This window comes from Tachypleus tridentatus, chromosome 10, assembly GCF_004210375.1.
Source record: "Tachypleus tridentatus isolate NWPU-2018 chromosome 10, ASM421037v1, whole genome shotgun sequence".
Taxonomy (NCBI): Eukaryota; Metazoa; Arthropoda; class Merostomata; order Xiphosura; family Limulidae; genus Tachypleus; species Tachypleus tridentatus.
Window position 1 is genome coordinate 138,168,381 of NC_134834.1, and position 288,358 is coordinate 138,456,738.

General features: G+C 33.9%; 4 protein-coding genes and 1 pseudogene across 12 annotated transcripts in view; all 5 read left to right on the forward strand.

Annotated features, from left to right (window-relative positions):
- The first annotated feature begins 2,522 nt into the window (after positions 1-2,522).
- LOC143230438 (cyclin N-terminal domain-containing protein 1-like) lies at positions 2,523-126,441 on the forward strand. 8 transcript variants are annotated; one of them, XR_013016441.1, is made up of 10 exons: positions 2,523-2,595; positions 2,790-2,833; positions 29,987-30,145; positions 44,842-44,945; positions 65,731-65,899; positions 72,281-72,443; positions 89,914-90,061; positions 98,834-98,930; positions 116,747-116,879; positions 126,141-126,441. XR_013016441.1 is itself a non-coding variant. In XM_076463985.1 (10 exons), the coding sequence occupies exons 4-10, from the start codon at positions 29,993-29,995 to the stop codon at positions 126,246-126,248; spliced, it is 942 nt and encodes a 313-aa protein (XP_076320100.1). In that variant the 5' UTR covers positions 2,927-3,103; positions 28,786-28,993; positions 29,207-29,558; positions 29,987-29,992; the 3' UTR covers positions 126,249-126,435. The 8 variants fall into 8 exon arrangements, 7 of the variants coding, with proteins under 7 accessions (XP_076320097.1, XP_076320103.1, XP_076320098.1 ...); XM_076463985.1 differs by lacking the exons at positions 2,523-2,595; positions 2,790-2,833; positions 116,747-116,879 and adding exons at positions 2,927-3,103; positions 28,786-28,993; positions 29,207-29,558 and having other exon boundaries at positions 126,141-126,435; XM_076463982.1 differs by lacking the exon at positions 116,747-116,879 and having other exon boundaries at positions 126,141-126,435.
- Positions 126,442-152,617: 26,176 nt separating this feature from the next.
- Positions 152,618-172,033, forward strand: LOC143230440 (uncharacterized; annotated as a pseudogene). The gene is made up of 3 exons (XR_013016442.1): positions 152,618-152,816; positions 165,481-165,575; positions 166,934-172,033. The product of XR_013016442.1 is annotated as an uncharacterized LOC143230440 (transcript).
- Positions 155,330-158,679, forward strand: LOC143230441 (uncharacterized). The gene has a single exon (XM_076463990.1). The coding sequence runs from the start codon at positions 158,323-158,325 to the stop codon at positions 158,677-158,679; it is 357 nt and encodes a 118-aa protein (XP_076320105.1). The 5' UTR covers positions 155,330-158,322.
- LOC143228518 (E3 SUMO-protein ligase ZBED1-like) lies at positions 158,683-159,984 on the forward strand. The gene has a single exon (XM_076459764.1). It carries the CDS (start codon positions 158,683-158,685, stop codon positions 159,982-159,984), a length of 1,302 nt encoding a protein of 433 aa, XP_076315879.1.
- Positions 172,034-217,320: 45,287 nt separating the features above from the next.
- HBS1 (translation elongation factor EF-1alpha (GTPase) HBS1) overlaps positions 217,321-288,358 on the forward strand; it is a 77,534-nt gene continuing 6,496 nt past the window's right edge. Inside the window, exons 1-13 of the mRNA XM_076463991.1 lie at positions 217,321-217,519; positions 230,520-230,588; positions 236,893-237,066; positions 237,852-237,986; positions 239,467-239,532; positions 259,348-259,480; positions 259,799-260,023; positions 268,250-268,384; positions 269,452-269,562; positions 273,556-273,668; positions 275,268-275,384; positions 275,705-275,938; positions 285,914-286,087. Coding sequence (XP_076320106.1) covers positions 217,477-217,519; positions 230,520-230,588; positions 236,893-237,066; positions 237,852-237,986; positions 239,467-239,532; positions 259,348-259,480; positions 259,799-260,023; positions 268,250-268,384; positions 269,452-269,562; positions 273,556-273,668; positions 275,268-275,384; positions 275,705-275,938; positions 285,914-286,087 — 1,729 coding nt within the window. The 5' untranslated portion in view covers positions 217,321-217,476. The remainder of the gene's footprint in view (positions 217,520-230,519; positions 230,589-236,892; positions 237,067-237,851; positions 237,987-239,466; positions 239,533-259,347; positions 259,481-259,798; positions 260,024-268,249; positions 268,385-269,451; positions 269,563-273,555; positions 273,669-275,267; positions 275,385-275,704; positions 275,939-285,913; positions 286,088-288,358) is intronic.

Sequence of the window (288,358 nt, forward strand, 5' to 3'; positions counted from 1 at the left end):
TATTTTTCTAAACTTATATTGTATTTATCTGACATACATATTACCGAGGGCTCGGCATGATTAAGCCACTTGAGTCACAGTTTGTAGAACCAGACCATGTTAAAAATTTTCACTCCTTTTCGTTTAAAAGCTAAGTTTACCAATATTTGCCATTTTCTTTTCACAGTTCCCAGGTTGAAGTATAGCATTGTTCAAACAAGGTTCTAGTCTTAGGCAGTAGTTGCAAGTTCACAGACTCATAATGTTTAATGCCCGTCTGCTAACTGGTCTAAAAGTACCAATCGCTATTTGCTTGTTTATTGCGATATTTAATACAGTGTTGTGGCCCGAGATGGCAGACTTGTTACATACTTTTCACAGGTACTAGTTAGGTTTCATCACATACTTTAATAGTTTTTCTTAGATTTTGCTACAGATTTAATGAAATGTTTACCCAGATATTGTCAAATATTTTCGAGGACTTTGTTAGTTTTTTTTTTTAATTTAACTAGACTTTAAGCAGAATTTGCCTTAGAACTTTTAAAAGGTTCTATATTGATGTTTGCAAGTTACTTTTGCGTATGAGTTACTGTTATTGAATGTCTGCAAGTTGCTTAAAAATAATTTAGGTCGATCTATGGTAAAAAAGTCAATGAATTATTCATGTGTTCTCTTACTTTTTTGTGAATAATGCAAATTTTCAAATGAGTTAATTTCTATGTGTATGGGTCATTCATATGTTCAGTTAATTGAGTAAGAGCATAAGTTCACCAGCAAATGAACAATGGATTTTTTTAGTGTATTTAGCATTATTTTCTCTCTCTTTGTTTATAGTTGTCTCTATAGCTAGATTCGCACTAACTTAAGAATGCTCTATCTTAGGGTAAGACTCTGTTCTACACTAATTGAGGTTACAGAAGGAAGGAAAAGCGCTAGCAGAAGATTTGGGTTTAAAAAGGTATTCAGTGCTCTGAATACCTATATTGTTCTTTTTTTACACCTACATATTGTGTTTTGTTTGTTTGTCTGGAATTTCGAGGGTTATCTGCCCTAGCCATCTCTAATTTATCAGTGTAAGACTAGAAGGAAGGCAGACAGTCATCACCATCCATTGCCAACTCTTGTGCTTCTCTTTTACCAATAAATATTGGGATTAACTATCACTTTATAATGCTCCCATGACTAACAGGGCAAGCATATTAAACGTAACAGGGATATGAACCCGCGACCCTTAGATTACGAGTGAAGCACCTTAACCACCTTGTCATGCTGGTCCTGTTTGTTGTGTAACAGATTTACTGTTATATATTTATTTTAATACCTGCGTTTTTTTTCAGTTTGATGCATGTAATACATATTGGTGGATGTGTATTGTGCAAGTTCCACTTGTCCTTAAATTCGTAGTAGATTCTCGAAAGTAAGAATCAACAATATTGCTTAAAAAAAACAAAAAGCTAGCGTGTCTTTGAGCATTGTTGAACATCGAGAACCTCACCTTAAACTATATAAACCAACACATCAAAAAACAGTAATAGAATATTATTGGTCAGCTGCAGTCTGTATACTATAAGTCTAGGAAGCTATAATTATGATTGTCACTTATTAATCGGAAAACTACAGAATGTGATAAGGAATATTTATAAATTTCGAGCTTTGCAAACCGTTTAACTTCAGCAAATTAACTTCGGACGTTAGTGTTTGTACGAGGACATTAACTATAAGCGGTGTGAGGCCCACCGACCTAGCTTAAGCGAGGTATAACAGTTTCAAATCATAATTAATTTGCTCGTCATGAACCTGAACCAGCGATAAACTATTCAGTTCCAGACCAGACAGAAGACTAAATATTGTTTATGAGTTTGTAACATTTTTTAATGTAAATAATTATTTGTAATAGCCGTTATTTTAAATTGAATTATTGTTTGTATACTTACATATATTTGTACTAAGAAAGAAAACTGTGTGTATCAGTTTTATTGGCAAATATCATAAAGTTGAAATATATTACATTTAATTTACTTCTAAATTCAAATTAATATTTTTGGCTATTCAAATCGTAATACGTATGTAGTTTCGACCGAGGTAAGTTATAATACGTAACAGTTGTAATCTATGGCCTGGCATGGCCAAGCGCGTAAGGCGTGCGACTCGTAATCCGAGGGTCGCGGGTTCGAGCCCGCGTCGCGCTAAACATGCTCGCCCTCCCAGCCGTGGGGGCGTATAAAGTGACGGTCAATCCCACTATTCGTTGGTAAAAGAGTAGCCCAAGAGTTGGCGGTGGGTGGTGATGACTAGCTGCCTTCCCTCTAGTCTTACACTGCTAAATTAGGGACGGCTAGCACAGATAGCCCTCGAGTAGCTTTGTTCCAAAACAAACAAACATGTAATCTATGTTATTGCTTTGGACATACAATGTGGTTTTGTTGTTGGTACAGTATATGGTGACTTTTATTAAACATTTATATTACATATTAACTCTGTCGCTGTTATATCAGTCTCTATTTTTTCCTTTTTTTTTCGGTTAACTTTTACACCAGTCTGAAAACACCTATAAACGAAATCTGCGAATCACCTGAGTTTACAAGCAAAGTATCTTGGCTGTTGGAAATTCTTGAGGTGCCACATAAATATAGTAAAACAGTAAACAAAACTTATAAATGTTTCTATCTTAATAACTAACCACTGTAGATATAAAACAAAACCAAATAATACCAGCATTCAAAGAATTAGTTTTTTATTCGCTTTGTTGTTTTGTAAGGTAGAAGTGCTTAATTTTTTGAGTAATTGGCTTATTTCATTTTTTCCTTTAGGGTCGACTTATATGAACAAGAATTGTATTCAATCTCAAACCAAAGTGCGTGGTATTGTTTTTCTTTCTTTTTACCAGATCAATGTGTTTTCTAGACTGATTGGGTGTGAATAAACTTTACTAGTGCATAACGTATGTTCGATAATACCTTATAAGTAGTTGTTACACTATCTTATTGTTAATTTACACGTAATCTTATATATTTGTTTTTCACTTTCTGTATGAATGTTCACTATTTTAACTGGTGACTCCACAGCTGATATGCCTAAGTTCATTTGTTTTGTGATGGCTTTTGTAGGTGAAAGACAAGCATAGGTCAGTTGCTTTGTTCACTTTTATGAGGCCTAAATTTAGTAAATGGGTGTTGTAAACTTGTCTCTTATTTAATTTCAGTTTGTTACTGAACAAGAAAGTGTTAAAATGTGTTATACTAAAAAGTAATATACATATGTATATATTGCTTTTCTCTATTTGTGTTTTGTAAGTGATTTAAAATAAATTTGTTGTAAAGCCGTGCTTTGTAGGTTTGTGGTTTAGTTAACTCAAGAGTGATGTGTAGGCCTAAATCACGGAACTTTTTTTGAGAATTTTTTGATTGAGGTAAGTATTGACTGAAGTATATTCCTTGGCAGGTTTATTTAAAATAAACAGCTTTCTGCTTCAGTTAAAATAGCGATGGAGCTATTTTTATTTTTACTCATTTTCCTGTTTTCTTCTGACAATTTGCTCATTAATATTAAATTTTTATTTGTTGTTCAACATTTTTATTCGGAAACTTTCTTATCATAATAGAGAAACAGGTTCATATTTACTGACTACCGTATTATGAAAGTTTTCTTTAATTTGGAAATATTTACAACATTCAAGTGCTTCACTAAGAGACACTAAATACCATGTACCTTTGAACCAATTGCCTTTTTGTAAAGAGAGAAGTATTAATGTTATATTTATGCCAAATTTATTAATTAAAAAACGTTTCTCTGGCGACAATGTATATGTAATTGCAAGGCAAAGCAAATACATGTATCTTCATATTGTATGGATTAAGCAAATGAAAATTTTGATTGCATTTTAAGAGGCTTGCTTGATCAGGAGTCAGCATATGCTGAACAATTTTAATGGTTCACCTCTGAATGTTGTGAAGTACCTTGAACTTGAATAATTAAGCAGTTGGGAAACTATTGTCTCAAAGTTTTTGGGGCTTCACTTTAACCCATTAGAGATGTCTGGTTTGAATTTAAAGCATGCAATGCCCATGAAACATTCTGCTATTTATGTTGATGAGAAACATATCTCAGCGTGGCATTGTCTGAATGAGAAGATACAGTCTTGGCTAAAATGTTTGTGTATTTTGTAATAAATAAGATAAGTATTATTAAGATGGAATACTAATGTGTTTAGTGCTATCAAACTGAGAAATACATGTAATATTAAACATTTACTTATATAATTTGAATAATTAGACAAATTCTATACACATCATGAATGATTTATCAGAAAAGCAAACAGTTTTATCAGACTTGTATATATCACACCAAAACATATATAGTGACAGTAATAAACATCTAACCCTATAGCTCTTCATATCAAACATTCAATACTTGGTTGGTCTACCTCATACTCTTATTATCTTTGCAAGGCAGTGTGGCATGCTGCCAATTAAGGTACTTCATCCCAACTTGTCACTAGAAGGCACTATTTTAGGGTCATGGTTAGCAGTTTTCTGGCTCATCTGCCCAACAGTTTTCAATGAGATTACAGTGTAAAGAGTTTGCCTGCCATTGCAGTCTTGTAACATCCTCCTTGTTGACATAATACTGTATAATAAGGACATTGTGGGCAGTGGTATTCTCATCCTTCAACACAAAGTCATTGCCAAATCTTACCCTAACATATGGAAAAAATATCTTTAAGAAGTGCCTGTGGAAGGTGCTATTGATGTTTCCCTGAATGATGTGAAAAGCAGTTTTTTCAACCATAATGAATAGCTGCCCAAATATGTACTGGACCACTACCCATGTATTCCATGTTAGAAAGACATTCTTCTTTTATTTGTTCTCCAGACAAACAACAAACACAAGTTTTATCATCAGCATTAACATTCTGGTAAAAGGAATCATCCAAAAAGATGGCATGTTGCCAGTGCCCTAACTGTAGATTGGCTTGCTTTTTGTCCAAGTAACATGGTAACATCTGTGAATTCTTGTAAATATCAGTTTACAGATAGCACTTCTTACAAAAAAACCTTGTTTGTTTAATCTTCTATTCACTGTTCCTTTGGATACCCTGAAATGAATGTGCTTATGCCATTCCTGTCATAAGGTATTGCAAGACTTCTTCTGACTTTGACATGTTAACCTGCTCAAAATGCAGTCCATTGTTTAGCCATATACTTTCTCAGAATGATTTGTTCTGTGATTTTAAAAGCATAAGGCAAAATTTTATTGATGGAAGAACATGTTGTATGTTTCAACAGAACATTGGTCTGTATTCTTTAGGCATGATCAGTACTAAGCAATATAAAATTTATATATTGTTATAAAAACAACAGTCGGGGATTAAATGTCATAAAAATGGCATCATTAGGGTGGCATGATACAGGTAAAGGTCCAATCTGGTGGAGTGTATGAATAGTGAATAGATTTTCCTAAATGTGGCTGATATTACTAGGTCACAGATTATTGAGATATAATTTGCTTTGATGATTACTATAGTTCCTAAGCAGTTTCATTCTGTTATTTTAGTTTTGGGTTGGTGTTTGAGGAGAATTTCATCCCAAAAGTATTTTGTGGCATGTTCCATACTGAGAATATGTTAAGATAAACATATCTGGGATTTACATCAGTACAGGAACTTGGTGTTTTTTGCATCTTATTTCTAAGGAATGTGATGTTTATCATATATATTTCTTGCCATATTGACATGGAATACTAGGTATGTTCTGCTTTTTTTCTTTTAGTTGGGATTCTTTTAAGTAGTAAAATGATAACTTTATTTGAAGGTTTGAATACAGTTTTGAAATCAGTGTTAAAATTATTAACAAGAGCTAGTAATATCATTAACAGTTTCTGGCATAAAAGGGAATGAAATAAATTTATTATATTTTTTGTGTTGTTCATTGGTAGAAAGTTAAGAGTTAACATAGTATTTTTCACAGTTTTGACTTTTGATACAAGCCCAGTCTATGATGCTAAAGGTTGAAATTAGGTATTTCAATTTGATAAGTAAGTTTTCTTTGTGGGTATAAGTTTGTATACCACAGTTTACGTAGGTGAGATAGGAGGATATTTTCTGTGATAGGTGGAAATTAGATTTTATGTGTGGCAGGAGAGTGAAGAAATGGGGTTTCCTGTATATACTGTAGTAAGTTGTTATTTTCTCTTTTTACATTCACATTTAAAAATTGAAAACAGCTGTTGGATTTTATGTCTTGTGTAAAGAATTTCTCTTGTTTAAAAATTCAATAGAATAGAGTAGTATCTCTTTCTCATGTCCCCATCTATGTATCATAACCCTGTTTCAAGTTTAAATAAATCTGTGCCTTATGCTTGTAAGTCATTGTTGGCCTACCTATTATTATTTTAGTATAACATGCTTTGTTAAAGGTAATACCAGAAGCACTCCCTTTTATACAAAAGAGGTTTTTATGAATGTTATGATGAAGGAATGCTCAAACAAATTACACAAACCAGAATAACAACTTCTACATATTTGTCCAATAATACACCATCTTATAAGTTACTTCTTGGGTATTTTGTTCAATAACTATGTATGTAGACAATAACATCTAAGAGTTTGGCCAAGACTGTATTATGGTAAAAAATGTGGTTATTTATTCAGTGAAATTAGCTCTCTATACCTTCTTTGATAGGTGCTTGCTGATAAATTTGATTTTGAGACAGGCTCTGATTATCTGTGTGGAGTTGAACTTCTTGATTCACTGCAAACTATATCAGGTGCAAAGTTAAAATATTTATTTACCAGCTAAAATTATAGTTTATGGCAGTAACTGGTATATCATAAAATCAAATCGAGTTCTAGAAGCTCCTATATCAACTAGAAATTTCGTTATACCCATGTAGTTTAACTGTTACAAACCAAGATAGCTTGATCTCACCAATATGGAACAAGCAACCAAACTTCAAAGAAAAGGTAGACAACTGTTCTTTTCTAAATTAGTGACCAGAACTGATTTGAAGTTTGCTATTTTGATGTCTGAGAGTGATATCATTTAATGCATAACTTATTCTTGAGCCTGTTGTTGATTATGTTTGATGAGCATAATGGCTTCTGTGTAAGAAAAGGAAAAAATACCTTCTCAAACCCTGACCAAATTATTCACAACTGTAGCAAGTTTCTGTTCTTTCTTGCTTTCTCTATCTATGAGAATGTCATGTTATTCTCTAACTTGACTAACAGCTAGTCAACTAACCAAATGCTAAAGTGAAACATATATTTAAGACACTAAAATATTTTTTATTGATAGGCATACAATCTTTCATGATGTTAACTTAGCATCATCAGGTATAACAAATACCGAGATTAACTTAATGAAACATTGTAATCATAAATATTATACACTATATAACTAACAACAAACAAGTTTTTAATAAATGAGAAGTAGTCACAAAATGTAGCCTGTACCTTCTACAGGGCAGTATCTTCCAATAACTGTGGCAGTTGATTAGAAATCTCACAGCATAACATAGCAATTACATTGTATGGTGAAAACCACTTGGTGGCTTCAAGTGTAAGAATCACCATCTTTCAGTCAGTTATTATGCAAATCAGCTACTGTCCTTCTTGCCCATCTGGCAGTTAATCCCAGTCCTAATGATCAGTAGTTTATTGAAGAAATGAACTGTCTGATTTACACCTTGAGCTTTCTGGGATCTCTTTTCTTAGTTTCTCATCTGGCTTTTCAAACATAGCCAGAAAAGTACTTTCATCTTTTTCTTCCTCAACAGCTGAGATGCAATATAACAGTCTTTTCATCCTCCTCTGACCTCATTGGTGTTAAATTCCAATTTTTGGTCAAGCCAGGGCAGAGGAGATTTGTGCATAATATATTGTCATAGCTTATGAATGCTGAACTTCTTATGTTAGAGGACCAACTTGACTATATACCACTCAAGTGAACTAGTCTAATCAAAGTTGATTGGCTCCTGTGCTGCAGGCACTTATCACTGCCAGACTCAGTTGTTTCCTTGACTGTTTTGTCATAGCATCTCTTATGCAATACAGCAAACTTGTGGGCATTTGTCAGTTCTATTCTCAACCATTTCACAGAGACTTGTGAAGATGTTGGGACCATGGAGTTACAAGGTGGACAGTATATCACATCTACAGGAAGCTCTGTTTCACACTCGAACATGAGCATTTTAATTAAAAAAAACACATTCAACTTCTGTTCTGTTTGGTTGTATGCCTTAATGAGGAAAGAAAGACCTTTCTTAGTCAGTTTGACTGGGATTAACAAATTACATAAGCCTGGGCTTGATAGTTTGTATCACCAGCTCTGTCAAACCAATTTCAGTTTATTAGCTATCTGGTGATGATTCATTCTGACTGTTTCACAGTCATATCTCACATAAATTATCAGAGTGAAACTTGTATTTTGTATCTTTGCTTTTCCACTGTTTTTAGGCTTGAAATTATCAAATTCAGTTATTTGACTGTCAAGTGTTAGGGCTTTAAAGAACCTGGCAGCAGATCACTTGTCCGATTTGGAGAAAATCATTACCGGGAGTGGCCTCTTTCTTTGTTGATGTTTTAAAGGATTAGTTCCCATGTGGGTTGTTCTGTAGTCAGTGTCTTTGCAACTTCCTTCAGTGTCAAACATTTTCTTCTTAGGCCTTCAGTCCTGAATTATGCAGCTGTGGCTGTTAGTACTCTAAGCCAGGATTTATCCAAACTTTTTATTTTTATTTGACCTCCTATTCACCTTTTCCTCTGTTTCCTGTTTCTCATTGTGTCAAATTTTGCTGAGTCCTTCTGATTTTTCCTTCTTAGCTGGCCAAGATGAAGTTTCTTTTTCTGTGTCCTTTGATATCTAGGGAACATCTTTTATTTATTCTTTGGTGGTCTTTTTTACATCAAAGACATCCATTCTTCACAATGAAGTTTTGCCCTTTCTTCTTGTCATGTGGAAGTTGTCTGGTAGGGATTTCATTGTTATCTGGCTTTTCACACAAAGTATCACATTTTCTTTTTCTTGCTAGACTTCCACACTGGCTCTCTATCAGTGCCAATGGATTGTTCACTTTTATAGGTCCTTTTGTTACTTCCTTCCTCTGGATCATCATGCTCTTCCATTTTAGTTGTTTTTTTATCATTTTTTTTATATGATCATTCCAACTCTGATAATCTTTTATGTCCAATTGTTCATGCTATCTTACTTGAATTTTCCTTTCTTTTGAAACAACCATTGCCACCTTTGTCTTTAAGGAGGTTGGTTCATCAACCTATTCATTCGGTGTATTTTTTCATTGGGTGGGGGGTGTTCATATGACACTTTGTCATATCATCTTCCAAAAGTTTAATTATCTCATAGTTTCTCTTACTGCTTGTTAACATTATCTTGGATGAGATCCAACAGGCTGTGATGTGGAGAACATTTAACAGGCTTGTATTACAATACTAAAATCAATGGTGTGTTGTTTTTTTAATGCTTCTTACTTTTGCCTCCCAGTGACTGCCATTCTTTGGTTTACCCAGAGGCTCTCATTGGATGAGTATTGTTATTTCTTCTTCACTTTTTCTCTTGCTTACTCTTCATCATTCTTAGGTTTCTATGTACATTACTTCATGTCAATGGACTCAAGTTGTGGCTGATATTATTTCACTTGGTATACTTACCTGAAATCCACATTGAGTATGTATATCAGAAAGTATTAAGTCTGTCTGCTCCTGCTCAGTTTCCACTGTTGAGATGAGATTTTTAACAAATTTTGTTTGTAGTGTATATATATAATATTTCTTCAAAGCCATTTTACAGTTGAAAAAAATGTCAGAACCAGAGGTTTTCACTTGCTGACTGTATTCACACTAATCCATGTTAGTGTATCTTATTGTGAGATCTTAATTCTGTATTATTATGTCAGATAATATGATCCCAGTACCTCTTGTGTTTTCTCCTATGCAGCTTCCTCAATTATCTCTACTGGAGTATGTGAGATCTCTTGTTCCTACAGTCCCAAACCATAGTAGGAAGTTGATATGGAGAGTTTCTCATTGGGCAGTGTACTTTCCTATCCATTCGTCTTGAAACTCACTTCAAACTGTGCCTCATATGCCTCTCATCATAGTCCATTGGTTTCTTACTTGGATGTTATTTTAGAACTGGTTTACTGTATTCTGCAATTTGATGAAACAATGGAATAGCTGAAGTTGCCCAGGAAGATCCTCTAATCTGCAAAACAGTAGTGTTAACAGGTGTAGATTAGATGGGTTATCATATTCTATACTGCATTACTAATGGTTTTTGATGATAGAATCTCATGCAGATACAGAGAGAGGTGGATGTGGTTTGATTCTCATATTTGTTAATTCAGTTTCTAAATGTTTTATTGTAACAGATATTTTATTTAATTCATTAATGTCTTTCTCTTTACTTCCTGTTGTTTCTTCATCTTGCTATTTTTATCTTTCAATTATTTTTTGATGTTGTTGTTATAAATCTTCTATACTTCATTAGTTTTGTTGTAATCCTTCCAGACAATCTTTATGGGTTTTTTAGTTTCAATCTACCTTGTATACATAATTTTTAAATGTCAGTAGGTACACACGGACTGCAATTCCTTTTCTATCTTCCTCCTGACTTTCTTTCAAATTTCTGTTTCATTTTTCTTGATCATCTTTCAGTTGTTTTACTCCTTATTCTTGGTCTTTTTTTTTAATTATATGTCACCTTCTTATTTACCTTTTTGTACTGTTTACTGTAAATTGTGTGAACTCATATCATAATTGTAAAGTTGTTTTTGCCTTTATTTTTTACCAAAATAATCTCACTTCTGAACCCAAAACAAATTACTTCACTAACAGATTTGAAGCATTTACATTAATCAACAGTTTAGCTCAAATACTCATCAGTGCATTTACTGAATAGTGTATAGCTCATGTTAGACAACCAGAGGAAATGTATACTGATGAAGAAGCAAGCTAGTGATCAGTTGTTTATCAAGTCGTGTTATGTACTGAGTGTGGTGAAAACTCATATTTCACATTATCTTTCCCAGTCTAATGGTTTGTTTGGTTGAGTTAGTTGTCCAAGTTGTGAAGTGTATACCCTGTAAATTTATGGGCTTATATCAAACTCACTGTATTAACCAACTGCCGTGTATGATGGTGACTGTTCTCCAAACATGTTAATGTTGTTAAGTTATGCTGCCAGTATATCTCATTTTTGACTCTCCACCATGTTGCAGAATTGCCAGAATTTCTACAAGAGTGTGTGATTATGTTCAATGTTAACAAACCCAAATAAATGTGTTCATCAGTGGATAAAAAAAATGAAACACAATAAAATACACAACATGAGTTTAGGTGAAGAGACTGGTAACAAACTTGATATAATTGAGCAGTACATGAGTCACTTGATATGGTTGGACTGCACCTTATCTTGTTCTGTGGCTATTTAATCCATTTGTCTACTAGATGCTGCATTTATATAGTGTGCTAAAGAATACTGAGTCTATAAACAAGCTAGAAATTCAATTTTTTTGTTGAACCTCTGCAGTCCAACATCGATTAAGAGATGGAAAATAAATGAATCAAAGCCACAGAATATTATTCTGACATAACAAAGCAATCTCTATTATTCTCTGGCTGCTTGCAAAGAGTCAGAGGAATAAGCAATATTACCTGAACAACTAACTGGTCAATACATGACTGTAACACTGATATTGGCACCCTGTACTAAATGGTTGAGGTTTAGGGAAGATTTGGGATAGCGGATTGTTTCATAGATTAGCCACTGAAAGGGAATTGCAACCCTTCTTTCTTAGCTATTTAATGAAAACACAATTTTTATGATGTGTTTCATACATATATTGCTTCACCTACTGAAATTCACTTGGTCTCAAAAGTTACTATAGCTGATGTTATTAGAAGTAATGCCTAGAATATAAACCAACTGAGCAAATGGAACTTGTTACTGAGCATTTGAAAACATAAAAGCCAAAAGTGATTTGGAGTTCTTGCTTCCCAAGTAATTGATTGTATTTTATTTTATTCAATTTTTGATTTATCAAAATGGCACATGTTGACTAATAATGTGTCTAAAACATTAATGGTAGCTAAAATCCATAGAACAATATTAGTAGTAGTAAATAAATAAAAACCTTTTGCATAAGTCCTTATAAACATAAAATAAATACATACAGCAATATTACTATGGGGAAAGTTTCTTTTGACTTTACACCTGTAATTGAACTTGGAGAGAAACCCATACTATGCATATAGTAATATGGCCTTATGTTTGCAGAGAATATTGGGCATGTAAATTGTTGATTTTTAGCATAATAGCTTTATGAAAGAGGCATCTGCAGTAATAAATATGCTTTAGTGTTATTGCAAATATTTCAAACATATCATGATTGGAGGTGGTAATATGGACTGTAACAGTGTAGTTAGGCCCCAATCCCATTTTAATGTAAAATATTTAACTCTCTATATTAACTAAAATTCAGTACAGCTTTTCAGATGTATAATGAGAATGAAACCTTATGCAGACAACATATGATTATGACATACTTCTCTAAGACTTTCATTCTACCTTGGAAGTGTGATTGAGATATAACTTTTAATTCATTAATAAAAACATTGGCAGACTGATGATATGGATATGGATGACATAGTTATATAAGACAGATAGATTAAGCTTTTAATTTTTCTTAATAACCTTCACATTACAGTTTTGTTTACTAAAAAACAAAGAAAACCAAAATACCTATTTTCATATTCTTTTTTTCCTAACAATAAGATGTTTTCAGTTTGGAATTTGCAACTAGTGTTTGTAAGAAGCCTACCTACTCAAATTATGTTCCTGAATCTCTCCATATTCTTCAGAATGAAAATGTATTAGTCTACAGACCTTGTAACACAGTAAAAAAGCTTATAATTTCATAGCTGAAACTTGATTTTAATCCAGTATAGATGTAGTATTTAGACAGTACATGTTTTCTACTACTTGTTTATGTATAGTTGTATTTTCAACTTAATGATAGTCAAAGAAATAACTAACTTCTTTTCACCCTACTTACCTATTCTGAGTCTTTCATCTATAATACTATGTATAGCTACTCATGAGAAGATTTCTCTAAAGTTGAACATACTATGTGGAATTAAATGGCAATCTTTAATACTAGCAAGTTAAGTGATACCTTGAGGTTTCAACTATTTTTTATTTTTCATTGTTAATAACCAAAATGTATGTGTGCAGCATGTATGCCATACAAAATAATGTTCTCATACATATAATGCTGGTATATTTTCAGTTTGGAAAAGTTATTGAAATAATTCTGTAGTTTCTGACAGAGAGTTGGCTTTTTATTGAAAGTTTCCAAACTTCCAGTAAAGATGCTAGTCAAGTTGATTTGCTTTGAATAAGATTATTTCACATTTTCTCACTATGTAAACAATTTCTTTTATTACTCTGTAGTTAGATCACAGAATACAGTTTAATTCTGCATAACATTTTTTATTGAAATTTATGTTATTTTTTTATCTTACCTAGTTACTCTTAAAGGAACTCTGCATCATAGAATATTAGAGATTACAAGCAGTAGATAATTTGGTGCCATATTTATCTCAGTTTCTGTATTTCTTCTGGTGAGTGCATTTCGTGCCTAAACTCTTGCATTATTATATTTAAGGCTTCACACTTGAGGGTTGGTGGTTCCAAAATGAGTGCATTCTAGTACTAAGATACAACTCTAATGGCTCACAGTAAGTGGGCATATCTTCATGGGCTTTGCCGTGATGCTCGTGTCAAATTCAATTCTAGTGATGACTATATCCTGCTATGGACTATATAGTAGTCCAAACTTTACAGCAGTACAGGAAGGTAGAGAGTGACTTGTAGATGTTTACAGTTCAGTTCAAGGAATACAATGGAGCCCCAGTTGAGTGTATCCACTGATTTGGAAAAAGCAGAAGACAGCTTACAGCGTGTGTCTATAGGTTTGATCTTGCTGATGATGAAGTGCATTTTAAATAGATTGAGGAATGTGTTAAAATATTTCTGCCACCAAAATATGCTTTATTTGAAATTCAAGTATTGGCATATCTATGTCTAGGCTGGGTAGAGATCAGTGATTGTGGAACTGAGAAAGTGTTGTTGTTGCAGGGTGGAATGGAACATATTGCTGAGGAACTAGTTAGATATTAAGATATCTATATTTATATACTTATTATCATATGTACAAGAACTCCAAGAGTAAAGCAGATAGGGACTTTTGTTCATCCCTTCTGACCTGTTATTCTTACAATCATAGCCTTTCTGCTTCTCAAAATAGGGAAATGCAATGATTTTTTTCATGTTTACAGAGCAAAGGGGTTCTTGCTACTTCTGGTTTATGATTGCTTGGATGGTGGACCATGGAGGTTTCCTCAGGAGTGGAATTTGTACAATAAAACAAACTTCATTGTCATATGTACCCACTCTGTGAGAAGAGAGCTATCATCATTATACTTCATATAATACTCCATCATAATAATCTCACTCCAAGGCACTTCTCCCAGATATTTTTTATCTGGGTTGATTGCACTTGCTGATTATGACATACACTGTCTATTAGGGTGCATCAGCAGATAAAGGATAAAAATTAAAATGTCCCAATTTTTTTGCTCAGTTGTGCCACTGCATGAGAAAAGAACACAGACAAAGTTTAATTTCAATCACAAAGTATTTAGGGGTCGCGCATCCCTCGCAAAGTTCACTATTTTCCTTAAATTTATCCTACATTACATTGTTAATGGTAATTAAATTATTTAAAGAAATTATTTAATATTTATTGATTATACAATTAGCAAAAACATAAAAACTTAAAAGAAAAATTTATTTCATTGAAATTTTATCTTGCCTGGCCCCTTCGCATTATGTTCGTCGATGTTCTTCTGCCACCTGAATCATATACTGCAATTGATCTTTGTTCTTGGTGCGGCCCTTTGCCGTAAACTGCTGAATTAAAGCTACTCCTCTTTCAGCTGCGTCATTTGTCACAAAAAGTTTCTTTACTCTGTCCTTTCCTTGTTTGTACTCTTCAGAGGTGCTCCACTCTTTCGGTGGTATTGATAAAAATGCGCTACTAATATCCAGATGGTAGAAAATTTTCTTCTTTGCCGAGGTAAAAAAATGTGGAAGTTTTCTGGAAACATCATTGCTTGCAGCATCAACTGTTAAATGTGGAGTTGGCCTAGGAGATCCTTTCACGGTATTCATATTTGAGACCATCTTGAGTTTGTCGCTATTCGTTACACTGTCATCAAAGAGTGCAAGCCCAACTGCAACCTCAGATAAATACCATAAATGCCAATTCATTGCCTTTGTACCAACTTCCTTAATCATATGATTTTCATGCAATGCAAGTTCCTTGAGTAGTGTAAGGTCCCTTCGAGCTGCCACGGAAGCATCCTTAGCTGTAAACCATGAGAGCAAGTAATGTTTAGTTATAAAGACACACAAATCGCCAAGTTTGCTGCAGAAATGTGCGTCAAATGAAACACGAGATGAAGTAGGCCGTGGTTGCAGTCTACCAAACTCCTCTTGGAACATCCAAATTTTTAGAGAATATATTGCTCGAGCCATCCATCGTGCACGATGTACAGCACCAGAAGTACGGAAAGAAACTGAAGAACGTCCGTGTGGAAGAGATCCAAGAAAAATGACAGCTAATTTCAAGAGCTCTTTATAATCGTCCCGTGGTTGATGAGATTGAAGGAGATTCTAACAAAATTGAATAATATCGTCCTTCCAAGGCTGTATTCGGAGTGGCATTGCTTCTACTGCTGTTATGTACTTAGTTTTATTAATTTTAGGCCAACAATCTCTAAAGTTTAAAAACAAAGTAATATCTGGACTTTTTGATGTCTCTATCACGAGAGTAGAGAATACAACGCTCAGAAGAATCTCCAAAATGTGATGTCTACAGGCAAGGTGCAAGAGCTCACGTTCAAGTAACATTTCAATCCTCAGACAGACGCCAGATTTGGATCCTGTATTGGTCGCCGTGGTGTCAAAGCAAAGCGATTTAATTCTGTCTTTTACATTCCATTCTACTAAAATTGATCCGATCTCAGAAGCTACTGAATTTGCTTCCCCACTATCAATCTTGGGCACTGAAAGAATCTTCTCTTCACCTTCACCTGAAAGTAAAATTGCCAAATGTTCGATCTTCTCTCTGCCAACCAAGTCAGGCATCAGCTTACCATTCCAATGTAATGTCAAAGGAACATTTGGAGAAAAACTTGACTTCAATTCAGCTGCTAGAAGAGTATGGTTAGTAATTCGTTTCCTCCTTATGGAACTTGGGCTAATGGAAAGATCCTCGATATTATGTCTAATATGAGCTGCAAAAGGAAGCAAAATTTGCACGGCTTTTCAGTCACTGATCTGGGTTCTGTCTAAAGCCGAAGCTAGCCTTTCACTAATGCCAACTTTTCGTTTGGTTTTGGAAGCACATTCTTATTTTGTGAGCATTGCGCAACCCCTAAATATTAATGTATTGGATTGATTTTTATGCTAGCATATTTTTTTCATTGAATGGAATCAAATTATAAGCGAGCGACTGAGTGTTACAACTTTTTGTTTTTTGATGCACCCTACTGTCTATGCAAGGCACTTCCACTGGATGCTTATTGCCTAGATGGAATTCACTAGTTATATTCAATAATCGTAAGGCACTTCCCTTGCATCTTTTTGCCTGGTTTGTTTGTTTGTTTGGAATTTCGTGCAAAGCTACTCAAGGGCTATCTGCACTAGCCATCCATAATTTAGCAGTGTAAGACTAGAGGGAAGGCAATTAGTCATCACCATCCACAACCAACTATTGGGCTACTCTTTTACTAATGAATAGTGGGATTGATTGTAACATTATAATTCCCCACAGCTGAAAGGGCAAGCATGTTTTGTGTGACAAGAATTTGAACCTACAACCCTCAGATTACAAGTTGAATGCCTTAACCCACCTGGCCATGCTGGGTCACTTAGACTAACTGTACTTCTTTCACACTACTTTTTTATATAAGGCACTATGTTTTCTGCCCAGATAGACTATATTTGCTCTATTCAATACTAACACAAAGTGCTTCCCCTGGATGTTTTTGCCCAGGCAGACCACACTTGTTAATCTCTCAATACCTTTTATAGAAAATACAAAACACACAATCTTATGCAAAGTGCTTCCGTTAGATGTTTAATACACAGTTGAACTGCATTTGTTACATTACCACTTATAACAATGTGCTTTCTCCAGTTTTTTTTTTCTTTGTCTGGACAAATTGCTCTTGTTGATCTCTCATTCTGTGACAGTCACAGTATACCGCAATCAGTCTTGTGCAGATGAATTGTACTTGACATATTCCATATTATCCAAAATGCTTCCCATGGTTATTTTTTTGCTTGGACTGACCACACTTGTTGATGTTATAAGTTTATGCGAGATGCTTCCATGTTGTTTTTGTCCTTTGACATCACTTGGTATAATCCATTGCATACCTTGATGCTTTCCCTGAGTGTTTTCTGTATTGCAAACCACCATTCACTTATTCTTATACAGCCCTTTAGCTCTAAATACATATTCTGATATCAGATTATAAGCATCTACCTGAACTCCAGTTATCATTGTGTCACATACCTATGCTCATTACATATGTAGACATCTTACATGCTATCTGTTCATTGAGTGGAATCTGTCTTATATAACATGGTGCCTGTCTATCAAGTTCCACCCTTTGTGTCTTATTTTATTTGTTACTGGGCAAAGAGCGAAGAAGTAGTGTTAGTCCCCACACTTGTTATTTCATGGGGTTTGTTCTCTGCTTTTTTATTACTTTGTGCCTTCACTGGCCCTCCTATCTTTGCAGTGTGGGATTCTGGTTTCAAGTGAGATGAGCTAATGCTGTTTTGGAAGATGAAATTTTTTAAGACTGAAAATATATTTTTGATAGTTTCTTACATGCAATCATCCACTTTTAACCCTTCTTCCCCACTGATTTGTTGGTGTTCCTGGTTTGTTTCTGCCAGTTCTCAAAAGTACCTCTGTGCTGTTGGTTATGTGGTATGCTTGGTGAAGGGTAGTCACATGATCAGCACATCTTGTTACAATGATGTAATAGACTGGTATGCTAATGAATATTTTAGTAATGCTTAGCAAGCAAATTAAGGTTCAGATAGCTTTGGATGTGAGGAAGTAAGTACCTATTGGAATTACATTTGCAGTGTAAGAAAATGTTAATTCCTACCCTTCTGAATCTGCTGTATTTAAGCACTGGTCATACTCTTATTGCACAAGGGAAGCCAGTATGTCTGTTGCTTTTTTAAATGTACATCACCTGTATCTTGTGTGGCAAACAACTGTTGTTGAACTCAATCATCCATCTAGTCCCACAATTATATCAGCATATTAAGTCAGAGAGTTGCTTTAATTGGATTTACTGTAGAGTGTTGCAAAATCTGTAACCAATGATATTTGCTTTCAATAGTGATTCAGTGGATGCAACTCATGTTACCATGAGTCTTGGTTTCTTTCACTTTGTTTACTGCAGCCACGAAACATTTCATCATAGTTACAAAACAACTCTAGGAACTCAACCTTCATATGACAGGTAACTGTCTTATCTAATACTGCCTGTTTTCTGGACATTTCATTTCCTGCATGGCATCTATAACAGAGTTACTTAAAAGCAATATACTGAACTTTTTGTAGTAAACCATAAATCACTTGTGTGTGCACTAGTACTGTTTTTCCTATTTTAATCTGTACTACATACATTCATGCATTTCACCTTCCTGGGAGCAGTTGGCCAACATCATGTAATTCTCCCATGTAACACAGGTTTACTAGTTACTGAGATGAAAGTAACTGATAATTTCCACAGTACAATTATGTTGAGGGTGCCTATGTGAGATACAAGGTGAGAGGTAATTGCTTTCTTTCTATGAGCAACATTTCCAACACAAAACTAGAGGTTTACCTCTTCACTTATGCCTAGTCTAACACCATTCACTATAAGAAAGTTGGTGCCTACTGCCTAAGTTGTAGCCTCACTTGAAGGACCTGATATATCAAATTATTTATAAGTCCTCTTGCTTTTTGTTGTTAATGGGGAACTTGCTGAATGTATTAAGCTTATTCCAAATCTGACAGAACTGGGATGACCACCTTCAGTGCAAGCTGTTTGCTGTGTTTCATCAAGTCAGTGACCACATCCAGCTTCAGTTCAATTGTGGTGATTGCATTCACATTTACTGTTGGTTTTTTAAACCTGCTGAGTTATCAGTTAAAATTTGTAGTTTTGTGTACATTGTGTATTCTGCTGCTTGGCAAAGTGTGAGTCCTATTGGTTATCTGACCAGTAGTCTTGATGTTTTTATTGCTTGGCAAGGTATGGGCAGCTCATTTGACAGTAACTGTACATTCCAGAAATAAAGCAGATGTTTTCCTCTTTCAATCTCAGACAGTGTCATTGTGGTTACATCATAGTGCTGGTATTGTGGATGGTTAGTTGTCCCTAAACATGCCTTAACTTGGCATGGTGGAGGTGCATAAGTAGGACTGTCAATCTCAGGCTTAACCACATCACCTGTTGCTAAAAGATTCTTTTCAGGACTGGTTTGAAGTAGATATCCCACGCTTTCAAACCGCATTGCATTTCAACAAGCACCTGCACAGGTTCAGCGAGTTAGATGTCAAAGCCAGAAGGAATCTTGGATTAAATACACCTCCAGCATTTCTTCAACCACCAGTTAAAAATTCATATGGAACAAGATTCGGAAGGTGAGTGGATGGTATACTTCTGCCCCTCTCTCTATCTTAATATTCAATGGTCATAAATTTGCTAATTCTCAGAGCATTGCCAATACTTTTGGTGAATGTTTCTCTCATGTATCTAGCTTTTCAAACTCATCCCCTTCCTTCTTAGCTATTAAAACATGAGTTGAACATCTGCTACTTTTCTTTTTGACTGATCATCCCTATGACTACAGTTGCCCTCTTACACTGGTGGAACTCAAACTTGCTCTTCATTAGTGTGGCAATACATCAGTTGGACCTGATTGTATACATTATGAGATGCTATGCCACCTTTCTTCTGCCTCTCTTACTATTCTTCTGGCTGTCTTTAACTGGATATGACAGGAGAATGTCTTTCCCGATGCTTGGCACTAAGCTATTGTACTCCCTATTCTTAAACCTGGGAAGGATCCAAAAATTTCCTTTGAATTACCATCCCATTGCTTTGACGAGTTGTCTCAGTAAGACCTTAATGCTCATCTTGTTTGGTTCCTTGAATCAAACAACCTTCTCTCACCCACTCATTGTGGGTTCCAAAGAGAATGCTCCATGATAGACCACTTAATTTGCCTTGAAACATCAGTCAGAAAACCTTTTTTGAAGTGACAATATCTTGTTTCTATTTTTTTTATTTAGAAAAAGCTTATGATACAACATGAAAATGTGGCATCTTGTGAGACCTTCACTCATACAGATTGCGTGGCAATTTGCCACTTTTATTAAACATTATTTAGTGAACCACTGATACCATGTCCGTGTGGGCTCAACACTTTCCCATTTTTTATCACAGGAACTTGGAGTCCATCAGGGCTATGTTCTGAGTGTCACACTTTTCGTTATAAAGATTAATGCCATCAGTGAACAGCTACCTCCTACAGTTGCAAATGGTCTTTTCGTTGATGACTTTCACAGCTCATATTATTCATCAAACATGACGTTTATTGAGCAGCAGCTACAAACTGTGATCAATCATTTACTGAATTCGGCCACAGCAAATGGTTTTCAACTTTCTCTCCCTAAAACTGTTTGTGTACATTTCTGCCGCCAACGGGGTATTCATCCAGATCCAGAACTTTGTATTGATGATGATGTACTTCCTGTTGTCCCTGAGGAAAAGTTCTTAGGTCTTATATTTAACTGTAAACTAAACTTTATTTCCCATATCAAGCAACTTTCTGTCAAGTGTATAAGAGCACTGAACATCCTCCTTGTCCTCTCTTCCACCTCTTGGGGAGTGGATTGACACTCCATGCTTAAAATTTATCGTGCCCTTATCCAATCCAAACTTGACTATGGGTCTATGGTTTATGATTCTGCCAGAACCTCAGAACTGAAAATGCTGGATCCTATCCACCATCAGGGGCTTTGGTTTTGCACTGGGCCTTTCCTACTTCTCCAGTTCAAAGTTTGTATGTGGAGTCCTCAGTGGGCCATATTTTTTTATAATAGAAAATCTGCCATTGTTCCTTTTAGCCTTCATGTCCAGGCACAATCAGAAAAATTGGATCTATCTTTGAATAGCATAGCAAACAGATTGGCCTCTTTCACTATGGCTAATTACTATCCCCAACTGTAACCTATCTTTGAGTCATCTGAGGAAAGCCTGTACTCCTGACTGGAAATATCACTCTTTATTTGCTGATCATCTCTCAAACAATCCATCCATTCCCATGTATGCAGGTGGTTCAAACTAAGTTGACTCTGTAGGCTCTGCCATGGTTTGTTACAGTTTGGTTGTAGCACATATAATCCCTTCTATAGTTTCTGTGTTCACTGCAAAATTGTATGCCACTTCTCTTGCCCTGAATCATATTGAAACTATGCAATACATGAATTGTATGATCTATACTGATTCACTCTGCTCTGGTTCTATCACCACGGTCCCTGTTCTGTACGTGGACTATGGTCCAGTTATCAAAACCTTACTGTACATCAGTTGGCTGTCGACCTGGAGTGAGCAACGAAATAATAAGCTTTTTCAAATCAAAACTTCTTTTTCTCTTTGGTCATCTTGTTTCTGTAAAGATTGAAGGGAGGAAGTTGTTTTGGCTAGGCTACACATTGGTCACAGTTTTTTAACTCACCACTTCCTTTTATCTGGTACTGATACACCAATGTATGGTCTGTGTGGCACTCAGGTCACAATCATATATACTTTATTATCATGCCGTTGTTACAAGCAAGAACACCGCCGCCATTTTGAACTTATTTTTAAGGTAGGTTTGCCCTGGACATTAGCAGATGTCATAGGTGATACTAGCTGCCTCACTCATGTTTTTACATTTTTAAGAGCAATTGGTCATTTTAACTTAAAGTTTTTATTGGACTATGTACTGTTTTAGCATGATTTCTTTTACACATTTTACTTTTATTTTGACCTGAACCCAGGACTGGAAAGGCTAACTTCAGGTGACTGACAGCAAGTTTGAACTTAATGCTTCAGTCTTCCTGTAAAGTCTTAATTTTACATATTTTATGTATTTTTACCTTAGTTTCCATATATCATTACAGTATACTACATCTTGTTTGGTACAGATAGCCTGGTAGCTTTGTGCCAATAAACATGAAATACTTACCTACCTACCTACCCAGTGGTATTGTCAAAAGCCTCTCACTTATAGGTATTTTGCCCATATTAGGTGTAGATGTCATAAATATGGAGTAGTAGGCATATTCCTGATGCTTGGTCCCTGGTCCAAGGTAGAGATCACATTTTTAACCATCTGGTCGCCTTGTCCTGTTATCCAGTTACCTATGTTGCCATACATCATTCGTCTTGCTTTTTGTCTGCTGATTTCTGCATTCACAATGAAAGAAAGGTCTTCGTTGACAGCTTCTTCTTTTGTGACCTTAGAGACTTTGAGAGTTAATACAAAATTTCTAAAGTATCAGTGGCAAATCTTACCTTTGACTTGCATAACCTATGGATGATGATGTGCTGTTGACTGGTGCATTTGATGTAAGGAACTGCCAAAGCCACCAATGGCTGGCTCTGAAGCCTTTTTAGTCACCAGTTTCTTTCATTTTCTATAAATTGGTCAAAATCAAATAATACAGTTTAATTTTTGATAACATTTTCTGTCAGACCTATTATTATTCTCTTGATCTAACATGATTACTCTGAAGGGAGTTCAGTGGATCTACAAATAACACATAGTCAGCTCTGTTATTGAATATTATTTTTATGTTCAATCTTCTGCAATGGTGATCAACAGAAATGATGTTTTAATATTTTATCTTCTACGTTTTTTCCTATATAAAACATAGAGCATGCTGATCACCAACACTTGTCTTCTAAAGGTCAAGTTTTATACATGATTGTAAAATCTTTTGTTTCCACAAAGTATTCTAAGTAGACATTAAAAAGCTGTGATTATAAGATTCATTGTGCAAATAGTGGTAACATTTGAAAACATATGAAAGAAACTCAATCCTATTTATGTGTCTTTAAATACTGTAAGTTAGCTGAATACAAAATGTTTTGTTTTAAATAAACTATTCAGATTATAAACCTGATTACAGGAAATTAAAATTTAAGAAATTTATAATAATTAACAAACAGAAAAATCTCATTAAATAACAGTCATAATATTATTATTATTATTATTATTAAAAGTAGCTATTAGCTGAGAAATTTTTGTGTAAATAAACCTAATAACTCCTGATTACGCATTATTTTATTGGAAAGAATTTGAGTTAATGAGCATTTTTGGGAGTCTGGAGTATGAAAATGTAATTCATATGTACACAATAATTGTTTAAGTTTAATTGAAATCATGCACTTTCTGTTAAAATGTTTTTTCTCACTATTGCTGTAAGTATTTAGTCTCTTAAATTTGATCTGATCTCATCTTATTATCATCACCAATAAAAATTTTACAAGAAAAGCCCAAAAATGTCTATTTAATTAAGTAACAAAGTTTTTTTGTTATTTTGCTAGAAGTGGATGAAAAAACAAAAGTGATATAAAAGAAGAAAAATATGTAATACAAATAGATTAGACACACTTATGAAATCCAAAAAATAATGAATTTCTTTCCCTGTTGAGTTACTTTCATGATGCCAAATTTTTAGTAATTCAGTATTCTCATTGATGCAATGCTTTCTCTCACCTTTCATATGACTTTTTTTTGTGCAGGTCTCTGGAAATGTATAATCCCTGCTTTTCTAAACTAATTTAGGTTAATTTATGTTTTACAAGTAGTGCTGTTAATTTTGATATTAATTCTAATGATAATATTTCTACACACTTAAATTTTAATAGTTCTTTGAAGGCTTTGCTTATGCTGTCTTCCTCTAATGCTTGGTGAGATCCCATTGTCAGTGATCATTGATCAATGTATTCAGGCCATTAAATTTAGACTCTTTGTTTCTGTTCCAGGTGGGTTTGATGATTATGTGAATGCTCAAGTTGGGGAATATCATTTATTTTTTCTCATGACATCGAAACATATGTACAACATGCAGTACTGCAGTAGTAATTTCCCATGGGAAGAAGAAGTATAACATTTTGAGTAGTAAAAGAAAAAGAAAAAAAAAAGAATGTCATCAACTGAACAGCTTTCTAGATTGTGGTAAATTCAGGATAAATACTAAAATAAGAAAGAAATGCATGGTGTATTCATATATTACACTTTTTTTCTTTTTCTACATTTGACTTATCCTCAACCTGAATATTATAACTTAAAACCTGTAAACTTTAAACTTGTGCTCTGGTTTAGGAGTGCATTAACTTTTTCTTGCCTCTGGATACACATGATGTAGATGTCATAACATATTAATAAAATAATATAGTACAGAAAAACTCTTTAAAAAAATAATCCCTTTAATACAGATGGAAGCATGCCTTTAGCAAGAAAAATAGATGCACTTGTGATAGAGTTATGACAGAAAGTGCTCATACCCCTGCATCCCGAGTGGTTTTTGCTTATAACTTATAAAGTATTACTAGTAGGCTAATAGAAGTATGATGTATTATAAATATCATACTAACACACATCTACATATATTTTTATGTAAATTAAATTACAAATAAACTGTTTATAAACAAATAACAAAAAAATAGGAGGAGCAGAATGTGTTCGTACAGTTCAGAATGTGTGACAAAACTGATATTCCCATAAAAATTTTGTTTAGTTTGGCAAATAAACTACATTATACCATTTCAGAACTAGACACTGGGTTCATAATTATTGGAATTTATCCAGCAAAGAATTTACTTCTGGCAATTTAGCGCCGGCTCCGTTATTATCTGCTTGGTCATCATGGCAAACAGAAAACAACTCTCCAGTGATTTAAAAAACTAAATTATTATAAAATACAAGTCTCGTGTCTCTTTCCGGTATTGCTACACAACTTAATGTGTCGAAATCTACTGTTCAAAGCATAATTGCCAAGTTTAAACTTACAGGATCAACTGCTCACCTCCCTTGTTCTGGATGCCAACCAAACTTCCAGAGAGAACCAAGAGGAAGGTTCTCAGAGAAGTTAGTAGGAACCCTGGTTTAACATGTAATGACATACAGAAACTCGTAAGGGAAACTGGGGTTGAAGTAAGCACCTCTACAGTTACGAACATGTTACGCTCTTCTGGGTTCAATGCATGCCGTCCTCGTAGAACTCCATATTTAAAGGCTGTTCATTTAGAAGCATGATTGAGGTATGCAAGACAGCATGTAGATAAACCCTTTACCTATTGGAAGAATATTCTTTGGTCAGACAAGACTAAAATTGAGCTTTTTGACCACAATGGAATCATGAAAAAAGAAGAGTACTTTGATATATTAGGCACTTATATCAAGAATGATGCTCAGAACTTGTGGCTTGGGTGTCATTGGATCTTCCAGCATGACAATGACACTAAGCACACATCGAAATATGTGCAATCCTGGTTGCAGAGGAACCATGTGAGCGTTCTGCAGTGGCCACCACAGTCACCTGATCTCAACCCAATTGAAAATGTTTGGCACGAGTTGAAGACCAGGGTTTATCAGTGTCATCCGAAAAACCTGCAAGAGTTGGAGACCTTACGTAAAGAAGAATGGAAGAAAATACCAGTCGAGTACTGTCAAACAATCATGGAGGGCTATGAGGAGAGATTGAGCCAAGTAATTTACCTGAAAGGCTACACAACTGACCATTAAAGTAGATGCACAAACACTTTCTGCCCCTCCCATGTTTGGTTATTTGTTTATAAACAGTTTATTTGTCATTCAATTTACATAAAAATTTACATAATATTTATAATGTACTATACTTTCATTACTTTTAAGTTATGAGAAAAAAATTACGACGGGGTATGAACACTTTCTGTCGTAACTGTATATTCAGATGAACTGGATATATATTTTCAACTTTACTGGATAACTCTGTGGAAAAACATGAGATTTACTGTAGATGTTGATTATGCAGTAAAATCAGAACTTTTATTTAACAGAATTGATGTCAAATAGGTTAATGAGACTGGACACAAGCATAAAACAAGGTAAGTAATCTTTATTGGTAGGTGCAACACAAATACAGTGTGTGAGTATTTGTGGATTTACTTATGTCAGACTGTCACTTCTACTAGATATTCTCAGCTTCAGAGTATCCACCAGATTTTTAAGTACAAGTTTTTTACATACAAATAAACCTCTTAACTAGCTTCCACAACATACACTCATTTTCATTCTACATAGGTAAATATTAGTTGAAGAACATTGCTGTCAACATTTTTGCACAACGTGTTCTTCAAAGGCAGTAGTGGGTATTGTCTATTTCTAGAATAACAAAGAAATGAAGCTAACTTGAAACAAATAATTGTAATATATTTCTTGGTCATATGTGAAACTGCACATATTCAGAAAAAGAATAAATTCAGAACAACTGTTACAATACACAAAGGTTACAGAAACACATAGTATATATGTATACATTTTCTTACCCCAGCCTTATTGCAAATCAACAAATAACTTTTATTTGAAACAGATCAGTCTCTTGCTCAGGCCTATTCACCTTTAGTATCTGCTAGTCCTACTAATGAAGCAGCTTTTTCTAGTTTGATTTCTCTCGTTTTTCTTTTTTTTTCTCCAGTATGTACCTTTTCAAATATTGAACCAATGTCCATTATCCTCAAGTGTGTTAGTCTCGAGTTATATGATTCAGTTCTTAAAGCTTTGATTTTTCTACCATTTTTTGGTTGGTTGTTAACAATACTTTAAGAACAAGCTAAATGTTAATAATCTTAACATTCCTCATGTTGCTCATACAATTTGCTTTTCAGTGAAGCTTTCTTCTACTGATCATCTTGCTTTTAAAGTTTTTTACCTCCAATTGTTAATGGGTTCCTGTTTTTTATATGATATTTGACTAGTTGATAACTTTCTGCTCTACACAATGTGATTTATCCTTCAGTACAATTATTAGTTTTCTTGTTCTTTTTACTCTTTCAGTCAGGATCAAAATTCTGTCTTTCAGTCTTCTTTAACTAGAGTCTTATTGATATAATTTTCCTTACCATGTGAATGTTGTGTGAACACTATAGTCCAATATGCAGTAAATCAAGATACACATTTTCCTCCCCATCATTTCAGTGATGCCTTCTTGTACTGATCATCTTGTTTTCAAAGTTTTTGACCCTCCAGTTGGTAATGGGTTCCTGTTTTTCATATGATATTTGACTAGTTGACAGCTTTCTGCTCTACATGTTGTGCTTTATCCTTTAGCACAATTATTAGTTTTCTTGTTCTTTTAACTACTTCAATCAGGATGAAAATTTTGTCTTACAGTCTTTAACTTGGGTCTCATTGATAAAAACTTCCTTACTATGTGAATGTTATGTGAACACTATAGTTCATCATGCAGTAGTGTAAAATACACATTCACCTCATCATTTCAGCTGACCTATAAAGAGCTTCTTTTTCACATTAGTTTATTCTTGCTGGAATTTCACCCCAACTAGTTTCTCGATCAGGAACTGATTATGGTTTTACCATCTCATTTTTCTTCTGATCTTTGTTTTTATTGGAGGTAATTAGCATATACTGTTTATCCCCCTTCCTTACAATCATAATATGCTTCTTAGTCAAAATCTGTTACTTCTACTTACTCCTTTCAAGTTGTCAGATGTAGAAGCAGACTAAATGTGTATTTTTGACCCTCTATTCAGTACTTTTTGGTTTTTATTACTTGCATATCTTGACTTTTGGATGGTCTTTTCAGATTGTTTTTCATCTGTGAGACACTTAGCTTTGCAAACCTTGTGTTCAACAGTAGCTTTGTGCAAAAAATCAGAATAAAACACACTGCAAATGGTTGTTAAACAATTTCATCTAAAACAAAGTGAAAAGTATATGTAATTGTTTACTTCAGTTTGTTAGCAATGAGACTTACACAAGTTGTTTTTCTTAATTTATAAGAATGAGAGTACAATAAATGACTTATTTATTTAGTAAACATCATTTTATTCATAAAACTTTAAAAACCTTCCCAAGTATTTTTGATTCAGTAAAATTTATACAATCAGTTTAGGTAATCAAGTAGCTAATATTGTATATTGTAATATTGTAAAAATTTAAAATATTGCTTGATAAAATTCATCTTAACATAACACTATGTAACAAAATTTTTACTATTTTTTGTTCCTAGGCAGAAAATGTTATTTCCCAATTGCTTATGTCTAAAGTAAATGGAAAAGACCCTTTTTTCTCTTCATTTTTTGCTGTTGTTATCTGGGTAATGGAAGTTTCAAATTTACCTATTTTCCAGAACATTCCAGGTAGATTCAGTGCTGCTGAGTAGCTGATAGATAATTTTCTCAAACTTACAAGCATTTTCAAGAACTTTCTAGAATGTAGTAGACCTTATGAGAATTTTTGAGAACCTTTTATAATTTTGTAGAACTTTCCATAGTAATATATATATATATACAGGGGCTCACTACTCACCCATTCAGTTTAGTTCTAGCTGCCTAAGTGAATACATAGACCTATCTGATTTTATCAGATGGCATCAAGAAGCTGCAAGCATTCTCCAGATGCATTTTGTTATGTATGTGGCCAATTTATCAAGACAGGAACAAAAACGTACTCTGTGACAGCATCTCCTAAAGTGTGTGAAACCTACAAGGCATGTTTTGGCATGCCTGTTGGAGATCAGGACAAACCCTGGGCACCTCATTTTACCTGTGAGCACTGCAAAAAAACTCTAGAAGGTAAGACAGACAGATTTTGCTTCCTTGAATAGTAAGATTTTATATTATACAAATTTTAAACCTTTTAAAAGTTAAATATCTTTTAATTTTTTAATTTACAATAGAATAGAAAAATATCACATATAAAATATTTTACATGAACCTCTTACACATTAGTTGCAGATGAAATAAATTTATTCTTTACAATAACAGTTTTGTTTTGCTCTTTTACAGGATGGTACAGAAGGGAAAAGAGAGCCACACAGTTTGTTGTTCCAAGAATTTGGCATGAACCCACTGACCACTCAAGCAATTGATAATTCTGCATAGTGGATCCTTCCAAACATCGGGCTGGTAAGAATGCATCTGCTATCATGTATCAGGACCTTCCACCATCCATTGCCCCAGTGCTACACTGCCCTGAGCTCCTTGTACCCACTCCACCAGAGAGAAAGCAGCCATCCTCAGAAGAGAGCAGCAAGTCAGAAGAGGAGGTAAACGTTGAAGATCCAGATTACCATTTCAGAGGTGTAGCTGGTGAGAGAAACCCATACTACCCCAACCAAAGAGACCTCAGTGACCTTATGTAAATGAAAATGTGCAAATTTGCCTGTTTTTACATAGAAAATAGGTTAATTTTTAAATTTCATTATCCAGGTCACAGAAGCAAACTTTGAAGGGAATAATGGCCATTTTCTATACTTTTACAACATAAACAATTAAAAATAACACATACTATCCAGGAACAAAATTTGTGTTACACAGTGTAATATGCAAAATTGAAAGAGAATCTGGAAATTTATATTACTTGTATTTTAATTAATATAGTGTCTAATTTGTGTGAATGTTCTCAGATCATCAGATAGATGAAAATAATTCAAGTGTTATGTAGTTTATTTGTACTGTCTATACTTTGATTTCCATTATCTGAAACTAAACATCTCAATTGTTATGATAACAGGCTAGGATGTATTAAGATTATCTCCACATAGGTTTGATATATTGTTCTTTTAGGATATTATGGCATGTGGCACCACAGGAAATATTTCAGAGTTGATGGAACCAGCTTTCAGTAGTGAGTTTGGGACAGTATCAGTTGATTTACTAGAAGACTGGCTTTTTCTGATTGCTTTAAAAAACTCAGAAAATGTTGTTGATCCAGTAAAATCCAAGGTAAAGTTTTAGGTATTTTACACTTTATAGTAATGCCTGATATTATTTCTATATTCCCTTTACTTGAATCATATACAATGAAGGGGGAATAAAGTGATATTTTTGATGCTTTAAAAATATATCCTAAACCTTTTAACTTTGTTTTAGTGTTGTGCATAAATGTACTTTATGTGTTAGGAGCAATGTTTGAATACTTGTTTGTACTTCTCAAACTTGAAGTCTTTATTATTATTAAATGTTTGCTGACTTTTAAACATTTTCAGGAAATGCATATATGTATATTTAAATGTTTCGTATTACTTGCAGTTTCAAATTTTTTGTACTGAAATAACAGAGTGATGTCTTTATTTGTCATTCTTTCAAGGCCAGGCACTGATATAATACCTAATAGCCTCTTCTCGAACCACAAAAGGTTTGATAGAGTGAAAAAAGTAATTATCCAGACAAAACATACTATGTAAGACATTGAATATGGTGTTCAGTTGTACTGTAGTTTATTGGCTACTCACCTGGCTAATGCAGTAGATCTCAAACAGAACAAACATAAATAACTGATTAAGCTGAATCTTTATACTAATATCAAGGTGAAATGTTCCTTCTAAGTGTCAAATGTACCCAGAGTGACAGGTACTACTCATGGGACTAGTCATTCTCATTCGGTGATAGATAAAGTCTTAACTTTGGACCATTACCTGCACAATTGCTAAAGAACATTACTGTCAATATCTTGTACAACATGCAGTACTACAGTAATACCTTCCCATGGGAAGAATGGGTAAAATATTTTTAGAGTAATAAAAGAAAAAAGACCACTAGAATGTCTTCAACTGAACAGCTTTCTAGATTATGGTAAGTTCAGAATAAATACTAAAATAAAACAAGATAGAAATACATGGTGTATTCATAAATTACACTTTCTTCTCTTCCTACTTTTGGTTTGTCCTCAAACTAAAAATTATAACTTGAAACCAGTAAACTTTAAACTTGTACTCTGATTTAGGAGTGCATTAACTTTCTCTTGCCTCTGAATACATGTGACGTGATGTCAAGACATACTAGTAAAGGAATATAGTACAGAAAACTCTTTAAAGAAATGACAAATTTGCATTACATCATTAAAAGTCCTTTAACAATCATAGATAGGAATCATTAAACAGTAAAACAAACTTAAAGGCAGAAAATAAAATAAATCTTCTAAATACAAATATTACAAGCAAGATAAAAATAAATGAATAAATGCCAAACAAACCCTTTAATGCAGATTGAAGCATGCCTTTAGCAATAATAGCAGATGCACTGGTGATGCATATACGCTTGAGACATATTCAGATGAACTGAGTATAAATTTTCTATTTTACTGGATAGGTCTGCTGAAAAATGGGAGATTCAATTTAGATTTTGATTATACTGTAAAATCAGAACTTTTATTTAACAGAGTTAATATCAGATAGGATACTGAGACTGAACATAAGTCTAAAACAATATGGTATGTGCAACAGAAATACAGTGTGTGAGCGTTTGTGGATTTACTTATGTCAAGCTGTAACTTCTACTAGATGTTCACAGCTTCAGGGTATCCACCAGATTTCTAAATACAAGTTTCTTACATATAAAGAAACCCTTATCTATCTTGTACAACATAAGCTCATTTTTATTCTGCATAGGTAGATATCAGTTGATGAAATTTGGAATAACATTGCTGTAAACATCCTTACACAAAGTGTTCTCCAAAGGCAGAAGTGGGTATTACATTCTTCTAGAATAATAAAGAAAGAAAGCTAACTTGAAACAAATCAATTTGACAGTTTTCTTGATCATGTGAAGCTGCAGATATTTAGAAAAAGAATAAATTCAGAATAACTATTACAATACACTAAGAAAATAGAAACACAAAGCATATTTGTTTATATTTTGCTATCTTTCCCACCTCAGCTTTATCTCAGGTCAACAATTAACTTTTGTAATCATTAAACTTTAAATCACACATCACACAGACATTACAACTCTTTAACAATGACAAAAAATTGCAAGAAAAAATTGTCCTTAAACAGTAGATAGAAAACATATTTATAAAACCTTTAAACAAACAAAAATACATTGTATAACAAAAAATGAACTCTTTAACATAGATGATTACATTATACCTATAAGTATAAAACTGAAAAACATATTAAAAAAATATGCCTTTGAACATGGAATAATACAAAAATTGAAACCTTTTTATGCATATCCATGTCACACACTAACTGCAAATTTTTTCAGATAGAGATATACCATTGAAATGCTTACATAATGGTCATTGAACCCCTTTAGGATGGGTATCTTTACAGTTAAATAAAATAGCATTCGTAATGTAGCATCACATTCCTATCTCTTTAGCGTAAATAATCAACACTTTAGACTTTCCAAAACAGTACTACCTTTTCTCACCCAAAACTTTCTTGACCATAAGCCCTCTAAGTATTGCTAAAACTTTGAACAGTGCACCAATCTGTTATACCTCTTAATTTTTGAATCATTGCAGCAACACGTGCAGATCTTGTGACTACTCTTTACCAGTCATACTGCACCACCTGTTGCAGCACAGTTGTCACTTTTGAGAATTGGCACAACAGTGCTTAGATGTGTGTTTACTTGGGTCTTCATGTAAATCCTTCTTGTTCATCTTTTGTTCCTTGCCAATTCCAATTTAAGGTTTTGAGTTCTAGTTAATTTTGACATTATTTTTTACATAATTTTTGTACAGTTACTTACATTTTCTTTGAGAGTCAAAGTTGACATGAATTTGAATTTTACTGTGGCAGACGAGGAGTTTCCAGCCAATATGGACGATGGTAATGCCATTAGCTTCCAACATGACAGATTGACAATGTATGCTTAGGAGGTTCAAGCTTTAATTCATAGGGAAATGGATACTTTGGCTGGTGTTTTGGTTCATTTTCATTTTCCCCACAAACTTGCTTCTGAGAATTTTTTTCATAAGGGTAAAGACAATATTGACTTTTTCTGACCAGTCACATAATGAAGACAGGAAAGTTTGCCAGTTATGTCTTTCCTGTAACTTATTGATCAGATATGTCAAATTTTACTTTTAGATTTTTGTTGTATGATGCCCGGTGTTCTAATTATTTTTTTCCTCCTTCATCTGACATTCTTCTTCATGCTCCACATTTTGTCGATCAGTTATTACATTTGGTTATAGGTGTGTCCCATTTCTTCAGTTATTGAACCAGTGTTCTTTCACTTACCATTTTGCCTGAAGTCTCTTATTTTTCATCCTCTTCTTCCCTTGTGGGGTTCAAATCATGACATTTTGATTCATTTTAATTGGCCCTAGTTTTTAAGATTTGCCTCACTTTGACTACACTTTTACATGTTATTTCTTCATTCTGTTGTCATCTCAAGTCTTCTGCTAGTCTTATGATCAATTCCTAACAGAACTCAGGACCTTCCTGTGGTCTGTCATGGCTCATTTGTTGGTTTTGACACTGTCTCTCACCACCTGGATCATATGTTCTTGGGATTTGCTGAGATGTGCTTGTGAGGATGCATCTCACTCTTTCTTCTTTGAGAGATCTTCATAAGTCTTCACATCTTTGTAAAATAGTTTTTGTTAATCATTCTGAGTGTTTGGAGTCCAGGGTCAATTTGGCAAGTCTACATTCCTCTTTGCCCTTTTGTTTGTCTTTTCATACTGTTGCTGTCCAGTCTTCACCAGTTAGTGTTCTCCATACCCATTCTTTTGCTCCCCATCTTGTACCCCAATCCAGGGATTCCCTTTGTTACATTCATTCTTCCAGTTTCCATTCATAAAGGGGTCAACATTATCAGTAATGGGATGTTTTTGCAAGGACAGGAGGGGTCAGGTTACAGCAGTTGTCTACCATCTGGAAACTCTTCATGATAGATCCATGGGTTTTACAAGTTCTGTCAGAAGGTCTTTGTCTTCACTTCTGGTCTCCTCCTTGTATCTTCTACTTGGCTTTTCTTTTCTCCTCCTTGGGATTGTGCCCCATCCAGTTGTCTCGCAGAGTTTGTTTGAGAATTTCACAAAAGAGCTATCCAACAGGTGATATCAATTCCTCTGGGATTTTACTTCCATCTGTTTGTTTTCCCCCAAAACATGGGAAATTGAAGAGCTATCATCAATCTGTCTTAATTGAATACCTTACTAGAAACGCCCTAATTCACCATAGAATTCTACCTCTCCTTTGGGCAGGTTTTAATCCCCAGGTCTTTTTCAGATGCTTATTTTCACATTCCCAAACTCTGCTGTTTGGTTTTACCTCAGCCCCTTATGTGCTCTGTCATGTTGTTTGTTTTTTTGCACATCATCTTCACTTTATGAATCTTCAGACTGATCATTACATTATGACCGGCTACTGTTCATGTCATCCTGGACGTAGTCTATCACTCATACCTGCTTCCTTCTTTGAGAGTCTGCTCGAGTGGCATTTCTCATCAAGTTGGAGAAGTCCTATCTACCCTCTATACAATATCTTATTCATTAAGAGTTCTCTTTCAATTCCGTTTCAGTCAGGCAGCACCTTCTCCATTTTGTATCTGAGGTATGGAGTAGGTGGTCACTCAAGCATTGTCTTCTTTTACTGCTTGAGAGGTTCTATCTCTTTTGGGAATGTGGGCTTCCCTAGACTACCTGTCCTATTCAAACAAGTCTTATGGAGTGGTCTCTTCATTCTCAGGTTTTTCAGTAAGCGAGTTCTCACCAAGCAACACAACATATAGATGCAATTGCCACTCCTTGGAATGCCAAACTTCCCTTTGGTTTTCTGTACCACACCTCCTTGGCTCTGGGGGCAGATACATTCAGTCAGAATTGGAGTGGCCTTCATCTGTACGTTTACCTTCCATTAAGGCTCATCTTCAGAGTAGCTTCCCTCATCTGGACCACTTGTTGCAGATTGCTTATTGCTTTGTATTGGCCTGTTCAGTCATGATTTTCTTTGTTTTGGCTCTTACTGAAGCAATAGCCTCTGCTTTTACCTCAGTCCAAGTTGCTTCTCCAACAACCTCAGTCATATATGTTTCATCCCAAAGTCACTAACTTCCATCTTCATTTGTGGCCTTGTATGTATGCAGGAACTCTTCCATCATGTTGTGTCTTGACTTATCTATACCATTCAACTTTCCTCTTTATTTGTGTGTTAGAGATGTTTGTTCTAGCTTCAGACAGTGGTCCATTCACTGTTGCTTCTGTCCCTCCTATTCTTTTGTTCCTCATCTGTTCTGGTTTTTTACCTTGTTATTTGATAGGGATTTGCTTGTGTCCATTATTTCTAGTTACTGAGCTGCCTTGTTGAACATTTTCAATTTCTCTCATTTTCATAGATACTTCTCCTCTCCTAATATTTTTTTCCATTTTTCCTTCTTTTCATCTTGTTCCTCCACCCTGTTTCTAGAAAGACTGGGATTTCTGTGTGGCTCATTTTCTGTTTCAGTCCATTGCTATGTGTTATTTGTTTGCTTACTACCTGTTTCCTTCTCCTCCTATCACGTGATCATTGTCATTCTGATATTTATGCTATTAATGCTTCCCACACGTTTTACTGTTTTCCATTTAATTTGATCATTCCTCTCTTCCTATGACATCTGCTGCCCATTGTTTTGATCTTATTTCATTGCCTTTCATTTCTCCTTTATACTCCTGTTCAGATCTAGATCATTATTTTTTTTTTTTCAAATCCAGCATGGCCAGGTGGTTTAGGCACTTGACTTGTAATCCAAGGGTCATGGTTCAAATCCCCGTCACACCAAACATGCCTTCCATTTCAGCCATGGGAGCATTATAATGCAACAGTCAGTCCCACTATTTGCTGGTAAAAGAGTAGCCTAAGGGTGGTGGGTGGTGATGACTAGCTGCCTTTCTTCTAGTCTTACACTGCTAAATTAGGGACAGCTGGAGCAGATAGCCCTCATGTAGCTTTGTGTGAAATTTAAAAAAAAATCATCTTTTCCATTTTGTTCCCTTCATTGTTATATATCTTGTAACAACTTCTTTTGTGAATCCCATTTTTGCCTTTTTATTCCATGTAATTCCTCTGTTTTCCATGATTTTTCTCTTATTACTATTACTGGCTGAGTTTGGCAACTCATACATTTAGCTTATTCTAATTTACTGGTGGAAGGTCCTCTGATGTTTAACATCACTCCAAATCCACTATTTAACTTTGTCCTTAGTTGCTAAGATCTGCTGTTTTTGGAGAAGGTTAGTCAAGGTAGTATGTGGTCAACTCCCAATACTTTTGTTGTATATTATTTTAACAACCTAGTGTTGTCTTCTTTGGTCAGATACTGTTTTTGTACCTGTGACAGCTCTCCACATGTTTGTTTGTATTTCACTGGGGTAAGATGAAGTATTATACCTTTTTTTCCTAGTTGATTTACGTTGCATTTCAAGAACCTACCTACCAACAGGTGTTGTCTGGTCAGGTATTCTGAATTTTTTATCTTAATAAGACTACCTCTGCTTATTTTTCTATCAATTACTGTGGAGATGGGGTATTTCTGTAAGGCCACATGCTGCATATCCAGTGGTTTATTTATATCCATATATCTTCTTTTATATATATATATATACTCACATACACTGCTGGCCAAAATCTTAATGCCAATGAACATAAAGAAAAAATATGCATTTTACATTGTTATTTTACTTTTTGAGTAGGGCTTCAAAAGATGAAAATAAGAAAAGGGAAAATAAAAATAAAAACCTTTTTAGCATTTAATAGGAAAAATGTGAACACTGAAATTAGCCTAAATACTAGCTGGTCAAAAGTTTAAGGCCATACTGAAATGAAGCGTTAATTGGTAAACATGTAACGAAATTTAGTCATTTGTGTTCAAGCATTAACGTTGTCAACATCTCACACTGACATCTCCTGTGTTACATTGGGTAAAAACATAGCAAAGGCTGAAAAGCTGACAGAGTTTGAACATGGCAGAATTGTCGAGCTGCAAAAGCAAGGTCTCTCTCAAAGTGCCATTGCTGGTGAGATTGGGTGTAGTAAAACTACTGTTGCAAATTTTTTAAAAGACCCTGAGGGATACGGAACAAGAATTTCAAGTGGTCAGCCCATGAAAATTTCGCCAATGTTGAGCAGGAGGATTTGACGGGTTGTCCGGCAAGACACCAGCCGATCTTTGAACCAGATTAAGGGCCTTACATGTGCAGAATGCAGCTCAAGAACAATAAGACAGCATCTATGAGAGAAAGGCTTTAAAAACTGTAAACGTCTTCAAAGGCTATGCCTCCTTCCACACCACGAAACAGCTTGGTTAAACTTTGCTGAGAAGTACCAAACATAGGACATAGAAAAGTGCACGAAGGTTTTGTTCTCTGATGAGAAAAAATTTAACCTGGTTAGTCAAGATGGCTTCCAACATTACTGGTACAATAAGGATATACCACTGGTGACATTTTCTACACGACACAGTAGAGGAGATTCCATCATTATCTGGGGTCCTTTCTCCTTCCATGGAACAATGGAGCTTCAGGTTATACAGGGGCATCAAACAGCAGCTGGCTACATTGGCATGATGAAGAGAACATCCTTATTGACTGAAGGCCCCCACTTGTGTGGAAATGACTGAATCTTTCAGCAGGACAACACTGCAATTCACATTGCCCGCAGGACAAAGGACTTTTTCATGGTGAATAGCATGATTCTTTTGGACCATCCAGCATGTTTGCTTGAACTGATCCCCATTGAAAATGTTTGGGGGTGGATGGCAAGGGAAGCCAATAGAAATGGATGTCAATTTCAGCCAGCCTTCTGCAAATGCTTATATCGACCATGCTAAAGAGAATTTTTGAAGTATTTCACAATGATGGCCGTGCAACTCACTACTGAGACCTCTTGTTGGGCATTTCATACCCTGTTAAGGACTTTTCTTGATATGATCTTAAATGACCAGCTAGTATTCAGGCTAATTTCATAGTGTTCACATTTTCCCTGTTAATTGCTAAAAAAGTTTATTTTTATTTTCACTTTTTTTATTTTCATCTTTTGAAGCTTTACTCAAATAAGTGGTTGAGTCTAACATTGCAAATTGCATATTTTTTCTTTACGTTCATTGGCCTTAGGATTTTGGCCAGCAGTGTGTATATATGATGGACCATGACTCATGGACTTCATGAGTAAAGCAGATAGAAATTTTCACCCATTTCTACTGACCTGTGATTCTTATAACCAGGGTCTTTCTGCTTTTTAAACAGGGAAATGCAGATGGCCATTGTACTGTCTATGGTGTGTTATTTCTTCAGTCTGCTCAACACATATTTGCCCTCTTTCTTCAGTTGGAGCAAAGAGATTCTTGCCACTCCACTTTCAGTTACCAGTCATTTCAGTGATGGACTGTGGAGGGTTCCTCATGAGTTGGGTTTGTACAGCAATTAAAACTTCTTAGTCACATATGCCCATTCTTTGAGAAGATGGCCATTGTCTTTGACCTTCATATTATGCACTATCATTTATTATCATATAAGATGCTTCTCAGTTATGTTTTTTTACCCAGGTTGACTACTCTTCTTGATCATGGCATACATGATTAAAGCAAGGTGCTTCCTCTGGAAGTGTTCTGCCTGGATAGACAGTACTTGTAATACTACCACTTTTAACAAGGCATTTTTTCCAAGGTGTTTTTCTGCCTGGAGAGACTGCATTTGTTGATCTCTCATTTTGTTACAGTCGCAATATACCATGATCAATCTTATAAAAGGTTTTCTGCCCAGATGGACCACACTTGACATACTCCATATTATCCAAGGTGCTTCACCTGGATGTTTTTTGCCCAGATAGACCACACTTTTTAATATTATGCATCTAGACAAGGCTCTTTGATGTTGTTTCTTTTCTTGAACCCCACTTGGTATAAGCAGTTGCATCCCAAGGTACTTCCCCTGTATGTTTTCTGTCTTGGTGGTCTGCACTTGGCTTATTCGTATACTTTTATGGTCCTTTAACCATAGCCACATGTTCTCTTTGGTTCCAATGTGTGTGTCTTTCTTTCTTCTCTATTGGTGAAGAACATACATGTTTCAGAAGTAGTGCTATACTTCACAGGTGCACCTCCTATTTTAAATGTAGTACACCTGTTCTATCATGGTAATTTGTTTAATAGAAAGTGAGAACTTATTGGAAATGCATCTTAAGTATTTAAAAATGTTAACATCTAACACAGATTTCAAAATAAGACTGTTTAATACTGATGATTAAGAGAAGCAAAACTCAATTTAACACACATTGCACCAGTCTGTATACCCCACATATTTCCTGCCACTTTTGAACATATATATATATATATATATATATCATGTGACCCCACCCTCCATCATAAGTATTGCACCACCTATAATGGTATAACTAACTCCCTCTGATTTTCCCACTTAATCCTCATTTTCTTGATTGGCAGAGCATTGTTTAGATGCATTGTTTCATATGTGACTGTCGTTTATGATTGCACTTAGTGGATCTTTCAGTACCTTTTTCAACATTTTCCTGTGTTTTCATTAAATTCTATCATTTGGGTTTGTTTGTGTTTTTTTTGCATTTGTTTATTGTTAATGAATTATAAAGTAACTTAGCATGAATTTGTGATTCAATGCATCAACAACAGAAGTTTTCATTATGGTATACAGTGCTTCTGCTATGACTACTCTGGCATCAAGTTCAAATTTATCCACTAAGAAGGTACAGGACTTAATTTTCAGGGAGCTGGATTCCTACATTCAGCCAGCAGTTTCTTCTCATTTTCAAGCTAACAATGTTTTTGAGGGGAAAGTTAAATCACTTTTTCCAGCATTTCCTTATTTTGGTCTGTCACAATCTACACCTTTACAGGATATCTCACCTTCCACATTTTTTTTTCTACAGCTGATTAATTAGGTATGTGTTATATTCCATATTTCCTTTTCTTTTTAACTTGTGGACATCATCAATTGGATACTTATGCTATTAATATTACCAAGTTCTCTACCATTCATTTTATGTCATCCTATATTTAGACTGGCCCTTCCTCCCTTATGACTCTGTTGCCTGTGAAGGCCATTTAGCTTTAAAACCCATTTTGTTTATTTTCCATCTCCCACTTGTTCTCCCATTCTGATCCTGATTGACTTCTTTGTAAGGTTTATTTCTTAAGGTGTTATGCTGTTCATGGTTGGGTTTTTCAACTCTTTAGGTTGGCATATTGAGACTTATCAATGGAAAATTGCCATCTCCTCAGTGTTTATTTTCATCAGATTTGTGATACATATCACTGTGTCTTTAGCTGCTTATCATCAATGTTTGTTGGAAGTAATTATTCAAGCTAGAATGTGGATTACTCTCTATATTCCTTCATCACATTTTATCTACACTATCTGGTTGTATTTTTCTCAGGTGGATATTTTCTCCCTCCTCTGATGATTCTATACATGTTCATTAACCTTTTACTTTGGTATGTCTTTTTCCAACATTTTATTTGTATTTTCATTTCAAAGACCCTTCTTTACTGCTGTTAATAGGATTCTACTTTGTCGCAAGTGTTATCTAGTCAAATATATTTACATGCAAACCTGCACTATATACCAGTAAAGCTATAATACTCATTCTAGAGATGAGGTGTTTTACAAGATCACTAGTGGCATGCCTGGTGGTATATACTTATGTACTAGAATATAATAAGTATAGAGATACCTATCTCTAGGTGTCAATATGTACACTTAACTTGATGATGGACTGTCATTCTTGGATTATCATAAGTAAAGCAAAAAGAGTTTTCTGCCCATCCCTGCTGACCTTTTGTTTGCATAAATCAGGAGTATTCTGCCTTTCAAAATAGAAAAGAATTGTGGACACCCATTGTATGTTATCAAATGTGACATTCTTCAAGACTCCCCACTGCATTTACTTCCCCCTTTTTGTCTTCAGTTGAAGCATTGGAGCCCTTACAACTTACCAGCTCCTAGTTATTGGGGTGATGGACAAGGGAGGCTTTTTTGTAAGTGTGATATAGAAATTTACCTTACAATATGACTACACATTTATCCACTCAGTCAAAAGAGGGTAAATCTGGGCTTCCTCCTCTCCTTTCCTCTAGATACTTATTCTTAGATCAAATGTATGTTGGAGCAGGACAAGCCTATGCAGTACCCTCCATGACAGCCCTGTACACCATAATTGAGTGCAGTAGAGGTCCAATCTCATTAATTTTGGTTGCAGGAGGTTTGTTTCCCTGATCATATGTTTAAATTTTGGGGACTTCATCTGCCTTGTAATATCACCACTGTTTGTATGGTTGGGCAAATGTACCACGTCCTCCTTGTACTTGTGGATGAAGGATATGTCTTCTTTACCTTTATGGTTGGGTGCATTACAGTTTTTGCCCTGAATACTGGTTACAGCTGTTGCTCTGTTCATATGGTTAAGTTGAGGCAATGACATGATCCTGTTATACTAGGTTTGTTTTTGCACTTCATGCACATACAGTGGTTCTAGTTTTGGCTGAATGCTAAATTTCTCTTTGTAACTGCAGTTGCTTAACATATGATATTTTGTTTACTTACTGTTGGGATATGTGTGTATATATATCACACAGTCCATGTGTTCTAGCTATAGTGTTTGTGTTGCTCTAATTTCATTTTTATTTAAGTGATCCTAAACCTCTTAATGTCAAGGATGGGTTCTGGAATCTTATCTGTCCATTGAGGTTAGGTAAATACCTAGCCACAGCTTGATGTTTTCCTCCACTGTTACATTTTAACAGACTTTTGCTTGACTGACCATTTCTGTTCATAGAGGTATTGAGCAGTTTTTCACCTAAGGGAGCCAGCTGTTTTCTGATCTGATTTATGTGATAGAGGATGATTCAAACTCATGCTAGGTTTTTACTATGGATTGCACCTCTCAAAAGGAATATTGTGCACATCCTTTTTTATTACCTGTTTGAGGTTTCTTTCCTTCTTATGGGGCAAAGAACATACCTATTCCAAAAGTAGTATATGTGTGTATGTTTCAGTTTTGTCTCTGAGCACACCAGTTATTTCTAGGTGATCACTTTCTGCTTGATTTCACTGTAAGGTATCTACACTGGCCCTCCAACTTTTCATTGTGGAAGTCTAGCATTGTGTGAAAGGAGGGAAGATCATATCAAAAATTATCATTTTATAACTGAAAATGCATTTCTGATAGGCACTTACTTTATCTCACACACTTCTCACCTTTCTTCCCTAATCTCAATGTTATTCATTTTAAATACTGCAATTTTCAAGAATGAGGATCAAGCTAGAAAGTGAGAGAGAGCAGGCTGTGCCATTATAGATGGTGCAGTACTGTTGGTGGATGTGGTCACATTCTATATATATGTTCAAACTTGATGCAAATCTTGTGGGGTATATAGATAGCTGCACTGAAAATTAAAGTTTTCTAAGCAATACTTAAGGGGCTGAAAGAAGACTGAAGTAGCTTTATGTGAAAGGAGATAAGTGCTTATCAGAAACACATTTCTACTGTAGGGAACTGTTAACATTCAGGGTACCAGATAAGGAATAAAGACTTGATACTGACTCCTGATTTCATATGTTGTATCAAAAATAGTAATGAAATGAAGTATGTAAAGTCATAATGTTTTGATGTTCTTGCATTGTATTGTCTGTTGCTATCTATTTTGAATTTTGTGTTTTATGTATGTGTAATTTGTTGTACTTTAATAAACAGTTTTGTTAGTATTTTACAATAAAGGTACAGTGGTGTGGACTCACCTTTCTTCACATTTGGCTGTTGGACTGTTTTGAAGGTTGAGGTAAGTACAGGGGCTGTATTGATGCTCCAAGTCAAATGGGTAGAGACTTTTTTCTGGTGCACTAGAAGGGATGAGATTGAGTAATTAAAGGAATGAAAACCAGAAACAGAAAAAGAAGAAACTAAGGATTTGGATTAAGGGGGATAATCAGTGTCTGACTGCCCAAAGGAAAATCTTAGATACCTGTTAAGGGGAGATGTAAAAGAAAAATACTATCTTCGTCTACAAATGCTTTGAATGTTTTAGAATACATATGGGATCTACTTCAAGAAGACTGGCATATTGCATGAAGGAATACAGTTTACCAAGATATGCAGAAGTGTTGAAACATTCATAAACAGACATTGAATTGTGATGATATTCTGGTAACAATTCAGCAATTTAAAAGCATTGGAACTGTGGAAAATAACTGAATTATATGTGCAAAAGAGACTATCAAGTATTGATAAGTTCATTTCAAGATCATATAAAGCATATGTGACAAGGTAACATACCTGGATTCAGTTTCCATAGATGCATTGGCTCTTTTCCTCAGCATTTGTTCCAAGTAGTGAGAGAAACTTATTTCTTTACCAAAAATATTACTGTTTTTGAATTACCATGTGTTTAACAAATTATAGGTGGAACTGAAAATTTACATAATATAACCTTAAAGTTACAACATTTGTCTAAAATTTCTAGTGATGTGGGTACTGTTACTTGTTATAATGTACTGTATGATTCCTTGTACACATCATACAGACAATAAAATATTAAGCCTTTTATTACTTTTTGCCCTTATAACATGACTTTAAAAGCTACTGAAATGATTGCAGTGTATACTTGAGATCAACATTTTTTGCTTATTAGCATCATTTGTATTTTAGATGGTACCAAGCAAATTATTAATGTTGTGCACTAGATACAGAATTTTTTTAATCATTTTAATGCAAAGAAAAGTATCCATATGGTTGAAATTGTGATGAGATACTTAGAAAAAAAGTTTTATCATAGATGAAAAGTCTGGATTGAAATATCTCGATTTAAGTTGAAAAAATGTAAACAAGTATAGACTGGTTATCTGTTGTATTAATAAGTTTTTGTTCTTATATAATTATAAATGTGAAATAATGACTTACAAATAATTAAACATAATCTAGACAATATCATTTTTCAGGTAATTATTTTAGGGGTTCAGTTTCATGTTATCTCAATTTATTGCTTCATTGTATCTCAGCTCCCCCAGTGGCTTAGTGGTAACTCTGAAGGCTTATAATGCTAAAATTCAGGTTTTGATATCCATGATAAGCACAGCAGAGATAGCTTATTGTGTAGATTTGTGCTTAACAAAGATTAAACCTTATATGTCAGTCATATACCATTGTATGATTTTTTTAATGTGTAGTACACAAATGTATCAGCTAACTGGTATTGATAGTTATAAAGGTAGAATGAAAATAACCAATTTAAGGTGTAAAACTTAAGTTTAAAAGATCTAGTAATATCAGCATAATGGTTTTTATATTATCAGGTAAAAAAGCAACAAAAACTTACATATAGAAAAACTTATTAAATATAAAAGTACAACTCCATATTGTCCATAGATAGTATTTGAAATACTCCTGACAGAACATTAGGAATAATTAAGCGAGCATGAAAAATCAAATACAACACTTGCATTGATTTATGAAGTGAAATAAATGCCTGTTTAATAATAATAATACATTTTATCTTTAATTTGGTGCCATAAGAGATAAAACTCTGAAAAGTTGTTTAAAACTTAAGATTAATTGTTTCATTGACTTAATTTGGAATTTACTTCAAGTAATAAATTTCCATGTGCAACTGTAGTCCATACTACTAGTAATTGCATAATCCCATGTAATTTATTTATTTTTTATATATTTCTTTTGCAGTGTAACTGGACAAGTGGAAAAGTAGTAGAGTCAATTTTTAATGTGTGTGAATGGTCACAAGAACCAATTGAAGTTTCTTTTACAGCTGTGGAACTTTTTGATCAGTAAGTTGAGTATTTAGTGCACTAAATGTATTGTAATTCTGTAACAAAATCTGAAGTGTTGAGGCCTTTGTGTAATTACCATTAATGCTTTTTGAAACAGTTATTTAATCACATCTATGTTGTTGTTGATTATATATCTTAGAATTTTTCAAAAGTTTTATGTGATAGTACACATAGGGTTAACAATGTTAAGTGATACCTAATTTTGAGCTGATAAGAGTGTAGAGTGTGAAGGCTAACCTTAGGAGTGTATAGTAATTTCTGCAAATGTGTGTATTGCCCTTTACTTCTGATCTTGTGTTTAAGTTTAAAAAGACTTTATAATCAAAGAAGTGGCATGTGCTTCCAACCTAATGACTTCCAAACAAGAGGAAAATTTTGAGTTGTCAAGTATGGGACAAGCTATCTCCTGGATATCAAACTATTTGTTGATGTTACAAAAGCCCATGACTTTAATATTCTTGCAACGTTGCAACTGATGACTCAGGAACAAGAGCTGACAATGTCTGGTGCACCATGAAAGATTGTATACACTATTCCTCTGAGAGGGTTCATGCAGTGGTGTGATGTTCATGTCCAAAACAAAATGGAGAGTTTTGTGTAGGGCTCCAAGAGTATGCCATTTCAGGTTGAAGTCATTATAGAATGGTTAAGACATCATCTGTTAACAGGAGTGATCTCACACCAATAAGCTAGAATGTAAATTAAGAACCTCCTCTTTTTTTCTATTTTCTGAGATATTAATATATTTATTGAATCAGTGAGGGTAAATTCCACCCACCTATTCAGTTTTTGAAAATACCTGCTTAGGTACACCTATTTTGCCCAATGATGTGTGAATAACCAATCAAACGTTTACAATTTCCCCCTAATGGTTTTTTACAGCCTCTGCAAAGTATTTGCATGGCAAACTTTCTTTTCTTGCTAGGTTCTAAGTGTTAAGGTATGACATTAATGAGCTCAAAGTTTTGTATTTTTTAGACCCCATTATAGCTTAGTTACTAAGCTTGATACATTGTAATGGACAATTTTGATATTGATATAGTAATTTATTATTTTTAACATTTCAAAATGTATATATGAAACCTAAAAAAAATTTGTTTCATATTCTTCATGTACAAAATTTTATAAGGCTTATCAATTTATGCCAAGAAGTAAATGAGTAAAAAATTCTTAACTAAAAGAAAAAAATGTTTGCTATACGTCTTTTACTGCTCTATGTTTCAAGAAAAATAAATTTAGGAACTTTTTTGTAAATAATGATAATCTGTATTTGTATGTAATGTATTGTAATTGAAATGTGGCTGTATTTTAGAAAATGCTAGTCCACTAAAACTCAGTCAGTACAGGTTATTTTGTAAAAACTAGTTTTATATTATTGAATAAGGTAACATGAGTTTAATTTTTGAGGAATCACTAATCTTACCTTTGTAGTAACTACTATTGACACTCTCACATAACATAAAGAATCACAGCCAGTGCCAAAACAAGCAGTTCAGGGGTCCTGGGAGAAATGATCCAAGTCTCTTTTTTTTTAGACCAGGGATCATGGGCCAAGGGCATTGCTCCATTTGCCTTCTGATAGTTTCACCTTTGATCTTGGAAAAAAAAAAACACTTATGTGCAGGTCAGGTGTTACTTCAAGAAAATGATAAAGAATAAAGACAGCTAAATTGAAATCAACATAATGACTAAATGCAACATTAAAATAAGAGAGTAGAAAATGCATGATTTGCACACACACACACACACACACATATATATATCACTTTTCCTCCCTTCTCTACCTCATATTTATCCTCAAGGTGATAATTTATCTTAAACTCCTGGTTGAGAAGAATGGTACTTTTCTCCAGCTTGAAAAGCTGCATATTTCTTTGGCAACGCCAGTCATTTATGCTGTTATGCATCATTTAAGCCTTAATCCATTTGGTGCCCATCTCAAGGCATTGCCAATTTCAGTCTGCAGAATGGTCAGGCTATGATGATGGCATTGGATGGAATTGTTGGCAGGTCAGTCTTCAACTGTCATTTAAGTAATGTGTAGGATTCTTGGCTGGTAGTTGCTTGACTGATGTTGGTGTGGAGGTTTCACCCTTCACTTCAGTAGTAGTTTGTGAAGCTATGGTTGATGTTAGTCTGACTTTTGAGCTGGAGGCATCTTAATTTACTTTCAAGAACCTCACTATTAAAGGTGGTAATGATATGATTGGTGATTAAGCTTTAATTTCAGATATGCTACTGGTAACAGTGGTCCTTATACCAACCATGGCAGGGGTCATCAAAGTATCCCCTGCTGTTGTTGGTGATGCTAGTTAAGTTTCTGCAGATATAATGAGGTTCCCTTCCTGGCTCTCAGCAACTATTCATGATTATTCTAATTCTTGGAAAATCTCTTGGGATAGAATGGTCTTACAGGAAGTGGTTGCACATTTGGTGACATACTCTAATAGTTATGAGATATTCTTGGACAGGACACCTCAAGAGAAACTCCCAATGCACCAAATGTTACCTTACTTCCACTACTGTTGCAGTTAGTAGCTTTTCCTGAGCCATTTGCAGGCTATGTTTGGTTTGACCAGCATAGAGATAGTATTGGTCAGTGACAATATCCATGAGAAAGTAGTTGCTTTTGATTAGTGGTACTGGGAGGCTTGGGATAAACTGATTACTGATTATGCAATATCCCTAATGTCAGATGCATCACCAAGCAATGCATATTTAGCTATGGCCTACATTGGGTTAACAGTTTGGCAGATCTAGATGTATTAGAAACACTAGCAAAGTACAGTTCATCTCTGTTGTAGAAATCTTGAGCATATTGACATTCATTATATTGACTTTTCATTATGAAACCTAGAAAGGCATGAAGTATTTAGTACACACGATAATGAATGTTTGACTGACTAGTTGAAGAACTTGATAGGCAGAAGAGCACATAATTTGATCTTAAATAACGGATGTGTGAATTTTAAAATTCAAGATCAGATAAACTGTGATTAGTCAAAAAGTCAGCCAGGTTTGTAAGTAGAAAGATGATCATTACTGTTGGTCACAGTTATACTTTTCTCTGAAACCTGCCTTCAGAGATTGAGTAATGAAGCTACACCTTTGTCAAGTGAGATTCCTATAGGCTTCACTTGTGCTTATAAATTATTTTCTTCTGGAAGTTGTATTTCTAACACTCATGAATATACTCTCCAGACTTCATTTGTTTCCACTTGGTCAATATCAATAGCTGTGCTGCTTCCTATTATCATTAACCCTTTTGGTACTGAATAACAACTTTTAATGTTTGGCATGGCGCTGAATATATATGTTTGACAATTCAACTAATTATGGTATCAGTACTAAAAGCATGATATCTCAGCAATAACTCAACAAAAGTTCCTGAAATATTCAGTGATTGTACCCAATACTATATATGTTTAATTCACTACATAAGAATAACAGGAATAAAGAAAGGTCGCCTGCCGAGCTGAGCCTTCAAGTCGACTGAGGTTGCCAACCTCGCCGAAAGGATTAAAGTTAAAATGTCCAGTGCGGCTTTCACCTAACTCAGAACCATTTTCTCCACTATTGTCTCACTGGAACATAAATAGAGTTCACATCCTGTTGTAAAGGAATGGGGACAAGACCACAAAACTGATTCTTGTGTATGTGAGTTGACTTGGTTTAGCAGATGCAATTGTATTATTAGAATCTATTAATGCTTTTATCATCTTTCTTCTAGATACAACCTTTCAAAGTTTAACCACATGGGAGTTATTTTATCTTAACCCTACAGTATATTTACAGCTTTGCATTTTCATACATTTTTTACTACACTTTATACTGAAACTATGAAAAAAAAAATACTTAGAAGGCTGTGCTTGATTGAAAGTATTCCCCCATAACCAAATAAAACACTGGATACAGCATGTTTACATTTGATATGATATCCAAGCTACTTTCTGTGAATGTAATTTACTACTGATATATTTTATGAGTGGGTAAAGTTTCACCAAATATTTTACTGAAAAACACCGTCAGCCTGTATATTTTCTGAGACATAATGTGATAGCTTTATTTTTATTCATTCGTGAAACTTCACTGTATGCTAAGTATTTGAATGTCAAAATTTGATAATTTTTTTTCCTAAGTATCAATGAGAATAGCTTTTATATAACACTTTCCATAACAGTAATCACAAAGTCTTAAAATCAAAATTGAATCCTTTGTTTCATTCATAGGTTTATAATAATTGCGCTCTTTATGTAATTGATTCATTCATTTCATACAACAATTTTGAATGGGTTTTGTAAATGTAAGACCACACATATATACAGGGTGTTTGGAAAGCCACTGTGCACTTATATATTTATTAACAGACATGTTTCAATATAGAATACAGGAAGTAAATATGAATGACAATTATAAACAATGTTGAAAGTGACCCCCGTTGGCATCAATACAAGCTTGGATCCTTCTTATTTTGTTTCTAAAATTACTATCAATTGCTGGCTTGAAATAGACTGAATGAATGGTGTTATCACTGATTACAAAGCTGCACAGTGACTTTCCAAACACCCTGTATTTCACAGCTGTTAATGTGTTAATACTTCCCCTGCCACTTAAAAACAGATTTTGTATTCTTTGAACCTAAGTGCAGTGTTTTGGTGGCTTTTGATCATACTTTTAAAATAGATGTGAAAGGAAAAATATTCACACAAGAGACTTGTTTTTTTTAAATAAAACAATTTTAATCATTTTAAAAGAATCTAAAAATTATGATACAATATCTTTTCATAAATAGCTTTCTCGACTTATACTGCCCCCTATGTGCACAAATTGTTTTTGTCAACTATCTGTGATAATCCTTCTTACCAATGTGTATTCTCATAAAATATCTGCATGCTATCATGCAAATGATCATGCCACAACCTTCCACCAATAGGAGTGCAGCACAACTCGTATCATCATCAGCACCCTCTCTTCTGTGCAGCCTGTAATCACTTCTTGATAGATTTTTTTGCTTGTGCTTTTTTTCAGATCACTTTTTTTTTGTATTCGAATAGATTAATTGCATGTTTTTCTTTTTCTTTTACTAGTTCATTAAATTTTCGTTCTTGGTCTGAATTTTACTCTAAATGTATTTTTTATGTAATTTTCAAATTTTCTGTTAGATTTTTGACTTGCATTTAGAGCTACAAATGACATCAGAGAAAGTAATGGCTTTGTTCTTCAAAAGTTTGATACCTTTGGGTGTGTCTGAACATGACGATGTGTACTTTGACAGCTTGTTTCCTACACCTTTCTACGCCTCACTGATGTATTTATTTCAAATGAGGTGCCCAAGTCTCTTTCTCCATTTTTGTTTTTGTTTTCAATTTAATTATTCAGGTATATTTTATTTTACCCTTTGATTTCTCATTGTAACAATGAGCTGGCATTTAGTGCTTCAACTCTCTTACCAGATATTGGGGTTTTTATGAAGCGTTTTTAGGACCAGCTACATTCAAAAATTGGTATACCACAGCCCCCACATCTTCTGCTAGACTGTGCTTTGGTAACCAGTTTTGTTGGTATGGTAGCATACCTTCCTGTCCTCATTGGCTTTTCATTTGTCTCAACACTCTCCTGAAGCTGTTTCTGCACCTTACTCTCTTTCTTTTCCTTTGGGGTTCCAACCTCTTGTATTCATGTAGTTCATTGTCAGGACTTTGTGCCCTTCTGAGGAATACTGACTGTCTCTGAGACTATGTAAGTATATTTGGGAATTGTGGGACCAAGCACCTCCACTTTGTTTCTGTCTGGTGCTCCTACGCCATGGACCCTTGGGTTTTGCAGTTTGTCTTAGATGGTGTGGTCTTCCATTTTGATTCTCCTCCTTCATTATCCCACTATTATGTTTCTTTTCTTTGTACATGGTATCCAGTTTACTTCCATTGGTGGCACTGGGTCTGCTTCCCAAAGATGCCATCAGGTGGGGAAATTCCTCTCATGTGGGTTTTTATTCTCATTTGTTTTTCATTCCCAAGACATCTGGGGAACTGGCAACTGTCGTACAGCTATTAGCTTTAAACTACTATTTGGTCCTAACTCATTTAGCCTTTAACTCATACTTGTTCCTTCAATGGGATACCATGTATGGTCTGTGGAAGACAATGGTAGATGGTTTGTGGTCTTATTTTACCTTATCATCATAACTTTATCTTAAGTTTGCATATCAGAGGTTTTTTTTTCGTTTTGTATTCTTCTCTTTGGGCACACCTTGGTTCTGTATGTTTTTGTTAGGTGACCAGCGCATTTTGTCCTTTTTTTTCCAGGGATCTTCATTTTCACTGTTATATACTTCTACCTTCTTCACAGGTTAATTCTACCCTTCATACTCAGTTTCCCTTAGAAAGAGTTGCTTGAGTTGGCTCATTGGTTGGGGTGGAGAAGTATTTACTCACCTCCATGCAATACCTCATTTTTCATGTGCATTGTTCCATTTCCTCATCATTTGGGCACAACTTTCTCACCTTTGTTTGTATCAGGTCATCCCATAAGTAATGTCCAAAAAGTTAATACAGAAAGTGCATCATCATTTCTGTCTTTGCAGAAGACTTTAATGACCAAAATATGTAGTAGGATGTGTATAAAAATGTTCAGACAAATAAAAAAACTAGCCAAACTCCACTTTTTCAGATCATTAATCAAATAAACCCTTATAAAGATGGATATGTCTAAGGAGCACATTAGGCATATAATGCTTCATGAGTTTAAAAAAGGCAATAGTGCAGCAGAAACTACATGAAACATTCAAGGTGTTTATGGTGTGAAGTCTCTCAATGAAAGAAAATATCAAAGATGGTTTCAGAAGTTCAAATAAGCTGACTACAGCTTAAGTGTTGCATCACGCTCAGGTGGTCCTGCTGAGTTTAATGATGACTTGCTGCTGGCTGCACTTGATGAAGATTGTGCTGTGAGAGTTGAAGAACGAGCACAGAAACTTAATTCAACCTATCTAACAGTTCATTGTGATCTGCAACAGGTTGAAAAGGTGTCAAAACTTAGAAAAAGGTAACTTCATGATTTGACAGAAGCCAATTTTAGAGCAAGAGTGAACTTTTACATTTCTCTGCACTCTTGTGAACACAACTCACTTTTTTTTAACAGGTTATTGACTGGAGATGAAAAATGGATATTTTATAAAAATGTTAAGTGCTGCAGACAATGGCTCAGTGCAGGTAAACTGGCTAAATTACATCTTGGAATGGACCTCCACCCTAGGAAAGTGTTGTTAAGCGTTTGGTGGGATACTGTTGGTATGATCCACTTTAAGTTGTTGCCACTCAGTGTAACGATTGCATCATACTCCTGTTGTCAACAGTTAGAGCTTTTGAATGTTGAACTAAAAGAAAAGAGGCCAGCTTTGATCAGTCATAAAGGTGTTGTGTTATACCAGGATAATGCATGGCCCCATACAGCAAAGATTGAAGAGCTAGGCTGGGAGAAACTTCCACATCCTCCTTATTCTCCAGACCTTGCCACATCTGATTATCATCTATTCCAAAGTTTGAGAAACTATCTTGATGGAAAAGAGCTTGAAACATGAAGATGTCAAAACTAACCCTCTCTACATTTTTTTTCTACAAATTTCAAGAATTTTATATAAGTGGCATTCATAGGTTGTGAATCATTGGCAAGAAGTAATTGACAATTATGAAACATTCATTTTTGATTAAATAACATTAAAAGCATTTGAAATATTTTCTCCTTTTCTGAACCTAAAATCGGAGATTACTTAAGGGATGACCTGATAGGTTTTCGAACTACAAGCTCTCAACCTGTTTTCTTCTTTTCCAACTGTCCTATCTCATTTGGGGATGTAGGCTTATCTAGAAGCTTTCATCTTTCTTGGTCATGCCCACATACATTACATTCAATAGACTTTATTGGACCATTGAAGTCTCATTCAGGATTCTTTGGATACACCTTTCCTCCTTTCTTACAAACTAACTTTGTCTGACAATTGGCTTGAGCAAACACTGTAGATGTGCCTGTTTTACTTTCTTATCCAGAATATCACCTCTCATTCTGGTTGGGGTGCCTACCTGGATGTTCAGAAGGTCATGGAATGGTTGACTCTGTCTGAATCCTGTTTCTATATCACCTGTTTGAGTGCTCCTTACAATTCATTGGATTCTAGTTCTTCATGACAAGTTGTGATGGTGATGAAATTCCATCAGCTGAACTGTGGTCAAGATATCTCTGTTTTCCGACACTGGACCCCATCTGTTGGATTAGTGGCCATCACATTCTTTGGATGGATTTTTATTTTCTGAATATCCTGTTTGTAGTCACAAGTTACTTACCTTGTCCTGACAGTAGTCTTTTTATGGAGTGGTTGCTGCATCCACTGCTGTTTCAATGGCTCTGTTTCCAGTGGGGTTTTAGATGTTGATTGCTATGCCACACATCTTGAGATCCAGCTCCCTCATAAAGAAAAAGAAGAGTTTCAATTTCACATTCTTTGGCTGGGATGGTAGGTGCTCTCAGTCAGGATTAGACAGATCTGTACTTGCAAGTTGTGCCACCTCCTCTTCCCACCACACTTTTAAATCAGTTTAGTCTCATATGCATCACTCTTCCATTCCCACACTCTCTCTTCATGTGTGGCTTTTGTCTAATTCTTGGCTTGGTAGGCTGGCTTTTTGTAGTATATTCCATCCTTGTTTTTTCATTTCTTAACTGACTTCTTGGTAGAAGTCACTCTGTCTCCTCAATTTCAGGCTATTCCAGTGTCTTATCAGCCATGCTTTGATTTCCCATTCATGGTACTTTCCTTTTCATTTCTTTATCTTTATTGTGCTTCTTCCCTAGATTAAAACCCCAGTGTAGCCCTCCATTGTCTTTACCATTTACAGTTCCAGATGCCATCAGGTGTTGGATGGTGCATTCTGTCAACAGACAGTTACCCTTTCTGGATAATGCATTCTCCTTCCAACCTTCATCTGAATGTTGGTTCCCAGTGAATATTGTGTGACCAGATACTCTCCTCCTCTCATGGACTGGATGATATATTCCCAGTTATACTTGGTAATGGACTGGAGATGCACTCCTGCTTTGCTATTCAATTTCCTACATTCTCATGGATGTTTGTTCATAGTGGATATGGTGATTGTTGGGTTTGATGTGCTTACATGATTAAGCAGGGGTGGTTCTTCCGTTGTTACTGCCCTTATAATGACACAGTTTTTACATGGACAAAGAGTATTCCTGGCTCAGAGGTAATGCAGTCTCCCAGTAGAGTAAGCTTTCTGTTTCTTTGCTCACTCCAGTCTTATTTTGGGTGCTTTCTAAAGAGGGATCATCATTTAACTAGATGTTTCACTAACTCAGTGTGGAATTTAGCTATTTGTGTGAAGAAATAAAATATTATATCAGAAAATAACAATTTCCTACACTGAAAATCTATTTCCGATACTTACCTCTCACATTTCCCACCCAACCTCTACACTTTTAGTGTAGGTTTTGCATACACTACCCAATTTTGGAGTGATATGTACTGCACAGAAGAGATGGTGCTACTGATGATAAGAGTTGTGTTACACTTCTATTGATGGAAGGTTATTACATTATCATTTACATGAATACACAAGAATAGGTTAGATTAGCAAGGTTAATGGTGAGAAGAAGTATCTGTTGGAAATACATTTTGAGTGTAGGAAAATGTTTACATTAACGTTATATTTGTCCAGAATTCTTGAAATACAAATTCTTGACCTTCTTATTACATAATTACTCCTTAATGCCTTTAATGTGCTTAGCTTCACCAGTAGAACTGTTTTAATAGGTATAGTTTAATACTCTTTCCCAGTCTTCTGTTTTGTCTTTTTTTTTTTCATTTTGTATTGTGCTTGACTTTCTCTCAAGTGCTGTCGTAAAGTTTCTACAGATAAGGATCTCTCTTCTGAACTTTCTTTCACTCCTATAGACATATGTCCTATAGACTTGATATCTGGCTTGCTCTTCTTTCCTTTAGCTCTTGTAGTGACTGCAGATGCTTGATCCATTTCCTTTTTGTCTGGTTTCTCCAAATTTCCATTATCTGGTATGATTCCAGTCACTTAAAGTCGTATATTGGTGGCTTCATACACATAATATCAAAGTTTGCTACATAGCATGGAGTACCTTTGTTTTTGCTATGTGAAACTTTCACACTGTCTCATAAATTAGCACACACTGGCTTATCTTGCCTGCCATCTAGTCATCAGATACTAGGCTGGTTTTTACTGCTGCACTGCTATACCCAGTGTTTTATAAGACTTTCATTTACATGTTTCCTACATAGCCTCTGCTTATTTGCATGTTGTGATTTGTTAGCATCCCTTAGTATTTGAAATACACTCCATTCATTACTAATACTTTTGACTCATTTGCTAAATTAATCTAACCATTTGTTATATGCTAATCAATCATGGAAATGGTACTTCCTTCTTGTGATGAATCTGACATGTTTTTTGTATTTTGTTTCTTCTGGCAGCATCATCCATGGTGATGCTTTGTAAGTAGTTTCAGCTGTTTTATGTTGAGATTTCTGCTGTTGGTTGGTGGTAGTGAACTTGCACTCTTTTGCAGTGTACCTTATTTTATAACAAATATACCATCTCTTCTCCCATTTGTATGTTCATCTCCTCTCACCTTTGGTAAACTTTGGCTCCTAGTCAGCTGCCATTGGTTTCAACTTTAATTGGATATTCTTGGACTTACTAATTATTCTCCCTCCAGTGGCCTTCCATATGCTGTTCTGCCAGCTTGATCATCATGCCTACATATTTTGGTGTTCTCTCATTTAGGAACAGTGACATGACAGTTTAGCATGTGCTCATGAACTGTTCTCATATTAGTAGTTCTGCCAGTTTTTTAAAACTATTTTCACACATGGCCATATCAATCTGTCTTGTGAAGTATGATAATATACACGTCACAAACTGAAATACAGTTTCTCCAGTGTCAGATTTGACTTATCTGAATTTCCAACAAAAATCTTCTTTTGTAAGCTCATATTATTTCAGCAAGGCCCATTTTAATGTCATACTTAATGGCATTTTCTGTTTTTATGCCTGCATATACTTCTAGGCCTTTTCTGTGAGAAATAGAGTGAGAGACTGTCCAGTTACCTTTGTCCCAGTTTTGATGATGTAATTATGGGTAAATCTTTCATATCTCTCCAAGAAAGCATCCATGTCATCTTTCTCTTTATTAAATTTTGGCAGATTGGGTTGGCTAGTGCTGACCTCATTGCCATTATAAGAGTCATTCTTCTTTTTGGTGTGCTTGGTATCTCAATTTGTGCTTTTATTCTCTCTAGTTTCAGTCTGCCCTCTATCTGTCTCTCTCCTTTTCTTCTTTCACAGTTTGTGCTCTTATTCTCTCTCTCTTTATTATTTACATGTCTCCTTTTTGCTTCTTAGTGGCATAGCAGTATGGCTGTAAACTTACAGTGTTGGAAACTGGTTTTTTCAATATCCAAGGTGGGCAGTGCACAGAAAGCTCAATGTGTAGCTTTGTGCTTAATTCCAACCAATTCTCCTTTTTCTTGTTTCTCTCTTTGTGTTCTTATTTTTCTCACTCTGTTTTCAGTCTTTTCTTTCTTTCATATTCTTTTAGTCTTTCTCCTCTTTTTTGTTGCTGCTATTTTCTCTCTAGTTCTCATTGTTATTTAACAAGCTCTTGTATTAACCATCTTTTAATTCAAGATGCTTACCTCTTTCAATCCACTAATTAAAATCTGTTGAGATGGTTATATAGCATTATTGTAATCTCTTTTATTTCTGCCTTTACTACCATTGTGTTTATATAGGCCTACTCGTTTTCCACTGTCATTAACATCTTTTTCTACCAGTCTACAATCTTAGCTGTCTTGCCAAAGGTCAGGTTTATGTGTAGGTAATGGTCAGATTATTTTATAGTAGGTGACTGTGACTTGTCAGAGATAGATTCAAATAATAAACTGACAGCACACAATCCACTTCTTTTAAAATAATATATTTAAAACAATTCAGATGTATGTACAAAAATTCTTTACACTATAAAATATCACAGTTGTATCTAAAACTTTATAAGTGATTTTCTTTTCAAAGATCCACAGAGGCTGGTTCAGTCAGGTTAGAACTCAAGTTAACAAAACAAATTATGTCTCTCACTACATAATCTGCAATAAATTCACTTACTTGACCTCACTGGTTATGACAATTGTATAGAGAACTTTAAATAATTGTCTCCTTTTCATTAAAGTCCACACAGGTGAGTTTATCTACCTTGGAAGATATTTTGACAAGACAGATTATTTTACTTATCTGTGTTAAACTGTGAAACTTACTTTAAGATATCACCTACTAAAGCAAACCACCCATATGCCAGCTAATTTCATGTCTTTTAACTTTTTATCTATCTTAACTTCACTTTGCTGAACTTTTCTTAACTTGCACTATCTTATATATATAGCCTAACTGAGGCCTCAAACGTTTTACAAACTACAACGTCTTATGAGGTAACATTACTCATACAGTGAGAAAATTTTAGAGGTTTAGAAAAAAATGACTTCAACAGTGTTACAGCATCTGAACTATGTACACTAAGTATGACTTACTGAGTTATGTAACAAAATTTGTTATAACTAGCACCTTTAAAATGATAAACTTTAAATACCTGTTGTGAAAACTAAATAATCACTAAACATTGAATTACTAAATAAACTAAATATTAACACTCACACCAAACAGATTGTATATCCAACAACTGTGCATTGAAAACAATTATTACTGGATGATCCAGGTACAGTGCATGGGTAGTTCTTTGTCCACTGTGGATTGAACTTAGTATTACACTTTGTAGTACTTTTATATTTTGTCAGCTTGAGTTGTTTTATAGTTGGTGCACTGTAAGATACCAATCCACTTTCATTTCATGTCTTTAATTGATTAACAACAAATGGTGCATCTTTGATTGTATTTGAGAACTTATCTAATTGGTTATGAGGCAAACAAAGAATCAATTACTCGTGTTACACATGCGCAGCAACTATCTATTTTAGAGTGATACTTGATTCTTGCTACATGTTGTGTACATTTTAGCTAAAAGACCATGGCCATTCTAAAAGTTTTGCAAAGAGAAGTACATGTTTAGTATCATATGATAAAAAAGAATTAAACACAACGATTATTATGAGATTTTAGTAGCTACACATGAGAGTATGATTTGTGTTCAAAATGTATAAGAGTTGATAGATGTGGTATGTATTTATATATGTGTATTTAGAAAAACATACATCCTCATTATACTTTGTCAAATGCTCTAATACCTTCAAATAGACTGCTCTGACTCATAAAAATTACATTGATAAACTTGTGTGCATAATTTCATCACACAGACTATACCTCGCTAACCATATTACAGTATGGTTCCATCTATGAGGTGTTAATTGCAATATATTTTTCTTTTCAGACATCATTAAATAAATGGTGACAGAATACAGCTAAACAAAGAAACTTAAGACCTTTCAGCAAAATTTTTTGTTAAGTATATATATACTGTAACTACAGTATATATATCAATTAAAACTTAAAGGAAGCATACTTCACACTTCAAATGAAGAAGTCTTCTTTTTCAGTATGTAGGAAAATATCTTGAAAGTAATGAGTTTGTTTGTTTTATTTCGCACAAAGCTACTCAAGGGCTATCTGTGCTAGCCGACCCTAATTTAGCAGTGTAAGACTAGAGGGAAGGCAGCTAGTCATCACCACCCACTGCCAACTCTTGGGCTACTCTTTTACTAACGAATAGTAGGATTGATCGTCACATTATAATGCCCTCACGGCTGAAAGGGCAAGCATCTTTGGTGTGATTGGGATTTGAATCTGCAATCCTCAGAATATGAGTCAAACACCTTAACCCACCTAGCCATGCTGGGCCATTGTCTGAGGCAAAGGTCAAAGCTGGTGTCTTTGTTGGACCACAAATAAAGAAGATACTAGAGTGCACAGAATCCCCCTAGAAACACAGTAGGAAGGGGAAAATGTTGGGACAGCTTTGTTGCAGTGGTTTGGGGCTTTTTGAGCAATCAGAAGGCCAAAATTATGTGAAACTGGTTGAGGCTCTGGTGAAGAACTACTGCAAAATGGGCTGCAGGATGTCCCTAAAAGTCTGTTTCCTTGATGCTCATCTTGATAAATTCAAGGAGAATATACTGGACTTTGAATGCCGCTACCAAGGAGCGTATAACGAAAGCATGATAGGAGACTATATTTGAGGGCTGATACATAAAAGTGATTTACATTAAGAGTGATGACGAGAAAACCCACTTGAAGAGAAATATATATCTGCAAAAACAACTGGTTTGGGTTGAGAAAATTTTTATGTAGAGGAGCAAACAACATTTTGACCTTCTTGAGCCATCATCAGGTTCACAAAGAAAGAAAATGGTAACTGACCGAAAGCTGACCACATGTTTGAAGGGGTTGTGTAAGTGAGTGTAGGAACGTAGAGGGCGTGCTTATATGTTTGATTATATTTATTAATATAGGTATAAAGGTGTTCCTTCATTTCATTTGGGCTTGAGTTGTTGTATAAGTAAGTCTTCTTTAATTTTGCATTTGTTTATGTTTGTTTCTTTATTTAGTATTTGGGTGTTTTCTATTCAGTCACTAATACCAACTCTTATTGGGAGAAGGGAGGATGTAAGCATAGGTAAGTATTTTTGGAAATACACTTTCAATTTAGGAAAGATTAACTTCCAGAACATACCGTCCATCATATTATAACTAGTATCTAATATTCAGAAGGTGGAGGGACTAGTGAGAGCATTATCCATACAAAAAAGCATCTGCATAGATCAGGAATGTTCCTAGATAGTGTACCTAAGTGGGGGAACCACACTACATTCAGAACAGATATGATCTTCACCCAGAACACAGTTTTTGCATCAAGAGTCAAAATAGCACAAGTGATTACCACTATACCACTATAGGTCAGCCACAACTAGATAACCAAGCTTTTGCTACTTGGGGTTATAATTAAGGGGTCCATATATCTCACATTGGTGGCTAGGACAACTGGACTACAATTTTAGATACAGATATACATATCATTGAATCCCAACTTGTAGCCATGCAATTAAGAATTCCAAACTACCAGAATCACAACAAGAAAAGCAATGTCAAAGTGGACTTTCTCCTAAACCTGGAGAGGTTTGAAAGACAACACCCCAGGCTTGGATTGGTAGGATTGTGTATACCTTACTCAACCTGAGGGAATAAAACTCATCCAGTCTAGGATTAGTAACATTACTCTTCAATTTTCAGTTGAGTGAGTAAGGAGCATTTCACTTGATCCTGGATGTTGAAGAGGTCATAAAAGACTGTGCTTAACCAAGGACCCAAGATGGGACTATTTTGCATTTGAAATTATGAGAATATAGTGGACCTCCTTCCATGAACAATATATTAAACTTACATCAATTAAACAAGAAGGGCCATGCACACCACAACCAGATGGTGTAGTATCAAATCTTAACTGGTATTACAGGTAGGCCCCCACAGAGGCTGGTGCTTCTTCCTCCAACATCTGGGAAAAAAATTCAGGGATCCAGTCAAGAAGTCCCCAACTTTACCCTCTTCTCCAAGAGTGGAGGAACATACTCTTTAACACTGGAATAAAAGCCTCTTTCTACCTCCCCACTGACTGGAAACAGTATGGTGAAGACTTTCTAACTCTATTAGTATAATCTGAGACGTATTGCACATTGGGGAGCCCTGAGGAAGAGTTCAATGAGTGAACCAAGATTCCTAAATTTTTAAAAGCAAACTGATCCTAGTTTATTCAGTCTGATGATTAGCAGGGACAGGCAAAATCCTCTTTTGGTTTATTCATGATAGTTGCAGTCTATAATAATATGTTAATACTATCTAGGCACTTAAAAGCTGGTTTTATGGAATACCTCATATTTACAGAGGCTATTGCAAATAGTCAGGTTGGTTTCTAGTGTAGAATTGAATTGATAAAAGCACACCTGTCTGGGCAGCATTTGCCACAAAGTGGGATCTTGTAAAAGCAAGAGGTAAGAAACCCAGGAAAGAAAGAGATAATATGATGACAAAGTACTTACTCATTCTGATATTATAACCTAGCAGATGATAAAATGGCCATGGAGGTTAGTGTAAAACCCCCAGAAGAAATTGCCAGACAGATCATGTATAAAGTGGAAAATAAAGGTATTGGGAGAAGTCCAAATACTAGCACAAAAAATGTTTCCCCAGTAGATGGATGAAGTGGGCATCTGAAGACAAATGTGATGTATCTCATGATATGTAACTTGAAAGATTCCTCATCTGTAAAGTTCAGAATTTGCAAATCAACCCTAAGGAGTTGGGAAAACCTAGGTAACCAAAGGATCCCAACAAATACAGAGTTGAGACTAGTGCCACAAAAGGAGGTAGAGTGAGCCACATAACACCTTTGGGCTGGACAGGACAAAATAAATGATCAGCATACAACCAATTGCAGAGGTGAGAAATAGATGGCATAAAAGAATTGCAGAGTAGGATGTATGTCTTCCCTGGTTACTGGAGACTTAGAAAGAAAGGACCTATTAGGGTATAGCAAGAAATAAGGGGATAGATAAAACGTCCTATAAACATTCTAACAGCTGTGACCTATGTTACCTGCAACAGCACCACCCATTAAGGAAAAGATGATATATCCTTGAAAATGAGGATCAGACAAATGCAAAGAAAGGTGACTGGTTCAGAGTAATCACATAAACCATCCAGGAACCACATGTGTCTAAAGAGAGAGATAATAAACGTTTTCAGTCTGAAGAATCAAAATATATATTCAGTAGGTAGAAAGCCAAAACATGAAACAGATAAATCATGTCACATAATAAAGCAGTTAATCTTTTAGCATGAAACAGGAACATCAGATGAATGAGAAAAACTAAATACTCACTCTGTACCATTTTCACCAACAACAAAGGACTCAAAAAGGGTACAGATGAAAGCCCCTAAATCTCACAAATCTAAGGGATTAATTTAAGAAGAGGAATTTGATCCAAATTGGACTCATGAGAAGTTAACATAGTACAGAAAAAAACAAACTGAAGTAAAATTCTCCTGAGAATAATCAGAATCAACAAAAAGTAACTTCAGAAGTTCCAGGAGAAAACACACCAGACTGAAAGTATGTCTCTATCTCGCAATGGATCCAAATCCTCTACTGAGAATAACCACCCACAACTGTAAAGAGTTGCTAAATAACAAAGGATAATAACAGTAATTCATTCCTGCAACTATCACATTTGCTTGTTCATTTTAATAAGGAAATTTTAATTACATAAAAATCCACAAGACAACATAAAAATCATGATCAACAAGAGAACTAGGTGCAGCACTTCATCAGAGAAAAGCATGACCAACCATTTGTCAAGAAAAAGAGATTATATTATCTGAGTTGAGGTACTTGTATGCAGTGCCAGGATAGAGGTTGTATTGGCATGCAAATTAGATTGTGAAGGGCATTTAAATGGGGTATAAAATACTGAAACATGCAAGACCAATGCTAAGATAGGAAAAACCAATGCCCAAAAAAAGCTTTTTGTGTCAGTGGTTGGTAACTATGTTTTAGAAGCAAGGATAATAAAATGGAATGTTGGTAGAATGACTCTAAGAGGTATAGAACTTGCAGATGCCACTATAACAAATAAGAGTAAAAATTGTAATTAAAAGGACAGAATGCAAAAAAGATAGGTGCAGACTACAAGCTGTTCTACTAAAGAGTGTCAAAAAGAAGGAATAGAGTTAGAATTATTTAATTGTTTTAACAGATTCATACACTGTTTGCTCAAGCCCAGAAATTAAAAACAAGTCAAAGCAGTCAAACAGGATGTTCCATATTTTGTAAGGTAGAGAATACATTGGACCAATTAATGAGTGTAAGAGTGACAATTTAAGAAGGGGGTACTGAACATAGTATCTGGTTAAGTTCTGCAGAGAGGATAATTTGAGAGAGAACAAAATATAATTTTGAAGAGAAATTAGAGGTGTACTTATACAGATACCAAATAGTGAGAGCAGACTGAATACAGGTGTAGGAGAAAAATTGGATGAGTGTGAAGGGACACATTGAGGGGTAGACTATGGAATAAGAAATGTAGAAGGTGAGGGATTGCCAGGAATGACAAATAATATAGATTTGTTCCTTTTTAACATCAGGTTTGAAACTTGCTGAAGACTACTCAAGGGATATCTAAATTAGTTATTCCTAATTTAGCATTGATATACTGGAGGAAACATAGTCAGTCAACACCACCCACCATAAACTCTTGGGCTACTCTTTTCCCAGTGAATAATTGGATTGACCAAAACATTGTAATGCCTCCATGACTGAAAGAGATTGAAGAGAACTCCATAACATACAACAGCAACCAGAATAACTACATCTTAGTTCAAAGGTGAGACAAAAAAAATGTTGGATGTCATGATACCTAGAGTAGCAGTGGCACATCAACACAGAATTTTGATAATGGAGATGGAAAATAAGAGGAACAAGAAGAAAGGAATTGAAAAGATTAAGATGTGAAAGCTTGAAGGACAAAAACAAGAGAAATACAGAGGCTGTAAAATGAAGGTTCAATGAGATTCAAAAAATTGCTGTAAATGTAGAGTTACTGAATAGTACTGAAGGAATGCCTATTCAAGAAGCAGAGAACACTTACAGTAAAACAAAATGGTGAGGACCCAAACAGAAGGAAGCATAGTGGTGGAGCAAAGAAATAAAGCAGACTAACAAGAAGAATAAGGAAGTCTTCAAAGAATAATAGATAAAGAAGGATTTCTGTTCAAGAATGACACCCAAAAAGTGTGTGTTTTTCTTATAGCAAAGCCACACCGGGGCTATCTGCTGAGCCAACCAATAGGAATAATTGAACCCCTGATTTTGGCATTATAAATCCGTAGACATACTACTGTACTAGCAGGATGCACACACAAAAGGTAAAAATAAATGAAGCAAAGAGAACAGTAGTAGTGGCAAGGAACGAGACGATTAAAAATTGATATGAAAACATAGAGATGCCAGAAGGGGGAGAAGGAGGTATACAGAATTGTAAAGCAAAGGGAAATGGCAAAGGCATTGCAGTGATCAAAGTAATTGAGTATAAAGAAGGGATGCTCCTGACAAATAAAGAGACAGTAAAACAGAGAAAAGGACAGAGTATGAAAGAGGTAGGTGCAGGCTACAATATTGTCTCTGTATATGGAGAAGTAAATAAGTTTGAAGTAAGTTTCTTACCCCATTGTCTCTAGATGAATGTCAAGGTTACTCCTGGTTTTTTGTTTGAACATATGCATAAACTCTGCTACCAGACATTTCATTCTATACCTAGTGATGCCTTTATTGACGATATCAAGATAATAATAAATGATGTATTTGTGAAACTTAGAAATGAAAAATAAAGAACACCCTATTTGTCCAATCACAGTCTTGACTCTTTAATCGCTAAACACCACTGTTGCTGTACTTTTTTATCTTGTTGTTGTACATTTGTTTTAGGTTATTTTTACAGTAGAAGGCCATTCTATAGATTTTTTTATTCAGTGTGTTCTATATTCGGCAAGGTTTTCCTGTGTAGCTTATCTCAAACTATTTCTTTTTCTTTTTACTGTCATTTAGTGGTGTTTAGCAATTAAAGAGTCAAGACTGTGATAGTGTGTGTGTGTGTGTGTGTGTATATATATATCAAATAGGGTGTTTCATAGAAATGAAAAATAAAGAACCTTCTAAAAGCTGGAAATTAAGAAAAGTAGATTTGACCTTACATTCCACCTTGTTGAAACTAAACACTAAAAAGGCCTGATCTTTAATAAAAATTATTGGAGGAGGACAGTGACCCTTGCTAAAGGGAAAAGCTAAAGAAGAAGGTATTCTGTATTGATATTCAGATTGAACTGATTTTTTCTTGGAGCAAGTGGTACATTGAATTATATGAGATTCAGTAAGATATCTATTACAGAATAGTTGTGAATTTCTCTTAATTTAGCCAAATTCATGAAAACAAAATGAAGAGAGTGGGAACAATTAAAAGAGTAACCAATAATCTGTATTAAATCATTAACACACATAGTATATATATGTAATTGCTTAGGATGCCGCACATTACTTTTGCTTGATGTCAGTCTTTTTTTTTCTTGAAACTGTAATGTTACTTATTTTAAATGTAATGTCAGACTTAAACAGGGGAACTGATGATACTACGTGACTGGTTATTCATATTCAATCATTACATGACCTACCATCATAAGATGCTGCTGTTGACATCTTTGCACAACATACTGCATTACAGCCATATCCCCACCCACACACATACAGACAGACCAGGTTTACTTCAATAGAATAACAACAAAGAGCAAAGGCAACTATAACAAGGCAATTTAATAACTTTCTTCACCATATATTATGTGGAAACTGCCCATACACAGAATAACTGATTAATTTCAAAAATATTTTATTAAAATAAAATTGTAAAAAATACACGATAATGCTTATATACCACAATAGGTTCATATTAAGCTCAAAAAGGGAATCATTTGGATCCAATGTCATCTTAGACAATGTGCAGGTTATGTAGTTGGTAGTTGCCTATTAGAATATGAAGATTTTCAGGAGCTGTACATTTAGAAAGAATTGTTAGCATAAAAACTAAGTTTATTCAGTGTATGTTATGGTATTGTCCATTTTATTACTTCAATTTTAATTTTAGATTTCTGATACACCATGTTCAGGACTTGTACCTGCATGTAGAAAAAAGTAAAAAATCAACAAGGAAGCGAATAGTTTGGCAAATTGTTGAAGAGAGGATTCAAAAGCAAATGATGCTTCGTGTTGTTTCCTGTGTGCAACTAGCTAGCAAACAGCATTCCCATTGTAGGGTAAGTTATTAAAATACTGTCAGGATGATAATGAAATAATGTTTTTACTTTTCCTTAAGTGTTTCTGATTGAGTATTTTATGTCATCAAGTAAGATTACTTAGTCAAGATGGCTAATGGCAATTGTTGAAAATTGTATTCAGGAAAACTGTAAAACTAAGTTAGTTCATTTTTCACTCTATGTTATGTTAATTTAATTGAAAGTGTTAGATTTGATGCCAATTTCCAAAATATATTTTTATGTTTCAAACCACTTATGAAATAGTGAAACTTTTGTTATTGAATTTCCTTTCATGGTAACTCAAAGTTCTGAATGTACTCAATGCACTGTCCTATCCACCACTTGGCTTATTGTGAATATGTCAGCTGATCTTACTTAAACCTGCCAAAACATGTTTTCTATATCTTTTTTTTCTAGGCCATTTGTAACTATGAATTGCATAAATGCTCTATCTAAACTAACAAAATGGATTGTGCATCTGATTGCAATTGTATGTTGTGAAGTACATGTGCATTGTAAAGGTGAATTTCAAGTCAAATCTCATCAACTTTGCCATTTCACAATATCTTTTGCTTCCCATTATTGATATCTGTTAGAGGACATTTTTACATGTTTACTTGTGAGTGAATTCAAATATATTTATTCATTTCTACTTACTTACTGGCTCCACAGCTTTAGAATTCTTTTTGCTCCATGTGGTCACTCCTCAAGCAGGGTGGAATACATAGCAGATGAGTTGTTTGCTTTTAAATACTTATCTAATACTTGGGTTAGAGTTATATGTGGTGATCCAGGTATTTCTATTCTACCCAACACCCCTGTTAATGAGTTTCTAAGGTTGAGAAATTTTGTCAGATATGCACAAATGTTTTTGTTTAAGTTTAATGTGAGTTTTATAATTTAGATAGTTTGTGTAGTGTGAATGTTAATCTTATTTTCAGAAATGATAGTTTATAACAAGTTTGTTTTTATATAACTTTATGAATCATACACTGTGTAGTGCAGTAGTTGCAAGATAGATAAGAAATTTGAAATTTAAAATCCTCCTAAAAGGTATCATAAAAAAAATAAGGAAACAAGGCTGGAGATACTGTAGACATTATTTACTCAAACTACAAACCTCTATTTTGGCTACATGCTTTTGCCTAGAATTACATTTGATGTAGTCAGAATAGGAATCTATAGCTTGAGTAAATAATATCTAAAGTATCTACAACCTTGTTTCCTTAGTAATTTTTTTAGAATTCCTCTTTACAAGTTTTTATAATCCCAATTTTTCATTAATCTTGTTTGCTGGCTTTTCTTATGCTCTACTATATGCAAAGGATTACTTGATGTGATAGTTAACTTTATACATTCCAATGACAAACTAGCTGGTAGCTAGTTGATATGTTTTAAGATTATTTGTTGTAGCTATTGACTATTTAACTGCCTTAGTTCAAGATATAAAATGTTAAGCTGGAGCTAGCGATTTTCATGAAGATTTATTTGAGAGTATATTGAGCATTTACAAATTCTTTATAACTAACTTATATATAATATAAAGCAATGGGTAAATATATGCCAAGACTAAAACACAAGTCACACTAAGCTTGTGTAAAGTAAAACAGTCAAATAAAACATACATGTCTAGACATCACTTTATAAACTTTTGTGTCTTTTAAGATAATTATTTTATGAATGTGTGTAATAAAATTTAATACTGTGTGTATTGATTTGTTTCTTACTCCATTTCATACATAATATAGGGATTGGCTCCCTAAGGGTGCTAACTGTATAGTGTACAAAGTAATGATATCTACACATTACAGTCATCTAATGTTTATCTGTTATTGGTTGGTAATTCCTGTTTTACCCCATATTGAAACATTTTACAGTAACACCAGATGTGTGTAAGAAAACTAACATGAAAGGGTAATGATAGCATTGTTTATGCAAGAAATATGATGTTTTTAGCTTATGTAAAGTATAGAAGAAACAAATCGACTTTTCAGTACTACTATGACCTTCATAGTACTTTATTTAGCATTCTACAATAAGTTTTGGTGCAATATACCAAGCCATATTTGTTGTAAACTGGCAAGAGAATAATAAAAATAATTTAAAATGGGCCATTTTGAACAGATTTCCTTGTAATTTTAACACACATGCTTTTTAGTGCACTGTGACATCTTTCAAAACAAAGTTCCTTAAGGAAAAGTAGCCAGGGTGCCACTGAGTGAGATGCCTCTCATAGAAAAACAGCTTAGCAGAATAGTTGTAGACTTAACTCGACCAATAGTACCTGTATCTGACAAGAGTAACCAGTACATGCTGACAGCAGCTGATTATATGACACATTATTCAGAAGTCGTAGCACTGCTAAAGATGGAGATGAAAAGACTAGCAGAAGTCCTCCTGGAAGTGTTCTGTAATGTAATTTTGAGTGAGAGAGGGACCCAGTTTACTTCAGAACTTACACAAGGAGGCATGCAGACTCACAAGCACTAGGCAGCTCTTTACTACCCCATACAAAGTTAGATGTAAAGGACTTAGATAAAGAGTCAATATTGTCTTAAAGAACACTCTGAAGACGATATGCCAGGAGAAGGTAGTATTATTTATTGCTTGTGCAAATATTTCCAGAAACTGATCCTCATGATGAAATTCAACTATAAACCTACTGTATACGGTTTTGACTGACTGTTTTGGTAGCATGCCCTTTCCTTTACCATTAATTCAAGTTGTAATTACCTCTGCCTCTAACAGCTAATAAGTCATGATGTTCATGTTCAAGAGTTCATCATCTTCTACACAAGTTGATGCCACCACTTTGCTTTCCATTGCATCTTCTAACAATATAATCAGCACCACTGTTTTCTGGTATGTTTATATTAATAAAAATACTTTTAAACATTATCGCATTCATGGCAAAGGAAAAACCCCAGTCGGGAAAATTTGCTTTTGATGTACTTCTTCAAACTAAACAACTATCATGAATTTTGTGTTTCTGAATCTAGCCTCCCAATTTGCATATGGCATTGCAATTTGGTGCACATTCTGCAACTCTCAAACTCCAAATGCTAATTCACAAGATTTTGATATGGTGTAATAACTTAGCACATCACAATTAAAATTACTAAAACATTCCAGCCATCAAAACAGTTGACACTGAATGGAGACTGCTGAGAAATAGCATGGAGAAACTTTAAGTGAATTCCAATACGATATATGGATTACAATAAAAAAGCCCAGTGTATGAATAATGTACTGGTGTTTCCAAATGTCTCATAATTCATCCAAACACTATATTATGTTTACTTTACTCTAGTGATATAGTTGATACAGCTTTCTCAGCTGTTAACAGAATGAAATATAAATTTAGAAATAGTTTTTTAACAGAGATTCTTACAGGTTTGCCCTAAACAAATGGTTGATCAGAAGTAAATCCTATTATAATTTTGATGTAACAAAACCATTGCAAAACAGAGCATATCATGACATATAAAGCAATAAATAAATAAGGGATTTCATTTTATTTTATTAGCTTACTACTGTATAGGCTCACATTGCAGTGAACCTAAGCATAGGACAGTCAGTTACTAATGTCTTCATAAGTGGTTCATGCATTTTCATGTATCATTCTGACTTCCATTATTCCCAACGGTTTGCTGTAATTAAATGTTTTGAAGTTCATACTTGGTATAAAAATGATTAAAAATGTTATTAGATAGGTGCAATTAAGTTCTCTGGCCATATCTACTCACAGTAAGTAATGAAAAGCTATAGCTTGTTTCTATGCAATAAATACAGAACAAGAACTGTTTTGTTTCAGTCATATTTGAATATGGTCACAGAAAATACTATTTAAGAAGTCGTTTTCATCTGTTGTAGAGATACAAATTTTGTGATTGAGTTAAAGGATTTCTACAGATAATTTTGAGTGATTCTACATATTTTTAAAATTTTGGAATAGGCAACACACTTGGTGGAGACCAAATCCAGAAGTATGGTCCAGTCTGAACAATCAGATCTGGGAATGAGTAATGACTTGTGAACTGTGTCAAAAGATCCTCTTATGTGAAAGGAAATGTACAGTATAAGGTTTTTACTGAAAATATTATGGTATTTTCCAATATTTAACTTCAGTTTGAGAATTAATTTGTAGTTTCTCAATATATATTAAAAAGTGCACATATTGTTTTGTTTTTACAATGCATAAACTTGATTTATTGATTCTGGCATTATACAACCCACACCTCTGGTATTTTCATCAGTCTTCAAGTCAGTTAGGGTGAGAAACCAATCTCATCCTCAGATCAGATGAGCACACCTCCTCTTTCCTGTAGATCTTGCCAAATTGCAAAGACATCTTTTCATCAGTATTTCACAATGTACATAAGAAATAAAGAAAACAGAAATGAAAGACAAATTAACTACTGCTTATTCAGCAACTAGATCCTGGTCAACAAAATTAAAATTTCATTTCAATCAGAGTAAGATGTGGTATTTCAAAGGTTAATTTAGCAGTCAGTTGCCTTGTTTTCACAAAAACTGGAGTTTTAAGAACCTTGTATATGGAAGGACAATTGTAAAGAATTGAAAGGAAAAAGATGAGAAGTTAAACAAAGATAAACGCTGTATTTGTTAAAACAACAACAAAAGAATAGGGTTGTTCACTTGAATGGGTGACTGCCACAATGTGTTGAGATAAAATTAACATAAAAATAAATTGTATTTAATAGAAAAAAAGAGGAAATTATACTTGGATAAAAGATGAGCCAATATAAAATTTTCTGTAATGAAAATTAACTTTCCATCATCAGAAAGTAGTAACAAGAATAATGAAACAGAACTATGACTTTGATAGTGAGCCATAGCTCTTTCAAGAATAGATATAGTCAGAATTTTTTTGTATTAGAGAAACTAGTTTGGACACATTCATGTATCCTCTTCATTTTCATTATCACTCAATTCTTCCAGTGCGAATACATGTTCTGGAAAGATAGAAGTATGATATAACTTAGTACTGACAGTAAAAGAATTATTTTATTTACAAATTGCATCCAACTTCTTTATGTAACTTTTATTACTTTGATTTATTGTCTTCAAAAATGTTTATTTTACCCTTCCATCATCTGCAGGATTTAAAACTTGCTTGTAGAACATCAGCATAACTGATATATTTCATTAAATGTTAATTTATTCTACACTGTTAACACAGTCGTGGTATGAGTGAACATTCTGCATATTTTTACAGAGTGCAATTCAGCTTGGTATTGTGTTGAATGTCAGAGTTATCCACTGTACATTGTTGATTAAGTAGCATTTCAAAGTTAAGGAAAATAAATACCAGATACGGTATGAAAGAAAACTGAAAAAAATGGTATATATGAATTTTGGTGGTTCTAGAGATTATACTCCAACTTACCTTGAACATCACCTTGCGTTCAGAGCCAAACTGACATCATCAATTGATATATATATCTTAAGCTCAAATATTTTATTACAACATCTTATTTTTGTGTACAACAGACTTGTACTCTTAACTAAGGATGTGCTACATTTTTTGCAGGTACCATGTGGTAATTTCTAAAATATATTTCACACTAATTCTGTAATATGGGCTCTAATAGCTCAAGCCATTGAAGATTGGATTAATTCATCCCAGTTTTATGGATAAGTTTAAATTTTTATTTAATGTTCAATATAAATTTATTCTTATATTCTAGCATATCAATTGGTATATGAGTCCTTTAATGAAATAATGTTGTGTAAAATTCTGTTCACCAGAGTATCAACATTCCTAACCACTTTTCTAAGTAAATTAAAAACTGCTGCTGAATCTTTTTATACTTGTGAATATCATCAAAGCTGCTGACTCATTGGGTGCATTCATAGTTTCAGTATCTCTGTTCTGATTTTCATGATGAAGACGTACTAGAAACCCATAAAATTTATAGAAGCAGAACCTTAAGAAAAGAGAGAATCAAATTTAAAAATGCATGTATTTATGTGGTCTAAATAAGAAAAATTCAGTGATATGTAAAATAATTGTTTTATTAAGTGACAGATGTGACTTGTACATGTAAAATTAAAGACTTTTTTTTTTGGTCAGTTGTAACAGAAGTGGTTCAATTAAGAATATATTTCTTTGCTTGCATAGTCAACCCCAACTCCATACACTTTTTACAAACAAACACTCACCAAAAGAAACAAAGTCCATCTGAATGATTGTGGGTCTGAATGAATAGCTATATGCTGTACAAAGTTTGGCAGGATAAACTTAAGTTTTTCATTCTTATAAAATGCACATAGTTGAAAAGAAAATTATTTTTGTCTTAGAAAAAACAAAATTTTTAGGTGATAAATATTGCAGTTACTTGAAATATATGTTTACAGGCTGTGAACCTTAAAAAAGCTCGAAGTCTGCTTTGTCAAGCTGGACATTCTTATGGGCTAGACAGTATTCTAAATTCTGAACTTCGAGTGTTGAAAACCCTCAATTATAAGGTTAATGTGTGCACACCATTTTACTACCTGGAAACTCTTGTTGAAGTTTTATGTGAGTATTCAGTTTGGTTTTTATACCTTATTTTGATTATTTTACATATAAAGGTCCTTGTTTAATCTGATTGAGTTTGTTATTACTGAGAATAAAAAATAAGATAAAACATGCAAAAGTACTGACGGGTTTATTAGAACTTGGTTGATTTTGATTAGTTTTCTCTAAATATGTTTCCTTTTTGTCCTTTTGCCATTTGCAGAATTTGTAACTTGCTTGTAGAAAATCAGCATAATATCAAACTCAAATACTGCTGGATTTAATTGTGTGTGAGGCAGTTATTTTTATGAAACAATAAAAAATCCTATAACCTGATCACTTTTGAAAGGCATACCTTTCTACTTTAGGGGTAACCATTAATGTTTATGACACCAAATATTCTTTCATGATATACATAATCTGATATTTAGAATAAAAACCTAAGTCAAAATTGATTTTCTTGTATTTACTTGCAGAATGAATATAATTTTACTAATAAAGAAGTAGTTTGGAAGTTTCAGTATTATAAGAAATCAAAAGGAAATTATTATTCTGATTTCTTTACAAGTGTTTCTTATACTGCTAAGTAAACATACTTTTATGAATAAATTTTAGTACAGAGTTACGTCATGATGAAACATTATTTTTACCAGTAACTAAGATTTGCCATAATAACTTAACAACAGATTGCTAATTGAGATAGTTCAAATGTTCTGCGAAGTTTTACTGCTAATAACCAACACAAGGAATTCCAGCATTTAATATATAAGAGTCTAGCTGGCTAAAATAACTGTCCATTAAGTAGGGTTGTGGTGTTAAATTATACTTGTTTCAAATTTCAGCTTTTCTGAAAATTTAATTTTATAGGATAGGTATCACTATTTCATTTTTCTGTTTTCATTCATTTCTAAAGCATTTTGCCTATGCAAAATTCTTATCTCATTCTTTGGATGTTTTGATTCTAATTTGCTGACTATTGTAATTTTTACATTTTTGTTTATTTACTGTTTAAGGAAATCCAGTATTTTTGCCTTGTAAGCTTTTTAGTTTACTGATGAGCAACCATGGGATATCACATATAGTATAACTGCATTCATATCTTGATGTAGTTTAACAAGTTTAGAATGGTTGCTTAAAGTATTACTAATTTTTATCCAGTTGTTGAATGATTTGTTGACGAGTCCTTAAGCATCACCAGTTGAGGTGACCAGTAAGAAAAGCACAGATACAGAATAGATAATAAGAAATTTAACTGAATTACCATCCCAGATAGGTACTCTTTCCTCATCTGTTTTGTTCAAGGCTCATGTATGAGTACTTTGGATTTATCCTTGGGATATTATATTGGTAAGTCAATCAATGGTACAACCTATTACTGTGGAATCTTAGCATTCTCCAACTTAAGCTATAAGTAAGTTCTATTCATGCTAATACCATAATTGCTTCAGTATTGTAAAATAATGAAATTTGAGAAATTTGCTGCATGATACCAAAAAATACTTAAGAATAACTTTTCTCTGCCAGATGCAAACCTCAGTGGAAAGGGAAAAGGTTAACTTAAATTTGTGTCATGTATGTGATAAATATAAAATTTTATTGTGCACTAAAAGGGATACTCTTTAGCAATCACTGAATTAATTGCATTATTCAGAGACAAACCTGAGAGATAATTTCTGAAATCGATAGTCTCCTGAAGCTGGCGTTTCTATTCTGGAAAAATGGGTCGTCAAGCAAGACATTTTATATATTGGGACTTTAATCATTATACATTTTGGGAAAACGAACTGATGGAAGATTTTCAGTGGGAATGTTTATACCTTGTAAGCAAAAAGAGGATCACTGTTATTTCAGAAAGAAAATCCATTTTGCTCTCTGATAAATATAAATGAAAAACTTTATAGCATTATTTTGGACATTGAAGTCTATTTCTGTGAACAGTAACCCCCAGGTTTTTGGACTAACTGAAATAAACCATGGATTTAAAGGTGGCATTAGTTAACTCACAGTGATATCCAGTTGATTATTAAATTTCATTATTTTTCACCCTGCAAGGAAGTCACTTTTTTTTCATAACATTATTTTCTCAAGTCTCCAAACTTTACATTAATACAGAGAATAGATTTTCTAAATAACCATAGAATTAAACTGGATGAAGATACTTGTGAAATCATAATTCAAAATATATAACATTATTTGTATAAAAGTTGTTTAGAGTACAAGAAATGTTTGATTTGAAATTATGATTCATAAAAGTAGGTAGACACGAAGGTATTTCAAGTAGATACAAACACCAATCTCTCATGCATAATGGTAAATTATAGAAGCTACTGGTAAAAAGTGATAACTGAAGAATAATGGATGAACATGACTCAAGTAATGAGATTATTCAAATGGCAGAAAAGTTAATGAATTGAATATCAATGAATTGGTAGAATATTTTTTAAAAGAGAGTGACAAATTACACCAAGAATTACTAGCAATGGTTAAACTTGCAAGTGAACAAAACAGAACACTGTAGTACCAGTTTTAGGCTTATACATATCGAGTCACAGAGTTGATGTACTTGGTTAAAATATGAACCCACCTTAATCTGCTGGTAAATGAGGATTTACATGAAAAGTGGCACAATTATTTTTGTCTTCTTGAATATTAAAAAATATAAAATATTCCTAATTTAATTATAGATTACATGGTTTGCCACAAGGAGAAGGTTTAGGAGTATTCAAAACAGTAAAATCATCATCATACTTCACAAGATTTGAAGAATATGATTGTACCTCTTTAACATAAACTAATGAGGTGGATTGGCTGTGTGCAAGAAAACTATCCAAGGAAAGTTGTAGTGAGCTGATTATGTTGCATACAGCTACGTATGTCAGTAGATGAAATATAGACATAAATGTGTTTCATTTTGTGTCACTAATTTTATATATTTTAGAACTTGATGACTTGCTTTATGAAACTTTTGCAAAATCTCATCCCACATGATCAACATAAAAACAAATTATAGCTTTTGCATCTTATTTGCAATATTGCCTGCTTCTCTTCTAGTGTCTCCCTTTTGTGACTGGTCTTCAACCAGACATTCTAAAGCTTCCAAAATCTTAAAGAAATACTTCAAAATTACTGTTGTTACCATAGCATGTACCTCCCATCTGGTATCAGAGAGGGCTTTTAACACACTTTTATTTCCAAGACAAGCTTTAAGAATTTTCTACCAGCTGGTTGAGGCTGAAAAAATGTATAGAGCAAATGCATTGTAGAGAAAAAATTAACTGCCACTTGAGAGCAGTCAACAGCACATTGGCCTACCAGATTTAGTGAATGAGCTGCACAGACCACATATGTGGTAAACTTATTTTCTTCTAAGATATTTTGCTGCATCCCCTTATAACGCCCAGACATGTTAGCAGCATTGTCATAAGACTAACCCCTACATTTTGAAAAATTAAGTTTGCAAACTTCACGTAGGTATTGCAATATCTGGTTTGCCATTTCCTCACCAGTATGGCTTTTCAGTTCCAGAAAGGTTAAAAAGCATTCAAAAGGCTGCCCATCTTTTAAGTATCAAAGTACAACACTTAACTGATCTCTGTGATAGATCTGTCTTTTAGTCAATTGACAAGTTAAAATAACCAGAAGAATTTACTTCATCAACAATGAATGCATGGTCCTTCTGAGCCATTGATTTAATGAGTTCTTTATAGGTGGTTTTGGAAAAGTAAGAAGGATTTTCTTTTCCAGAATTCTATATTTCGAAATTTACCCTGCTAAAAATAGATCAAACTGGCTTATGAGCTCAAGCAGCCCTGAAAAATGCCCATTCTGCAGTGAACTGAATTTTTCATTTGTACCTTGAAAAGCCAGGCCACATTCACCTAACGTACAAATAACAGCTATTACACGCTCCAAGACATGTTCCCAGAAATTGCACTCTTCTTTAATTTGTTTTTCCAACTCTTGTCACAAGCCTAAACCTTGTCTGCAAGTTAAGTATGTTAGCATAGTCTTGGTGAGTAGTGCTTCTTTCATGATGATCAATCATAATAGTATTTCGCCAGTCACTGAACCCTTCTTTTTCAACAAAATGCGTGGAAAATTTAGGGGCAAAAAGTTTACAAACAAAGCAGTAAACTAACCCTGTTGATGGTGAATACGATAACCATTCTCTCTTGTATTGCTCGCCATTGACTTTTACCTCAAAGAAACGTTTTTGCAAACAATATCTTATTGGTTTGTCACTATTGAAAGTCTGGAAAGATTTCCAAATTCCCCATTGTGGTGTTGACTGTCAGTGGGTCCACAAGAAATCCAATAAGCCACATCATCAGCAGAGAAATTGAGTCACAACCCTGGATCTTTTGCTTTAGTTTCTTCATCTTTTACTATAGTCCAGTAGATTTTCATTTTCAGCATTTATTTCAACTTCAGATTGTTTTGTAGAGCAACTTGCATGAACATTAACACTAGAGATATCAGGAGAATTTATAGGCAAAGTGAGATCAGTTGTGAGCCTTGTGCCAGTTGAGCCAGCCTGTGACACCTCAACGTCATCATGATATTTTGACCTTGAAGTGGACCAAGTGGTACTTGTAAGTGTGGAGTTTGGTTCAACTTCAATTTTGTCAAGAGTCAATGCAGTACAAGTGACTTCTGATAGCAGAGATGGGTTTTGATTTGGAAGATCATGTTGCATTAGTTGAGTGAAAAACTAGTCAGCTTTCCAGTCATGGCCACCAAATCCAAAGCCTTTTGTTCGTTCTTTTTTGTCAGTTTTCTCTTTTTGTGCACCACTTAATTGAACACATTTCATCTTGCAGTCTGAAAAATACAGAAACAAAAATAAAAGAAAACAACACAAAAGAATATGGGTCATATATAGTTATAATGATTAGAAAAACACTGAAATTCATAAAGAAAAATGTTGGTAAGACAGTCAAACATACTAAACTCTAGGTCTTCATTTAGACAAAGATTGTCAGAAAGTTATCATAGAGCCTAGGATAAACATTAATTCATAGATACCTTTATTGATTTGCTGCATCCTGATTGGTTGAAAACCATTCAAGACCAGTCTTGAATCAGTTCGAGACTAGCTTCAATCCATTTTAGGAGAATTAGTTTTCAACATCATCAAAATAGGCATATGTCTGAAACTTTATCTGGATGTGAAGGCAAATGCAAAATGACAGCGTTAAATTGGGAATAGTCTACTTCAATATTCCAAGCTATGGTAACACTTCCAGTGTACTTAAACTAAACCAGTTACAGTATTTAGGCCTGATGTTATTGTCACTCAGTTCTCAGATAACAACACTAATATTAGGCCTAATGTTGCTACATTGCAACTGAGGCCACTAACATTAAGCCTAGTACTTAGTACTAACCTTGCTCACATGAACATGTTCACTTCATGCACTTTTTCAGAAAGTCCTAAATTGATTTTGTTGATTTGTTGGTTCTTTATAGTATCTTTGTATGACCACAGTACTGTTCTACTACTTTTAGTATAGTGTATACATAACACCATTAAGAATCGTGTTGTCCTACATGTCGAAGTCTTAAGCAGTTTGACCTAAAAGGTCAAATTGTAACCTTTGGACTGTTCCAATCAGTTAATTGTTTTCCCAGTTTTTCATAAATGTTATAGAACACATACTGATTTGAATTTATAGTCACAAAATAGTTGAATTACACCTAAAAGTTTGTCATCATTGTCTCAGATTGTTCATTCATCTCATAAAAAATATCACCAGAGGGCATGTAGCTAGGGGAAAAACTCTGTGGTGCCCTAAGCATGTGCTTATTTTGCTTAATGGTTAATCCAGTGCTGTGGCCTACACAAACATAAAGAAATGTAGAAGTTTTCACAAAACACAGTAAAAACTTCAAATAAGACATCAATTAACACATATTTTAACAAAAATATAGACAATTACGTTAACATGAATAAAGACTTTTACACTCATATCTCCTGGTTGCTCAAAAAATGGCCCAAAGAGGAAGTTTTTATTGGCAAAATACCACAGCACAACCAGTTACCAAACAAATAACCATAACAAGAATGCAAGATGCACTGAAATCAACATAAAATAAGTAGTTATGGCAGGACCTAAGAAACACATGCTGATTGATTGTCTCAGGGAAGGGGAGATAAGTACTATGATTTCATAGCATTACAAATCACAAGTAAAAACATCATAGCACCAAGAAATGGAAGCAGAGAGCACTTTGCAAGACTGCCATGTGAATTGATGTTGTCCAGAAGGCATGTTGCTAGGCCATCATAACAGGTGGAATTTGTTTTTCACGTGATATCAAAGTTACAGTGTGTGTTGCTAGGGCCATGAAATGGCTGTCTTAAAGTAAAGGTGATATAGTTTGATAACTAGGGTCAATTACTGTGGTGTTACTAAGGTATATAGGCAGATGCTGTGATTGAGGCTTCATAGGTGAATGGTGTTGGGAATATTCTACAGGTGAATGCTGTTTCTATAAGCAAATGTTGCTATCAAGGTTTCTACAGTTACTTGATGGATTATGTATGTTTTACAGAAGCAAACTGCTCCCAAACTTTGCATGCTTTCAACTTATATATTTAATTGCATATGTTTTACAAAGATGAGTGGTGTTTCTATAGGCAAATAGAGTTACCAAGGTTCTGTAGGTGGATGATCTTATTAGATATATGCTATCTGTCTTACAAAGGTAGATGCTCTTGTTAAGGTGTTGTGTATCCACTATATTACTAAGACAAATTCTTTTTCATTGTGTCTCAACGTGCCATTAATGTCTAGATTTAATTATGTGACCTATGGCAATTATTTTATAGTTTTCATTTACATATATTTTACAAAGGCTAATATTGCTTGTATCCTATACAAAACTATTATTATTATCGACTTAGCATGCTAAATGTTCTCCTGACAAAATATTATAGTGTTAATTTATACATATAATTCTATTACTAAGGTACATAGTATTTTTATAGGTGAATGGTTCTATATATATAAGCATTGTGTTATTAAGACAAATTGTTTTTCATCATGTCATCGATGTATAAGTTTAAGTAGCCCAAATAAAATCAATATTTAGAGAGACAGCTATTATAACATATTATACACACATATTATTCATTATTCTAAGTATTATCTATCTGTAAAACACTTCATTAATTCGTTATATTTTGCTTCTTTATTTAATAAAACTTTTTGCATTTCCTTAAATTCTTTATTTCTATAAAAATACTTTTAAGTCCTGAAAAGGATGATCAGTTTCATGTTAAGCTTTATAAATTACCAAAGTTTAAAGCATTTTTGTAAGTGATATCTTTACCTTTGCTGTAGTTGCTAAAGCTCATTTCTTGCTCACTGCATATAGTCTATATGTTCACTTGGTCTTCTTCATCCTATTCCTGATGTGAATCACATGTTCAATATTTAAGACCACTGACCACCTTGATAAACTTTGGTCTGAAAAATGTTTGAGTTTTGTGTTCACTAAAATAGATAATGCTTTTGTTTGAATGAAGAACATGCTATCTGACTCACAGTTTTACTGAGAGAGGAAGCTGATCAGAATGTCAGAAAAAGTTTATGAAAACAAAAGCTTAACAAGTCATTATAATAGATTGTCACTATTTACAGTCATATGAAAAAGTTAGGGCACCCTATGAAAGCCTGTGTATTTTTGTAAATTTTTGGATATATAGATATTTAATCTCAATTTTAACAATACTGAGAGATTATAGGAATATAACTAAACAATTAAAACTGAAGAAAAGACTTTTGAAGATTTACTGTAAATGTAATTCTACAAAAATGCATATTCTAACTGAGGAAAAAGTTAGGACACCCTCACATTTATTCCCACTTAAAATGGCTCAACTCACACACAGGTGTATCACACCAGGTACACATGATTAGAAGATCGTTACTCAGCATTGTGAATGAGGCTTGCTCTATTTACACCTGAGACATTTACTTTGGTGTGCTTCTGACTGTTGAAGTGAGACTGAGCACCATGGTGAGAGCAAAAGAGCTGTATGAAACCTTCAGAAAGAAAATTGTAGCAGCTTATGAGTCTGGTACCAGATTTAAAAAGATTCCAAAATATTTTGAAATCAGCCATTCCACTGTCCAGAAAATAGTCAACAAGTGGAGGGCTTTCAAAACAAGTGCCAACATGCCCAGGTCTGGTCGTCCAAGCAAGTTTACCCCGAGAGCAGACTGCAAGATGCTAAAAGAGGTCTCAAAACACCCTAACATGTCATCACGGAACCTACAGCAGGCTCTGGCTATTGTTGATGTGAAAGTGTATGTCTCGACAATCAGAAAGAGACTGCACAAGTTTAACTTGCATGGGAGGTGTGCAAGGAGGAAACCTTTGCTCTCTAAGAGAAACATCAAGGCCAGGCTGAAGTTTGCCAGAGAGAATGTAGACAAAGACCAGGACTTCTGAAATAATGTTCTTTGGACAGATGAGCCCAAAATTGAATTATTTGGACACCAGAACAGAGGACATGTTTGGCGTAAACCAAATACAGCATTACAGGAAAAGAACCTCATACCAGCTGTGAAGCATGGAGATGGAAGTGTCATGGTTTGGGACTGCTTTGCTGCAGCAGGACCTGGACAGCTCACAATCATAGAATCCACCATGAATTCTACTGTGTATCAGAGGGTGCTTGAGGATCATGTGAGACCATCTGTACGAAAACTAAAGCTGAAATGGAACTGGACCCTGCAACACGACAATGACCCAAAACATACCAGTAAATCCACCAAGGACTGTCTGAAAACTAAGAAATGGAGAATCCTGGAATGGCTGAGTCAAAGCCCAGATCTTAATCCCATTGAGATTCTGTGGGGTGACTTGAAATGGGCTGTACATACAAGAAACCCCTCAAACATCTCACAGTTGAAAGGATTCTGCATTGAGGAGTGGGGCAAACTTTCTTCAGACCGATGTCAGAGACTGGTAGATGGCTACAAGAAGCGTCTCACTGCAGTTATTTCAGCCAAAAGGGGTAACACTAACTATTAGGGGATAGGGTGTCCTTACTTTTTCCTCAGTTAAAATATGCATTTTTGTAGAAATACATTTACAGAAGATCTGGAAAAGTCTTTTCTTTCATTTTAATTGTTTAGTTATATTCCTATAATCTCTCAGTATTGTTGAAATTGATATTAAATATCTGTATATCCCAAAATGTTACGCAAATACACAGGCTTTTATAGGGTGTCCTAACTTTTTCACATGACTGTATCTATTGAAGATATACTTAATATTGAAAATAACAGTTCAAACTACATAATCATATATTTTCTGTGTAACTTTAATAATGTTCTTTCACTTTACATGGTGACTCAAAACATTAAATGTGTGGTCTTGATATCTGATGCATTTGAATTATTGTACACTTATTGCGTACTATCTGTTCATGACTTCCAGAACTGATTATTCTGAAAAAATGTGTTTATTCATATAGGTATGCTATTATCAATGTATGTATGTATGTAAAATCACAAACTGTATGTAAGGTTGAAGTCACACTTACTAATATATTTATTTAGAAAGCTTCAACATACACTATTATTTGTGAAAATGTCTTAGTTTATAAAATAATGGATTATCTTTCATACAACTTCTGCACATTATTTCCATATTGCAATTTGTTCATTTCAACTTAGTATGTAAGATTTTATATACTTTACAAACGACAGAGTGTAATTACTGTATTTGAATAATAATTTCATTATAAAAAACATTTTATGCTAATACTCAATACCAGGGGCATAGATTTTTAAATCTGATGGGGTGATGATTTTTGCAACCGCTTATGTGGAGTGTTCAATTTGCAAATTGGTAATCTCTGATTACGTGAACCTGAAAGCTGTAAACATGTAGTCACAGAGTAATCATGTTGCCACAGTACTTGCATGTATACTTAGGCCTACTGACTGATACTTACGAACTATTGCTTAGGTTGAAAAACTTAGAAGCATGCCTATATTACATTTCGGCTACTGAAAAAGCCAACATCTAGGCCTAATTATGTAATTTGACTGGTAAGAACACGAGAATCACAAGATCAAACACACAATTTGTAGGCCTGTGATGCAATAAAACAATTCAACAGACCAAACTGTAGGGGGGATGATTGTATGCAACATACCCCCCCCCCACCTAAAATGAAGGGGGGATGTATCCCACCATCCCCCCCAGGATCTATGCCCCTGCTCAATACTCTGACAGACATAAAGCAATTTATCAAAATCTCACAGTGTCAATCAGAAAATAATGCTTAGAGTATTTTTTTCAAAATGAAAGATAATTTGACTATGATCAATTCAATTTTATTTTTTAATAAGTATTATATCAATCTAGACTTAAAAATTACATCAGCATGTGAAATTATGAGATTTATGGTCCTGAAAGATAACTTATGTTAACCTGAAGATGACCTAAAGAAGGTCAAAGCATTGTTCTGTACTTTATTTTAATTAAAGTTTTAATAACCATACCAGCCATCCTAAAAATACATTGAAAGATAATTTGACTATGATTTATGCAATTCTGTTTTATGAGATTTATGATTTAGTTATACAATGAATGGTAACAGAGTCAGTTACTTCTCAGTAATGTTGATAAGCTCAGTTACAAGTTCATACATATGCTAATTTTTAACCCTTGGTGTGGATTCCTGTACATGGTGAGAGGACCTCCCAGAGAAGGTTCTGTTCTTTCAGTTTACCTCTTCTGGGATCTAAACATCCACCCACATGCTTGCCATACATGGTGACCCATGAAGGGGAGGAGAAGATCCAGGTGGTTGAGGGGTCCAACCCTACACGCCACTTTGGCCTTGAATTCCAATAGACGGGCAGCCTTGAGGTGATGCCCTAGGGTCATTTGGCTAGTCCACTTAGGCTAGGATCAACCAAGTACCAGTGTTGGATGTTCTCAACAGGTGTTGTGGAGATTGTATCTGATGCTAGTGTTTAAGTATAGTGCTCACAAAACCCTGGCATTGCTGCAGTATCCTTGTTTGGCACTGTAGTGCATCCCCTCGTAAGGCTCCATGGTGGGTTGGATCAGTGGGCACTGAAATGTAGCTTCTTTTTTTATGGGTACTCCTCCTTCTAACAAAATAAATAAAAATGAAAAAATTGAAAAGCAACAGATCATGGGAAAACAACCACACATGGATGACTGTTTTGTACAGTCAATATTACAGCCAGCTTCTGTACCTCGATTACTTCAATTCTTTATCTGAGAAATCCTTTGGGTATATGTCTCCATTTTTCATTCAAAAGGGATTAGAGGGACTTGCTGGCTTCCCAAAGTCAGTAAGGAAGTTGTACTCTGGAGATATTTTGGTGGAAACATCTTCACCACAACATACCAAACTCCTCTTGAAATCAAAAGCCATTGGGGATATACCCATTGAGGTTACTCCCCATGCAACTATGAATTCTTCCAGAGGAGTTATAGTTGAGAGGGATTTAAATAACATTTTTGAGTTGGAAATCCTTGCTGGTTTCTCCAACCAAGGCATTAATTACTGCAGTGTGCTAAATCTTCACTTGTAAGGACAGAATTATGGACCCTACCAGTGTTCTTATATTAATGTTTACATCACCATGTCCTCCTGCCACAGTCAAAGCTGATTATCTGAACTGCAAGATACAGCATTACATTTTTTAATCCTCTCGGATATTTCCAGTGTCAGCAGTTTGGTCACTCAAAAACATCATGTCATGGTTTTTTGATATGTGCTCATTGTGGTGGTAAAGACCATGATACTTATGAATGCAACCTGGAATCACACTGTGTTAACTGTAGTGGCCCATACCTCTCTTACTTTATTTCTTGCCACAAATGTCTAGAATAGAAAGAGGTTCAATGCTTAAAGACGTAATAATATCACCTACCTAAAGGCTCGGAAATTATCGTCTCCAACTCCATCTCGGACATATGCTGCTACACTCCATTCCACTACCACAGTGTGAGTGCAGTCAGGTCTTTCCATGCTTCCAACAAAGTCATTTGCAAAACATTTTAAGAATCTTGTGTCCTCCGTAATTAAAAAAGTTGCACATCTATGTATATTTCTATCTCTGTCTTTACCACTCCTTCCAGTGACTGTCCAGTTTCACTTCCTTCAGGTTCAAGTGTTTCCTCAGGTTCATTCTCTTCTGCAGCCCTGAGAAGTAAATTGACCAATCATTCATGACCTTAGCCATTGGAATCTTTATCCATAGACACAGGATGCATGGGGGTTGATATGTCTTCATCAATAAAGTAAAAAACATGGTCGCAAACAGAATATCTCCCCCCCCCCCACATTCTCTTTCACATAAATAACAATGGCCACTCTGATCCATTGGAATTGTCGAGGTTTTCAATCAAATATAGATGGCATTAAGGTTTTGATTGATTTTTACCATCTCATGTGCCTCTCCTTACAGGAAACATTTCTCAAACCTGCTGATACAGTCACCCTTTGGCAATTTTCCTTGTACAGAAACAACAGGTCATGTGATGGACAAATGCATGGTGGGGTGGCATTGCTGATTGATCAGCATGTGCCCACCCTGTCTTTGTCACTTGATACACCTTGGAGGCTGTAGCTATCTGTGTTTCCTTGGGTCATACCATCACTATTTCTTCTCTCTACTTGTCTCCTGAAGAGATCTGTAATCAGTCAAACCTTGATGCCCTCATTGAGCAGTTACCATCCCCCTTTTTCCTATTGGGGGATTTTAATGGAGATAATCCCCTCTGGGGTGGTGCTAGTGTTGATGGGAATGGTCAAGCTATAGAGCATATGCTCTTGGACCACAACCTATCTCTCTTCAATAGTGGTCCTTATACTTATTTTCATGCACATAATTAGTGTTTTACTGCTATAGATCTTTCTATCTGCTCCCCTTCACTTTTCACTTACTTTTCTTGGAGAGTGGACAGTAATCCACAGGGAAAATGATCATTTTCTTTTCATTTTGAAGGAGACTGGCCATGGTTGATGCAACCTGACCCATGTGCCTCAATGAAAGTTAGACCAAGCCAACCTTTCCTTTTTCATTACTCTCTCTGAACTTGATCCTGCCATCGATAGATGACTGTGTAGCAGCAGTAACTAACTGTATTGTCCAAACAGCTGCTCAGTGTATTCCTAAAACCTCGACATATTTCCTATAGTATCTTCGTCCTTGGTGGAATCCTTCCTGCCACATGACAAAAAATACTCAAAAAAGGGCCTGGGATACCTTTTGTAAGTATCCCACATTTTAAAACCACATTGCATTTCAACAGGCCCGTGCACAAATCAGAAAACATAAAATATGAACTCTGAAAAGCAAATGATTCATTTTAAACTTATTCCATTGGGAATGAACATTACACCACTCTATTAATTTATGATAATAATTTGAATATTCATATTTAGCAGTTCAAGGGCTTTGGTAAAATAAAACTATATCCAACCATGAAAGGCATCAATGAATAAATGAGTAAAATTTTCTCCTAGGAGGACAGAATTGTGTAACTCATGTGGTTTGTGTTAATAATGCCCTGTCTATTTTCATTGTATATTGATTTCATTATTGCAGTACTGGTGTGACATCTGTTTATGTTCTCTTTGTTTATCAAATTCAGAATAGCAGACTTTATTTGCACAGATTTCTTATGTTGGAACTTTCAAACAAAATTCAAAAGCTTTTTTAAATTGATGTCTTGCCATTAAATTTTCTAAAACTAAAGTTTATTGAGCTGTCTGTGGTCTTGAATATCAATCACATGATTCACATCAGGAATAGGATGAAAAGAGACATTGTAAACATATATACTATATGCACTGAGCTAGAAACTACAACAAAGGTAAAGCTATTATTTGCATAGATCCTTTAACCTATTAATTATAGAAATGAGAAATGCCAAGAAATACAAAAAGTATGATTAGATACAGAAGCAAAAACTAATGAATTAATGAATTATTTCATAGATGGATAATGTGTGCATTATGTGCTATTATAGGTCTCTCATTAAAAAGTTGATTTTACTTTGGACATGTACCTAAGTTTACATATTTATGATATGTTAAAAAACAGTTTGTGTCTTAATAACACAATGCATATATACAGAACCATCCACATATAGAAACACTATTTGCCTTTGTAATACAATTGACTGTATAAATGAAAACTACAGTATTTTGTCAGAAAGACTTACTAGGTTAATCCAATAAAAATAATAGTTTTACATTGGATAAAAGTACTGTCAGCCTCTGTAAAATATATGTAAGTGAAAACTATATAGTAACTAGCATAGCTAGGACACATTAATTACGTACTGAGAAACATATAAAATAACTTGTTCATAGTAATATAGTGCATATATAGAACCTCAATAACAGCACCCAATTTTGTACACTATATGCTTAATAAAACCATCCACCTATAGAACCTAAGTTTACTATTTGCCCATAGAAACACCATCCATCTTTGTAACAGATATACATTTAAATGTATAAACATACGTTTAAATTTATATATAATCCTACTGGAATATCTGCTTTTGTAAAACATACATAATTCACCTTGGCACAATATCTGCCTGTAAAAATCTTAATATAAACATCTGCCTATAGTAACAGCATCCACATATAGTACTTTCATAAAATCATAAATCTATAAGCCTTATTAACCCTGCCCATCTATTAGAACAGATTCTCCAGTATCAAAATATGGTATCTTTCTTTCCTTAAGATGGATGTACCCCATGATGCCACTTCATGGCTTTGGAACATGTAGTATAACAATTATGTCATGTGACAGACATCTTCCACCACAGCAATCTGCCCTCTGGTACTATTTCATGGACTGTAATGTCATTGTGTCTTGTGTGTAACACTATGTCTTCTGTGATTGTATGATCACCAAGCAGCTATATTGAATTTGCCCCTCAAATCAGACTATATACCAGCTGCATGGAAGCTAACAGGTAATTCAACATTTCTGAAAGAAGGAAAGTCAGTCAATGAACCATAAATCTACAAACCAATCAGGTTTATCAGATGTACTGGTAAACATCTTGAAAAAATAATTAGTTCCAGATTTTAGGCATATCTCAAACTGATATCAAAATTACTGGCAATTCAGAATGGTTACCAAAAATCAAAGCAATCTATAGACTATATGGTATGACTCACAGAAACCATAATAAATGGTTTTAGTCAGAATGAATGCACTGTTGCCTGCTTTCTTGGTATCAAGAAAGCCTTTGACAGTGTGTGGCACAACAGGTTAAAATTTCAAATATTATGTGATGGCTTTACTACTTTCTAGATAACAGAAAAGTTATGATATATGTATTGGGTGCCTTCTTGGATTATGTCACTCCAGGGACAGGTGTCCTGCAAAAAAATGTAGTTAGCTTTGTACTATTCATCATGTATTTGTGTGAAATATCTCAGATACAAATTCCTGCTTCAGTTCCCAGTTTTCTGATGATGTTATTATATGGGAGAGTTCATATACACCCCAACCATTGCCACAGCAAATCTACAATCATGACTAAATGAAATAGAAAACTACTGTAACAGTTGTGGAATCAAACTTACTACTCCAAAAGTTATATTATTTACAAAATAAATTGAAATCAATAAACACTCTTACAATTATACCTAAATGGAACCCTTCTCCATGTAGCTAGTTCAGCAATATTCCTGAGTCTAATTAATGATTCAAACTGAATTGGACCAGACGTAAATAAAATCATGAATAAAATATGATGAAGAACTAATTATAACAATGTCTGACTGACAACAGTAATGACACAACAACTGAAAATACATAAAACCTGTTATAGAACATGTGGCAGAACATGTCTTCCCTGCATGATTAAGTGTAACTGAAAGATATATAAATAAATTAAAGAAAATACAAAACTCAATAATAATTCTAAAACAAAAAGTTATCATAAGTACAAACACAACATTTCTTCACAGCAATTGCAAGCAGCCCCACGTTGTCAGACAGACTTCTTAATAAATCAGTAGGTTTAAAGAAAAATTGACCAGAAAATGCTTCTTTAAGCAACCTGAAAAACTTATTGTACATGATGCCACACTAAATGTAGTGAACTAGTTATATAACAAATGGCCATCTACTAGCTGGACATATTGTTAGTTTTATTTTAAAAGGATATTTATTTTAAAAATTAATATTAGTATTGTGTATTCTATTAGCACTATGGAATTTTTTGTGAGAGCCAGGTTATATGTTCATAATGAATGATAGAATGGAAAATATTTACAAATAAAAGTAGAAAAAAGTCAGCATTTTACACCCATGGAAAATGGTTTGAAAAGGCCACTCTCAATCATAGCAAGTACACAGCAACTGCATCATCCAAAACAGTAAACAAACAAACAAACAAACAAACCGTAGAACAACAACTGAGGTGGAAGATAAAGGTACAGTGTTTACCAAATCCTCTCAGTTTTCTTGACCAAACAACAATAAAAGAGAAACTTCATTTCTTGATCTGAGAGAGAGGCAAAATATGCTGATTTACATATTTGCTTATGACTGCATTCTAATTTCAAGTTTGTTCAGTTACTTAATTTGTCTTCTCAACTCGGAAGCAATGTAACGTAACCGTATATAAAATAAACAGCGTATAACTATGTTAGTGAAACTTATTTTTCTCTTTTTGTCTTTATTCTTACAATAATGTTTTATCCATTCAATTCTTTGAACATCTTGTTATATGGGAGGAGTTTATCTGAGTACCATTATTTCTCTGAATCAGAATACTGTAACTTCTCTGATAATAGAACTTTATATGAATTGTGTAAATAAAATGTATTAAATCCTACCAATTGTGTTTGCTCTATTACTAGTTGTCCCCTACTGGTACAGGGGTAAGTCTACGGATTTACAACTCTAAAATCAGACATTTGATTCCCCTCAGTGGACTCAGCAGATACCTAATGTGGCTTTACTATAAGAAAACACACACAGACTTATTACTAGTTTGTAATGTTTTGTATTTATTTTCTAAAAGTGATTTTCTTTTTAATTCTCCAGTGAACCAAAGTGTTTCTCGTTCATTTTGGTATTCTAATAATAACATTTTTATCTTGTATTTAAAACCAAGTGACCTATTTATTTCATTCCCAACATACAAATAGAAGATCAGCCATTTGTATTTCATTCCTTTTGTACTCCATAAATAAAATTTTATGTATTTCTCTACCTTCACATCAAGGGTATCTTTTTTAATTTTTTTTCACAGTTTACAACTCGCAACATTTATACTTCCATGTATTAAGTCCTAGAACACTAGTTATTGTTAAATTAAGTTGCTGTTTGTTATGTTTACCCTTGGATTACCACAACATCAATTTTAAATTCAGGAATTTTATTATTACCTTTTTTTTAAGCAGAAAGCTTTAATTTTCTTTTATTTTCTATTCATGCAGGTTATAACAACCCTAGTATCAGTGCAAGACCACTATTTACAATCTCTGTGAAACTTCTGCAGTTCACTTACATTAACAGAGAAAAAATATATCAACATTTATCCCACAATTTAGCTATGAGAAAACAAATCATGTTGCAACAAAACAAGTGAGAATTCATAATATGTTTTGATTAAGAGATCTTTCTTTATTTGTTAGCTCGTTTTGTGAATTGGAACCTTAAAAGAGGCACATATTTTTAATAGTGTCTTTAAAGGACATTTGAAACTGTTCCCAAAATATGTTATTAATTTTTCAATGTTTTTAGTACTTGAAACAAATAATGTGTTCAAACTTTTTTTAAAAAATAATACTTTCAAATATATGTTTTCCACAAGTGATGATGGTAACCCAAAATTATTCTTACTTTATTTCCTTGACTGAATTTGTAAAAAATTATGTTATAATGGATTTTATTGTGTGAGAATTCTTTTGGATTATAGATAATGAACAAATGCAAAATTAGGTCCACTTAATTAATGAAAAAGAAAATATTTAATTATCTTTTCTAAACTGCATGTTGATAGACCTAAGTTCACATCAGATGCTACAATAATTCCATTTATTTGATGACTTCTAACGTACGATAATTTTTGTTTGTTTGTGAAAGTTTCATGCAAAGCTATCTGCCGTAACTGCTTTAATTTTTAAGTGATAAAGTAGGAGGAAGACAGATAGTCAACATCACACACTGCAAGCTTTTGGGCTACTCTTTTAGTAACCCATAATAAGATTTATGATTTACAATCATCTTATAATACCTCCATGGCTAAAAAGGTGAGTATGTTAAGTGATTGGTTTAGGATCTACAGTTGCATATTGTGAGTTGAGAACCATTTATTTATACGAATGAAACATTTTCTAACTTTATGCCTGTAGTTCGAGTCTAGTTTCATTGCAGGTCTCTTTTAAAGTTAATTTTGTTGTTGTTATTGTTTTTGCCAAAACACTGTGCCAAAAGAACAGTTTTCATTATTAAAGTGGTAATGAGGATAATTGTAGCAAATATCTTATTTTACACTTGTATGAACATCTCCAGCGATAAACAGTTAACTTCTTAACACAATATGTGTCTTTAATCCTAAGAGCTTTAACGGCTTTTCCATTCCATTCATTATTTAAATCTCGGAGAATGCTGGAAGAAATAGACAGTTTTGACTGTAAATTTTGTTTTATTATGGAACTAAGGTAGTGAATCACTGATCCAACATAATCTCATTATAATTTATCAATTTTATTATTTACTTTTTAAAATATGTTAATTGTCAATATAATATTTTAAACCTCAAAAAATAGGCAAATATGGATAATTCACACATAAAAATTGATTGCTTTTGTTTAACAATATATAACTCATTACCCATATCACATTTTATCAAGGAACAAACATGACTGTGTATAAACAACTGGAAAAAAAAACTTTGTTTTTACACATTAAATATTTTTTTTGCATTATTTATTAAGATTAAAGACACACACATCACTTTAGCTTCCGAACACTAAAGAATATGGTATATAGAAGGAATTTTTTTTTGTGCAATGAATTGTTTTTTACCTTTTCCCTTGCATGCCATTGTATTCCTCCCAGGAGCCATTGAAGCATCTATAGAAGGATGTGTAGATGTGTATAACTATAATGTGCAGCAGAATAGCATGCTAACATCCTTTCCCAATACAAACTTATTTCTGCATTTAATTGATATGTTTGTTGGTATTTGGCCCATTTCTGCTTTCTTTCCTTCTGGCAGTCCCTCCACCCCAGTTAATATAATAATTGGAGTGTACTGTAACTTCTCCTCTGCACATTGGGTACTTGTCATCTACATATTGGTATTTTCTGGGTGTATGTCCATGAAGTTCAGTAAGGCACCTCATATGTACTGTAATAGTTCTACCAGTTTTTGAAAAACAACAATATCATTCTTATTCAGGATTTTTCAGTTTGTTTTCACTAAGAGAAACTGTTTTTACATTTTTAATTATGGATCAAATGGGGAAAACACAGGTGATTTTAATTATACTCAGGACACTAAGTTTTTTTCATAATAGAGTTATGTAACATACATAATTGACTACTATTACTCCACCATGCATTGGATTCTTTTTAAAAATTGAGCTTGAAGATTTTACTGTGAGTGAATACATGTTTTGATAAATTCTTCCACTTGGAACTTTCCTTAAAACACAATGTATTGTCTTTTTTAGCAACTTCTTATCTGTCTCCTTGTAAGTCAAGTTTTCAAAATATATTGTGGACAGGGTCTGAACAACTGTGTTTGCCAGACTGTAACATATTGTGAGTCCAGTATAATGCCAGTATACAGTTCAACATTAACAGGAAACATATGAGACATGGGACTATATTCAGTATTGATCCTTTGCTGTCTGCTATCTTCACTCTGGGTCAAATTGTTTGGTACTTTTGACTCCTAGCTGTTAAAGGTCAAAATGTGTGATATTGATTCATCAAGTTAGGTACAACACACAAACAGGCTCTGATGAAAAATTCATGCAAACTTCTTGATTTGTCATATAGAGCCTTCAGAAGCTTGCAAGCTTTATGATTTGGGCCATGTGAAACTAAATTTTTAATCCATATCTATTTATTTGCACTTGAGAGTACTTGCCTGTGTTAAGGGTTACCATGCCTGACAAGAGCGAAGGAAAAGTCACAAACCATTATATTTGAAGAAACAGAGTTCCTGATCAAATGCATTCCTTAAACCAATATATGAGAGTATTTCTGTTATGTCTTTCTGTCAGTATATATAATGCTTTTTGAGTTATTTTGGAAAGCTGAGTTATTTGTATATATTTTGATACAAAAATTGAGCATTTTATATTGCTACAATTCATTGAATATAAGATATAAGCTATACCTTGGAATAACTTATTGTTACACCTGTATTCTCTCTAATTGGTTCCTTCAATCTTCTACTGCCTGTTGTATTGCTAATTACCAACTTGTAGTTGAGTGCCTTCATACATGCAACCTCAAGGTCTCAGATATAGTATGGATTGTCCACCTTTATTCTTCCTCTGGGTAATTTTCTCCAATCAATCAGCACAGACAGATGTACTTTGCCTGTCATTTGGTCATCAGATACTAAGGTGGTTCTAACTGCTGCATCAATTGTCTCATTGGACATTTACTTTCTTTACCCCAACATAGCCTTCATTTGTTCACGTGTTGTGATTTTTTAGCAACTCTCAGTGTTTGTTACATGCTCTGATCACTGCTGGCATTGTTGACCTCTCTGCTAACTTAAGTTGGCAATGCATTTTCATTGTTTAATTGTGGAGATAGTATTCCTTCTTATTGTGAATCTGATGAGTTTTCTAAATCTTGTTTCTTCTAGTAGTCATATCCATGGTGACAGTCACTTTTTTCTTGTATTTTGCGAGTACCATTTTTGTTGGTTAACTCCAGCTGCTTTATGTTGAAATTTCTGTGGCTGCTTGTTGGAGACAGATTTGTACTTATTCTGAATGTGACTTATTTTATAACAAGCATAGTATCTTTTCTCCCTTTTGTCTCCTTTGATGGTATTCATGCTTCTTGTTGGTTTCCGTGGTTTCAACTTTAATTGATTATTTCTTTGACTTACCAAATATACTCCCTACATATATTGTTCTGCATGCTTGATCATCTCTTCCATATATTTTGGTGCGTAACTCATTCAAATATTTATTATTTTTTAAAACACTTAATTGCCTAATTTGTTGAAGTATATTTGTTATTTTTTCACTGGAATTTCCACAGCATCTTCCTAACCTACATTAAAGGTCTATAGGCATTAATAAATTACAGACATAAATAGGGCTACTGCCTATAACCTAGTAACCTATAAAAAGCAGCCAACCAACTGACTGGCACAAAAACATAGAAATACAGAGGAAGGAGAAATATATATTGTGATGTCTAAATATAAGTGTTTAATGATAAGCAGTATAACAGGAGAAAATCAGAAATTTCTCTGTGTAGCAATTTTAAGTTCTCTTAACCCTGATTTTGTTTCAAGCATAGTAAATACTGTGTAACTGTACAACACAGTGAAACAATCTTTATATCAACATTAACAATAATCTACATTTGATATAAGTTTATAGTATGGCACCATTACTGTACAGCTTTCAGTGTATCAGAAGTAAGTTAGTAATCTTAAATATGTTACAGACTTAGTAAACATGACATTATATACCAATAACAACAATGGCATTCTTCTTGGGGTGCAGATGCTATTCATGTAACTGTGGTTTTGTATCCTCAGTTCATCTACTGACTTGCCAATGAAAAAGATCAGTCTATATTCTATACAATATGCTCAAATTACAAAAGTTCTTCCAGTGAGAAAGTGCATGTGACATCCTAGTTTGAACAATCTAAGCTTAACAAACCCTTGAAATAATGAAGTTGGTTATTACATGCAGAAAAGAAATTCAGAAGTAAAAAGTACAAAACAAAGCCTTTTATGCAAAAAGCAAATACTGCATGAGAAGTGAAATTTAATCCTCAAATTATTTATGTAGAAAAATGAAAAGTACCCATACAAAATGTTTCACATACCTACATCATAGAAAATTAAAGAGAAAAAAAATTGATAATAATATTCATAATTCATGAAATATAGAAATAACATATACATGCAATAAAAATTTACATTCACTTTACCATTGGAATACTTTCACACAAAGGGATTAAAAGATAAATGAATCATAATGAATACATAAGTTAGGGATATTAGAGACCCTCTACTTTTACTACAGCCTCAATAATAATTCTTCCAGTGCCCTTAATCTATCTACTGACTTGCCAATATAAAAGATCAATCAGACAGCTGGAGGATAAATAACTTTAAGACAAAAACTATTCACACATACTAAACCAAACATGGAACAAATAAATGAAGCACAAGAGGTTATTTTAGTTTGGTGGAGATTGGTAAACATCTCTAGCTTTGGAGACTAGGTTTTGGGACTTCTTCACAAGTGGAAGTGTGGCAGCCATGGTGGATGTTCAATATTGATGTTTGGCACTGTGTGAACTCTCTCTCTGTAGATGTCTGGACCATCATCACCTAGCTTGTAAATCCTAGTGTGGTCATTCTTTCCCAGTGCTTGGATAAATTCTGCTACTACTCAGACAGATGTGGGCACCATGTTATTTCAAACAAAATCATTCAACAGCTTGAAAAGTAAGGGTTATTATGCTCTTTCACCTGAGTTTTTGAAGTCAAAATGATTATATTTTAGACATTATATCTGTTAACACCAATCATCTTGTGAGTAGTTATCATTAGACATTCTATGGATATCTGTTTATGAAACTCTGTTTAAAACACAGAAAGTAAGGAATATAACACACATATGATCCCATTAAACCCTCTGATATTCAAGTGGAAATAATAAAAAAGAGTTGAAAAATTTAATTTAGAAATACCACTTTATAGCTCAGAAAGCAATAATGTACTGGACAGAGACTTATTACAGTACTTAAGAACAGGCAATGATTACAAGATCAATGACTAAAAGGAAGTACATTGGACCAATCTGTTAGAATATGAAATAAAGGTATGTCTGGCCAGAAGCAAGTAATTTTCATGTCATTGGCACATACTAAAGCTATATCCAGTCTGCACACAGAAATTCTTTTTCATTGTTTGTTTTGTTTTAACATTTCTTCTGCTCTATGGTGACCTTCACCATAGCTGTTTGTATGCAATATTGTTTGTACTGACTAGTGCAGACTTAGTTGCTCCTCTTACACATCTGCTCTGGGTGCAGGTCCCTTACATTTCACACAGATATTACAGTATTTCACTGATCCTTGTGAAATTAGCTCTGTTGTACTGGGGAATGTCTTCTGGCATGCCAGTTCAAGTTATTGAGTGTGCTGCTAACACATAAGCTACAAACTATGCTAAAGTACAGACCAGTAAATAAGCCTTAGCACATTTGTGATGTTAGAAAAACATGCAGGTTCAAGAGGTCTTAATAGAAATGAATAAAAACCATATAACCTGAACACTCTCAAAGGGTGGCCCTGTCTTCTTCAGGGGCAAACTGGAAATGGTGGTGTGATCAAATGAGTGATAATGTATAACGGGAGTTTAGTGACATCAAAGGTCATCCAGTTTTTCAGGAAATGTCTATTTCTTTATGTACTGTTCTAAGCAACTCATTTCTGGTACAGTATATAACCTATAGCAAGAGTGTATTTGAAAACATGTCAGGGATATTTATTTTAGAAATAGCTAAATATATGTATATTTAAAACTATACTGAAGTGTTTAAGTAAAATAAAGGTGAAACCTTGAGATTGATTAAAAAAAGATATCTAATTGATTTATAAAAACAGGTTGGATAAAATGTTGAGCAACAGGGAGATCTATTTCACTGTTAACAGTAGATTTATGGTTGTTGAAACGTTCTCTTTGTTTGTTTGTTATTTCCTATGTATTGGTGATTGCATTTTTTACACTGTATAAGATAAATGGTATTTTTATTTTGCAAGTTATTTCTTTGAATATATTAAAGTTTCTTTGATTGTACTTATCAGAAAATGAGTCAATGCTTTTTATAAATTTGCAGGTTTGACAACAGTCATTTTTTGATGAGATGTAATTTACTTTTGTGTAAACAAGGGTATCTTTTAGAGTTCTGCATTTTTTAAAAGAGACAATGGGAACTTCAGGAAATATCTATTTAAGATGATCATTGAAGCATAGGAGATGAAAATATTTTTCAGAATTCGTGAAACATTCCTGAGTTTAAAGTGATAGGTAATAATAAGAAGAGTTCTATTTGAACAATTTTGTATTTCTCTGATTTATGATGTTTTTCTGCTGAGTGTTTTTAGCCTTTTAAATTTCTCTTTTGATTTTGGTATATTTATGTTCTCTTTGTAACATGGTTTGTTTTAGATCTTTGGTGAGTTTTCTGTAGTCTGTTTCATTTGAGCAATTCTTCCTATGCCTATATTTCCTGTGGGAATTGCAAATCATACAATATTAGCACAACTGTTTAAAGTCTTATCCTGAATGTGGTCAGTAAGACTGCTATGGTAGGTTTCTCACAAGTATGTGTAACATCTTGTTGGCTTCTACTTCTTACATGATGCAAAGTCTGAAGATTTTTCTGTCTCATAGCTCTGGGGACTACTAGGTTCATTATAGGTTTGAAACCACATTTTGATGGTTTATAACAATGATACAGCATGTCTTCCTACATATGCAGTTATTCTTGCACTACTCTTATTGAGTAGTGTAATTGATCATCACATTATAATGGACCCATAGCTCAATGAAACAACATTTTCAATTGCAAGATTCTAACCTGCAATCTGCAAGTTGTGAGTCAAGAGCCTGAATCACCTGGTCAGTATCAGGTTCTATGTGTGAGTTCAGTTGGGATGTATAAGAATCTAAATACATTTGTTTAAGTTGTGCAAAGCAACTAAGGCTATCTGCCACCATCCTTAATATTGAGCTTCTTACTATAGGGAAGTCAACTGGCTAGCATCATCTGCCTCCACCTCTTATGGAACTCTATACAAATGAATAGGCATGTTTGTCACATTATGATGTTTTTGGTTAGCATAATCTAATGATTGCCTTGTGAATTTAGGGTAACATAGTGAATAGTCATTGTTACCAAACACATTTGTCCTTTCAGCCACATGGGTAATGCAGTGACACAGTTAGTTCCACTAATCATTGATAAAATACTAGACCAAGAGCTGTCAGTAGGTGTTGTCAGTTGATTGCCTTTCATCTGGTCAGCAGCTGAAAACTAGTGATAATGGGATATAACCTTAGAAGTTTTGCCATAACTCGGAAACAAAGAAAAGCATATAACAGTTCCACAGTTAAAAGAATGAGCATGGTTGGTGGATATGAATCAAACAAGTGACACTCAGATCACAAAACAATTCTGCTACTTACTGGGTTATGTTGGCTTGAAGTGTAGAACATTTTAATAGTTTGTACATCATTTAACCACTTTGTTTTTGATGAAAATAATGCTAAATGAAAAATTTATAGTAGCATTATTTCTATTGTCAGGATAGTTGAAATAATCGAAAGTTGTAATAATCAGGAATAATTGTGATTTGTTGTTTTCATGATTTGTAACATTGAGTTACCAATTTGAAAAACCCTAAATTTATCAAAAATATTCATAATGTTTCAATTATATGGATAAAGTAGTAATTGAAAACAGTAATTTCATTTAGTTGATTATTTTCTTGATATTAATCACCTTAATCATAGTTTCCAGTAATCAGTTATTTTACATGAAATTATTTCTCACATGTAATCTATTAATTGTCCAACTCAAATATTGAAGCTAGAGTTAAGTATTATAGATATACATACAGGGCTCTAACAAACTGGCAAAACAATATATGTATCATTACTGTAAGGGGCATTCTGTACATTATAATTTCTTCTTTTGCATGTTTGCTTTTTATATAAAGTAAAAAAAATGCATTCTTACAAACTTATGTTTAGTTTAGAATGATAGAACATTTCATTATTGTACTTCCATGTACAAATTTATAGCAAAATATGTTTCCACACAGTTTAATTATACTATTTATATGAAAGGTTTAGAAGCTATAATTGATTAAATGTATTTTATTTATTGTAAAATACGAATTCCAAAAGTAAAGAATAAATGTAAAGTAACTATCTAAATATATGTGTAACTCCTTGAAAGTATACAACCAAAACTCCCTAATATAAGCAATATATATAAATATTTAATGGGCTAATCAAAGTAGAATGTACTGTTAATTGATATTTTAAGAATATCAATAAACATCAACACTTCTGTCCAAACTAAACCAATTCTATTTTTGTGTTTTTGTTTATAAATGTAGGGGAGGTTGCCATTCAATAAAATCAGATTACTTGCTTCTAAGTTTGGCCATCATAGCAGCCTCGGGTCATTTCACGATGCCTGGTATGGAACAAAAGGTAAAAAAGTAACAACAAGATAATTCGTTTTTAATGTGTATAATTTTATATTTAGATATACAAAATTTGATTCTTTAATGCAGTAGTAACAGTAACAACAAAAAAGTTATATCTCTGTTTTCAAGAAATATTTACTTCTTTAAAATAATATTCAAACATTTTCTTTTTTATAAGCTTTTTATTCTCATTTTTTCTGTTTTGTGGTATTTTTGGTAACATGATCTTTCAGTACAACTGTGTTAGGCTTTCTAACTGTAGAGTATGGGACTATATACTATAATGCTTTCTTTGACCTACAACCAGGATCATGTAGGAGGAACAGTCAATGCCAGTAGGTTCACAATGAACAGGAAAACATTTATTTATAGAAAAATAAACATGATTTAAATACAAGAACCAAACTAAAGCAACTATTTATTATTGTACATAGAGAGTGAGGTGAGCACTTTACTTACAAGCTTTTTTATCAATTCAGTGAGTCCCTTCTATAAATTAAACTAAAATCTCATTGCATAACAACAAAAGTGAAATTACAAACTTAACATAAAGTGAAATCCAAAAGTTAAATCTAAAAATGTTAAAACAAAACCAAATTTACATTAAGAAAACACTACAGGTCTTGTGATATTGAAATAATAGGTCTAAATTTATTTACAACTAAAAGCTAACTTACGAGGATCTAAGAGCTATAACTTACAGAAATCCATCTATTTTTCTTAATATTTGTTTTACAGTTGCAATTATGGCTGTTTATATAAATCATGTAAACAAAGCAAACTTTATACATGAAACACACCTCATATTCAAGATCTATATCCATGAGAACTGAGCTCTAAGGTGCAGTCGTTCCTGATGCTATCATATTTGCTGACAAAAAGTAATTCTTTATATCTGATACATCATTTCACACTGTTCTCCTAAAAAGAAAATTAGTTAAAGATGGTTAAAAAAAAGCTGTTTTGTTTATTTTCACAACACTGAAAGTTAGAAATTACATGATGGTAGACAAAAATATGCACGACAGTGGAAATAGGTCTGTATATTATGCACAACTGTAGTGGTGGCAAAAATATTATAGAAATATTACAGTCATGCTATATAACAATGTTGACTGATTTTGATAAATGAATAGAGAGTAATAAGTGACTCGGGCTAAATGCAATCTACTAGACTTTGTTAAACAACAACAAGACTTTGAAAGAGAAAAGTATAGGTAGAGAAGGGTGAAAGAAATATTTTAAGAAAGAAAAGGAGAGATAGAAGGTACTAGAAATAGAGATAATAAGAGTACAAGCTGAGAAAGAGAATAGACAACAAATGGTGAGAATAAGAGAACAAATTTATAAAGAAGGAAAGGAAAGAGAGGCTGGAAATACGAATAATAAGAGCACAAACAAATTCCAAAACTCAACCAACAGAAAGATAAAGGACCCAAGGATGATAATGGAGTCAAGGTCATTTGACCCAGGCTGCCTAAATTAGCTCTGAAGAGATATTAAAAATTTGTCCAAAGTTAAAACTGGAACAAAGGCAACTAGGCAGTCTGTCTCAACCAATTTCTCACAGAAAATGGCTTACATATGTATACAAGCATGACATCAGAAGATGCCATGGATTATGAAAAGTTAAAAGCAGTTTTGCTGAAAGGCTATGAATTTGCCAAGAAAATTTTTGCTGAAAATACATAGAAGTCAAACCTGAGACTGGAAAAAATGTATTACAGTTGTGAAAAGTCAACAATTCAAAAGGTGGACAGACATGGCTGAGTGTGAAAATAGTTTTGAAGAACTTGCAGATCTATTAATACATGAAGAGTTCATGATCACTTGCTCAACTAACATTTCAGTGTTCTTTAAGGAGAGAGCACCAAAAGATGTGGATGGAATGGTGAAGCTAGAAGCACACAGAGGAAGTAATTTTGGCATGCTCAAGAATAAACTGTAAAAGTTGAAACCAGGAGTGGCTATCCAAAAGCAGAATTCCACCAAAGGTGACAGAAGGTTAAGAGAGGAATGGGAGAGAGATGCTGTACTGGTTATAAAATTGGGTACATTGTGAGTGAGTGCAAGTCTGTCATCAACATGCAGCAGCAAAAATCTCAACACAAAGAAGATGAAGCTACCCATAAGTATGGTGCTAACAAGAAACAAAAGAAGAACAACTGTCACCAGGGATGTTTTTGCCATAAGAAGTAAAACAGACAACTCATCACAAAAAGGAACTTATATCTCCATGATTAAACAATGTATGACTGATGGTCAGCTTAAGTTAGCAAATTAGTCATTAGCATTAGCAGTGAGTGGAGCATGTGACAAACATCAAGAAATGACAAAATATCACATGTCTGTAGGTGAAGGCTATGCCAGGGACAAAAAAAAGTAAAAGCTCTATAATACACTGAGTCCCATAGTGAAGCATTGAGAATCAGTCTGTTATCTGATGGCTGGATAAGAAGCAAGCACACATCTTTGTGTGCTGGTTGATGGGACAGTGAGAAAGTTTCTTGTAGCAAGAATAAAGATGAACTCTCCTTATTAGTTGGGAGACCTAGAGGCCATATGTATGAAGGCACCCATCTGTAACTTGATAATTGGCAATATATATCAAGCAGTAGAAGTTTGGAAGATCCAGACAGAAAGAAGACTTATGAGGCATCTGTACTCACCACAAGAGCTCAAGAAAAGAAGAGCAAGCAAGACATAAAGACCTTGCAAGTCACAAAAGTCAACATCCCTAAAAGGAAACACAGAAGAAAGACTATTAAGTGCAAAAAGTTTGAGACTGTGTCTGGGAGAAAGTCAAATACAAGACAAAGGGAAAAGGTCTCATAGAATAAAAGACCAGAAGGGAAAGCTGTACCAGTTCTGTCAAGGGAACTTTTGAACATATATCATAGTACCAACAGAATACCAGACAAAAGTGATGAAGCTGGATCAAAAGTCAATTATGAGAGTAAACCTAGGAACAAAAAAGGTGGCAAGGAGAATCACTGGCAACTTTCATTGATTAGGGGTTATTGGAGATGTGATCAGAGTCTGCAAGCCATGTGACATCTTCTAAAGAACAATACCTAGAAGGAACAGTTGGCCAAGGTGCCACTGATGAGATACCTTTCACAGAAGAGCCATTCAATCAAGTTGGTGTGTACTTAGATAAACCATTAGCACCTGTATCTGAAAAGGGAAACTGGTATGTGCTGACAGTAGTCAACTATGTAACATGTTACCCAGAAGCCATAGCACTGCCAAATATAGAAAGAGTAGCAGAAGCCCTCTTGGAAGTGTGCTGCACAGTAGAATTCCCAAGAGAAGTCTTGAGTCCCCTCTGGGTTTTATATATGTGGACTGGGATTATTTTACTATATATATCTGTGGCTTGTTGGCAATAAATGGACAGCACACAGTCCACTAGTTTTAAACTGATACATTCATAACAAATGAAACTTATGTACAAAAACTTCTTTAAACTATAGGATATCACAGTTTTATCTAAAGCTGTAAATAATGATTTTTTTCTTCTCTAAAGCCCACACAGTCTGATTCAGTTACTTCAGAATCAATTAACAAGACAGATTACCATTTTTCTTATATAATCTGCAGCAAATTCACTTATGTTTACCCAATTGTTACAACACTTGCATTCAGAACTTGATAAGTGATTGTTTCTTTTTCATCAAAGTTCATGCAAACGAGTTCAATTACTTTAGAACACTCTTTGACCAGACAAATTATTCTTCTCATTTTTGTTAAACTGTGAAACTCACTATGGCTAAACCAACAATTGTACTGTCTAGTTTTACTTTCACTAACTTAATGTTTTATGACTTCACTTTTCTGTTGGTTACCAAAAATGTATCTAGAGTTTTAAACAGTTATCACTACTTCTCCCCAAAGTTCACGCAGGTAGGTTCAGTTACTTTAGAACCAAATTGACAAAGTAAATTATTTTTCTTGTCTCTATTGTTATATTATAGCTGTGGAACACACTATAAAAATCACCCATTAAGGCTAAATTCCCACACACTGGTTTATTTCACATTTTCTTTCACTAACTAACTTTTTTAACCTTCTTAACCTGCTATATCAACAAGTATTCATAACGTGACAAAAATAAACAACTATCTGGTGCTCTTGTGGCAATAATGTTACACGTAAGTATAAAAGCTTTGAAGCTTAAGAAATCAAGAGTATCGCTAAAGCCTAGTAAAGGAGTCACATTATGCATACAGTCTACAACAAAGAAAATTACATAACATCATAATTATTGCTTTTAAAAATATTAAGTTTTAACACTTGTTATGAAAACTAAATAATCATTAAATATTAAATCTTGAAATAATCTAAGTAATAGCTCTTACACTAAACAGTCTTGCACATCCAACAATGACATTTCAGGTCTCTGTCTATGCACTTCTTCAGCAAACTCCTATATCTCTTTGAACTTTGGAGAGAATATAGACTAACCCACAAATATATACTCCTATGTTTAACTAGAAAAAAGAAGACTGGTCAAAATACCAGGAATTACCAAGCAAAAATCTACCTGAGAAAACTCTCACCAGTACTCAAAATTATTCCATAATTGAAGGGTAGTGCATAACAGTCACATAGTGCCTCATAAGTGTTGCAGATATACGTATTTTCAAAGCAACAACAAAATAACCATAAATGGAAACCATACGATCAACTTCTAAACAATAAAATAATGCAGAAAAATTTGTAGATTATCACTAAGCAAGATAGTGATCAGCATGTATGGATGATGTGAGAAAATATTCTTATGTTAAACAATCTTGTATATCCAACAATGGCAGCTGGACAAAGTTTGCCTCAGAATTGATGCAAGAAAGTGCAGACTCATCAACACAATGCAACTCTTTACCATCCCACACAACCTCAGATAAAAAGGACTTTGTGAGAGAGACAATGAGGTCTTAAAGAACATACTAAAAATGTGTTAGGAGAGATCATATAACTGGGATAGGCATCTCCAGGCAATATTATTTACTTACTGAGAAGTCCTACAAGCAATTACAGGATGTTAACCCTTTGGGTTGCTCTATGGAAGAACACCAGGAGGTATAATACAGTAATTGAAAAAGCTCTGGACAGAAAAAGAAAAGTTAGAAGTGAGGAACACATACCAATATGTGTTAGACTTCAGCGACTAGTTGGAGGAGATCTGTTAACATGCTTGAGAGAACTTGTACATAGACATATCACCTGCACTTCTGTGACAAGTACATCAAGGATTGGCATTTCAAGGTCAGACAGGAAGTCTTGTTTCTGCTATCTATAGATAACAACAAACTCATCCTGCAGTGGAAATAATCTTTCTAAATGGTCAACAGAATGGATTATAAGGTGAAAATGGACAGGAGCACCAAGATCTGTTATGTCAATTTATTGAATAAGTACTTCAAGAAGAATGAAGGTCTAACAGGTACAACTGTTGAGGCACAGATTGACATAACAGGTAGTTGTCATAGACACAGAACCAGAAGACAGTGTCTTTGTCATAGAAGATGAAAAGCTGCTAAACTTAAGACCAGTGGATAGAGATGAGACAAACAAAAACATCAGTATCAATGAAGAACTGGATGGCAAGCAGGAGAAAGAGCTACAAGATCCACTGTGACAATATACAGATGTTTTCTTAGACAGGCCAGTTAAGACAGAATGTGTGCAACAGAATATTAAGATTATGACCAAGAATCCAGTGAAGGTGAAACCCTATCAGATGCTCTGTGAGAAATCTTATCAAGTAAGAAGTTGAGGCACTGTTAGGATCTGGAATCATTTAGTCTTTTAATTCAGCTTGCCAATGGTAACTGTGAAGAAGAGGGCTGGCTCAAATCACTTTTGGAAACTGAAGTTTGTAACAAAGTTTGATTATGGGCTACCCAAGGGCTACTATGGCAAAATGAGTGAGGTACAAGTGTTTTTTAAAGATCAGTTTAAGTGAAGGTATTGGCAGATCCCAATATAGACAGGATCTAATGACAAAACAGTCTTTATAGCACAAAATGGATGTTACTACTTAAATAGAAAGCCACTTGGGCTAATCGACTGTGGTGATGAAGATGTTGCACAAAACAACCAACATCAAGCATTATGTGAATGACAATCCTACCCAAACAGCCAACTTGGAAAACCACCTGAGGAAACTTGGATAACTATTCAGATGAGTGAGGACAACAAGTCTGACTATTAAACCATCATAATGCTACATCACTTATTCTTTGTTGGACACAAGATAAATTATCAGCAGACAGCCATGAAAGAGGAGAAGCTAGTTCACATATAAAGTACACGAGTTTCGATGAACAATCAGCAAGTCAGATCTTTTCTGGGATACTGTAGGAAGTTACTTTCACACTAACCAGTCTGAGCTAAAAATAGGCCAACCCAATAAAGTGAAGTGGGAATAACCACATCAAATAACGTTTCAAATGTTAAAGAATGAGTAAGGAAATTCATCAATCCATAAAATGTCAAACATCAACAAACTGATGCATAAAATATTGGAATTGGAATAATATGTCTCAAAAATTATAAAAATAGACTGCTTTCTATGATATATATCAGTGATAAACTATTGAGTAGTTAGAAGAAATACTCTTTGATTGAATGAGAGAATCTGCCATATTGGAAGACCACCTGCAGAAAGAGAATTGTTCAGATAAGTAAGGGCAACAGGTCTGATCTTCAGCATCAAAATGCTATATTGGTTAATCTGTGATGGACTTTGTTGGACACAAGACAGACAACCAACAGATAGCCATGGAAGGAGAGAAATCAACCAACATACAAAATGCACCAGCTCTAACAATCAAGCAGCAAGTCATATCCTTCCTGGGGTTAGCAGGATACTACTAGAAGTTTGTTCCAAACTGTGTTGAAGTTGCTGCACCACTGACTAAGAAAGACCTACCCAACATGGTGAAGTGGGAACAATCACAGCAGATGGCATTCTAGAAGTGAAAAACATGTTAGGAAGTTTGCCAATCCTTAGAATTTCAGACATCAACAAATCATTCATCATTCAGGCCAATGTTTCAGACATTGGGATTGGAGCAGCACTCCTGTAAAAATCTGTAGAAAGACTGTTTTCACTAATGTATGCATGTTAAAAGCTGTTTAGTGGTGAGAAGAGCAACTCTCTGATCAAACAAGGGTGTCTGGTCATCATTTTTGACATCTGAAAGTTACAGAACTACCTCCACAGAAAGGAGATAGTCATCAAAATGGACCATCAGCTCCTTGCAAACATTCAGAAATGCAAAATCGACAGTGCAAGGATCATGAGAAGGCCTTTGTACTTCTATAACTATCGGTTCTGGAATGAAGCCATCAAGAGGACTGCAAATGTTGGTGCATACTGTATGAGTAGACATTGTGTATGAAATTTGTATATAATATTTTTCTTGAAGAGGAGCTTGTTAAAATATATATGACTCTTTCATCTAACTTTGATGTGAGTTATATTTTTCAATTATTGTGAATTGGCATCCTGTTGCTTGAACATCCTGAATTTTTCTTGTCGGTGATATATGATAATTTCTCATAGTTTTTAGACAGTTCTAGACCTCATTCAGGCAATATATAATATATAGGCAACCAAGTTAGTACAAATAATTTAAGTTAGTGAAAGTAAGAGTGACTTTATGATTGGAAGTTTAACCATAAAGAGCATATAGTGGCAATTTGTAAAGTAAGTTTCACATCTCATATTGTCAAAGAGTGTTTTAAATTAACTGGACTGTGTGGACTTTGACAAAAAAAAAGGGATAATTATTTAAAGCTCTGGAGATAACTGTGATTACCAATAGTGAAGTTAGTTGCCAACAAATCATAGACACATACTATAAAGAATCTGGTCCTATACAAATCTGACACCTGTACAATATGTTCCTTACTATTTGCAGACAAATTAATCAACTCATGCATCTTAGAGTCTTGAGTTAGACTTAAACAAGCTGTCTTTGAGAATTTCACAATGGTCCTTAGTTATATTGCAATCCCACCTCATTCCATTCAATACCATATGGTTGTTGTTCCAAAGGGCTGAGTTTCATAGAAACAAAATGTACTTAATTAATTAATGCCTGATTCCATCAAATTCTGCTCAGTCCTTTACCTAGTTACTCCATTAATTTAAACATGATGATACCAACTTGTAATTTTTGTCTTTATGTCCTTCAGATACCATTTAAATGTAGAGACGAATTTCTACATTTGACAAGAAAAAGTTACTTTTTGCCTCCAGCTCTTTTGCACTGTTTAGAAATTATTTAGAAAACTAAGTGTTTTGACGATATTTCAGTGTGCATGATGAAAAATACTACATCACAGTTAAACAAAACCTGAGATATGATACTCACATTGTTTATAAATCTCACTTTCCACAGACAGTTCAAACTCTTTAATTTACATTTAAGCTTCATAGCAGTCTATCTATTGATCTGCCAACACATCAGTGACAGACTGTACTAAAATGTCAACCTACAGATATGCTTCAGACCATTTTGTGAAATAATCGACAGTGATGAGCACTTATCAATGACCTTGCTTCATCTCTAAGAAGCAATAAAAAATATTCCAGGCTATGTTATGGAGTACATAAACAACAATTCTTTGTGGAGCTTGCCATGCCATATCCTACACTTTCTTTCTGCTACTCAAATAGTATAATAATAAACTCTGAATTTTGTCATAATTCAAATTTGACTCATACAATGATAGTAAGACATTGGTATTAATTTGAGCAATACCCTTATGACTTCCAGCATTTGAATAATATACAGTCTGAAGAATCTACTCTCACAGTAGGTAATATATAACTGGTTTCAATGCAAGTTGAGTAGTATGTCTTTATGAATGACAGAGTCAGTACTACATTCCACTGTAATCCTACAAGCACTCATATAAGTGTTGCATACTACATGCACTTGCACTCAGTTTTTCAACTGGCACAGTGCATTAGATCATGGCATTCAAACAATGGACACAGTCTTTTCTTCTGATGAAGTAGTCTATCTGCATTTTAGTGCTGCAATCTTGGACGGTGAATTATGATCATATAATCCGTGATGAGGAGAAAACCCACTCATAGAAAAACATATTATGTAAAAATGGCTGGTATGGGTTGAGAAAATTTTTTACGTAGAGGAGCGAATTTGGTCATCAATAACTGAAGAAGGTCGAAACGTTGTTCGCTCCTCTACGTAAAAAAATTTCTCAACCCATACCAGCCATTTTTACATATATATCATGATCATATCATCCCCCTGCAATGTCCTCTCATACCTTTTCTAGTTCAGGAGAGCCCGTTCAAAAAGATATGATTTCTTAGAAAGTGAACTTTATTCCATAAAGGTTGTATCAGTAGTGTTTGAGAATACTTTATGATCCAGAATTTGCACTTAGAAGCTGTCAGCTTAAAACATGCAATGGCATTGCTCCAATTACACTCTCACTGGCATAGGTATTCACTTGGAACTCACTGTCCCATTGTAAATATGCCAGCATATGAACTTTTACCAAACATTGTTTCAGCATTTGGAGGGCACTTTCCCAATCCTCAGTCCATGTAAAATATTTGTCAACCTTGGTTAGAGTGAAAATGGTGCAGCTGTCTTAAGGACATTGATCATGAAATGCTGATAATACAACACAAATCTAATGAAACTTCAAACTTCTTGCCTTACCATGATTTGAGGTCATTCTCAAGCTGCATTTAGTACCCAACCCATTCAAAACTGGGATATCTACTAGCTCCCTTACTTTTGTATCAGTGGCTAGACCAAGCTTGGGTTCCATAGGTTTCATAAATCCTGAACTATGGCAGCTACTACTACTTGATTCCACCCATTCTGTTTCTAATAAACAGTTGGATGACATGGATAATTTCATCACTGTTGTTTCCTTGCAAGATAAAGAAAGATTGTTCAAAAATTCCAATCAGTCCATAACCATAGCACTGACTTGCACTCTCTTTTCAGAGTTGAGGTAGTTTTTGCAGTGATTCTGATAAAAAATACTGTGATAAGACCTTGATAGCTCTACCAGTTCATAGGTAACCAGACTGGTTGTATCAAAGCGATTTGAGGCATTGGTGAACTACACCTGGTTAGAGATGATGACTTAGAAGTGTAGAGTCATGACAGTTACTGGCTTTTTCCTCCACTCCAGTTAATCCAAGATGATCATTCCATAACTCTTTACATCAAAAATTGATCCCATTAGGATACAAGTACACAGTGTCCACAGCCAGCTGACACTTCATTACCTCAGTTGAAAGTTTTTGATAAATGTTCCAACAAGAATGCAAGTGCAATACACAACTACCATTCTATAGTATTCTTTTCCATGCAGCCAGTGTTGATAATTGGTAAATGTACTCAAGTTTTCTTGGATGCTTATCTAAGTATTAGATTTTGCCCAGTGTATGGTTTGTTTTTCTGTGTGATCAAAATGTTAGAACTCAGCCATGATTGTTAGATACATGATTGAATAGAGTACTGGGCCTTCCAGGCTTAGGATTAGGTGTTGCATTACATGCTGCTTTGACAAATTGTTCCAAACAATCACTTACTGGAATGTTCATAGAAAGTGGCCCAGGTCTCTCTTGTCAGCTCCTTCCTTTTATATTAGGTACAGATCTGCTGATGTGTGCCTTGTTATCCATAGTTCTAACTCAGGTCTTACACTGACAGAGCTGTGCTTCACCTCATACTGGATAATTTACTAATGTGGGGATGCTGTAGTATAGGTAGGATTAAGGAGCCTTGAATTTGGATAAGCATCAACCCCAATCCCAGAAGTTGAGAATTAAAGATATGTTTAATGTTTCTCTTCTACTTGCTGTAGATATTTCTAAGATCCACTTAATTTTTATCACCTTAAGAGCTCCCTTTCCATTCTGGAGAAGGTTTCTACCGACTCGCAGATCACGTCCTCCCCTTGTAGGTACTTGCCACCTTGGTAGTTGGCATTGCAGTTTCAACTGCACCTCTGTCTCCTCTTGCTATTGGGGTGGCTGAGTACCTATATTTTAAGCAAGTCTTTCATTTGTTTCAACATTTTCATCTTGGAGGCTTTCCTGAATCATCTTAGTGACTAACTACTGCTTTGCTCATGGAAATTCTTTGCCTTGTTCCAATGTATCCCCTTCATGTATTAAAGGTTGACATCCTATCTGTTGGTGAGAAAGTTTACATTGATGGCTTTTTCCAACCAGTGAGGGTAGCTGTCCTGCTTATTGGTGAAGGTAGCTGACCCACCTGTAGAAGAGACAACTCGCTTCAAAAGAGTTTTCCAACCAGTTGTTTTATACACATGCTAATCAGTTCATCTCTTACAGAGGGGTTCCCAACACACTTCCAATCAGTGGTGTTATCCACTAACTTTTTTCATCTGCTTCTGCATTGACTTTATTTCCACATAAACATTATTTACTGAGCCAATTTTTTTTGTGCCTGAGGTTTTGTCTAAGCATGCATTTTACAAGCATTGAGTAAAGATGAAGCTGCTCACAGCAATATTGCATATATTATATATTGATATCCACTTAGTCAACTTTCAATGAAGAATAATAATTAAAAAAAAAAAAGGTCATGGACATTTGCAGAATTTTATAAGGTATGTCTGTCCAGATTTTGGTGCAAAATACCCAACTGATTTTTATAAAGGGTTTGCTTTGTATTATAATTTATCTCAGTTGAGCCTCCAATTTATTATGTTATGACTTCAAATTGCCTAAAACTGAGTTAAATTGTAATTTGAACTTACAAGTTAAATAATTGTTGAAATGTATCAAATTTATGATATTTGCTAACAAGATTGTTACACAGTTTTCTTCTTGATACAGATATATTTTGATGTAAAAACAATAATACAATTTATAATAATGGTTATTACAGATAATGATTTGTGTATGATGATTTTACAAACTTAAACAATATTGAGTTTTCTATCTGATACAGAATTTCCTTGATATACTTATCAAGGGTTCATGATGAGGGAATTAATTTTGTGTTGATATAGATAAATTTCATTTAATTACATATGAGTTTTTCACAGCTGAATTTATACAGTGTCTTCATAAAAATACTAACATTTGACATTAATCCACTGAAGTTAAATAACTTGTAATGTTTGAAATCTTTAAATGTTCCTGATTAAATATATGAAGTTACAGATTAGTAAGCACTAATCACAGTTATAACTTTTGAAGTTTATAGTATACCATTATAGTATCCAGTAGTATATATATACTGTCTGTTGGCACATCTGTTCAAGGGGGGCTTCAGCCCCCAATATTGTTACCTACATATATTCGTGAAATGTGGAAAACACAATCGTCGTTGTTGCTTAACAATTTACATCAGAGAGACATAGATCTGTAGAACTCAACGTCTTCATTAAGACGGAAGTATGTGTCATGCGTCCCATAGCAACGTACTGAATGCACTGAAACTCATGCGCTGTATTGCTGCTCCCTGAGTAATGCCATTCTATCTTGAGCTTTAACAAAGGTTAGACAACCACATTGATTTCAAATTACAACAGATCATCTGGGATTTTACTTGATAAACCAAAGGTTTCACAGGTATTTACCCATTAATTTCATTTAGCTTTTATTGAAAAGTAAAACATAGCATGCATGTATAACTGTATTGTGTAATGGTGAAAACTATGAAGCATTTAGCTCATTTTGCATTGTGTATCAACCATACAAAATTTGCTGCTAATCACCAGAACAGGCACATTGTTTTGAAGTAATATTGACTATAAACACATGAAAGATAGTTAACCTGATAGTGACCTTACTTTTCCTCAGAGTGTATTAACTTCACATGGGATAATTCGTTTCTGCTATGTAAACGTATGTCTTTATGTTATATTTCTTTTTATTTGTAGCTTTACTCTTAATGGTATATTAAATGTTCAATCTAAGCTAATCTTGATTTTCTTTATTATTATGTATTACCTTGGGTGGAATTTAGGTGAGCTTTCTCATTTACATATATGCATATTTTCATAAACACATTATTTCTAATTTGTAATAATGAATTATTAATCAGAGTATGAGTTTCCAATGAAAACTACATTGAAAACGCAGTTCAAAATAGCACACCTTTCTGAAATGTACCTTGGTATTTACATTATTATAATTTACCATCTATACTTCATACTGATGGCATTTTGGAAAGCCCCTCTACAGTTTACCTCAGCCCCCCAAACAAAATTATCTTGGTGCCACCACTGCATCTGTTGGTTTTGTTTTATAAGCATGAGGCAAGTTTTCAGAAACTTCAGCTTGCACTACAGTACTGCTGGTACGTTAGTAGTATTTACATACACACATAGTGAGTTGTTGATTCTTACACTCAAGAATCTTCTTCAACTGTACTGAATAGGTGAGAATTTTGCATTACATGTATAACAGTATAGTTACATGTATTTTTCAATATATAATTAACTGAAACAAACATCACTATTAAAATAGATAATAGTAATCCATCACATAAACATCTTTTATGAGGAGTTTCTCCATATAGGAATTTATGTGCATTTGGTGATATGTTCTTTCATGTTACAGTTGAAATGTTTATTATCTTTTGGTTATTTTCTCTTCTGAGTAACTAGTTCTTTAACTAATCTTTTCCGTTCTTTTAGACTATCATTATGGGGGATTTGATATTTCATTGCTAGTTGAACTGACAGTTTTGCAACTTCTAGTTGTTGTATTTAATTGTCTGTCTGCAATGTTAATGATTACAGATTCCATCACAAACTGGAGAACTTCCTTTAAAGATCTACAAGTAATTTACTTCAGTCTCTTTATAGTGTTTTCCAGTGGCACAGTTGTATGTCTGCAGACTCTTACCCATAGAAACTTGGTTTCGACACCCATGTTGAGGGAGCACAGATAGTCCATTGTGTAGCTTTGTGCATAATTCCAAACATATGAATCAGTCTTTTTATAATATCTTTACTTGTTATAACATCTACAAGTTGTTCATATGTTAATGAATTCATCATTATACATGGAGCATCTAGGTAAGATATTTTGGAAAACATTTCTAAGCTTGTCTAAGGTTTCTTCTTTTGACCATACCTTTTTCCAAAGCTTTACTTTGGATATTTTCTTCTAGTTTGTCATTTCAAACGTATTGAATAAGGCAGCTATTAATGCTTGATAATATTTGATTAGGAAGTTAGCCCACAAGATCACACACAAAAGAAATCATGTGTATTAACTTCCTAATCAATGCTTGATAAGGGTTATGGCTCTCATCTAGAAGCCTACTTTATGCCATTAAAGATAGTCCTTTTAAAATGGCAGAAACATGGATAGTTTGTTATTCATTATTTGACTTGTTTACTTGGAAAATTAATTTGAACTAAATTTGATACGAGTCCCATGATACCTTTTACATCATAGTCTACTGGTTTTACAATTGGATGAAGTTATCGATGAATCAATTAAATTATGAAACTGGATTTGGTAGTGATATAGGTGGAGTGATCTAGGATGGCTATTGATTGCATAGTACCAGAGTTAACAAGTGCAGACCAAATTATTTTTTTCTGGTCTCTATTTAACAGTAAATATCGTTTTAGACTTGAACTTAGGAGCAGATGCAGAAAGAGGTGTAGCTTGTTTTATCTTTGCATGTACCAATTTATTTTCCAAATTACAGTCTTTCATTAATTTCCTTTCACTTTTATGATTTTGTAACTACAGCCTTTCAGTATATTGTCAATATCTTCATTTACACCTTCAAACTTGTTGTAACTCATATGTTCATTCCCAGTACATTCATTAATCATTTTCTCAATCACATTTAATATTGAATATTTCTTTAAATGTTAACTCTTTTCATTTTAATCCTTCTCTTACATTTCCATCTCTTACCTCTTGATCTTTTTTTGCTTTTCTAGAAATTAATTCTCAGTACCTTCTTGAACTTATTTTAATTGTTTCATCATCTCTAATAAAGTTCATATCTCATTTCTTGATTGGATTACCAACTTGAAACTTAGTCAAAGTTCGTTTTTATTTTTACCAAAGTAATTCACTTCTGACACTTTTATTGTTATATGTCCTATTGTTTAGTGGGTTCTTTTTGGCTTATTCAGAAAAATAATGTGTAATAACATATTTTATTTCCATTTTTAATGTTTGTTACAGCCACACTCATCTATACACCTAAATTGAAATACAGAACTTTTCAACATACATTTTCTTGATTGATTATGAACTTATCCAACTTACTGATTAGCTAGCACCAACATTCAGTAATCTGAAGAACTACTTGATCAACAATTCAGTCAGTCTCTCCTGGCCCAACATGGCCAGTTGGTTAGTGCACTTGACTCGTACTCTATGGGTTGAGGGTTTGAATCCCTGTCACACCAAACATTCTCACTCTTTAATTATAACTTGGTGTTATAATGTGATGGTCAGTCCCACTATTTGTTGGTAAAAAAGTAGCCCAAGAGTTGGTGGTGGGTGGTGATGACCAGCTGCCTTCCCTCTAGTCTCACACTGGTAAATTAGGGAGGGCTAGCATGGATAGCCCTCTTGTAGCTTTGTGCAAAATTCAAAAAACAAAACAAACAAACAAGAAGCTTTATTATCTTCAAACTACAGAGAATTCTCAGTCAAATTATCTCTCACAAATTCTTGAATGAACTCTCTGTGAGTGTAGATTCACCTCATTTTTCTGACACTTGATGAGAAGGTGATTTCATTCCATGGCTACTGCAAGTAGAGAGAAGAAGGAAAGAAAATATGTGGAATGCCACTAGGACTTATTGTTGATATTGTCTTTAGTGAGGTAACATATATATACATTAGCCAAGTAAAGCTCTTGTACTCCTTGAGTTTGAAATAATACTTCAATGAAAAGAATGGTTTGTCAGACTACAGTAGTACTCATTGTCAAAAAAGAAATTGTCCATTTGTGGATAAAAATGGTTAAGTTGGAGTCCTTTCCTGGACATGGGACTTTTGCCAATGCTGTGACAGGTATTGATATTAGTCAAGCCACAACTGCTGACTAAAGAAGATCTGTTCACATATAATGCACTCAGACCATGTAAACAGGTGGTGTTCCTGAGAATTCATCTCAGTGGCAGAGAAGATCCATTAGAATAGTTAGGAATCTTCTATATTTGAGACTGCATGGGAATATCTTTGTCAAACTCTCAGTCCACTTCTATTTAGAGAACAACAGCCCCAGATTTGGTCAAACCCTTGGTAACTAGTGAAGAAAGGCTGGACCTTCCATTAGCAAGTGAAGTAGTTAGCACACATAGATGAGGACCAGAATTCATGGGTCAAGGTATAGGGGAATGGAGAAATTCCTATTGTACTAATGATAGCTCCTAATAACTGGAATCATGCAGGGTTGTATGATGAGCTAACACAAGTAGATCTTCACCTTGTTGCTATGTTCCAGAGATTGATCATTCACTGGGGTGCCAAAAGTACATGTAAATATGCTCCAGGAAGAGACTAACCTTTGTAAATCCCTCCTCCTGGTACCTGTCAGATCCAGTATAAAAAAGGGGAGGCATAGAGAGTTCTATGAGTAAGACCAATCAATTCATGCCTCCAACCTTCATGGGGACTGCAAAAGAGAAATGAGATATCTAAAGCCTGGAATGATTCAAATCTCTAGCAGACTGTTCAATGCCTGATCCTAAGCTTAGATATTCAAAGATTTTCTCCTTGTGAAACCATGCTGATGAATCCAACAATATTTTAAACCTTGTGAAATGAATATGAAAAGTCTCTTTTTACCAGCTCCTTTGACAAAAGTCAACTTATAATCTTCTGGCACATTTCCACTATTCAAGGACTTGCAAAATATAATATCAAGTGGCTGACATACAAAATTCAAATTACCTCAGGAAATATTATCTACCTCAGGAGCTTTGTTGTTTTTTTAATTCCCAAGTTTTTATTAAGAAGCTTGAAATTAATATGATAATTCTGTTTAAGTTTATTTCCATCTAACAGCTATTCAGTATGAGGAACATTTTCATGTCTTCATTAGTAAAAGTTGAAAAGTATAATTCAGTAAGAATATATATTAACTTTCATGTCTTGTCACTTAAAAAGCTCTAATCCCATTCTAACATTTCATATGCTTTTCATATACGAAACAAATCCTTACTATTGATTTTTATAGTTTCCACCAAAATTACTTCCAATAATTTTATTGATTTCCTAATTTCCTGTTTGAACAACTATCCTGATCTCATACAATACTTTAAATCTCCACTTACAACAGTCAGATCAAACTCCTTAAATTTTTAATGCTTTGCTTTAATTTTATCCTTTATGTCCTTTGTAAACCAACCTGGTGTTTACATTGAAGTAACTTATTTGTTCTTATAAGGAACAAGTCTTACGTGAATATTAGAATATTTATTTTTGAAAATTCTCTACGTATGATCATCAACTTAATTCAGTTACTCAATTCACAACAGATAATGCTTGCCTCATCTCTTCAAAACTTGTTTTTTTATAATTTGAAACCAAAACCTCATTATTTGTTATATCCATATATAACTCATATTTTACACATTGAGTCACTCTTTCCCATCTTTTTAATATTCTATCCCTGTTAACTAATCTAAAATCCTATAACATGATATATTCAGTGAATATAACTTTTCATCCAAATATTAACATATCTGAAGAGTTAATAAGATACTTCTTCTCTTTGCAGTACTTCATCATACATATTTCAGTTCAATCTGAATTCATAAACTGATAAATTATACTTTTTACAGTTTGAATGACTCACTCGGCCATATCATAAGTTGAGGATGATAATGTAACATAAGGTCCTTGCTCCGTTTAATACTCTACTGATGAAGTTTGCTCATGGATCAGCATGGATTTCCCCTGGTACTCCAAAGCAAGGTATTAGTTGTTGGACTAATTTTGTAACTATTGTGGACCTTTAATCTAGCAAAAAAATTGCCAGAAGTTACATGTTTTTGTACTACATTTTTCAGTCTGTGGACATGCATAATTTTGGTCCACACACTCTGTCAGCTTTACTTATTATCTAGTATACTTTTCTTCATTGTATTCTATATTTATACACAAGTGAAACCCTGACAACTTATCTGATTCGTCATGTGGTTTAAACTTGGCTTTTATGACAATATTATGTCCAGGATCTGAATCCTGTACAAAAATACAAACTTGACATCTGGTGAGAAAATCAGTCTGTTTTTCCATGCTGGTAAGCCCATTGGCATTCTCCAGTAAAGTTGCACTTCTTCTGATTCTCTAATATTAATAAGCTACTTCAATGATGCATGATCTTTTCTAGCATGGTGCTGTAAGGAAGCCTGTGTGATAGCATCTTTAAATAATTTGTAAATGTATTATGCTACATAATATGAACTTCCCAGAAAACTATCTGATATGAAAAATACAAAGGTGGATTTTTTCAGTAACTTCCTGTGATTTTTTTTTGATGAAGTAAACTTTGATTATGTGGGCAGTCTTTAACTACCTACTTTAGATGTATTTGGAATGATTTGTTTGCTATTACAATGCAAATGGGGTGATACTGTCTACATTGCTAACTTGGATAACTTTATCTGCATGTATCATGCCAACAATTATTCTAGCTGGTGCCTTTAATATGTATACATCTTAATTATAAACCACAGCCATCATGTTCAGTCTCGGCCATAATGTTACAAAATATTTTGTAACAAATAAGAACATTATTTTTAAGATGGAATACAAATATACTTAATGCTGTTAAACTGAGAAATGCATGATCTGTTGAAAATCTGCATATGTAGCTTGTAAAATGACAGGTTCTATGTACATCAGGAATGATTTATCAAAACAGCAAAAATTTTATTAAACACCTGTAGAATGTTTGTTTGTTTGGAGTTAAGCACAAAGCTACACAATAGGCTATCTGTGCTCTGCCTGCCACAGGTATCGAAACCCAGTTTGGAGTGGTGTGAGTCTGCAGACACACCACTGAGCCCCTGGGGGCACCTATAGGAATACTTATAGTTCACCATTTCACTTTTCCAACAAAACCTTACCAAAACATATATAATGGCAGTTGTAACAGATTTACTTTTGTACAGTTATTTTAGTGCCTATGTTTGTTTCAGTATAGTTGGTTTTTTTTCTGTGCATGTGACATATATTGTTGGATGCATATGCACAAATCCCACCTGTTCTCTAAATTTGTAGAAGATTCTTGAGAGTAAGAGTCAAGAATATTTGTTTTAAGAAAACTACTGCATTTTTGTACATTTTTTAAACTTTGAGAAACTTGCAAGATTCTTATAAAAATAGCTAGCTGAGAGATAATAATAGAAGAATATTATTAGGTACAGTCAGTGTGCTATAGGCTTTGGAAGTTATAATTGTGATTAACACCTACTAATTGTAAAACTACAGAACTGGATGCCCCCCACTAGTACAGCAGTAAGTCTATCAATTTACAATGCCAACATCAGCAGTTTGCTTCCCCTCAGTGGACTCTTTTTATAGCAAAGCTACATTGGGCTATCTACTAACACACACATAACTGGACCAGAAACATTTATAGATTTCAAACATTACAAACTGTCCAACTTCACTGAATTAACTTGGAATGTTAGTATTTTTATGAGGATATTAGATATTGTCACTCATGAAAATTTAAGGATGCTTCAAGCTTAGCCAACCATCAAAATAAGTGTACAGGTGTATTGACAAAGAATTAATTTGCTCTCCCTGAACATTGATAAAAGACTCAGTTGCAGAGCAGATATAAGACTCAGTATTGTTTATAAGTTTGTAAAACTGTTGTATATATATCATTATTTGTAATATCCATTATTATAAATTGTGTTGTTTTTTTGTATATTACAATATATTTGTGTTACGAAAGAAAATTGTGGGTATCAATCTTGTTGGCAAATATCATAAATTTGATACATATTAAAATTTAATTAACTTCTAAATTAAAATTTTTGGCTCTTTGAAATTTTCATATCTTGTATACATAACATAATAAATCCAAGACTCGTCTGTGGTAAAGTATATTACATTACACAATATGTAACATAAGTTATTATAAATATTGTCAGTAACCTTCTATCAATTCATATTAAACATTCAGCACTTGATTTGACCTTCTTATACTCTAATAGCCCCTGCATGGTGATGTGGCATACTGTCAATGAGGTTATAAGTGTAATCACCTTGATTTCATCCAACCTTGTCACTAGAAAGTGCTGCAACTCAGCTACAGTACCTAGCTTAAGGCTGTGGTTAGCCATTTTTTACCATAGTTCTGCCCAACACTTTTCAATGGAATTACAATCAGAAGAATTTATTAGCCATGGCAATCTTATAACATCTTCCTGGCCATGATTATCATGTACGTTATGCATGATATGGGCATCCTGAAACACAAAGTTATTGCCAAATGTTGCCCTAGTATATGGCAGAAATATCTTTTCTGTGTGATGCCTGTAAGAAGCGTCATTGACCTGTTTATGGAAGACATGAAGAGCGATCTTTACACCATAATACAAAGGTGCCTAAACATGTACTGCACCACCTACTATGTGTTCCCTATGTTAAAAAGCAGTCTTTTCTCATCTGATCTCCAAGAAAAGACTAACAAGAATCCTGCCACCAGCTATAAGAAGCAGAAAACAGTGTCCTATCTGTAAGTTGGCATGCTGTCTTGTTCAAGTATCATGGCAATAGGTTGATGAATTCTGCTTAATATTGGTTTGAAAATAGATCTTATTGTAAAGTAGCCTTGTTTGTTCAATATCATATTCAGTGTTATTGTGAATAATATAGAATGGATGTATTCATTCCAGTCATAAGGTTTTGCAAGACTACTTTCAACATTGATGTGTTTACCTTATCAATCCATAATTGTCTCAGGCAGTAGTTTTTCAGAATTTACCACTAGACTTTCCTGGAACAAAGTTTCCTATAGTCTAATGATGTTTCAGGATTCTGGATACAATACCCTGTGGGTGCTTTACTCTTCCTGCAATGTTCACTTGCTTCATACCACTTCTGGAGACTTGAACAATTTGATGTCCTGTAACTTCAAGCATGTTATGAGATACAAGTATACATCAATTACAGAGAAATTGTCAGAAGAAAGCAGTGATCTGTTTCGAAAAGGATTATACCAAAAGCATCCATTTTACATAAAACAGATGTGTATGTGTGTATTCACAAACAAATGCTCAAAACAACTTATGCATATTTATCCAATCATATTCTACATACTTTGTTACTACTTGGGTATTTACTCAGTAACTACTTCATGCATGTAGACAGAAAAATCAATTCAGAACGTATGTAAATACTGATATGAATGTGTGTACATTACATATGAAAGGTGCTCATTTTTCTGGTTAGGGTCAAATAAATATAGAAAAGATTGTACTTTGACAGTAAGATGTAATAAAAGTCCGTATATCAGCAAACTACAAATTAAAATCATTATTTAAGTTGAAACATGGATGAAACATAAAAATTTACCAGTCACTTCTGGCAATTTCATTGCAGAAATATATATGGAAACACCAGTATATTATATCTCTTATTGATCAGTCAGAAGATTGTATTATGAGTATTTTTAAATAGCTCCACTCCATGCTACAGTTGCACAGTAGTTTTAGACACATAAGGTAAAGAAGGTCATGACTAAACAATCCCATGAAACAGAAGTATAGTTTCCATGACAGAATTTTATTAAAGAAAATATAAACTAGGGCAGAATTAACACATGGTTATTTCGTGATTTAGTATTTTTTGAGTTAAAAGTTTAGAAACATTTAGAAACAAAAATAAAATATTATGCATTTACATACATTGCAACTAGCTTGGTATGTACTTCTTGTGAGTGTGTTGTACTTGCACATTACTTTCTCTTCTTATGGTGGGTTCGAATCCCTGTAACACCAAGTATACTTGCTCTTTCAGCCAAGGGGACATTATAATGTGACAGTCAATCCCACTATTCATTGGTAAAAGAGTAACCGAAGAGTTGGTGGTGGATGGGGATGACTTGCAGCCTTCCCTCTAGTCTTATATTGCTAAATTCAGGACGGCTAGTGGAGATAGCCCTCATGTAGCTTTGCACAAATTTCGAAAACTGTATTTGCAAGTATCACATTATAGTTCACAGTCTCACTGGATATTATATGAACTTCACAGTTTAATATACATATTACTGCAACATTTCAAAATGTTCACTTTCATACATTTTTGCCTCTTTCAATTTATTCATTCTCTCTTCAATCTTCTCTTTCTTTTCTTAAGTTCCTGTCTTAAGCTCATGTCAGGCTGGCTCCCTTCCTTCTGACCTTTCATCTGTTACCTGTATATCAGTTCACAACCATAAGAAGTCTTGTGATTTTCACACCACCTGAACTTAGAAAAGCATCTGCTATATCTACTCACTACAGTAATTTTCTAATGTAATCTCCCAACATATTAGAGTCTAGCCAGAAGCCAGCCACTCTTTTAAATATTCAAAACTTCATCTGATGTTACCTTACACCTAACTTCATAACACATCTCACCCTTTTCCTAAATAGAATTAACAATGTTGATTTTATTCAGTCTCAGCAGTGCTTATTTCTGTTCTCAGTATTATCACAGTCTCTGAAGTTCCTACATATCACACACATTTTTTTAAAAGTATTTCCCCATGCACATTCTTTTGTTGGATGCAGATAATGTTCTCTGTATTTGTAAATATCACATTACAGCTCGCAGTTTCACTGGATATTATATGAACTTCACAGTTTAATATACATATTACTGCAACATTTTAAAAGGTTCACTCTCATACATATGTTGCTACAACATTAAAAAAATTCACAGTATTTTTTATACTTATATATTCATAAACAGTTAATTAGAAAACAACCTCTGTCTCCTTCATTTCAACTTTACTGTTGAAGGTTTGAAATAGTAAGTTCATACATTCTTATTCTTTCATTCATTTGCATGACTAGACATTCACACACAACACCAGCCTGCAGAATGATGGCTAACATCCTTACAGTTATATAAACCTTTTCCCTAGCTTCATCCAACACAGTATATTTGGTTCTGATTCACAGGTTAATGTTGTGACTGGAAATGCTATTTCTGGTTTGATTTGAATTGTTTTGAATTTAAGACAAACCTACACTATGGCTATCTGCACCAACCATCCCTAATTTAGCAGTGAAAGACAAGAAGGAATGCAGCAAGTTATCATCTTTCACCATCAACTGTTGGAATAGTCTCTTGCCATCACATTATAATGCTCTCTTGGTTGAAGGGATAAACATGTTTTATGGAATGGAGATTTGAACCTCGCAACCTTTAGATTGAGAGTCAAGCAGCCTTACAACCTGGCTATGCTAGGCCTATACTATTTCTGCAAACTCAGAATAAACTTCCTGTGCTATAGTGCCATCTCTCTTTCTTTGTCGTAAGTTTCTCCCAATCTCTGATAGCCTTTACCTTTGTCTCCAAAGAGACAATATTTTGCTCATCATGTGACCTAGATTATTTGTGCACTTCAACCTCAAAAACTATTTTTATGATTTTGCTGTTAAGTCTTTTTTAATCAACCCCTCTAGTACTTCCCTTGATACTCTTAGGTGCTCATCCCAATCATTAGTGTGTATGCCAATGCTATCTATTTAAGTTGTGACCTTCTCTACTAAGCCACGCTACACATTAGCTTCTGAAATACTGTTGAAGCAACATTCTTTGCTTCCATGAAGATTCTGTTCAATTCACATATTTCATAATGGGCGGAAAATGCTATTATCCCTTTATCCTCTTCCTATAACTCAACTTGGAAATAGCCTTTCAATAAGCAAATTTTATTAATACACTGAAATTTGACTTATTTTTCATATCCTATATGAACGTTAATGGGTAAGAATGAGGATAGTAGCTTCAATTCAACTTCAGTAAATCAGTACATAACCCTAACCAATGAATCTTAGGTTCTAACACAACAGTCATTAAATAATGTCTAAACGATACCGTAAGTGTTCATTCTTTTGATAATTTCTCTATCTCACGTTTTAGAGCTTCTCTCAAATTGTATTGCACTCTCAATTTGAGGCCGTTTATCACAATACAATTTACACTCTCATAAGCTCTCACAATCTCATGCACCTTCTCCTGTTGCTTAAATTTGAATCTTTAAAAAACGTTGACGTGCTCTCTCTACTTATATGGATATGATAATTTCTGTTCACTCTCGTTACTACTAGCCTCTAAATTTTAGGTATTGTGCATTATATGTTCGTTCCACTGCTCTTCCAGCTCCAGTATATTTTACATGTCACTTGACCAACACTTAAGCATAGGAAGAATACCTAACTACCTTGCTGCTAAACTATTTTTGGATACTGAGTCCAATACTGTAGCGAACTTATTCATCGTACGTTCTCATTATTTAGTACTTTTATAGCAAACCTTTCGTGTGTGTGTATATATATATACCCTCATTTAAGTAGCTTTTGCTGTTAACTTCTGCTAGTCACATATGTTAACACATTTTGTGACTTGGCTTTGTCTCTGGGTTGTCTTGTTTTTAGTCAGTCTAATGAAATCTTAACATCTCTACCATTTAAAAACTCAGAGGGTGAAAATCCTGTTGTAGCATGGAAGACTTCTTAATACGTAAATAGAACAAAAGGCATTATTATATTCCTGTGTGTTTAATTTTTTACTTCTGTTACTTTCCATAATTATTGTATTATTTTTTATTGAAAATTTCTACCTAAATCTGATAAGAAGTCTTCAAGAAATCTGACCTTTGAATTCTGTAACCAGCACTATGGGCTCTCATGTTATTTGTTATTATTCTAGTGCTACTTCTTCTACTGTCATAATATACTTATAACCTTGCTCTGTTACTGAGAATGGTTTGGTAATATTAGTACTAGCAGAACTAAAGGATTCACTTATAACTGTTAATAAACTAACCGTCAGAAGTTTTACTTTCATGCTTTTCGTATCACCCAGCTGGTATATTGGACATATCTTAACTATGTCTCTATACTTCCAAAAGTACTCGCAGCAGTTTTTCTATGATCATACCTTGTCATTTTAGTTATGCCTTAATGTCCATCCAATATTGCATCATGCTCTTAACTCTGATAAGGGTATTTGTTCTCAATGCATATTCTGTATTCAAACAGGAGTTAAAAATCTGTCATTCTTTGTATTATTTACTTGATGATTTATTTATTCATCAATACCTGTACTTGGTTTGGAATTTTCTTTAATCTTGTTTGTCATCTGGCTATGTTTGCTATGTGTTACAATTTCTGGCCTAGTATGGCTAGGACACTCCATTAATAATCTGATAGTCGCAGGTTTGAATTCCTGTTACACCAAACATACTCGCTCTTTTAGCTGTGGGATCATTATAATGTTTCGGTCAATTCTACTATTCGTTGGTAAAAGAGTAGCCCAAGAGTTGGCAGTGAGTGGTGATGACTAGTTGCCTTCCCTCTAGCCTTACACTGCTAAATTAGGGACAGCTAGCGCAGGTAGTCCGCGTGTAGATTTGTGCTAAATTCAAAACAAACTGTTGTTAAATAATGCCAAATTCCTAGTGTAAGATCCCATAATCCAAGTTTGTCTCTATCAATAATTATCATTGTATCATTATACACTTTTGGAAGTGTAAACTTGAAGTACGAAACACTTGTATAATGTCTGTCCATTTCTCAATTTGCACTGGATACTGGACAATCAATTCCCTGTTACTCAGCTCATGAAACAGAGCAAGAACTCAAGCCAAATAAACACAGCCACAAAACGATGTTCACATGACAAAATGAATGATGAAATCAGCCAAATAAAACACCACTTCATCAGCATCAGCAAATTTGCTTCAAAAACTGTTGAAAAATTATACACACACTAAGACCATCAACATAGTCAACAACAAACACTCAAAAATAATTTAATAGAAACAACAAACTGTAAAACTTTAAACTGCTTCATACCATATATTCCCGATATTAACGAAAAAATAACCAATATTTGGAAGAAACCTCCAACAAAACATAACACTCCAGTAAACACTAAGTTTATTCAATTTTTCTTTCTAAAGTACTGTGGAGATCATCTTTGGTATAAAAGGTATTAATGAAAGAAATAAGTTAAATAAGCCCAGTCAATCACTTTGTTCAAGAGCGAGTACGTTTTCACATTTTATGGAATATTTCTAGTTTAGTTCGACTTCTCTAGCATTTTTTCTAAATTAGTTCTTATTTCACTTGTACATAATAGAAAGTAATTAAAAACATCCGCTGTATATAAAAATAAATAGTTATTATAATTTACACAACGTCAACATAGAAAAATACATGTACGATCTTTACCAGTGTTTCGTGTGACATTATTACATTAAAATAACACTGACCATAATATGTAACCAATCTTTACTGATTCTATACAGGTTTCCAGTAAGAATAACGTAACATACCTTGCGTGTTACACGGTGCAGCCAGCATGGATTCTTTCGCTTAATAACATAACTCATCCCGCTTTGTTGGTATCAGGCGTTAGATACCATTATAATTGATATGTTATAAATGATTGATATATATCGTGCTTAGACTACATTCTAAATCAACCTGATAAATCATTATCAATCTCACTATGATGTAATGTCACATCTACTGATAACTAACTCTTCGATGGCATGCAGTGCTAATCCCAATAATAATAAGATCTATTTATCATCAAAAGCTGTATAAAAATTCCAGTGAAAGAATAATTACCAACATTATGTAAGACATACTGTCGATCAGTAACCTCCGCAATTTATCACATTAAGATGAAATGTCAACTGTGACAAAAAATAAATGAAATATATAATGAATCTTGCACTTCCGAAAAACAGAGCCAAGAGGTAATGTTGAATACATGTATAGAGTGACATTATTCTGTAAATGTAGGTATATTTGAGATTTATAATATTGGATTACCGGCAGCAGATGTGTTTGAAAGAAGGTCGAAACGTTGTTCGCTCTATAAATGTCTCAAAACGATTTATATATAAGTATTATTTGAATTGAACTCGTTTTAAAAATTAAATATTTTTGAACTCGTTTTATTTAAATATTTTTTATTTTTTTATACTAGATTACTCAACAACTTCATGAGATAACTAACTCCCCAGTAGAAGACATCACTGACTTCAGCAACACCATACTCAGTGTAGTTCTTGAACACGGCCATATTGTGATGTGATATAAACTAAACGTTTTGTTTACTTAATTATTCATTTAGCTACGTTTACGTATGTATGAGATAATTTCTATATTTTTGTTGACATTATATCTTTTCAGGATTAAATATATTTCGTGATATTATTAATACTTTTTTTTTTTTTTTGTATATGGAGTGTATGAAAATAAAAATGGATATAATTCATTCAATATATTTTGCGTTATAATTGAGAAAGCTTTGTTCATTCAGCCCGATAAAAAATAGTATTATAACATATAAGTTATAATTCGTAAGTTAACTTTTGCAATACTGTGGTAATTAGTTATTGTTTTGAATTAAGAACAAAGCTACACGGTTTAGCGTTGAAAGTCCGAAGACATGCCGCCGTGCCACTGAAGGGTCAGTTATTGTTAATACGTTAATAAAGATAATGATTAGTTAACGTTTCCCAAGAAAAACATTTGTTTATAAATAAAGTTACAGGTAAAAAGCAAATGTCAGCTATATTTTGTTACATGTAACAATTAAAATTTCTCCATTTACAAAACTACGTTTTTAAAAGTTTTTTTTTAATAACTAAACAATTCAAACATTCACAAAAACATCATTGAAGGAAGATAATTACCACAGAACCAAAAAAACAGTAAAAATGTCACAATAATTAGATCCAATAATTATGAATGTACCATTTATTACTATATAACATGCACTTGTTGTTTCTGGAATTTTTCATTTAAAAAACGTGACTCTCAAAAGAAAAAGGTGTGTTGTTCATGAAATATCATTCACATCTTGTAAAATATTTACAGTTGTGGTATTCATCTGCATTATGTTTTTGTTGTTAATTATTTTACTCATGAGGTTTTATTGATCTATTCGTTTTTCAAACTTAAAAATATAATTAAATTATCTTCAACAATTTGTTCACGTATCTTCACTGTTTAAAATTTTTATTTTATTTTTGCAATTTTGTAATATTCGGTATGGAAGAACCCGCTTTGCAAGTATATCACAGAGGGTTCACGTACAAATACTGATAGTTGAAAGAATTATATTAACACGATTTCAATACGAAAATGAGTGAGTCGTAGTACAACAGTCTATTCAAAGTTTTGATGGAACGGATTGGATTACTATTAAATTTCGACATTGTTTGGTTTTTTATAAACAACACGATAATACCGAGTATCGATTGCTTTCAAGAAGAATATGTGAAAGACCTTTCCGACACACAATATTCATACATTCGTGTTATGAACATAAGTTTAGGTTCTATTTTACTTAATGGCATTGGAAAACAAAAGAATATGCACCAATTTGCAATGCTAATATATGTAAAAAGAAACCTGTGATGAGCCTTACCCATCGTTGCTAAGGAATTTGTATCGTATTGTAATATGTGAGAATTCCTGAAGACAAAGGTTAGTGATAAAAGCCATTCAACTGTTCTAACATTATACAACATGATAAATACGATCTCCAATTTAAAAGTTATGTGTGTACTCGTTGCTCACATAACAGTTCCCTTCAACCGTCACATACTTTAAGTAGTTGAAGAAGGAAACATGTATTCATGTCTTTCCGCTAAAATATATAATGCTACAATAGCACATGCGTGCACGTATGGAATTTTCAGTATTACTGCTGAAGTAACTACAGTATACAGCAGCTGGAATCGTCCATAATAATAATAAGACACTAATTTGATATATCCTTCATATATATATGTAATATATCCTTTCTCCTAGTAAGACCTTGATACAAGGGAAGTGCGATTAAAACGTTAATCATGTCGCAGCAACAAAGCTATTGTTGTGAAAAAATGTGTGTTATCTGTGAAAGCTTTTGACAATGAAGGAGCAACATACATACCGATAAGACAGCATATTAATTAAGATAGTATTGAACGCTGTGTCGAATTTCAGCGGACTTAGAGGTGACACTAATTTGTATATTAACTACGCCAGATAAATCTGCCACTATTCCTGTTCACCAAGTTTGTAGGCGGAATTACACATATTATAAAATAATTAAACATCTGTATTCAAGGAACATACATCAAGCTGTAAACAAGTAAAACTGCGAACAGAGAGGTATTGATTGGAAAAGTGTTATTTTTTTCTGCAGAAATTCAGCAAAGCCAGATCCACGCCATCTATGTCGCACTGATGGAATACGAACGGTACATTTTTTTCTGTTGAAACAGTATATCACAATTCTCGTTTCATGTCGAGACGACTTTACAAGAAACAATATAATTTCAGCAGTTAGTTACACGGTCTGAAAATAAAGACATGAGGAATTTTTCAATGAGTTGTGTCTGTGAGTTGAATCATATAGTAATGATAAAGTGTACACAGTGCGTAACATTCCTGAAATCTATTCCAGGAAAAGATTTAAACAAAAACTACAGGAAAGGTACAGTGACCAGGTATTTTTCACTGAAATGGAAGGATAAAGTGATGTGGCATGTTTTCGTAATATGGCTGATTATATTATCGCCAACAAATACTATGCTGATAGAAAAGAAAACATCTAAGATGACGCAGAGAGGATCATAAAAGCAACATGTAAAAAAATTCAGATACGAAATTCGAGCTAAAGCGTGGATGATGCTTGCTTACCCAATAAATAAGGAGATGAAAAGTGAAATTAGCACAGAGTGGATTCCACCTTCTTTAAAACTAATGGTACAAACGTAACTGTAAATATAGCTAAAACAAAATAGTATTGGCCAATGCATCATACATGCATCCAGATTATAATCTGTTATCCCTTCAATCCTTTTGGGTTTGATTGTCGAACTTAGACAGTGTTTATGGATGAAAATGATTGAGAAATGAACCAGAAAGATGGGATTTTCAATTTCATGCGATAAAGTAAAAAGATACGAGGATTTTACAATCTAAAATAAAATGGTTGAAGCCACCTTGCCAGCAGAGAGTTCTCCTGAATGTTTCACGCGGTAAGTTGCTTATAACGTTAACCATAATGCAGCATCAAACTATGACAATGGATCCTTTCATAACATCGTAATCATAGAAGCTTCAATGGCAACAAAATTTCATTCTGTACAAAAGAAAAAACTATTGCACGACTGAAACGATTATCAGCTAGCGAGCTTGTGAGGGAAAAAGGAATTACAATCACTGTGTATGAAATGCTAGATACAACTGAGTTGTTTTCCACTGTATTCTTACCACTTCTAGAGCTCCAGGTTCCATACACATTACCAACGTCATTTTCCTTTGACCTTCTATGGCAACCAGAGCTAATCTCACATAATTGATCAGAGCTAAGGCCCAGCTGGCTAGGACTCATGCAAAATGTCATGAGTAGTGCATAATTACTATTGTATGAAGTTAAGCTCCTGTCTATTATCATTCTGAATCCAGTTGATGAAACCTGCATCTGTTCCACACTGTTATATGTTCAGGACCAAGCTCACAGACTCAACATCGAAATTCCTTGCAAAACATTTGATCATCTGTTATGGATCAAAGCTGTAGTTATAATCAAAATAAATTTGATGAATATAGTGTATGATTTAGAGATAACCTCTATGCTTATTAGCAACCTAGGAAGCATTGAATCAGTGACTAGGGGTTCAGAACTAGTGCAGACTTTGAAACTGAACTATGGAATGTTATATCTCGTACATTAAGAGGACGTGTGTCGGCAGAAGCAACACTGATGACAAAGTTGCTACATACAATATTTTGCAAATAATATAAAGTGTCTGAGGAAATAGTAGTTAAACCTGACGAAAGCATATTCAACCCTTTAGGTTTTGAAGATGATAATATTTGTATAACAGTTGATGATGTATCTAAAACTCTTGATGATTTGGAAGTAAGAAGCCTCAGAGCTCAATCCTGATATTATTTGAACTGATAAAGATGACATTACATTATCTCTAAAGAAGAAATAGAAGCATTACAAAACCTGTACACCAGCGTAGTGCAAAAAAAACCATTATCAAAGAGATAACTACGTCCATAGAACTTGGAAAACTACAAAAATACCATGCAACTTACATGAGTTTGCTCTTGGCAAAATCAAGACAGTAAAACTATGGCTACAATACATGCAACATATTGAAACAGTCAGACTGTTTATATGAGCTGAAAACATTGGCACCTGTATCTTGTTGCAGTGAGTCATATGATTCATTTGTTTGTAGCTTCTAGCCACAATAGTTATGCTAAATTTACACGATTTTACCTACAGATGATGCGTCATTTCCCACTAGACCACCCTTGGCTACACAACAAATTCTTGAAGCATGGTTACCACACAATTCGAATCATAATGCAACCAATTACAAAACCATGGAGTGTTGACACATGAGACAGGCATAGCAGAATCTAGTTGACATACGTGGATTTATAATATTTATATCTGCGCCAGTGTCCATGAATCAATGACATCCTTGACTGCTACACAACACGATGGTAGTGAACTAATTGCACATCTGACAAGAATGAATCGTGACTGCAGTGATCTTTTAAAGACCATAACCTAGTCTGATTGAAACTTTTGATCCTAAAGAACCAAATCGTTGATATCTTACTACTGGATTTACTGATGAAGTGCAAGATATAATTAATTATGATGAGGCTGATGACGATAGAGCCCAAATTCTAGGTAAATTTGACAACAAAAATGTGTCTGAGGTATGTATGAAGAAAATAGACAATGTCAAGGTCCTGATGCTTCAAAGAGGAATCAAAATTGACCACCAGGAAGTTCACATCGGTGCTATCAACCTTTCAATCATCTGATAACTCTTGTAGATAGAATTATTAGCATGGAGTCATATATTCACTATCAACTGATCATGTCCCTATTTAACGACACAACAAAGTTTTTCTTGGTGATGGATTGCTTTCACATGGAGTGGATGGGATACTACTGGATTATATTGCTTAGTGCTTTAGTATTATCACAGATACGTTCACACATGGTGTAGCCAAAACATTATAGCTTTTGATGGCTATTGCAAAAAATAGTCAATAAAAGATCACGATTGTTAACGATGTTCTGGACAATTGTCAGCCTACATGAAAATTGAAGAATCTTTCATTTTTCACGAGAATCATCAAGAATTTTTAGCAGATGAGAGAAACAAGACCTAGTTCGTTGTTATGATAATATTCTATCTAACCTCTGACGGACACAGAGTAGTATATGCCAAGAGTGATATAAAAATTGTCTCGTATGCAATAAAGCTTGCTGAAAACAGATAAAAAACTGTAACTGTTATTGCTGATGACACAAGCTTTCAGATATTGTTCTTATACCACTTCCAGACAAGGATGTCTGATATATTTCTAAGGTCTGAACAAAAAGAGCACAAATCAATGATATAAGGCCATACAATATGCGAGATATCTCGAGTAATCTCAAAGACAAAATTCTTCAATAGCTTTTCCTCATTCGTGTTTAGGAATGTTGTGACACAACATCTGCTTTGTATGGTCAAGCAAAAGCTGTTATTCTGAAAAAGATTAAAGATTCCACTATAACCTCAAAGCTGCCCAATGTGTTTGGAGCATTTAATGTTGGAAAAGCAGGTTTAGCCCTGTTGGTCCTGTTGTATGGGGGAAACGAAAGTGAAGCCTTGAAAACATTGTTATACACAACGTATATAAAGACCTCAGTTGTTGGAACTCCAAAACCCCTTCCTGAAAAACTGCCTGTGACAGAGTGTGTAGCTCATTTCCACTGTCTCGGAGTGTATCTACAACGGAAAAGTCTGATGCCACATGAGATTAACTCAACACAATAAAAATGGAAGCTATAAAGTCAGAAATTGATCATGGTGCAAAATGACTTGGAAGCAGGACCACAGGATATTCTGAATATGATTCGCTACAAATGTAAATCTTCACAAAATCCTTGTGGGTCAAATGCATACTAATGTCATAAAAATGGACTGAAGTATATTGCAACCTGTTGCAACATATTTTTGTGACAGGTAAAAATGTTTAAGCGATACAAGCTCAGGAGAATTTCATTAAATTACATGGGTAAAAGGTCAATAATTCTATGTAAACATATTAATAAATCATTGTAACAATAAAGGTGGTAAATTATACAAGTATTGTGAAGGTGATATAAGGGATTGATTTCGACTATTTGGTAAGTACTTTCGTGTGCATGCTATATTATTTTTATATATTATATAAAGTATGCAATTAACGTATACTTTTGGGGATACGTTAATGTCACTATACAATTAAACAATTACCTGTTTCCAAGTTCCCTGCTGGGAGAGTGGTAAATTTTCGAATTTAAAACACTAAAATCAGGGGTTAGATTCCTATCCGTGGAGACAGCAAATAGCCCATTGTGACGAACAAAAAGGAAACGTATGATGAAGTTTGGCTAGTTTTGTAGTTCTTCATTTGTTTTAACTACTCTTGAACAGTTTCTGTTCAATCTCGTTATTTATGTGTTTTTCAAATTATCGTGTATTCGTAAGTAAGTATACTCTAGGTTCAAAGTTGATTAACACTTCTTACTGAAGTGACAAAAGCTCAAAACTTAAGAAAAGCAAGGTGATAGAGGCCATTTAATCTTAAACCTCTTATACCACCTAAATTTTAATTAATTTTATTATAATTTAATTATAGTCCTTCATATTAATATTTCTATCCAATAACATTTTAAAAACATTTATCAACTCCTTAAACAAGATCATAAGGCAAGCTATCTCACAAATTTATATCTCAGCCGAAAAAAATGTTTTGAAAAGGCTTCCCCAAAACTTAAAGTTATTACAGCTAGTATTCATATTTCTAGTTGCTATTTTACTGTTTAAACAGAAAACCCACAGGAAGACTGCTTGGAAATTGACGTTATTGAACACGTGAAGAAGTACCCCATTCTTTTGTGTTTCACTGTAGTTCGAAGCTTTAAAATTTTCATCAAAGTCTAAATGTTGTAATTAATGTATCCTTATACCTTGACATTTATTTTAACCTACTGTAATAAGGCAACCAAATCTCTGCACATGTAAGGCCTCACCAGCCTCTTTGTAGAAGTTTTGCTTTTATGTTCATCATCATTATAAGTAAATCCAATAAGTCCCATGCGCTGTCTTTACTCTTCTAAATAATTCTTCAAGGCCTAGTACTAAAGTGTTTTATGAGGGATTTCTTCTATACTTTTCTCATCTAAAAAAAAACAACAACATATGCTTGACCTTCTCAGTTAAAATTAAATCATTTTCAAATTTTCACACTCGGATTTATAACTTTACATTCCTTTGCCTTTTCCTCATCATTTAAGTCTACTCAGAAACATTAAAAATACCAATACCACTTTCTATCGCTTAGCCAGTTTTCTGTCTTTTCAACCAACTATGAGACATTTTAGTTTAATTCAGCAGATGTCTTAGCTAAAACTTTCTGAAAGTATTCATCTTATCATGAATTCTTTTGTGACCATTCTCCGATATTTAATAATACGATATTAAAGTTATGACCCATATTACGTATTACAATTTCAAATAGACTAAAATTGAATTAAATGACAATTTAAATTTAGATGTCAAACAAATGTCGATATGTTTCCAATTTATGATAGTTGCCAACAAGACTGGTATACACAGTTTCTTTTTTAACACAAATATATTTTAATATACAAATAATAATAAGAGCTATTACAAAGACTTATTACAGATAATTATCTATGTACAAAAGTTTTACAAACTTCATTTCGTCATAAACACACCACTTATGAAAAAGGAACCATTTGGAACTTTCTCCAGTTCAACTTTTGAGAATGCATATATAAATAGTGAAAATATCTGTAGATCATTTTCTTGATCAATTATCAGTTTACTTCTAACAGTTTTAATTAGTAAAATGGCGAATCGACAAGTCTCTATCTTCATTATATATTTATTCGTGACTGCACATTATATGTTGCAACTGCAGTAAGTTTATACATAATCAGAATCTTACTTCACTGTTTGAGATCTTTCTAACTAGAAAGACAATTATACTTAGAAGTCCTGCTCGTTCATGTAAATTGTCTATATAACGTTTCTATATATTGTTAGACTTACTAATCCCATCCAGTAATTTCTGGCATACATATCTAAATAATCAAGTTATTCAGCAATTAATATTTTCTTTGAATGAGTAAAATATATTAAATTGCATTAACTTATTTTATTAAAGCACATTACCGTATGTAAAACTGGTTACGTTTGTAGCTTCTAATAAATAAACAGCATATACATATTACATTACTGTTTAATCCAAACGAGGTAAACACGAACAGGTTGGCAAAGTTATGCAACCAATCACCATTATGCCACGCTTTTATGTTTATCAGTTACTTAAATTAGCTAGTGTATTGTGCGAGACGTCAGTTCGTTACATAACTGAAACTAAACCAATTTGCTTGAGTTATGGAAATACAACTAAAGCGTATATACTTCTATCTATAAATTTTAAATGCTGACTAGAAGGAAGGTAATCAACCAGAAGCACCTACCACCTAATCTTCGGCCACATTTTACCAATTTACAGCAACTGATAGTCACATAATAACATCCCTTGTCCATTAATATCTTGGTATTTAGGGTAGTTACTTTGTAACTTGAAGGACACATGCCCAGTGCTAGCAAACATGTTCGATCTGTCAGTACTAGACGTATTATAATTTTCACGGTCAATCTCATTATTCAATGGTTAAAAAAATAAAAAGCCAAGAATTTGGTGGTGGGTGGTTCTTTAGTTGTTTTCCCTTTCATAGGTAATTCAGACTTAGGCACAGTTTATCTTAATAGTTTTTTTTCCAAAAATAAACAACAACAAAGGAGTAAATATAAAGTCCCTACGGTTGAAAGAGCAAGGACGTTTGGCAGCAATGAAAATAAAATCCCTGGTTCTCTACCGAATAATGAAGTAACCACGTCTCCCAAATCGGAGTTAATAGAAAAGAATAAGTTATAAATCGTGATGGCAACACTTCGATTACTTGGATAGAGACCCGGCATGGCCAAGCGTGTTAAGGAGTTCGGCTCGTAATCCGAGAGTCGCGGGTTCGAATCCGGGTCGCACCAAACATGCTCGCCCTTTCAGCCGCGGGGGCGTTATAACGTTACGGTCAATCCCAATTTTCGTTGATAAAAGAGTAGCCCAAGAGTTGGCGGTGGGTGGTGATAACTAGCTGCCTTCCCTCTAGTTTTACACTGGTAAATTAGGGACGGCTAGCGCAGATAACCCTCGAGTAGCTTTGCGCGAAATTCCAAAAAAACAAACAAACGCTTGCTTGGATAGTTGAAATAAATTAAAATAGTTTTCAAGTAAATCACTAATTATAATTATTATGTGTTTTTAGTTATAATAAAATCAAATTGGTTGATTGGTTCATTAGAATTAAGTTACACAATGGGTTATCTGTGCTCTGCCCACCACAAGTATTGAAACCCAATTTCTAGCGATGTGAATTCGCCCACACATACCACTGTACCACTTAGGGGCTTAGTCACATTGGATAATCGAACCAATGATTTTAGCATCGTAAATTTCAATACTTGACGCTTTTACTCCAGGTTCCTAGTGTTGATCAGTTAATTTTCTTCTTAAAACTGAACATGTATTAATAGAAAAGTAATGACATTTTATAACAAAAATATTTTAATTACCTGATTTGATGAATAATAACTGAAAACGCTAATTTTGATCAGTCTGTTACTTTCGTTACATTAATCCACTTAATTGCAATTTCGATTAAATGTTAGTTTTACTTGACGTTAATCAATGTCATTCAAGTTTATAACTGATCAATTAATTAAATTAGCCTCTCAAATGCAGTATTGAGCGGAATATTGCTCATAAAACTATATTGTAGTATTCAATTCCAATAAAAAATACACGATTCATTTTTTAAACGTTTATGGTAGTGTGGAAGAAACATCCATTTTTCCATATTTATAATATGTGTTGTATTATTACACCTGTGACAAAAACAAAAGGAAGTTTGTGCAAGAACAATCAAAATGTATATCAAAATTATTTTTCTCAGTTTTTCACATCCAGTGTGTTTGTTTGTTGTTTTTTACAATTTCGCGCAAAGCTACACGAGGGCTATCTGTGCTAGCCGTCCCTAATTTAGAAGTGTAAGACTAGAGGAAAGGCAACTAGTTATCACTACCCACCGCTAACTTTTGGACAGCTCTTTTACTAACGAATAGTGGGATTGGCTATGACATTATAACGCCCCCACGACTGAAAGGGCAGGCATGTTTGGTATAACGAGGATTCGAACGTCCAGTGTGTATTGCATAGTTGAATATTGTTTATTATATTGGTATAGAAAAATGTGAAATGTAAGACAAAGCGAATATAGTTGCGGCTAAAACATTTATATCAGGATGATTAATCTTGAATTTCATTTCAGCGTTCTATATGTTCATTTTACTTTCTTACGTATGTAAAGAAGATCACTTCTATCTTCACAATATTTTTCGCACCAGAGAACGATTTAAAAGAGAAGACAAAATGAGTGTTGTGACAGCTAAAATATATAATGTAATTTCTCTTTTAAAAAAAGCTTAGTTTAATTTTTTCCAGTTGAATGTTGCTTAAATGTGTGAAACCCTTTTTTAAATTCTCACGTTTTTGCATATCTGCATAGATATTTTCACACATTATGAAATACGGCTTGGAGGCAGCTAAACGTAACATCAAGGTAATTTTGAGTTATTAATTACAATTGCAATGTGTGTCCAATCAGTTTACTTTTCTTCGATATACTTATGATATGAAAGACCCCTTTTCTTTATGTTTGAGCAATATCAAGAGTACTCTTAAAGAATTGCATAGGAGATTAAACAAATAAGATGTAGTGAATGCTATGATCTAATAAATTTATAAAAGTCGGTATCTACCCTTTTGGCAGATACTTTTTTCGTAATGTTCATCAAAAGATGTCGTTTGGCAACAAACCTATAAACTGATATTACTGTTAAGCGATCCATGGTGTTCATGATGAATGTGTAGTGAAAATGTTGATTAAATGTTTTGAACTATTAAAAATGTTACAGTTCCTTTCTAACTATTATGGGATTTTATCGATGTTATGCCTTTTATTTTATGCCATTTAGCAACTAAAGTATAACCTTATATTTTTATTAGTCTGTGTACTTAAAACAGACTGATAAAACATTTTGTGATCAAGTTTTTTTTTAGAATTTAGCGACAAAATTCAACTCCACTTAGTAGCAAATGCCCACTCTGAAACGATCAATGTTTATAAATTTTACTGAACAAAGTTCACTCTGAAACATTTCACGACCACAGTTCTCTCCAAAACGTTTAGTGACCAACATTCATTCTAAAAATGGTACTATATATGAGAGAAATTTAAGAGAACAAGACTACCTCAGTTTGACTGATTAAAATAAATATTGATTGTTTTTCTTTTGTGATGAAGAGTTAAATATAATGAACAATTAATGTTGTTGAAGGAAAGACAGGTGTTTTCAGGGATTTAAAAAAAACAACTAATTCATCTTGTGATAGGTATGTCAGCTAATATAAAAAATAAAGGTTCTTGTGAGTCATGAACCTTTAAATAGGTGGAATCAAAAGTTTATCCTCAGTTTAGTTTCCAATAAATGTGTTAAACATTTAGATACATCAAATTTCCTAAAACATAGATACTGGTAAAGAATCATGAATAACTCTTACTGGTAAAATTGTCACTTTTCACATTTCAATTTTGAATAAAGAATATGGAGTAAGTTAACATACTTTAACCAATTCTCACAAATCAAGGGAAAGCAGCTACTGTGATTGGAAAAATTGTAATTAATGTAAAAATTGTTCAGACTATTTACTCTTTATAGAATTTAGAGGTATTAAATTTACAATTTCTTCGACATATTGATGGCTGAGACTATGTTTTTCACAAAAAAAATTTTACACCAAGAAATAAGAATAAGCTGGTGAAATATATAAATTAAAAAGAAAATTAGAAATTTAACTTGGTGTAATAATTTACTTAATGATCTTAATAGGGATAAATAAATTAATGTCAATATGCTAAAAGAAAATTACTTGTTGAGAGGTGTGCTTTTTATATCACACGTTTCCTCAATTTGATTAATCCTACCTGCTCATTTCAAAAATATAAATGCTTTTGTGCATATCAGATTTTCTCATGATAACAGCAGCTAAGCTGCAAAATTACCAAATTCGTTTTAGTTTGAACTGCACCTAAATATAATTTTTTTATCTTAATATTTATTTCAAGATTAATACACTTTATGGCATGATATATAAAGTATTTTCATCACAAAATAACACAGTCTACATAATGCAGTCTTCATGACAGTTGGGTTAACTTACATTCATGATATAATATGAAACAAAACAAAATACCTGTATAAAAACAAAAACATATTGGGTTACAAATTTCTTTTCTTATGTTCTATTTAGAAGATATTATTTTTAAATAGTTTGTCAAATGTAGTTTGTAAGAATGAATAATGTGTGTATGTAAACATTAGTGATTGCCAGAATTATTGCTAACTGAAATTTAAAGAACTACACCTATTACTTATAAGCTGAGATGCCAAGAAACTATATATTGTTGGTTTGCAACAGTTGGTATACTATAAACTTCAAAAACTATAACTGTGATTAACACTTATCAATCAGGAAGCTAAAGATATTTGACCAAGAACATTCAGAGATTTCTAACATTACAAACTGTTTACGTTTAGCATATTAACATCGAATGTTAGTATTTTATGAAGACATTACATAGCTTCAATGGAGAAAACTTGTACATGATCAAAGAAGAGTTAGCTAACTTGTTATATGAATTGTTCCAGTGTCGACTCAGATTTAATTTACTTGTCATGAACCCTCAATAAGATATCAAGAAGTTTCAGATCTCATAAAAACACTCAATATTATTTGTAAGTTTGTAAAACTTTTGTATATAAATCATTATTTGTAATAACCATTATTGTAAATTGTATTATTGTTTATACACGTGTATTAAAATATATTTGTATTAAGAAATAAAACTGTGTATATCAATCTTGTTAGCAAACATAATAAAATCATAAATTTGATACATCTCTTATTTAACTGCTAAATTCAAATTCTCATTCAACTCAGTTTCAGGTTAATTGAAACCATAATATGTAACATAATAAATTGGAGGCTTGTTTGAGATAAATTACAATATGTAACAAAACAAAACTAAAAAAACTGCATTTTGTCCTCAGCTAATTTTTTTTTAACATAAGGCTATTTAATTTGAAGTAATAACTAGAGTTACATGCAAATTTCTTTCATTAACATTAAAACTGCATGGATTAATGAATATTCCATTACAAGAGTGCTGCATGTCTTAAAACTTAAAAAAAAGATATATATATTTGATTTAAACAGAAAGTATGAAATTAGATTATATGTGTGTGAAACAGAAATGCAAAGTATAATTTATCTAAAACATCCATCACTTTACATAGAATTGCCTTAATCTAAGTCTGATAATTTCACTTTTTATTCTATTCCTTTTATGACTACATGAAAGAAATTAAGAATCGTATTATGGCCTACTTTCAGTTATTGAATTTATGACATATTAAAAAGATTTACTTGTACTTAATATGTAAAAATCAGTTCACAATAAGCCTAAGTAAATCTGTTGAAATCTTACAATAGTACTTTTATGAAAAATAAACATTAAGAATGTGCCATTTCATTCTGTTAAAATTTATTTATTCTGAGTAGTTTTTCATAAGTAGGTGTATACTGAAGAATATATAATGTATTATTAAATAATTTAAAAGACTAGAAGCTACATAACATAAACAACATATGTAAAGTGTTAAACCTAAAATTCAATAGAACATGTACAATCATTACCCAGATACCTAAATCAAGAATACATACCTCCAAGAGATGTAATGAAGCTTTTATTTTCTTAGTTTCCAAGTATATTTACCAAGTTGTCAAGGTAAAACAATTTATTTAGTAAAGAAATATTTTCCTCTTTTATTGTACAGTTACCAGAATTTTTTTTTTTTTTTGTGGCTTTCAAGTTTCATTATGTTTAGTATTTACTATGGATGTCATTAAGAGCTCACCACATCACTAAACAAGATAAAAATATAGTTCAGTGACTGGACATAGTTCTGAAAATTTTATTTATCATAAATACCAAAAATCACCAGGTTGGAGATAGCATGACCACAGCAATATGTTGCAAATATGTGCTTTAATACACAATGTACAAGCAAAACAAACTGTAGGTGAACAGTTATCATGAAGTAGTGTCCACATTGCTGATGGAAACTCTGTCACAGTTAAACTGTGAACAGTTTAAGACTCTCACTTTGCCATAGAAATACACAAGTCACATTTATATTAATGAAACAAGCTGTAAATGAGCCAGCCCTTGTGGACTTTCTCATAAAAGAAAATTATTTAAAGCTCTAGCTACAATTTTTGTAATCAACAGTGTAACAAATATTTGAATATACATTTATTTTTTATATATTATTTTGAAACAAGCAGACTGTGTTGCTGTTTGTTTATAGTCAAGTTTATCACAAACAACTCACAAACAGCTACTATAAAGAATCTGGCCTTACAAAACTTGACACTGGCAAGCCAGCTAGGATCTAGAGTGGTAAATTAAGGTACATAATGGTGTAAGTGAAAGGCATATATATATATGCAACTGTAGTGGTGGCAAAAGTATTGTAGATGTGAAAACTACCCTACATAATCGTTTTGACTAACTTTGTTTAGTAGATAGAGAGGGATAAATGACTTTGGCTTAAAGATGGTGATCTACATGAGTTTGTTAAACAACAACAAAACCTATAGAAAGAAAAGCATCAATAGAAAATGGAGGAGGACAGGCAGAAAAGAGAGGAACAAAGACTGAAAGAAGAACATGAGCATGAAACACAAGACCAAATAGAGAAAGAAAAATAGGGGAGAGAGGAGAGACTGGAAATAGAGAGAATAAGAGCACAAATTGAGATAACAGAAAAATGGAGGATCCAAGAATGACAATGTGAACAGTTCGTGACTATATACTCCACTGATATGTTACTCTTCCTAAAAGAGAGAGCACTAAGGATATTGATGAAATGATCAGGCTTTCAGTATAGTATATGGAAACCGTTGGCAGGAATATAACTGGATGTCTAAGAATATCCATTCAAAGTAGAAAGCAGAGGTGGGTGACCAGTAACAGGATGTTACCAAAGCTGACAAGATTTCAGCTGATAAAAGGGAGAAGAGATGCTATGTTTGTCATAAAATGGGACACACTGTGAGGAGTGCAAAGATGTCACCACCACATGGCAGCAGAAATATTGACAGAAAGCAACTGAAGCTACCTATAAAGATGATGCTAGCAAGAAACAAGAAAAGAGTGATTATCACTATGGATGTTGCTTCCAGGGAAAAACAGAACAGAGACAACTCATCAAATTCACCACAAAAAGGAAATGATATATTTATGATAAACAATGCATGAATGATGGTAAGCCCAAGCTGGCAAAATGGTCAACAGTGACAGTGGTGATCAGAGTATATGACAAACACTGAGAGGTGCCAACAAATCATAACATGTCATTAGGTGTAGGCTAGGTCAATGACAAAAAAGTGAAAGTCCTAAGAGATACTGGGGACAGAAATGCAGCAGTGAGAACCATTCTAGTATCTGATGGAGAAAGATGCCTGTGTGTGATGATTAATGGGACAGAGTGAAAATTTAAAATAGCAAGAATAAAGATGGATATTCTGTACTACATGAGAGTCATTACAGCCATGTGTATGTAGGCATACATCTAGGACTTGGTGATTGGAATATGCCAGGTAGTAGAAATAAGGCAAAAAGACTTCAAGTTCTTGCAAGTCTTGAAGGGTGAAATTCTGAATGTAGAACTACAAGAACTAAATGATGTAGAGAAGACAGAACTTTCACTGGATAAACTCTAGGACTGTGTCTGGGAGAAAATCAAGAGATTAAGGGTTCTTCCTGATATTTCAGCTGTAGTAGCATAGTTATAATTTTCAACCATAAAATAATGATTAAACTTATAATCAACCAGAAACTAAGTTCATTGAGAACCTTAATTTTGTAGCTATATCACACAAAATATCGAAACCTTCCATCTTTCTTGTAGTTTTTGTTAATGAAAGACCATATTGATTGAGCACTTTACCAGTCCAAGCAAAACAAGTCTTTGTCTCAGTAATATCAAGTTCCCAAAGATATTTAAGATGTTGGGAGGGGGGTAGATTAAATCTATCAGTGAGTGATAATAATCAGTGATGTTGAGAAAACCCACTTGTAGAGAAATATATATGCAAAAACGGCTCATTTGGGTTGAGAAAATATTTTACGTAGAAGAGAGTGATAAGAAACATTTTCTGCTTGCAGAGACTTCTGATATTTAAGCTCTTTCTGAAGTAACTGAAAATGTGTTAGAGTTTCCAGACATTAAGCTAAACATTCAACAGCATCAGCTAGTTTAGAGCCATCCATGGTAAAAATCCCATAGCCTCCTTGTTGTACAACCTATACCAACCATCCCACTCATAATAAGAGGTTCCATTCAAGTATACAAAGTTTTAAAATCATTATAAGGATATTTATGATCACTTCAGGCAGGACTTTATAATACTAAAACTGAAATACATGTGTTTAACTTTAAGTTATAGCTGAATTTATTATGTTAGAACATTTGTTACTATGGTATTTATTTCAAAGGATTGTTTAAAAATGTGTTTAGAAATCAATTCCAATGGATAAAGTGGCTTAAAGTTAGTGAGACAGGCAATAAAAATTTCAAAATCCTTAAATCTTTATTCTTTACTATTTACCTGTTGTTGTAAGCTACATCTTTAATATATTAACTTAGATATTTGCTAGAGAAAGCTCATCATTTCGATTATATCAAATATTTAACAACTTCAGACAGGAGTATGCAGCTTGTAAACATGAGTAACCAGTTATTGGTGAGTAATGAGCATTCAACAAATTTTCAGTTCACTGTGCAAGAATGATAAATATTATGATTTTTATATCCTGATCTTTAAAGACATTATCTGTGGATCTGGCACACTGTCAAACAGAATCAGGTCATGGTTCCCAAATGCCAGTGCCTGGTAATGCCTCTGATATCTGTCCTACTATTTGACTACTTGACAAGTTACATATTTGTTCATCAATCAAAGCCATGTAAGTTAGGCATAAACACCACAAATGAAATAATTTTTTTGAAAAATTGTTTGTAAACTTAAGAAATATGTGAAAATGAATATAACTTGGAGTAAGCATTACAGAAAAACTATATTAATTCCTATTATTATCAGCTGGACTTTAAACATAATTTTAATCAAATAATTTAAAAGAACCTATACAATGAGGGAACACATTAAAACACTACATAATAGTCAGCAAACTAAAAAAAGAACACACCACTTCAAGGAAAGTCAAGATATTTCCCATTCTACCTCTTCAAATCAACAACACTCTTATCAGTCCCTTAGGAATTGTGAAGATTAAAGTGTGAAAGACAGAAAGAGAAAACAAAAAATAGAGAGGCAGTGAAACAAAAGATCCAGGAGGTCTAAAATTCTAACAGAAATATATAAAGTCACTGGAAAGAACTGAAAAAGTACTGATTCAAGAGGCAGAAAACATTTGCAATAAAACAAAGGGATGTAGACTTAAACAGAAGAAAGTACTGTGATGGAGTGAAAAAGTACAGCAAACTATCAAGGAAAAGAAAGAAACTTTCAAAGAATGGCAGATTAGTTAAGAGTGTTGGAATAAAAAAGTAAAAAAGGAGGTGAATAGCCATGGCAAAGAAAAAGAGCATTAAAATTTGGTATTTCAACATGGACAAAGAGGAAAAACTTCTAATCAATGAAAAGACATTAAAACAGAAATGAGAACAGTACAATGATAGACTACTTAACACAAAAAATGGAAGATAATTGAAGGAAATACCACCAACAGTAGGTCCAGCACTGAATGTCAGTAGAGAAGTATTCAAAGAAACAATTAGAAAAGTGAAGTTAGGCAAGACAGGAGGCCTGCCTAAAACTGTCAAGACACTAGGAGATGATGGAGTTGAGTATGTATGAACCTTGTTGAAGAACATATGAAAGGAAGAGCAGCTACCAACAGAATGGGAAGAGGGAGTATACTGATAACTGATATCCATATAAAAGCAGAAATACGATGTTACTGAGTGTGAAAAATTATGTATGTATGTATGTATATATATATATACATAGATGTATGTGTGTGTGTATATAAATACTAGTGAAGCATCTGCTGAAATGAAAAAGAAAAACTGAAAAGGACAATAAGGAAAGTTGCAGACATAAATGAAAGACAGTTTGGGTTTCAGTCTGAGAGAGGAACAACAGATGCAATCTTCACTCTGTGACAACTGCTACAGAAGTACCTTGACAAAGACAATAAGTTATACTATACTTTTGTCGATTTAGAGAAAATATTACTATGTTTATTACTAATAAACATTACTATGTTTGTGCATCTGAAAGAAAGGAGTGCCTAAAAAGCTGATCACACTAGTGAGAGCCATTTATGAAGAAGTAAAAACAATTATGAAAGTGTATGGAGAAGTGGACAAGTTTGAAGTAAACGTTGGGGTGCACCAAGGGTCAGTCATTAGCTCCCTGCTGTTCCTCATTGTCACTAATGTCTTGAGTAAGAGGTTATTTGTTATTTACAAATAACCTTGTCCTAACAGCTGAAAGTGAGCAGAAGTTACATATGCAAGTTAAATGTGTCAGAAGAGTTTGAATAGATGAGGGTTGAAAGTGAATCTCAGAAAAATACATCATTGTGAGTGGACAAAGTAGAGGGAAGAAAGTTAGGATCACAGAATGTAAACAGAAAGCTGCTAGAACAGGTAGAAGACTTTAGCTACTTGGAAAGTGCAATCCAAAGTGAAGGATGTGAGAAAGCCATGAGAAATAGAATCTGTAACAAAAGGTTACTAAAGGCTATGAGAGATAGAATCAAAGTGGAGAAGAAAAAAATGTTGGAAACAGATGACAAAAGGTTACCAAGAATAATGAAAGTCAAAGTACATAAAACTGTGACTATACAGTGCAGGTTTATGGATTCAAAACCTGAAGCATAAAAAAGAAAGAAGGCAGTCTGTTAATGATAAGAACAAAAAGGAGAATGCTGATATAGCTGTTGGGATTATCACTAAAAGAGAAAGAAAATGAATAAGGACATTAAAGAAATGGCAGGAGTAAGTATAAAGAGGTTCAATCATATGAAGAGAAGAGACGAAGAATAAACAATAAAGAGAGTGACAGAGCTACCAGTAGGAGCACAACACACTTTTCTGAGGCAGGAAAACCTAACAGCCTAACATTCACAAAAGAAGCACCAGAAGTGAGGAGGAAGGATGTGTAGTGTGAAAGGAGGTAAGTTCTGTTAGAAATAGATATTTTTAGTTGATTATAATATTATATTATAGCATGGTGTCTTACCTCACTCACATATTAGCTAAAATTCCACATTGAAATCCTTTATGAGCAATCTTTGGAAAGCATTCAAAGAATGCCCAGTGATATCACCTCTCATGAGAGAGGAACATACCAATGGGAGACCATACCACATTTGTACCAGGTATATTATTCATTCAGTGATGTTGTGTGTGTCATCTAAATGGGTAGAAATTAGGTGGAGCACATCTATTAATGTATACATGTTAGTTGGTCCACATCAAGACCTAAAACAAGCACCCAGAAATCAAGATCCATGTGATGGCAGGAAAGAAGGTTCCCAACAAAATACAGTAATCGTAAGGGAAAATGGATTTTGTTCTACTATCCTAGTTAGGGCACATGTTCGTTTGCATACCTAGTACACAACCAACATCAAGTCACTCAAGAACCCAACATTCAGGCAGTGGTAAAAAGAGAGAATACAACATAATGGTTCATTAAAATCCAAACCCTGGCAGTCTTGTGAATTTATTATCCAGTCTATGATAGGAATCCTTATTTTGAAAAGCAGAATGTCCCTGATTAATTCAATTAAAGGAATGGGTAGCTATGAAGCCAAATACCATGAGAAGAACCTACTAACAGTCTCCAGAAACATCCCATCTCGACAATAAATGGTATAGGACAGGGGAGAGCATATCTAGCTCCTGATTTTCACTAATAAAACATTATAGCCAACCACTCACCTGATCTAGCTCCTTATTACACCAGCCTCCAGATCCTGACCCATCAGAGTTGGTGTGCTGAACTACCCCAGGAGGTGTATGAATGTATTTATATCTGTACAAAACTTTGATGGTTATAGGTCGTACTGGGCAGATTATTGGGCTAATAGCCAGTAAGTATACCTGAACAGGCACAACTTGCTACTGGCTGGGATACTCTTCTAATAAGCAATATGATCTTGTAATGAAAGAAAAAAAGAAAGAGAGAAAGAAGTAAACTTACCAATTCATGTTCAATGTAGTCTACATACCAAACTAGATAATCTCTTTAGAAGGATTATGAAGAGTTACCAGGGAAAACATAATGTTCTGAATCTGGTGAGATGACACCTGGAAAAGACATTGGGAATTAATGGATAGGGATTTATATGCCAGTCTCATAAGTTGAAGAATTTAAGCATTGAAAGTGGAATGTATAATTGTATTTTACAGAATTTATGCTACTTTAATATATATATATTACAGACCATAAGGTTGTTTCTAACATTCTAAGGCCTGAATATTGTTGATCTATAATATAACAGATGATGAACAGTTTTGGATAACTCATTCATGATTAGAAAGAGATATGGTAGGAATTTTCTACTGGGTATCCTACAGACAAATAAAAAGAAAGATGAAATCCTTGGTCTTAGTTCCACATCTGCCAATAAGAGTTCATAATAAACTTTGATATTCTTTGAATACCTTCATTATCTGAAATATTCTACTCTAATAGAAAAGTCCAAAACAGAAATTTTATTATTAAGAAAAAAAAACTAATAAACTGTGGTGCCAGATTGGCTGGTGTGGATTTACAATGGTTAGCTCTTGTATAACAAAATGTTGTGCTACATCAGTTGATATGAATTTAAAATTATTAACTTTTTTGTGATTACACTTTGGCAACAAATGGACTGATGTGGAATTACAACAGTTACATTTTGTCTAATAAACTGTGATACCAGATTAACCAATATGAATTTACAAAAGTTTTTGTCTGAAATACTGTGGTATCAGATTGACTGATATAGATTTACAGTGATTAGCTTTTGTCTGATATACTATAGTGACAGATTATCTCATATGGATTTAGAAGTGTTATACCTTAAACTGTGTTGTCCTATTGGGTGATATGAATTTACAATGTTTTTTTGTCTGGTGTCAAAAATAAAAAAGCAACAGATGTGGCTCATAACTTTTAGACATTTGTCCATATTTCTGGCTGGTAATTTTGATCATCATTACAAGTCAAATGTCTTGGTCTAATGGCAATGAAATAATACAACGTCATAAGTTATATAAACACCACAGAATTCCATTGTAATTAATCATTACCATTAATTAAACTCTATTTAGCCTAAAAATTTCAGTTTTCAAACACCATTTCATCTTACTCTTATCCCTGAGACTATAACAAACAAAGAGAAGTTTACTTGTGAAAACATTTTGCAAAGGCTTTTGACTGGTCATAAATATATCATAGAGTGAAGTAGGTATGTGTAAACAAGCATTTCCAAAGAATGAAGTGATGAACTGGACCAAGTTGTTTGATTTGCTATTTGTATCAAGGAGGGAGATTAAAGATAAACAAAGATGGGAATTATAAGCATTTGAAATATTTAGGTCTGAAAACCAGACTGGGTTTCAAGAACCCAACTGTGAAAAATTCTAAGAAGAATTTGAATGCAAAAGTGTGAGCATCTGAAGAATGGAAGGGAGATAATAGGCAAGGTAGCAGAAATAAAGAATTCAGAAGAAGGATATGTGTCAAGTAAAAGAGGAAACAATTTATTCAACATAGAGAATAAGGGCAAAACATAACAAGCTTTTTTGTCTTCATCTTCTTATCCAGCATCCATAGAGTAAAGGAGAAAGACTCAGCATCCCTGGAGTAAGGGATAAAGAGTGAAAATTAGGAAATCTCCCAGACTGCAAAAATGACTCCAATTTCATTGTAAATGAGTGCTAGTAACACTGCACCTGTGGCACAACATATGGTGTTTGATCTATGGTAATAGTAACAGTTGAAGAAATTGTAACAATAAACTGCAGAAGTAATAGGTCAATGTACCAACACGAAGTCTTGGTGAACAACAACAAAAAATCATAAAATAGATTCAACTCATTCAGAACTGTTTTTAGACTATGAACAAAGTAGCAAATTTTAAAAATTCAAAGCATGGTCTAAACATTTAAATGACAAACTGAGAAGAAGTTAAATCAATAAATCATGGAGAGCTAGTTGCATGAGAAGAATGCAACACATCCCTACTAGTGGCGAGCTGTTGTATGATTGTTTACATGATACAGTACCTATGAACCATGTTTACCACACAAGAACAGGTAGGAGTATGGGGACAAGTGGCAAGCACAAAATTTAAGCATATAGTGGGCAGTAAAAGTCGGGTAACATTTTTGTGTTTTTGGAGGTACTGTATTTAAATTCTTCATTCTTTTACACTCTTGTATTTATTCATAATAGGACTCCAGGTTCCAGAACAAACAGAGTAACAGATGCCTGTATGAATACCAAATCAGTGTCATACAAATAAAAGAAATAGCTATATATTGTTATTGTTAATTGTATTTTAAAATAGTTTATATAAGTAAAAATAAGATTAGTGCTGTATGTTCTCCATCGGTATTTATGGAGCTGTCTGTGTGAACAAAACTTTATACTGACAACGAACGAAAAAAAAAGGTGTAAAGTATATACCGAGAACAAGAAAAATCTAGGTAATACGTTCATATACATGGCGTGAAAATGGCCAACGTGTGTGCGAATGAACTGTTGTAACGCATCTGCACTGGCTGTATGTTGTAATAATGAATTTTCCTAGCTACCGAGTCAGAAAAATAATAATTTTGGCTTCATTCACGAACCAAATCAATAATCCAAAAAGGAAGTATAGATCCAGAATGTACCTGATCCTCCCATGTCATTTAATCAAACAACGATCAATGAAATATCCGTATTGTAGATTCTAAAACAATATTTTATGTGACATACACGAAGAAATGGTTTTATGAAGAAAAGTGATATTAAATGTATATGCATTAAATTCGTAGAAATAACCTTGAAGAAAGCATTCGAGTCAATGTTTAAAACGGTTTAATATTTAAAAAGATATAAATAGAACCTCAAAACGACATGCCATAATCAAATATTGATCAGGACAGTTGAAGCAGAATATTTTATAATTGTGTATTTTGATTAATATTAAAATCACTCCAAAATACTAAAACGCATGGTAGAATTTAGTTATGGTGTGAGTTTTTTTCAAACCGATCTATTTTCAATACCTAATGCAGTAACTATATAGTCGTTTTTCTATAAAATATTCACATTTTTAAAAATATGTAGGAAAACTTGTTATGAATTTGGTTTACTTTGAAACCACTAACTTTTAAAATTAGCCAGTAGCTCAACTGTTATAATTTAATGAAAAAAAAGAGTAAATTAACTTAATTCCCCATTGTAATTAAACAAAAAACTAGAGTAATTAATTCCTTATTCTAATTTAATATAAAGTAAAAGTGGATTATCTCAACTTCTCGGCCCGACATTGCCTAGCGCGTAAGGCGTGCGACTCGTAATCCGAGAGTCGCGGGTTCGAGCCCGCGTCGCGGTAAAACATGCTCGCTCTCCCAGCCGTGGGGGTCTATAATGTGACAGTCAATCCCACTATTCGTTGGTAAAAGAGTAGCCCCAGGGTTGGCGGTGGGTGGTGATGACTAGCTGCCTTCCCTCTAATCTTACACTGCTAAATTATGGACGGCTAGCACAGATAGCCCTCGTGTAGCTTTGTGCGAAATTCCCAAACAAACTCAACTCCTGATTGTTATTTAAAACAAAACGAAACTAGTTTCCCAAATCCTCATTATCATTTAATAAAAACTAGGGTACCTTAAATTCTCTTTTAATGTAATAAAAGAATCTGAAGTAAGTTATATCGTAAAACTAATTTAACGACAAGACAAAACTAGAGCTGTTTAAATCTTCATTGTACCTGCCTTATTGCCTATAGTTTTAAATCTTTCCACCCTGTTTCTCTCTATCTCTTTTTCTGTTTTGTTTTTTTTATTATTTAGTATCAATTTACACGGTTGCTGAATTATTTGGAATCTTTGGTATAGATTGAGGTTTTTTGCTGTGCTACTTATCGTTTAAGCGCGTTTTATGCATTTTATTTGTCTTTGTATGAATTTACGCGGATTTTAAGTTACTAAACATCTTTTTGAATAGATTTTTCTCTCCATTACTTATTATCTAAGCGTGTTATCTGCATTTTCTTTTTCTCAGTATTGGTTTACGCTTTTTCTACGTGATTTGGAGTTTTTACTGTATTTTAAAGTTTTTCTTTCTATTATCTATTGTTTTACCGCGTTGCTTGAGTTTTGTACATCTTAATATAGATTTACGCGTTTCCTATATTTTGGGATCTTTCATATTGTTTTAGTTTCTCTCTCTCTGTTACTCATCCTTTTACAGGTTTATTCGTGTTTTCTTCATGTCTTTCATAGTTTTAGGTTTTCTCTCCGTTACTGATTGTTTTAACATGTTGTTTTCGTTTTCTTTCTCTAAACACTTACGAAGTCTGTACGTTATTTCGTGTCTAACATACAATTTAATGTTTCTCTCTCTTGTTAAAAAAAATGTAAATGAGGAAAATTTGCATGAGAATCACTTTAAGAAATCCAGCAAAATTTCCTATCGTCCTTTTATGTACAGGTAAGGTAGACGTGATAACAAGTGAAAACTATTCTACATTCAAATATAATGAATCAGCTGCAGGACGAAGTACTAAATAATCAGTGATGTCGAGAAACCCACTTGTTGAGAAATTTATATGCAAAAACGGCTCGTTTGGGTTGAGAAAATATTTTATATAGAAGAGCGAACAACGTTTCGACCTTCTATATAAAATATTTTCTCAACCCAAACGAGCCGTTTTTGCATATAAAGAAGTACTAAATAGTGTAGGAAGATTATGAACAGTGGTTACTAACCATCATACATGGTTTATTTGTAAAATGTGTAATTGTCTATATCTTCCCCCAGTTTAGTAATTTTGAGGTTAAACATGCACATCTAAATAGTATTGAAATATGAAGCTGTATAATTAATGTAAACAACCTTAACTTTTCAGTCTATGATTGTCGTGGAGAAATATATCAGAAGTTGCTTACACGCGGTTCATAGTTGTCATATTGTATTATGAAGTAAACAATGAGATAAGTATTAAAACTAATAGTCTTTTAACAAGCCTAAATCCTGTTTCCTGTTTGATATCATATATGTGAGTGAAATTTGTTAATACGTTTTACAAAAACAAAACCCTCTTTCCCAATGGTTTAGGGAGAAATCTGAAGGCTTCTAGCGCTAAAGACCGGATTTCTATATTTGCGATGAGTATTCTGTGTCTTTAAATTTGATTAAGAGGAACCCACTTTTCAAAAAATAAAAGTTCATTATTATCAGGTACATACTTTTGTCTAGACATTGTATATTTAATGAGTCGTCTACTATACATTGTTTGAATTTCGCACAAAGCTACACGAACACTGCCTGCGACAGCCGTCCTTAATTTAACAGTGTAAGACAAGAGAGAAGGTAGCTACTCATCGCATCCACTATCAACTCTTGGACTACTCTTTTACCAACAAACAGAGTGATTGATTGTAACATTATAATGCTACCACAGCTGAAAGAGCGAACATGTTTGGTGGGTAGGGGATTCGGATCCATGACCCTCCGATTGCGAGTGTCCTAACTACCTACCCATTCTGGATAATCATGCATGGAGTTTAACACTTATTAGCAATAAAATATATTTTTAGATTTGTTTGTTTTAAAAAAAAAAAAGCTGCATTCAACTATTCGCTTTGTCCACCACGAGGAATTAAGCTCGAGATTTTACTGTTGTAAGTTAATAAATTTACCGTTATCTGACATGGGTGCGACATTGTTAGAAATTTAGCTCAATCAAAATAATTCAATAAATAGCCTTGAGATGGCCAGTTACATATAAAAAAATTGAATGCGTGACTTTTTAGTATTTAAAATGATTGTTTAATCTGTATCAATTCAGGAAAGCGCATTGGATAATTATTTCAATTATAAACAAAAATATATTAATTTATTTGACTAACGCTGTATTAATGAAAGAATTTAGAATTAATAAATGTAACCAATACAAGTGAACATGCCAAGCATTCCTGATCTGCGGGGTGTCAATATGGCTACATAAATTTTTAGCAGCAGAAACGTCATGATAAACGTTAAGAAAGTTTACTTCAGATCAGCGGTAAAGGTAACGAGGTTGGAATACGAACTTTTCAGTTTTTAGTTGCTTTATTCATTTACTTATTGGTAAAAACACAAAACATACTACAGTATTAAACTTGTCTTACGCGTTTGGTAGTACATCACTGTGAAACTTTTTAACGTAGTTTTATATCAAAACTTAATCTTTAAATAATTTATCAAACTGGTACTGCTATATTTAAAATAAGTTAATATATTATTATGTAGTTTTACTAGCAGTATAATTATAAGATGCAACTGAATTATTTTTAAGACTTCGTATTAAACAAGTTTTTTACAAAGGGTGGTAATATTATTACTAGCATAGTTAATTTTGAAAATGGTTAATTTACGAAAACATTCATAGTTAAAATAATGATCCTCCCCTCCTTTTTTATGGGAAAAGATAGTTCATCCTTTCTCTTTTAGACCACTGTAAAATTATTAAAAAAATTCATGCAGTTCTTTTTAAGTTGTATTACATATAATAAGTTATAGTGTGGTACAGGTGGTGAAGCTGAAAATTGTTGAAGAACTTGTAATTATGACTGTGAATTATAAAGTAAAAAGTTACAAATTCATGGTTCTAGTAATTGTAAAGGAGTGTGTGTTTATATTTGCTATTTGTTATTGATAATATAAATACAGGTGTAACATGAAACATAGTGACGATAAATAAATCATTTGAAAAATTGATCTTTCAGACTTGTCCCTACAGTTAGACATATACTTTTTATTTTTGAGGAAATCCTTGATTCCCCTCTTAAATTTGTAAAGTGCTGGTTTCTACTATTGCCATTAGTAACTCATTCCTTAAGTCAGTTACCCTGGTTGGTAGTAGACTATCTTTTTTTTTTCATACTGTTGTAGTGCAGATACTGGATGAAGTTTCAAATGTCAGTGTTTGGCATTTTCAAATGTTTTTTTGCATATATATAATGCATATATAGATACTGTATCTTTTTTTTAATACCAAATTGAAGTGTTTCCAGTGTTTATCCAGAGTATTTTAATAAATGTTTGTGAAAGGTGCTTTACAGTAGGAAGCCTGTATGTGCAATTCTTGCAATGAAGAAATTTTTCGTTACATTTTTTTCAGTTTTTACTAGATTTGACTCATTCTTTTCCTGTGTAATGGCTTTTATGTTTTCAATTTATTTTGTCAGAGTTTTTCTGTCTATCATATTTTCCTCATAAAAGTTGGTAAGTTGTTATTATTAACATCTTTTTTGTTTGTGGTTGTGCAGTGTAGGTAAACTAAGGCTCTTTAACCATTCTATATATAATTGATTTTTAGGGATTGTAGATATTTTGTAGCCAAGTACTGTGTATTTTCAGTTGCAATGATTTCTCTAATTTACTTTGGATACCTAATTCTATGTGCATACTTAAATGTATACAAACTAATCCTTTATTTAACTTCAAGAACTTGTCCATGTTAATCTTATCAGTTCTTGTCATCAGCAAGAGTGCCTAAACTTTGATGTTGTCAACCAAATGGTTTTGTAGAATATATGCAGAATTGATCTTGTCTGACAGAGTGAATAGTGCACTACCATGAAACTGGAGTCTTTTGAGACAAAATTTATAAATGTATGAATCAAAAAAAGAACATATGGTTTTGAAAACTGTGTAAGAAGGTTCAGGATAGATGGGTGGAACTTCTTTCATGGGTTGGACAAATGTATTAATATCTTAGCATATGGAGCAGATAGGATGTTAAGATTGTGCATTTGACACCTTGTAAGACAATGAGCTAATTATTTGCTAATAAGCAATGTGGTAATAATGGGGATCCACACAGCACATCTTTCTGAGAATTTTCAAGGAAAGGTCCACATAGATCACTGGCAGTTACACAGTGTCCAACCCATTTAACCTCTCTTTATCTTTATATCTGTAGATGACTGTGGTCTGTGTTTCAGATGCTTTCTGCACATTCTGGTTTGTTTAACTGCTGGCTGTTTCCTCCAATCCATCCACAAGACTTGGGTTTTTAAGCTCTTACTCTTCTTTTCAGATAAGCTATAGCTCTGTAAATGATTGTCATTAATAACTTTTTTTCATAATATTTCATTTTGTAAACTCTTATTCAGAATTTTAGAAACCAGACATCTTTACGTCAAATCATTTTGTCTCCATCTCATTTGTTAAGTGTTTTAATAATCCTGTCCTGGAATTCTTTTAAAAGTTTGTTTTTTTGGCATAAGAAAAAACAAATACTCTTGATTTCACCTGTTTAGGCAAATCTTTGATGAACAAAACCAGAAGCAAGGGTTAAAACCAACTCCTTTAAGAATGCAACTTGTTTTGTAAATTAATTAGCCATTACTTATTGCTTGGTGTGTTCTTCCAAAAGAAATGATTGAATTCAGATTAAAATATCTCATTTGATACCATAGCTTTCAGGTTTAGTCATCAAATGTTTGAGACACTTTGCCAAGAGCTTTATTGATATTACAGTATGTATACAGTTTATGGAATCATCTTCATCTATAATTGTTTTCCACTTTCCTAGTATAGCAGGGCTTGAAATTTTCAGAGGCCTTTGGAGCCAGTGGCTGCAAAAAATGCTGGCAGGCTTTTAAAAAGCGTTTGTAAGGTAATCCAGTGGGGCTCCTTAAAATTGAAAGAGTCATTAAAAGCTTAAATCCACATAAGTTGATCTAAATGTTTCTTAAGTTATGACAGACCATGAATGGACCTTCCCAAATTTATGAGTACTCATCAGTTATGTGCATACCACATATGTGATCTCTATGAATGTATGTGTATTTAAAGTAAATTCACTTTCCTTAATAAGAATGCAATCACTTTGATCAATATTTAGTTTTTTTTTATATCAGTGTAATGATATTGATATATAAAATTTAATTTAATTTTTAAGTTGGTGATAATTTGAAGATTTATAAAGATCACTACTATAGCAGGGCTTTGAAATTTTAAAGACATATAAGTTTTTAGTTTTTGTTAACAATTTCCAAAAAATAGGCAAGTAAAAATTGCAAGCTTGTCATTTATTTAGAGAATCTACCTTACAGCTAGGACATTGTTTCTACATTTAAGGGCAAATACTTTGAACTCAACTTTACAGGTCATCATGCCCTAAATCAAACAAGAAACACAGCCTGACTAATTAATGAATGAATATTTGGTGTAAAAGTCATATCAGTGCTACAAGTGTATCTCCCAGATTGGCTATCAATTTTGATTTTATTCTTTTATGTCACATTGTGAGTCTTTTTTTTTTTTTTTTTTTTTTGGCTGCATATGTTTTCCACAGCTAAAGTATTTTTGATTAGATTTATAAGTAACGGGACTGTCAAATGATGAAATGGATTGTTCTATAGCTGTCCAATATGCTATTTTGTAAATATTTGTATGTACCTGTTTACCACTTTAAAGTTAGTGATATCTTGGACAGTGACATGATAAATTCAATTAACACCCTCCCTCCCCTTTGGAGAGTAATGGAGTATTCCAAGTTTCCAATTTCTCTACTGTTGTGCTCTTTGGCAACCTTTCCAAATAATGAAAGAGATTGATTTAACTGATGATAGTTTATTCTATGGTAAATAATGTTGTGCTTTGTGCTGAAAGAAAAAGTAAAAAAATTACATGGCTGTGAATGTAAGCATACTTACAAATCAGAAGATTGTGATTGTTGTGAAAGTACTTTTAATTTCTTGACAATTGATTTTCTGTGACTGGGAAAGTTAACAAATTTTAGTGATTCTGATTGTTGTCTGATTATACAATAATCAGCATGATTCTTATTATCAGTAAAACACTGCATGATATAAAATAATAACATTAAATGAACACAAAATAATGATTTAAGAAAAGGAATAATAATGGAATTCTCATTATCAGCTCTTTTATACATTTTCCACATCTGTTTCATTACTTAATTTTACCAGACATAGCAAGAAAGGCTAGTGATGAGCTGCTATCATCTATGAAATTAATGAGGAACTACCCAACATCTTTGGTCTCTTTGACTTACTGCTGTATGTACCATCCAGTTCTGCTGAGGCAGAGAGAGGATTCAGCAATATGAAGATGATCAAGACCAACCTGAGAACTTGTCTAGGAGCTGACAGGATCACTGATCAGCTCCTCTTCATGGTCTACATGACTTTTTATAAGTTATTTTGATGGCACAACAGCTTTCAAAATTTGGAACTCAGGATCAGTTTTCACAAGGAGACCAAATGTGGGCAGTTTCCATATGAAGAAGAGGGGACAAAGGAAGAATCCAAGAAATGGATGTTAGGACATCGTTGATGCATACTAAATTTCCTTTCATTGTTTATTTTGTTTAGGAAACGAAACTAAGTTTACTTCATTCCCACCTAAGATAGTTTAGAGCTTTTTTCATGTTTTCCATATGTTGCTAGATGGTAATGGGTTATATGGAACACAGAGTTAAAGGATCAAAGAGCTATTGTTATACTATGTTTTAAAGAGAAATTAAAGATTACATATGAAAATAGCAGAAAACTTGCTCTGTAGATGGCTGTTTTGTCACAATCTGAATGATCTGAGTGATGTGTTTCTATAAATTTCAACAGCATCTTGGAAAACAGTTTGATCCTTTTTTATGTTTCAGGCTATTCCTGATTTGTTAATGGATCTTGCATTATAAGTTGGTGAGCAAGCCTATCTCTTTCTTGGTTTAACATGCATCCTTACTTTTCATTTTCTTTCTTAGTGTTTAAGACTTTTTTCTGTGATAAGTCACTTTTCCATTTGGAAGTATTTGGTATCATGATATTAATGTTTTTGACCATTTTAATCCCCTGCTGAAGTGAAAAAAGTACTTGAGTCCCTTATAACAAGTTCCTGCAAACTTCCTGCAAATTTTTGTGAAATGAATATCATACAAAGTTCTTGATTTCTTCAGTCATAGAACAATTTAATTCATAACATATGCTCGAATTTTTTATCTGAAAAGGTCACTTTTTTCCTGAAATACTCAACGAGGAAGACTCATTGTAAAATTCTGTATTAAACTCGCTTTACCACAGTTTTAGAAGTTTTATTTTAAAAAAAATTAATTCCTTGATATTAATAAATGTACAAAATTAAGTACATTATTGAAATGGAAAGAAGTATCATTTCTCCATTGAGAAAGCAATTTAGGAAAAAGTGTTATAAATTGAGGTACTGTTTAGGGCTGTGACGATTACACCATTAACCGGTTACGGTTTGGTTACTGCTCTTAACTGGTTACGGATTTCCTATCTGGTTAATCTAAGATTTTTTTCCAAGAAAAATAAACGAGGGAAAACAATACGATTATCGACATTTGCGTGTAAATATTCCGTTATTTGACCTCGACATTGGTATGTTTGCCTATTGCGATTTTACGAACTGCTTGCCTTTTTATTTGGTTGAATTTTCGATGTTGTTGTTGAAAGCCTTTAGAGTTTTTGTTAACGTTCGGTGCGGCCGTCACGCGCAAATTCCTGTTTTGATATCTGATTACTTGAACGGCTAATGAACGCACAATGTCATCTAGTGAAAAACGTGGTCGGAGATCTATTATCTGGGATCATTTTGACTTGACAGATGGCAAGAAAAAAACTGTATGCAGGTTGTGCAAAGCTGCTTTGTCCTATAGTGGTGGCAAATCCACAATGCGGAACCATATGAAACGTGTACACAAACGTTTAGATCTGAGTGAAGAAAAAGATGGGTCTGTGGCTAAAAAACGACAAACATCTTTAAAAGGCTGGCATACATCCGTGAGAGCTCTGGGCAAGGAGACGGTGGAAGAAATTACAAGGGCTTTAGCCCTCATGTGCGCAATAGATATTAGACCAACAAGCATTGTAGAAGGTGAAGGTTTTAGGAATTTTTGTTAAAAAATGAACAGCCAGTACCACGTTCCCAGTCGAAAGAAAATAAATAGCTACTTAGCTTCAGCATATCAAGAGTGCAAAGCAGAAGTTGTGGAAGAAATGTCAGGGAAAACAGTTGCTATAACAACTGACCTGTGGACCAACTTGAAGATGAAGCCGTTCATTACGCTTACTTGCCATTTTTTGACTGCGGAGTGGGAACTCAAGACCAAAGTTGTTGCTACTCGGGCAATAGATGAGCGCCATACAGGGGTGAACATAGCACAACATGTCACAGATATTGCTGCGGAGTTTGGGCTTGATGCTATCTCTGCCCTAGTCACGGACAATGTGTCCAACATGAAAGTCGCTGCGAAGGAGGCCAAATTAGAACATATGTTTTGTTTCTCACATAGCTTACAGCTGGATATCACTGATGCTCTTAAGGAACCCAACATTGCCAAAGTTCTTGCTGCAGCCAGACGTTGTGTAAGCCACTTTGACGGGTCCACTGTAGCTACCCAAGCCTTGCATGACCATCAAAAGAAAAAAATCTGTGTTAAACCTCGTATGCTCATACAAGAAGTTGCCACAAGGCGGAATTCCACGTATCAGACGTTAATGCGACTTCTTCACCTCTGTGTGTCTGTTATGGCAGTACTCTACGATGAAAGCATAACAAAAGCAAAAGATCGTGCCAGCTTGGTGTTTGACGATGCCATGTGGAGTGTGATGGAAGGAGCAGCAGAGGTCCTCAAGCCTCTTGCGCAGGCGACCGAGATACTGACAAAGGAGAAAATTCCTACATCTAGCAACATTTACACTGTACTCAAGCATATACTGACCAGGTTACATGTAGGTCAGGGTTCTCAGGGACTTCAAGAAATGGATGGCAGGGATGCAGATGTCCTGACAACGCTGAAAGCAAGAATCGTGCAGGGAATGATGACTCGATTTCAGGTAAACAACTCCGGGGTTCTGACCACTGAACCAGGATTGTGGTCCCTCGCTGCAATATTGGACCCTCGCTACAAACGGCTGAGTTTCTTTCCCTATGCCATGAGAGAGAGGATAGAGGATTATCTGAAGGAACAACTACTCCGTGACAGCATATCAGAGCAAGACGCTACCCACGAACAGGAAAGCTCAAACATTTCACTCACACAAGAACCAGTGGAGCCACAAACAGCAGAGAGCCTGTTTGACTGTATCCAAGGTGATATAGCCCAATCACCATCCAGTCGCCCATATGCATCCATTGAGCTCGAATTGGAAGCATATCTATCTGAGCCGATCTCCACCTTCAAGAGAACAAATTTCCGAGGTTAGCTGCATTAGCTCAGAAGATTTTGTGTATTCCGGCGACTGAAGTTTCATCCGAGAGGGCATCTCTGCTGCAAGACTAACAATGTCAAAACTCAGATGCAGTCTGGACCCAGAAAATCTGGATAAAATAACTTTTCTGCACAAGAACTTCACTTACCAAGAAAGACCAGCTCAGCCTCTGGCTGCTGCCCTTGGTGGAAGCTGACAATCTGAAAACAGCCCGGAGCTCTCATGACAATAATTCAAGTTCCAGTGATGAGCATAATTTTTTTTTGTTCTAAATGTTCATGGCAATTGATGAGTTTATGTCAGCCGACTGTTGCTGATTTATTGTTTTATTTTTTTCAGGAACGTTTTCAATTAATATTCATAGGACTTGTTTGAGTTTGCTTGGTTTGCAATAGCCAGTCATATTGGTAATTCAGAATAGTAACTTTTGGTGTAAAAGCAAAATTGCTTCCATACAAGGTCTACGTTAGTTTTCTGAAAAGAATTCATATTGGTTCGTTTGGTTGATATGATTGTGCAATAATGAATATCTTGTTTGTTTGTTTGTTTGTTTAATAAAATTTGTTGTATTTTTTGAATAGTTGTTGTATTATCATTTCGAACATGAATAACAGCTTTCAGTGACCACCTGCCGGTAGTCTGCCACCTGGTCAGGACACTGAGGACAGTCCAGCAAAAAAGTTCATGGATCTGCAGTTTGCAATTTCGCATAATACACAGCAAACTTCCGGTGGGGGAATCATCTGGGTCTCTCCTCTTCTGTTGGTGTCAGAAAAATTGTTCTTTTTCCAAGGCAGGAGCGAACTTTTGAGGGCTGGGCAATATAGTATGATGAACTGGTTATGGTTCGGTTACGAGGCAAAGATTAACCGGTTACAAAAGTCCGTAATCGTCGCAGCCCTAGTACTGTTATTTTTTAATATTAGTTAGGGTCTGTTTATAACATTTTTCATTTCAGTGTGATATAAATCTATTGTTGACTTTTTTTAAAAATCTAAACACATACCTAATTAAACTTTTTTATAAAAAAATGGTTGTACTGAAACTTTTTAGGAACTTAGTGTTACGGCATTGAAAAATTGTGCAAAGTTTGGTCCAAATGGAACTTAAACTATGGGAGGTGTATTGGAGAGAGGCAATCATTAATCTCTTTTATATATCTAGATAGAAATAAATTGGTTTAATGTGTGTATGTTTTCAATGAAACATGAGTTCATGACAAAATAAATTGAAATATGTTGATATCTTTAGTTTTTTTCAATTTATTTAACATCTGTTTAATTCAGTGTTTTTCTGACAACTTCTACTATAGAGTACATTTTGCAATGAGCTGTAGGATTGGCTTCTAAAGCTTTTTGTGAGTTCCTAAAATGCTTGTTTTTGGGGACCTGCCTGACTCCCTCAAACAAGTTAAGCATGATCCCTGTAGTACTAATTACTCTAAAATTATGGATTGCCTATCTAAACATCCAAATGTACATTGTGATGAATAATCTCTGTTTTCATATGTCCAGTATTTGGTCAGATATAACTGATGAAATGACTACATTCTATTTATGTTAGGCTGAGAATTTGTTGATATTTGATTGTATCCTTCCAACTCTTCTAAACATTGCTGTTATTGGGACATGTTTCCATTCTTCATATACTGAAATCTTCTCATCCTATCAGAATTTAACACAAAGATATCATAGTCATTTACCTTACCAATTCCCCTCACCTCCAATAATATTGTAATCTTCAACAAGGTCATCTCTTTTACACCTTTGGGGTGCATTTATTTCCTAAAATACCACATAGCCAGAATAATGGGAAGTGCTCCTAACATCTGCTCTATCTATCATTTATGTTCACTGTTAAGATGGAGGTTATTCAAGACTGTTTGAGGTATCCTCATTGTATATTTTCTATGGGTGAGGATTCCTTTCTTAGGTAATTACCCATCAGGTTTGTTATCTCCTCTTTCCTTTTACTATCAACACTTCCTGGATGAGATCTTGCAAATTGGAGTGGGATGACATCTGACACATTTGTATCGCATTACTTACCTCACATGGCAGTCTCATCTCCTTTCAGTCATCATTCTATATTCTTCTTGTTATTGTTCTTTTTACATCTCAACTCATCCAAAATCTACATCAAGTCAAAGAGAACAAAAAACTCTTAAAATTATTTGCTGTTGCAATAGGATTTTCTGCAAGAATGCTTTGGCAGAGGATATACATTTTCTTTTCAGTGCTTTATTTCACAAGGAAAATAAATGTAAAACTCTATGCAGATTTGATTCTTCCTGGTCAGTTTGAAAATTCTTGCTTCTCCAGTTCTAAGATGCTGGGTAAGTTGATGTGAAAAGTTTCCTACTGATATTTGACCAAGTAGTCCTACATGCCAATGAGAAGTAGGGCTGGAATGTTACCTAGAAGTGTAGAACAAGCCATCTCATGACATTATGAATCAAACTATTGCTGGTGATTAGTGTAGCTAGGTTGTTCTTGTGTTCTTCTTTGGAAGCAGGTCTAGAATATTTTTATCTTGAACCTGATTTTTCTGGTAAGTATCCAGTGTATATTTCCAGTATGGAATAACTTGACTTACAGCCTTAGCCACGCTACTGTCATGCTTAACTGATTATTTGTGGGATATTAAACTGTTAGGCAATCTTCTATTCCATACATCTGTGCAACTCTAGACAACACAAAGGTTCTTCCAACAATATATTGTGCTCTATTAACCTCTGTTGGCATGCGTGCCATTTTTCCGCTGAAACGCGGATTTCTGCGGTTTTCAAACGGGCCAACGATCACCCACGAGATTCGTGTAAATTCGAGGAGATAAATATGAGCGATTTGGGGGCCGGGTAGGTAGTTTTTGAGGAGAAATCGTATTTTTTCAATGTTTATTGCAGAAGAAAAAAAATCTGACCGCCATCTTGGAGGCAGTCTCGTTTCGTCTCGTTGCAGGTCTCGTGTGCATACCAGACGATAAAATATTCTCTACCCTCCAAAGAAACAACAGCGATTTTAATGTTTAAAAGGAAAGATGTTCATTTTGATCCTGTAGACAAGAGAATGTGTAAGGACATTAGATCAGCAGCTTCAAAGTATACCTCAAAGCTGAGGGAGAATCAGAAGAAAAGGGCAGAAAGGCTTGAGGCCTATGGTTCTGTGAAATCTGGCCCAGCCACCTTGGCTAAAGAAAAAGTCCAGAAAGCCGCAGAGGTACAGAGAGCTGCCCATTCAGAGAAGGAGAGAAAAAAAGCTTGGAAGAGAGCACTGGAAACCCTTGTCTCGAAAAAGAGGAAAGTAGCCAAGATTGATTAAAGGAAATTAAGTGATTTGAAATTTGACTGTAATTTATGCAGCAGAGCAGAAGTTGATATCAGTGACTGAAAAACATTTTATTATTATCTGCAGCATATAGTGTCAGTGGTTTATTTTAAAGCATATCATTAATTTTATTTTGAAGCAATGTCAAAGCTTTCCTTGATTTGCTGTTTCAGTTTGTATTGTGAAAGAATGAAAAATATACTGATATTGAGGTACCAGTAATTTACTGACAAGATTGTATAGATGAAAAAGTTTTACTGTAGGTAGTCATGTTGAGTAATTTTAAGTAATTTGAAATTTTAATGGAATACATGCAGCAGAGCAGTAGTTGTTGATGTCAGTGACTGTACAAAATTTAATTTCTGAGGCATATCACTGATATCAGTAGTTTAATATTGAACCATATCAGTAGTTGAATTTTTAAGCAATGTCATAGCTTTCCTCCATATGCTGTTTTAGTTTGTATTGTCAATTTGTGAAAGAATGGAAAATTCACTGACATTAAGGTACCAGTTGTATAATGACAAGATTGCATAGATGAACAATTTGAACTGTAGGTAGTCATGATTAGTCAAAAGAGTAATTTTATGTGATTTGAAAATTGTATGGAATATATGCAGCAGAGAAGTAGTTATTGGCAATGACTGTAAAACATTTAATTGGCAAAATACCAGTAGTTGATGATGATGATGTTATTGATGACAAGAAGGATAATAATGAAATGATTTGTATTTGAAATATTTACTGAGTTATTTTGGCTTTATTAACTCATATTACTAATATATTTTGATTTAGAAAAAAAATTAAACGGAATAAATAGCAAATAAACAATCTTAAATTTCATTTATTTACTTTTTATTTTATTTGTTAATTTTAGATATTTTGATATATCTTCTAAAAAATGAATGCAAATTAAAAGATTAAATCAATCTGCTGAAAACTGTAAATGAAAGTTATAGTTTTTATTAGTTTGATTTAGTCTTTTAATTTCCTTTTGTTATTTTATATGATATATATTGTGTACTTTTCGAACATTGCAATGTCAACTAACATAAAGAAATTATGTCGCAGATTGCACCAAATCACACCAAATAGCATCCATTTTTTTTTGAAATTTCCTGGGGGGGAGCATGCCCCCGAACCCTCCTAGTCAGGCTCGGCTGTGCCGTGCTATGGCGCCAGGCTATATACCTTTTCCTCTTTTTTTCATAAATGTCATTGGCATGCCTGTGTTGGACAAAGAGTTTTTCTTGCTTGTGCAGAATACAGTCTCCCACTAAGTCAGGGGTTCCAAACAGGTGGGTCGCGACCCCACAGGGGTCACAAAGCCTTGGCAGGGGGGTCGCGTAGCCTTGTTAGAAGTAGCTTGGGATAACATTAATTTTATTTCATCAATTACATTTTCAAGTCGCGAGTGCCAAAAGGTTGGGAACCCCTGCACTAAGTGATGCTCCACTAGTTTTTTTCTGATTCTATTTCTGTCATGTAGAGAGGTGAGTAACAGTTTGTAAAGTTCAAATATTTCTTACCTGAAAGTCTATTTTAAATAATTACTACCACTTCTTCAAAACCTTCCATTCTCTTGCCACTTCTGATGTATTTATTTTGCCTCGTCAAGAATGAGGTTTGTTTAGATGGGTATGAATGATATGCTACCCTCTTACTGGTTAAGGGCTATGGCATAATAATGATTACATTGGCTGGTAAAATATACATTGGGACTCAGAGGTATGGGAATTTTGTTCAAACTTTGAAGCATTTGTAAAAATTTTCACAGCATTGGCATGAGGTAATAGCTCTTTGTTGCACAGGGGTAACTGCCTGAAACATATTTTCAGGTAAGGAGAATGTTAACATTCATACATTTTGATATATTTTGAGTAGTAAGAGAACTTGTAAACATATGTAGATATGAACTCACTCATGTTTGTATAACAGAAGAAAAGGATCTCAGCATAGAAGGGCTACTGTTTTACATGGGTAATTTGTCTGTTTTTCTCTTGAGGAAAAAGGTCAATACAAGTGAAGTTTACAAGATTATCAAGAGGACCAATAGAATAAAGATCTCTTATTTCTATCCTATATTCTGAAGACAGTAGAACATAATTTTAAATTTAGAAAAGACAGACTTGGCTCCAGCTAATCAGTTTTATTTTTATAACAGGGTGATTGGTGAGTGAATTCTCAAATGTGATGTCATCAACAGTAATGGAGGTCATCACTTTACATGAATTTATAGGAGGATTCAATAATTTCCTAGTAAGTTCATGATAGGTTTTTTATTATTATTATTAAGAGTGTGTATGCAAAGAAAGCTATGAAGGACAAATGTAACAGCTTTGTTTTGTATGTTTGTGTGTGTGTATATATATATATATATATATATATATACAATAGTACTTGTGTGATTAGGTAGGGTAGAGAGTATTTTTGAAAGTCATGAAGTAGAACCATAATAAAGAAACCTCCTTTTATCTGTGCCAGACTGCTTTAAATATCCATGCAAATTATAATAAGCAGACTTTACAGTAGATATTACTTGTGAATATCTTTAACAAAAAATGTCTTTAGCCTGCATATGTCATGGGTTCTAATATTATGTATTTTATGTTAATGAGTGACTTAAGTTACACAGTTTCACCAAAATCTTGTAAAATGCTAATAAAGATATTCATATAATAGCAACAAATTAGCTGTTTAAGATTGTTTAGGAATAAAAAATTATAGTTGCATAAAAAGTAAGACCATTCACCTTTTTATTTTTTGCTAAACAATGCTGTAATTCTGTATGCAATTAAATTACACAAAAAGATAACATAAATATTTTATTTTAAAATTTACAAATTTTTTATAATTATCTTGTAACAGTCATAATAGGAGTTATATGGTTAGAACTTATAAGTTGGTGGTTCAGTTGGTAGAATGAGTTTACTGTCCTGTATTCAAGGTCCAATCAAAATGGATTTTTTTAACATACTAATTTTTCATGCAAAAAGTTTGATTTCTTGTCCATCTGCTGATGAGATTTGCATGCTGCTAGTCTTGTGCTAACTTCCACCCTAAAAGTCATGAGTTTAACAAGAACTGCACTAGTGCATAATGACATCAGGCAATGATAGTCTTTTAGTAAGAGGATGACATAATTTTCTTGTGCTGCAGTAACTCCCTTAAGCACTTGCACTCAATTATTTTTTCTTTTAAAATTATTAATTGATTAATTCAGATTTGCAGTAGTTTAGGGACAATTACTGCTCTATAAGGTTCTGTTACCCTTCTGTTGGTGGAGGGTTATTATGTGTGATGTAATCATGCACTAGCACAGTTCACATTAAACATGTTTTTAGGTGAGAGTTAGCACAAGGCTACTGGCTTTTAAATCTTATAGGCAGATGCATGATGGATTAAAGTATTTGTGTAGGAGGTAAGTGCATGTTAGAAATATCTATTTAGGAAAGGAAGATGCTAACTTCCATAAGAAGGTTGTTTGTATATTATCTGTGCTAACTGATTTGATGCCTGGTGTAAATACACTTGTTGTACAAAACTAAAAACATGCTTTTACTAGTTTATATATTTTTATCTAAATACTAATCACTTGTTTTTTTCTGATTTTTTAGGTTTTTATTACTGCATGAAGTGAAAAAGCATTATTTTCAAGGTATCATTGGATGGAGATATTTATTTAGCTGCAACCCCACAGTCTTTTTCAGAACTGATATCTACTTCTTTAAGGTTGTAAGAGTCTAAATCAATGGAGAACATACTTGGAAATGGCTCAGGAGTTTCTTCCATTTTGTGATGTTCTTTTCAACATTATTTCCCTTGCATCATATTTTTGTGATGTAGTGTTCGATGTGGTAACAGTTTACACACTGTTTGTTCATCATGAAACTACTTGGTTTGCTCTTGCTTTGTCATTTATTTTACTCTCTCTTATTCTTTGTCAACTCATGTCTATACGGTGGTACTTCAGAAAAAAGAGAGTGAAAGTGGATTTTAAAGTATTTTTTATTGGAATCGTTCATGTTCTTCAGTGTGGAGTGTTATGGAGATACTTTAAGCTCTTTATACCTGTGGACCTAGCTCGTGTAAAGATTGAGGTCCGTGATTTGTGTATGCTACGGTTAATTCATGCTTTCTGTGAGGCAGCCCCCATGCTGTTAATCCAATTGTATTTAATATGGCTGAAGTCTGGTTTATTCAGCCTTTCAGACTTAAATATTGTTTCAACAGCTCTCTCAATTTTTAGTGTGTGTTGGGCACTTGCGTCCTTTACAAAAAATGTACGGAGACGAAACATTCACCGCTTAGTACTTACCTGGCTGGGAGTGATATTCCAGTTTCTATGGCATCTAGGAACCATAGCTTCCCGTGTAACTGCGCTGACAGTGTATGCAACTTTGTATCATTACTGGGTATTTGTAGTAATAGGATTACACTGGATTAGTATGCTTTTGTGGCTCATGTCACCCAAAAATGTTTTCCATGGTGAAAGTATTTTTTGGATGAAAAGAACAGGATTCTGTATGCTTATTGCTTATGTGTATATTTTTTGTTATGTAAATCTTCAAGAATTTAATCCACGACTTAAAATGATTGCTTTTTTACATCACCATGTTTCTTGAAAACACACTTCTGATGGCAGTATGGTTGGCTTTACGTGTAGGTACTGACTGGTTTCATTATCCTGTAGTTGTAATAGTGTGGGGTGGTTTTATTTTGGGTATACTTTTCATGGCCCTCTATTACAAATTCTTCCATATTCGCCACCTAAAGCAGAGTCTTGCTGTTGTTTCTATGCATGGATCTCACTCAGAGTGTGCAGCATGTCCTCCTGGCTCCTGTGTTGACCATTCTATTCGAACTAGTACTTACTTCCTGAGTGAGACATCAACCAATGAATACTCTAATGGAAGTTTTGGAGTTACATATAAGCCCCAGAATAGTGCCATATTTCATTCTGTTAATGGTTCTTTCTCTAATGGTATGGTTAACAATATTCCTGGTGTTTTTAATTGTCGTTTGAATCCTGCTCTAAAGAGAAAGAAAAAAAAGCCATCTTCCTTTATACCTCCTCCTGTTCCAGTAACATCATTGTCTAATGGGAAGATGTCTAATCCCTTCTGGAAGAGAAGCCTTCCAAGACCAACTGGCAGTGATCATGAGAGCAGTGTGGGGTCTCGGGTGAACATCCAGCAGAAACTCCAGGAAAAGAAACAACAACAGTTACAGGAACTAAAGGAAATTGAAGAAGAAATAAAGCAAGGAAAAATTAAAAGGCCACATCCATTAGACACAAGTGAACAGGGAACCTTAAGACAGCCTATACCTCATTCTAAAAAACAACCATGGATGCGTCCTGAACTTCCAACAGAAATGCCAATACACTTTCAGTATCCTTCATTAATTGGACCTTCAGGAATGCTTGGTATTAGACCAAAAGCAAAGAATCGCTCTCAAACTCCAGAAATACTTCTTTCACCTCATTATTTAGAAAATAGTCGAATTTACTATGACTATCATGAACCCAGAGGTTCTTTTTCAGTAGTACCAAACTTGAACCTTCAGCATACATCTGATTTATCAAGTAATAGCAATGCATCAGGAATATCCAGAAATAAACATCAGAACAATAAGAAAGAACATAGGGATCGTTGTAGTGCCATGTATAAATCATACAGAATTCCATCAGACTTGGACAGTCAAATCTCTCTCCCAAGGTCTTATACATTGCCCAGGGAGTTCAGGTATTATCGCCGACCCAAAATAAGAAAATCTGTACGAACAGATCAATTTTTTGTGTTTAATAATTCTAGTGATGGTGATGTTGATTCAGGAGATGATAATGACACAGATGTTTTGCCTGCAAGCCGTCCTGTTACTCACATTCGAACACGCCAGCATCCTTTGCATCTTCGTAATGTAGGAGTTAGACAACATCATGAAACTAAATTATAAATAAAGATTCAATAATTGTATTATAAACCTTTTCCAGTTGTGAAATATTTACAATTGTACTTTTTTAGTGCCTTAAAGCATTTTCAAATTATAGTGAGATGAAGCAAATTTGCATTTATTTTATTGGGGTTTTAACCATTTTTTGGATGAAAATATATGTTATTTACTATCTTTATTTGTATAGATTAGTTTCATCATTCTATAATATTTTTAAAAGTCTGATAACATCAGATATAAAAACAATGTTAGTATGTATTCTTAAAAATTTTAAAACATAATCTAGCTTTGATGAGGTAATAGTTTTTGTTTAATGTTTTCAATATTAGCCCAACAAATGACAACAAACAGTTAGATAATTTATTCAGTGTGCAGTTAACATTGTTTGAAATGGTATCTTACAGCAGCTCCCAGTTTTAATTTTGTTTAAAAAAGAATAAAGTAAAAGTAATTTAATTTTTGTCTTGATTTATATTTGAAATAGGATACAATATGCTTTACGTGTACATTAGAGTTGTTACTTTGTTGCATGGTCAGGAGAAAAGTGGTCTTCAAACTGACATCAAATGATTCTTTTTCACCCTGTTCTCAACCTCTTTTAAACAATAAAGAAAAAATAAATGGAAACTTAGAAATACCTAATGTGAAGTCAACATGTTATAAGTTGAAACTCTTACTTGTGTGATGTGAACTCATTATACTGATAGGATTGTACCTCAAAACCAGTTGTTTGCATACACCATTATATGAGGCCCACTTTATTTGTTTTGATCATTCACTCAGTGCTTATCAGCTGGGAATTCAGTAAACTTGTTTGCTACAGCAGAAGTAACAAGTCAAATAATATATTCAGCTTCTACATAATCTTTTCTTCACTGACGTTCACATTTTGGTGAAGAAAAGAAACTCACAAATAAAAAATATAATAATAATCAGCTAGCTGAGTAACAGTGGCTAGCTAATTGTGACATTATGTTTCTAACACTTCTAGAAGTTACTAGTGGTGAGTAAAGGTCTATACATCAGAACCAAATAAATTGAAAACTCGTAGTTACTTTATGTGAATTCATCATATTGGCATTTGCAGTGAATTCTCTGTTTTTAAAGCATTGAAAAATGTTAATAATTTTGTTTTTGTATTTTGTTGCTTTGTCTGTACACAAATTTTTGATTTTCACCAAATAATATATTCTTTGAAAAAAAGAAATATATATATATATTCACAGGTAAGAGTGCTTTCAGTTTATGTTGAGACTTGTACAACTATATGAGTATATTTCACTTATAGATAGATGACTTTGTAAGTACTAACTAAATCAGTCAAAATTAGGTTTCTCAGCTCTCCTAACAGAAACCCAGATTTCTCTCTTTGTAGTAGACTATTTTTGCTTTACTCTGACCTTTGGAACATCAATAACATTGATCAGAAGAATTCTGGTAGTAATAAAAAATTCTAATATTCAGTGCAAAGATTATGTAAAGATTTGTGATATACTTTCACCCCAAATTACATTTTAAATTTCATGAGTTCAAAACAATGATCTTTTAAAGTTTATTATTGTGCTTACTCCTGTTGTATGGTGGCATATTAACATTTTCTTGAAATTTTACACAGAATGGATACCTTAAGGTCATTGATTCTGCTGATGTTTACAAAAAGATATTTTTATATGTAATAATCATTTTTATGCAAAAGAAACTATAAATGGTTCATAAAAAAGTATATATTTCAGTACTGGTTGAAAGACTAAAATTTGCAGAATCCCCAGCTAAAATCCTAAGTCTCTTTTAATCATAAAAGTCAAATATAGCATCTTCAGAATTTGTAAGACATTACAAACAATATATAGTGATTAGATTCTTGTAAGATATTTCTTCTTTTGTTTATGCTTTTCAAAAGATGTAAACATTTTCACTTTTGTTTTTAGAAATTATGAATTCCTTATTCTCAGTAAGATTGACAAAATCACATTTAAATATTAAAATTATTTTGTAAGGGTTCTTTTCCCTAGAAATTGAGAAAAAAACTTTACAGTGGAATTTTAGCTTGAGAATGTGTTACTAAAGGAACAAAAAGATACTGATAGAAATTTTGCAAGATTTCCTTAAATTATTATTATAGTGATCACATTATCTTCATTGAACTGTAAACAGTTTAAGTGGTTTTATACTAATTTGCTTGTAAATTCTCATATCCTGTATTGTGTATTATGTTATAAACATGCTGTTACTTACTATCTAGTGTATTCTAGGAATCCAAAATATATATATATATATATATATGTTTGTACATTATGTATACACATGGTTATGTAAGGACAACACACAAAAATCACATGGGCTTTTCTGTTAGCTTTTTAGAATTGACTTGCTCATGTAAATGTGTATTAGTGTATATTAGTTGTTGAGTCAACAAAATACGTTCTAATATTTTACATTTCAGTACTTTTAGCCTTTAGTGATGGAATTAATATGATAGGTTTCAATGTGTGACTGTGATGATATGTATTTTCCACTCAAAGTTTATCAGATGTTTCAGCAAATGCAATTATGTCCATCAAAACAAAAAGCATCAAAATGTAAAGAAGCATTTACTACATTAATGATGTATTTAAGTTGATTTAAACATAAACACATTCTGCCTTATTTTTTTTACATTTATATAGTTGTACTATGCTACAAATGTATACTTACTGTAATTATTACAGTTTATAAGATGCTGCAGATATAAAATAAATACATTTTATTCATTTTACAACACAGATTGCCTTTTTTTTTGTATTACTTTTGCAACAGTCAATATAATTTATATACAATAGATTGGACTTTCACAAACTGGAGATGAAGAATGCATAATGTGTGTTATAATGCATATTGAGATTTAGAGACTGAAGTATTTCCTATAATTTTTGTTTGGTAGTTGCACAGTGTTAGAATTATTTAAAGAAAGTATTAATCTTTTACTAGGAGAAGAAATTAATGTGTAAAATCATGGACCTCAAAGCCTCAGTGTTTAAAATACAAATTGCTGATGAATTTTGTTTACTCATTACTTACTTAAAACCAATTATAAAAATCTGATGGATTTTCATTATTAATAATTTAATGATTTTAAGATTCAAGATAATTCAGTTTTTCTCTGTTATTATCATCTTTGCACTATTAGTACTAGTTAACATTCTTGTGAAAATAAATATAATACACAATAAAAAATTAACATTCTTAAAAAATTGCACATATAATGCACAGTTCATATTTTTGTGAAGTTAAATTAAAAAAAACCCTTCAGTTAATTTTGTTTTGAATGTAAACTGTTGGATGAGTTTTTTTTATGTAAATGCAGTTTTGAAGGAATAATATGAATTTCATTATTAAGCCTAAAATTAGGTTACATATCCAAACATTTATCTTCAAATTGCTTTTGGCTGTTAACAGTCAACAAGTGCAACTATTTAGTAGTGGGAAAATGAGTTGAATTGAATTTTATTTTGCAAATAATAAACAATACAATGCAAAAATTTAATATTTCTAATTCAGTATAACAAAAAACATAATGAAATGTGAGTCATAATAAAAAAATTGTTAAGGGGTTCCAAGTCTGAATTTATCATTGTAGAAATAGCACTGGAAATACTCTTACCTCTTTTGATGGTGATTTTGTTCTCCAATTACAAATTTTAGAAATAGTAATTGGGGCCTTTGCTGTAGCATGTGACAAACCTCCATCAATAGGAGTTCAAAACTCTTTTGGCACAGCTGTCTCTTCCTGTATTGCAGCCTAGCTTCATTTTTCTGTTTGGCACGGTGATGTTAAGGTGTGTTAATTTTTTGCTTTTATTTTCTGTTACGAGAACTTGGTTTTACTTTAAAAAGATGCAGTTATCTCCCTAAAATTTTGGTGGCTGTTGCAAATAATTTTCCTACCTTATATTTCCCATTTGTATCCTCAGTGTGGATGCCTGTACATGGTGAGGAAACCTCCTAGAGAAGGTTTGTTCTTTTCAGTTTACCCCCTTTTGGATCTAAACATCCACTCCTGTGTCTATTATGTGTGGTGACCTGTGAAGGGGAGGAGATGATCCTGATGGTTGTGGACCTTGTGTATGATGTGGTGTTTGAGTATAATGCCCAGAAACCATGGCATTTTTCTCATTCTTATGGCTTCTAATACCTCTCACACAGTCACTGCTGAGGTTAAACAACCATTGATTGGTAAGCAACCATGCTTGGATGGCTGTGATACTCAATCCTAAGCTACAGTTGATAATGTACCTCAATTCTTCATTTTATACTCGCCATCTGAAATGTCCCTTTGATAGATGCCACCATATTTTATTCTGAAGGAATTGTAAGGGCTTGCTGGCTCTCTCAATTCTGTTTGAAAATTAAGGTCAAAACTATTACACACCAAACTTCTCTTGAAGTTCAAGACTTCTGGGGATTTGTCTGTTCAGGTTACTCCCCATGCCATGCTGAAAAATGCTGAATACATCTTGAGGACTTACTGCTGAGAGGGATCTTTGTAACATCCTTGAGTCATATATTGTTGCTTGTCACTCCAGTGAAGAAGTTTTGACTGTGCAATGCATCTCAACTTGCAAAGATGGGGTAGTTCAATATACCTGCCTTCTCATTTTGACATTCACTTTTCCATACCCCCTACATCTTTGAAAATGGGTACTTACATTGTAAGGTTTGTGCCATGTCCTTAACCCTTTGTGGTGTTTTGAATGCCAGCAATTTAGCCATCATAAGACATTCTGTCATAGCTCTCTTTATTGTGCCTGTTGTGGTAAGAAAGACCACAAGACAGATCTATGCCACCAGGAGCCTCATTGCATGAACTGTGATGGCTCCCACTCTTCCTATTCCCATTCTTGTCCCAAATGGATTGAGAAGAAAACAGGTACAGTGCTTGAGAACTGTTAACATGTCCTATCCTGAGGCATGGAAAATTTCATCTTCTGTATCAACAAAGCCATACACTGCCACTCTGTTCTATGACATTGGTGGGTTTGTATACTGAAGAGTCTTTTCTCCTCTTCAAAGATTGTTGCTCTCTGTGAAAAAAAAAAGGAGTTGGCAGGTTTATGTTAACTCCTGTTTTCTGATCCTACCTCTGTGTCTAGTTGCTGTTTGATTCCTTCTCTACTGGTCCAAAAATGCAAAACCGTTATACAGTCATGCCTACAGTTACTAGACTCACCACCTTCTGACAAAGATCCACTTCCTTGACTTTGGACAAAATCCATAGAGGTCAACAGACCTCTGTCTTAAAAAAAAAAAAAGCCATAGAGCTCTCCATCCTTATCTCCTACTGAATAACAATAGCTGGGTGCACTGATGTAGTGGAATTGTCGAGGCTTATGTTTCATCTTGTATGACATTAAGGCCCTGATTGATTCATGCCATCCAGTCTTTCTTCCATCCTGCTGATACTGTCATGCTTCAGTATTTCATTCTCTATAGAAAAGACAGGTTATGTGATGGTCAAACCTATGGTGGTGTGGCTTCTTTGGTTGCCCAGCACATACCCTCTGCATTGTGCCACAAGCCACTTCACTTAAGGCTGTGGTAGTTACTCTCTCTTGGGGTCATACCATTGCTACTTGTTTCATCTAATCTGTCTGAAGGATAGGGGTACAATCAGTTGGACCTAGATGTTCTTTTAGATCAGTTGTGATATCCCATTTTTCTCTCAGTGAAAATTTTTCTCATGGATTAAACTTTCTGCTTCATTCCCCATTTTTGTAGCCATCAAGAAACGGGCAGAGCTATCACCTCTTTCCATTTGGGTTGATAGTTTCTCTGACTATAACCTTCCCATTATACTGGTGGAACTGAAGCTTGCTCTTGATCGGTGTGGTAGTACGTTGGTTAGACCTAATAATATTCACTACAAGATGCTGTGCCATCTCTCTCCTGACTCTCTTGGTATTCTTCTGGTTGTTTTTAACTGGGTTTGGCAAGAAAATTTTTTTCCTGATGCTTGGTGCTAGGCTATTGCCCTTCCTTTCTCTAAGCTGGGGAAGGATCCCAAGATTCCTTCAAACTATTGTTCAGTTACTTTAACAAGCTGTCTCTGTAAGATCTTAAAGAGGATGGTTAAAACTCTTCTTGTTTGTTTCCTCAAATCAAACAACTTCCTCACACTCAGCCAGTGTGGGTTCCAACAACAGAATTCCACTGTGGACCATATAATTCAAGTTGAAATGCCAATCAGAGAAGTTTTTCTCAAGCAACAACATCTTGTGTCTGTATTTCTTTACCTTGAGAAGGCTCATGATACTATGTGGAGGTATGGCATTTTGATAAACCTACATTCATGTGGGTTATGTGTCCATTTACCTATGTTTATACAGAAGTTCTTAATGAACCAGATATTCCAACTCTTTGTGGGCTCTATGCTTTCCCATTCTTTTCCCCAGGAACTTGTAGTCTCTCAGGGCTGTCTTGAGTGTTGCATTTTTCAATGTAAAAATTAATGCCATCATGGTCAGACCATCCCCATCTGTGATCTTGTTTGAGCCATCTGAGGAAGGCAGATATTCCCAGTTAGAGGTACCATCTTCTAGTTGCCAAAACATCTTTTGAACCATCTTTCCATTTCTGTTTACACAGATGGTTCAAAATCAGGTGATTCTGTGGGTTTTGCCATGGCTCATTGTGGTTTGGTGGTTGCACACAGAATCGTCTCTACAATGTCTGTGTTGACTGCCATATTGTTTGCCATTTATTTTGCCTTGGATCACATAGAAGCAGTACACAAATTGTACTATTTATACCAACTTGTTTAGCTCTCTGCTGGTCTTGGATCACTTCATATTCATTTTCACCCTGTTCTTGTAGATATACAAAACTGACTGGCTATTTCTCATTATATTCTATTTCTATCCAGTTTTCCTGGATACCAGGCCTCATTGGTATTCATGGGAACAAGCTTGCTGACACTGCAGCTAAGTCTGTCTGTTCTAGTGTTATCACTGCTGTGGGTGTCCCATATACAGACTACAGCCCTGTGTCCAAGGCTTAGCTCCATGCCAGTTAGCAGTTGACTTGGAGTGAGCAATGTGATAACAAGCTTTTCCCGATAAAACTTTCTGTTGCTTATTGGCTGTCCTGTTTCCATAAGAATTGGAAGGAGAAAGTTGTGCTGGCAAAGCTATACATTGGTCACAGTTTCTTAACTCATCATTTTCTTTTATCTTGGAATGATGCACCAATGTGTGGCCTTTGTGATATTCAAGTCATTGCTGTCGTTATGACTTGAATGACAGCATTATTTTAAACATATTTTGTTCACAGGTTTACCTCTGACAGTGGACAGTTTCATTGGCAGTGGTAATACAGTCCACCTTACTAATATTTTTAAATTTTTAAGGGCCATTGGCTATTTTAAGTTTCTTTAGTTTTAACTTGATTCACTTTCATATTTTACAATGATTCAGTTTTATGTATTTGTTTATAACAGTTGTTTGCAGATAGCTTTGCACTGCAAAAACGTCAACCAACCAACTTTTATGGTTTATATGTAGGGTATTCTATATGCACTATACAATTTTAATGACTCAGTGTTTTATATATATGTGAAGAGCTTACATGCAAAACATGGTACACTCAGTGGCATATTAAAATTAGATATGCAGATTTGACCAAAAAGATGTATTGATACGTCATTTTATTAAAATATAAAACATATTTTGTAAAATTTTAGGCGATCGATAAATATTGAGTTTTTTTCATAAAGCAATTCTTTATTTTTTTTAAAATATCTCATTTATATTTCGTTGCATTTTTTCATTAAAACTATGGAAAAATAACTTAGTTCCTCAAAATGGTAAGAATGTATATGCAGTATTTTGCATCTACGCTTTATACACAATTAAAATGTTTTTATTAGAGTTCACAAATAGTCAATTTATCCACTTTATATTAAAAAAAAATGTAACTGCTGCAACATACAAAGAATATAGCAAAAAGCAGAACCCATATGTTACATCTTACAAATAAGACACTTTTTATAAATATACTTAAGTATTATAATTTTACCAACTTCAAAAATGATACATATGTTTACATTTCCTTTGTTGTGTTTACAAAATAACACTTAATATATTATGATAGGTCAACATTATAGAATTAAATTTACAGAAATGATTCAAACATTTGTCTTCACTGGATTTTCTTTCTTTGTTAATGTGTTTATCCCAAAATATTTTCAGCTTTTTGCTGTTAAATAAAAGCAAAATCTTATTCTACTTTGTTTTATGGGATGGGGAAAGAGCAAGTAGATTTTTAAGGAGGATGTAGCAGATTCTTCTAGCCTTTTCTTCCTTGGATAAGTTTTGTTTTGTTTTTTGAAAAATTCCAAATTCTTCATGCTGTTAATAAAAAGTGAAATAATTTAAATTTGATGAATTTATAATCATTTTAAACCCAAGCCAATAAATTTCATTAAAATACTGAATAACAGTTCACACTATACTTAAGAATTTTTTTTATGTACATAAAATGAAGAAGCTTTTTTAGAATAGTGTGTACAATAAAAGCTTTTCAATTCTTAATTTTTTGTTAATTAGTATTTTCATTGTATCGTTCATTGTCCACTCAATCTCAGAAATAGAAAAGCAATAAATGCTTGGGAATCATATTGAGGTTAGAATTCAGAAGTTAGCCTAGAAGGTGGTGTGTACTCATGTTTTATATCTATAACAATTAATGATCACTTGATATTAAAAATACATTGTGGTTCAAATATACTATTTACAAAGGTTTCTTGCATACCAACAGTTGTAACCAATAATTTTGCTATTAATACAGTAAATACCAAATAGACAGTGTGTTGATTTTTATTTTTCTGCTTGACAGAAAAGTTTATAAAAGAAGTGCAAGTACAGTTGTTTTGATACTTTATGGGTTTTGTGTTTGAATACATTGTGTCATGGTGTACATAATTTGTTGTAAACTCTTTACTGTTGCAATAAATCTCAATTGTTGCAATGAGAGAATCACTTCAATTCCATGGTCAAAATTCCATGTTTCTGACTTTTTCTTTCTTTTTTATTGACAGAGAGATAATTAAAATGCATAGTGGTATTTTTCTGATAAATGTAATCCTAACAGGTTGAATTGTTACATTCTTAGAAACATATATTTAATCTAATGTATTTAATTGTAGCAATTTCAGGTTTTCAAATCACCAACAAATTATTAAGTGTGTATCAATTTGATTTCATGTGTATTATCAAATTGAAGGGGTTCACTCAAAGTATGATCTGTTAATTTGAATATAGATACATAAATACACACACATGTAAAATTAAAAGATTTTTAAATAAATATAGTTTGTTTTTTCTTCTTCCAGATGAATGTGGAGACATTAGGCAAAATTTAGAGTGGTTTGTTTGTTTTTGAATTTTGTGCAAAGCTACACAAGGGCTATGCATTAGCTGTCCCTAATTTAGCAGTGTAAGACTAGAGAAAAGGCAGCTATTCATCACTACTCACTACCAACTCTTGAGTTACTTTTTTACCAACAAATAGTGGGATTGACTATCACATATAACATACTCATGACTGAAAGGGTGAGCATGTTTGGTATGACAGGGATTTGAACCTGTGACTCTCAGATTGCAAGTCGAGCACCCTAACCACCTGGCCAATGTAGTGTGGGATGCAATGACATAAGGATATATGCTTTCTTCACTTATGTGCTAACAGTTTTGGGTCCATGATGAAGACACCTAATCTAAGTTCCCTCAGTGTGGATTCCTGTATGTGGTGAGGGGACCTCCCAGGGAAGGTTCTCTTCTTTCAGGTTACCTATTCTAGGATCTAAACATTCACCCACATGTTTGCCGTTTGTGGCAACCCGTAAAGGGGAGGAGAAGATCCTGGTGATTGAGGGTTCCAACTCTAACACACCACTTTGGCCTTGAATTCCTGAAGACAGGCAGCCTTTGGGTGGCCCTTCTTAGGTCAATCAGCTGGTCCACTTGGGCTAGAGTCAACCAAGTACCAGTGTTGGAAATGCTCAACGGGTGTTGTGGATATTGTGTTTGATGCTGATGTTTGGGTATAGTGCTCACAAAACCCTGGCATTGCTGCAGTGTCCTTGCTTTTTATTGTAGTGCATCCCCTCGTAGGGCTCCATGGTGGGTGGGGTCAGTGGGCACCAAAATTTTCTTTTTCCTATGGATCTTCCTAATAAAAAATTAAATAAAGTAGTGAAAAACAGAACAGGTAAACGACCACGTCTTGAAGAATCTGATCAGCAATCTTCAACGTCTGTACCACCAGTTGTACCTCATTTTCTCATCCTACATTCTATTTCAGAAAAACCTTTAGGGCAAACCTTGCCCTTTTTTATTCAGAAGGGACTGGAGGGACTTGCTGGCTCTCCAAACTCAGTAAAGAAGTTTCGATCTGGAGACATTGGTTGGAACATCCACATCCCAACACAGTGAACTCCTCTTGAATTCAACGGCAATTGAGGTTACCCCTCATGCTACCTTGAATTCATCATGAGGAGTTATTGTTGACAGGGATTTGAAGAATGCCCCCGAGTCAGAGATTCTCGCTGGTTTCTCCACTCAAGGAGTTTCTGCAGTGAGGCACATCTCCACTCGCAAAGATGGAGTTACACTGCCGACAAATACTCTTTTTTGACATTTACATCACCACGTGCACCTGCCACCATCAAGGCAGGTTATCTAAATTGCAGGGTATGGCTGTACATTCCAAACCCTCATGGATGTTTTCGATTTCAGATGTTTGGCCACTCAAAGACGTCATGTTGTGGTTCCCTGTCATGTGCTCGTTGTGGTGGCAAGGACCATGATGTCTATGAGTGTGACATGGACCAACATTGTGTCAATTGCAATGGTTCTCACCCTTCCTACTTTCGTTCTCGCCCAAAATGGTTGGAGGAGAAAGAGGTGCAGCATTTGAAAACGACTCATGACAATAGTTATCCTGAGGCTCGGAATTTGCTGTCTGCCACTTCATCTCGGACATATGGTGCTGCACTTAATCCACAACTACAGTGGGAGTGCAGACAGATCTCTCTGTGCCTCCAGGTGAATCGTTTTCAAAACAAATAAAAAGCCTTTTGACTTCCATGGTTAAAAAGGTTGATGAATCAACTTCTACACCCACCTCTGTTCCTCTCATACATTACAACAAACCACAAGATCCACATCCTTTGGTTTCAAATACAGGAATTTCTTCAGATACATCTTTTTCTCCCACCCCAAGATGCAAAACAATCATTCGTTCACGTCCTCAGTCACTGGAATCCCCTTCCAACAACAAAGACCTGCCCAATCGACCCAGGACAGGATCCATGGAGGTCGATAGACCTCCTCCGAATAAGGACAGTAAGGAAAAAAAGATGTGGTCATAAACAGAAGGTTTTTTCCAGCCACTTCGCCTATGCATCATTAAAAATTGCCACCTTGATACAATGGAACTGTCGAGGTTTACTTTCTAATCTGGATGACATCAAAACACTGATTGCTTCCTACCATCCTGTATGTCTTTCCTTACAAGAAACATTTCTGAAACCTGCCGATTTCTGTACAGAAATGACAGGTTGTGTGATAGACGTGTACATGGAGGGGTGGCACTGTTGGTTGATCAGCATGCGCTTACCCTGTCTTTGTCACTCAACACACCCTTGGAGTCCGTAGCCATCCGTGTTTCCTTGGGTCATTCCACCACTGTTTGTTCTCTCTACTTGTCACCTGGAGAGACATGATCAATCAGACCTTGATGCTCTCGTTGAACAGTTGCCGTCTCCCTTTCTAATCCTGTAAGACTTTAATGGACATCATGCCCTCTGGGGAAGTGCTGTTATTGATAGGAGGGGTCGCTCTGTAGAGCGTATGCTCTCTGATCACAATCTTTCTCTTTTAATACTGGTTTTTCCACTTATTTTCACGCACCTAGTCAGTCCTTTACCGCTATTGATCTCTCGGTTTCCTCCCTTTCATTATTCTCCCATTTTTAATGGAGGGTTGACAATAATCCACTAGGCAGTGATTATTTTCCTATACTTTTGAGAGAGACTGGCCGTGGTCGATGCCAACCTACCCGTGTGCCCCGGTGTAAGCTGGATCAGGCAGACTGGTCCACTTTCACTGCTCTTGCAGAACTTGATCCTTCCATTCTCTGTAAGCCATCAATAGACGACTGTGTGACAGCTGAAACTGACTGTATTATACAAACAGCTGCTCAATGTATTCCTAAAACCTCGACACGTTTTCCACTATATCCTCGTCCGTGGTGGAATCCTGTTTGCCACATGGCATGGAAGGCTCAAAAACTGGCCTGGGATACTTTCCGTAGATATCCCAAACTTTCAAACTGCATCACTTTCTAGCAGGCCCGTGCACATGCTAGGTGGGTAAGACGTCAAAGCCAGAAGGAATCTTAAATTAAGTTCACAACTAACATATTTTCTACCACCAGCTCCAAGGTCATGTGGGACAAGATTAGAAAGTCAGTGGGCAATGTGACTCTGTTCCCCTCTCGATCTTGCATTCTGATGGCCAAAGTAGCTGATACTCTAGGTGAAAGCTTTTTCCGGGTATCTAGCATTTCTGCTTCTTCTTCCATCTTCTTAGCCATCAAGACTCGTGCAGAGCAATTACCTCTTTCCTTTCAATGTGATTGTCTCTATCACTATAATCGTCCCTTTACACTGGTGGAATTCAAACTGGCCCTTCATCAGTCTGGCAGTACATCAGTTGGACCTGATGATATACACTATGAGATTCTGTGCCATGTATCTCCTGCTTCTCTTGCTATTCTTCTGATTGTTTTTAAACAGATCTGGCATTAGAATGTTTTGCCTTATGCCTGATGCCAGGCTATTGTCCTTCCTTTCTCCAAGGCTGGGAAGGATCCCAATATTCCTTCAAACTACCGTCCAATTGCTTAGAGAAGCTGTCTCTGTAAGACCTTAGAGAGGATGGTTAATGCTCGTCTTCTTTTGTTCCTCGGATTGATCAACATCCTCTAGCCCACCCAGTGTGGGTTCCGACGACAGCACTCCACCATGGACCACCTAATTCGACTTAAAACGTCAATCAGAGAAACCTTTCTCAAACGACAACATCTTGTATCAATATTCTTTTACATTGAGAAGTCTTATGACACAACATAGAGGTATGGCGTTTTGCGAGACCTCCATATATATGGGTTACGTGGCCATTTACCCATGTTAATTAATTTTCTTTTTTTACAGACAGGAGATTACAAGTTCGTGTGGGATCGACACTTTCCTGTTCTTTTCTACTGGAACTTGGGGTCCCTCAGGGCTGTGTTTTGAGTGTCACACTTTTCAGTATAAAGATTAATGCCATCACTGAACAATTACCTCTCTCTGTTGCAAACGGGCTCTATGTCGACGACTTTCACTTTCCTGTCAGTCTTCGAACATGAGATATATTGAGCAGCAACTACAAACTGCCCTTGATCGTGTACTGAAGTGGACCATGGCGAACAGCTTTAATTTCTTTTCTCTAAAACCGTTTGCATGCACTCTTGCTGCCATCGGGGTATTCACCCTGATCCTGAACTCTGTATCAGTGAAGTTTCGCTGCCTGTGGTTCCTGAGACCAAGTTATTGGGGCTTATCTTTGAGTGTAAGCTGACCTTTATACTGCACTTAAAGCAGCTACAGGTCAAATGTACAAGAGCACTGAACATCCTCCGTGTCCTCTTTACCACCAGTTGGGGAGCAGATCGATGTTCTATGTTAAAGATATATCGTGCTCTTATTCGATCGAAACTCGACTATGGATCACTGGTCTATGGCTCTGCCAGACCATTGACCTGAAAGATGCTAGACCCCATTTATCATCTAGGACTTTGGCTCTGCTCTGGGGCTTTCTGTACTTCCCCAGTTCATAGCTTACACATGAAGTTTCATTAACCTTCTTCGCACCTCTGCTGTTTGCAACTGTTTTTACTGTATGCTTTGAAACTTCGTTCCTTACCAACGAATCCCACCTGGGGTTTTGTTTTCCTTCCTCGATGGACCAGGCTTTTTCAGAACAACGGTTTGCCATTGCTCCTTTTGGCCTTCGTATCTGAATGTTTTGCAAATAAATTCTATATTGGACTTTGGCCGTCTTGCTTTCGTAAAGATCGGAAAGAAGAAGTTGTTCTAACTAGACTACGCATTGGTCACAGTTTTTTAACTCATTGTTTTCTTTTATCTGGAACTGGTGCACTCAGGCCACAATAAGCCACATTTTACTTTCTTGTCGTCGTTACGACTCTCAACGACGGCACTATTTTAAGCATGTTCTTTCCCAAGATTTGTCCATAACGTTAGACAGTGTTATTGGTGATGGTGACGCTGTCCATCTTGGTAATGTTTTTAGTTTTTCAAAGGCCATTAATCTTTTTTTGTGCCATTTAAGGTTTTTAATTTATACATTAGACCTTGTTTTATTGTGAATCCCTTTAAAAAATCACAGTTCCTCTAGTTCGATTTGAAATTAGAAACTGACCGTAACATTAAATAACTCGAAACCAGGACTGGAAAGGCCAAGTTGAAGTGACTAACGCTGATGTTTGAACTACACGTTAGTCATCCTGGCGAATTATTCTTAAAATTTTTCTACACGTCTTTTAAAACTTTTACTTCTTTACTTTTTTGAAAATGGCCATAATGACATATAACTCGGAACCAGGACTAGAAAGGCCAACATCTGGTGACTGACGGTGGTTTTTGTACTTACCTGTTAGTCTTCCTGGGGAGTTATGATTATCACAGTGACGCTACAGAAAGTCCTTTACCACTTTGATTACTGTAGTTTTTCTCTTCACGTTCTAAACTAGATGTAAACAATGGTTTTATGCTATTTATGTTTTTTTTAAACTTTGTTTTGTTTTACCTTAATTTTATTTTATGAATTTTACTAAATTTACTGTTAACTTTTTACCGCATGTTTGGCGCAGATAACCGAGCTGCTTTGTGCCATAAAACACTAAATCAACCAACCAAGAGTTGGCGGTGGGGGGTGGTGACTATCTGCTTTCCTTCTAGTCTTACACTCCAAAATTAGGGATGGCTAGTGCAGATAGTTCTCATGTAGCTTTGCGCGAAATTCAAAAACAAACAAACAATCAGATTAAACCAATAAGACTAATTTAAATTAAAGTTTAATCAAGCTCTCGCAATGACTAACAAGTTACAGTAATCCACTATCGCAAATTCAAATACATTTCGAAAATGGTTTAAAAAAGGCATTTACAAGATGAACAAGCTTATCTTAAATAATAGGAAAGAGCTTAAGTTTCGTAAGGGGTTACGAGCCGAAGTTCCAGCTGAAACACTGACTTCCACAGAAGAGCAGTTACTTTCTTTTAGTCTTATTTTCCCTTCAGTACGCAAGTTCATTTTACCCATTGCTATTATAACCTTAAAGAGGGTCAAAGAGAAATATAACAGACGGCCGGTAAGGATAATTGTTTTGGGTCGACTTTACATATGCTATAAAAATTTATTTATTGTCAGGTTTTTATGCAGTTTACGTTCAGAATAAATATTTCACACAGAGACTGATTATCGCAATACAAATACAAGTTTAATCCGATATATTGAATTACTCATCTAGATCAACAGTTCCGAACCTATTTTGAAATAACTTTTCATTAACTGAAACACTAACTACTTGCTTATTGGGTTGTATGAAAATAATTCTTGCTCACCATTGCACTAACTCCAAGTGTATGCATGTACACCAATTAACTTTTGTCTTTTTGTATATATTTCCCGCTTGTTACTTCTTATCAAAAATCTGTTACTCGATTTTTATGTTTGTTTGTTTGTGAATTTTGCGCAAAGCTACTCGAGGGCTATCTGTGCTAGCCGTCCCTAATTTAGCAGTGTAAGTCTAGAGGGAAGACAGCTAGTCATCACCACCTACTGCCAACTCTTGGACCACTATTTTACCAACGAACAGTGGGATTGACCGTCACATTATAACGACCCCACGGCTGAAAGGGCGAGCATGGTGGAGCGACGGGGATTCGAACCCGTGACCCTCAGATTACGAGTCGAACACTTTAACCCACCTGGCCATGCCGGGCCCTCAATTTTTCTAAAGCCACTTCTCCCAGCTCTTATGTTCAATGACAAAAACATTTTTTAGTTTCTCGAATGGAATAGCATCTGTTCATCGTTGCTAAGAAAAACCTTTAACTTCTACCTTTCATATTACAATCTGAAATATATTTCTAAGTAACTTGTGTACTTTACCTTAAGTTTCTCGTATCCTTATTTGGCCGTCTCAATTAATTATTAGCATTAGATACTTTCATGGCCTTATTTATTCAACCTTTCTTCTTTAAATATCTATTAAGCAATTGCTGTTATATATTACTTTATTCTTTTATACAGATATATGTATATGGAAATTCTATTTTCCAAAACTTCCAGCCTTTTTACTTTAGCAAATGTTTCAGAAAAGTGCTCAAGAACTTCCAATACTAGGTGATGATCAGCTCAAACTTTTCACTGCTTCAACTCTATGGCGAACAAATGGCCTATCTCAAATAGGAAAATCAAGAACAAGAAGCTATTCTTAATCTTCAAAATGATCCCATTGTTTGTATTCTACCAGTAGACAAAGGAAATTGTAAAGTTATACTTAACAAGACAGCTTATGAGAAAAATTCATAATCAATTATGCAGACAGAACTTCACAACAAATTTAAAAAAACAAACTCGCTAACTGAATTAAATGAGATATTAAAAAATTATCAAGAAATTGGAACATTAAAATTATCTAACTCTACTAAGTAATAGAAGCAACTATTATTAGCTGCACATTTTATACAAGTTAAATAAACTTAAAGTTTCTCTTCGATTCTTTGTGAGTGCTGTAAACATGCCTCATAATAGCACAGCTTTATTTCTTACAAAAATTATTAATCGCTTAATTGATAATACGTTAGTCGTAATTGAAAAAACAGAGACATTTCTAGAAATCTCTAAAATCTTCTTTATTTAACCTTCAGATGTTTTAGTCAATTTCTTGTCACTAGCATGTTTTTAAACATTCCTGTCAACCTTGCTTTTCTTATTGCCCACGAGAGATTAACAGCAAACAGGCCTCTACATCTTTACACAAATCTCAGTGTAGACAGTATGCTGCAATTTGTTCACCCTCCACGTTTACTTCATCTACTTTAAATTTTAAAACAAATTTTGTTAAAGATAAACAAAAAACAGGGCGGCTTTCCTAAGGGACCATCTATATCACCTGTTCTCAGTAATATTTTCGTGGATAATTTTAAAGCCAGCACCCACCAGACAAGCAACTTCAGCCTTAAGGTTTATGATCGTTATGATGATGACACATTGGTTATTGAGTCTCGCATATTATCAACGATTGAAAATTTCCTCTATCGCATAACTGCAGTAAACCCAGGTATACAATTATCCATGCAATAAGAAAATAATAAGATCCTTCTGTTTCTTAATATACTCCTTTACCGACATGATAATTATCTTACTACTGCACTTTATAGAAAACTCACCCACACCAACAGATGCTCCCACTACATGTCCAAAGACAGAAAAGCTACTAAATGTAGAATAATATCAAAAATGTATGACAGAGCCAGTACAGTTTATGAAAAAGATGATATAAATGTTTTCTTCGTGAGGTATGAAAGATTCATCCAAAGTCAGAACTGGAACAAAGGTGACTGAGTTGTCTGTTTCAGCTTACTTCTCACAGAAAAAGGCTTACAAATGCATGTGGGCATGACGTCAGGAAATGCCAAGTTAAAAGTGGCCTTACTGAAACGCTATGAATTTACCAAGAAATTTATTTTACTAGAAGTTTAGAGAAATCAAACACGACACTGAAGAAACTGAGGGAGTATAACTCGCAAGTACAGGAAACTGCTAGCAGAAGAAACAGAAGGATGACAACTCAACAAATTCACCACAAGAAGAAATTGCTATCACTATGATTAAACAGCATATAACTGCTGGTCAGTTAGCAAATGGTCAACAATGCCAATGGTGATCAAAGCACGTGACGTGTTAACAAACCATAACATGCCAGTAGATTAAGTCTTATGAAACACTGGATGCAGCAGTGAGAACTACTCTAGTATCTGATGACCAGATAATGAGTAAAGTACATTTTTGTGTGCTGATTGATGGGACAGTGAGAAAGATTCCCACAGTAAAAACAAAGGCAGAAATTTCATAATATGTGGAAGATCTTGAGGCCATATATATGAAAGCACTCATCATCGACTTAGTGATTTGCAATATACCACGCAGTAAAACTTTAGAAGAACCAGAGAAAAATAAATCACCATAAGAGCTCAAGAGAAAAAATAGCAAAGCATCTAGCCGATGCAAGTCTCAAAAGGTGACATCTTAATGTAGATCTACTGGAACTGAAGGAAGCACAGAAGAAAATTTCTTTCTTAACCTGAAGATGACCTAGAAAGGTTGAAACGTTGTTCTCTCCTTATCAATAAAAGTGTTAATACCTGTACCAGCCGTTCTGAGATATATTTTTATTTCAAGTGGGTTTCTTGTCACCAAGAAGAAAATTTGTTTGTCTGAAGTTAAGCACAAAGTTACACAACGGATTATCTGTGCTCTGCCCACTGTGGGTATTAAAATCTGGTTCCTGGCACTGTAAGTCCACAGACTTAATACTGTGACACGAAAAGACTTTACTACAGAAATTTTGTAACAATGTTCATTACAAAATAGAAGGACAAAAGGAAGTGGTGTACTGGATCCATCAAAGCAGTTCTATTGCAGAAGTTAAACAGACAATAGCAACTGTAATCTATCTAATAGCATTGCTGATTGGATTTACACTGTAATTTACAAAATTGTAAAGTAATAAAGAATCTCCTTTAATTCAAGAGGAATGACAAGTATTGTTACATGAAGACATTTTCTTCTTCTTCTTCTTTTTATTTTTTATCAAGTCTTCCTTCCTACTTTCCAGTCCAAAAAATTGTATGAACATGCAATAAACACAAAAGTGTGTTTGAACAATGTAATATTAAATTATCTTCAGCTGAAATAAAATTAATTACACTAGGAGAAATTTAAATTCGTTTGTTCTCATATATCTTTGACAAAAAATTATAAAGCATGATACTAAATTTGCCAAAAATATCTAATATAATATAAAAAATGAACATTATCTCTCTTACACCCCCCAGTGACACAACAATAAGTCTAAGTGCTCATATCATTAAAAATCTGATTTTGATATTCCTAGGAAGGTTGAAACGTTGTTCTCTCCTTATCAATAAAAGTGTTAATACCCATACCAGCCGTTCTGAGATATATTTTTATTTCAAGTGGGTTTCTCGTCACATTGTGTGGTTCTATGCTTAGCAATGAACAATCATTACCTTTCTTTCTTAAATAAAAATTAATAGAATAACACACCTTTCTGGTCAAGTTTGTTCCTTTGTTTTTGAATTTTGCGCAAAGCTACACGAAGGCTATCCATGCTAGCCGTCCCTAATTTAGTAGTGTTATTCTATAGCGGAGGAAGCTAGTCATTACCACCCACTGCCAACTCTTGGGCTACTTTTTTGCCAAAGAATAGTGGGATTGAATGCCACATAATAACGTCCCGGCAACAGAAATGGCGAGATGTTTGGTATGACGGGAAAACTAAGTAAAACGGTCTACCCAAATAAAAAAACAATGAAGTGAAACTCAGCTAAAAATTAGTATTAGAGTTTCTAGTTAATCAGTCCATCACTGTGGGCTCAGCATGGCCAGGTTGATAAAGGCGTGCGACTCGTAATCTGAGGGTCGCGGGCTCGCATCCCCGTCGCACCAAACATGCTCGCCTCTTCAGCTGTGGGGGCGTTATAATGTGACGGTCAGTCCCACTATTCGTTGACAGAAGTTCTTACTTTTTCCTCACTTAGAATGTGCATTTTTGTTGAATTACATTTACAGAAGATCTTGAAAAGTCTTTTCTTGAGTTTTAATTGTTTCGTTATATTCCTATAATCTCTCAGTATTGTTGAAATTGAGATTAAATATCTATATATCCAAAAATGTTACAAAAATACACAAGCTTTCATAGGGTGCCCTAACTTTTTCACATGACTGTATAAGATTAACCATTTTCTAAAGTGTTTGGTCTCTTCAGTAAGTTTGCTTATTTAACTTCACTAAAATATATATGTATATATACATAATTTTGTTGATACATAATATACAAATTCGGATTCAAAATTAAAAACTCTGCAACATATATCATTAGAAATTCTCCTTTAACATATTCATCTTTTTAGCTTTTAAAATACTGAAATTATTTTATTTTCAAAACAGTAGGCCCGGCTTGGCCGATTAAGGCACTCGACACATAATCCAAGGGTCGCGGGTTCGAATCCCCGTCACACCAAACATGTTCGCCCTTTCAGCCGTATGGACGTTATAATGTGAAGGTCAATCCTACTATTCGTTCATAAAAGAGTAGCCCAAGAGTTGGCGGTTGGTGGTGATGACTAGCTGCTTTCCCTCTTGTCTTACGCTGCTAAATTAGGGACGGCTAGCACAGATAGCCCTCGTGTAGCTTCACACGAAATTCAAACAAAGCAAGACAGTAAAGTGCAAATATGTTGATTGACGTTTCTAAAATGTTTCTGTAAAATTTAAAAATTTACATCATTTTAATGTATGGTAATTAATTATTTAATTTTCTTTATATTTTCAAAAGGAATACCACTAAGTTTCACTGACTAAATTCAAAGTAATTCTGTATTAATAACTTACTAGTTGGGCTTGCATCTTATTTGCTGTCGTATTGATTTGATAGATAAACATAGTGAAACACTGCTTACTGTGAGATATACTGTTCTATAAGGCTACTTGAAGTATCCTCGTTCTATACATTTTTTCTTAGTTGTTTGATCCAGACTGCATGTATTTCATGGACAATCATGGAAAAAGCCAGTGCCAAGGAAGTGTTCTGCCCACTTATTTGGCTCATGCTTGCTCACTTTTAAAAAATTGAGTTTCATTGTCACCCATTGCTCTGCCTGCAGTGAAAGACCTATCTGGAGAATTCTATCTAATTGAGCATAGCAGTGCAGTGAGAAGTGGGGCAGTAGTGCACACTGTTAGTGCAGTGTGAGTCACCCCTGAATGATAAACCACATGTTTCCTATATGGCTTGTGCTCATATCAGTTTTACAGAATATGCTTTAGTTGCAGGAGAAAGATACAATAGTTATATATTGGGTACCCTATGAGTGTGTTCACCTTGGCTTTACTGAAAAGGCTCTGGTTGAAGGAAGAGATCACATTAGGTATGTAGTATGTAGAATTAGACTTTTCTCTACATTAAAGTGTTTCTTTTTGTTTTTGAGAGAAAAGTCCATGTATAAATCTACATATTACATACCTAATGTGATCTCTTCCTTCAACCAGAGCCTTTTCAGTAAAGTCAAGGTGAACACACTCTTTGGGGTACCCAATATGTAACTAATGTATCCTTCTCATGCAACTACCGTTTTTATTCGTTTATAAGACGATTCGCTTATAAGACGGGTCCCAACTTCACCTGAGAGATTGTCGATATTCTGTTTAGACTCGTTTATAAGACGAAGGAAGGAAAGCAGGTAAGGAGAGAAAAGTGAAAAAAATGGAAATTAATAGAAACCTAATTTTGGGTTTCGTATACGATATTTCGATTTCAGACTAGAAGGAGAAAAATAGAAGAGATAGAAAAGTGAAAATAAATGAATAAATCCAAACTCGGTGTTCAAGCGTTTAATGGAATTTCATCAACTATTTTATTTACTGTATGATAAATATTCATATTTAAAACACATAACAAAGAACAATCTAACGCACAAAACTTATCACAACATATTTCAGTATCAAAGTACGTTTATGCTAACTTTTAAACCACATTTCTTCAAAGTATTAAAAGAGTTTACGCAAACTGCACTTTAATAGAACACAGCAAATCAGTATGCAAGTTATGAAATTCAAAAGCCTTCAAATTATTCGTTGTCGCTATCTCCAAACAGTTCATAAAACTGCTCCTCGGATAATCCATCATCGTAGAGGTCACATTTATCCGTGTTCTCCACAATCACAGATCTAATAATAACAAGATAGCTCACTTCTCTATTTTCACTGTCTGAAATATCTGCACAGTTCTGAGTGAACTAAATTTATTTTCTATGTCTGTAGACCTCGCCTATAAGACGGGCCCCCCCAATTTGAGCCCAAAATCTCGAGGAAAAATCCCCGTCTTATAAGCGAGTAAACACGGTAGATCATATTCTGTAAAACTGATATGAGCACAAGTCATACAGGAAACATAATATATAACTGATATGCTCTCCTTCTGCAAGTGAGCATGCAGGTTGTGTTCCAACCACATTGAAAGTATCTACCACTTGACTGCTTGTGTATAAGTACTTGAATGGTTGTTCTCATTCCACCTGTCCTTACACTTTGTACTCATTTGCTTCTCCCTTTAGATTCAGATGAAAAGTGGATCCTGATTGAGCAAGATGTGGTATCTCATAGTTTTGTCCCTATAGAGCCTCCTATCATCAGATATTATACTCCATCAATTTCACTTCAGGTGCTTTTTAAAATTAGCTAATTTAGATTTTAAAACTGTTTGCATCTATGCTTTCACCAATTCATGTGGGATTCTAGTTATTTTCTGCATTTAGGTGACTTATCATATTAGAAGCTAACCTTTTCTTAATCTGTAAACATGTTTCCAGTAGATACCTCTTCACACATTCCCACTCATCCTTCCCACCTCTGGTACACATTTTTTTCGTCTTTCCTCATCAAAGAATGAAGTTAACACTAGTGCAAATGCATAGGAGAGTTACTGTGCATAGAGGTTGTAATGCCATACTACTGGTGAAGGGCCTTTGTTTCATGATGGTGTCATTATGCATCAGTGTAGTTCATGAAAACGATGAATTTAGGTGGGAGTTATCTCAAGGCTAGTGACATTCAAATTTCATAGGTATAAGAAAGAAAAAATATTCTGTGTGAACATTTTCAGATCAGGAAGATGTTAGCTTCCAAGATACATGTACCTCCAACTTTACTGAAGAAAACTCTCACTATCAACAAGAGTTATTGTTATTGTGAATGTTTCATAATTATTCTTTTATGTTTAACCTAATAATTTATTATTATCTTATACTCAAAAATAGCAGATGGCACTTAAATTATTAGTCAAGCTCTTGAATGTTATTTGAACCCATCATTCTTGATGTATTAATCAGTTCAATTTATTCAGCTAAATCATGTAATCTAGACTAACCTTTAGCCACATACAAATTGCCTAAGAAATTTCATGTTGATTAAAACAGTTCCGCAGTTGCTAAGAATGTAAGTCACTGGTTATGGACATTTGACTTTCTACATTCAATAACTGAGCTCTCTCTAGGCAAACAAGTGGTCTTAGTAAACTATGTTGCACCAGCTGTGTGTGAATACAAAGCTGATTATCGTACATAGGGGATACTATACCAACACTTCAAGACTTATACATAAAACCTGAGAAAAATATATATGTGTCATACACACCACTAGGAGCCGGGAGAATCCATTGATAGATTTTTACAGGAACTGAAGTAACTCAGAAAGGATTGTAATTTCTGTGATTGTTTAACTGCACAATGTCATGAGGATTCAATTCCAAATTATTTCATTAGTGGACTATTATTCGAGTATTAGAGAAAAAGTATTAGATCTTCAGATCAGGCATGTACTATACTAGAATCTGCGCAACAGCAGGCAAAGTTGTATTAAACTAATCGATCTCCATTGGCTACTGCTATGAAACTGAAAATAATGCAGGATTTTAATTCTCCAAGATCAAAGGAATAAGGTGTAAGCTAAACTTTCAGAAAACTCGACAGCATTTGCTATAGTCATCACTAAATGCTACTTTCATGCACTTGCTCGAAATCATCAGAATAAGTGCCCAGCTGGAGATGTTGTCTGTAATCACTATGATAACAAGAGTTACTCTGCTGAGGTATATAGATCATCAGCCTCAAGATATACCTTATCCACCTTCATTGGTTGTAACAAGCAATTTAGCTCACAATAGGGAACTGCTATGTTCAATAATATCCTCTTTCAAAAGTCTTCTGACCTCAGAGTCTATGAATTTGGATATCTAGTTTAGAGTATCACCTAGATTTATCTGCGATAGGCTAGCAGTTGGAAGTTAGATGAGAAAATAATAAGGGTGGTAATACCTAAATGGTCGTTAGTGCACACAATTTTAGAGATGGTTGCATTCCATCGAATGTTATCTTCACTTGATCAGGTCTTCATAGCTGAGTATTATCTCTGCACATAAATCCCTCGAAGAGATGAGTTTGATATTATGAAAAATCAATTATCATATTCTAATAGAACATAGAAACTTCCAGCAGCCTTTGCATAAAAAAGATGCAGATAACATGGAGATCTGATATATAATATAATTAAATGCATTTTATTACCTAAACAGAAGTCACTACTGGCAAAGCTTTCAGAACTGCTAGTATCAATAACAGTCAAATATACCGTTAACTTGGACCTGTAAAAGAGCTCTACACAAACTGGTCAGGGCTGATGCATACACTGCAGACAGCTATGCACTTGGGCCATAGCTCAAAGAGTTCCAGTTTCTCATCCAACAATTGCTTGTGTCTCCAAGTTTCTTTCATGGTCTTTGAGAAGGGGGCTTTAGCCTCTTTGATATCTAGATTTTGTACACCCTATACCACCCCTCCATTAATTTTCTCTTTACCAAAGGGTCTTCCTTTCCCCTGTCCTTCCCCTTTTAATCCATTCTTTCCAGATACACCAGCTGCCTCTGCATCCAGTATTTCCAGACTGGGAGATTAATGTTGTGCTCCATTTCATTACTTTACCTCTGTTTGAATCCATTGTTTTGTATTCTTTGTTCCACCTGCCCTTTAAAGCATATTTCCTTCTTCTCATGGCCTACGGGCAGTGTTTGTTAGATATATTCACTTCAGTTGTCCCTTGCACACTGTACCACCCAACATGTCTTTTTCCCTTATGTTGTTCATTCATTCCTTCACATGACCTCAGCAGCTTGTGAGGGTAACTTCTCCTTTTCATCCATTTCCTTTTCTGTTACTTATCATTTTACTCTTTTTCCTGATATGTATAGATTTCTATGCCCAGTGCATATACTTTGTTATAATATTGCCAATATTGGCTTCCTTCAAGGGTTCTGTTCCAAGCTATTTATTCCCTGACAACCCTCTTCCTCTCAGAATCTTTCTTCATTTACCTTTACCAGTTGTGTTTGACATTTCATCCAGTTAGCTTTTTCCTCTAATCTCCTTTCACTTTTCTATGTTACCTCATACCTAATCTGCCACCTTACCTTTTCCCTTACTTCTCATCTTGGTAAGCTTTTGAAAGAGATTCTGCAATCATGCACGTTGACCATCACACTGATGTTCACCACCCATTATTTTTATTGTATCATGGTTTCTGTATCATCAGGGTATTGTCTAACACCTATGTCTGTAATTCAGACTTTGGCATTGTTATAACAACTGAATGAGCCAGGGTGAGAATATGTGAACCAAATATATGTCATCTTCCAATGACAATAAGTTCCTATGGTTATGACAACTGAATGAGCCAGGGTGAGAATACTTATCATATATTTGTACCAAGGCATGTCAAGGCTTCTGCTTGAATGAACATACTGCCCAAATGTAGGTTCTGAAATAACTGTCCTGGTACCTCATGCAATGTCTTAATCATCTAGAAAGAAGCTAGTGACAAGGAAGCATATTGTACCAATATATGCTGAAAGAAAAAATTTAATAGAGCTTCACAGATAAACCTTGATGAACACAGTGTTTAACATATATGTTAAGATTTGTTGTCATGCCAAGACCTAAAAGGTCTAGAGAATTATCATAAAAGCTTTACATGATGCAGGTTGGACTCTCCAACAAATTGCTACAGGCTTAAAATACTCCTCAAGCACTGTCAAGTACATCTTAGATTGTGAGATTGAGACAGGTAAATCTGAAAATAGCAAAGGAATATGCAGAGCACCTAAGCTCAATGATAATGATGTTAAGTTTCTTCATTTATGTAATCTTCTGGATAGAAGGAAGACTGCTACTGATCTCAAGAATAAAATAAATGACCACATACCAAATGACAGAAAAATGTCCAGATCTACAGTATTGAGAGGATTCAAAACAATGAATATTTGGTTATGTAACCATTAAAAGAAAAATAACTTTGCTTTAATCTCCAAATATTGTGAAGAAACTTTAAAGGTATTAGGTGACATGAGATATTTGCAAAATGGATGAAATAATGGTCCAGTACAAGTACCATCAGATACTGATCTATCATGGTATACTTGGTGGTTTGCATATAATTGGTAAAGGATTACTTTTCATTCCTCACTTGTATTCTCATTTGGATTGGGATTGACTGCTTTGTCCAATTTGTTTCTTGCTATGTCATGTGGCTTGTACTACCTCTTTTTTGTGGTGCTTGTTCCCATCTATTTGTTCCATGGAATTCCTCTGTGATCAGTGGTTTCTTGCTTATTACACTCACTGGTTGGATTTATCAACACATATGAGAAGGATATTCTGAATTGTCCACGGAATGTAATTATTTACATAGTTTCTTCATACTATATTTGTCATCTAACTATGTATTTAACTGCTTGAAATCTCCATCCTTTGGAAGAGATTATTCATGCTGGTATATGGATAACTCCCAATACATTTTTTGCATGTTATCTACACAAATTTCATGGGCAGGTATTGTCTTCCTCTTCTACACATGCCTGTTCACCTTTGACTGAGGTAAGTTGTCTTATTATTACTGTTTTTGATATTATTTCGTTGATATACATCATATTTCAGAATTCCACCTGATGGTGGATGTTGCCTAGTCAGATGTACTTAATATTAGCACTCAGTGTATATTTCTGTAATGCTCACTGTTGAGATGAGGTGTTTCTGTAAGACTGCTGGACACTTCTCTGGTGGTATGTGTGTGTGATATATATTTTTAAAATCACTTATTCGCATATAATGGACTTCATGAGTAAAGCAGATGAGGATTTTTTCCCATCCCTACTGACTCTTGATTTTTCTGTTCTGAGTCTTCCTGCTTTTCAAAATATGGAATCACAAACATCCATTGCTCTGTCTCCAGTGTGTTGTTCCTCCAGACTTTCCAGTGCATATTGTTCCTTTCCTCTTCTAGTAGAGCATGGGAGTCCTTGCCAGTTCTGTTTTGTAGTTGCTGGAATGAGGGACCAAGGACATTTCTTCATGAGTGGGTTTTGTGTAACAAACAAAATCAGACTTTATATATTGTGTACCTACTGGGCAAGAAGAGGGTTCTGATTATTATACTCATTAATGAACAATATTATACAATAACATAATATTCAAAATTCAATGCATTTTCCTCAAATGATTTTATCCAAGCAGAAAACACTTGTTTCTCAAAAATGCCTTATGCAAGGCACTTTTGGATGTATTCTGCCAAAATAGACCACACTTGACATAATCCATTGTATCCCAAGGCCAAGATGCTGCTTGGGTGGACTGCACTTGTTAATCTCTATATCTTATGCAGGGAGCTTTCACCTGGATGTTTTTGCCTACCATTCCTTTCCACTGATATGCTGGTGTTTCTGGTTTGCTAATTCTTGAAAGTAGTACTATTCCGGAATAGTAGAGGGGGCTAACTGTACTAGTATATAGGACACAGTATGATTGATCAAAGGTAGTCACATTATCAACACATGTTCTGAAATGGTGGAAAACTAATGAGGTACGAATGACTGGTCTGCTATTAATGAAAAATCTTAAGATTGAGATAATTTTTTTCAGTGTAAGAAAATGTTAACTTTTGTTATGGAACTATAAGAGTCATATGAGGTGTATGGAGTTTAATTGTTTTACTTGGCATTTGTAAGATTATTGATTTGATGTTACTTGAAGATTATAAGTTTTTCTTATTATATTTAATGTTGTTATGAGAGGGCTAGATGTTTCTAGATTTATCTGTTACATATTATGAATATTGAAACAGCTTGTGTGGACGTTTGGTGTAAAAAAATAAATTATAGCTCTGGATACAACTGTAGTAATATAAGTAAATTTGCCATTGGTTGTATTTTGATAACAGAGGAGAAAAGAAATAATTTGTCTTCTCAGTTAGGTTCTAAAGTAATTGAACCATCTTGTGTGGACTTTAATGAAAAAGAGAATTATTAAAAGCTCTAGATTCAACTGTGGTAAATCAATAGTAGAAGGAATTTATGTATATAATGTTTAATATGTTTAAATATTTTATTTTAAGTGGATTTTGTGCTGTTCATTTATTGCTGAAATTCATGGCCAACAAGTTACTGACACATACTGTAAGGAATCTGGTTCTATAAGAACCTGACATTATATATAGAATATATACAAAGAATTTAGGGTCACGAATAAAATTAGGTATGTTTTTCTACCAATTTCTGTAGTCTAATATTGTACTTGGATGCAGATGAGTGTGTACTCTACATCAACATGCTCAAGCTTCTCACTGTTTGTCAGGATGTCCCCATTCCTGCTCCTACTGGTGAATCGCTTTCACAATCCACTCCATCTTTCTCTCCTGATATATTTTCTACTCCTTTTTATTTTTAATGGCTGATGTTCAGAAGTTTGCTATTGATGCTTTTTGCACCCTCTTCTACCTTACTTATATACTGCTGTCCTTGGACTGATCTCTCCTTCCTCAGGCTTTCATCACTCAGAAAGGTATCTGTACTTTTTCTCCTTTCTACTGCTTCTATTTTGTACAATTATTCAGACCCAAATTAGCTCCTTATCTTATTTGGACTATTCAGTGTTGCTTATAACCACCTTCATCTATTCCTAAACTGGAACTCCTATTCTTCAAGAAACTTATCTCTTTCTGTTCTTACTGGATGGGTCTGTACAATTTTCAGGTTGTTATGTTTGTCTTTGATTGTGGATACTTGAAGGCTATTTCACATGACCTTGAATTTTATTCAGCACATGACTTTTTCTTTTGCTTCCATGTTTGCTGGTTTTTGGACTTAATCCTCCAAGGGGGCATGCCAGCAATCTCCTACACGTTTTTCTTATTATCTCTACCATCTTATTGTTTCATCTTCTGCTGGATTTGACATCCACAGGTCCCCATTATTTATTCAACCCACTGTCTCTGGAAAGAGTAAGTACATTTTGTTTTTCAATTCTCCTTTACATTTTATTAGATTTTGCTTCTGGGGGTACGCTTATTTCCAAAATCCACATCAAGCCAGAATAAACATGTGAAGATGTTTTTTGTGTTATTTGAATCTGATTTCCATTTTGAACCTTGTTTCTCTAATATTGATGTCATAGTAGTTGTTACATTGTATTTTAAAATAATGTTGGTGTTGTGTTTGTCAGTATAGTTTTTACATAGTATGGACTTTAGTTTTGTACCTGGTTTTTGAATAAATTAGGTGCTTACTGGAATGTTGTGTTTTGTTAAGTTTTCCAAATAGTGATTATTAGCTGGATTATTAATGATATCTGCTAATCAACAAATTGACACACACTTGAATAAATTAATGCATGTCCCCCACAAACTCCCTATGAAGTTGACCTTCATCTGTAACATCACATTTTTAATGTTTCCAACTGTCCTTTCAGCAGAGTCCACATTTTCAACTTATTAAGCAAGACTGATCATATCCAACATTTTGGTGGTCTCTTCTTCAGTTAAGATAGTTTGACATCTCTTCTAAGCAGTTCTTTGATGCTGAGGAATGCTGTTTTTGCCATTCCTATCATTTGATTTATCAGTTTCCAAAAATTAATAGTACTAATGCAATTACAAATTTAGATAAGTTAACTTCTCTACTTGTTTCAACTCTTTACCTTTTAATACCAATACCAGAAATAAATTACCTACACTCCAATATCCACTACAAAAATTATATGATAATACATTACCTTTTATTTTAATACATATCATGGGAGCTTTCTTAAATCATAACATTACCAGTCTTAGTTTTTTCTATATTTATTCTGAATTTGCAGTCTGTTCATTTACCAACCATCCTGCCAAGATCCATTCATTTTCTTACTCAGATTTACCTTTAAGTGCTTTACCATTGGCAACAGGGTGTGTTTAGCTACTACAGGGCTGAGGGCACCAAACGAATTGCAGAACCCATTGGTTATGTGAACACACTTGGAAATCATAACAATATATCAACATAAATGCATACCATCAAGTTGTCCAGAAATAAATGTTGGAATTCTCACAATGACATGCTGTTGTTGCTTATGAGGTGTCTTAATTGTCTGCTGTTTCAACTCGACTTAAAGTAAGTTTCACAACCCCTAAGGCAGCATGGACAAGAAAGACTTTTATCTGATTTTCCTCTGCGACTTTAAACTTGGATGAAAAGCTTCCAAACCTACATGGAACACTAACCAGGCATTCGACCATAGATCTGTTCAGCATTAGTTCCAAAGGTTTCGACATGGAGATGAAAATCTTGAAGACCACGAAAATCATAGAAGGTAGCCATCCATAGATGAAAATATATTAAGGGAAGCAGTTGAGTTAGACCCTTGCACAAAAGTACGTGAGCTTGCAGAAAAGTTAGGCGCAAGCAAATCAAGCACTGCCAACCACTTGAGTGAGATTGGAAAGACAAAGAAGTTGTATAAGTGAGTTCTGCATGAACTGACTGAAGATCGACAAAATCAGAAATGTGAGACTTATCAAGGATGATGCTCCAAAATTTTAATGAAGTGGGAATTGAGGTTCTGCCTCATCCACCTTACTCCCCAGATCTTTCTCCTACAGATTTTTTATTTTTTCAAGCACTATAACAACTTTTTGAACAATAAATGCTTTCCAAATGAGGCAGTTGCATAATAAGCTTTCAGGGATTCACTTGACCATAGAAACTCTGATTTCTACAACAGGGGCACAAACAGCATCTTTACATGTTGGCAAAAGTGTGTTGAAGCAAATGGTGCTTACTTTGGTTAAAGCATGTTTTACAACACTGGTTTATACTTTTCCAAACTTTGCAGTTCAAAAACGACATTTATTTTTGGACAGCCTAATACAGTTTACAAGATTAATCATAGCATACAGAGGGGCTTCTCTGATAATGTTGATAATATAAAACTTCTGAAAAAAAATTTAAAAACTATACTAATAATATACATACTTTAGGTAAAATAACATGGAAGAATATAAGAAATAGTTATATGAAGAAAAGCAAGAAACAATTGAAATAATTAGTGGTTTATTGCATAATATTTACATTTAAAGTTAGATAACAATAACGTCCTGAAAATTGTAAAACATACAGTTAACTGAAATAATATCAACCTATTTTTAAACAAACATATCAGCAAAGCAAAGTCGAAAGGGAATCTTGGCATCATATAAATGAAAAAGCATATCTGCTCACTTAACTTTGAAAGAGTTTCATCTGAGACCCTTCTCTAGAAAAGTCTACATGATGTCTGCACTCAATTCTGAGAACAGCCAAATATCTGAGTTTTTCGACTTAGTTCTAAGTGTAGATGAGTTTTTATGTGTTTAAAAATCAGAAAAGAATGCTCCGCTTCAGCAATTGATGACATAATAGTCACCCAAATTCTCAATGCTCCAGATATATATGGAAAGGCCATATCTAGATTTGTAGTGTTCAGTTCACAAATTGCAACTAAAGGCGTTTTCATCACATCTAACTTTTCTTTTGCATACTGAATATATTAAAAAAGTTAATGATGGAATGAATCTTCAAAGTTGTCTGTGAAACAACTGTTGCAACCTTTTGACGTACTTCAGGGAACCCAATTCTCTCAGCATTGTTCTCATCAGTTAGCACAACAAACAGAGCATTGAGAGCTGAATACACTTTTCGATGGTCAAGTTCTGCAACCAGATTATCAAGAATGGTGTAAAACACAATGGTATGAAACTGGTCTTGTTCTGATGGTGATGGCATCACTCTACTTTTCTTAAACATATTATATCCAACTAGCAACTTAGCTTCCTATTCATAAATGCAAAACTGAGAATGAATTTCACTATTCATGCAATTAGTGTGTCCTACACTTTTGTACAGATCATAAGTGTACATACCTTTACTTGTAAGAGTATGCTGTTGTGGTTAAATTGAATGAGAATAGTGTTCCATATTACAGTTAGCAGAGCAGTTTCGGATTTTTTAATTTTTTTCAGTAATGCTCATGCCTGACTTTTGATATCATTGTTATTTTCTACATCAGCCAACATTGTTGAGAGCAACATTCTAGTTTTAGATAAGTTTGTCCAAAGATTATGTGTAGTATCAGCTTTTGGTGTGCATGATAACCATTCAGTTGTATTCCATGAGTGGATGCTGAGTAGAAAGGTTATAGGAAATCACAAATTTGTACCTGCTACACAGCAACTGGCTGCATGAGTTCTTACCAGATTTAACAAATCTGTGGAGTATGAAACATGCTCAACAGACGGTGATACATCTTTTATTCAAGCTTGTAGACCATCATATTTTCCTTCCATATTACCACAGCTTTGTCCTCATAAGTTGTAAACAGTAATTTTGAGTTATTCAAATGCTTTAAGCATAAAATCTGCTACGTGTACAAAAGTGTGATTAAGGGTTGGGATATACATGAGAAAATATTAATGTTAACTGAGCAATATGAGTAACATTCAGTGTCAAATCCATACAAATAGAAAAATATTTGGCTTCCTTCACTTCTCTAGTGATTGTATTTCGAACTTTCTTGCCAATAGATTGTGTAAGGCCATTATAGACTGTGTTTGAGAGATATGGTAAAGTACCTTTTTAGGATCATACTCTTATAAGAACTCTGTGATACCTGAGATGTTTCAGTTATGAACTGAACTGAATGACTGATCATAGCCTTCTAGGAGCAAACCTCATTCAACAAGGAATTTTATTGAAGAAATCACTTATCTTAGAATTGCCATCCAGTATTCTCTCTCCTTGAGTTCTTCATGTCTCAGCTATTTGTAAACACATTGTTTTACACTGCAGAAGTTGATCATGTGCATCCTGATAGATATTGTTGTCTTCATTGGTTTATTATATTAGACGGCATTCTTACGGCCATCATAACTGTGAGTAAATCTAAAAACAACCTTGAAGAAAAGCATACATAGTCGTAAGATTTATCAAATTCGATCGATAGTCTGTTTTTGAAATAAGTATTTTGAACAAAATCCTGACTTAGATTGGCCACATTTAGCAAAGCTCATATACATACGCTCTGAAGCATCAAAACTCATATTGATATTTTGAGGTGGTTCATTTTCTGCAATAGATTTTTGCAATTTCTCACAGATATGCTATTTTGCTGGAACACTGTAAAAATGAAATGCTGATGAAACTGAAACAGTTGAGAATGATTAATAATAATTAACTTCCTTATCAATTTCTGCATGAGACTCTTTCATGTTCAGCATCACGAGCGTGAATATTAACATCCATGTCACTTCCATCGCTGCTGATTTGAGTTTTCAAATTCAGTTATGGGGCATCAAGGTCTAATCGGTTGTTAATTAGTACTGGTACTTGTGTAACAACCATGGCGATGGTGATGAACTTTAACAAAGCCCCTTTCTGCTTAGCTGCTGCAGCATCTTCACATTCTATTTTTGTGCATTTTTGACTACCAATGTATCTCATGTTTGTTCTGAGAAAGAAAATTTTGAAACAGTGATGTCTTTAACATCACAATGCCAATATAAATAAAAGTTACTTAATTTTATTATATTGCTTTATATAAAATAAAATAAGAAAAATGTTAGTACAGTATGGTTTTATAACATCTTCTAATTATCTTTTTATTGTTGTTCAAAAAATATTTTACATAATTCTGTGGCACATGATTTGCTAGTAAATTATGTTGCTGTTTGATAATTTCTTTTAGATTTTCCATATACAGTGCAAATAATAGGAATTACTTAGCTTAACTTAAAGTGGAACAATTCATGGTTTGGTTTGGTTTGAATTCAATGCAAAGCTACACGAGGGCTATCTGCGCTAGCTGTCCCTAATTTAGCAGTGTACGACCAGAGGAAAGGCAGCTAGTCATCACCACCCTCCACTAACTCTTGGGCTACTCTTTTACCAATGAAGAGTGGGATTGATTGTAACATTATAATGCCCCCATGACTGACAGAGCGAGTATGTTTGGTGTGATGGGGATTTGAACCCATGACCCTTCTAGGAACTGACACAAAATTTTAAAATCTAAATCAAACTTATGGTCACATTTTATGTTATCTTTCAAGAATATTCCAGGTTAGTAAATTTGGACACTATGTACATAAGCTCTCTTAACGATATTCATAACGTTATGCAGTCCTTTCTTAAAAACACCCAGCTTATGTAGATGTACCACATGTATCTACCTTTAGGTATTGTTATTCAATAGAAAACACACATGCTATTAAAATACACTACACCCATGATGTTCCTTTTTCTCTCAGTGACAAATCAAAAATTGAACGCTAGGTGCATTCGGCATTTTTAGGCCTACTCCTCTTTGGTGCTACAGGCAAGACTTAAGAGTTGCCAAATGGCAAGTAATTTCTTATGAAAATTTGGTACCAGTGTAAATATACAAAATATACTATATATTATACATAAGAAACTATGTTGAAACATTAAACGATAATCAAGTTGGGAAATTAAAAAAATAATCCTGGAGTAAGTCAGTGTAAAGTGCAAGAACAACAATTTATTAGCAGGATCAATTATTACAAATGTAAAAATATAAGTATAATGATGTTATTTTCCATCAGTTTCAGTTTTTTTCTTGACATGTTTTCACTTTATAAAAACCTGTATCTAATGACACAAAATCTCATCTAATTTTATATAATTAGCAGAATCTTTTGTTTATAGTGTGGGACCCATGAAAGAGTGGAGCCACACGGCATCTGCTCAAAGTGTCCTAGCCTTAAAATGACTCTGATTGGCATTCCTATTACAGATTATATTTCTATTAACCTTGATCTATTCTGTATCATTAATTATCCCTTACCATCCACTTTAAAAATACAATTACATAATGTTGATGGCAACAAATGTCATTCTCCTATAATTGTAATAGTTTTTGCTCCATGTAAAGGCAAATTTTAGCCTCTGTCATGTACAAAAGATAATAATACTTTGATGATGAAATGAGGTGAAAAAATGTAGTTTTCACAGTATAGAAGTTTCACATAGGTAAATGAACAGAAGAATCCAAAGGATAAACGTGTTTTATTATGAGTTTTAGCTCTTTTGTCAATGGTCATTATTTTCATGAAGTGTAACATCATTTAAATATTACATTTTAATTTAGTGAATTATGTTAAATTATAAATAAAACTTTTAACCATGCAACAAATACAACAAAAAGATATTTCAATTTCTGACAGCAAGGCTTCCAAATAGGACATACTTGTCAGTAAATTTGGAAAGGTTTCTGTCTACAAGTTTTTAAATTCCAACTGTTTCTTTATTTGGGATCATTCTCTTCTGTCTCAAGGAGTTGTTATTTTGGAACGATACCAAGATAAGGGTTCCTATGCTGCCACGTCATTTAGAGATCTATCTCTTCACAAGTGCCTTACTTCAGGGATGGGGTGAGCATCTCAACAGTCTGGACTTCCACGATCCATGCACAGATGATGAAGCTTTAGACCTTCTTGCTTTTCAGAAGGTGGTGTCTTTGTATCTAGGTTTATTTATGGAAGCAATTTCAGGCTTCACTCTGACAATTCCACACTTGTGTCTTGCATTCCCTGTAAAGGGGCACTTGGTCCAGGGATCTTTGTTTTTGCATCTTGGATCTCCTTTTTCTGGACCACTCCTTTTATATCACCTTACTAGCTTGCTGTATTTTATGAGTGATAACTTTTGTGGTATATCAATGGTTTTGATCTAAACAGAATAGATGTTGTACCATGAGATTTTCTCTTGGATTGGATCTCATTTTAAATAGTTACTGGTGGGTAGGCTGCTCATTGGAACACCCAATTACTGGCAATTTGGTTTCCAGTATCTCACTCTCAAGGTTTGGCAGTGGATGCATTCCACCATAATTGAACGAGATTACAACTCTAGGCCTTCCCTCCAATTTATATGATACCTTCAAACCCATTGTTGGGTCCTATTGATGGTACTGAATTGGCAGCTACAAGCCAGTTTCTGCTTTTTGGTACCTTCAGAAGTGCCTACTCTTTAGCTATCTCTGTGGATACAACCATGATTTGACATCATACACCGGGCTATCCAGAAGCTCAAGCATCAGGCATGGAGGTTATACAGTCCTTCACATAGCATCGGGGTTTAATTTATAAGATTGCTATGTGTCTCTCTCAATGTTTGCTTAATCTCACAATAGACTTATCAGCATACATGACAGGGGTATCAGCAATAGAGTATTGAGAAGAGGTTGAAACCATAACTCATTTTTTGACCTGGTTCTTTGTTGACGGTTTTGCATTTTTCACAATTGCCCTGTATAAGGCAGCCTTATTAACTACTGGCGATAATAGGAACAAACATTCTTTGAGTCTCTAGTACTTTTTGGTTCTCTCAAATCATTTTGGGTTCTTCATCCCAAACAGTTATTTCATTTACATAACTGGTATATTAAAATGGCATTGCATAGCCTTTTCTCAACACTTGTTTGAGATCTTAGTTTCATGTGCCATATATCACATTTTCCTGAAGGTTTATATTTCTTTGCTGGTGACATACAGACGTTGCCAGTCAAAGTGGTTTGTACTTATTATGCACAGGACGCTCTATTATTCTACCAATGTCCTCAGATTCTCCTAAAGCACTGACATTCAGAGAATGGTATAAATCCTGTTCACCAATTAATCTGATAATTCCTTCTCACTTCTATGACCGATCAGCCTTTGATCATTTGTTATGTCAAATGAAGGTCTTGACAGTTACATTTTCTACACTAATGTCTTTAGTGAGACTAAAAATGACTTTTTATTCATTTGAATAATTCAGTTCCCAGGGATTATTCCCAGTTACATTGAAGATGTAGACATGATATTGATCCACGCTGCTTATTCTGGGCTCTCTTTGAAGTTGAAAAGACTTCTGCAAGTCACATCTAATCAGATTTATCACATTTCTACGTCCTTAATAGCCCAGTTGAATTGCCCACTAAATGATACTGAGCAGGCTAGTAAGTGGACCAACCCCAATACTTTTTATTTCACATTATTTGCATGATCTGGCAGTATTTTCATCTGAGTGTTTTTTACTACCCCTATGGCTATATTGGCTGCTTCTGCTGGATTCTACAGGGAGTGAGTACATTCATTGGTATGCTTGTCTTTCCTTTAGTTGTAAGGATCCCTTACCTCATTTTCACAGGATCTCATTCTGTGGCAAGTGTTGTCCAGGCAGGTGTGCTTTCATCAAACCAATTCTGCATTATACTGTGTGATTCAATATACTTTATCTAGGTTGCAACAGTCTTTGTAGAAATCAGATGTTCCGTAAGATCACATAGAAGCTGACTGAGTGGTATTACTGACTCATGCTGAATGAACACTCATGAACTATCATAATTTAAAGCATATAAGAGATTTCTGTCCATTTCTGTCTGTCACTGGATTGAATAAATCAGGGTCAGTTTGATTTTAAAAACTTAGGGAACTTGGCGTACTCTTGCACTGTTCCTCAGGTCTCTGCTATGTACATCACCCCTCACCCCCCAGATTCTACTAGTGTAGCTAAGGTTTTTATCACACTTGGTTTCCAGTCAGCGGGGTGATGAACCCAGGCTTTTCCCCCAGAATGCCAGAGTGAATGTCCTCCATTGTTGGAGAAGAAAGCAATGTTGGGGTCCTCCTATCTGAGTCCCTGGATGTTTTTTCCCAGGTGTTAGAAGAATAGGCTCCAGTCTATCTGTAACACCAATTCAGATTTGATGCTTAGATATCTGGTTGGTTTGAGCATGGCCATTCTTTTTGATCAATATTGATTAAGTACATTGTTCGTGGAAGAGGATCCATTGTCTTCTCATAATTCCAAATGCTGAATGATCCCATCCTGGGTCCTTGATTGAGCATAATTTGTTCCATGTCCTTCCCATAATTCCAGTGACAAGAAGAATTTACATTGCAACTCAACTGAGGAATGGAGATGGGTTCATAATTCCAGATCAGATGAGTTTTGTTTCATGGCATACATGATCCCACCAATTCAAGTCTGGGGTATGGCCTTTTAGACTTCTTCAAGAAGAAAGTTTATTCACTGTGGTGTTTCTTACTTTTTTGTTATGATTCTGGTTGTTAAGAATGCATCACTCAATGGCTTTAGGTTGGGATCTAGCCCTAGATCCCACACTATCCCAGTACCCTAGTCACTAGTGTGGGATATTGGGACCATTGCCCCATAATTCCAACATGAGCACAGGAACCTTGACTCACTTGTTAGGGCATAGTTAGTAGTTATGATAAATCATATTAAATTCTACTCACAGTACATGAATTAAATATTTCTAATAATATTTATCTCCTTTCAAACTCTCCTGCCCCTTCTCATCACTAAAACCCTGTATTAGAGGTTGTGGATGAGTCGGTCCTGAAGAAAATGATAACATGATTTGAATGAGGTGCTTACATATAATACCAGGATAGAGATTGAATTCACATAGATAGGAAGTGTCAAGAGACAGATATTGCAAAGGGCATTTATGTTGGATACAAGAGACTGGAACAAGCAAGAAAACATCCAATCAATGCCAGTAGAAGACCTTGTTAAACAGTAGGGAAATTGAAATTCTGAATGCACAATCATTAGTGGCTTAAGGTGAATTTCAAGCATTGATATATGGGGTATGACAAATGTCATGAAAGATGGACTAAGTAAGAAAGTCCAGTAGTTGACTAATAGATGTGTATGATAAGAGGTTACTATTTCTAGAAAAAAAATTTAGATTTAAAAAATTGTTAACATTTATAATCATTTGTATTTATGATATAAGTAAAAATGTTATCTAGTGAGAGTATAATATTTTCTATATTGAGTTGTCATAAACATACAAGAAATGTTATCAATTCAATTATATAACAAAATATGTCAATTTACATAGTTAGTTATTGGAACAATGATACCACTTTTTCTCAATGAGTTTAAGATTCCTGAGAAAAAGTTTTTTGAAGTAATGTAGAGTTTGTCAATAATATATAATGGATACATATTAAACCATTCAGAATTGATGATAGAAAGTGTTTATAAGATTTTAAAAAACAGTTACTGGATAAAGTTATCTTTACCACAGTAAAGATATTTCTTAAACTAATTATTTTGTGTGATGTGAATTTTACATTATACAGCTTCAGAATAAAATTATAGTTTTTCATGCATCTTTTTCAAAATAATGGAATTTATGAATTACATCAGTGCTTGAGTTAGTAGTCATGATATTGAAGGAAGCTGTATATATTTCATCTTCATAATTCACACACACACACACATTGATGTATGTGAGAGAAAGAGAGCATGAATCTGTTTGGTATTCTGTCATTTATGTAAACATTTTTATAAATTTTAATATTAGAGCAAAGACTGAGTACAGTGTTTTGGATAATTGTATATCTGTTTAGAGTAAGATTATAGTACAATAATAAAAAAAAAATATTGCGTATATTGTCTGTTGCATTTTCATTGTAGGCATTATTTGTAAGATGGAAATTTACTGTTAGATAATTTTCTAATACTGAAGGATTTAATATCTAATAACAACATACCCAATTTTGACGGTTTAATTTTTTTTTTTTCAAATTACAAAGGCCCGGCATGGCCAAGCGCGTAAGGCGCGCGACTCGTAATCCGAGGATCGCGGGTTCGCGCCCGCGTAGCGCCAAACATGCTCGCTCTCCCAGCCGTGGGGGCGTTATAATGTTACGGTCAATCCCACTATTCGTTGGTAAAAGAGTAGCCCAAGAGTTGGCGGTGGGTGGTTATGACTAGCTGCCTTCCCTCTAGTCTTACACTGCTAAATTAGGGACAGCTAGCACAGATAGCCCTCGAGTAGCTTTGTGCGAAATTCCAAAACAAATTACAAAGTACTATTAATTCTATTTGTATTAAAAATATTTTTGTATCATTTGGAAATAACTATATTTTAAAATCCTCAAATGTTTTGTAAAGCATATGATTGTTTTTTTTTCTGTCATGACATATGTAAACATATTACGTTATATCATTTGTTTTTAAAAAGAAAAACAAACTGTGAAAAAAGACAGAATGTAATAAAGAAAGTTAACATTGAATTGGAAAATACTGATAATTTCTAGGAATAATTTGACCAGGTTTAGTTAAAATTAGCTTTATATGTAAAGAACTTTTACTGTAGCTTGAATAATATTTCTCCATAAATTCATTTGTTTGAAAGAAGTTTGGTTGAAATAATGCTGTTTTTATGCTTTAGGTTTTTTCTCAAACACACAGTTATTATGTAGTTTGTTAACTAATGAATAGTATATGTGAATGGTTTAGAATCACAAAATGTTTTTTTTTTTTTCATGTCTTTAGATAAAGAAAGAGAAAAAGGTTTTACTTGTATGCTATTCATAAACATACCTCCGATACTGTATATCAGTATTGCACCACCACAAATAAGGTAGATGTAAGTTACCGTCTTTACCATCTCGAGTACTGTATGGGTTATGCAGCTCTTTTACAACGCCATGTTTATTCCTAACAGTATTTTAATCAATCCATTTTTAAAGTTGTTTTTTAGATGAAATATATTTTAATGTTATTTTTGGTTCCAGTGTAAGTAGTTACTCCAGATATTTACTGGTGATATAAATATTCAACAAAAGATTGAAAAGAGTGAATAAAGTTTCTCCTTTTTCAAGTAGTGCATGTTTTTGATCAAACAGAGTGCACAGAAAAAATTTTATCTTCATTTTTTCACATTTGTTTGAAATTTGCTTTTAAAGTATATGCTTGTTTGTTTTTTGTTTGTTTTTGAATTTCCCACAAAGCTACTCGAGGGCTATCTGTGCTAGCCGTCCCTAATTTAGCAGTGTAAGACTAGAGGGAAGGCAGCTAGTCACCACCACCCACCGCCAACTCTTGGGCTACTCTTTTACCAATGAATAGTGGGAATAATCGTCACATTATAACGCCCCCACAGCTGAAAGGGCGAGCATGTTTGGCGTGACGGAAATGCGAACCCGGGACCCTCAGATTACGAGTCGCACGCCTTTAAAGTATATGCACTACAGTTTCAGTGATTTTAATGATACCATCAGGAGCAAGGGTGATTCAATAAATCATAGTATCCTAAAATTTAAAGTATTAACATGTGAATTAATGTCTTAAATTTACACAGTTTCTTGCAATCTTGGACAAAACTACTGGAATTCATTTTGATGATTATTCTTCAGGAAAGCTTAATATGTAAATCTATCAAAATATTTTGAAGACTTATTAGTGCATAAATGTATCATCAGTGGTCCAAGTTTTGCACTTTTTAGCACATTTCAGTCTCTTGACAGTATTTTGCAAATTAAAGAGATTAAAGCAAAGTTGATTTCCTTTTAATGGTTACATAACCAAATATTCATTATTGTTGAGTCTTCTTGATACTGTCGGTCTGGACATTTTTCTGTCATTTGGTATGTGGTCATTTATCTTATTCTTGAAATCAGTAGCAGTCTTCCTTTTATCCAGAAGATTACATAAATGTAAATACTTAACATCATTATCATTGAGCTTAGGTGCTTTGCCTATTCCTTTCCTATTTTCAAATTTACCTGTCTTAATCTCACGTCCTAAGATGTATTTGACAGTGCATGGGGAGCATTTCAAGCCTATAACAATTTGTTGGAGAGTTCAACCTGCATCATGTACAGCTTTTATGATAATTCTCTAGGCCTTTTGGGTCTTGGCATGACAACAAATCTTAATATATATGTTAAACACTGTTTTCATCAAGGTTTATCTGTAAAGCTCTATTAAATTTTTTCTTTCAGCATATATTGGTAGAATATGCTTCCTTGTCACTAGCTTCTTTCTAGATGGTTAAGACACTGCATGAGATACCATGACAGTTATTTCAGACCCTACATTTGGGCAGTATGTTCATTGAAGCAGAAGCCTTGACATGCCTTGGTACAAGTATATGGGAATTCTAAAGAATGATAAGTTTTCTCACCCTGGCTCATTTGATTGTCAACAAAGATTAGTGAAGAATTACCACAGTGTTGAATTTTACATTCTGTAATGGCATGGAAAAATTAGCCCCATAAAATGAAAAAAATGACAAAAGTTATACTTTTCCTACACCAAAAATGCATTTTCCTCTCGATGTAGATTTCAGAACGTGGTGAGGGACGTCCCAGAGAAGGTTCAGTTTACCTCCTCTGGGATCTAGACGTCCACCCACGTGTTTGTTGTGCATGGTGACCCGTGAAGGGGAGGAAAGGATCCTTGTGATTGAGGGGTCCAACCCTAACACACCAATTTGGCCTTGAATTTCTGTAGATGGGTGGCCTTGGGGTGGCCTCCCTTGGATCAGTCGGCTGGTTCACTTGGGCTAGGGTCAATCAACTACCAGTGTTGAATGTTTCCAACAGGTGTTGTGGACATTATATCTGATGCTCGAATTTGGGTTTATTGCTCACAAAACCCTGGCGTTGTTGTAGTGTCATTTTTTGGCATTGTAGTACGTCTTTCTTTAGGGCTCCATGGTAGATGGAGTCAGTGGGGACTGAAATATTTTTTTATGGATCCCCCCAAAAACATTCCATAGGAAAAAAACACATCTTGAAGATTTTTAGCAGCAATCTTCAACATTTGTATCACCTGTTGTACCTCATTTTCTTATCATACATTCTCTTTTAGACAAACGTTTAGGGCAAATGTCTCCCTTTTTCATTCAGAAGGGACTAGAGTGATTTGCTGGCTCTCTATGTTCAGTAAAGAAGCTTTGCTCTGATGACATATTGGTGAAAATATCCACATCTCAACACAGTTAACTTCTCTTGCATTTAAAGGCGATTGGAGATATACTTATTGAGGTTATGCCTTATGCTACTTTGAATTCTTCACAAGGAGTTATTGTTGAGAAGGATTTGAAGAACATCCCCGAGGCAAAGATTCTCACTGGTTTCTCCACCCAAGGAGTTTCTGCAGTGAGGCGTATTTCCACTCACAAAGATGGAATTATGGTGCCAACCAATGTCCTCATTTTGATATTTACATCACTGCATCCACCTGCCACCATCAAGGCAGATTATCTTAATTGCAAGGTATGGTAAGGACCACAATACCTATGAGTGTGAAACGGACCATCATTGCATCAAATGCAATGGCTCTCACCTGTCCTAATTTTGTTCTTGCCCTAAATGGTTGGAGGAAAAAGAGGTCAAACTTTTGAAAACGATTCAAAACATCACTTCGTCCCAGAGATATGATGCTGCATTTCATTCCACTACTACAGTTGGAGTGCAGACGGATCTCAAACCAAATGAAAAGTCTTTTGTCCCCCATGGTTAAACTAGTTGATTAATCAATGTCAACACCAATCTCTGTCCCTAACATACATTCCAGCAAATCCCGAGATCCACTTCCTTTGGTATAGGATTTCCTCGGGTACATCTTCTTCTTCCACCTCAAGATGCAAAACAATCATTCGTTCACGTTCTTAGCCGCTGAAATCCTCTTCCAATAATAAAGACCTGTCCAACTGATTCAAGGCAGGATTTATGGAGGTCGACAAACCTCCCTCGACTAAAGACAATAAAACAAGAGACGTGATCGTAAACAGAAGGGTTCTCCACCCAATTTGCTTACACGTAAATAAAAATGGGCCTGGCATGCCCAAGCGCGTAAGGCGTGCGACTCGTAATCCGAGGGTCGCGGGTTCGCGCCCGCGTCGCGCCAAACATGCTCGCCCTCCCAGCCGTGGGGGCGTTATAATGTAACGGTCAATCCCACTATTCGTTGGTAAAAGAGTAGCCCAAGAGTTGGCGGTGGGTGGTTATGACTAGCTGCCTTCCCTCTAGTCTTACACTACTAAATTAGGGATGCCTCGGTGCAGTGGGCTAAAACCTACTCACTTAAATACCTGTTGAAGAATCCGTAAGCGATTGCGGCCCTATGTTCCTTGATGGAATCTAATGGTGATAACTAACTAACTAAATAAATAAATAAAAATGGCTACCCTGATATAATGGAACTGTCAAGGTTTACATTCTAATCTGAATAACATCAAAGCACTGATTGCTTCCTACTATCTTGTATATCTTTCCTTACAGGAAACATTTCCGAAATCTGCCGATATAGTCACCTTTCATCAGTTTTCTTTGTACAGAAATGACAGGCGATTTCATAGAGGAGTGCATGGAGGGATGGCATTGTTGGTTGATCAGCATGTGCTTACCCTGTTTTTGCCACTCGACACAACCCTGAAGACCGTCGCCATCCGTGTTTCCTTGGGTCGTACCATCACTGTTTGTCCTCTATACCTGTCGCCTGGAGAGACCTATGATCAATCAGACCTTGATGATCTCATTAAACAGTTGCCGTCTCCACTTTTAATTCAGGAGAAGTTTAATGGACATCATACCCTCTGGGGAAATGCTGATATTGATGGGAGAGGTCACTCCGTAGAGCGCAAGCTCTCTGATCACAACCTTTCTTTTCTTCAATAGTGATTCTTATACTTATTTTCATGCACCTAGTCAGTCCTTTACTGCTATTGATCTCTCAATTCGCTCTCCTTTACTATTCTCCCACTTTTCATGAAGGTTTGACAACCCACGAGGCAGTGATTGTTTCCTATACTTTTGAGAAAGACTGGCCATGGCCATTGCCACCCGACCCGTATGCATCGGTGGAAGCTGGATCAAGCAAACTGGCCCTCTTTCACTGCTCTCGCAGTACTTGATCCTGTCATTGTCTGTAAGCCATCAATAGACAACTGTGTGGCAGAAGTAACTGACTGTATTATGCAGACAGCTGCTCAATATATTCCTGAAACCTCGACCATGTTCTCGCCGATATTCAAACCTGACTAGCCCATTTTTTTTTAACATCTACTTTTATCCAGTTTTTTCTGGATACCAGGCCATGTTGGTATTCGCTGAAACGGGCTCACCAACACCACAGCTAAATCTGTCTGCTGTTGCACTATTACTGCTGTGTCTGTTCCATATGTGAACTGTAGTCCTGTATTTTAGGGGATGTTGCAGTATATGCTAGGTTATTAATTAGTATAGGTATTAAGGCGTTCCTTTATATTAGTTTAATTTTAGTTTCAGTTGTTACATAAGTAGGAATTCTTTGATCTTGCGTTTGTTTATGTTTGTTTCCCTACGTAGTGTCTGGGTGTTTTCCATAGTTATGTTGTGCTTATTTGATTTGCAATGTTCAAAAACGTGTGAGGGTGTTCTTTGAATCTGGTTTCCATTTTTCTACTTGTTTTTCCAATATAGAAATCGTGGCAGTTGTTGCATTGTCAGCCTAGTTTTTACCTATTATGGACTTTAGTTTTGTACCTGTGTTTTGAATAAATTTGGTTTACTGGAATGTTGTGTTTTTTTTTCCAAATTTTGGTTATTTTTTCGCTGATATCGGAAATGTATGGTATGTAGCTATGTAAAGTTTTGTAATTTATTATTGTTTGTTGTTCATCTAGGTGTGTGTGTGTGTGTGTGCAATTTTTCAAAGGGTTTTGGAGGAAATTTATGAAGTGTTGTTCCACATTCCCTGGGACTCAACACATGAAACAAAACAAAAACTCAACATATTAAGAAACCAAATAAACACAGCCACAAAATTATGCTTTCCTGATAAAATTTACGATGAAATCAACACTTCAACAAGATTACATCTGAATGGCTTTAAAATGTTTCTTAAGATTAATTTGATTAGTTTGTTTCATCGATTCCCGTTGCAATTTACCCATTTTGATTGGGAGCCCTTATTCTTTCGTGTAGACATTGGTTTTCAGCAATGAGGTGTTGAATTCGAGCGAAGCAATCAACATAAGTGCTTGCACAAGTTGAACTTATCAGTTCCATATTGCTGTAGGGTGTTGATCCTTGTATAGATCTTAATGCCCGTTTCTTGGGCTGAAAGTGAATATAGTACGATCCTCATTCTATCCTTGCATGGATGTCTGTACTCCATAGAGAAGGTTTATGATGTAGTTGACTTCCTGATCTAGCTGTGACTTAACTACTCTACACCTTGCAATTTTTGCACTGGTGTTTAACGAATTCCTATGCATAAGTGGTGAGGTTACCCAACTGATCTCCAGATCTATTTCTCATATGGTCAGGGGTATTCTTCAGATGCTTTCGAGGGTGCTTTTATTGTTCCCTTGTACTTGTCCCATCACTTTCTCAATCTTGAATTCTAACTAATCTTGTGATAGGAGATAAGTACTTTATCAGAAGTTATAACTTTACATCACATTTTCAGTGAAGTAAAGTTATAACTTCTGATATGACAAACTTTGAAGTGAAGGTTTGAAGGAGGAGGGGGAGAGGGAACCACATGCATCATGTGAGTGTGTGTTTTGCACAATGATACGCATGAAAGACACGTTGGAATCTTTCAATTACAACAGGGGGAGCAGAAGGCATGTGTAAAGAAACATCGCCTATAGATGGCAGCATTGAACAAAATAGCTAATACTGTAAGTAGACGAAATGAAAATGCATTTTGGTTGGTTGATGCGGTATTTCATGACGCAAAGCAACTAGGTTATCTGCGCCAAACATTCGGTAAAAAGTTAAAGTAAGACTATTAAAATTCATAAAAAATGAAGGAAAAACAAGGCAAAGTTTAATTTTTGAATTAAAAACGTAAACGCTAGCCGTCCCTAATTTAGCAGTGGGCTACTCTTTTACCAACGAATAGTTCGATTGATCGTACCATTATAACGATCCCACGGCTGAAAGGGCGAGTATGTTTGGTGAGAATCTGCGACCGTCAGATTACGAGTCACACGCCTTAACACATTTGGCCATGCCGGGCCTTTACATCTAGTCTACAGCAGTAAGAGAAAAAACTACAGTAATACAAGTTGTAAAGGACTTTCTCTCGCATACCTGTAATTATCATAACTCGCCAGAAAGACTAACAGGTAAGTTAAAAAACCATCGTTAGTCACCTGAAGTTGGCTTTTCCACTCCTGGTCTCGAGTTATTTGATGTTATGACCATTTTCAGAAAGTAAAGTAATAAAAGTTTTAAAAGACTTGTAGCAAAAATTTTAATAATAACTCGCCAGGATGACTAATAGGTAGCTTAAACAACAGCGTTAGTCATCTGAAGTTGACCTTTCCAGTCATTGTTTCGAGTTATTGACGTTATGGCCATATTCTAATTTCAAATCCAACTAGATGGACTTTGATTCTTAAAATGGAATCACATTAAAAAGTTTAATGTATAAATTAAAAAACTTAAATAGCATTACGCAATTTACGTTTTCGTTTAATTTAAGTTGAAAGCTGCACTGTGGGCTACATGCATAATTCAGGTATCCTGAAAATAACAGAGATGAGTGGGACTTAGAAACAGAAAAACCTGGCGTTAGAATTTTAGAAAACCTTTTCACGATAGGAAGTAAATTAAAGATAATTTCTGTGTTAACTCATATTCAAATAAACAAGTTCGTTAAAGTTTATTTTTTGTTTTTATTCAATGTTTTCTTAGTACACTTTTTCCATAATGTCTGAAAATGATATATAAATATATTAATATATAATTTTTAAATGCATTATTGGTTTACGAAATTTTTGAGTATTACATTATTCTAAAACCAAATTCAAATATTTTGTTACTACTAAATTATTTTAGCAATGATAATTATAATTTCTGTTCATGACGTATAGAAATATGGATATTATTATTATTATTATAGAGCGTAAGGTATTAGCAGATGTCGCTGTTGGAACACGCAATAAATTTTAGCAATATGGAAGATAGCAGGTCTTGCTTGTGTGTTATAAATAATAATAGTTAATAACATGATTAAAATGTTACACTTTATTTTATGTTTGTGCTAATTTTCGTATTTGCCAGTTAGTAAGAATGTCACGTCATCGTAACGTTCGTTCTATGAATTATGATGAAGGTATTTTGTTTCCTGTATTACAGAATTAAATCAAATTTAAAATAGTAATTATATGATTTAAATGCTACACTTTTTATTAATGTCTTTGTCAATTTTCATGTTTGCCAGCTTTTAAAAACGTCAGATCTTAATAACATTTGTTCTATGAATTATGATAAAGGTATTTTGTTTCCTTTATTACAGAATGAAATTAAATTTAAAACAACGTTAAAATTAACAAAATAAAACATTAACTTCAACACTTCAAATTCCAGGTCACGTTAATTTATTATTATTATTATTATTTAGCATTTAAGAGTGTTAGCTGTAATTGCTTTTTATCTACAGTCTAATCTACAGGGTGGCCCGTAAGTCCCTACCCATCCATATATCTTGTATATCCAGTGTATCTGTGTGCTGTCCCTCATTCTCGTTGCATAATATTATGCGATGGCATGTTATGAGACATTTTCCTCAACGTAGCAGGGGTTATTATTCCAAATGCCATGGTAACAGCTGCCTTCAACTCATCATTAGTATTATAACATTGTTTATAATAACATATGGATGGTAGGGACTTACAGGCCACCCTGTAGACCTGTAATTATATGTTAAAATTAAGTTTTAATCTATTACATGAATCTTATTGTGTGCTTTGTTTTTAAGTCCAGTCCATTTCAAGTTTGATATTTTTCATATACGCTTTATAATGAACTGGCAGGTATTTCTTATGAAATATTTAATATTGATATAAAGAAGCTTAAATCTTTTGAAGTTAGATAACTTGTTTTGGGTGCATGATTTTTGTATATACAGACTGACAGCAGTAATGTACTTTTCATTTTATTGGGTTCTTCCTCAACTTCAGGGATTTTCTTTCAGGTGGACTGTGAAAAGGTTACATAATTATGGAAACAAAATAGCAGGTTCTTTGCTATTTGTTTTCTCGTGTGCTGTGACAGTAATCTGTGATATTCTTTGTTGAGTTCTCTTGGTAACACTTTATGAACCAACTTTTTCTTGCCTTTTTTTCTTTACTCCTCTGATGGGCATCTTATAGCACTTCCTCTTCTTCCACAATGAAGTTCCTTTTGTTATAATCTTTTACATTACTCTCATCTGAGATGGGAGTGTTGTCCCATGAACTTCATGTGTTGTGTTACTCTTTTATTTTTCAGTGGGTAGTTTCCCATAAGGCATTGCCCTTCTCTTTTTGCCACTTTTTTAGGCACTGAACAGAAATAGCATTTTTATCATATACAGAACATGTGCAAACTATGTGTCTGATTACTACCTTAGTCGCACTAAATCTCATTGTCAATACAAACTGTTGGGTGCAAATGCTGAATTGGTATTGTAAATTTTCTAACCATCCCTATAACACATTGACTAATTTTTGCCTTCTTTTTCTTATATTTCCATCTTGGCAAAGAATGTGGCCTTCCATAAGTGTTGCCCTTTATTGAGTGTCATGTTCCATGGGTTTTTTCCATTCTAATGAGTTTTTTTTTGTTTATTTTTGCTGGTCCATCAACTACAGCAGTATAGTGTTCTAACTTTGTCATATAGAGAAGTGAGTGGATTGTTTTGGAAAGTAACATTTTACTTGCCTGAAAATATATTTCTGATAGATACTTACCTTTGTACACACTTTCTTCTCCTTCCCTTTTTCTGGTGTACATTGTCCTTGCCTTGTGTAAGAATAAAGTTAATTTTAAGTGCAAGTGTTCATGGGGATCTACAGCACATGAAGAGTGTGTCCCCCTCCTATTAATAGAAGGCTACTTCTGCATCATGGACCAATGCAGTTCACTTCAAAACATGTGATTTAGATGGGAGATAGTTCAAGGCTATTGGGATGCATAAAATGTCAGTGGCATGTGCACACTAAGTGGTTACTTAGTATAGATAGATAAGTATATCAAATATATTTTCAGGTAATGCAAATGTTAATTTTAGTAATAAAAGTGATCAAGTAGGCTTCAAGTCATATAATTAATTCAGTTGGAGTATAATCTAACAACTTCAAAGCTTATAACTTTATTTCTAGTAATGTGATATATATGAAAACAATAAAGATAAAATTATTAAATATTGTGAGCAAAATTAAATACTTAATTGTATTTAGAAAATAAATCTAAATTTTTCAAATGTTTAAATGTGTTCAAAATTTTATTTAAAGTTTATACTTGTGTGCGAAAATCACTTTTATTCTATAACAAGCCTATGTTATAAGAGCTGTAGGTGTCTTAGACAATATTAACTTTGAAGAAAACAAATTTCTAAAATCTGGACAAATTGTAGAATGCCTGAAAATAGTGTGTTACATTTTACTACAGCAATGTTTGATTGATGTTCTTATTTTTGTATTCACTTAGAAATCAGTTGTTGGCTGAGATTGTAATGATTGCTATAGACTCCATTACTGTTGACTCCAGAAAATTTGAAAAAAGTTTTAATAATTATTAATAGCCCAATGAAATAAAACACTGATGTTTATTTTTGATACTGTACAAAAGTTAAAGTATGTATAGCTGTTTTCTGCAGACAACATCCAATCTCTCGTTCACAGAGATGGAGCCTTGTCTGAGTTCTGGTGTTTCTTCTTCTGTTAGCTCAGAGACTGAGCTTGTGGGGAATCAGGAGTGATCTGGTGAGAGTTTAAATTCTATTTTTTTTACCCCTTACTTTGCTCAGACGGCTAATAATGAGCCTGAAATGCTACTAGGACATCAAGTTTGTAATGTCTTGAACATTTCAGCTGTGGCTTATGACTCTTTTGTTGGGGGAAAATCATTTGACTAATTATCTAGTCTTTCTTCCTTTGCCAGATATTGCTGTGCATGCTGGGAGATTTGCTGATCAATTGAGAGAGGGGATTGCCTTGCCTGTCTTCCTTGTTTGTTGTATTAGCATGCCTTAGCTTTCCATTTCTTGAAGGATCCATATATAGATTTTTAGAGGTTAGATCATCTTCTTCTTTATAGTTGTGGGCTTTATGCCACTATTATTCTTAATCTAACTCAGTTTTTCTGGATTCAACTATCCATTACAGCAATTTTGCTTCTTCTTTTTTTTTAACTTCTTTGCAACTATTATCTGATACCTATCACAGATCTCCTGCTGAAATTTCAGAAAATTTTACTCATTTATTCACTTCTACATTTTGGTAAGATTATCAGCTTCTGCTGTTTTCGTAGTCTTTTTGCTTTATGGCATTTGAGTTCCTTATTCAGCATTTAGAGATCTTAGAGAAGCCCTTTCTCTCAGACATTTGATATATGCAAGTATTGCAGATTCCATGGAACCTTGGGTAGATGTGGCCTATCTCTGCTCTTCTGTTTTGATACTGGCCTCTCTCCTTTCTCATTCTTCTATTAGTTTGAGTTTCCAAATCTCCTGCATTGGCTCCATATTCTGTTAAGTCACAAAAGAGATTTTTCCCTTATCAGTCATCATCCTCCAATCACATGGAGTACTGAAAACAGCATCAGTGACTAACTTAAAGGGTCCAGTTCTGTGGGAGCTCGACTCAGAAGGTTCACATTTGAATGGTAGATGTTTGCCAGTGGGTTATTCAGGTTTTCATGTGGAGGTTAGTCCTTCATTTCACATTTTCTTCTCCATTTTCTACCATACTGTTTCCTTTCCCTTCTTGAAGGATCGTCTTAGCTACAGTTGTCAGACACCAGCCATTGAGGTTATTCAGCTCAAAAAGGCCATAGTGTTTATCGATGAGGGTTTTTATTCTTGTTTGTTTGAAGTAACAGAGAAGACGGGTGATGGTAACCTGTCATTTACTTTTTCCCATCTTGGTTGTTTCCTACAGCCTCTTTGGTTTACCATCAAGCCATTTCTTTCCCTCCAGTGGCACTTTGCACCCAGTCTGTGGATGACAAATTTCAGTGTCACAGATGTCTACCTTAATATTCTGATTGAGAAGTCTTTATATTGGTATTTTCATTTTGTGCTCTGTCATTGGACTTTGCATTAGCTCCATATGTCTTTTGCTAGATAGTCAGATCTTTTTCACATCATCTTTGCTCAGTGGTCATTCCCACCATTATATGGACAATTGGCTTCTTTTTGCTACTTTTCACTACTTGACAGAGTTTCACATTCAAGATATTCAAAGTGGTGAGCACTTTATCATCAAAATGAAGAAGTATCTACTTACCCTCATACTGTACCTCATCCATTTAGTATGATTTTTTAATGTCTCATCAGAGCCCATCTTTATTGCCTAGGCCTTTAGGATATGGGTACTTTTAATACAGTAATCTAATTCTCCATCAGTGTATATGGTTCTATCTCTTTTGGGGATCTGGGTATTCTTGGAATCACTCATTTCTTTGGGTCAGGTCCATAAGAGTTCCTTCAGATGCTTCCCTCCAGAGGTGAGGATCTTGTGTAGAGGAAATAAAATTCAAGGGCCTCTGGACAGAAGAGGTATCTTCTCTTCATATCAGTCTTTTAGAGCTTCTAGAAGCTCAATGAGCCATGTCTCAGGCCATCAGATAGTTGTGGTTGAAGGTAGCAATGGTTCACTCAGACAATTCCACTGTGGTCTCCTATATTTCCAAGCAAGGGAGCACTCACTTCAGGTCTTTTTTTTTTCTGACATTGAATCTTCTGTGTTGGGCCCACAATCTTAAGTGTCAAAATTGAAATTGTATATTAATAATATGTAGGTGGTGTGTTTGCCATTTTCCTGGTGTTGTAAATTTAGTAGTTGATCAGTTACTTCAACCCAACAGTTTCTCCCACAGAATGGATGTTTGATCAACAACTTTTTCGTTTTATCTGCTCTTCTCTCATGATGCTTCAGATCAGTGCTTTTGCCACTCACTGGAATGCCCATCTCCCATACTTCTGTCTTCTTGTCACTAACCCTTTGACCTTAGTCATAAATTCTCTCTGCCTAGATTGAATAGGTCATTTTTATGCATTTTTTTCCATTTTGTCATCCAGGGTTCATGTACTGATTTGCATTTCATTCTGTTGAGTTGTTCTGGTGTTGTCATATTGGCATGGTCAACCTTGGTATCTTTAAGAGTGCCAACTATTTCTTCTTCTCTAGCTACCCTTCTTACATAAACCTAGGTTGGACAATATTCATCTGGTGATCACTATTCTCTGACTTCACACTTAGCTTTTATGCAGTCCATTATATAATCTCGGGGATTGCCCTCCCAGTTGGCATCTTTTTAACATGACCCATTTAGCATTCTTTGCATGTTTATAAACAGAAATGCTTTACTTATCATAAATGTTCTCTCAGACATTGTTTTAATTCTTCTTGTCCCACTTTTCTGCATGTTTCTTATTTTATACAGTGTTATTCGACAAAGATTGGCACCTTTGTCCATTTCCCTGTTCAAGGTGACTTTGCGTGCTACTTTTTGTTTTTGTGGAAGGTGTAAAGTTTTTGGGTCTTCAGTTTTATCATTGCATATAAAATCTTTTCAGATTATTTGTCCTTAGTACCCTTTTCAGGTTTCGAATTGGGATATCTTGGTGGTTCTACATACTTTATTTTGTTTCCTTTTTGAACCTTTTTATCACCTTTCAATTGAGACTTGAAATTTTTTTCTTCTGTTGGCTAGTGGATATCTGTGTTTGGATATGTTTGTTCATGTTCACAGGACTCTTTACCATTTTACTTGTGTTCTGTTGTATCTGTATAGGTTCTTTCTTCCCAAAACATTAAGAGAACAGAGAAGGGGATAAGTTTTTTTCTCCTATTCATCTTCCTTTCATTTCCTATTTTTATAAATGCTTGAATCCAGATCCTCTTTTATGTTTGGTTCAGGCTCTATGGTGGTATGTTGTGTACACTGATGAGTTTCAGGGTTCATATAACTGTTTGTTTATCCATTGGGATCATAAAGTGCCATGTAACTTATCCCCTGTCATTTTGACCAGTTAGATTCCATTAGTTAGTGCTTATTGTTTACTCTGGGCTTTCAGTGGAGGAAAAGAGATTTATTTGGGTCTCATTTTGCAAGGTTTGCTATAGCTTGATATTCCTGGCAGCTTGGTTGTGTTTCATACTGGAAGAGATTGTACAGGCTGGTATGTGGACCATACCTCGTACATTTATATCTATAAATGTTCTTGGTGTCTGCACTTTTACAATTAACCCTTAAACTGCAGCCATTGTCAATTGATGCTGCTACCTACAATGTTCCTGCTGTTTAAGGGTAAATAAGTGTTAATCACAACTATAGCTTCTGAGGTTTTTAGTATACTAACTGTACCAAACCAAAAGTATATGTTTCTCCACATGTTGCAATGTATAAACTTTAAAGTGAGGTTCTTGAAAGTTCATTTGACAAAAGTATTGTTAATCTCTTGTATTTTACATACACACATAGTACATTGACTTTTATGCTCAATAATCTTCTATAAATTTATAGAATAGACAGAACTTTTTCAATACACACAAATTATGTGCATTTCTAAACATATATTTAATTAAAATAAATATCAATATTAAAATTATTAGTAATAATAGTGAATTTATATACAATGTGGTAGAGGGGACACATTGACAGAGGTTGGAGAGAATCACAAAATTTATATTGGTATGAGCATAATAGTAGGATATACAGGCTAGAGCAAATAAAGTAACATTCATACCAATGCATAGGTGGGAAGAGGGAAGTTTTATTAGAAATACATTTTTAGGATAAGAAAATGCTAACTTTCAATCAGTTGATTATTTTTGTGGCATTGATTTTGATGGTTTGATTAGTTTTTGTACTAAACGATCCCTGCTGAAATGTATGTAAAAGCTTGATTTTCTTGAAGTTTGGTTTTGATATTGAAGTTCACTAACCATAAAAAAGTATTACCACATTAATATAAATGAGAGATCCACATGTCAGGTTGATGTTCAGTTTTAATCTCATCAGCCCAAGATGTATAGCATATAATTTGTTAATCCCTTTGAAGTTTTCCTTTTATTCTGTACATGAAAAGGTAAAACCAGAGTTATTCACAGTTAAAAAATTAATTATGAAAATCAGTCAGAAACATGTGTGCAAAATTTGTATTATAAAGAAGCATAATAGTTTTAATTCTAAAATTAAAATAACTCAACATTTTAGAGGTTATTTTACCCTGCATAAAACATGTTTCAGACGCATATAGCTGAATATTTTGTAAAGCTGATTTTCAAGGAGCCTACAAACCTTTACACTTTAAAGATAAAAAAAAACACCCTAAACATGAATTTGATTAAGAATTATTGTATTTTGTATAATAATTGTAAGACTTATGTTGTTGGCATTTGCAGATCCTTAAGAACTTTATAAGATGAATATAAAAAGGTTTGTGGCTATATCACAGTTTTCACTCAATCTCATCAGATGATGTCTGTCTTTAGGTTATGTCTGTTTTATTTAAATAATTTTATCACCTGAGATTACCTTTGCTTGAAAGGGAATTAGTTTACATCATCCATGGTTCTGTACTTAACAGTTCTTAGTATCATATGCATCTTTTGTCAAGTTTTGATATAGCTTGCCACCTAGCTTATTTAAGCTAAGTAAATCTGTGTTAGTGTACTCTTAAGAATGAAAGCTGCTAAGATACCAGAATATTAAGTATTTGAGTTGACATGTTTTTATTGCTTTGTTTTACTTTCTTCTGGATTTTGAATTTAATATTATTTATTATCATTGTTTGTACTGTTTTTGAATTTCTTTATCAACTTTATACAAGATTTGCTATTGTAAACTAGATTCTATGTAATTGTATTTGAAAAACACTGTGTTAACTCAAACAGTATTGCAGTTTGTTCCATCTTCAGCATTGCATGTGTTTTACATTATGCAAGGACAAGAATATGAAATTTTAAATTAATGTCAAATATTAACAAAACTACATCTACTTGTAGGGGATGGAGATGCAAATTTTGTTAATATCTATAACATATTTAACATTCAGGAAATTCCATTCAGATGAAATTTTTATTCTTAGTGAAGATGGTAGAACTACAGCAAAACTAATATTTTACTTCTATGCTTTTATCAACCATTTTCCCTTTTCTATAATATTATATACATTTAGTGCTTGCAGAATTGGTGATCCAAACTCTTGTGATTGTTTTGGATAAAAACATTGTACTTTCAAGTACTTGTCCCAAACTGGGTAACTGGTAAGTCTACAGATTTACAATACTAAATTGAGGGGTTCAATTCTCCTTGGTGGATACAGCAGATAGCTTGATGTGGTTATGCTATAAAAGTACTCACACTCAAGTACTTAGAATGTTATGTTTTTACAGTTTTCCGAGTACTTATGTGATGTAAAGTGTTAAATTATTTCAGAATTATAATACACTGGATCACATTAAATAATAATGAAATTGTAACCCCAAATAGATTCATTTCTTCATCTCATAGGCCTGGTATGGCGAAGTGATTGGTTTGCAGTGTGTGCATCATGAGTTGATCCCACAATTCATTTGTAAAAGAGTAGCCCAAGTGGTGGGCGGTGTGGACTAACCACCATTCCTCTAGTCTTTCACTGCTAAATTAGTGAGAGCTAGCACAGATAGTCCTTTGATAACTTTGAGCAAAATTCAAATGAAACTAAAGTTTTTATCTCTGAAGAATAACTTTAATGTGAATCATTTTAAATGTGTTTTTTTAAGTTCTGACTAAATCTATCAGTAATAAGACATACTTTTTGATAATGCAAACAGAAAATATGATATCACAAAGGTTAAAATTGTCTCTAAGAGTCATCATTCAAAGCCACAAAAAATGTCAGCTTCTGACTCTTATCTTTACAGGTTTTTAAACTATGTTCTAGTTTAGCAGATTTAAAAAATGAACTATTACTTATTAAACAAGTAGCATTACTTAGAGATTTCTTGCTTTGTGATGTTGACAGAACCATTAGGAAAGTTAACAAAATAAATGTTGAAAAAAATGAACTAAAATGATTATTAGATAAAATAAATGTTCTTACTATATATCCAAGGTTTATCATGTTAAATGTTTCATGAATTTAAAAAGTCTTTTTGCCATTTACAGACCATTGAATAAAAGTAATCAAATATTAAATGAAACTAAAGATGTAATAAATCTAATGGAGTAAACAGGTATATATTAGGTTCAACATGAATGTGATCTTGCATGCATTGGTCAAACTGATAGAAACATAAAATTTTGAATAAATTAATTTAAGAGAAGCATGGGCTTCTCACTTTTTTTTTAATATGAACTGAACATGTAAATTATTCTCGACAATTTATCAAGTGAGATGAAATGGTAATTTGGGTTCAGCCAAACAGTGACTACTAGAAATATTAGAGAAATCATTAAAATAATGAAATGCAGCAAAAACAACTTGTTCTTAAATAACGATAAAGGGTTAGAAAATCAGGAATTATGTAAATGTCATGATCATCTTTTCATGAACTGTAAACTAGTAGTTGCATTACCGTGTATTTTGTACTTGTATAGTTCACACTAACTGTTTTTCACACTCCAAAGATGACATGAAACCACAGTGAAGCATGTAGAGTGAATTTTAGTCATTAATTGGTTTAAATAAAGATTTTAATTGTGTATTGTTTTTAGTGCATTTTAATATTTTAGGATTTATTGGTTGAATCATCACAATGATCCATCACCAAAAAATTTTGCACATCTTATTTGTAAAATTCTAGTTTGTGTAGAAGTATTAAGAGTAAAAAGCACAAAACCATTGTGTTGTGGCACAACAAAAGGTAAAATCTTTATTATTAGTTCTAGTTAACTTGTTTCTGTAATATATCAGGTCATCTTTTAAGTAATGTCTGATTTTAGGTTCAGAAAAAGAGAAAGGATTTCTAATGTTTTTAATCAATAATATGTATTCAATCATTATTAATTACTTCCTGCCAATGATTCACAAGCTTCTGAATGCCACTTCTATAAAATTCTTGAGATTTGTAGAAAAAGAATGTAGAGAGGGGTAGTTTTGACATCTACATGTTTCAAGCTCTTTTCCATCAAGATAGTTTTGCAAACTTCAGAATAGATGATAATCAGATAGGACAAGGTCTGAAGAACAAGGAGGATGTGGAAGTTTTTCCCAGTCTAGCTCTTCATTCTTTGCAAGTGTGATCCTTGCTGTATGGGGCCATGCATTATCCTGGTGTAACACAACACTTTTACGATTGATCAAAGCAGGCCTCTTTTCTTTCAGTGCAACATTCAAGTGCTCTGACTGTTGACAATAGAAGTCTGATGTAAATGTTACATTGAGTTCCAGCAACTCAAAGTGGATCATACCAACAATATCCCACCAAATGCTTAACAAGACTTTCCTAGGGTGGAAGTCCATTTTGGGTTGTGTTTTAGCCATTGTCTGCAGCACTTAAAATTTTTTTTATAAAATATCCACTTTTCATCTCTCATCACTAACCTGTTCATAAAAGGTGAGTTATATTTGCGATAGTGCAGAAAATTGCAAATGTCCACTTTGCTCTAAGGTTGGCTTCTGTCAAATCAGGGGGGACCCATTTTCCAAGTTTTGACACTTTTCCAAGTTGTTGCAGATGATGGTAAACTGTTGAATGGATTGAATTAAGCTTCTGTGCTAGTTCTTTAACTGTTACAACACACTATTCATCAAGAGCAGCCAGCAGCAAGTCATCATTAAACTCAAGAAGACCACCTGAACATGGTGCATCACTTAAGCTGTAGTCATCTGATGTTTAATTCTGAAACCATCTTTGACATTTATTTTTTATTGAGAGTGTGAGTGTTTTTAGAAAGCAAAGTTACATTGAGCTATCTGATGAGTCCAGTGAGAGTAATTGAACTCCTGATTTTACTGTTGTAAATCTGTAAACTTACTGCTGTACCAGTGGGGGGGGACTTATTGAGAAACTCCGCATCATAAACACCTTGAATCTTTCATGTAGTTTCTGCTGCACTATTGCCTTTTTTAAACTTGCAGCATTATATGCCTAATATGTTCCTCAGACACATCCATCTTCATAAGGGTTTATTTGATTAATGATCTCAAAAAGTGGAGTTGGGTTAGTATCTTTTATTTTCTGAACATTTTTATACATGTCCTACTACACATTTTAGTTGTTAAAGCCTTCTACAAGGACAGTAATGATTATGCATTTTCTGTAGTAAATTCTCAGACATTACTTATGGGATGACCTGATAGTTACCATCAGGGCTAAAGATTATGGTAACTGTTACAAAGTCAGTTCTTCATTTTAATAAATAGAACGAAAGCTATAAATTGCTCTCCATAAATTATCAAAGAGATTAAATTTCTGTTATCAGAACAAAGATTTCTTAAGTAGTGTAAGGTCTTTATTTTCAGTTTACCTATTCTGAGATATGAACATCCACCCATGTGTTTGCTATGCTTGACATCCTGTGTAGGGGAGAAGAGGATCCTGGTGGTTGAGGGGTAATTGATGGTTGCTTTACGTCAGTGGTACTTTAACAAATTACTTTGGCATTGTATTCTTGTAGACAGGTGTTGTTGTGATGGCTCTCCCAGGGTCAGTTGGCTGGCCCTTTTTTTGGTAGGGTCAACCAAACACTAGTGTCAGACATTCTCAATAGGTATTATGGACTTTGTTTCTGATATACTCACCTTCACTTGCAAGTTTACCTATTCTTTTTCAGTACTGATCTCTATATGCAACCTTTTTCTTTGTGCATGCCAGAAGTTTTCTACTTTCCGTATTGAAATTGCAAGATTCCAACATGTCTTTCATGCAAATCATCATGCATGACCTTATCACCAGTAGGAACATGACATGCTCATGTGATGTATTTAACTCTCTCTCTACACACTTCTACTGAACTATTGCTTTTTGTTTGGTATTGCTTGGGCTTGGATTTGTTCTTTTGCCTATTTAATGTTTTTTGTTTGATTTTGGTTCCTCGAGAAAGGGTTATTTTTTAAATCAATTTGCTTTCATGTAGCTTGTTTCTTCTTTTGGTATCAGTTAATTTTAGTTGCCTTATTTTTGCACATAAACTTGGGGAACTTTTCTGTGCAGTAAATTTTTATTCTGATCCTTCTGTTGAAAAGAAAATGTTATTCAACCTTTTCTGTTTGATTGAGGTTGTGTATGTACATAGCTTATTTGATTTATATTTTACTATGTGAAGCATCTCTCAGAACAAATTACACTTGAGCTTGTCCTTTTTTATGCCCTAATGAGACTCATTTCCTAATTTAAGGGCAAAGAGCATGCCTGTTTCAGAAGTTTGCAGTACCCTAAAAGTGTGCTTTGCTTTCATCTTAGAGAACACTTGTTCATTCTGGGTAGTTATTTTCTTCTTGATTTTGATGTTGTTTACTTAAACTGGCCTCTCTATCTTTCAGTGTGGAATTCTAGCTTTATATGAGAAGAGATATTACAGTATTAGAAATTAACATTTATGTATTCAGAAAGTGTTTCCAGTAGGTACTTATCTCACAAGCTACTCGCCCTTTTTCCCACTACTGGTATTTTTTCTTGAAAGTGAGGATTGAGTAGAAATAGCTGAGGGAGCAACTGTGTCCATATAGGTGATACAAGAATATTGGTGGAGAGTAGTCACATGGTATATACATATTTAAAATTGGCCAAAATTGATGGGGTGTATAGAGTAGTGCACTGAGTGTGAAAATCATTTAGCAATGCTTAGAGGGAATAAAGATTGAGGTAGTTTTACATGAGGTAAGTACCTATCAAAAATATATTTTTAGTGTAAGAAAATTGTTCATTTTTGTTGAAATTAGAAGTATGTGGATACATTCTAACACAAGCCATGTAATGGTTGGTTTATAGTGTTTATTGTATGAGAAAGGAAAAATACATTGACAAAGGCTCATTTTACTTGTGTTTTAATTAAAAGTTTTATTATTTTGCATAAGGGTGCAGTTTTTTCATCATTTCATGTATTAAAATTAAAAAAAAATGAGTACCTGTATGTATATAGCTGTTTTGTATGATTTATCTGAGGAAATTAAATGTATGTTGTTGTTTCTTCCATAGAATATGAAGGCTACTATGATGTGTATGGACATTCAGTTGAAGATGATTACTGTATCTCTCCCAGCACAGGTTAGTGGGGGCTGTTGTTGTAATGTACACCAATTTGTTGCTGAACTGTACTAGAGCATTTGAAAAATCCCCAGTCTTCTCATATTTTATGTATAAACTTTGTTTGGTGGGTTTGTTTAAAGATGCAATACAACGCCATTTTAAATTGAAGAATCTTACTTTTAACATTTAGACATGTAACTGCAAAATGTTTGTTCAGTAATTTGGGACACTCCCTTTAATTTCTTTGGCAGGTTATAGACATAATGCCAAATGTTTCCGTACTTACTACAAACTTAATTTGAGAATGCGATTTAACCAAGTGTCATCTTGTTGATGTATCCTTGTAAATTAGAAATTATTTATATCCTTTGCTATATATAAGATCAGTAAGTATTTTATACTGTTATTTCATTGTGTTGTTAAGGGAAATAGGCAACAATGTGAAACTAAATTGTTTCCGGTGTTTGATTTGTGATGTGCAGACATAAATTATAGGAATTTTTAACATTTTGTGTTTGGGTTGTTTCACTATGAATGTGTGATCCATTGACTTTACCTTGCTCTAGATGCTTTGTTTTTTGTTCTCTAATAACAAATATTAGGTTGTCCAGAAATAAATATTGAAATTCTTATGATATTTAGAAGTTGAATATTGAGTAACTTGAGTTGGTTGGTTTAATCTAACATTTATTGTTTACAAGGTGTTTTAATTGTCTGCTGTTATAACTCTACTCAGAGTAAGTTTCACAACCCTTAAGGCAGCATGGACAAGAAAGATTTTCCTCCGATTTCCCTCTATGACTTCAAACTTGGATGAAAAGCTACAGCAACTACATGGAACATCATTCGAGCATTTGGCCATGGGTGTGTTACTGAATGTACAGTTCAGTGTTAGTTCCAAAGGTTTTGACATGGAGATGAAAATCTTGAACACCATGAAAATTGTGGAAGGAAGTCATTCATAGATGAAAACACATTAAGGGCAACAATTAATATAGACCCTCATACAACAGTATGCGAGTTTGCAGAAAAGCTAGGCACAAGCAAATCAAACATTGCCAACCACCTGAGGGTGATAGGAAAGATGAAAGAAATTTGATAAGTGGGTTCTGCATGAGCTAACTGAAGATCAACAAAATTAGTGTTATGAGACCTGTCAAGAATGATGCTCCAAAAATTAAACAAATTGTGAATCAAGGTTCTACTTCATCCACCTTATTCCCCAGACATTTCCCCTACAGATTTTCATTTTTTCAAGCACTTTGACAACTTTTTGAACATTAAATTCTTTCAAAATGAGGCAGCTGCAGAATAAGCTTTCACTGAGTTCATTGACCACAGAAACTGATTTCTACAGCAGGGGCATAAACAGCATCTTTACATGTTGGCAAAAGTGTTAAAGCAAATGATGCTTACTTTGGTTAAAGTGTGTTTTACAACACTGGTTTATACTTTTTCAAACTTCAAGGTTTAAAAACGACATTTATTTCTGGACAACCTAATAATATGTAATCAAATAGGATGCTGTAGTGTGTCAAAAGATTCAATAACTGCAACATTTTGTGTTGATCAAATGGATGGTGTCAGTATGTTGCACCCAACAAATCCTGTGAGAGAACAAGTCATGTGGTAACTCTCTTGCAAGAAAAAATATACAAGCTTTTCTTTTAAAATGAAAGCAATTTGGTTTCATTTCTAGCTGCAGTTTTTTGATTGTTAATAGTTCACCAGAATTTCATTTTGAGAAACAGAAAGCTGTTGACCTATTTAGTGATTCTGTAGAAGTGGGTGTTCACTTGTTTCCACAAGTACACACACATTTTATTTTTGTTTAATTGTAATAAATATCTTATTTTTTCTTAAACTTTTTTTTAACCAAGATTGAAATTAAGTTTTCAGATGCAGGTTACTTCCACTTTTCATGTTTGACTTTGGTATTATTAGTGGATTTATTTGATTGTGCAGAAATCTGTTTTGCCTCAAAAAGCTACAAGTGGAGGGGAAGGAAAAATTTTGGAATTGTGACAGTAGAATGTATTGCAGAATTCATACTTTCAATACTATGTTTACGAGCCCTTGATCTCTTGAGTTATTGAAAGTGTAAAGGACTACTGTTACTGATGGACAGCATTTTCTGGATAAAAAAAATACTTATGACAAGGAGAAGGAGTTTGCTGGCAGAAAGACACTTGCAGGAAATAAGTGCTAAGTCTAGTAGTGGCATTTTCCTGGACATGGAACTTTCTCATGAATGCAAGGTTTTATGACATCAATCAGCTTGCAACCACAGACTCAGGTGTATTTGTTTATTTATCTGGAGCTCTCAGATCTGTAGAATAAATTGTACCTCTGAAAATCAGTCTCATTGAAGGGAAGTACTGAAGTGTAATGTTATATAGTGAGTCAGAGGTTGCATGGGAAAGTCTCTACAGAACTTCTTTATTGACAGTCAGAGTAACATGAAACAAACTTTAGTACAGACCATGCTGGTGGCCAGTCTGGTAAGGCTGGAGGTATCACTTGTGGATAACCTCTGCCAGTTAGTTACCTCAGCAGGTGAGACAACAAACATCCACTGGTAAAGATCATGAATCATGGGGCCATGCATCTTTTAGGACTGAAGGGTTTCCCATGATATCAACAGTGTCTTGTGTTGCTTAGGGTCATGTAAGGCTTTATGATGTATTTTACCACTTTGGATCATGATCTATCTGCCCATGTGAATGTTATAGTCTCTGTTAGCAACTTCTTTTCTGAAGTGATGTCACTGAAAGTCCTACCAACTAACAGTTGAGATCTCGTAAGGAAGAAGCTAGGCCTAGTCTCATAGGTCCCTGTAAGTGAAGCCAAACAGGTCATATCCCAACTGCTCAAGAGCACAGAAAAATATAATCTATACCAGTGCAAAAAGTATTTGAGCCAGGTACATTCCTGCAGTATATGGACTTGGAAATAGGCTGTTCAGTGCTTGATCCTGAGCTTAGCTAATCTGATATTGAACACTTAGATGAGGAGTAGCAGAAAGATGAAGCTTGGTATGTGTTGATAAGGGTACAAGGATGAAAGATTGAATTCCTGATAGACACATCTACCATGTCAAGCTAGATCCATGCTGAAAGTTAAATTGCCATCCTGAGATCCTGGCACTGCTTTGCAGTGAGTGGCCAGAGCTGTCTAGGTCCACCTGCTAGGTACATGCTACTGTAATGTCTGCTTGTGGGATACATGCTGCAGCAAATGCAGGTGCCTTTGCCTGGATATCCAGGCCTGAAAGAACAAAGTGTCTGATTAACTTGTGGATTAATCAGACACTGGTGAAGGAACTTTTCCTACTTTGCTGAGCAGCATATATGGCAGGGCTATTGCTTTCATTTGAAGGCTTGGAATATGCCATCCAACACTCAGAATTAGTACTTTTCCAGGCAGCATTGTAGGCAAGGTTATCAGTACCAGTCATTGAATAGACAAGTTCAGGATAACCAATAGTAAGTGCTGGACACTGTAACAAATGCTAAAAATACTGACAGAGATCAAGTCAGGTTTAACCATCAATTTGGGGAGCACAGTGAACAGCTTACACAAGAAGTTTAATGGTCAGTAATAAGGGTACAAGGGTGAGAGGTTCCATTCCTGATATACACAATAAGTGGAAAAACTCTTTGTGGATTTTGAAATATCTCAAGCCATCTGAGTGATTCCACAAGTACAGATAGTGAATAGCAACTTGATTCTTGTAAATGGTGATAGATGTTAAAGGAGAAATGAATCTTCAGTTCTTTTGGTGAGATGTTGGCTGCAAAATGAAAAAAACAACAAAAAAAACTCATTTCTGATCACAGATCTGAAATTGGCTTTCTTTCAGAGCTTTGTTTGTCATCTTTGCCTGTTAAATGGGTAAGCTGAATTTCTGCTGAAAAGGTAATTCAATACAAGTGTGCATAGCAGAGGGAATCATTATTTACATGTGCACAAGAAGTGTACTGTACTGTATTCCAAAAACATCTGATAGTTTTGTAGAAATTAGTGGCTCAAATTAGTAATATTATCAAGCTAGAATACAAAGTAAGAACTTCATTACTTTTTATTTTGTTAAGATATGGGTTATGTACTGAATCATAACACAGTGACCCCCATTCACCTCTTTCCATTTTTGGAAATAGCCCCTTATATACACTTACTTCAATATATAACATACAAATAACCAATCATGAGCTTAGAATGTCTCCAGAGTGGTTTTTCTCAGCTATTTTAATCTATGGAAAGGTTACCACATTCTTTCAATCCAAGAAAGAGGTAGGTTGTCTTTTCAGTCTACTCGAAATTTCATATTACTTAAAATATAAATACATCTTAGTTTCTAAGCTTACTAAATTATAGTGGAATTCTGTGGTATCAGTGTAGTTATTTGATTTTTTTGGTTATTCAACGATATGTATAAAACCTAACAGAAACTTTGATATCCTCCAAATGTGAAATTTTAAAAGGCTTAGAACCTATATCCAGCAGCAATTTGAGTACAAAGTTTGTTGCGAGAAGAGATAATTGTTTGCTTCTTGATTTATTGTTCTATGCATTTAGAAAAATAAGTGTAATAATTTATTTCTAAATAGTAACAATCTATATACACATAAATTGTATAATTATTGAAATGTGACTGTATATTACAAAATACTAGTTGACTAAAACACAGCCAAGACAGGGAAGACTAAAGGTCAGTTTTATATTACTGTATATGTAACTTGAGTGCATGTGCACCCTGTCATTGCAACTTATGTTAGGCATGTCCAGAATGTCAGTATGATAATAATATAAAAATAAGTACATGTAAATATATAACATTATTAGACTTAGGCTACTTTGACAAATCATTTTTATTTTTGTTTTATAATATGTAGTTATTCTGACATGAAAAAAGCATAATTTATATTTATTTTTTAATATTTATGATGTTTACGAAGAGTATAGAAAATAACATAAAACATGAAGTCTTACTCAAAACAAATATTTGAAATGTATTTTAGGACATTTTAGAGGTTACACAAATAATATTTGAGATTTTTGTGATGAAGTTTTTAATCATAACATGAAATCACTTTGCACACAGACTAGTAATAAAGAAACACTATTTTTACAAACAAATCTTTAGTAAAAATGCTTCATTAAAAATCGGATTTTTTTGTACAAAATACATGTAATGTTTACTAAAAGTCTATGAAATTTTGTGAATATACAGATGTTGTATCAAAAGCTATGATGCTAATACTTAATGTGCAGATGTGTAGATGAACTCGTGTTAATTATAACAAGCCTGTAGTGAAAGGGTTAAATGTGTATTGAAGCACAATAATAGTGAATAAAATGATTAGTTTGCTAGATGTTCATTATGAAAGAGAAAATGTTGATAACCTACTCAGTGATTCTATTGTATTGAGAGTCTGTTTCTCTTTATAAGTATATGCACAGAATTTATTTTTGTTTTATTGTGTTCATTTTTCAAACTTGCCCACTTAGTTTTAATCTTAGGTTAAAAAAAAAGTGAAGTTTTCAGATTCAAACCACTTCCAAATTTCTTGGTTGTCTTTATTGTTATTAGCAGATGTATTCAATCATTGTACAGAAATCAATTTTATTTGAAAATGCTACAGAGTCATGAATAATTATGATTAATTTAAACAGTATCTTATAGTTTAAAGAGTTGTAACCTTTTTGGTACTTTGTGTGGTATTACAACATTTTTAGTTTAAAAAGTAAATAACTTGAGTGTTTTGTGAAGGTAGATCTTCCTTTTGTTTGGAGGAAATTTGATAATATCTCCATACATGTAAAATTGAATCTTGAAGTACAAATTAGGAAACTAAAGTTTTGAAAAAAGCATTAATTTGTATATAATAACATAAAGTTGCTTAACCAAAAATGATTAAATTTATTGAAACTGTTTAAAAATATTAATTGATATTAGGCCAGAAACTGGCTTGGTAATTTTGGATATGCATTTATATCTAGAGAACAGTGTAATATACATCTTTTTTGGTTTTTAGTCTTAAAATCTTCGTCTTGAAGTTCAGTTTCATTTTTGGTTTTGCTTGCTAAAGTATGAATCTTGCAACATGCTAGGATTTTGTAATGCCATGATGTATCTTAACTTTCTCACTTCAAACAAAACATCTTTTGTCATAATCATATATTTATCTCAGAAATTATTGCATATACATTGATATGCACATTTTTAAAATTCTAATAAAAGTATATTTTAAGATTCATTGATAATCATGTGATTTTCTGCTAACTTTAGCATTCATTATTCTCCAATTAAATGTTTTAGAAGCAGAATTCCTGTTTGACCGAACTGCTCAGAAGCATTCAATATCTGCATATTTTTCTTCTCCAACTGGGGAAACATTACCTGAAGAGGAGGAGGAAGAAGAATATGGTAGCTTCAGCAGTTCACAGATGAATGTTTCTACTAGCCATTTGAACTTGAATCAAGCTAAACAAGGCATAAAATTTTGTCCAATTTCTGATTACTATAGTACTAGGTTAAATTACAGGATGTTCGGAAAGTTACTGTGCACATCTACATTTATTAACAGATATGTTTCAATATAGAGTACAGGAGGTAAATATGAATGACAATTATAAACAATGTTGAAAGTGACCCCCATTGGCATCAATACAGGCTTGGATCCTTCTTACTTTGTTTTGAAACACTGCTATCAGTTGCTGACTTGAAATAGATTGAATAAAATATGATTACAAAACTGCACAGTGACTTTCCGAACACCCTGTCAGTATAATTTTAATTGAGCATGCATTTGTATTTTGATTGCATGTGTTAGATGTATGGATTATCAAATGCTTTCTTCTTCTTACAAGATAATCTTTTGTTTTACAAATTTTTCAAGAGATAAGTGAAATAGTAAAATTACAAAAACCACAGCTTAGATTAAACAAAATACACTAGATTAAATTAAATAGATGTATTAGATATATTAAGTAGTGATTGAAAACCTGGAAGTTAATAGATTGACTTTTAATAGAACAAGTGTTGTATGAACTTGGAAATTATTTTTTTTGAGTTGCAGAACTTATTTTGATGAATATTTATAATGCAACCTTTAATAAATGCATCATAATGGTACTACTCAAGTAGTTGAAAACTGAAAAGTTTTGAACAAGAGCATAATTTGTTTTTAATAATAAAGTATTATTCACAGTACATTAAACTAATTGTAGTTAATCATGTTGGGTTTCACCCTGATGGTTCCTTTTTATTCTTAATAGAACAATTAAACAGTTGTGTGGAGGAAATGCAAAGTGTTGTAGGAGAGACAGTTTCCGAATCAACATTGAGAACTGCTGCTTTGGAACATAACTTTAACATTGAGAAGGCTTTGGATGCTGTTCTTAATGCCAATGGTTTGTTTCCAAAAATTTTTGTTTGAAGGTGGCATGTCTTGTGTATAATATAATTATTTTTATTTTGTTTTTTTAAATATTGGCATATATCTTTTGAATTAATGTTTAAAGAAAAAATTTGCATTAAGTTTATGAATTTTATCTATTACATATCTTATACAAAACCATACATAATATTCATTTTACTGTTTTAAATTATTTATTTGGTACTTTAAAGACCACTTGGTACTTTGTTTTTGATAGCTATTAAACATTTTTCTACTGAGATAGAATATAATGTTGTGAAGGACATAAAGGTAATTTGTACTTTTTTGACATAAAAAGAAAATAACACTTGGTTCTTTCCAAACACAATCTTACAATACTTTATGCTCCACAAATTAACTTTTTATTACTTTTATTATTACTTTTGAGTAATAGACAGATTTATAATTTGTGAACAAATTAACATTTCAGTGAATTTTTTTCATGAAGCATTGTGAAGTGCTTATCCAACTTCCTGATATGGTTCCTTTTGTTACGTTTTTCATTTCTAATGCAACTTTTCATCACTCTGAAAATGAATTTTGTGTCATTACTAATTTTACACTTTTTTAGCTTTAGTTTCAGAAATATTTTTTGCATAAGAATGTTTTACATAAACAAGTTAATTTTTTAAATACAATTGCATTAATACTACAAATTTTATTAAGACTAAAAGTTGTTGAAAATTTCAGTAAAATAGAAAGAATCAAAAGTTCAAAATTCATTAAATATTTTTCATTGTATGAGATTTTTTTAAAAACATTCAAAAAAATTTTATAAATAAGTAAAAATATTTTCAGAAAGTTTCTTTTGGCTTCTAATGTTTCTCAAATCAACTGAAGTGCAAAGCATAATATAATAGTATTAAAGTACCCCATTGAAGTACAAGGCTTGATTCACTGTAGTGGAAAATGTGCAGTTAACCACTGATGTAAATTTGCTCTAAAAAGTAAACAAACAATACTGAAATATGAAATTTCTACTTGTATAAAAACATTTTATAAATATGATCATCTTTTTAAAATGTTTTCTGGAATTACTGAACATAAGATATTTACTGTTATGAATTCAGTCTTTATCCATGTCAAAAATTGAGTAAAAATTATTTAACGTGTATAAAAGTATTTGGTTAAAGGATTTTGTTGTATTATTATTGGAAGCGAGTATTTGTAATGAGCAATATTATATAAATCAAGAAGTTAACTTCAGATTAAAACAAGTTATGCAAAACTTGTGTACATATATGTTACAAATAACTAAATGAATAAGAATGTCACAATCTGTAGTTTATCTTGATCTGTGAATTCTTGTTATTTCAAAACGTTTAAATGATGAAGTGAATTTATAATTTTTAAAGAAGTTATAAATGAAATATTAAAATATTAGGATTAAACTTAAATTTTAAGATATAATTGTTAATAACAGCCAGAATTCGTTTCACATTTCCTTTTCTAAGGTTTTTCAACATCTTCTACACAACCTAAACCTCAGCGGAATTGGCATGAATGCAGATACAGACAAGGTATACAATCTCCTAGTATTTTAATGTGAAATTTCTATACACAATAATTTTAAGAAGCTCTGTAAATTTGCATGATCACATACAGTTTTAATCACTTCTTCCATTATGATATTTGTTACATTTAGTTATTTAAAAATTGTTTAGATGATGCATATTTTTTTTAAATTTGTGAACTAATTCTTGATGGCAAGAAACCCATTTGAAATAAAAATGTATTTCAGAATTTGCTGGTATGGTTATTAACACTTTTATTGATAAGCAGAGACCAACATTTCAACCTTCCTGGGTCATCTTTAGGTTAACAAAGAGAGAGTTAAACAAAAGCCACATTCAGTGTACCATGTGGAAAACAAAAATCAATATTTAGGTGGTTTTTTTAACATTTACTTTCAAATCAAGAAATCAACAAATAATACTAAAATTTAATTATAATCAACACTTTTATGCAAACTTATTGACAAACATTCATAAAATAGCAGTTCAATAAAATTTTGAATGCTAGTCTACAAGCATGATCACATGCCTTCTGATCCTTACCTAAAGTAAAACCATCTAAATAGGATTAACAAGCCCATCAATTAATTGCTTGGTAATTAATACTAATCATCCAGCTTTACTTTTCATTACAAAAAAATTGAGCTAAATTCCTCTATATTTTGAATAAACAAAATATATTAATATATGAGGTACAACTAAGTAAAATTTAATGAGGTTGCAACATCAAAGTGTACTTCTGTAATAACAAACACAAATTAATAAATGTATCTCAGAACAGCTGGTATGGGTATTAACACTTATTGATAAGCAGATAACAATGTTTTGACCTTCAGGTTAACAAAGAGAGAGTTTGCAACTGATCATTGCCATGCATGTTTTAGGGACAAGAGTATAAACGAGTACAGGATTGTAGGAAACTTTACAGTTGGATGTTAAGTTATTAACTAGTATAGGTATAAAAGTGTTCCTTTATATTGATTTAATTTTGGTTTTAGTTGTTGTATAAGTAGGATTTCTTTAATATTGCATTTGTTTATATTTGTTTCCCTACTTAGTATTTGGGTATTTTCTATGGTTATGTTGTGATTATTTGATTTTCAGTGTTTAATTATTTCTGAGCTTATGTACATTGTGGCATTGCTAACCATACATGCTCATGCAATCCTAACGAAACTAAGAAGCTTAAATCAAAAATCATCAATAGAAGAAATTATATTTATTTCATCCAACAGTGCAGAAAGGAAAAACTAATGTCTAATTTTGTAAAGATAACACTATTGAAGAAATTTAATTAGTGTACAAACATTATCCATAATTTACAGAAAAAAACTACTAAAAGCCATGTTAAACTCGAAGTATAAAGAACTAAATGATCTGCAGAAACAAAAAATGAATCTGGACTATCAACTGGCCTACTGCATTCAACCAGACATTTATGGACTCATAGAATGCAACAGCAATCAAATCTATAGTGAGAACAACAAGGAAATGAAGGTCTGTTACAACAAGAAATTAGCTAAACTAATGGGTCAACAACAAAAAAGACGCCAACAGGATGAACCACAAATAAACCTTGTGATTAACAGATCCAACCGAAAATTAAGCAATGAAGAGTTGCACTACTCAACAAAGGACTCAACTCAGTAACACCAAGAAATATTCAATCCATCAAAATGAAAACCTGTCTGGAAGACCCAGGTAAAAGAATGGTGATCCACTCTACACAGAATGAAAACACCAACAAAACAATGGAAAACAAGAAAACAGAAAGAAGACAATTTTGACAACAATTACATTGACAACCAACAATCCATATTTTCAGGTAGACCTGAAAACATCTGTTTCCCCAAAACACCTTAAAGCAGCATCTTAAACAACTTTTGCAAAGAATTTTCACACAAAACCAACAATATAATTTCACAGAAAAGAAAACTAAAAAACAACCTCATACAAAAAGATATTAATTCTATAAACAACTTAAGACAACATCATCAAAATTCTAAAAACAGATAAAGGTAATGCTATAGTTATAATGAACACAAATGAATATATTAAAAAAATGAACAACAGATACAAACAAATTTAAACTAACCAATACAAATTGAACAAAAACCTATTAAACAAAACACTACCACAAATGAAAACAACACAACCTCAGAAAACCTTTATTCTTACCTCTGAATGACTGACTTGCACACACCACAAATATAAGTAAACCTTCAAACCTCACAAAAAAAAACAACACATTTTTGAACACTGCAGATCATATAAACACAACATAACCATAGAAAAAACTCATACTAAGGAGGGAAACAAATATAAACAAACGCAATATCAAAGAAGTCCTACTTATACAACAACTAAAATTAAACCAATATGAAAGGAACAGTTTTATTCCTATATAAGTTAATAACTTAACATCCAACTGCAAAGCCCCCTACGGTCCTGTACCCGTTTATGCTCTCGTCCCTAAGACGTGCCCGGCAATGGTCAGTTGCAAACTCTCTCTTTGTTAACCTGAAGGTTAAAACATTGTTCTCTGCTTATCGACAAAAGTGTTAAAACCCATACCAGCTGTTTTGAGATAAATTTTTTAATTAGTGTTTATTATTATAGAAGTATATTTTGATGTTGCAACCTCATCAAATTTTACTTAGTTGTACTTCACAAATTAATATATTTTGTTTATTCAAAATATAGAGGAATTTAGCCCAATTTTTTTGTAATGGAAAGTAAAACTGGATGATGAGTATTAATTACCAAGCAATTAATTGATGGGCTTGTTAATCCTATTTAGATGGTTTTACTATGGGTAGGGGTCAGAAGACATGTGATCATGTTTGTAGACTAGCTTTCAAAATTTTATTGAACTGCTATTTTATGAATGTTTCTCAATAAGTTTGCATAAAAGTGTTGATTATAATTAAATTTTAGTATTATTTGTTAATTAATTTCTTTATTTGAAATATTAAAAAAAACACCCTTAGTATTGATTTTTGTTTGGCACATGGTATATTGAATGCAGCTTTTATTAAAATTAAATGCTTCTGATGTACAAAATACAAATTAGTGATATTGGTAAGCTAGAATAGAAAGTAGGAAAGTGATGACTCTAACCCTTCAATAGACATTCCCAGCAACCAATTAACAACCTCATAGAATTCACCACAATGAAGACAAACTTCATGTTCAACAACCACAACTATATACAAACAAATGGCCTAAGCATGGGCAACCCGTATCACCAGTTCTAGCTAATATTTTTATGACACAAGTTGAAACACAAGCAATTAACACAGCATTACATCCACCACTGTAGTGGTACAGATATGTAAACGACACGATTGCGGGATTCACATCCACAGAACACACACTTAATTTTTTCAATCACATTAACTCTATACATCCCAACATTCACTTCCATGTGAACAGGAAGAAAGAAATCAAATATCATTTCTTAACCTCAAAATTACAAGAACCGATACACAATTTAAAACAGAAATCCACCAAAAAATCACCCATGCTGGACTGTACATTCCTTGGGACTCAGCAAATGAAACAAAAACTCAACGTACTAAGAAACCAAATAAACACAGCCATAAAACTATGCTCACCAGGTAAAATTAACAACGAATTACACAAAGTAAAACAATACTTCATCAACATCAATAAGCTTCCTCCACAAACTGTAGAAAACATTATACGCACACACCTAGACGAAAAGCAAAATCAACTAACAAAAGTAAATATATCCCATGAATTAAAAAACTCACAAAACCATATACTGCTGCATACCATATATTCTCAACATCAGCAGAAAAATAGCAAACATTTGGCAAAAACTAATTACAGAATATGACATTCCAGTTAATACCAAATTTATTCAGAAACCAGACACAAAACTAAGGTCTATACTGTGTAAAAACTACACTGACAAACACCAAACCAACATTATTTATAAAATACAATGTGATAACTGCCACAATTTCTGTATTGGAGAAACAAGTAAAAAAATGGAAACCAGGTTCAAAGAACACAAAAAGTCACTTTTACACGTTTTTGAACACTGCAAATCAAATAAACACAACATAACCGTAGAAAATACCCAAATCCAACATCTAAGCACAATCTCTACATTCCTACCCTCAGTTACACAACCCCCTTCAAACATGTGGTCAGCTATCGGTAAGTTACCTTTTTCTTTCTTTGTGAACCTGACAATGACCGAAGAAGGTTAAAACATTGTTTGCTCCTCTGCAAAAAATTTTTTTCAACTCAAACCAGCCATTTTTACATATAGAGAAAGTAGGAAACTCATTTCTTTTCTGTTTTCTGAGTTATATTTAGCAAATCAACCAAGGCGGACTCTAGGTAGCTCTGTGGTATATGTATAGGCAGTTGGAAGTTCAGAATGTTCCCCACATGGTTTTCTCACCCTTTGCATAGTGCTTACATGGGAAAACCTCTCTTTTCATGGTAGTACTGAAGTGGAGATATAACATATAGCAGAACTCAAAATATAATTTTTTTTTTAAGACTTACATACAACTTTGTTACTAATCTTGATATATTACAGTGGAGTTTTATGGTATTAATATAGATACTGTTATTTAAAACCAAAAATTAAGTTTTACATCCTCCCTGTGCAAAATTTGACAAGGCTTAGCACATTATGGTAATTGAGTACAAACTTCATAAGTAGAAGAGATCATTTTTTTATATTTCATCATTTATTGTTCTATTTTTTAAGAAGAATAACTTAAATTTAAGAACTTAATTATAAATAGTAATAATATATATACCTGTATAATATAATATAACCAAATTGAGGTTGTATTTTACAAAATATTGGTTCACTAGAGCAAAGGCCACTTTGTGAAAACCAAATTTATACTGTTGGATATGGGTAACGTGCACATGTGACGTGTCATTGGAACTTCTATAATAATAGTCATACATGACTGAAAGGTAAAAACATAAACATAAATACATATAGATATACAATGTTATGAGATTTAAGATAATTAACTTAACATATGTGGTTTTGTGTTACAATCTTTAGTCATTTTAGAACAAAAAAAACATATTTTATATCTATTTCGTAGTTTTATATGTTGGCTGTGAGGTTTATCAAATCAGCCAAACGCATACAGAGATAGAACAGTGAAAATAACAGATATTTTCAAAACTATGTCTCATTAGCTTTGTGGTAACATAATAAGATTTCAACCAAGATGTATGCAAAAAACAAGGAAAAGATTTGAAAAATAAGAAATGGATAATATAAAGCAAAAATAAAGTTTTTGGTCAGATTGAGCAGAAAAATTATAAAAAAATAAATAGTTGGTTTATTTAATATATATAGGTAAATCTTTGTAGCTATGCAGAAATTAAAATATGAACTTTTATTTTTCTTTGTGAATTACACTAAACATCAGAAAATGATAAAATATCAACTTTAAAATATGTTTCAGTCCAAAATTATTGTAATAGATTAGAGTTAATGCATATTAGTGACTTTAAAATTTATCTGAAAAATAGTCTTGAAAAAATATGAGAAACTAGAGAAACCTGTTTTCAGATAACATCTGAGGTTAGAGATTTCACATGTGAAATGTTACAATTTTCTGATGCATAAAGCATTTATTTGTTAAATATTGTGTTTTGTTACTAGTCCAAATGCGAAGTGATTTTCTTGTCATTACTTACCCTATCACAACAGGTTACAGGTCATTGCATTCATTGACTTGCTTTCAAAAGTTTATTGAACTACTATCTTATGCATTTATAACTTAAATTACTTGTAACACTTTATTTTTAATCATAAACTTTGCACATACAAATGTCACACATACAGTACAACTGCTTTAACATTTAGAAGCAACAGTACTGTGTACATTTTTCCAGACTTATAATATTTATGGAGTGTTTAAGCCCTTTTTAACCATTTATTAACCTAAAATGTTCACATGTAAATAATATTTTCTTTAGGTTATTAAATTGAGTTAAAGGGGATGTAGAACTATAAATACTGTATACACACCACCATTATGAGGCCTTATTTTATTCCTCCAGTTTGCTAATCCAAGCTATGCTGATTACTCATGAATAGGTGAAAATAAAAAATACTGTAATATTGTTTTTCAGATTTGATATACTAGATAATTCAGTATTATTTTACATGTTTGTAATTGTGTTTATGATAGGTGTTAATTAAGAGTTTAGAGTTTGAATATTTGTCAAGTGTTGAATGTTGTCAAAACCTTATGTACTGCTGTTTTCAAAGGTTGACTAACACTTACATGATGGGCTCAGTTCAAAAGATATGAGCTCTTATACACATTTGTACATATTAGGTATTTATACTATAGCTTTTTGTGCTTAAAGAATTTTGTGAAATATTGTCTGTTTTATTATTAATTTGTATGTAAAATGATTTTCTTGTCATTATTAACCCTATCATGACAGCTCATTGCATTTGTTGACATGCATTCAAAAGTTTATTCAACTACTATTTTATGCATTTGTATCAATAAGTTTAGTATCAAATTATAATTGAAATTCTTGTGTGCATTATTTAATTTCTTTATCTAAAGGCCAGTATTTAAAAAAATCACATTTGAACATCAATTTATGTGGTTCATGTGGTATGTTGAATGCAGCACTGGTTAAGATTAGATGCTTGTGATGTCAAAATACGAAGTCTATAGTTTTGTATAAATTAGGAACTGAGATTACTTGTATTGACAAACTAGAATGTAAAGTAAAAACCTTTTATATTTTCTATTTGCTGAGCTATAACTGTTTAGTGAGTCAAACACATTGGCCTGTGCTCACCTCTTTCTATTTTTGAAAACAGTCCCTCATATACATTTATTTCTTTGTATGACATGGGAATAACCAATCAGAAGCTCGGAATATCTTCTCAGTGATTTTCTTAACCATTTTCAAATATAATTGCTTCTTTTCTCTCTCTCTCTCTCGATACAAACCTCATACTTGTAAGTTGTATTTAGCTTGTTTGAAATTTAATAATTTTTTAGATACAAATTCTGCTTAGTTATTAAACTTGATAAATTATAATGGAATTCTGTGGTATCAGTGAAGTAATTTATATTTTTTGGTCACTTAAACACACATGTGAAAAGAACCCAAAACAATTATTTCGTTTCCCATCCTCAACATGCAAAATTTTGAGGCTTAGCAATCTATGACAAGCAGCAGCTGAGTACAAAGGATTGTAACTAGAAGAGATAATTGTTGCTTTATTTCTTTATTCACTGTTTTGTTTTTTAAGAATAAGTTTAAGAACTTGTTTTTGAATAGTAATAATCAATATTCTTATCCAATGTGTAATAATTGAAATGTGGTTGTATTTGACAAAATTCTAGTTCTCTAAAATGCAGCCAAGACAGATCATTTTGTAATGACTAAAGGTCAGTTTTATAAAATTGGATATGGTAGCATGAGTACACTTGTACTGCATCATTGTAACTTCTATATTATTAGCCAGCTACAACTAAAAGGACAGCATAATAAAAATAATTATATAAATGTACAATATTATAAGATTTAAGCTATTTAGTCCAAACATACATGTTTTTGTTTAAAAATCAATAGTCATTATTAAACTAAAAAGGCATAATTTCTGTTCATTTCCTTATTCTGTATGGTGGTTATGAGACCAATCAAATTGGCTAAACTCATACAGATTCATTTATGAAAATAATATAAAATATAGTTTTTTCTTAAGAAAACTTTTGATAAAACTGTCTTGACATTATAAGGATTTTGCATGTGATATTTCAAAGTTTTTTGATGCATAAAAGTATTTTTAATCTTAAAATGAAAATTACTTTGCATGTTGGATAGGTAACATGAGAAAGGAAAAAAGGCACAGGTAAAACATTGCATAACAAACCATAAGACTTTACAAAATGTCTGATATTTTGCATGTGAAAGCCTTTTTATGTTTGCCAATAACCTGCCAAATTTCATGAACATACACTTACTAATTTAAAAGTAATAACATGAAAATGATAAGCACATAATGGTTGAAAGTTCTAAGAAAGTATATTATTCATATCAAAAAATCTCAAATGTTATTTATATAATCTCTAAAACCTTCTAAATATATTTCATATGCTTGTTTTTTGGTAAGACTGCATTGTATCAGATGTTTTTTCTACCTGTTGTTATTATTATTTTTCTAACTATTGGAAGTCTATCAGTTTGACCAACCTCATAACTACTGTACAAAATTAGAAAATAAATATAAATTATGCTGTTTTCATTTCAAAATGATTACAAATTGCAAAACAAAAATACAACTATTTAGTCTAAATGACTTAAATCTTATAACCATATATGTATGTAAAAGTATGTGTGTGTGTGTGTGTGTGTGTGTGTGTGTGTGTACATATTTTTATTATATTGACCTTCCAGTCATGCTAGCTGTCAATACAGTTGCAATGATGTGCTGCATATGCACTCATACTACCATATCCAATAATATAAAAGATACCTATCTTGGTTTTGCTTTAGTGGACTAGTATTTTGTAAAATACAGTCTCATTTCAATTACTATACATTATATATGTATATATATATTATTACAATTTACAAATAAGTTCTTAAACATATTTTTCTTAAAACATAGAACAGTAAATGAAGAAGTAAAGCAAACAGTTGTCTTGTTTCAACCTTTGTACATGGTCATTGCTTCTCTTAGTTTGTTAAGCCTTAAGAAATTGTGCATTTGGAGGATATGAAACAATTTTTTTTTAAGTTTTTTTATATATACCTTTGAATAACGAAGAAATTCTTAAATTACTGTATCAACACTGTAGAATTCTATATTTCATCAAGTATTTCAGTTTTAAAAATATGAAATTTGAAGAAGACTGAAGACATAACCTAATCCCTTGAAATCTTGGTTCAAAAGAATGAGATAGCATTCCACTTTCCAAATTACGTACATTTGACAGTTGTTTCTGATTGGCTTGAAGGGGAAAGTTGGTTTTGATTGGAAATGTTGAAGTCTGTTAAATTTGTTGTTGCTGTGAACAGAACGTTTTTAAACCCAAATATATCTTGGTTACAAAGCCATATAACTTCCAGTGATTTTGTATGTACCAGTATAATAATTTGATAACTTTTTTTTCCAAAATGAGTCTTTGAAAGGTGTAGAAATTGATTTGTGTTTTCCTTCCATTTGAGAGATTAAATAAGGCTCATTGCGAGGCTTTACAAATACAGTATGCAAATAAAAATCAATTTTTTAACATTGTAAATAATAAAAAATCATTGTTTTTGTACATGTTTTATTTACTCTGTTTTAAGAAAAATAAGCATGTACGAATAAATAGTAATATATATTTATACGCACACACACACATGCACGTGTTCATAGACACGTATGTGATTTGTATACAAAAGACCTTCTCCAACTGTGTTCTCAAAATGGAATTACAATAAACTCTGTGGGGAATGTCTGGTAATTGTGCTGCATCAGCTTATTTGCTGCTGACAGTGTTGTTTTATTTTGTTACATAAACAGCCTTAATTACAGGAATGGCAGTTTCTTGTTTTTTGAATGGTAGGTTTTTGTTCAACTGCTTACAGCAAAATAAATATAGGAAATATACTGTAAAGGTTAGAAATAGAAACTCTCAGGGAAAGTACCTTAGAATTTTGTGGTCAATATCAAAGAGAATTGAACATTACTACTCACTTTATTTCATATTTGTTATGCTGCCACTCAGTTTTGAACAAAATCCCAATATTGCTGTAATTATTAGTATTACGATGCATTTAACAAATGGATTGTGATTAAATTGAATGTAAGACTATATCACACAAGAAAATGCAATAAATTGATATTATAAATGTATATAAATAATTTTGTCTGTAGTTTTTTGGGTTTTTTTTCCACAAATTTCTTGATCAAATGCTACAAGTCTAGTAATTAGAAAGGCCTTTGTCCAAAGAGTCTGAATTACATATTTGATGTGCCATTCAGAATCATGTTATGTGTATTATCTTGGTCCAACTTTTTAATGCATTGAGTACAATACACAAAGGCACAATGTCATTGTCATTAGATTATGACTGGCTTCAATTTCAACTTTAGTTTTCTCACTTTCAAAGTACTTTGCACAAACATAACCTAACTGGTATGTAACTTCCTATTAAAAAAAACATGAACATTATATGAAATGTAAATTTCTTTGGACTTTTGTAACTTTACTTAGATTTAAAATACATATGCACAGTTTGTTCAAAATTGTATTCTTATCATTTTGTGAACACATGTCTAGACATTTCTGTATATTCAATTAAATTTACCTTTATTACAACTTTACATTTACTTTACTTTGCAATAAATTAGCTTTGGTTCCTATCACAGACTGCTATAAACACTACATAATTTTTCTTCACTGTGGATTTTCTTTGTTTTTGTGAGTTTGTTTCAGCTGTTGAAATTGTCATACACTGAATGCTCACAACTCTTTTTCTACTTTGTACACTTTTATTAATACCATTATTTTATTGTATACAGTTTTTCAAGCATGTTGTAAACACTTAAGTGAAAGATAATTATAAATAATTTTTTTTATTAGGCAAACAAATGCTTAGCCAAAATTAAATCCTTGTCAAATGACATAAATATCAGAATAACATAAATTTATTTTGTAAAAACAAAACTCTTCAAACATTCTTACAAGGTTTGAAAACCCTTAAGAATGGGTTTTTCTATTTTTGCTACAACAGTTTTTTGAAATTTAAGTTTTAACCCTTCTGTTTAAGGGGTTTTTTGTTTTTGGGTACAAGCCATGTATGACTTCTGAGTCCATTCATATCACTTTCTTGGAATTTTGATCTTGGTCCAGTCTGTATTCTATCAATGGAGTTACTTCTACATTTCAGGTTTTCTGTGAAGTTTACTTCTGGTTAAACACACCCCTCTTGAATGCTCTTACTGTCCTTGCTCATCTTAGGGTTTCTTATTTCATGGCTCTCCATTTCTCATCCTTTGGCTCTGGCTGTCAATTTTCTCAACCAGGCTTGCTCTTACCCTTTTCTTTATACCTTTCCCCATATCTCCTCTTTCTGAGCCTCAGTTTACACATTACTGTTCTTATTTGGCTGTATTTTTAGCAACTTTTTGATTGCTTTCACCTTGGTCTGCTTGATACTTAAACTCCCTTATTTTCCATTAGACCCACTCTTCTTTGATAGATTGTTTAGGCAGATTATTTATGATGGAACTTTGTAGAATGGATGGCAACTGCCTGTAGTGGAGACACAAGTGTAAATTCAACATTTCAAAAGGCAGAAGACTTTCAAAACGTTGTCCTCTACACTTGTGTCTTCACAACAGGCAGTTGCCATCCATTCTACAAAGTTTCATACTCATTCTTTCCTTCCTTATAGAAGAATATCATTTCTCTACTCCCACACATTGACTCTGCCTGATCAGTTGCCCATCTGGCCAAACTTTCCACTAATGTGATTTTATTTTTGTCATAGTCTTTTGCATTGATATTTCTGTTATCCCTTTCCTTCCTGCAATAATTTTGTATGCCATTTGTTGATGGATTCTTGGTCTTAGCTTTACTTCTTTAGCTGAACCTGTCCAGGGCCCTTTTCCTTTCCAGATACCCAAAGATGTTTCTTTCAATGTTTTCTCCATTATGATCCACTCCTTCATTCTTAGTCCTCCTTTCCAAATATCTTGCATGATTGAGACATGAATAAGGTTTTTCACAGTCTTGTACATTTGAGCTGTTGACTTCCTGACTTTTGTACCATCTTTATCTACTGATTTGTTTTCTTCTGCTTCTCTTCCTATGATTACTGCTATTCCAGTATAGTTCCTATGTCTCCTCTTTTACATGGATCTTTTTTCTCTTGCATGTTAGGTGTAGTGACTTTTTATTGACTTGTTCATCTCAAGTATGTGAACTCTTTGTACATCCATCTCATCCCCTACACTTTTTGGCTGTTTTCTCAATTGATGGTTTTTGACATCCATGGGTTACTATTCTTCAATTACCAGCCAGCTTTGAGGTGGGATATGTACTATTTATCCTTCAGAATCCCTCTTTTATTCTAAAGATTCCTATCAGGTGGTTGGTATTCTTACCCAAAATCCACATTGAGCCAGGATAAAGTGCTCATACTGTTTACTCTGGATCTACACAGGTTCAAGACCACTTGAGGCATCCTTGTGGTTTATACTCTTAAGTGTATAGATCCACATTCACTCTGTTGCCCAATCCACACCTTGCCAGTTTCATCGATGGTCATGGAAGAAGCCATAATTAGAGACATGCTACCCACTTCTATGGCTGGCAACTGCTTGCATTTAAAAATAAGGTTTTATGATCATTTATTGCATTGTCTCTAGTAAAAGACCATTCTGGAATGAAGGACCAATGGAGATTCAAGCACTTTCTCTGGGTCTCCCCCACACAAATTCTCTCTTTTCAATGAGTGGAACATAGGTTACCTTTGTCACATATCATTTCATAGCTACTGGAATGGTGGACCATGGAGTACCAATATGATGAAAAAGTTGATTGGTGGTGATACTGATGGTAATGCAGGTCATACAACATACTAATCGCATATACTGTGTATGAAATCCATATCCCTCTACTGCAAATGGGGTCTTGCTTTATATAAAATTTGTTCAGTTAAATTGAGGTACGCACTCACTATACCATGGATAATATATGTTTTCTTCTTACAAAAAGTAGACCCTTTTATATATGTAAAAACCAGCTGTTGTATAGAAGTATACCATGACAGTGTAATGACACAACTTGAAATCTTTTGATACATCCATTCCATAAACAGCTTTGAACACTATTATGGCTGTTAAGAGTGAAAACTTGGACCTGGTTTTTAAAGTATTCTAAAAGATTGTTTCAGTTTTAGCACTGAAATTGGAAAATTCTTGGATATCTAACTTTCACATGACAATTCAAGATGTTTAATGAAGATGCATCATGAAGCATGTTTTTGCTCAAACTGTCTGTAAAAAGGAGAGAACTTCATTTCAAAAGTATAACTGTTGGAACAATATAGAATATGTAGGAACAAATGCTTGAAGAATTTTACTTGTTTTAGATTTAGTTACCTTGGAACTTGTTAATTACTGCTCCAACCACAAAATCTTTTTGAAACTTTGAATGTTTGTTTGCACCCTTGATTTTAGAAAATGGGTTTAGCAAGTATATAAAATTGTTCAGTAATGAAAAGTTACTGGTTGCTGTTAGAATGGGTGTACTATGAAAATAAAGTTTCAGTTCCATCTCAAATTATATGGTTATCATTATGAGAACATGTCTATTCAAAATACTTAAAAAAGGTTTAATAGTTATAATTATCCCCTATCTGAATATTTTATCTATTATATTTATTTTGGTGTGTAGATTAAAAGAAAAAACCCAGGGTATGTATGTATGAATTTTATATAAACTTCCAAAAACAGTTAAATTTAGGAGTTGACAAACTGAATAATCTAATCTAAAGGTTGTCTTAAAAGTCTGGAACCATAGATATTTTACAGTTTTTTTGTTGTTTTTTTTAAATTTCACATATGTGACTGATTATGGCACTATCAAGTAAGAAGTTTGACTTAATCATGCTGTTAATCCACACTATTTTTGTATGACAAGAACAACATGTGGAACGTGTTATGTAAAATTTATTGGAGTGCCTGTTCCAAACATTTTGGACACCTTGTAGAATGGTTTTGGGTTATCATTTCATACAGTTTTTTATTGGTAATGTTTAAGCTGATGTAACTTTAAAGTTTAAATGTATTAATCAGCTTGTTAATATGTATCTGCCAGGAGTACAGGCTTTACTCTCATAAAAGAATTTAATTTTACTTGAAATATTGCAGTAAAAAGTAAGTATTAGTAAAGGTACATTCTTCAACCCCCTTGTTGCAGATTCCTGTATGAGGTGAGGGGACCTCCCAGGAAAGGTTCTATTCTATCAGTTTACATCCTGTGGGATCTAGACATCCACCCACATGTTTGTTGTATGGTGACTCATGAAGGGGAGGAGAGGATCTTGGTGATTAAGGGGTCCAACCCTAACACACCACTTTGGCCTTGAATTCCTGCAGATGGGTGGCCTTGGGGTGGCCCCCTTTGGGTCAGTTGGCTGGTCCACTTGGGTTAGGATCAACCAAGTACCAGTGTTGAATGTTCTCAACAGGTGTTTTGGACATTGTATCTGATGCTGGCATTACTGCAGTGTCCTTATTTGTTTTTGTAGGGCTCCATAGTGGATGGGGTCAGTGAGGACTGAACTATTTCTGTTTTTATTGATCCTCCCCCTGAAAAAACAGTCAATAGGTAAAGGACCACATCTTGAAGACTCCAAGCAACAAACTTCAACATCTGTAATACCTGTTGTACCTGATATTTTTATCCTACATTCTCTTTCAGACAAATCTTTAGGGCAAATGACTTTCTTTTCCATTCAGAAGGGCTAGAGGGACTTGCTGGCTCTCCAAAGTCAGTAAAGAAGCTTCAATATGGTGACATACTGGTGGAAACATCCAAATCTCAACACAGCAAACTCCTCTTGCATTGAAAGGCAATTGGGGATATGCATATTGAGGTTACACCTCATGTTACTTTGAATTCATCTTGAGGAGTTATTGTTGAGAGGGATTTGAAGAACATCCCCAAGTCAGAGATTCTCACTAGTTTCTCTACCCAAGGAGTTTCTGCAGTGAGGCGTATCTGCACGCACAAAGATGGAAATACAATGCTGACCAGTGTTCTCATTTTGACATTTACATTACCACACCCATCTGTCTCCATCAAGGCAGGTTATCTTAATTGCAAGGTACAGCCATACATCTGAAAGGGTTTGAAATGTTTTCCAGTGTCGGAGGTTCAGTCACTCAAAGAAGTCATGTCGTGGTTCCTTGATGTGTTGAGGTGGCAAGGACCACGATGCCTGTGAATGTGAAACAGACCCTCGTTGCATCAATTGCAATAGCTCTCACTCATCCTATTTCTGTTCTTGCTCTAAATGGTTGGAATAAAAAGTGGTGCAGCATTTGAAAACAATTCATAACATTACTTATCCTGAAGCTCAAAAGTTGCTGTTCACCACTTCATCTCGGATGTGTGCTGTTGTAATTCATTCCACTACTACAGTGGGAGTGCAGATGGATCTCTCTGTACCTCCAAAAGAATCTTTCTCAAACCAAATGAAAAGTGTTTTGACCTCCATGGTTAAAAAGTTGATGAATCAAGTTCAACACCCATCTCTGTCCCCAACATACATTTCAGCAAATCCCAAGATCCACTTTCTTTGGTTCTGGGTATGGGAATTTCCTTGGGTACATCATCTTCTCATGACAATAGTTATCCTGAGGCTCGGAATTTGCTGTCTGCCACTTCACCTCAGACATATGGTGCTGCACTTAATCCACAACTACAGTGGGAGTGCAGACAGATCTCTCTGTGCCTCCAAGTGAATTGTTTTCAAAACAAATGAAAAGCCTTTTGACTTCCATGGTTAAAAAGGTTGATGAATCAACTTCTACACCCACCTCTGTTCCTCTCATACATTCCAACAAACCCCAAGATCCACATCCTTTGGTTTCAAATAGAGGAATTTTTTCAGATACATCTTTTTTTCCCACCCCAAGATGCAAAACAACCATTCGTTCACGTCCTCAGTCACTGGAATCCCCTTCCAACAACATAGACCTGCCCAATCGACCCATGGCAGGATCCATGGAGGTTGATAGACCTCCCTTGAATAAAGACAATAAAGAAAATGACTTTATTGTAAACAGAAGGGCTCTACACCCAATTTGCCTCCACATAAACAAAAATGGCCACCTTGACACAATGGAACTGTCCAGGTTTATGTTCTAATCTGGATGACATCAAACCACTGATGCTTCCTACCATCCTGTACGTCTTTCCCTACAGGAAACATTTCTGAAACCTGCTGATACAGTCACCCATCGGCAGTTTGCTTTGTACAGAAATGACAGGCTGTGTGATGGACTAGTGCATGGAGGGTAGGCACTGTTCATTGATCAGCATACTCTATGATTACAACCTTTTTCTGTTAAATAGTGGTCCTTCTACTTATTTTCATGCACGTAGTCAGTTCTGTGCTCCCCTTCACTATTTTCTCATTTTTCATGGAGGGTTGACAGTAATCCATGAAGCAATGATCATTTCCTTGTAATTTTTAGAGAGACTGGGCATGGGCAATGCGATCCTACATCTGCATCCCGGTGGAAGTGGGATCAAGCAAACTGGCCCTATTTAACTGCTCTCACAGAACTTGATCCTGTCATCATCTGTAAGCCATCAATAGATGACTGTGTGGCAGTATTATACAAGCAGATGCTCATTGCATTCCTAAAACTTTGACATGTTTTCTACGATGTCCTCGTCTGTGGTAGAACCCTGCCTGCAACATGGCATGAAAGGCTCAAAAACGGGCCTGGGATAATTTTCTTAGGTATCCCACACTTTTACACTGCATTGCTTTCCAGCAGGCCCATGCACATGCTAGGTTGGTAAGATTTCAAAGCCAAAAGGACTCTTTGATTAAGTTTACAACCAGCATATCTTCTACCACCAGTTTCAAAGTCATATGGGACAAGATTTGAAAAGTCAGTGGGTAATATAATTCTATCCCTCTCTCGATCTTTCTCACTGATGGCCAGGAAGTAGCTGATACCCAAAGCATTGCTGATACTCTAGGTAAAAGCTTTTACTGGGTATCTAGCAAATTTCCTTTTTCCTCCACCTCCTTAGCCATCAAGACTTAGACAGAGTGATTACCTCATTCTTTTCAAGCTGAATGTCTCTATGACTATAATCATTCCTTTACACTGGTAGAACTCAAATTGGCCCTTCATTGGTTGGGCAGTACACCATCTATCTCCTGCTTCTCCTGCTATCCTTCTGGTTGTTTTAACTGGAACTAGTAGGAGAATGTTTTTCCTGATGCGTGGCACCAGGCTATTGTCGTACCTTCCTCCAAGCCTGGGAAGGATCCCAAGATTCCTTCAATGTACCATCAAGTGTTCTTAATGAACTGTCTCTGTAAGACCTTAGAGAGGATGTCTAATGCTTTTCTTGTTTGGTTTCTCCAATTGAACAACCTCCTCTTGCCCACCCAGTATGGGTTCCAAAGACTGTGCTCCACCATGGACCACATGATTTAACATGAAACATCAATCAGAGAGGCCTTTTTCAAACAACATCTTGTATCAATATTCTTTGACCTAGATCAGGTTTATGATGCTATATGGAGGTGTGGCATTTTGCGATACTTCAATATATATGTGTGTGTGTGTGTGTGTGTGTGTGTGTAAACATATACATATATTGGTTATGTGGCCATTTGATCATTTTTATCAAAATTTTTTTAATGGACAGGAGATTCCAAGTTCATGTGGGTTTGACACTTTCCCATATTTTTCTGCAGGAATTTAGAGTCCCTCAGGGCTGTGTTTTGAGTGCCTCACTTTTCAGTATAAAGATTAATGCCATCACTGAACAACTCCCTCTTACTGTTGCAAACAGGTTCTATTTCAGTGACTTTCACATCTCATGTCAGTCATCAAACATGAGGTTTAATGAGTGGCAGCTACAGACTGCCTTCAATCATTTACTGAAGTGGACTACAGCAAACGGCTTTAACTTCTCTCTCTCTAAAACCATTTGCATGCACTTTTGCCATCAACGGGGTATTTGCTCAGATCCTGAACTCCGTATCGGTGAAGTTGTGCTGCCTGTGATCCCTAAGACAAAGTTTTTGGGACTTATCTTTGACTGTAAGCTGACCTTTATACCACACACCAAGCAGCTGTGGGTCAAATGTTCAAGAGCACTGAACATACTCAGTGTCTTCTTCCATCACTTAGGTAGTGGATTGATGTTCTATGCTAAAGATATATCGAGTTCTTATTCGATCAAATTTCGACTATGGATTACTGGCCTTTGGCTCTGTCAGGCCCTTGGCCTTAAAGATGCTGGACACCATTCATCATCACGGACTTTGGTTCTGCACTGGGGCTTTTTGTACTTCTCCAGTTCAGAGCATATACGTAGAGTCTCATGAACCATCTTTGCACCTCTGTCGTTTGTAACTGTCTTCACTGTTTGCTTTGAAACTTTGTTCATTACCAAAGCATCCTACCTGGGGTTGTGTTTTCCAACCTTGGTGGGCCATACTTTTTCAGAACAGATGATCTGCCATTGCTCCTTTTGGCCTTTGTATCCAAGCACAGTTGGATGAATTGGGTCTGTCCTTGGATAACATTGCTGTATCTACTGGTCAGCCCATCTCACCATGGCTTCTTACAGTCCTCAAATGTGACCTACTTTTAAGTCATCTGAGAAAAGCAGATACTCCCGATTGGAAATGTTGTCTGTTATTTGCTGAACATGTTTTGAATCATCCTTCCATTCCTATTTATACAGATGGTTCAAAATCAGGTGACTCTGTGTGCTCTGCCATGGTTTGTTGTGGTTCAATGGTTGCACACAGAATCTCCTCTACAGCTTCTGTGTTCACTGCTGAACTGTACGACATTTTTTTGCCCTGAATCACAGAGAAGCTAAGCAGTACTCAAACTGCACTATTTATACTGACTCACTTAGTTCTCTACTGGCTCTGGAATCACTTCACATAAATTAATACCCTGTTCTTGCTGACATTCAAAACCGACTGGCCCAATTATCTTTAACATCCACTTCTATCCAGTTTTTAGGATTTTGGGCCACGTTGGTATTCACAGGAAAGAGCTTGTCAACACCACAGCCAAATCTGTCTGCTCTGGCACTATCACAGCTTTTCCTGTTTCATACATGGACAATGGTCCTGTATTCAAGGCTTGGCTCTGTGCCAGTGGGCAGTCGAATTGAAGTGAGCAATGTGAAAACAAGCTTTTCCAAATAATACCCTATATAGGACTTTGGCTATGTTTCTTTCATAAGGACCAGAAAGAGGAAGTTGTTTTAACTAGACTACACATTGGTCACAGTTTTTAATTCTTTTTTTTTTTCTTCTTACATCTGGAACTGATGCACCATTGTGTAGCCTGTGTAACACTCAGGGCACAATAAACCACATTTTACTGTTTTGCCATCATTATGACTCTCAACGATGGCACCAGTTTAAACATGTTCTGTCCCAGGGTTTATCCATAACTTTAGACAGTGTTATTGGTGATGGTGACACTGTTCACCTTGGAAATGTTTTTAGTTTTTTAAAAGCCATTAATCTTTTTAATGCCAATCAAGTTTTTAATTTACATATTAGACCTTTATTAATGTGAGAATCAGTGTCCATCAAGTTCGATTTGAAATTAGAAAATGGTCGTAACATCAAATAACTCAAAACCAGCACTGGAAAGGCCAACTTCAGGTGACTGACGGTGGTTCTTGAACTTACCTGCTAGTCTTCCTGGTGAGTTATGATAATTACAATTATGCTAAAGAAAGCCCTTTACAACTTGTATTACTGTAGTTTTTCTCGTACTACTGCGGACTAGATGTAAACATTGGTTTTAATGCTGTTTCTTTTTTTAAACTTTGTTTTGTTTTACTTTAATTTTAACTTTTTACTGGATGTTTGGGGTAGATAGCCTTGCTTCTTTGTGCCATAAAACACCAAACCAACCAACCAATGATTCATCACCAATTTTGTGTGTTACATTGATAAAATATGTTTGTTTTTTTCTGACAAATTTATTATGATCTTTTAATTCAGGTTTCATTTTGTACTCTGTGTTTGTTTCAGGTGTTTATCTGGAAAAGAACTTGGTACCAGAAAAATCAGAAAATGTCAATGTTGTGGGAAATTCTGTCAGTGAACACACATTTGAAACATGTGAAGAACCAACAGCTGTTGGTACTGAAGGAGATAGGTATAGGTGAGTTATAAGGAAATTATTCACATTTTTATTGCTCAAAAAGGACAGCAGCATTTTCATAAACTGTTGTGAGAACAGTAATAAAACATAACTGATAAAGAGTTTGGTTAAGATTTCTGTATTCTTGCAGTTTATTTTATAAATAAAAGTTGTTTTTTAACTTGACATAGTATTTTATATTAAGAATAAAAATTGATAACAGTATAGCACTTTTACAGATGGATATCTTTATCTGTTTACGTATATATGAGAAAGAATATACTTGTTTCATTCTGAATGTATGAGCATGCTTTCACATGGGAAATTTCAAATGTATAGGTCCAGAATTGAAGAGAATGTTACAAAAAAAGAAAAGGATAATGCTAGATTAAAATATGATCAGTCAGTTAGAAAAAGTATTTCACCTACAAGAGATTGCAGTCTTACTCCATCCAAAAAGTCCTCTTCACCAGAAGCAAACAGTAGTCAGTTGGTTGAAAAGAGCAGACATATTGAGAACTGTGGAGTGGTGGTTGAAGCTGTTACTTCTAAACCTTCTGGAAAGTGAGTTTTCAATTGAAGAAGTGTGTATTTCAATTTGTGCTTTCAGGTTATAAAAAAAGTATAAATTTTTATTAAACTGTACTGTAATACTGTTAGAAGTGTGAAACATCCCATTATAATTGGCTCATCACAACTTAACAGAAAAGAAGAATACATAAATAACAATTGAAGTAATTTTTCATCTTACATGCCACTGTTAAACATAGCTTTTATTTAATGTCATGGGTTATCAAGTTAGCTGGCTAAAATGGACATAATTTTGAAAGATTGTTTTAAATGCATACAAAACAATATAAGCACAGCTTGAGTAAGGACCATATTAGCATAAGTACTGAAGCTTAAACACTTAAATATCTGCTTTATATTTTTTTATGTTTCTATTTCAGGTTTTAATGAAATTAATCAAACCTTTAGGTTTTCCTTTACTCTCTATACAGGTATTTAAATGATATTCCGTGTGTGATGTTTCAAGTTTAGTAAATAAGGTAATCTAAAAATAACTTCTTGGAAAAGTCAAGATATTAAAGAATTAATTTCAGGTTAAAATTAAGTCACTTACTGAATAGCTTTTTATTAAATGAATTTTTAAAAAAGTTATTTTCTCAACATTAAATTCAGTTAATGCATATAAATTATGTGATTAAAGTGTCCAATTTTTTTACATAGTTATTCACTAGCACATCTTTTTTGATTTTATTTTACAAAGTAATGTTTTTAAAACATTTTTAAAATTTAAACAGACAATTTTGTGGTAATTTTAAGATGTCATAAAATCAAACTAATTGTAAATAGACTCGCTACAATTATGTTTGATTCACTGTTAAAATGATAAATCTCTTTAAGTAATATAATTTTTTGTAAGAGAGATGAATTAAAAAATGCTATTACAAATAGTATTTAGCGCTGTTCACGTAAAATTTCATAGCTTGCAGTGAGCTTGAAAGTTTGTAGTTTGTCATCAGTTGCATTATTCGGGTCTGCACTTCTACCTGTTATCATTACAGCAATAAATAACTTATTCTCAGTTTGTCCCTGCAGAAGAAAGGTCCCCTTTTCAAGATCTTCTGTCATAATTTTGTATGTGTTCATTATTACACATTTAAATATATACATATGCATAACAAGTCATAGTTTTACCATTACATATACATGTATACATAGTCATAGTTTTGTTAGTATATATACATACATACACATAGATGAGTAAACATAAAAAAATATATTATTTTAATTTAGATTTTCCTGAACATTTCTCTTATGCCACTTTATAAACTTTCATGTAGGCTTAAGCATAAAAACTTGTGTTTATGTAAAATTTGTACAAACTATATAAGTATTTTACATATTTCTGTAATCACTCATTGATAGAATACCTATGGAATAAAAATTATCATACTGTGTAGCATACAAGGTCTAAAAGTGTTAATTATTTGAGTGCTAACCCTTCATGAAATTGTTCAAAGTGAGGGCTGGTCAGATCTCAGTTTGTGAAAAGTGATTCAGAATATGACAGATAATTTTTTGTCAAGTTCCACATTTCTTTTCTAATTTTATTATTCATTTTTATATAACTATTTTCTCCTGTTTCTTTGTTGAGACTAACTTGTCAGCTATATTTGTACTGTTTTACTACACTTTTCCTGTTTTCCGACCATTTGCTATTCCTTTACGTTTGGGCTATTTACCTACAGCATGGTTGTTTTTGTTCTGAAGATGGCTATTTAGGTGAAAGTTAGACTAACTACTCCTCTTTTCAAATCTTCCACCACTGTATTGTGATTTTTACATCAATAAAATCTAAGAATTGCTACTTAAATCTTTATTTTTAGAAACAGTTCATTGATATTTTATCTCATTTATTTTTGCTGGACTGCTTGTGAAGGTCATTCATTTAACATTGTGTTGGCCAGGGAGGTAGACAACACTTGGTATTAGATTATGAAATAGTAACCCAGGCAACACAGTGGCCACTTATCCCCATGTACATTGCCTGCAGGTAAAAAGGCATTTCATCATGATAGTTTACTTTACATATGTGTTGAAAACATGAGTAAAACAAAAGGAAATTTCCCCAGTCAAAAATGAAATGATTGTTGGTGTAATAAAAAACAAAAAACGTTACCAAAAAAACAAAAGTGGACAAGCCACAAAACCTTTGTTACAGAAGAAAGCAATCTGTCAGATGCTGCAGATGGACTTTTATTTTAAGATAAACCTCACAACCCACAAACATCAGATTTCACTTCAGAATGGTACGTGCATGTGAATCGATGTATGTGTTTGTGTGTATATATATTCAAAATTTTCAAGCCAAAACAAAACACATTAAAATTAGATCAAAATATGCTTCATGTTTTAAAAACAGATCCTCGGATACAAGCTACAATGTGGGATTATAAGATGTATCCTTGGTTTTGGAGGTGACTGTGGATGTAGAATTTGTATTGTGGTGGGGATATACTATCTATCAGTCTTAACCTCCAATTTGCTAGTCTCACATAAGAAGATTAGAAATTGGAGAGCAAGATGTGGGTGCTCAAGCCTACAACGTCCCACATCTATATCATCCTTCACTGCCTGCAGACGGTTGTGGGAAGATGACTGCTCTCCCAAGTTAAAATAAGAATAAGAAAAAGATAAACATAAAACGGTAAAAATAAGGAAATAAGGTACTACCATTAGGGGGTAAATGAGATGAAACTTACTACTTGAAGTTAGCATTCCTGCCCCCAATGTGGTAGAGGCATTAATTAACATGACATTGAACCAGATCAGTATACTAAGTTTAATGCAGCTCAAGGTGAACATCTGCAAAAAAGTAGTGCCAAGTTTCTAAATGACCTTATTTTTAACTAAAAATAATTAGTAATTTCTAGTAAAATTTTTCTGATTTTTATTTACTTAGTACTTTTTTGTGTTAATAATTGTATCTAAAATTTTGTATCTTTATTAAATCCATTAACTTTTAATTTTTGCATCAGTATTTGAACATTATTAATGAAATATTGTAATTTATTACAAATTTTACAATATTTGAATAACTACAAAGTTTTATGTTTATAACAGATGTGTATAACACATTACTAATTATGGAGGGTAAACCATAAATTGCAAAGTCAAAATCTTTTCTTTTGTCAAAAATATTTATATTGATATTCATTTTATCAGTTAATTTAATTTCTAAATCTAAATAATGTGTATCTGTATTAGAAATTGAAGTATTTTTAATTTCTTATTCTGCTGGATAAATGGTGTCAATAACATTATATGTTTCAGAATTATTTATGTTAATTAAGTCATCTGTATATCTGTAAGTTAAAGTAAAATATCTGGATTTGCATAATTTTCAATAAATATATTTTCATAATAGTACAAATATAAATATAAATACAAGTTAAATAGTTTGCCTCTGTTGAATCTTTTATCACTTATTTAAAACCTGTTTATTAAAAATATAGAATTATTATAAATACAGAAACTTAATATATGTTTTATATTTTTGGAACTATATTTTCTTTATTCCAGCTCTATAAAAGGATAATATTCTTCTGTTCATGAATTTAAAACAAAGATTAAATCTTTTAGTGGTATTGTGGTATATAATGTTGTAAAATCAAATATATGAATACTATTTACCTTCTCACACTTTTTCAGACAATCTAAAATAGGTTGGTTATTTTTTATTATCTAAAACGTCTTTTTTTGTTAATACTTACCTTTTTTATTTTATCAAGTACAATACTGAGTAATGTATTAAATAATATAGCCAGTTGTTTGATAATTGTTTTTATTGAATTGGAAATAAATTTAAATTTAATTGGAGATTTATGCAATTTTTGAATAGCACTATGATAAGCTTTAACAAAATTATTAATTATTGTATCTATGGATTACTTGACATGTGTAAAGGTTTGTGTATTATTAATTTCTTTTATCATAATTAATGCATAGAAATTTTAGCAAATTATATCAACGTTACAGTTAGCTTTATCATTAGGAACTATAACACATTTTTCTTGCAGATCTTGAATCTTATTTTTTTAGATGATGAAATGATAAATCTGTATGGTATTTTTTTAAATTTATGTGGGATAATTTTATTTTTATTTTTTAAGTATATATAATTTCCATCTAAAAACCATCTAGGTGGATAAGCTGTAATATAATTAAGTTTTAAAATGTATTTATCAATATTTTTTCAAGAGATTTTATTACATTTTGTTGCTCTTTTGTATTTAACTCTATGTAATATTTTGTCTTTTATAATAGTTAAATTACTATTAATAAGTTGATGAAAAGTATCAACAAATAAACTATTTTCACATTCAGAAGGTAAATTATTAATATCATCTAGACTAAAATTAGCAATACAATAATTATTGCACAAATTGAAAGCACTAGAATTATTGAAATCTTGGTTTAATCTATAAGGATATAATGTTTTTAGTTTTAAAATATGAAAGTTTTTTCTTTGAAGTCTATTGGATGTGGATGGAGTTCCATATATTACTATAATGGTTGATGGAGGGTGGAGTAAGAGAAGCTATGGACACAGACACACAGCCAACTTTGGAGTAGCAGTTATTATTGGTCAAAAGACAAAAGAGCTATTGTTGTTAGGTGTAAGAAATAAATTTTATTGTGTATGTACTACAGCAGCAAGGAAAGGAGAAGAGATCAAGCATACTTGTAACAGAAACTGGAATGATTCTTCTTGTGAAATGGAATCTGATGTAATTGTAGAAGGATTTTGAAAATTAAAAGAGATGCATAAGCTCTGATATTAGAAAATGGTCGATGAATGATTCACCTGTAAATGAAAAAGTTATGAAGCATGTGTCTTATGGCAGGAAGGTAGACAAAATGGAATGTGCTAATCATGCTCCAATACTATACACAAAACTTTATTCTAAAAGCAGGAAAAAGTGCAGAAAACTGCAAACACTTAAAGAGAGAATATTAGGATTAAAAAAAATGTGTTTGTGTAGCTGTTTGGTATAATGCACAAAACAGTAATTCTGTAGAGAAAGTGAAGAAAGATCTAAAGAATGCACCTTACCATAAATTTGATGATCATAGCAAGTGCAAATACTGTTACTTATCCCGTAAAAACATAACTAACATCAGAACAAACTGTTTGAATAACATAACTTATAAAACCAAAAGTAGAATAATGACTGCTGTTGAAGCAACTTTGCATAAAATTATACGCATCTTGTGATAAGATTGGTCGCAAACAGATCTGTAGATCAAAATGAGAATCTTACAATAGAAGAGCATATGTTGCAGGTTTGGTATTTCATCTTGGCCCAGCATGTCATAGTCTGGCCTGGAAATCCAGCACCACAGAATGTCCATCTACATTTTTAAAGAAATATACAGCTAAGATTCAAACTCAAAAGATTTTGATTCACAAATGACCTTTGGCTCCTGAGGCAAAAAAGAAATGCTGGATATTGAAGAAACTTCTATTTGTGGATAAAAATTGAAGAAAGGAATATGGACCTCAGTCAGAAAAACCTGATCTCCCAGATTCAGTCACAGAACTGAAAAATGATTTGTTAAAAAACTACAAGTTCCAGTGGAACAACAAACTGAAATAGAAAAATAAACACAAGGTTGGTATAACAACTATTCATAGAGGACATAAAGGAAACAACGACTTACAGCTTTCCACTTTGGAGAAATTTGCAAGATGAGAGATACTACATCATGCAGCTCCAAAGTGAAAAGAATTTCATACACTTCTTTCTTTACACCTGCAATAGAGTATGGTAAAAGCAATGAAACAAATGCCTTACTTGATCACTCTGCTAAAACTGGAAACCAAGCACAGAAGTGTGGTCTGTTTGTGGACATTTAGAAGGGATATTTAGCAGCCTCCCCAGATGTCATTGTAGGGTCTGATGGTATTATTGAAGTCAAGTGCCTACAAAAGCTAAGGGAATGACTCCTTTACAGGCTAAACTGTCAATTAAAGATTTCTGTTGAACTTGGAACTGAAAGATGCACATACATATTATTACTAAGTACAGAGTCAACTTCATGTAACTGGTAAAGAATTTTGTGATTTCATTATTTAAACACCTCTCAACATAAGTATTGAATGAATCCCTCGACATGTTTTTTTTTGGAATTAAAAAAAATGCTCCCTAAACTGGATGGGTTTTATTTTCATGCAATATTGCCAGAAATAATAGATTCATAAATGACAAGAAGCATGGTTTTATGAGAACCAAATTATGTTCTTGAGGCCAAAAGAAAGGTGGAAGTAAGGAAACAAAATGAACCTTATAGACAACCTTCTAGAAAGTTTCTTTGAACCAACATTTTGATATGTATGTCTTGTTTTGAGATATAAAGGTATCACCAGCCTTGTGAGTTTTGTTTATCATATGTGCCTTCAAACAAGTTTTTTTTTGTATTTATATATTATGAATTGGTCTTTACGTTACGGATGTTTGTTGTTTTCAAATGCAAGTATATATTTAGTGTAAATAAAGGTTTAAAAATTATTTTCCTTTTCACTTTATTGGACTTTATAATATCACATTGCAAAACACATGGCTATGTTGTTTATTCTGATTTTTGATTTATATATATATATTTTTTTTTTTTTACAAAGTTACATGGTTTAACCTCTCAAGCAATTGTGATTGAAACTAGTTTTCTTTATGTAATAATATAAAAATTAAAAAATACATTACAAAAATAGTTTATAAATTCTTTCAATACTCTGCAGTTTTTCATTGTATTATTATAAATAATATTTTAAATTAAAAATAATCACAAAAATTGCAACTTTCCTAACTTTCGATCAGTTTTGAACTTGGCTAGTTTAGTGATGTCAGCTGGGCTTTTCCTAGAATATTGTGTATTTACCTCCTAACTATTCTAAATAACAGGTATTTTTTGTAATTATTTCTTCCAACATTATGTCCTTTGTCTTCTGGAGCATTCCTTTAGTGTTATTATGTGATCATCAATCACACTATTCATTGGTAAAAAGTAGCCCAAGGACTGGTAGTGGGTGGTGATGACTAGCTGCCTTCTCTCTAATCTTAGACTGCTAAATTAGGGATGGCTAATGCAGATAGCCCTTGTATAGTTTTGCACAAAATTAAAAACAAACAAACCTACGCGAACCCTATCGTTATAACAGTCACTTTCCAAGTTTTACACATCAAGTTGAGATGAGTGGAAACGTCTTTGGTATGGGACCACTTATTTCTTAGTTCATAGTTGAGAATGCAAAATAAATCTGGTAAATTGCTATATATAATGACCTATAAATGTATTTGTAATTTAAACAATCATACAAACTTTATTAGTATAGATTTTACACGTTTTTAATTTTATATTGTTTTCACACATATTGAAGATATCTTTCAAACATTATTACTATTGAAATTCTCACAAAAACTAGCAAGATCTTATCAATGCAATAGGGATAGTAGTGTACATAGGCTCCATCTTTAAACTGGATCATCCAACTGATTGCAATATAACGTATGCATTAATGCCATATATTGGTGTAAATCAATAATAGTTCTCTCTGAAGGAAAACCTTAATGTTGCTAATTTAATATATAACTTAATAATAGGAGTAAACATCTTGTATAATCACCTCCCCCTAAGTCTTCAATGTATTTTGACCAAAATTAAAGGCATTGGCACCTAAGTGATGAATTTGGTGTGTAACAACATCTGTACTAAAAATCATAATCTGCCAAAACAAGTTTTTTTTTGTTATATAATCTTGTTTGATTGTTATCAGCATATATTAAACTGGTAATAATGGTGTCTTGTAATAGAAATGAATGTTAGTTGCAAAATACTTTTCAGTGGAGCTATTACAAAAGTTTCTCTTTATAAAGATAATTATATTTTTAAATTAGTTAAGGTATGCTCAAATTAGTACATATTCTGAATTTTTTTTAACAAACTGATTATTTAATAACTGTATCTTATATCATTTGAAAAATCAGTTTATTAGATAGAACACTTTTAAACTGGAATTACTAATTCTAATGGAATCTTTCCTCTGGCAAGTTGAGAACAATAGACAGAATTAAAGTGTCGTAAATGGTAGGTGAGTTCTTTTTATTTGTTAATAACATTGTGTAGATACTTGGATTTGTGTCTGCATAAGAAGCTTCTTTTTTATTTAAAGGTGTTTTAGATGTTATTAACAGAAGTTTCAATTTGTCATTATCTTTCTTACAGATCTAAAGCAGTAGAAAGAGATCCTGAGGCTGAATATATGAAAGAAAGAGGTCAGAGCAAGCCTTTAATTAACTTGGTAGTGATTGGCCATGTAGATGCTGGAAAAAGTACACTTATGGGACACTTATTATACAAGTTAGTTTGAATTAGTGTTTTAGATTCAAACCATTGCTCACAGCATGTGGAAGTAGTGCAAATTTAAGTTTGAAGATCAAACAGTGAGATTTAGTTCTGTCTGGTATTTTATCCTGAAACCAATGAAACATTCTCACAGCATGAATAAAACATTGTAAAAAATTATTCTTAACTAGTTTCATATACATTTATAATTAGTGATAAGTACAGTTTAATGTTTATTTTACAAGCATCAAAATATCTGTGTTCTGAGAGAGAAGGTAACATATTTTGGCTTCAGGAATACACAGAATAACTTTTTCTGATTCCAATGAAAAGTGTAAACATTCACATGCTTTGGAGTTACTGTAGCAAAAAGAAAAATATGTTTGTGTGAAATATCTTTTAGGAAACTGGATTTTCCAATATAATCAGATTAATGCTTTAGAAATGTTGTCATTATATACTTCATTGTTTTATTAAACCTTGATATTTGCAGTTCAGTAAAGTCACAACTTTAGTATACTTGTATACATGTTCTCATCATCTGTAGTTTTATGATCTACTTATTGCTTTTGCTTATGGTTAAAAGTTAGGAGTTATCCAGTTCCCATATAATTGGTGTCTTGCTTGAAAGCTACATCATGTTAAAAACAGTTTTGTACACTGTTGACAGTAATGGAAAGCAATTTAAACATTTTTTGGAATTTCTTAAACATAATACTTAGTCAGTAATGAATTTGTAAGAATCATTAGTTATAAAATATTTGTTACTGCAATACATTCTAGTCATTTGATATGTATTACTATTTATGTTATTGAAAATTTTTTTACATTCAAATATGTATGGACAAATTTAATTCCAGGTGATGATTGTTGACACCAGTAAGGTTGCTATTTGTGAAGGTACATACTATCACAATAATGCTCTTAAAACATTAAATACTGCAAACTGTAAATTTAAAATGAAATTCAACTTTGAACCAGTTAGTCTAACTTATTTTGAAACTTTTGGGATTACTTAAATATTATTTGGCAAATAGATTAGTCCTATTCTGTAAATTAACATGTTCTTTCTTATTTGATAGATTAGGCCATGTTGCAAAGAAAGCTATGCATAAATTTGAACAGGATTCTAAAAAACTTGGTAAAGCCTCTTTCATGTATGCTTGGGTATTGGATGAAACAGAAGAGGAAAGGTAATTTTTAAGGCAGTTTTTTATTTATATGTAAACTTTATTCAGCTCAGATTTTCATTTGATTTTGATATTTTGAGTGAATTTGAGAAAGTTATTAGTAACTGCTTGAAATAAAATATAAACCAAGAAATACTGGTCAAAGAAAAATCAATATAGTTAATTTTCTGTCATTTATTACACACACACACACACACACACACACACATTATTACTATTTACAAATAAGATTAAAAAATTTATTGTTCTTAAAACATAGAACAGTAATTAAAGAAGTAAAGCAAACAATTACCTCTTCTAGTTACAACATTTTTACTTGGTTGCTGCTTGTTGAATATTGCTAAGCCTTAAAAAATCTTGTGCATGGAGTGTGTGAAAGAAAGCATTTTGTTTAGGTTTTATATATACATTTGAATAACCAAAACATGATAAATTATGATAAGGATACTGTAGAAATCCATTATATCAAGTTTAGTAACAAATCTGTATATGAGTAAAAAAAAAAAAGGCCAAAGACTCAACTTACAAGCACAAAGGCTTGTCTCAAAATAAATAAATAATGCTGTTATATCTGAAGATGACTAGGAAAACCATGTGGGACATTCTGAACTTCTGATTGGTTATTCACATGCCATATACAGATTTAAGAGTATATAAGGGACTGTTTCCAAAAGTTGAATGAGGTAAGCATTTGACCACTGTGTTGGATTCTGTACATTAGTGATATCTCATCATATGGCAAAGATAGGAAGTTTTTATTTTATATTCTAGATTTTAAATATTGGTAATTTGAGTTCCTTATTCATACAAAACTATAGACTTTGTATTTTGACATAAATATTGAATTTTAACCAGTGCTGGATTCAGCATACCACATGATACATAACAATTGATGTTTAGTGTGTTTTTTATATATTGACCTTTAAATTAAGAAATTAAATAATGTGTAATATGAAAATTTGGATTATAATCTACAGTTTTATACCTTGCTCAATAACATAAATTAATAAAATGGTAGTTCAATAAAATTTTGAATTTGAGTCCATTAATGTGATTACATGGCCTTTGATCCATGACTTGTAACAATAGGGGTAATAGTACATGTTTTAAGTTTGTACTTTTATAAGGCAATATTTAAAAAAAAAAATAGAATTTCCTTTAGTGTGAGAATTTTGATATTTGTCTTCTAGACATCCTTTCCTCTGTAATTTATTTACCACCACTCCAAGTAGTAAGAAATTTAACACAAATTACTAATTACAGTATTGTAATTACTTAGGCAAAGAATAAATTTTACAGCCTTTAATTTTATTTGGTTACATAGTCCACCTGTTACATCCTTTCTTTCAGAAATTGTAAATAGTTTTCTCTGCTGTTTAATACTATAGTATTTATAACCAATAAAAAGCCAAGGTTTTCATTTTTCAAATGACGTATTACATTACATTGTCTCTATACAGAGATTTCTGAGTTTCTCATCTAGTTCAACCTTTATTCCCACTGGAAATGCATCAAGAAACTTATCTGAATTTCTTAAAACTCTTGTTGCATAGCTACAAAGCCAGAATAATTGTGATGTTTTTTTCACATTATTATTGTGTGTTCTTTAGTGCATTATTTAATTTAGTAGAAATTTATTTGGTACAGCACTACCATTAGTATAAAAAAAGTAAAGTTTAGTGTCATCAACAGTCAAGAGTCAAAAAGAAATTGACAGCCCAGATAAGTACGTTTTTCTTGTTTTTCTTCTGTATTTATTTATTTCAAAAACAACTAAAATGTAAAAAGGAAACTATATTAATTATTGTTAGATTAGGTGAAATAAATAATAATAATGTAATACTTTTTGTGAGGTACATTTGTGAGCAACTCCCAAGTATCTGATGCATTATGTAATTCAACAGCATAATGTAAGCTGCAGGTTTGTTGCATTATTTATAATGTCATTAAAAGTATTTGGACAGGATTCAAAGGGCAACAGAACAATAAAAGTTGAGTATAAATAGATATTTTCTGTTGTGAATTAAAATTATTTAGGATAAACAAATGTAATGTAGATTTATTTAGATCTTTTTTTCTTTTTAGTGTGTGAGGTCAATCAAATTTATCAATCATGTATAAACCAACCATTAAGCCTACTTTATTATAGTAGAGTAATAACAGAAAATATAAAGAAACCTATCTCATCTTTCCATAGTTGAACACTTCTTTATCTGACAGATGTGTTAATAACCAACAAAATGCTGACGGTGTGAATGGTGGAGATATCATGCTAACTAATCACTGGGGTCATCAGTTTATTAGCATGATAACTTAATTAAAGCAATATCAGCATAAAACTTAGCATGATTTTTGATATTATGCTCTTCCATAGCTTGAATTTAATTCAAAGATCTTTACTAGTTTCTTTTTATGAGCAATTACTACGAATGAAGTAAAATTAATTGTCCAGAGCTCAATAACATTTCAGAAAATTTGCAGTTTTTACTTCAAATGATGAGGGAATTCACAAGGAGAAAGAGTATGTGTATTAATTTTCATATTTTAATCATTTCTAAGTAAAGTTATGGTAATAAAACAGTTTATGTTAGGTATTTCTCTATTCTTCCCACATTAATTATGCATATGATATGTGACTGAAAATGTATTTTTAGAGATTGTGACATCATACCTTTGTTTTGTGCTAAATATGGTTATGCAAAGTGTTTAACACAGACTTAATTGATTTGACCAACTGACCTCTTTGTACTGGTTTCAAGTCTATAGTTTTGGTACTTACTAACGTTTAATATGGTACATATATCTTACAGAAATTGACACTCTTTCAGTAAACATTGCAAGTCTTTTTCATATAAAAAGCCATATTTTTCAGTCAAGTCTTTAATAAATTGTTAAAAGATTTTTCTGTAAATATATCAAGTATTTTTTTTACTAGTCTGTATACAAAATAATTTTTATGCTAAGATTAAAAATACTTTTCTTCATCTCAGTATTTTCAAATTTTCTTTGCATAATCTCTAAAACCTCCTAAATACATTTCAAATGTTTGTTTTTAGAAAAACTTTATATTTGATCAGCTATATTCTTTAACCTGACTCTGTACAAAGTTGGTTAAATTGAGCAACCAGATAACAACCAAAAGACAAAAAAAACAAAAAAGGAAGTAAATCAAAATTAGCCTTTTTTCTTTCTGGAATTATTTCATATTGTAACATGAAACAACATTTGTTTATCTTTAAATTTGTAATAGTTTACATTTATTTATACTTACATTTTATTGATTTATTCCCCTTTGAACCATGTCTAATTACTATTTAAACCATAAGTTGTAAACCACTTAAGGAATATGAAGCTCACATTTTGCTGTCAAATCACATTACCCACATATTGTTTTTAATTTTAAATTGTGCAAACTAGTTGTCTTTTCCATTGGAATGAAGCTTGCACTAATAGAGAAAGTGACAATTCTACATTAAGAAAAGAACATAATGTAATATGGCATTTGTTATGCATGATATAGAATTAAAAGTAGCAGAGAACTATTAACAAATCCTGAAAGAGAGGATATCATAGGTGGGTGTGGCAAAAAGGGTTTGATTTTTTTAAAGAAAATAGAAGACTATAAAAAGTAAGGTTTGTCTGACCAACGATGATGTTATAGTGAGTAATTTACATTAAATTTCATACTTATTGGAGGGATGGTGAATAAAATAAAGAAGAGGGGATATCTAGAAAAAATGCCATTTCTCACATAGGGGGAAATTCAGAATTCTTAAAAATATTGCCTTATACAATTAAATTGAAATGTATATACTATTAAAATATCTATTATTAGCTACAATTTTATGCTATATTAATTTGTATAATGTAAATGAAAACTTGTTTAATAAATAGTTGAATGTAAGTTGTCAATACCTCATGACATTCAGTAAATGTTGATTGTTAGTTGTTTCCTCAACATATAATTTTGCTCAATTTTTATCTCAATTTCTTCAGATACCGTGGCATAACGATGGATGTTGCACAGGCAAAATTTGAAACGCCAGCTCGTTTTGTCACGTTGCTTGATGCACCTGGTCACAAAGACTTCATTCCCAACATGATATCAGGTATTCAAAGTATCTCTAATATTGTAATTGCAGCATATAACCATTTCTTAATGCCAATGGAAATAAACATTTTGCATTTTCCAGTAAACTATGAAATGTTCATAAAAGTTAATCTCTCTACAATGGTCACTCTGTGAATGGTGCATGATAGTATTATTATTGAAGTATTTTTGACGTCAGATTTGAAATGTTGAGCTAAAATGGTCTGCTTAATTGAAAATGTGTAATGTGTTTTCAGATGTCCAGGTTCTATACTGAATAAGAAAAACGTATTCCACTTATGTGGTCACAGCAATAACAAAATTTAGCTATTTGCTTAGAATGTTAAAAGATAACCAACTGCTTATTCATTATGTAAATGTTATGGTATATAAAGCCTTATGCCAGCAAAGCATAATCTGTTGACTGATGGTTTGTGTAACACTATATTAAAATTTGACTTGTAATAATTTAAAAAAAAAACATCTTATTTTATTAGTCATATAGCATGAGTTTCTAAGTAAGTAAAAAGAACATAATAGCATCTTTACTGCACACCTTGTGTGTTAATGCCACTGCTGATGAGACCTTTTAGTTAATACCAAGAGTTTTCAGGTCATCCGTGAATGCAAAACACACAGTCAAGACCAAAATTATGTTCAGGCTATTCAATATATCAGTTATCATGGTATAGAATGCCTTTTGCAGGCAAAGTGTACTCTGTTGCTTACTAATGTGTAACACTTCATCACAGTAACACTAATAAAATTTTTACAAACTTCTCTTTTACTGGCTCTATACTATGGATTACAAAGTATCTAAGAATAACATACGAGCACTCTGATCACACATATTTGAGATGATGTTATATTCTTATTGGAAAAATAATAGGAGACCCATAAAAGAAAGATTTCTAAAATATATTATTGGTCTTATTGTGATGTAATGTCATAAAAACTATTGATTAATAGATCATGCTTCACTTGCATATGCATTATATACCATAGTAATTGATGTGAATAATTGATACATATAGCATTTCAACTGAAACTGTGTGTGTTGCATTCCCATCTGACTTGGTGATCTGTGGTATTGAGCAAAAGGCCTCATTAGCAGTTATGTAAAAACAAAATACTATTATGTGCATCCTACTTTGAAACCTTTAGTATTGGGCCAAGGAAAGAAAGATTTCTAAAACATTGTTAAGAGTCTTTTGGTGGCGATTGTTCATTTTGTTTATGTTGAAATTACTATTGAATTGGTTTCTTACAGTCTGCTGAAATTAAATTTACAGTTATTTATTCTTTATGGTATGTTGATAATATGTTGATCAGCTAATAGTCTGTTTGCAGTCTGTTCTTATGAAATGAAACAAAGATTATTTTCACAAGCTAATATATAGTACAATATATTATATATTGCTATTTCTTTTCGTATTTGTCATAGTATTTTTGACTGTTGTTTTTGCTAATCATGCATGGTGTTATGAAACACACTGGAATTACTCTAAGCTAAAATGTAATACATGATGTTTACTTCTTTTATATCAGTATAAAATTGATATTTCATATATACAGAGGTAAAGGAAAATGTTGAAATAATACTGTGTTTATACTACAGGTGCTTCTCAAGCTGATGTTGCAATACTTGTGGTGGATGCCACAAGGGGAGAATTTGAAACAGGCTTTGAGACAGGAGGACAGACAAGAGAACATACCTTGTTAATTCGGTCTCTAGGTAGGTAGCCATGATTACACCCAAAGATTATATAAATACTAAGTCTTATTTCATCATTTTTTTTCACACAAACTCTATTAAATGTTTGGAATATTTATAACAAATTTCATGTAACTGGTTGAATATTTTTATTGTGGAAATGAAGAGAATGAGCTACCACTGAAACCACTCTAGAATGGAAATTGTTAAGCCATTAAAATGAGTAAAATGTTTAATTGAAAATAGACAGTTTCACAGTAAAATATTTGGAAAAATGGATCTGGATTTTCATTGTTACATTCTAGGGATGATGCTAGTAATCTTTCAATTGTTTTTAACAGGTGTCTCACAACTAGCAGTTGCAATCAACAAACTAGATAATGTGAATTGGTCTCAGGATCGATACAATTTTATTAAAACTAAGCTAGGAGGATTTCTAAAACAAGCAGGATTTAGGGAAACAGATGTGACATATGTTCCATGTAGTGGGTTGACTGGTGAAAACCTCATCGAACCAGCTAAGCAAGATAAATTAGCAGCATGGTATAAAGGCCCTTGTCTTGTAGAAGTCATTGGTATGTATTTTGTTATCATATAATCAAAGTCAGATTTTTTAATATTTTTTTAATATACATATTCTAGTTATTGAGTTCCAGTTTTGTTTTCTTTAAGTCGCTGGATGAGCAAATGGAAAATGAAAGACTTCCAAACAAATGAATAGAGAGAATCAATGATAGAAAAACAGATAAATAACTGGAAGAATAAATGAAAGGAAGAAAGATGAGTAAATAAATATATAAATGGATTACCTGATGAAAAATCAATAAAACTGATTAATAGGTATATAGTTGGTTAATTAGAAAGAATGAATAATAACCAGCTAAATATGATTAATAGAGATGGGCTTGTGTATTTTATACAACTTTGTAACCACTATGAAACCACAAGGTATAGATATTAAACTGTGAAAGTACTTAAAAATATCTTCACCACATTTAACCTATTAAACATCACAAGTCTTTCTTAATACAGAAAGTCAGGTTTTTCAAATCTTTTTACTAAAGATTTGTGTGGGGATCTCTAGAGTTAGTATTGACTGCTCTAAGTGCAAAGTAATTTTCATGTTAAGATTAAAAATACTTTTCTGCTTGTCATAAATTTTAAATTTCATTTGCAAAACATTTAAAACTTTGTAAGTAAATATTAAACTTTTTTATCCTACTGAAACTTAATATTTTATCTGCTATTTTCTCTATCCTGTTTGGATTTGGTTGATTTGGTCAGCCTTGTAATCACCCTAAAAAATATTACTGTTATTATTATTTTTTTAGAATTACTGTAGAATATATGATAAAACTACAGTTGGTTATTATAAATAGCCTACGATTGATAACAATCTATTGTTTATACTTAATTTGATTGTTTTTATAGCTATGTCTGATTGTACCACGCAAGCTGTAAATCACTTAGCGAACGTAATATTAAATGATGTGCAGTGAAAAAACTGCTCATTGGCTTGAAGAATTTTTATCTTACCTTATCCAACTTAAGTTTTCTTACATTTAAGTTACATTTATAATAATAAATGAAAAATATTTTTTCTGTTGGTTGCTAATGAAATTTAAGCCTAATTTTGATAATGATGCTTACTAGTACAGTAAATAATTATTTATTTAAATAATAATCTTAAAGCACCAGAAAATAACATGCACAAAGCAAACAGTGTTCTGTTACTATTATGCTTTAATTGGCTTTTTAACTGAGACAGAAGTGTTTAAATTAACTCCCTTTTTTGCTCAATGTTAACACTGTGAGGTAGACTTTCAATATGAAGATCAAACTGACAATACTCTGTCCTGAAAATAATGTAGCAGTATATGTTGTTCAACAGATTAAAATGTTTTTTTTTTCTGTTGTTATAAATGATGTAGTATAAAGTGTTGGAGAGAATTGTTTGCAAGTTGTGAAAGAGAAGGTGTATAACAGATTCATAAACAAATAACATTGAAAGATATAAAATATTGATTTTGCTTTAATAATATCTATATTATAATGAGTAAGTTACTCTGAATTCTATAGTTCAGGGAGGGATGATAAATTAATTAGAAATGGTGGAAGACTTGGAAGACAATCATGATTCTCATACTAGGGTAGATTGAAGATATTTTAAAACTGAACTTTAGATAGTAGCCTACTTTATCCTGAAGTACATTATATAACTCAGGAAATCTTTTACAAAATTGAAACTAGTAGATTAAAATGTTGGAAATTTGACAAGAATTTTCCTAAAAGTATGTAGTTTAATTTTGTTTTTGTCTACTATCTCTACTGAAAATTCATTATTTAATGTAGTTACTTGTGCTGAAACTCTGAATAGGTCACCTGCATGAAGATCTTCATATTATGTACAAAAATGCAATTTATGTCTTAGTTTTCATGTTTCACTTCAATATTCTGTAGAACCTTCTGAATGAATATCAAAAGTTTTTTTAAGGTAAATGTTTATATTTTGTTTTCCCTTTTCTCTCCATTCGTGAAGGGGCTTAGAGGATCCTGCTGATTGAGGGGTCCAACCCTAACACACCACTTTGGACTTGAATTCCTGTAGATGGGCAGCCTTGGGGTTGCCCTCTTAAGATCAGTCAGCTGGTCCACTTGGGCTAGGGTCCACAAAGTACCAGTGTTGGATGTTCTCAACAGGTGTTGTGGACATTCTATCTGATGCTGGTGTTTGGGTATAGTGCTCATGAAACCCTGGCATTGCTGCAGTGTCCTTGTTTGACATTGTAGTGCTTTCCCTCATAGGGTTTCATGGTGGGTTGGTTTAGTGGGCACTAAAATATTTTTTTTTTATTATGGACCTTCCAAATAAAAACTTAAATAAAATAGTGAAAAAATAGTCCACAGGTAAATGACCACATCTTGAAGATTCTGAGCAGCAATCTTCAACATCTGTAACACCTGTTGTACCTCATTTTCTTATACTACATTCTCTTTCAGAAAAACCTTTAGGGCAGATGTCTCCCTTTTTCATTTAGAAGGGACTTGCTAGTTTTCCAAAGTCAGTAAAGTAGCTTTGCTTTAGTGATATATTGGTGGAAATATTCACATCTCAACACAGTGAACTCCTCTTACATTCAAAGGGGATTGGGGATATACTTATTGAGCTCACACCTCATGCTACTTTGAATTCATCATGAGTCATTGTTGAGAGGGATTTAAAGAACATCCCCAAGTCAGATATTCTTGCTGGTTTCTCTATCCAAGGATTTTCTACAGTGAGGAGTATTTCCACTCACAAAGATAGAATAATGATGCCGACCAATGTCCTCATTCTGATGTTTACATCACCACACCCACCTATCACCGTCAAGGTAGGTTATCTTAATTGCAGGGTACAGCTATACATTCCAGACCCTCTCGTATGATTCCAGTGTCAGCAGTCCGGTTACTCAAAGATGTCATGTCGTGGTTCCTTGACTTGTGCCCATTGCTGTGGCAGGGACCATGATACCTGTGAGTGTGAAATGGACCCTCATTGTATCAGTTGCAATGCCTCTCACCCATCCTACTTTCATTCTTGCTCTAAATGGTTGGAAGAAAATGAGGTGCAGAGTTTGAAAATGATTCAAAACATTACTTACCATGAGGCTCAAAAGTTGCTGTTCACTATTTCATCTCAGACATATGCTGCTGCACTTCATTCTAAAAGAATTGTTCTCAAACCAAATGAACAGTCTTTTGACCTCCACAACATACATTCCAGCAAATTTCAAGATCTACTTCCTTTGGTTTCAGGTATGGGAATTTCCTCAGCTACATCTTCTCTCACCCCAAAATGCAAAACGATCATTCATTCATGTCCTCAGTTGCTGGAATCCTCTTCCAACAGCAAAGACCTGCCCAACTGACCCAGAGCAAGATCCATGACGGTTGATAGAATTCCTTCTAATAAAGACAGCAAAGAAAAAAGATGTGATTGTAAACAGAAGAGCTCTACACTCAATTTGCCTAGACATAAATAAAAATGGCCACCTTGATACAATGGAACTGTCAAGGCTTATGGTTTAATCTGGATGACATCAAAGCACTGATTGCTTCCTACCATTCTGTATGTCTTTCCTTGCAGAAAACATTTTCTGAAGCCTGCCGATACAGTCACCTTTCAGCAGTTTTCTTTGTACAGAAATGACAGGCTTTGTAATGGATGAGTGCATGGAGGGGTGGCACTGTTGGTTGATCAGCATGTACCTACCCTATCTTTGCATACTCAACACACCTTTGGAGGCTTTAGCCATCCGTGTTTCCTTGGGTTATACCATCACTATTTGTTTTCTCTACCTGTCCCCTGGAGAGACCTATGATCAATCAGACCTTGATACTCTCATTGAACAGTTGCCATTTCCCTTTTTAATCTTGGGGGACTTTAATGGACATCATCCCCTCTGGGGAAGTACTGATATTCATTGGAGGGGTTACTCCATAGAGCGTATGCTCTGACCACAACCTTTTTCTTTTCAATAGTGGTCCTTCTACTTATTTTCATGCACATAGTCAATCCTGTGCTCCCCTTCACTATTCTTTCATTTTTCATGGAGGGTTGACAGTAATCCATGAGACAATGACCATTTCCTTGTAATTTTGAGAGAGACTGGGCGTGGTCAATGCCACCCTACTCGTGTGTCACGGTGGAAGCTGGATCAAGCAAACTGGCCCTTTTTTAACTGCTCTCATAGAACTTGATCCTGTCATCATCTGTAAACCATCAATAGACGACTGTGTGGCAGTAGTAACTGACTGTATTATTCAATCAGCTGCTCATTGCATTCCTAAAATCTTGACACATTTTCTATGACGTTCTCGTCTGTGGTGGAACCCTGCCTGCAACATGGCATGGAAGGCTCAAAAATGGGCCTGGGATACTTTTCTTAGGTATTCCACACTTTTTCACTGCATCGCTTTTCCAGTAGGCCTGTGCACATGCTAGGTTGGTAAGACGTCAAAGCCAAAAGGACTCTTTGATTAAGTTTACAACCAGCATATCTTCTACCACCAGTTTCAAAGTCATATGGGACAAGATTCGAAAGGACCAGTGGGTAATATAATTCTATCCCTCTCTCGATCTTTCTCACTGATGGCCAGGAAGTAGCTGAAACCCAAAGCATTGCTGATACTCTAGGTGAAAGCTTTTACTGGGTATCTAGCATATTTTCTTTTTCCTCCACCTCCTTAGCCATCAAGACTCAGACAGAGTGATCACCTCTTTCCTTTCAAGCTGAATGTCTCTATGACTATAATTGTTCCTTTACACTGGTGAAACTCAAAGTGGCCCTTAATTGGTCAGGCAGTACACCATCTATCTCCTGCTTCTCTTGCTATTCTTCTGGTGGTTTTAACTGGATCTAGTAGGAGAATGTTTTTCCTTATGCCTGGCACCAGGCTATTGTCGTACCTTCCTCCAAGCCTGGGAAGGATCCCAAGATTCCTTCAGTGTACCATCCAGTGTTATTAATGAGCTGTCTCTGTAAGACCTTAGAGAGGATGGCTAGTGCTCTTCTTGTTTGGTTCCTTGAATTGAACAACTTCCTCTCGCCCACCCAGTATGGGTTCCAAAGACTGTGCTCCACTGTGGATCTTTGCATACTTAACATACCTTTGGAAACCTTAGCCATTCGTGTTTCCTTTGGTTATACCATCACTATTTGTTTTCTCTGCCTGTTCCCTGGAGAGACCTATTATCAATCAGATTTTGATGCTTTCATTGAACAGCTGCTGTTTCCCTTTTTAATCCTGTAGGAGTCTAATGGACATCATCCCCTCTGGTGAAGTGCTGTTATTGATAGGAGGGGTCACTCCGTAGTGCATATTTTCTCTGATCACACCCTTTCTCTTTTCAGTAGTGGTACTTTTCATGGAGGGTTGACAATATTCTATGAGGCAGTGATCATTTTCCTGTAATTTTGAGAGAGACTGGGCGTGGTCAATACCACCTGACATGTGTGCCCCAATAGAAGCTGGATCAAGCAAATTGGCCCACTTTCACTGCTCTCTCAGAACTTTGTTCTGCTATCATCTGTAAGCCATCAATAGATGACTGTGTGGCAGTAGTAACTGACTGTATTATACAGACAGCTGCTCAATGTATTCATAAAACCTTGACACATTTTCAACGATATCCTCGTCCGGTGTGAAATCCTGCCTACCACATGGCACAGAAGGCTGAAAAATGGACCTGGGATACTTTTTGTAGATATCCTACACTATCCCACTTCATCACTTTCCAGCAGGCCACTGTGCACATGCTCGGTGGGTAAGACGTCAAAGCCAAAAGGAATCTTGGATTAAGTTTACAACCGACATATCTTCTACCACCAGTTTCAAAGCTGTATAGGACAAGATTTAAAAGGTCAGTTGGCAATATAATTCTGTCCCCCTCTCGTTCATGCTCTCTGATGGCTAGGAAATATCTGATACCTAGAGCATTGCTGATACTCTAGCTTTTGTCACATATCTAGCATATCTTCTTCTTCCTCTACCTCCTTAGCCTTTAAGACTCAGGCAGAGCAATTATCTCTTTCCTTTCGAGCTGATTGTCTTTATGACTATAATCATTCCTTTACAATGGTGGAACTGAAACTGGCCTTTCATCTGTTTGGCAGTACATCGATTGGACCTGATGATGTATGCTATGAAATGCTGCACCATCTATCTCCTGCTTCTCTTTCTATTTTTTTTATTGTTTTTAACCAGATCTCACAGGAGAATGTGTTTCCTGATGCCTGGCACCAAGCTATTGTCCTACTTTTCTCCTAGCCTGGAAAGGATCCCAAGATTCCTTGAAACTTATAGTCCAATTATTTTCATGAGGTATCTCTGCAACACCTAAGAGAGGATGTGTATGGTGCCTTGAATCCAACAACCTCCTCTCACCCACCAAGTGTGGGTTCCGACAACAGCGCTTCTCCATGGATCACCTGATTTGACTGGAAACGTCAATCAGAGAATCCTTTCTCAAACAACAATATCTTGTATTAATATTCTTTGACATTGAGAAAGCTTATGATACAACATGGAGGTATGGCATTTTGCAAAACCTCCATATATATATGGCCATTTTTATAAACAATTTTTTAATGGACAGGAGATTTTAAGTTCGTGTGGGTTTGACACTTTCCTGACCTTTTCTGCAGGAACTTAGAGTCCCTCAGGGCTGTGTTTTGATTGTCACACCTTTCACTATAAAGATTAATGCCATCACTGAACAACTCTCTCTTACTGTTGCAAACGGGCTCTATCTTATCGACTTTCACATCTCATGTCAGTCGCCAAACATGAGGTATATTGAGAGGCAGCTACAGACTGCTCTCAATCATTTACTGAAATGGACCACAGCAAATGGCTATAACTTCTCCCTCTCTGAAATTGTTTGCATGCACTTATGCAGCCAATGGGGTATTCACCCTGATTGTGAACTCCGTATCAGTGAAGTTGTGCTGCCTGTGGCCCCTGAGACAAAGTTCTTGGGGCTTATCTTTGACCTTAAGCTGACCTTTATACCACACATCAAGCAACTAGGAGTCAAATGTACAAGAGCACTGTACATCCTCCATGTTCTCTCTTCCATCACTTGGGGAACGGATCGATGTTCTATTCTAAAAATATATTGAGCTCTTATTCTATTGAAACTTGACTATGGATCACTGGTTTATGGCTGTGCCAGAACGTCAGCCTTAAAGATGCTGGACCCCATTCATCATCAAGTACTTCAGCTCTGTATTGTAACTGTCTTTACTGTATGCTTTGAAACTTTGTTCCTTACCAAAGCATCCCACTTGGGGTTGTGTTTTCCATCCTCAGTGGGCCATACTTTTTCAGAACAGATGATCTGCCATTGCTCCTTTTGGCCTTTGTGTTCAAGCACAGTTGGAAGAATTGGGTCTGTCCTTGGATAACTGCTGTATCCACTGGTCAGCCCATCCCACCATGGCTTCTTACAGTCCCAAAATGTGACCTCCCTTTAAGTCATCTGAGAAAAGCAGATACTTCCGATTGAAAATGTTGTCTGTTATTTGCTGAACATCTTTCCATTCCTTTTTATACAGGTGGTTTGCAATCAGGTGACTCTGTGTGCTTGGCCATGGTTTGTTGTGCTTCAGTGGTTGTGGGCAGAATCCCCTCCACAGCTTCTGTGCTCACTGCTGAACTGAATGCCATTTCTCTTCCCTGGATCACATAGAAGCTAAGCAGTACTTAACTGCACTATTTATATTGACTCACTTAGTTTCTACTAGCCCTGGAATCACTTCATCTTAGTTCACACCCTGTTCTTGCAAATGTTCAAAACTGACTTGCCCATTTCTCTTTAACATCTACTTTTATCCAGTTTTTCTGGATACCTCTACGTTTGTATTCACGGGAAACGAGTTCACTGACACCACAGTCAAATCTATCTGCTCTGGCACTATCACTGCTTTGCCTGTCCCATACATGGACTATAGTCCTTTATTCAAGGCTTGGCTCTGTGCCAGTGGGCAGTCGAATTGAAGTGAGCAATGTGAAAACAAGCTATTCCAAGTAAAACCCTGTATTGGACTTTGGCCATGTTGCTTTCATAAGGACCAGAAAGAGGAAGTTGTTCTAACTAGACTATGCATTGGTCACAGTTTTTTAACCTTTTTTTTTTAATCTGGAACTGATGCACCAATGTGTATGTAGTCTGTGTAACACTTGGGGCACAATAAGCCACATTTTACTGTTTTGCCATCATTACAACTCTCAACGACGGCACCATTTTAAACATGTTCTGTCCCAAGGTTTATCCATAACTTTAGACAGTGTTATTGGTGATGGTGACACTGTCCACCTTGGAAATGTTTTTAATTTTTAAAAGGCCATTAATATTTTTAATGCTATTGAAGTCTTTTAATATATACATTAGAACTTTTTTAATGTGAAAATCAAAGTCCATATAGTTCAATTTGAAATTAGAAAATGGTCGTAACGTCAAATAACTCAAAACCAGGACTGGAAAGGCCAACTTCAGGTGGCTAACGCTTATTACTTTACTTTCTGAAAATGGCCATAATGTCAAATAAGTCAGAACAAGGACTGGAAAGGCCAAATTATGGTGACTGATGGTGGTTTTTGAACTTACCTGTTAGTTTTCCTGGTGAGTTATGATAATTACAGTTATGTTACAGAAAGTCCTTTACAGCTTGTATTAATGTAGTTTTTCTCTTACCATTGTAAACTGGATGTAAACATTGGTTTTAATACCATTTATGTTTTTTTTAAACTTTGTTTTGTTTCACCTTAATTATGAAGGTGATAATTATTTTATCCTTTTATGAATTTTACTAAATTTACTTTAATTTTAACTTGTCACTGGATGTTTGGTACAGATAGCCTAGCTGCTTTGTACCATAAAACACCAAATCAACCAACCAATGAAGTAATAATAGACCTGTTTTGAAGTCTAAGTATTAGGCTTAATACATAAATGTAATGTAAGGCTAATCTGAAACTGTACTTGGAGAAATTTATTTAGCATTTGACTACAACACAGTGCCATAAAACTTCTGAATTAAACTGTTTTGCTGCTGCATCACCAAAGCTATCAAAATGTAAAGAATAAAAGATAAACCTTTCTCTTAAACCAATATCATCACCATGAATATTGAGCATTAAACATAAACACTAACTATAATATGGATATTACCTCTGACTTTTCCATGAATGCTTTCATACTCCGTTTTTTAGTTAGTGATTTTGAACTTTCCACAAACTGTATGAATATTAGAAGGCATATCTTGCCATCATATACATTTCAATGATGAGGTATTTTAGAGATCTAAAGTTGCTGATTTAAGAATGCTGGACAGTTGAAATCTTATTCAAACTTGATGTAATTAAGCTATACATGTCATTCATTAAGTTATGCACTTACCCATATTAAATCAAATATATCAAGTTACATCAAATATAGGCAAATAAATTGAAATTGATTTTCCTTTGATATTTTTAAATGGAAAAATAATATTTTACACAACTTGTAATATTTTTGTTTGAATATGACATTAAATATTTGAAACTAACATTTAAATACCAGAAAGAAACACTTCATGTGGAATATGTAATAGCCAATGAGTTTATGCTACAAGGTGATATACGTTTTTGCTTTTTATTTGCAGTGCAATATTCTCATGTTTTTCTACTTGATAGCACCATACGTTGTAAAGTTGCATGTCTAACTATAGAAATAAAATGTTATGTTATTGTGTAGTTGCTACATATTGGCACAATGTTATGAAGTTACATTATTAGTATGTATTATTCAGACATTACCAAACCACTATCTTGCCACTGTGTAGTAAATACAGTATGTTTCCTGAGTAGAGACAGCTGATTAAACATATGAAAGAGGACAGGTAGTCAGTTTAGCTGTTTAAAGGAATGATGGTTTAGGAAATTTTATGCATAATATCAAAACTTATTAATTGATCCTTAAATATTGATAGATGCAAGGAAACATATTATCATTGTCTATATAGACAGGTTCAAGCCTCCACAACGTTCTGTGTCTAAGCCACTACGTATTTGTGTCAATGATGTCTTCAAGGGTGTTAGCTCTGGTTTTTGTGTGGCTGGAAAAGTTGAAGCTGGACATCTTAAGAATGGAGACAAGGTCCTTGTCATGCCAGCAGGGGAACCAGCTGTTATTAAAGGTATAATTATTCAGTAGAAGTTGTAGTTAAATGTGTCATTAGTTACTAGTTGTTTTTATTAATAATTTGAGGTTGATCAGACTGCTCAGATATTTCATATTCTCAAAGATTATAGCAAAGGTGTTGAAATAATAGTGTTTATATCACAGGTGTATCTAAGCTGATGTTGCAATATTTATTACAGGTGTCAACAGGGTTGTGAAGTTTATTAGTTTTAAGAAATGTAATAGAATATTATTTTACGGAGGTAAAGTAAATTACATTAAAATGATTTTGGAGCATCACTACTACATTGCATTGTCTTATGACGGTTCATCTAGAAAATAGCTCTACAGCATAATTTTCATTGCAAAAGTCTTTGTCAGTAGGTTCTCATGTCCAAAGCACCTGCATGCTTTAACATAGAGGAATGATAGTTTCCTGTGCCTGTTACAGAACATACACTATTGGCCAAAAGCAAATGGACACCCTTTTTATTAGTGGGCTAGGCTATTTCAGCCACACCCATTGCTAACAGGTGCATAAAATCAAGCATACAGCCATGCAATTTTCTTAGACAAACATTTGCAGTAGAATGGGTCATACTGAAGAGCTCAGTGACTTTCAACGTGGCACTGTCATAAGATGCCACCTTTCCATCAAGTCATTTTGTCAAATTTCTGCCCTGCTAGAGCTGCCCCAGTCAACTGTAAGAACAACAACAGCTCAACCACGAAGTGGTAGGCCACACAAGCCCACAGAATGGAGCTGCTGAGTGCTGAAGCACGTAAAACTTGTCTGTCCACAGTTGCAACACTCATTACCAAGTTCCAAACTGCTTCTGGAAGCAACATCAGCATGAACTGTTCATCGGGAGCTTTGTGAAATGAGTTTCCATGGCTAAGTAGCTGCACATACGCCTAAGATCACCATGTGCAATGCCAAGTGTCGGTTGGAATGGTGTAAAGCACACCACCATTGGACTCTCAAGCAGTGGAAATGGCGTTGTTTGGAGTGATGAATCACACTTCACTATCTTACAGATGAATTTGGGTTTGGTGGGCCCCAAGAGAACACTACTTGCCTACATGCATAGTGCCAACTGTAAAGTTTTGTGGAGGAAGAATAATGATTTGGGGCTGATTTTTTTATGGTGTGATCTAGGCTCTTTACTTCCAGTGAAGGGAAATCTTAATGCTACAGCATACAATGACATTCTAGAGAATTGTGTGCTTCCAACTTTGTGGCAACAGTTTGGGGAAGGCCCTTTTTTGTTTCAGCATGACAGTGCCCCCAAAAACAAAGTGAGGTCTATAAAGACATGGTTTGTCAATTGGTGTGGAAAACATGACTGGTCTCCACAGAGCCTTGACCTCAGCCCCATCGAACACTTTTGGAATGAATTGGAATGCAGACTGCGAGCCAGGCCTTCTTGCCCAACATCATTGCCTGACTTCACTAATGCTCTTGTGACTGAATAGGAGCAAGTCCCTCAACCATGTTCCAAAATCTAGTGAAAAGCCTTATCAGAACAGTGGAGGCTGTTACAGCAGCAAAGGGGGGACCAACTCCATATTGATGCGCATGGTTTTGGAATGAGATGTTCAGTAAGCACACATGGGTGTGAGAGTTGGGTGTCCACATACTTTTCGTCATGTAGTGTATGTGGTCTATGACATGACTGATATACTTTTGTATATAATAGAATAAATACCCATTTCATTCTTCAGCTCTTGGGGTATGTGATGGTTGAATGAATGTGTCGAGTAAACAGCTTATGTACCCATAGCATGTTTTATTATTCTAGAGGGAAGTTTTTCATGATTATATTGCAAATTGTTGTCTAGAACATGTAGATGGATGGCTGTTTTTATTGACCTTTGTGTTTGGAGCATTTAACATTAAGTAAATCCAATAAACTATGAAACAAATGTCACTGATTACTAGTTGTTTTTGTTAATAATTTTATTATGCTACATTATTACTACTGATCCTAGCATGATGGATGGTTTTATTTTCCAGAATTGATCCACAGTTCTTTGTTTTTCAATGCAATGCACAAGAATATTACCATCTTGAAAATTCTGAATCACTAGTTTGAGCATATTTTTTATGCACTTCACAAGCTTATTTAGATCCATTTAGATGAGTAATAGAAAATGCCATTGAGATATTGCTCCTGAACCCCAGTGGAGCCCTGTTGGCTTCCTTACTTCTCAGGCTTCCAGTAAATTCTCTCATCTCCTTTTCTAATCCCTGTAATGAAATGATTATTTATAATGTGCTTTTTAA

Excerpts from the sequence above, each read along its gene's own strand:
- LOC143230438 (XM_076463982.1), top strand. The coding sequence starts at position 2,801 with ATGAACAAGAATTGTATTCAATCTCAAACCAAA. Across the intron at positions 2,834-29,986 it reads GTATTCAATCTCAAACCAAA|GATATTATGGCATGTGGCAC; the intron begins GTGCGTGGTATT and ends TTGTTCTTTTAG. Across the intron at positions 30,146-44,841 it reads TTGATCCAGTAAAATCCAAG|TGTAACTGGACAAGTGGAAA; the intron begins GTAAAGTTTTAG and ends TTTCTTTTGCAG.
- LOC143230441 (XM_076463990.1), top strand. The coding sequence starts at position 158,323 with ATGTCATCTAGTGAAAAACGTGGTCGGAGATCTATTATCTGGGATCAT.
- LOC143228518 (XM_076459764.1), top strand. The coding sequence starts at position 158,683 with ATGAACAGCCAGTACCACGTTCCCAGTCGAAAGAAAATAAATAGCTAC.